Source organism: Malaclemys terrapin, chromosome 7 (genome assembly GCF_027887155.1).
Source record: "Malaclemys terrapin pileata isolate rMalTer1 chromosome 7, rMalTer1.hap1, whole genome shotgun sequence".
In the NCBI taxonomy this organism is placed as follows: Eukaryota; Metazoa; Chordata; order Testudines; family Emydidae; genus Malaclemys; species Malaclemys terrapin.
The window spans coordinates 67,016,538-67,266,831 of NC_071511.1; the positions used below are offsets into that span (position 1 = coordinate 67,016,538).

The 250,294-nt window shown below is 44.7% G+C and overlaps 1 protein-coding gene and 1 long non-coding RNA gene across 3 annotated transcripts; one reads left to right on the forward strand and one right to left on the reverse strand.

The window, feature by feature from the left end:
- Positions 1-777: 777 nt before the first annotated feature.
- On the reverse strand, positions 778-205,654 carry DLG5 (discs large MAGUK scaffold protein 5). Of its 2 annotated transcripts, XM_054034357.1 has the most exons (33): positions 204,496-205,654; positions 125,484-125,552; positions 92,531-92,696; positions 78,343-78,486; positions 72,655-72,838; positions 65,771-66,030; positions 59,892-60,204; positions 54,393-54,623; positions 51,189-51,373; positions 50,479-50,604; positions 49,231-49,363; positions 48,456-48,583; positions 46,676-46,851; positions 46,100-46,203; positions 44,970-45,062; positions 41,729-42,748; positions 36,861-36,999; positions 33,916-34,060; positions 32,395-32,516; positions 31,125-31,214; positions 29,547-29,715; positions 26,423-26,585; positions 25,427-25,560; positions 23,125-23,289; positions 22,599-22,782; positions 19,680-19,828; positions 19,106-19,276; positions 17,658-17,854; positions 17,042-17,185; positions 16,687-16,814; positions 15,675-15,784; positions 6,500-6,609; positions 778-2,460 (listed from the first exon to the last, which is right to left on the reverse strand). In XM_054034357.1, the coding sequence occupies exons 1-33, from the start codon at positions 204,809-204,811 to the stop codon at positions 2,357-2,359; spliced, it is 6,072 nt and encodes a 2,023-aa protein (XP_053890332.1). In that variant the 5' UTR covers positions 204,812-205,654; the 3' UTR covers positions 778-2,356. The 2 variants fall into 2 exon arrangements, with proteins under 2 accessions (XP_053890332.1, XP_053890333.1); XM_054034358.1 differs by lacking the exon at positions 125,484-125,552.
- Positions 205,655-214,915: 9,261 nt separating this feature from the next.
- Positions 214,916-223,759, forward strand: LOC128840938 (uncharacterized). The gene is made up of 4 exons (XR_008445734.1): positions 214,916-215,919; positions 216,831-216,915; positions 222,144-222,725; positions 223,708-223,759. It is a non-coding gene; the product is annotated as an uncharacterized LOC128840938 (long non-coding RNA).
- The last annotated feature ends 26,535 nt before the right edge of the window (positions 223,760-250,294 follow it).

Genomic DNA, 250,294 nt, shown 5'->3' on the forward strand with positions numbered 1-250,294 from the left:
AAGGCAAGAAGATTTTCTTCTGCACTCAGGCCACACTACTTAATCCCTGTTCTCCGTGGATTTCTTCACAACATACCTAGTAGTTGAATTCCAAGTCTTGCATGAGGGTGTTGCTAGGAGGATGGTGTTAGGCTGGTTCCCAGATGACTGAAGCATGTTGTTCACAGCTGTTAATTTTGTTTACATTAGTCCAAATGGTTTTGCTGTCCTTGCTATACACTTCTGAAAAACTACCACTGTATGAACTGGGACACTCACTATGCTGAAGAATATGTATATGTGCCACCCCAAAATTTCCTTTCTTCGAGTAGGAAGGGACACGGATCCTGTGCAGGCCTGGGTAATGGATCACCAGTTTGGTAGACATGTGATGGCCTACTGCAGAACATGAAAACTTGGTTAGATTAATTGATATTAATGTTTTACTTATAAAAATATAGGTAAGGGACAGTTTTTCATCAGTTATCTCAATTGGCAGGTGCTTCAGAAAGGAATGTATCCCTGAAACATCTATTGACAAGTCTGAATTCTGCCAACACCCTGAAAACCCAGGGAATTGGAGGTAAGCGTACAAATTATGCCTGCAGAATCTATTTTGTGGAGAAAGCCTGTGTGTACAGAGCACACATGTCAATTTCAGTCTACAGAATGAAGATTTTATATGTGCAAATGTTATGAGTACAAGAACTAAAATTGGCTCCATATGTCTCAAGTAAAAAGTGAGAATATACAATATATAAATAGTTCTTATGCACAAGTCAAGTTCTAGAAATTGACTGTCATTTAACACAGTAATCAGTTTCTTTACTTTTTTTTATACAAAGTGACATTTTTATTTTTAGTACAGAAAATCCAAGTCAGAACTGTACCTGTCTGTTTCAATTGTACCATTAGAGTCCATCTCTGATCTCAACTTAAAAAAAATATAACTGCTGTCCCTCAACATGTAAAGTATTTTTACCAGTAATTCATCAATACATTTCCTATATTTATTTTTTTTAAAGTACTTTGAACTATAAAAACAGTATCTGGAAAACAGAAGTTAAAATTTAGGACCAAATTTTTCTTTGAAGAACTGTACAAGAAGAATCCCTTTTTTAATTAAAAAAATTGCAAATAAAAGCAAAACTACACAATGTTGGGTAAAACTACAAAATACTTCTTGCTACATAATGAAATGTTAGGAACAGTCACCGAGAAACAGTTCTACTTCAAAAGAACAACTGAAGTACAGTATCTACAAACATGACATACAGTTAAAAAGAGACAAAAACAAATTTTGTGTTAGGAACACAGACTCAGAAGTGCAAAAACAAAAAGGGAACTGATACAATGGAGTTTGGTACAATGGGTACATAAGTCTTGTAACCAAAACTAAACGATTGCTTATTTGTTGACAGTGACAACACTAACAATTATGGTACCTCCCCTAAAGGCTTTTAATCAAAGCCCTAAAACTGTGACTGTTCTTATATTAAATAAAAATCTATGTGAATGCTACACACTGAAGTACAATGCTTAAGAATTACCCTGCAAAATTGCACCAACATAAGCTTTCAATATTTACAGTCTCTAAAAGTGACAAACACAGCATGCTAGGCCTAGCTATTGACTCTCCCCATCTCTACTTAATCCAGGCCCAACAACCAAAAAATATTTCTCAACACACATTAAGTTTAGATTGATCAGATATATTATGATGTTTAAATATTCGATCCATGCATAAAAACGAAAAACAGTATCTTTGACAGACAAGCGTTTGTATTTTATCAACAGTGGTCTGCCCTGTAGAGGAGTGCACTTCCTTCTGAGCTCACTCCCAAAATGTACCGTTCACAAAACCCATGTGATTACCCGGTAGTCATGTCAACAGTGTGCTCGGAAATGGTCAGAATTGCAAGGTAGAAGCACACTGCCCACAACCATTTCATTCATATGTAAAAACATCACTCCATTTTGGAGATATGCCTCATTTGGGGGAAAGGAAACAAACTTAAAAAAAAAAAGACATTCAAGTAAACATCAACAACCAAATACTTGGAAAAGGTTTTTGTAAACTTGTCATTCTAAAGGGTTTTTGTTTCGCAGCATCACTAAATTAATCTCTTATGAAAAAGTACACCTACGTTATATCCCATTCTATTTTGTATAAAAGCACACCATAAAATACAAGTTCTTCTGATAAAGTGATATCTCTCTTCCAGCACACCTTGTGGATGTTTTTTGTTCAGTGTATCAATCCCCTTCATAAATCAATCATTTATATCTCTATAGAGATAAAAATGGACAGTGTCCATTGGACAAAAAGAAAAGCCAACTGTTAGTTACATCCATAGAAGAGTTTCACGGCAAATATCTATAGCGGGCCAGCTGGAATCCACAGGACTTTATTTTGTTCTTGATCAACAGTTGTCATAATCTGAGTGCAAATGCTTGAAAGGGCTCCTCCCTGGACAATACCTACAAAAATAAAGAACACCTCAATCACACACATCAGGCCCTGGAAAAAGCAATTCTTAGCCAGGTATTTTCCTACATAGTATTTATCAACAGACCGTGCATAAATTAACCACTTGGATAACTGGCAGATACATGAATGTGGGTAAAACAATAACAATGATAAACAGAGCAGAGAGGTTAAGTATTTAATATGCAGATGCTCCTGCTAACCCTTAAAATGACAAAGGAAGGCAGTCAGAGCCCTGGATATAATCAACTAAGATAACCGTTTTGTTACTGAGTCCCTTGCTTGCTATTTTCAGAGGCAGGTAGCAGAATTTGTTCATTACCCCTAAAGCTGGCCAGAACCCCGTTATATAATAATAAACCCACACTTCTGAGCAAGGGGTGTTCAAGGTTTAATATTTATATAGTAATAGAAACTATAGCTGTAGCAACTAGGTGCTGTTTACAAATATTTAAAATTAATTGTATAGGGCTGAGCTAAATAAAACCACCGTTGCTGCCACTACAAACTTACTGAGAGAACTATGTTGGGTTGTTTGTTTGGTTTTTGTTTTTTTGGGGGGGGGAGGGGGAGAGGAGAAGCAAATTGAGAGAACTATGTTGGGTTGTTTGGGTTTTTTTTGGGGGGGGGGGGGGAAGAGGAGACGCAAATAGCCATAAATACACCGTGCATAGTGTTCGTAGACATGCCAAACTCAGCGGGGGCGGAATGCCAAGCAGAACATGTTCAAAAGGCAAGGGCCTTCTTGTTGAGAAATCCGTCCTGGAGAGCTCAGTCTCAAGAACTAACAGCCAGAGTTTTGCATCATGGTGCTACCCACTAAAATAAACTTTGCCCATGACTCTAAAGCCATGCAAAATAACTAGAGCAGGCAGTTAGGAACAGGAAATGGGACTTAACCATAATAATAATAATCCCAAAGCTTGGGCCTTCCCTGTATTGACATTATTCTTAATGTCCTGCCTGCTGGTCCTTGCTCTAGCAATTGTTCAGCTGCAACATCAGTAGTGTGTGTGGGGGGGAAATCAGTGTAGACAAGGGAGAGCAGGCCATGGGAGCTTTAAAACATTAAAGAGTGACTTACATGTCTTAATAGTTGTGCCTGAAAAAGCCTCTGTGACCACAGTTAACGCTAGTCTAGAGTAATAGGAAAAAATAGCAAGAGGCAGACATTTTTTCCTCTTCTCAGCTTAGAACTGAATACCACTTAAACAAAAATGTATTCTAATTGTCGCAGCACACTGTGCCGTATCAACACCAGGAGAATTTGGAAGTAGAATGCACTGACTCAAAAAATGACAGGTCTGTACATGGCAAAAGGGCATTTAAAACGCAATACAGATCAAACCAAGTGTGCAGTCTCTGAACTAAAGATGGCCTGAATGGGCTATTAGCCAAAAAGTGTTGGTTACTGAAGCAGCCCCAGGGTTCAGACCTCTAAGTATTCACACCAGGGAGAAGAAGCTATTGTGTGCAAGATTACATATCGCTCTATGCTTAAACTAAACACTTTTTCTCAGAACACTGCCATGTCAGTTAAGCACTGAATCTTAGCTTGGGAATTTTTAGTATGTCAAAAGTATAATTCAGTTTTAACACAGCTGTTTTGGTTCTGTCTCAGTAGCATCCAGGAGCATCAAATTGGGGCACCCAAACTGCTAGGCACCGTACAAGTCCATGCCTCAAAGAACTTACATTTTAAGGCCCCTCATCTTGCAATGAGTCTCTGGTCACACATGGTTTGTTACAGGATTGGGCCTCAGTTAAGAAAATATGCAACAAGTGGGTGCAACACCCACACACAAGGAGCAGAGGATAGCATGTGTTTAGTTATGTGCACATTTACAAGGTTCATGGTCACTTCTTTGAAAATGGAGTACTTCTCTTATGTAATAAGCTGGAAAACTGCCATTGTTAATTATTTGTGACTTTTCTCAACATGCAATAGTAATACCTTCTTATGGAGAGACAGACCCGTCCCTAAAGATACAGTATATTGTGTGTGTGTGTGTGTATGTAAAGCCACTTCTGTAAAAAAAAAAAAAAAAAAAAAAAAAAAAATCGCAGTAGAATTTCTTCTAAATTAAAAGAAACATTAAGGACTACAGCTCTACATAAAGGCTAGGAATTATTATTATTATTATAAGCACTTCATGCTTTTGTGTAATGTTGGGGCCATTCGCTTCTATGGTACTGAGATTTCAGCCTGACTGTTATGAGTTTATGCAGAAGAGTTTGGTGCACTGAAACGAGCTGAAGTATCCTTTAAGTACTGCAGCACTGTCTCGGGTAAAATATGTTAAAAAACATTCCTCATATGTTCAGGGGCTCATATTATGAGCTATGCCATTAAAACAGACCTCTGATATGATTATGTATAATGGTTCAATTCCAACAACGGTGTACCCGCCTTCTTAAACCCCACTGTAACATGTCATATCAATATGTATTATCCCAAAGCCATTAAATCCCATTATAGCTTTCTTACATTAGGGCGGTGGGGAGCAGTGGTGGGGGGGCAGTTAGGGGCAGGGGAACTGGGGGCAGTCAGGGAGAAGAGGTGGTTGGATGGGATAAGGATCCGTGGGGGGCAGTCAGGAAGGAAGAGGGGGCGGCAGGGGGCAGTTAGGGGTGGAGGATCCAGAGGTGGTCAGGGGACAGAGAGCAGAAGGAGTGGATGGGGCAGGGGTCCGGTGGGGGGGAGGAGGGGGAAAGGTGTCAGGGGGCAAGAAGCAGGGGGGAGGGTCAGATAGGGTGCGGGAACTAGGCCAATACATCATACTATAGCAGGAATAAAAAAATCTATGCATGTTGTAATGTTATGGCAACAGTCACATCATTCCCATCAATAACACTTACACTTCATGTAGTTTCACCATAATGCTCCCAATACTGGGTCATTTGTGCCACTATGGGTCATTTTGAGAGGTCATTATAGTATATAGAAGATACTCTAAATACTAAAACCAAACTCCATGTTATAGACCAGAGGTGGGCAAACTACAGCCTGCGGGACTGTTTTGCCCGGCCCCTGAGCACCTGCCCCGGGAGGCTAGCCCCTGGCCCCTCCCCCGCAGCCTCAGCTTACTGCGTCGCGGGTGCAATGCTCTGGGCACCGGGGCTGCAAGTTCCTGGGGCAGCACAGCTGCAGAACCTGGACTAACCTGGTGCTCTATGCTGCGCAGTGCGGCTGTAGCACCGCCAGCCACCAGTGCTCCAGGCAGCGCAGTAAGGGGGCAGGGAGTGGGGTTGGATAGAGGGCAGGGGAGTTCGGGGGATGGTCAGGGGCCGGGGGTGTGGATAGGGGTGGGGGCGGTCAGAGGGCAGGGAACAGGGGGATTGAATGGGGGCATGGGTTCCAGGGGTGGTCAGGGAGAAGGGACGGTTGGATGGGGCAGGGGTCCCGGGGGTGGGGTGGGGGGCCGTCAGGAAGGAGAGGAGGGGTTGGATGGGGCGGTGGGGGGCAGTCGGGGCGGGGGTTCTGGGGGCGGTCAGGGAGCGGGAGGGGTGGATGGGGCAGGGGTCCCGAGGGGCAATCAGGAAGAAGAGGGGGGGTTGGATGGGGCGGTGGGGGGCAATTAGGGGCGGGGGGGTCCAGAGGTGGTCAGGGAACAGAGAGCAGGAGGAGTCTCAGGGGGGAGGGGGAGGTCAGGGGGCGAGAAGCGGGGGGGAGGATCAGATAGGGGGCGGGGACTGAGCCATGCCTGGCTGTTTGGGGAGGCACAGCCTCCCCTAACCAGCCCTCCATACAATTTCTGAAACCCGATGCGGCCCTCAGGCCAAAAAGTTTGTCCACCCCGGTTATAGACTAAGCACCTGTGACTTTAAAAAAAATATATATATATCCATATCTATATATATCTATATCTATTCTCTCTTTAAAAAGAATCAGAACACAAACATGACCAGAACCAAGGGAGAGAAAAAATACAAAAAACCTGCTACGTACTAAAGGCTCTTTTGAAACATAGTTTAACTGGAACGACCTGCTACTGTATTCTTACTGAAATGATGATTATGGTAAATACTAACCTGTGAAGTACTTGCTATACTCCTGTTCTATTTTTTGAGCTGTCTCAAATTGTTCTTTGGAATGTTTTTGTGTAACTTTGTCCCTCAGAAAGATTGGGTCTTTCTGCTCTCTGTAAGAAAAGAAATAAAACATTTGCTTAACAGTTATTCTTTCAACAGACTCTATCATAACTGTCTGTAATTCATCTAACGTCCAAGCCTCAGATTAATTTTCAAGCATACAGAGAGCGCCATCTGGAGATTCAGTGTAATATTACCAGTAATATAAGGTTAAGTGATAGCCAAGGCATATGAATTGCTGTAATAGGAAACACAGCATAATATTAGCAAAAATTCAGTCAGTGAAAGCAAAGAAAAAAACCTCCAACTTTTCCAGTTTTAAGGGATATTTTCAGACATCTCAGATCATCCTACACTTTGAAAAAACACTTTAATCAAAGCAACATTAAAGAAACTGCTCTTTCAAAGGACTTAAAATGTAAATTCATTTATTAAACTTTGCAAATAAACGGAGAATCTCATGATACAAATTGGGAGGAAGGGGTGACAGAGGGGGGAAAACTAGGGACAAGCTGTAAAGTCCTCCTCCAGATCAACATTTTTCCAGCATCAGGAGCATTTAGATCCATGGATTTGTTCAAGCCCATCTCTAGAAAATGCTCTCGTAAGTATGAAACAAAGATAGAACGGTTACTTACCTTCTGTAACTGTTGTTCTTCGAGATGTGTTGTTCACGTCCATTACACATTAGGTGTGTGCGCGCCGCGTGCACGGACGTCGGAAACTTTTTCCCTTAGCGGCTCCCGTCGGGCCGGCGGGGCCCCCACCTTCCCGCCAGAGCGGCGCCCCGCTCCAGGGTATATATATCCCTGCCGACCCGACCCCTCTGGTTCCTTCTTGCCGGAGACTCCGACAGAGGGGAAGGAGGGTGGGAAGTGTAATGGACGTGAACAACACATCTCGAAGAACAACAGTTACAGAAGGTAAGTAACCGTTCTTTCTTCTTCGAGTGATTGTTCACGTCCATTACACATTAGGTGATTCCCAAGCTTACCATTGGAGGTGGGTAGGAGTCAAGGTACAACTGACTGTAACACAGCCCGGCCGACCATCGCGTCCTCTCTGGTCTGATGATGGATCGCGTAATGGGCTGTGAACGTGTGTATGGACGACCAGGTGGCTGCCTTACAGATCTCCTGGATCGGGACCTGCGCCAAGTAGGCCATTGAGGACGCTTGGGCTCTAGTCGAATGGGCCCGGATCTCCGGGGCCGGAACATTGGCGAGCTCATAACAAGTGCGTATACAATGCACAATCCATGCCGACAAGCGCTGTGTCGAGATAGGCAAGCCTTTCATACGTTCCGCAATCGCAATGAACAGCTGGGGTGTTCTGCGGAACTACCTGGTCCGCTCCAGGTAAAATGCCAACGCCCTTCGGACATCCAGGGTATGTAGGCTGCGGTGGTGAGGATCCGTATGGGGTTTTGGAAAAAACACCGGTAGGCAAATGTCTTGCCCCATGTGAAACTGTGACACCACCTTTGGGAGGAATTTGGGGTGCGGCCTAAGTTGCACCTTATCTTTATGGAACACCGTATAGGGTGGTTCCGACGAGAGGGCCCTCAATTCCGATACCCTTCTGGCCGACGTGATGGCCACGAGAAACGCCACCTTCCACGAGAGGTGCGTGAGGGAGCAAGTGGCCAGGGGCTCAAAGGGAGGACTCATGAGTCTATTTAGGACTAGGTTCAGAGACCACGTCGGAACCGGCGGGCGTGAGTAGGGAAACACCCTTTCCAGCCCTTTGAGGAATCGGGCCACTGTGGGGTTGGAGAATACTGACACTCCCAACTCTCCCGGATGGAAAGCCGAAATAGCGGCTAAGTGAACTCTAATTGAGGCGGGCGCAAGCCCTTGATTCTTGAGGTGCAGTAAATAGTCCAAGATGGACGGAACCGAGGCCTGTAAAGGCTGTATGCGTTGAGGCTCACACCAGTGGGAGAACCTTTTCCACTTCGCCAGGTATGTTGCCCTTGTAGAGGGCTTCCTACTATTAAGGAGGATTTGCTGAACCTGGTGAGAGCACCTGTGTTCTGCATCGTTCAGCCAGAGAGATACCATGCCGTGAGATGAAGCGAAGACAGGTTCGGGTGGAGTAGGCGACCTTTGTCTTGCGTGACTAGGTCGCGATGGAGGGGAAGGGTGATTGGATCGGCTACGGACAGTTCCAGCAGGGACGTGAACCAATGCTGGCGAGGCCAGGCCGGGGCAATAAGTATGATCGTTGCCCTGTCCCTGCGGGTCTTGAGAAGAACCTTGTGTATAAGTGGAAATGGAGGGAAGGCATATTTTAGGCTCCCTCCCCATGGGATCATGAAAGCATCCGCTAATGATCCCGGGCTGAGGTTCTGGAACGAGCAGAACTGAGGGCATTGGCTGTTGTCCCTGGTGGCGAATAGATCCACCCGGGGAAACCCCCACCTCCGGAAGATCGAATGCAGGACGTCTCCTCTCAGTGTCCATTCGTGCATTCGATAAGATCGGCTGAGGCGGTCTGCTAAGCCGTTCTGAATTCCCGGAAGATACGTCACGATGAGGTGTATCGCATGGGCTATACAGAAGTTCCATAATTGGAGTGCCTCGTGACAGAGGGGAGAAGACCGGGACCCGCCCTGCTTGTTTATATAGAACATGGCGGTAGTGTTGTCCGTCAGGACTGCCATGCTGTGACCTTTTAGGAAGGCGTGGAAGGTCTGGCAGGCGAGGCGAACCGCTCTTAGCTCCTTCAGATTGATGTGAAGCAGCTTGTCCTCTCCGGACCACAGCCCTTGGGTCCGCAGTTCCCCCAGGTGCGCCCCCCAGCCCATGTCTGATGCATCTGTCACTAACGTCAGAGTGGGTTGTGGGGCAGCAAAGGGGATCCCTTCGCATACCTGCTGGCGATCGAGCCACCAGCGTAGCGAGCTGAGCACCTGGTTCGGGATCGTGACTACTTGATCCAATGGGTCTCTGTTGGGGCGATGCGTGTGGGCGAACCACAACTGTAAAGGCCGGAGTCTCAGCCGGGCATGTCTGACCACGTGCGTGCAAGCTGCCATATGCCCCAGAAGCTGCATGCAACACCTTGCCGTTGTCGTGGGAAATTTTTGGACCGAGCTTACAGCCCCGTGAATTGACATGAACCGTGCCTCTGGTAAACTCGCTCGCGCGGTTACCGAGTCCAGGGTAGCACCTATGAAGTCCAGCTTCTGTGTGGGGACTAACGTGGATTTCGGCACGTTGACCCGGAGGCCGAGCTTGTCGAACGTCTGCAAGGCCAGCGTCACGTGAGATCGGACCTCGGCCTCCGACCTGCCCGCGAGTAGCCAATCGTCCAGGTACGGGAACACACGCATCCTTCTTTTTCGAAGGAAGGCTGCTACCACGGACATGCACTTCGTAAACACCCGTGGAGCTGACGCCAGGCCGAAGGGCAGGACAGTAAATTGGAAATGGCGCTGGCCGACGACGAAGCGCAGAAAACGCCTGTGGGCCGGATTGATTGCGATGTGAAAATAGGCATCTTTCATATCGAGGGCAGCATACCAATCCCCCGGATCCAGGGATGGGATAATAGTTCCAAGGGAGACCATACGGAAGCGCGCTTTGATCAGAAACCTGTTCAGATCGCGCAGGTCCAAGATAGGACGGAGGCCCCCTTTCGCCTTGGGGATCAGGAAGTATCTGGAATAGAATCCTTTTCCCCTTAGGTCCAGAGGGACCTCTTCTACTGCTCCTGCAGCAAGAAGGGTCTGTACCTCCTGTATGAGGAGTTGCTCGTGAGAAGGGTCCCTGAAGAGGGACGGGGAAGGGGGATGGCAGGGAGGGGGCGAGGAAAACTGGAGGGTATAGCCCGCCTTCACTGTGCGCAGGACCCAGCGGTCCGATGTTATGCGCGACCAGGCCCGGTAGAATTGGGACAGACGGTCCTTGAAACCCAAAGGAGGATCCGGTATATGAAGTGGTACGCTGTCCTCGGGCGTAGCTTCAAAAGCCTGGTTTATTTCCTGGCTGCGGCTTGCCCTGGCCGTGATTCTGGCCCTGGTTAGGCGTATTGTTACGTCTCCGCCTGTTATCCCTGCCTCGACGGCGGTAAGGCTCGTGTCGGGGCCGAGGGTGGTAATGCCTTTGCGGCGGCTGGGGTTTGAAGGGCTTACGCTGCGTTACCGGCGTGTGCATACCCAACGACTTAAGGGTCGCTTGTGAGTCCTTAAGGCTATGTAGCCTGGCGTCCGTCTGGTCGGAAAACAAGCCCGAACCTTCAAACGGGAGGTCCTGCAGCGTGGTCTGCACCTCCGGCGGGAGACCTGAAGCCTGCAACCACGCCGAACGCCTCATCACGACTCCCAACGCGATTGTTCTAACCGCAGCGTCGGCTGAGTCCAGTGCGGCCTGTAAAGAGGTCTTGGCCACTGCCATTCCCTCGTCCACCAGGGCCGTGAACTCCGGATGCGCGTCAGGTGGGAGGGAGTCCTTGAACTTGGCGACTGATGCCCAAGAGTTAAAATTGTGCCTGTTTAGAATCGCCTGCTGATTGGCGATCCTCAGTTGCAGGCCCCCCGATGAATAGACTTTCCTCCTGAATAGGTCCAATCTCTTAGCTTCCTTGCCCTTGGGGGCAGGAGCTTGCTGGCCATGTCGCGCCCTTTCGTTGACCGCCGAGACCACCAGCAAACAGGGGGATGGATGTAGAAAGAGGAAGTCAAACCCTCTAGATGGGGCGAAGTATTTCCTCTCCACTCCCTTTGCAGTTGGCGCACTGGAGGCCGGTGTTTGCCACACCGTCTTATAGTTGGACTGTACTGTCCGTATAATCGGGAGAGCGACTCTGGAGGGGCCCTCTGGGCTCAGGATATCGACCATGGGGTCGTCCTGCTCTATGGTTTCCTCCGCTTGCAAGCCCAGATTGAGGGCTACCCGGCGGAGCAGGTCTTGGTGTGCCCGATGGTCAATCGGGGGAGGGCCGGACACCAGTGTGCCCGCTACCGCCTCATCTGGCGAGGAGGAAGAGGTCGGGGCCTTCTGCCCATCCTCATTGTCCTGCAATCCGGCATCAGCCAATTGCTCCTCTGCGGCCTGACCCGCCGCGTGGGATTGGGACGGTACCGTACTCGGTGCCGAGTCCACTCCTTCCCGCTCCGGTGGTCTAGAGACCGTTGCCTCCCTATACGATGGCGGACGGTGCCGCGGGGAGCGGGATCGGTACCGGGATGGCCCGGATCTCGAGGCTCCCGATGGGGGCTCTTGTTGGTGGTAGGCCCAGGGTGTCCAGAATGGCCATTGGCTCGGCTGGCCCCATTGTGACTGACCGTAGTCCCTGCTGGCTTGTGACCTACGGGCATACCCGCCGTATCGGTCTGAGTCAGTCCCCGAGACCACGGACGGTGACCTGGAAGGCCACGGTGGGGCCGTGGGACGGTGCCGGTCCGGTCTTGGGGAGTAGCGCCTCCGCGACCAGGACCTGGAATGGCGCCTCGTCGACCTGGACCTGGAACGGTACCGGTGATGGCGGGACCGGGAACGGCTACGGCTGGTCGGCCTCGGGTAACGAGCCGCCGATGCTTCGCGGTGCCAACTCGTGCTCGGTTGCTGAGTCGGTGCCGGCCGTTTGTTGAAGCCCGACTGCTGCGGTGCTTCTTGCGCCGAGGGCAACCGGGAGTCCACCGAGGCGGAGCTCGACCGGGACTGGTCCCTGGAACGGTGCCGAGACGGCGACCGTGGTGGGCGCACCATTTCCGGCTTGCCTCTGCGCGGCAGCATAGGCGGGGCGCCTTCAGCGCGTGCTGGGGCCTCGACGGACAAGGCAATGAGGTCCTTAGCTGCCTCAAACGTGTCCGGAGTGGAGGGCTGTTCCACCAGTTCCTCCAGCCCTGCATCCTCGCTCGACGCGCTCATCCCGGGGCTCGACGGGCCCTTCGGCGCCGGAGCCACTACCGGGGTCCGTGATGAGGCCGTGTCGGCCTTAGGGGCACTCGAGGTCTTTACCGGTGCCGCCTTCTTGTGCGGGGAGCGACCTCGGGCCTTAGGTTGGCCCTTCACTTTTGCCGGCGAAGACGATCGGCGTCGTGCACTTCCCCGCTGGGTCGGTGCCGCGGTCTTCGAGTGACCCGCCGGCGCCGGTTCCCGCACCGAAGCCGGGGCGCTCCGCACGGAGGCAGACGGTGCCGTCGAAGTGGAGGGCTGTAACGCCATCTCCATGAGCAGCTGCTTAAGGCGAAAGTCCCTCTCTTTTTTAGTTCTGGGCTTAAAGGCCTTGCAGATTTTGCAGCGCTCCTTCTGGTGAGCCTCCCCCAGGCAACGAAGACACGAAGCGTGGGGGTCGCTCAATGGCATAGGCCTGCGGCACGTGGCACAGGCCTTAAAACCCTGGGCGTGTGGCATACCCCACCGCCCGGGGCCGGTGCCGGGGCTGAACAAACAACCCCAGCAGGAACTTTAAGTACTCTAATGAGCCGTTAACTACTGGTTAAACACTACACAACTAACTGATTAACTGCTAGATAACTCTAATGTGCTAAGGGACACTCTCAGACGAGAGACAGAGTTGTTCCAACGCCGCCACGGACGGTAAGAAGGAACTGGAGGGGTCGGGTCGGCAGGGATATATATACCCTGGAGCGGGGCGCCGCTCTGGCGGGAAGGTGGCGGCCCCGCCGGCCCGACGGGAGCTGCTAAGGGAAAAAGTTTCCGACGTCCGTGCACGCGGCGCGCGCACACCTAATGTGTAATGGACGTGAACAATCACTCGAAGAAGAACCGACGTTTTCGCTATCACACTTTGGATACTGGAGCAACTGGGCTAGGTAGGTACAGAGCCCTAACAAACAGAGGCTCTCCTAGGTATTAGTGAGTAAAGGCGAGTTTCTGTTTGAAATGGTAAAAAGCAGATAGAAGTGGGAGATAGCTTGCCTTTGCAATGCTGAGGTAGGCCAGTGTTGGTGTTATTGTAGACACTGTCCTAGTTATTAGGGTGGTTTTCAAAAGCATCTAATTGATCTAGGAGCACAGATCCCTCTGAAAATTAATGAGACCTGTGTTAAATCACTTAGGTGCTTTTGAAAATCCTACTATTAAACTTTTGATGCCCAGGACAGGTACTCCCAATGGAAACATGCTAATACACCTAATTTTGATGAGCACTGAGAAATCATGACTTCCTGTGTCAACAGTTCAATTTTTCACAATATTATTATATTTAACTTGGTTTTCTAAAACAGTAGCTGTAAGAGCTATTGGCCAACTTTTCAAGAGAGTGTTCAACAGCAGCAGTTTCTTTATATTTTGAAAATCTGGCCAATAGCTAGTACAGCTTTACAGAGTTTTACTACATCTGATTCATTTTCTGGTTATATTTAAAAGAGGTGGTGGCTTTTTATTTAAATAGATGCGCTTCAAAATTCATGTTTGGGCCTTCATTAGCATCTAAGCACTGTTTACTTGAAGACAAATAACTTAATATTAGGGCTGTCAAGCAATTAAAAAAATTAATCGTGATTAATCATGCAATTAAAAATTAATTGTGTTTAATCACAATTAATCACGTTGTTAAACAATAATAGAAAACTATTTAAATATTTTTGAATATTTTCTACATTTTCAAATATTTTGGTTTCAATTACTACACAGAATATGAAGTGTACAGTGCTCACTTTATATTTATTTTTGATTACAAATATTTGCATTGTAAAAAACCAAAGAAATAGTATTTTTCACGTCACCTAATACAAGTACTGTAATGCAATCTCTTTATCATGAAAGTTGAACTTAGAAATGTAGAATTATGTACCAAAAATAATTGCATTCAACAATTAAACAATGTAAAACTTTAGAGCCTAGAAAGTCCACTCAGTCCTACTTCTTGTACAGCCAATTGCTCAAACAAGTTTGATTACATTTGCAGGAGATAATGCTGCTTGCTTCTTGTTTACAATGTCACCTGAAAGTGACAACAGGCACTGTTATAGCCGGTGTTGCAAGATATTTATGTGTCAAATACGCTAAAGATTCATATGTCCCTTCATGCTTCAACCACCATTCCAGAGGACACATGTCCATGCTGATGACAGGTTCTGCTAGATAACGATCCAAAGCAGTGAGGACCGATGCATGTTCATTTTCATCACCTGTCAAATCTGCAGTGAAAGTGTTCTTAAAATGAACATGTGCTGAGTCATCATCTGAGACTTCTATAACATGAAATATATGGCAGAATGCAGGCAAAACCACCAGAAAACAGACCATTCTCCCCAAGGAGTTCAGTCATAAATTTAATTAATGAATTTTTTTTTTTTAATGAGAATCATCAGCATGTCCTCTGGAATGGTGGCTGAAGCATGAAGGGGCATACAAACATTTAGCATAACTGCCATGTAAATTCCTTGCAATGCCAGCTACAAAAGTGCCATGCGAAAGCCTGTTCTCACTTTCAGGTGACATTATAATCAAGAAGCGGGCAGCATTATCTCCTGTAAATGTAAACAAACTTATTTCTCTGAGCGATTGGCAGAACAAGAAGTAGGACTGAGTAGACTTGTAGGCTCTCAAGTTTTACAGTGCTTTGTTTTTGAATGCAGTTATGTAACAAAAAAAAAATCTACATTTGTAAGTTGCACTTTTGTGATAAAGAGATTGCACTACAGTACTTGTATGTGGTGAACTGAAAAATACTATTTCTTATTTTACAGTACAAATATTTGTAATAAAAATAATAATATAAAGTGAGCATGGTACACTTCGTATTCTGTGTTTAACTGAAATCAATATATTTCAAAGTGTAGAAAAACCATCCAAAAATATTTAATAAATGCAAATTAGTATTCTATTGTTTAACAGTGCGATTAATCACAATTAATTTTTTAAATCACAATTAATTTTTGGAGTTAATCACATGAGTTAACTGTGATTCATCAACAGCACTACTTAATATGCTTTATATCAAAACATGGTAAGTTACCGAAGTCCCTTCATTTTATCCCTCTGTTGCATGGTGATAAGTCTACCTACCTCACAAGAGAGTTGCAAGACTTAATTGATTCACATTTATAAAGGTTTTCTGAGATACTACAATGAAACGGACTATACAAACTATTACTGTATAACAAAACAAGTGGCCGTAAGCTATATTCCTCACTTACTTGATTTGCTTAGCGTTTTTGTATCGAATGAAGATGACAATAGGGTAGATATGAACACTGTGGAGCCGTTCAATGGCATGAGGAGCAATGTCCAATAGACAATGACAATCCTAAAAACAAATATTTGGGTAGAAAGCATAAGCAAACTTACAAGGATCCTATTAATCCCCCAGTGAAACCCCAGTAACTCAATGAAATTTCTGCTTTACATTTATAGGACAGGCCATTAAGCATATTTTCAACTCCTTTTACACATAAAATATGTTGTGGCAGTAACTACAAAGTGCATTGTATGTAAAGGATTTATCAATCCTTAAGCTGACAAAAATACATAAAACAATAAACCCCATTTAGAGTACCAAAAAAATCTATTAATAGAACAGGCATTTATTTGAGAATCAATTAATCTCAAACCTACTGCGATAAAGGATTTAGGTATTCATTCATTTTTGTCTTTAAGAACAAATAAATAGTCTTTCATATCTCCTAACTAGACCAAATATGCAGCTCTACTCCTTAAGCAGTAAGAGTATATATCTGGTTTGACAGAACACATTTTAATTCTGTTAAAGTCGGTTTAGCGGTTTCTTTCTTGCAGTGTTTATCCACTGGCAAATTTTATGCAATCTGAGCAGTGTCAAAAAACAAAGTATTTACAAATATTTTTAAAAATAAAAAGTTAATTCAAACTATGCAATGCACAGAATTTCTTTTTTTAACTAATATTAAGATGACTTAAAGAATCACTAACACAACCAGTTTCTCTATACCTAGGATTATAAAAGAGTCTTTAAATAGCGACACGATGAAACAAGGTAACTGCACTTATATTAAATTACCTTGTTTTTCCTCAAGAAGAAAATGCCCTGGGAACAATTCTTTGGTAATCTTTTGAAACAGAACAATATCAGCACTAGTACAATTTTTTTCAGGAAATACAGTATATAATAATTATCTGTAAATTTTACAGTGAACTGGAGAGCAAGAGAAGATACCATAAAGAGACAATCACCTTCTCTGTTATCTCCTTTATTGAAGCTACTGTTGTCACATCAAAATGTCCACTCCTTCGTTTGTAATCTATAAACAAACAGTCTTTCACTCCACGTTCGATGGCTTGTTGGGAAGCTTTCATCACTTCTGTTTCAGAGAACAAAAATTGATACTTCGTTCATTTATATTTCTTAACTACAGAACAAGATTTACAGGATAGAATTTCACAGTCTTGCTTTTTCCTCCCCCTCCTAGAATCTTTGTGCTACCCTTTAATCCAGTTGTTACGCCAGATGATTGTGTTATTTCTACAAGTACAAATAAAAGTTACATGGCAAAACACTCAAAATTGCTCTCATTACTTGTACACTTACCAAGGGGACATCTGCAAAATTTTCCAGGAGATTCTTTGACTAGCATGTCCTTCACAGCATCAGGTAATGGTCCTAGAATGAGTACGGGCCTGGGAGAGGTACAATCCACCTTCTGTACACGCTGATAAGCCAGACTCACAGAATCTAAAAAGAGTAACAAAAAAGTCACTTATGCACAATTAAAATTTTTTTTGCAGTATTGTTCAGATAAATAAAGGACACACAACTAATTACAAAAGGTTTGAACATAAATCTTTGGCAATGGACAAAGGGCCTGTAGTCCTGTTATGAGAAGATGGAATTAAAGAATTTAAACCATGCTGGTGGCATAAATGTCAAAAGGCTTTTTTTTTGCCAACCCTGCTCAAAAGGTTAAATTTTAATATTCATACATCAGGGGATGGACTTTTTCCTTTTTAAATTAAGAAACTACAAGCACTAATTTGAGATGATGATCTGGCTTGTTATTTAATGCCTATGTTGGTGCCTGAGGACAATGAGTGTCATAGGACACAGATAATTCTCCAGTGTTATATGCAGATCAATCAGAAAACCACACTTCTCTCAGGTGTTTTTTCATAGCCTTAAGAAAACTAAATATAACAAAGGCACTTGCCATCCAAGAAAGGAATGGAGTCTGTACTGATTGTATCAAGAGCCAGTAAATCTTTTCCATCTTTGGAACCACTACGCTTGTGTTTATGTTTTCTTCTAAAGAATGATCTTCGAGCTGCTGCTGACAAAGTCTTAGTGGAGCTGTTTTCATCTTTAGCCTCAGACATACTGTGTCTCCTATAGAACTCCTGGTCCATCCTACAGTGAAATGGATTGAATAATTGTATTCAGGTTAGCACAAACACATAGGGATTTTAAGAGCCATTCTTCACAAAAGAAAAGAAAAATGTATCATCACTAAGGAAAACTTGTCTAGGGCAATTGCCAAATGATCTCAAGCAGCATCAACAGAATATCCATAACCTGAAACTACTATTGATCAACACTGGAAGAATATATCCCATATATTATATATCTTGAGTCTGATTTTCTGGGCCTTTCTTCAGGGACACTAGAATGTGGGTAAATATAATAGCGCTAGAAAGAGCTTGACAAATTCTGGTTGAGAAATTTGGGGGAGATTTTTAAAGGTAATTAGGCCCCTAATTCCCAGTGAAAGTCAATCTCCCCCTACATAGACAGAATGGAAGGTATCACATTTTTGGTTATAAGATGAGGCACATTGTATTGCCATTATTGTTTCTGCAAACTAAGTGACTAGTTTTGTTTAACATTCCAACACAAAATTACTATCATGCAGTTGTATTTAAAATGGAAGCAAACTTACTGTACACACAGTAGATATCTTTCTGTCTGCAAAATGGGGTCAATTCCTTCTTAATTATCTCACAGGAACAGTGTGAGGATAATTATGTCTATACTGTGCTTTCAAATGTAACAGCTATCCTATGCATTAGCATAGCTTCTATTGTCAAAATTGCTTACAAGTTCTTATGATGAAAGGAGAGAAAGGAAGGGCAGAAATAGCAGTGATCTTAAAAGGTGAGATTTGCCTGCTGAGTGATACTGAATGTGACTGCACTAAGCAGCTAAAAATTTAATGGCTGAATAAGGATCATATTCTGCCCTTGATCTTGGTGAATATTTCCCTTTGGTAATAGGGGATTGTTTTGGGTACACAGTCCTCACTTTACGCAAATCATAATTCAAAAGCGAGTGGCTCTGTCTAAAAATGAGTTTGACACCCCCAGTTTAGATGATATTTCTGTGTAAAGTCACTTAGGTTACTGTCTGAATCTTCTTTCACAGCACAGTACTGTGTGTCCTTTCCACTTTTAGGAGGTTACTATTAGCAGCACTAAAAATGACTTGACATAACATCTTATTTAATTAGATGTTATTAAAACATGCCACCCCTAAAATAACACTTCTAGGAAACTAATACCTCACAGGAATCACACAGCTTTGAAGACTCAAACCCGGTTCTTTTTTGTTTATAGCTCATCACTCAGGAACTTTAAGAAGCAATTTATCACTGAGGTCACTTACATATATTTGCTGGGAATCTGTCCTCTCTCTAGCTTTTGAGCATTCTCATCCAGCTGCCAAGCCATCCAGCAACCAAAGTTCCCCTGTGGTAGAGTATCATCAACATACAAAATGTCATCCTTCTTAAAGTTTAAATCCTGCTCCACCTCTGCCAGCCGATCATAAAGTGCTCTGCAAAGAGAGACATAAATAGAATCTATAAATGAAGCTCCACCATCTCAAGTGAAGCAAGTCGTGTAGACAGTGAGGAAAATAAATGACTCTCTGCTGGAGTTGGTCTCTAACATTCTAAATGCCCATGTACCCACAGTGAAGTAGGCAGCTACACTTGGGATATAGGTTGCACACTTTCAGCAATTGCAAAGAATCAAGGGCTAGCCGAGATAGGGCATTGTGCTTTGAATTTCCAACATAAGCCGAAATTTGCTGCCTCTCTGACCCCTTGCATACAATGGTCAGCATACTATTCTAGCAGCTTTGTATGGTCCTTTACTTTTAAATTATTTGCAGTTACATGTGATTCTTGCTGGCAAAATAGTTAAGGCACTAAGCTATTTAATGGACATGTTAATACCTGATATAGAATCCATCTCCAGGTAACTCTTTAATCTTGTTGAATTCTTCTATTCTGTACTGAGTCTTTACTCTTATATTTTCTCCTGGCTTCAGCATTTCAAGGTAGGCTTCCTCAGCTGTTTTATTTCGCATATCAACAGATCCATACTGTAAAATACAGAAAAACCCAAAACTCATGAGGTCTCAGAGCTGATGTTGTATCTTAATAGATTGTAAGATTAGAGTGGAGCCTGAGGAAGCATGTGAAATGGGAGTTTGGTTCTCCCAATGGCCTGTACCTGTGTAAAAGGAAAACTCACCACAGCACGATACAAACTAGCGTAGGCACCAGTTAAAATATCCAGTACTGAGACAGAGAGTAGAATTTTTAAAAAATCCCTGAAGAAAACGCAGTGGATATACACAAAAAGGGAAAAAGCTACCATATTCCCTTAGCTGTTCCAGACACAAAAGCAGAAAATCACAAGATTCCAAGGAGATCTTATTTAGGATTCCTAGAAAGACCAGGTGGGTGAGGTAGGCCTGATCTACACTACAGTGTTAGGTATGGAAACGTCATCGCTTAAATTTGGCTCCCGCCGTCAACGCATCTTTACGCTGATTGTACCACCACCTCCCCGAGCAGCAGAGAGTCATGGTCGATGTACTTTGGTCAACGCAGTGTCAGTGTAGACAGTATGTTGCTTATGTCAACTGTTATGGCTTTCAGGAGCCATCCCACAATGCGCTGGCTGTATGCGTACATGCATAATCTTGTAGACATGGCTGTAATCTCTTTTATTGCACCAGCTTCAGCTGGTGAGAGACAGAAGCTTTCAAGCGAGACACAGAGCTCTCCTTCAGGTCTGGGAAAGGTACTCCCAGAGTCACAGCAAAATGCAGGGTGGAACAGATTGTTAGCATAAGTAGTGAGCACATATTATAAGATACTATTCAAAATTGAGTGGCGTTAACACCTCTGCAATCAGAGGACAAAAAGAGGAGGTTAGTGGGGTACAGATTGTTTTAATAAACCATAAATCCAGTGTTTCTGTTCAGTCCACGATTTTTATTTTAGGATTCCTAGGCAGATCAAGTGGTCTGAATCAAGGTGTAAAACTTAAAAACAAACCCTGCACACCTCCTACATGTGGACGAGTATCCAGGATTAAGCGGGTACAATGGGAACATCTCCCAAAGTACTCACAAGGATTCCATCACAGTAGTATCTGGGCAGCTCACAAACAATGTATTTATCCTCCCAACACCCCTGTCTGGTAGGGAAATATACCCATTTCACAGATGGAAAAAACAAGGCACAGAAAGATTAACGGGTTGCCCAAGGTCACAAGGGCACGACCAACCTTCTCTGTTACACGGATCATCCCTTCTTCTTGCTTCCCTCACACTCTTCCCCCCGCCGCCCAAAACAGGGAGAGGGCCTGCAGTTCATAATGGCTGTTGTATCCCATCTACAGAGTCTGGGCTCAAGATTTCCCATCTAGAGCCTACTACCCTCTAGAACAGTAATTCTCAACTCCTAGTACATGTACACCAACACTGGTACTTCAGGCTTATGTGTGGTTTGTACTCTAAACTCCCTGTCTTTAGCAAAGATAAGCCTCCGTGTACTGCCAGTCATTGCCAAATATTTAATTGTGAGCGTTATAACCAAGGCCCTGCGCTCTCAGTGGTATATTAGGCCCAAGCTATGGGGAGGGACCACAAAATTATGGGGTACTCCTTCCCCTCAACAGTCTGTTCCAATCAGCACAGAGTTCTTTGGGCAATTTAGGGTTTTCATACTAATCCAATTTTTTGTATGCTGCTGCAGTTGTTACTCTTGCAGTGTGCTGCAGATTTTTGTACTGACAAGGAGTAAGTGCAGTGTAGGTCACGGGACAGTTTTCGTTCTGGGAAATGGATGATTCTCCTCTGAGAGCAGTCTGAGGTCTTCTCTGTACTGAGAGTTTGTCCTAATTACAGCCATCTGTGTGGCTGTACCACTGCAAACCCCCACTGCAGACAGATGAAACTGTGCTAACTGTGGCTCAAAGCCGTTTAACACGTCTACACTAGGTAAACAGTGGCTGAAAAAGAGGTTAATTGGCTGAAAAAGAGGTTAATTTCTGATAATGGTCATTTCACATTTCCCAACAACTAATTGCCCCACAACACCCTGACCCAGTTGCCACTCCAACCAACAATGGAAAATAAGCACATTTCTGCTAAAATCATCACCTGTGAAATAGTTCCTGTTGGCATTTTATAGAATCATAGAATTATCAGGGTTGGAAGGGACCTCAGGAGGTCATCTAGTCCAACCCCCTCCTCAAAGCAGGACCAATCCCCAGACAGATTTTCACCCCAGTTCCCTAACTGGCACCCTCAAGGATTGAACTCACAATCCTGGGTTTAGCAGGCCAATGCTCAAACCACTGAGCTATCCCTCCCCTCCATTTAAATGCTTATGAGACTGAAGTCTTAACACACCATTGAAATGATGGGGACAATTCACAGATCTCACAGCTATTGTTTCAGACAGACTCAGAGTTCTCATACCATCACTTAGACATTGTTAACGTTTGAGAGGGCTGTCCATTTGCACTAGGTTTTCCAGGGTAACTAACACTGGTGGAAATGAACTGGTCTTAGTGGGGGGAACTTTTGCTGAGTGCCCTTAGCGGAAGCAAGGCCTAACATGAAGTGCAGAAAAGAATGCTTTAAGACAGAAACCTAAAAGAGAACAATGTAGTTCCTGTGGGCAACTGCATGTAGCTATCAAACCTGCCAAGGCAGTGCTCTGCTGTAAGGAATCTAGTAGCAACAACCAATTTGTTGGACTGCCATCAGACATGCTCTCAAGTACATGCTTTTTTAAAAATTTGAAACGTTAGAAGGGAATATGTCTTCTATATTTTGTATCTTCACAGTTTACCTCAAGTATCATGTCTCCCGTTACTAGTCCATCAGGTCCTTTTGCTGGGCTGTCATCTTCTACATCAGACACAAATATTCCATGCAGGTTTCCACCACATATCTGGATTCCAAGCTCCACTTGGGATTTTTTAATGACAACATTTCTTGGTTCGGGGGTCCTCTTGTTTGTGTCCACAGGGACCCTTTCAATAGCAATTTGAAAACAGTGTATTAGCTGCTCTCATTTACAGTTCAAGTGCAACTAGTCATCTGAACAAAAGCAGTCTATTGGCCTCCTTATTACATCTCTACAGCATAACTTCAACTTCATGCTTCCTATGTTGTTCTCAATTAAGCTAATCTTGTTACTACATTTGTATTTGAAGTGCTTCTCAAATAGGTCTGCAAGAAACAAGAAAATTGTTTTATCTCAAGGCTCCTGTCTATTGAAAAATGTCAGTGCACTCCAGGAAGCACGTTTCATTTTATGTCTTGTCCTCCCCTCACTTTCGGAAAGCAGAAAATGACATGGTCAGACTATTTACCTCATGGAATTCCGGGGACTAGTTGTAGGTGTGGTTTGTTTGGATGGAGGTGTCATTGTTCCTTCATCCTGTTCACTCACAGTATCTATTATGGAATGATTGTCAGGGGTTGCAGCTCCACTGCCTTGAGGAGTGGAATGATTGCTCACTGGTTCTAAGCGAGAACTAAACAGAGAGCAAGAGAGGGTGTAAAACACATTGATAAATGTTAACAGTTCAACAAATACCAAAACTAACTTCAGACATCAAGGAACATTAATCATTCAGATACTGGTTTCCCTGAAATCTCAATCAGGGCTATAATCAAGTTGAAATCAACTGAGAAATCTCAAAATAGTGCAATCAGTATAAGCCTTCTAAATTTCTTTCTAGGCAAACTTGCATTAGCGTTATAGCTAATGTCTTTGGGTTCTGTTCTGAAAGACTTCTCTGTGCAGACCTCCCAGTTAGGTCCTTGGTTTCTACAGGGAACTATACTCTTCACTAGTATATTTTTGCTTTTTATTGTTATTTCTGAATAAATAATCAGAATTAAATTATTTGGAAATGCCCTGGGAATGTCTTTTCATGTCTATACTGGGAATATCATTTAAGAAATCCCAATAGCCTCATGGAAATGCAAGCATTGTCATAATGAACATTATGAAAGTGAAAGAGACAGTTGAGTTTTAAGTGTGATCATGTCTCAAAAGACTATTAGTAGTTTAACTGAAGTGGGATTGGTTTTCAAATACTTTTTGGGGAATCCTCTGACATGTAAACGCTTAAAAGTTTTTATAAAAATACTAAGAGCTGCTTAAGATCCCAAATCAGACAGGGCTGCACCTTCACCAGGCCTCCTTAAAGGCTGCTGCAGTGTCTTGAAATGTATTATCTGCATATACAAAAGCGATTTGCAGTTTTGGTAACTGTAAATGGACATGTAGAACTCAACATGCGACATGAGGGTACTTATGGAAGCTCTAAAGGGCACATTTAAAAATTACAAACAAAATACTATTTGCAAATCAGTTTCTGCTTTCCTTACCTGCCAAGAACAGAAAATCAGGACACCATGGGTATGTCTACACAGCTGCTGGGAGTGAGTTTCACAGTCGGAGTCACTATTGCTATTTTGTGGGGCTCACGTTAGGGTACTAAAAAATAGGAATGCAGATGTTCCAGATGGGGCTGAATCTTGGGCTCTGATGCCTACGGAAGGTGTGTGGGGGGGAAGGAGGGGAGTGGGGCTTGAGAGCCTGACCCCAAATGTCATAGCAACATCTACACAGCTATTTTTAGCGTGCTAGCCCGAGCCCTGCTAGCCTGAGTCTGCTGACTGAGGCTGCAAGAGTCACTCCCAGCAGCTGTGTATAGTTACCTACCTAGCATTTATACTGAGGGCTTGTCTACATTTACCGGGGGATTGACGTGCGGCAAGCGAGGCATCGGTGGTCAGTCGATTTAGCGGGTCTAGTGAAGACCCACTAAATTGACCGCAGATCGCTTTCCCATCGACTCCTGTACTCCACTGGATTGAGAAGAGTACGGGAAGCATAGTGTGGACCCCGTGGGTAAGTAGATCTAAGCTACATCCACTTGAGTTACGCTATTCATGTAACTCAAATTGCGTAGCTTAAATCGACTTTTCCCTGTAGTCTAGACAAGGCCTGAGCTTATCACAGTACACGCCTGCTACAAGCAGAGGACAACAGTAACAACTAAAGCTGACCAAGGAATGTGGCTGCTTAAATATTGAGAGTGTCATTAACTTGTTTTTTCCTCTTAAGAACACTACAGTTTACCTCTGTGAATGTCCAAGTAGCTTCTCCAGAGGGCAAATTTTCTGCCTTCCCCCCTTTTTGCTTGAATCAGCCTGTTTCTGAAGATCCAAGTGGATTCTTACAGAAACAAACCCTTATTTTTTGATATGTAGTCCGGTATACTTTAGATAAAAGAGTCCCCTTTTCAAAGGCCAGTAGGTTCTCCCCCCCCACATCTCTGAGAAAATTCAGTACTCTTCTGACAAAGTGTCAATGCTACTAGTGCTCCTACAGTAAACCAATGTGTGATTACTTGTTTTTAGTTTCATGTTTCTGAAAAGTTAATTTTTCCTTGTTTAGTATTAAAAAAAAAACAAATAAAACAAATGCCTTGGTTTTAAAATGGATGCTATTCACCTTGTTTTGTTTTTTCTAAGCACTCTTTTTTTTTTTTTTTAAATCAAAACATCTTTAGTTAGTCTCAGTTTAGAATGTTTTAAATATCTTGATAAATGACACAGACCAGACAATAGCATTTTCAAGGTCTAGCTAACTTTTACCTCGATCGTGAGTGATTGCCAAGTTGATACATATGTGGGTTGTACTGAGCCAGAATAGTAATAGTGTCACATTGCTGTCCAATGATCAGTCGAGCCTGCTGTTCTGTAGCATTTCTCAGATTTATTCCATTGAACTAGAATGAATAAATATAAGACATTAGACATCCAAAATCATTATAGAACTTGCAGCATCCTGATTTGCTGATACTGCTTTTTGAAACACGAGTCTCTCAATCTGCGGGAGTGCTGCGAGATGGTTGTCTGAAGAAGGGGGAGAAAGAGCAGCTATAGAACTACTGATCTTTCTTTTACTATTTAATTATTCCTTTGGAGGAATCAATGCAATTTTAAAATTTGACAACTTGATGACAATCCTGAAATGCTTTTCTTTTTGGATGACAGATAGCATTCTCTTGAAGTACTGCAAAGATTGTGAAATAGCACCTGAAGTTGGTTTTTGTTAGAATATTTGCTAGTTCATGTTACACCATGATTGGATTGGCCTGGAGTCTCCAGGAATTAAAGATTATGTCATGTAATGAAATCTTCAGGAATACATCCAACCAAAATTGGCAACCCTAATGATGAATGATTTTAAGTACCGATAGGTTCAGGACACAAACTCTGGATCTAGCTATGAATTTCAAACACCAGGTTTCTGGTTTTTTGGCTCCATGATTTTGCTTCAGGTACATCTATCTTCCACAAATACTGCAGCAGCAGACTTGTGCCTTCTACACAGCCACCTTCAAGGCAGCATTATCCTTTACACAAGACACACTTAGTGAAGTAAAAACTGATGAATAATTTGTGATAAAACTTCTTATAGAATTAGAGAATTATTATTTTAGTATGATGATCTAGAATATCCCTGTTATTGAATCATTTATATTTTGAGAGACAGGTTCTCATTCACAAGATATTGTGCATTAATTTTATACTCACACAACTGCATTTGTTTACTAAGTAGTAGAAATGTTAAGCAAACAAAATTACCTCCAGTAACTGATCACCATATTCAAGGCCAGCTTGATGGGCAATGCTCCCACCAGTTACTTTAGACACAAATATCCCACCGTTTTCTCCACTCACAATGGAAATCCCTAGGGGCTCAGAACCCTTTTGCACTTTAACATGGCGTGGTTCTTCCATGTACGGCCTTTAAGAGGAAATTGTTAAAAATTGATTTGGACAAAATGGCACTTGAAGCATAATATTTAAAAGCGACATGCACTATGTATCTGAAGTGGAATATTAAGACTGGTTTAAAAAGCTACTAAAAATACTTTAAACGGCCTACGCATTCCTTAAACACCATGCAATGTACAGTGGTGGAACTAAATGTATATCAGATACACAATTCTAGATACATGACTTCACAAAAAAAGTTATGGCAAACGTGAATTATAAATACTATGATGGTGAAATAGGTAGCAAATAAACCTCCACATCCATATTATATAAAAGTAAACCACTATATATAATATGCAATTTACAAACCATATTCTAGAAAGGTGCCTTACAGTTTATAAATACTGGGAGTCTTAATATCCAGTGAAAATAAACATTGTAAATAATAAGGTGGTGAACCAAGAGAAGCCAATACACAATATCAGTTTTATACTTGTACGCAGGGAAACACAAATTAGTAATGAAAATTAAGCAGTTGCAAACTCAAGCTTTAAGACAGCAGTTTGCATGGTAGCATTACAATTACCATGCAAATTCTCCTTGAGGGAAATTATCCAAACATGTAAAATAGCACAAGGTGCGCAATGCTGCTTGAGAAGGACAACCTTATATCAGGCCAACCTCAAACTCCTTAGTGATGAGAACCTAGGCCTAGGAGCCAGAGGGATTCTCAGAAAAGACCTATTACGGAAGAGATATCTGAAAGATGCAGAAGATTTGAGAAGAGAAGAACACTTAGACACACAATAGTAACAGATACTAATACATATAATGAGAGAATAGTCTGTACACATTATTTTAGAAGGAAAGCCTGGTGCAGTTTTCTTCCGATCATTTCCTCCATTTACAGTACTCAATCTGATTTGTATATCTGTTTCTTGTTGAATAGCAGAGTGTTATAGAATGTTAGGTAAGGTAAGATAAGAGTCTATGAGTCTCCCAGCAGAAGATGTAATTTCTACTCCTTACTCCAAAAGGCAGAACAAATCACAACTGCCTGGCACCTATAATTTTTCATGTGGTGCCCAGCAAATCCGAAATGGCTAAAAGTGAGCGGGATTTTACTCTTGCTTGTACATCAACAGATTTCTTTATTAAAGGTATGTCTTCACTACCAGCCGGTAGTCTAGACGTGATAAATCGAACCCCGAGCACTCTCCCGTTGACTCCTGTACTCCAACTTGGCAAGAGGCACAGGCAGAGTCGAAAGGGGAGCGGCAGCAGTCGACTCACCGTAGTGAAGACACCATGGTAAGTCGATCTAAGTACGTTGACTTCAGCTACGTTATTCAGTGTAGACCAGGGCTAAGTTCCAAGCACTTACACCTGAGTAGCCCTATTGACAGGAATATGAGATTACACAGGTCTCACTGAACACATCATTTGTGCTGCCAAAACGCTCTCTCTATTAGTTATGTGCAAGAAGGGGAAAAACCCTGCTTGATCTTCAGATTCAATGGTAAGCCTGCAGGGCTGACCATTAGCAGAAAGCATCTTTTTACTTGAAAACTGAATACAGTTGTGCTAATTAGGGTGGATTAATAAATAAAGTTCCACAATGTGCTTTCTACAGTCACTTTCAAAACAGCAATGTACAGTACAATATATACGTAGTGGAATAAAAATTGCTGAAATATCTTCAGTTATCCTGTGATGAAACCTGATAAAATTTCATGCAAGTTTTAAGAATTATTTTAGTATTATTATATAGAATACCCTTGTTATTGGATTATTTACATTTTGAGGGCCAGGTGCTATTTATGCAATCAGAGGTCTTAAAGTGCATATAAATGTAATTTACTTCCACATCAAAGTTTCTTTATTCTGCCAAAATGGTGTAAAGAGGCCTTAATATAAATACAAATCTGGCCCTTAGAGTCCATGGTTTGTTGTTTGATATTCTGAGTTTACATAAACGCTGACAAATGCAGAGGTAGCACTTTTACAATAAAAATAAAACCAGAAGTCCAAAATTAATTAGCACAAGCTGAATGTGCATTATAAGAAACAGGGATGTGACATCAACGAAAACCTACATTATATTAAAAACCCAACATCTTACTTAGGCTCCAAACCTGCAAACACTCAGCACTTAACCTTACTACTGTGAATAATCCAATTAAAATCATTGGAACTACTCATGGTAGTAAAGTTAACCATGTACAAACATGTTTGCAGGATCAGGGCCATGGTCCTGAATTTAAATCTTGTTGAAGAGATCTGCTTGGACTGAATCCTGCCAAATCACAGCAAGTGTTAATGAGAGAGTTAGGCCTGGCGGCCAGTCACGTTAAAAAGTTTAGCATTAACCACAAACTATTTATAGGGTCTTCATTTTCTTTTGACTCCTAGTGAAAAGATTCCACCAGGGACCGACATCTGAGCAAGCCTACCAGGAGGAGAAGCAGTCCAGTTTAGGAGCTGTACCTGTTTGGTGAAACCATTAATCTAACAGAAGATATCCTACTGCTCACATCAGTCTCAGAGTTTCTGGAAGCTTTAACACTACCCTATAACTTCTGAAGGAAGAGTATGTTACACAAGCTTCTTTCACAGCACATACATAATAATAATAATTTAAAAAAAGAGTAACAGGACTTAAAGTACACCGCAACACATATAATATACTCCTGATTTTGCACAGCCAATTGTTTACACTTCTTCACTCTAATAAACTATCAGACAAGATTATCGCAGGTATACACCTCTACCTCAATATAACGCTGTCCTCGGGAGCCAAAAAAATCTTACCGCATTATAGGTGAAACCGCGTTATATCGAACTTGCTTTGATCCGCTGGAGTGCACAGCCCTGTCCCCCCCCCAGAGCACTGCTTTACCGCGTTATATCAGAATTCGTGTTATATCAGGTTGTGTTATATCGGGTAGAGGTGTATCTGTATGAAAGATGACGACAACTATCACCTTACCTATCTTTTCTACGCTCTCCAATTGATACCGGGCTAATAGAAATCCTAGGTAATGTAGAAAGCGAGTTCTGTGACTGGCTGCTGGCAAAAGAAGACGTTTCCAGGTTCAGTGGTGATTGTGGAGGGGTTATCAGGCTGGGACTGCTACATTCAGAATGTGACAGTGAACCTGTAATAATAAAATAAAGGGATTCAGTTTTTGTATGTAGTGCTTATTGTAAATGTCTTGCAATGGAGGAATCTGAAAAGACATTAAAAGACATGCACACCAATAATACAAACGTGATGCACAGTTTACATAAGCATAAGAAGATATTTACACATGCAGTATCTTTTCAAATGTAAGTTGATTTTACTGCTCTAGAAATTGAGAGCACTAGCTTGAAACTGTAACAGTGAGAACCGACCATGGGAAAGCTCCTTCAAATGAATATATAAATGCACATGAGTAATGGAAAGTCCTGACATAATAATGAAAAAGAAAATCTAGGAAAAAATGAAATAAAAGATCTGAATGTTAGGGACAGTCTCAAAGGATCCTTATCCACTCTCCTGGGTTCTGGCTATACAATGCCTTATGAAATATTTCAAAACAACAACAGAGCTTAAGCAGCACAAGTCCATGCACATAGCCTTTAGGTCAAATGCTGCAAAAAATTATTTGTGAAGATCTACGGTTTTAAATACATTTGCTTTGACTGTATTTTTTCTATCCAGGAATATTAGACTGAACATTCTTGCTCGTCAGCTTGTTCAGATCAATCATTTGCTGCATCAGGGAATGTTGCAGTAAGAAAATTTGATGTTAGTAATAACAAAAGAAACTTGTTTATAAGAGCTACGTTCCTTCAGTCAGGGTACAGTAACATAACATATGACCTATATATGTCCAATTAAAGCATCTTTAATTTTTAATTAAGGATACAGAATACTCAAAGCAATAATGTCAGTCAAGAACTTTCAAGCAATTTACAGACTGAACTCTACTTGTGTAAAATATTCTCTGAAAAATTAAAAAAATCTGTTCTGCAGTACAGTTCATATTGTTTGCTGAAAATAATTTGTACTGTTCTATATATTTCCAATAATTCAATAAATATTTGTAAAATGTTTAAGTTCTCTGATGAAGAATGCTTTATATAAGCAAAATATTAATATGGAAAATCCTTTAAACTTTAAATTCATATCCTGTTTAGAAGACTTCAGTTTGCCAAAGAACACAGTGTTTTAGAGCTAACAAAATACACCTTTTATGGAGTCATTTCACCACTATTATAAAATTAGGAAATGACTTCATATGGGACTAGAACTCTTACAGAGTGCTGTGTTATCACAAGTCTCCTCATAAAATATCATGTGTCAACTGATGTTTTCCGAGAAGATCCAGCTCCTGGAATCAAGTGCTTTCACTTGGAAAAGTAAAAATGAACTTTCTACTCCTTGTAGTTATGAGAAAATCCTTGAAAAAATAATTTAAAAATTGTATAATTTTTAAAACAATCTTTTGGGGACCGGACTTGTGAATTTTTAATGCTGGGGATTGGCAACAAATAAAATGTTGAGAATAGAAAATTTTACCCCTTTCGGAGCCAATGATGGACCTTGGATACCTTGGGGTTAAAGGGATCTTAATTCTTTCCGTCCTGTACTGCAAGTTGCTGGAAGAACCTATTTTATAACAAGAAAATGGCACAGTTTATGACATATGTAAATGCAAACAGATAACACACATTTAGGCTCTGATTCTAAAGACAAGCTAAATAATCTCTATGTGGGTGCAAGAGTCCAGTTCTCCCAGCAGAATCAAGGCCTTACCAAAAAATTCCCTTTATAATCCCACTTTCATGGCTGACAAACTGCCTAGTTCAAACAGCTAGTACAGCTATGGCATTGCTTAAATGTACCCATTACTGAGTGCTACAAAACGAATGAGCTATCTAATACTTATTTGGGCACCAAAGAACTCCTTAAAATATTTTTTGGCCAATTTACATGACTGACAGGTCCTGATCACCTGCGATCACTGAACACATTTTGAAACACTGGCACATTTTGAAAGAGTTCAATTGTATTCCAATTACCTACACTAGTTTCAATGGATAAGATATTTCACTTCCTGTCCTAAACCGACATATAGTTTTTGTTGTACTGCTGAAAAGCTGCCATGTTCTGCCATAGAGGTAGTTGTATTTCAGTGATGGATCATAAGATTATTGTTTATACAGTTTTTTAAAATATTTCAGAATTAAAAGGTCTATCTAATGTTAAAGACTACTGCCATGAAGTGTGCATATATTTAAGTTCTGCTGGAATAGATACAGACCCAAATGTAAATATCAGAACTGTCTAAGGTGGACATAAAACAATTTAATACACTTTGTTATCTTCCCACAATGTAATACTTGTGTAGGGCTTACCTAAGTATTTGATCAGTGCTAACATCTATGCCTTCCTTCTGGAGCTACCTCCTTTCTCCCTTCCCATCCCACCTCTGAATCTCAACATTATATTTGCGAAATCCTTCTACCTGCTGACAACAGTCATCACACAATTGCCTTCCATGCAGCAACAGCTGCTGAAAGGAGTGTCTTGCAGCACTCAGCTGTGACATACTAAGGAGAGGCAGACAGGTTGTAAAAGGGGTTTTACGCAAATCTTTTCAGTATGGAGAATGGAAGCTTAAATTGTAAGAGCCAGGAACTTGAAGCAAGGAAAAATAATGGGCCCTTAAGGTTCTGACAGCTATGAAGGATCCCTGAAAGATGCTTTGAGTTGGGTGGAATTTTCTCTGCTTTGTCTTAGATGTAAACAGAATACTTTGCACGAACAAATTTGAAATGCTAATTACCAAGTCTTGCACTGGATGGTAATGAATTTGAACCATGTGATGCTCTCGTCCGTGAGTTTTCAGAATAATCACTGGAGTGTTTGTGACTTAGGTCCAAACTCAGGCGACCTTGGTGCTGAGCACTGCATGAAAACAAAAGTAGGTTATAGTGTCTTCAAAAAACAATCTCTTCAAAACTAACATTACCCCAGCCAACATGAGGAACAGGAAGAAACCCAACCCCGCCGAGCAGTGAAAGACTATCTGAAAAGTGTGTCTACAGCAGCACGTTGTAACTCAGTGCCATTGCTACTTTGCTTTAATTCTCTAATACTATTTGGACAGCAATTTAATCCATTAACTTCACTGCAATACATCCTTAAAATCGCTGAGCCATAGGCAGCTGTATTCTACAAAGTATTTCCTAAGAAGCACATTGAAGCACAATAAAGATACTTTATTATTCAGTCCCAAAGAAAACATTTTGTTTTGAGAAGATATTTGTACAAGCCAGTCCCAGACAATACATACATAGGACTTCCTGACATAACACTGAATAAATGTTTGCCAATGTGACTATCAGCTACCTAGCATATTACCATACACCACATAGACTGCAATCTCCAAAAATTGTTCTTGAGACTGAGTTATGTATATTATGAGAAACATATCTGCTCTTCATGAAATATACTAATAGATTATTACTTAGTTGGAAGTCAGAGGTCAGTGTTCATATATCAGATTCTTATATAGACGGTGCACTGACTCACAGTTCAACAGAAATCATTTCTATGGGCTTTAATTCAGCTCCCTAAGCTTTCTACAGAATATGTACTTCATGATAAATTCAATCTTTTTCTAGTAAGCTTATGGGTACAATTTTAAATATTTGCAAAATATATACTAATATAACCTATTCATGAACAAGGTGTTGGTTTAATAATTAAAGTAGGGAAGCAGGAATTGGGTTTGATCTCTGACTTTGCCAATGAGAGCAGAGTTGGGCCCAAAAAATCCACAATAACTTAATAAATTTGCTCAATTGTACTTTATTGTCTTCAAACATAGGTAGGGTTCAAAATTTCAAAGCCATTTAACTATGGAAATTCCAAATGGATCAAAGAGTTGAGCCAGTGGGAGACAACAAAACATCAGTCAACATTTCAGATCAGGGTAAGTTTTTAATTACCTTTAACTCAAAGAGCGGCTGAATTTTCTACAGACTTTGCAGTCACTTTCTCCTTTACTTTCAAAGTAAATCATTTTCAGGCAAAAGTGTCCCAGCCAAAGTTGCAGGGCTTTCTCAGGGAAGGCCATAGTAACATTACATGGGAAGAAGTCACTGCCTTTACATCATGTTTGTAAAGTGCTTTGAGATTCTCGGATAAAAGGTGTAACAGAACTATTATTTTACATTATGCTGCACTAGTATAGTGTTCGCCTCTGTGTGGACCAAAGTGCACAGCAAGAAACGGTTTTCTCTTATTGATTTTATTTATAAATATATTAAAGATCTAAGGTTGTGAAGTTCTGAATTTATACCTGGGATGCAGATGCTGATGGCAGATTTGGCTGGCAACAGACGGGCAATTGTTGGTGTGAACTCTGTGGCTCCAAGCAGTATAAACTGGATTTCTCATGACAGCAGTTACTGCAGGACATGGTGCTAAACTTCTTGGTACAGTACCTATTTTAAGGTGGACAAAATATATGGCATGAGGCATACTCCAGATTCTGGCATAAAGTCATTTGCCTGTAACTTTTATGCAAATCACTAATAAAGTGGGAAGCTGAATATCTAACTCCAAGGCTCAAACCATTATTTAGACTGTTTTTATTGAACAGTTCAATGTCTGCTTGCCCACCAAAAAGATGTCCTCTCCCTTCTCAAAGTCATGATAGTGTCAAACATGTAACTGAAATAGTTCCATACTTCTAGCTGAATAATAATTAGAGAGCGGTCCAATTTTAGTATGGTGCACAAAAAAACTGATCGCGGCTACAATTGTTCTTTTTCCTCTTCAGTGGGCTCATGCACTTCCAACTTCTATAGTTTCCTATGACCTTAGACTATAACAATTCACAACTCTGTGAAACTGACATTTATACGTGAATCTCATTATTTAGGATTTTTATTTAAGTACACTCAGACTTTACTATCAGACAAAATGTTGTTCAACAAAAGTTTTGGTATCTTAGTTCACAGTTGCAGAAACATTTTGAAAGACAAAGAATGAATATTTACTGTCAGATATACTTTGATGAGGTTTGTTGTAAAATTAAGGGCACTATTATATAAAAATAAGGAAATGGCCTTTTTAGTGAAAATACTTTCCAATAAAGTCACAGTTACTCATTAATAATAGTTGTATTATTGCATATTACAATACTTTGCATGAGAGATGCTATGAGGATAAAAAACTCCCAGTTTTACTAATACTGATTAAATAATATCTTCATTTACAGGTGGGTAATTTGAGGCACAGAGGTTGACTGAGTTTTCTGCTGCCAGTAATTTAGTGACAATCATCAGGATGATTACCAAGGAGGCACTAACAAGAACTGTGAACAATATTCAAATTAAACTTCATGCCCATTTGAGCTGGACCTTGGCTTTGAGAATTGCTGAATGGACATACCTCAGACCCTGCTCACTAAACTCAGGCAAATACATATTGATACATTTTCGCTCTGAGATCCTCTATGCTTGTTCAAATGCAAACCGTACTAAACCAGTATTTTGAAAGACACTGGGGAAAGATTTCTACCTAGCAGTGGCCAGGTGGATGCTCCTGCTGGCCACCACATCAGCCAGTACCTCTACATCAATTTTATAGTGTGGTTTTTGTTATTGTTGTTTTTTAAGAAGGTAGGCAATGAAGCTCAAATGGCTGCTTTGTAAACATTTCCTGCAAGAAAACGCTCATTTGTGCTAGTGATCTCACACAGTCGTCTCACACTGCCTTTTTAGTAACTAAAGTAAACCTCTCGGATGAGCAGTTTCAATCTGACTGGAGAAGGCAGACAGTCTTTATATTAAAATTGCACCCAGAGGCCCCAGTGGGTTAGGCACATAAGAGCCTTGAAGATCTTACCGTGTAATTTGTTAGATCAAAGGGTAAGAGGTGAACAAGGCACAGAAATGACTTGTTCAAGGCTACACAGCAAGTTAGTGGCAGTGTAGCGGGGTGGTCACCCCGCTCATGCCCTGAACGACTTAAAACAGTCCTGGGAGAGGGCTGGGGTGGGGGAAAAGCTAGGCTGATTGGGGGAAGCAGCCACAGGTGGGGCCATGCCCCAGTCAGGCCACGGCTGGCCCTGTAAGAGGGCTGAGGGCCAGAGACTGGAAGACACACACTCTCTCTCTAGCTTCAGAGAGAGAAGGACCTGGCTGCATGGGAGCTGAGAAGAGTACCTAGGGTGGAGCAGTGCGGGGGAAGGACAGAGGCAGCTGGGGAGCTCCAGCCTAGCAAAACCCCAGGCTACAGGCCTAGTTAAAGGCCTACAAAAGGGTACTGGGGCTGTAGAGAGGCAGCGCAGAGATAGGCAAAGGCAGCAGGTCCTAACCCCGCCGCTGATGAGTGGTTTACAGACTGCAGTCCGCCCCAGGGAGCGGGGGCTAGATAATGACTGGCAGTAGCCACTGAGGCAAGGTGGGGATAGAGGGTTGGGGGTTCCCCTGCGAGGGGAGACCCAGAGACAGTGGGTTGCTGCTGGGGGCAGAACCCTGAAGTAGAGGGGAACGGGGTCTGGGAGGGACACGGGGGCCAGCGGCAGGCGAGACATCGGACTACAGAGGGCACTCCGGGCTGGAAAGAGCTAATTCCCGAGACGGCCAGCAGGAGGCACCGCGCCGGTGAGTCGTCGCCCCGCCACAGGCAGTGACAGGATTAGAATCCAGATCAATTAATGCCCACTCCAGTGCCTATCCATGAGACTACGCTGCCTCTCCACTTAGCATGAAGACCTTTTCCGAGATCCTTGTGAAGAATGAATAACCTTTCTGAATCTCTGAATTCATGAGTTCTCTCCAAATAAACTCCCAGGTCTCTGGTTACGTCTGAACAGTGCAACTTGAATCTTTTGTGATCTTTGGTGTATAGCACCAACCACAATGAAATGCAGCTTGACGGGATGGCAAGATAGACAGGAATGCCCAAGGGACTGTCTGTGACTCTGTGGTAAGACTGTTGTAATGCTTTAGGAGTTCACATTTGTTACTGGGTTGGTGAAATCTAATTAAAGAACATACCACCAATTTGGGGTGTCTCTTTTTGACAGTCTGCCCTGAGGTTGGCACTCATGGTTGTGAACCACTCCAGACAGCATGACAATCATAATGGTCACTTCTGGCCTTCACATCTACAAACTGAATTCTGCTTTGACCACAAAATGAGTAAGTCTAGCTTGCTGTCAGAACATTAAAATTGAGGAAAAATTATCGCCATGAAATTACAGACATTACCATCCAGGTCATCGTCACCAACCTGCTGACATGGCTCCAGTGTACAAGGAGGAAGACACAAAACCATCACTGTGCCTAGTGGAACGTTTTGGTGAATACGGCGCCCACTCCTGGAGCTCCAGAGACAGATGCTCTTCACTGGCTGGAGTGTATTTCTGTACCTGTAAGGAAAGTGCAGAATTCAATCTGCAACTAATCCAGAAAGCTTTGTATAAACTAGTACAAAAATAACTTGCTGGCTATCACTTGATGTTGATTATTATGCTTTAATCCCACCACTTTGCTGATATCACTGTTCTTCAGTGTTCTTTCATGTTGTCTTCATCTTCAAGCTCCTCTCTGCCTACATCTCAGCTCTCATTCTCTCCTATAGGACTCTCCCAATCCATTACCTATGGCCCTCCAGTCCCTCTTGGGGACTCTCTGTATACTATTCCCACTGTCCTCATGCCTTCTTCCCCCTTTACGGCACTGATTCAGCAAGGTACTTAGGCATGTGTGTAACTTTGAGCATGTCAACGGGCCCAGTGACTTCAAGGGCTTGCTCAGATGCTTAAAAGTTATGCACCTGGCAAATTATCTTGCTGAATCGAGGCCTATATTGGAACTCACTCCCTCTTCATGCATGCAAAATATCTGCCCCTCTATTCAAATTCTCTCTTCAAACACGTTGGTCCCACATGGTCTCAACAATAAACAAAATGTAAAATAACAAAAACAGATGTTTAAAAACAAAGTCTACACTTTTTTCCCCTGGCCATTAGAGCACCTGGCTGCCTAAAACAAGACTGGCTGCTTGGCCTGAAGGTGTAGCACTCGGTCTCAGCTTTCAAGTGCAGGTGGAGCAACTTCTCTTCTGGCTGCTTTAACAGGTCAGCTGAAAGAGCTGGTTTGGGCTGTGGATACGCATTTCTACGTTATCTGCTTTACACAAAGTGAACAAGCATGGGTGAGTGAGAAAATCTGATGTGCACTGAAATTTCGTTGGCCAAGAATGCCAGTGACTGTAGGAAGCTGCAAGCAGTTTTTTAAAAAATGCAGAGCCCTCATAATGCTATTTTCGAGGTTAAAACAGTACAGCATAAAAACCATGATATTAAAAACATAATATACAGAATATGAATCACTAAAGGCTACTCAGATTTCTTCATGTGATAGGAAAGTTGTGTTACATAGTGAGAGCGATTTAACACCACAAACAGGCACACATTCTTATTGCCATGCCCTCCTTGCTGCATCAGCAGCAGACATGACTGTTACCCAATCATGAGAAAAGCCATTTGTTCATCTCTCCTTTTTTTTCCTCAGTCTTATTTAATTAAAATTCTCTAATACACTCAATCACCTTGAGACCTAGGCACATTCCACAAAAGCACAACAACAAATATACCCATAAATTGTGCCATGTTGCACATCCTGTATATTTTTGACATACACTTAACATTAATAGATTCACATTTACATGTAGGGCAAGACTGTGTCTTTCAACCTGAGTAAGGGGTAGTGCCTAACCTGCACCAGCCTCAACCTAAGAGTAGCTCCAGAAGACACTGTTCTTGGTGATACTCCTTTGCTCACAATGCCTCTCTTGCTCCTTGGCGTATACCAGCTGATGGGTTCCAAGGCTCTGCCCACTTGCAGGGAAGTAGCAGGCACACAGCATCTGCACAGCTACCTAGTTCAACTTTCAATCTAGCTATTGGAACAGAAAAACATCCTCTGCAATACGGCTATTATTAGCATTACTATGAAAACCAGAACATTTTCATTTCTGATTTTAAGTGTATAAATTTAGAACTTTAATGTAGTTTTTGTATTTTAAATATCTTCATTTTCCACCACTAACCCTTCTCAAAGGGCCCAATATTAGCTTAAGTATAGCCTCTGCAATTATTTTAGCTATGATAGTGCATAAAAAGCACTCTTGTGAATGCCATTCTTTTATAAAGACACTACACAAACCCAATTTTAAACCCTGCTCTGAACTTCACAGCTTAATTTACAAAACACTCCAGAGAGAAACGTGGGCACTCTTGCATCTCCAAGCTTGAAACTCTCTCACATGGGCATTACTCATTCAACATGCTGATGCATCAACCACCTTAAAGAACAAGTTGCAAAATTATGCTGTGTTTTCATTATCTGAAAAATATTTGTTGGGGGTGCAGAAACTATAGATGTATATCTATATGGTAACTCCAAGACCCCTTGGAAAGTATTAATAACCAACACTGACATATTCTGACAAGGTTCACCTGTTCCTATCTTGATTGGTAACAAAGGTCTTGGCTTTCTATCCAGAAAATGCCCATGTCACAAATGAGAGCCTTTTAAATTTCTTGTACAGGAACTCCTCACTTAAAGTCATCCTGGTTAATGTTTCATTGTTACATTGCTGATCAATTAGGGAACGTGCTCGTTTAAAGTTGTGCAATGCTCCCTTCTAACATCGTTTGGCAGCTGCCTGCTTTGTCCACTGCTTGCAGGAAGAGCAGCCTGTTGCAGCTAGCTGGTGGGGGCTTGGAACCAGGGTGGACCGGCAGCCCTCCCCCCCCCTCCAGCTCCCCACTCCCCTAAGTTCCCTGTGCTGCAGCTATCAATCGGCAGTTCCACTGTCCCTCCCCCCACTGCCATGTGCTGCTCCCGCCCTCTGACTTGGAGCTGCTCCCAAAGACTCCTGCTTGCTGTGCAGGAGGGGAAAGGGGGGGGGGTAATGTCAGGGTGTCCTCCTCCCCCCTGCTCCTGTACCCCACTTACCCCTTCTCCATATAGAGCGGGGAGGGGACACAGACAGAGACAGAGAGAGCTTGGGGCAGCAGCTGCTGTCTCAACTTCCTGATCCACTTAAAAAGACAATGCACTTAAGAGTGGGTCAGCTTACTTAAAGGGGCAGTATGCATCTCTCTCTCTCACCCACACACAAGGTGTGTGTCTGTCTCTGTCTGCTATGCTGTCTCCCCTCCCTCCTGTTCGTGCTGCCTTGATGAGAAGGTACATTAACAACGTGTTAACCCTTGAGGGCTCAGCCGAGTGTTAGTTCATCATTTAGCAGCAAGGCATTCCCTGGGAAATATCCCTCCCTCTTCTACCCTCTAACTTCACCACCTCAACCAAGCTTCACAATCATCATAGCTGTGAACAGTATTAAATTGTTTGTTTAAAATGTATACTGTGTGTATATCTATATAATATATAGCTTTTTGTCTGGTGAAAAAAATTTCCCTGGAACCTAACCCCCCAATTTACATTAATTCTTACGGGGAAATTGGATTCCCTTAACATCGTTTCACTTAAAGTCGCATTTTTCAGGAACATAACTACAACATTAAGCGAGGAGTTATTGTATTAGCATAAGATGGCAGGCAACACTTGTCTACATGTTAAGGACAATATAAATGTGCTGTGCTTACAGTGACTGATGACTACAGTTCAAATAATAAGCATACGAGTAACAGCACACATGGATCAACTTGACATTCTATTTAAAGCAAATTACTTGCACTCAAATGTGTAATGGTTTGCTTATATTTTGTTGGGTATGTGCCAAAAGGCAGCAGTAGCCTATATATTAGTTTCTTACAGTGCAATTCTGTTTTGAAAATGGCACCTTCTTACAGGCCACATCTGCTTCCTGTGCTTATTCAGTAATAATCTGCTGACTTCAGTTACAACAGTAAACTGTTATTACTTTTTTACTGCTGTCAGCACTGCAGAGTTAGCTGGATTCTATTCTGGCTCACATAGAATGTTTAATTAAAGGCCCAATCCTACAAGCTGGCAAGTGTCTCTTGAACTCCCACTGAAGTCAAAGTAGGAGCGGAAGGTGCTCAGCAGAACTGGCAGAAATTGCTAAATTTTCATTGAGAAAAATTTTAATGAAAGTTTTCCCACCAGCTCGAATACTGAGAACTTTGCAGAATCAGGCCCCAAATCCTGCTCTCGCTTATACCTTCTACTCCATTGTCTGCACTCAGTTACTCCTTTGCAAACCCACTGAAGACAGTGGGGCTTGTTCAAATGTCATGGACGGAGAATGTGAGCCACTGATATGGCGGCCCTGGGGGAAACTAACCCTGCGGCCATTTTTACTTTATCTCCCAGTTAACATCCTATCGACCTTAATCAACCACCTGCAATCTTCCTTTTTCTACTTTAGTAACAAATTTCCAAGTATCTCCATGGAGGGATTGTTCATTCATGCCTTCTGCCGCAGCAAAACCAAGTGTTTTCAGGTCCATATCCTCCTAATAAATATTGTCAACATTTACAGAGTACAACTGAACTTTAACCACTATCAACTTCAGACCAGGTTTACAAAGGTATTTAGGCACCTAAAGATGTAGATAGGCACCTTGTGAGATTTACAAAAACACTGATGTGACTCAAGAGCCCAACTCTCATTGACTTTCAATTGCTTTTGTTAATCCCACTAGTCGCCTATCTGCATCTTTGGTCACCTAAATTCCTTTGTAAATTTGACCATCATAATTCAATTTTTGCATTTTGTCAACATACACTAGAGAACTTAGAATTATTACTGAGAACATCTGGTACCAAAAAGCCTAAACACCATGCAACGTTCATCAAGCAAGACACCGTTATCCCTCTTTGTAACCTTTTTGATACTGTAACTCTGAGAATTACTTTTGTAATTCAAGACACACAAGAATTTTAATGAAGGTGTGAGGGGCAGATATTTTCATTACTATCAATTTTGGGTACCCAATTTGAGACACTCTGAAGAGCCCTGATTTTCAGAATGTGCTGAGTTTCCATCCTCTGAAAATCAGGCCCCTTTGAAGTGTGCCAAGTTGGGCACCCAAACTTGAGTCACTTTTGAAAATAATGGCCAGCATCCCTGCTTTGTGCTTCCGTATATTTCATTTGTACCTGAAGTGAAGGATTAGGAATGGGCACAGGGGTCAGTTTATGTCTCAAAGCAGGTGCTGATTTTGGTCTTGGTCTTTTTATCTCTGGCTCTTCAACTCTTTGAAAGCCAATGTCATCTTCACAAGATTTTCTTGAAGATAGATGAGTGCAGTCGATCCCTTCCTCCCTGTAATAATGCCCAGCATTCCTGCTGCGCCCCTTGTGAGTGTCTGAGTCCTGCTTAAGTGCCAAGGACACTGGGGGCTGGGCAGTAGCTGGGCTGGTAGGCGGGGATCCAGTTGTTACAGTACAGTCTGATGCAGAACTTGTCTGCTGTTTATGTTTAAATTTAATAGAGTCACTTCTCTTGGGAGGGGTTGGAGGAGTTGAAGCCACTTCAGCTTTTGAGGGCTGAGGCGAATGCGTGGACACCTGATTAGGGGAGAGATAGTCCATTTTGGGAGGAGTCTGTGGTCTTTTGAAAGTGTCAGGGTCGAAGATGGACTTCCTTTGTTTTGGCTTTTTGTACACAGAGAACTTTTCAGTTTCTGCTGCTGAAATATTGACCATCACTTTAGGCCATGTACCACCACTATGCTTAGCTCCATGCCCTTTGTCTAGCGTGGTCTCAACCATGATGCAGTCGGCTACCGTGGGCTCAAATGGCAGCCTCCTGCCGTCCAAGTCAACAAGTCCATAGCCTCGTTCCCCGTAAGTGTCTGGACTAAAGGAACTAAGACTGTGTTCTGAATTACTGTGACAGCTGTGCACAGCATTCCTGCGAGAGTCTGCTCGTAAAGCATGGCTGGAAAAGGGCTTGTGATCACAGAACGAACCACTCCCCTGGTCGCTCTGGTCCTTCTTGCCATCCAGGACGTCTGGATTGAAAATGTCTGTCTGTGTTGAACTGTTGTGTTTCAAGTTTTTTTTATTCTGAACTTGTATCTCTGATGTATGAACCCTGCAGTTCGATATTTTCTCTGAATCCTTCAGGTTTTCAAATATGTTCTGACCGCTCCACGATGAGCTCTGAGGAAAAACCTAGGAGGAGAAAAATATTTAATCAACCCAAGGCTGTGGCAGATTTGGGTTTTGCATGTGACAGCCTCACCTCCCTCTCTTTCCCCCAAGCTCCCAATTTACATGGAGACTGTACCGTGAAGATGAACATAAAGGAACAAGCCTATAATCTGGGGAAAACGATGGATAGTGTGTGTGTGTGCGTGGATGGGGAGAGTAGGGGGCAGCTTAACAAAATCTCACAGATTGCTGGTACAGGGAATCAGATTGAATAAAGACTGATAAAACAAACCTTTTTGATCTTTTAAAAAGACTTTCACAGAGGTAGCATGATGTAGTGGATAAGGCCCTGGACCAGGAGTCCAGAGATCTGGATTCTAGTTCTAGATCTACCACCATGCCAAATGACACCAGGCAAATCACCTTTAGTGTCTCCGTTTTCCCTCCCACCTTTTGTCTGTCCTGTCTGTTTAGCCTGCCAGCTCTCCGGGCCAGGGACTCTTACAGTGTGTATGTGGCACACCTGGCATAATCGGCCCCTAACGTCAGTTGGGGTTTCTAGGAACAACCGCAGTATGAAATAAAAGTGTTTCCCTACTGACGGCCCTTCAGAATGAAGACTTCTGTTTATTCCTCATCATGGGCAGAGTCTGCTTTCCCACCAGTGATCCTCACTCATGACCCAGAGGGAACCCTTTCTAGGGGCAAGGGACATTTAAGTTCCATATCCATGCAGACTTCCTGCAGCTGATGCTAATGAGGGGACTATATTACCAGTTCTGTTGGTAGGTTTATTTTTTTATGTGAACAGCAATCCACCGGGAACTGAACTGAGAGCAACCACTGAATTTCACATACTGTAGGATACCTAACAACCATCCAAAGGTGGTAACTGTGACGTTGCACTCAATATGATTTTATGAAAATATGCTAATGAGTGTGACTATAATATAACTGGAATATGCTTCATGCAAAAGGTCTCTTGTTATCATTACAAAGCTTATAATATACTGAGTGTGGTCACCCTATTTGTACGTATGTATCATTCTTCTATCTGAATCTAGAAATATGAAATATAACTCTGAGGGCCTATTGTAATTATGCAAAGTGTGGGCCATTAATGGTGGTTTGGAATCTTGATGGCTCCCATCAACCAGGACAATTGACTGTGGATGGCTCTGTTTGCTTGCAGATCTTCCTGTAAGTCACGCTGGGAGGAATGAGGGCTTGAAGTCTTACAGTGACATGTGATCATGTCACCTGAACTGGAATCCATCTTTAACCTGGTGCTTTTTCAGTTAGGAGGAGGAGTGGGAACCCAAAAAAGGACAAAGGATTCCCGCCTTGTGCAAAAGGTATGTAAGGGGGTGGAACAGAACAAAGAGGGCTGCAGTCATGAGAAATCCCCTAGCTACCACCTGAGTTGGAACAAGGACTGAACCAGGGGAAAGGATTGGGCCCAGACAAGGAAGGTGTCCAGTCTGTAAAAGAAGCTTACTAGAACATCTCTGAGAGTGAGATTTCATCTGTAATCACTTTCTTACTGTATTAGGTTTAGATGTGTGTGTTTTATTTTATTTTGCTTGGTAATTCACTTTGTTCTGTCTGTTATTACTTGGAACCACTTAAATCGTACGTTCTGTATTTAATAAAATCACTTTTTACTTATTAATTAATCCAGAGTATATATTAATACCTGGGGGGAAAACAGCTGTGCATATATCTCTATCAGTGTTATAGAGGGTGAACAATTTATGAGTTTACCCTGTATAAGCTTTATACAGGGTAAAACGGATTTATTTGGAGTTTGGACCCCACTGGGAGCTGGGCATCTGAGTGTTGGAGACAGGAACACTTCTTAAGCTGTTTTCAGTTAAGCCTGCAGATTTGGGGGGACATTGTTCAGACCTGGGTCTGTGTTTGTAGCAGGCTAGTGTGTCTGGCTCAAACCGGGCAGGGTACTGAAGTCCCAAGCTGCCAGGGAAAACGGGCTCAGAGGTAGTCTCAGCACATCAGTTGGCAGTCCCCAAGGGGTCTTCTGTGATCCAACCCGTCACCGTAACTACCGACAGGGACCAATCCCTACTAACCAGGACAAAGCCATTTCATTTAGCGGAGTTTCCACATTACTGTATTCATTTTATGAATGTGTTCTTTTCCCCTTTACAATTAAAAAAAAAAAATGTATAAACAGAAAAAAAACCTTTTGCTTCACTTCCTCCTTTCCTGTCCCCACACTCACCTTCATCAATGAGAGGGTAAGGGAATCCCTACAGTTTCGTAGCAAAGCTTCACATTCAGTCAGTGATTTATTATCTAGTGCAATGCCATTAATCTGCATAAAAACAAGGGGAAATTAGCAAAACAAACCTAGCAGCAGGCAATTGTCTTAGTTTACATTCTATGAGATAGGCAAATAGTGGTTACACCAAAAAAACAAACAAACAAACTAAAGCAAAAAGGAAAATGTCAGTATCCTGGTAAATTGGATCATTTTTGCATATCAGGAGAATGGGTCTTTTTCAGACAATTTCACTAATGAGAGTTTTGCTCTAACCAGAACTGCAATTATAGACTTCCTACTTCACTAGAGCTGGCATTTAATGTAGGATTGCTCCACTGCATATAGCTCTACGTATCTTTATATATTTGCATGAATCTACCCTCCCTGAGATCCGTTCCTCTGAATAAAATATGTAACTTCTTTTAAAGATATTATTCAACAGGTCACAGATCTCCAGCAGTTCCTAGAAGAGATAAGCACCATCCTGGAGGAGACAAGTGTCTAACCACTTTCTCTAACGAGGTTCTGAAATAGCAGGTATAGCAGAGCGAGAGTCTTCTCAAGTTCAGAGGAAGTCTGAAGGTAAAGACAGGCCTTCATGGGATTTTGCAAATTGCAGGAGCACCTGTAGTTTAATCAATGCAGCCAGAAGTGGAAAGGAGACATAGGTCCACTTTTAACGGAAGAATAGTCATAAGATCATCCCAGATAATTTCTATTTCTAAACTCTAATGGAGGTCTAAAGAAGATTCCTGGAACTTCTTTGTATAGGCCTTGTATTAAGTCATCTTACCTATCGTTTATTGTGAAAAGGGAAGGCAGTGAGATTGTCCACAAATATGTCTGAAGGATGAGTTATTGCAACCATATTTTCAAAACTTCATCAATGAAACTACTAAACGTGGCCTGTATTTTCTATTACTCACCCAACCTACAAACACCAACATGTTTATTCAATAGATCATTAGATTTAAAACTGAGAAAAACAGTTCAATGAAGTCAAATAAAAAGGTTTTAGGTTTTAAAGAAAAGGAAATGTGTTTCATACTATCTGTGGTACTGAAATTCTATTTGTTCTTTAGACTTACGGCAATTATTCTATCTCCCACAGCAAGGGACCCATCTTTGGCAGCAGGGCTACCGGGCACAACAGCAGCAGCAAATACTCCATTTTCTAAACTAATTCCACTATCTGAAATCCATAAAGATAAAACAAGTTCATTTCTGCAGTTCAAATAATTTAGCACATATCTGACTTACCTGCATGAACAAGAAACGCATGTAATAAAAATGCAGTTGAAAATAAATTAGCTTAACTTCTAATAACGTTTAAAAAAAAAAAACAGAAAAACAATGGGAAAAGGGTTACAGATAACCCAAAATGTAATATAGATTTATAAGCACTTTCTAGTGGAGAAAAAAAGCTTGTAGGGATTTGCAAGCTTATTCAACTGAACTCCTATAAGCCTCCTGATAGAGGACAAACGAGAGGTGAGAAATGATACATTAGCAGTATTTGTGCAAGAAATCTATCCTTAACTTAAGTCACTACTTCTTGTTCAGTTAAAAAAAAACAGCTAATGAGAACCCTTATCTAGGAAGTCATAACAATTCAAGCGGGTGGATTAATAGCTTGCCCAGAGCATTCAAATGTAAATAATTACCTTTATGCCCAGCAAGATTGATGTGCAGAGGTGTTATCACTTTCCCGCCTAAGGACTTCCTTCTTCGAATCACCATATTAATAACTCCTCCTCCATTAAGTACAGCTTTTATAACTTGCTTCTTATCCTTATTAGTAAGATCCACATCATTTATCTTCAGCAACCAATCATTCACTCTGGCAGTTAAAAGAAAGGCAAGGAAGTCCATGTTATAAGAATACTTTGCTGCACATTGCCAATATGCAATAATTAATTAAAAGGACAGTAATAGCACTAGCACAACCTTGATATGCCACCCTCAATTGGCTAACACTCCCCATTTCTGAAAAAGGATGATGTTTCCCAGCATCTATTAATGACATTGAGTAAGTCCCAGGTCCTCCTGGTTCCACCGCCATTGCTTACCCCACTAGCCCTCAGCATCTCCTAGTCAAGTTACTGATCTTGGGACACCTCGTATCTAAAAATGTGGTGAGTGGCACTTCTGTGCAGGTACATTAAACATTATTAGCTTCATGTTAGAGCTGGCCTAACTAAACACAGATATTTCAAGCAATATTTATGAGTGAGTGTAAAGTGAATAAGTCATGGTTGTTATCTCAATAGTCAGGGCTCTATCTCAGATTTTGGCAAACCACTTAAATTTGCCGTCCCTCTGTTACCCCCAAAATTTTATTGTTCTTGAAAACTGCCTCGTGCATGAGCCAATCTCAAAATCTACCTATGTTTCAAGTATTCTGATGCAATTTTGTTGGGCAGACATAGCATTTCATTAGACACTTTCAAAAAATTTCAAATGGGAGCCATTTAAAGCCCTTTAATATCAGAGAGTATTCCCTTAATTTAAACAAAAAGGTCACCGTATGTTCCAGCTTTTATTGAGACCTCAACTGTAAAAATCTGAAAACATGAGTTACAAGGCAGGCGAAAGTTAGCCTTATAATTAGACTGTGGCTGTAACTTTAACCATGGAGCGGCTTCTTTCCATAATAAACCCTACACACATCTGCAGAGCCTGGACAAGAGCTCTGGTTCTACTGCTTCAAAATGCAAGCCTCTACCACTTATGGAAAAGGAAGGTCTCCTCTAGCTTTGTGGTACAGACAACACAATTTTTTGTGAGCTTAAACCAACCAATGGAGGGCCAGATGCTTGAATTGTCCATGATTCTACTTCCACTTAAGAGGCAAAAAAATTGAATTGACACTATGGCATCATGACTGAGTCACAAACTATCCATAGGTTTCAGAGTAACAGCCGTGTTAGTCTGTATCCGCAAAAAGAACAGGAGTACTTGTGGCACCTTAGAGGCTAACAAATTTATTAGAGCATAAGCTATCGTGGACTACAGCCCACTTCTTCGGATGCATAATCTTTTTTCCCCCAACTATAACTTGTCCACAAATTCTCAAGAAGATCTAAGTAAATGGAAAGTTTGAAGAGACAGAAACAGGCTAAGTGCTAGAGGCAGACAAACCAGCAACAGACAAATGTCAACATTTCAAATTGGGATTTTTTAAAAAATGATCTGTAAATCAAGAATAGCTAGATTTATTTCCATAATGCTTTGCAAATACCTTCTTCTTACTGCAATATTCAGATCAAACCAATGTTCAAAGCCTAAATTATTAGGGAGCTAAAACAGAACCCACTTAAAATATGGAGAGGTGACCAACCATCCATAATATTTTGATCTTTTTTTTTTTTCTTTTACAACCAAAGCAAATTAAAATAAGTGTTTCCAAGTGGCATGCAAATGATTTACCAGTTAACACTGTACCTTAATCGACCATCTGCAATACTTCCTTTGTCTACTTTGGTGACAAAAATCCCACAGTCTCCAGGGAGGTATGGTTCATTCACACCTTCTGCCACATCAAAACCAAGTGCTTTCAAGTCCATATCCTCCTAATAAACATTGTTAATGTTACAAGCAATTCAACTCGAATTCAAACTAATTTGCATTTGTATGAACACAGAAGTTGTAAACTGAGTGCTTTTACTATGCCCTTATTTTGTATCTTTTTGTGCTTTAACAATATCTCAGATGTACAAATTATTATACACAGATTTCAGTTCCTCTCTGAGGTATTAAAGGGATTAATACAACCCTGTTCACTATTTTATTACCACCATTAGTGTTAGGAATTAATCTCCTTGTTTTAAAAATATTATAAATATTTGTTTATTTATTTATTTATTTACACAGACACCATTTTTATATAAAGGCAACAGTTGTGTGGTTTACAAGATTAGATGGCAAAGTTATCTATGGTTTGTACTCCACAAGAGGGAGTAGATTTCCTGTAACAAAGCTTTTTGATTATGGTCTATTGTGCTTTAATGTGTCAGCTTTTCATATCTGACTGGTATGATATTTGTTGTAAATACTGCATTTATAGTATGTAACCACAATTAAAATTAATAATGTTTAAAAATACATATTCAACAAACAGCATTATTTTTATAACCCATTGTACAAGGGATGTAATGCTGAAACATCAAGCAATTCATTTATATAAAACATTAAAGTCTTCAATGTATCTTGGGCTTACTCGGTCTTTTTCAAACTCTACCACTTCTGTTTCCCATTCCAGAGAATCTGTGTCTATAGCTGAATCATGAGAACTGTGGGCCATCAACTGCCGAAACCTGGCTTCCTTTTCCAACTGGTTCTCCATCTTCTCTCTATGGAATGAAAGACATGTGTTTATAGGTGATTCAGCAGCTCCCATGTAAAGAAATGAATGAATGAGATTATGTACTTTACAGTTCCTTCTCTAACTTAGCAATACAATCTCTGTTCAGTCTATCCAATCCCACAATCTAAGTAGAAACCTGAAATCACTTTTTAAAACTTCATTTCCTTCATATTGTAATCTTCTCTTATATGAACTGTAGGAAACTTACAAACAAGTTCCATTCATGAACATATAGAAAATGCCTCTCAAGAAAGATAGCAGTAGATTCTTCTCCTCCTCCCCCAACATAAGCTGCTCCAAATAGTAAGGGAGAAGTGGAGGTGATTTAGCACTGAAAATAAGATCTTCTACCACTCTGAAAAATTATGTGATGCATGTTTTCTCCTCTTATTTACAGTTCAGTGGGAATCTGGAGGTAATGAACAAAGCTATAGTGAAAGCCTGACTGCAATGAAAGTGTTGCTTCAGTGCATTTCAACAGACACATTTGGTATGGAGACATGTTCCGAACACATTACGCTTCTGACTGAAGTAGTCTAATCAGAATGAAGACTTTCTTATTTGCTGGGGGGTAACATGACTAACCAACCAGCTCCTTTTGCCCTTTGTCTGGCATTTTACACAATGCTGATCTATAAATTCACCTACACATGGATCCTATTGTGTACAATAGGTGTTTAAGAGTCATTTAATCTTAACGGAAAAGGTGGGTATATTGCAGGCAAAAGGTTATGATAGCCAAGGGCACATAGATTTCAAAATAATTACTATTTCATCAGTATATGTTGACTTGAAAATTTATCTTTTTCTAACTGAATAGCTTTTTTAAAAGCATTAGAATCAAGATACTTTCTTAAAGCTCAAGCGGCAATAAAACTTTTGATTACTATTTAAGCTGAGTATGTTACTGAAGTTAGCTGGACCAGAACGAGCCCTGCTTTGTGTTGGGGCAGTGTGTCTATACTAGGGGGTTTGTGTACTAGTGTTATCTTAGTCACACGGATGCAGACTTCGCTTATGTAGACAGGCCTGAAGAGTCTGTTAATGAAAGGTTTCTAGTATAAAAAGCATTCTATGCAATGAAATCGTTTTAACACATACTTTAGTTCCTTCAGTTCACGCACAGCATCGTTTTTTTGCTTTCTCATGTCATCGAGATTGCGAAGAGCCTCTGCCAAGTCACTCACAGCTCTGTCTCGCTCTCTCCTCAAGTTGTCACACAAAGTCCTTTGAAAATAACAGACGTTCAGGTAAAACTTTAAAGCTGCAACTTACATTTACTAACTTACAGAACCCTGAATCCTTATACCAGCCATGTCCTTTAACTGCTACAAAATCCTTCCTTTTGAAATTCCACTTTTGTACTTAGTGTTTATCTAGAACAAAAGAGGTGTTAGGTGTTCTACAGACAGTAAGACCATGACTAGATCCTCAGAAATCAAGCTTCAGGTCCCTTGCTTTTTAGACAATGGGTACTACATATTGGGCACTATGTGTGGAGGAAGAGGTACCCTGTTTCCACTCTCAGACCGCTGTGCTGATGGGCTCTGGAGGGATCTTTACCAGAGAGAAGTTAGTATGGTGATAAAGGGGTAGGTTGTTAAGAAGGATGTCTTGGAAGACCCTACCAAATTAAGAAGGGGTATTCTCCTATTACTTAAGTACACTGTGATAAAATCATGCGTTGGCTCAAAAAAGTTAAAAGATGTGCTATCAAAAACCATCAAACTCTGAAAGAGTCAGTTGCACTACAAGAACACCACTGCCATTGAGATTATGAAGAGCACCAGCATATCAGCTAACAGGTTTACCGTATGCTTTCTCTTTCCGCAACTATCTTGTCCCGTTCTTGAAAGGCCCAATCTCTCCGACATTTGGCTACTTCTGCTTCCTGGACGGCTTCCTTTAGCTCCTGTGACATGGCCTCATATTGCTTCCGAAGCATTTCAATTTCTTTGTTAGCTCTTTCTATGTCCAATGTAGCAGAATCTTGGATCTATGAGTTCAAATATATAGAAATATTTATTTTATGTACAATTCATAGAATGAGTATCCACACTGGGTTTTGTAACCCTTACTACAGGTTTGTTATATGAAGGGCTTAGTCCTGAAATCCTGCCACAGACTAAACTACCATTAAGTGGGAATCCCAAAATCAGTGAGAACTTTGCCTGCGTAAAGGGTTCAGGGCTGGCTCTAGGCATTTTAGTCAATAGGAAGAGAGGACGGTCAACGACTCATAGGACTGTAATCTATGGTGGAAGATTCTTCATCTTAGAGCAAAATCAATATATACTTCATATTTCAGTGATATCTTGCTGACTCATTGATGTGTTTTAGCACACAGACGGAAGATGTCTAAGGACAGCTAGATACAAGATAACACAGTGAACAATCATGGCACAGACTGGCTGTTTTAGTGTCTAGGACTGATCCTGTGGCAGGCAGTAAACATCAGACATACAGATTTACAGTACACCTACACTTGTGATTCAGTCTCTAATCTCTCAAGGAGAATAATAGATCTCTAAGCAATTTTTGTTTTAATTCAACGTTTTAGAAAAGATTTTATTTCTCCTTTTTAAAAAATTGAACCCGCACCTCTCTACCATTGCAGATTTCAAACACCAAAGGAAATAGTGACCATGACAATGCTGTCTGAAAGAGAACACTTCTATGTGTGCCCACAAGAGAAAAGCTTATTTTAACACAATCACATTTCAAGCCCTAATCTTGCAGATAGTTACAAATGAGCTTAACTTGACATATGTGAGTAGTCCTGATAAACTCAATGGGACCACTGTCTTGGGTAAAGTTAAGCAACTGTGTGTTTGCAGGAACAGGGTCTAAATACATGTAGAGGGGTCCTACTAGTACTAGGAGGTCAATACACGCAGGACACTACACTTTTGGGGCTGTATGCCTCCCTGAATGGTTTTAATTGTAGCCATTCATGCTTAAAACCCCCAGCCACATTCCAACCCACCACTCCGAAAAGTGTAATACTAATTCATGAGAACTAACAGAAGCCACAAAAATTCATGTCTTGCCTTTCATTGTGCTATTTCCCTTCCCACTCTTCCACACGCACCCCCCACCGCATCCCTCAAAATCCCCAAATGAACCCACAACAACTGAGACTTGACCCTATGTAGTATGTATCCAGCAGTGAGTATATCACAGAGATCTTCACTCAGCTTTTTCAGGATCCTCCACTCCCCTTCATAAAACAAAGACAGGCCCTAAGAAGTCACATTTCACTCCTCTTGAGGGTCTTGTGTTGGAGCCCTACAGTTCCTTCTCTGTATCTCCCCTGCTGTACAGATCCTTAAACGCTGTTTTAACAGCCATCTCTCATTCAGCAGAGGATTTGGTAGGGCTCCTCTTTTGGAGTCCATCAAATGCAACTCTTTACATATCTGGGAGGTGGGGGCACACTGCTGAGTGACAAGATGCTGCCGGTCCTGCCTACATGAAGTATTCCCAAACTCATGCTGATTCTCTGAAGAAGGCTGCAAATCTAGCCAAGGTCTTCCCATATCAGTGGTTTTTGATGGGGGGAGGTGGAGAAAAGCTTTCTGCACAACAAGATAGAAAGTTGGAGGCACGATAGCCAACTGAAAATAAAAGGGTTCTGCACAGCCCAATTGAATTCCTAGTTTTATTTCTCACTCGGATGCTGATTCAAGACTGACAAATATACATGGCATAGAAAGCTGAAGATGGGGGAGTTTTTGTGGTGAAAAGAATCTATTATACAGGATTGATACCATAATGAAATTAGATAAATGAAAATACGCCTTTCTCACACACAAAAAAACCTTCTGAAGGATCTTTGCTAATATAAAATTACTGTAAATCCTGTAGTTCTTTCTCAAGCATGAGAAGCAGGGATAGTGTAGGATTCTACATATTACTACATTACAGTATATGTATGTATGTAATATCACATATAACAGATCTACAAACATGCAAAACTGCAAGAATATTTTAACTCTTCTATATAATCACTAACAGTCACAGCTTGATGTGCTCCATCATCTCTTTAATGATCCGTATATCCTAGGGTGATTGAATGTAAAAAATTTATGCAGAACAGAAAAAATTTTTAGTCACACTTCTAAATTGCTCTATAAAAGGTTTAAATTGTTGGCACACATAATAAGCATGTTACAGACATAAGTGGCTATGTAACAGATATATATGAGCACACCAGCAGAAGGTATAACAGATTGTTTTAAGTGACTGAGATGGGGCACAGAGGACTCATACCAGCAAAGAAGGGGTTAAGGAGTGCCTTTAAATCCAACTAACCCACTCTGTTCACCTGCAGCCAATGCCAAGCCAAGTGGGAGAATAAAAAGACCACCTGGCTCAGTTCAGGGCATACAGGCAAAGAGCCTGCTAGCCAGAGCAGCAAGACCCCAAGGAGCAAACAACACTCAAATCAGAGACTAGTGGGGGGAACCAAGCCCAAAGGAAAGGGCAGGGATGCACCGCCCCACCCCTCCTCCCACCAGAAGACTGGGGGACAGACTGGTGTTTGGGGATTTTTTTTGTTATTGAACATTTTTGGGGTTGAGCCCCTCAACCCTACCCAGGACTGGAATAAGACTGACAGGAAAACTAGCTGGTGGGACAGAGCCTGCCTCAGTGGGGTCCTGGAAGATCCACAAGGGGGTGATGCTCCAGACACACCACTACTGTAACCTGCTGAACTGTTGGGCTATAACAGTCTGTTAACCATATATTTAAAAAAATCTATTAACCGTTTATTAACCCTTTATAAATGGAAACTTAAAAACGGTGACTGATTGATTTATTTTAAACAAGTAGTCTAGTCACTCCCCTCTCATAAGAAGTGTGTGCAGGCATGCATAAGAAGCATTCTTCATTGATTAAAAAAAAAAAAAAAAAAAAAAAAAGCTTTGTACCAAGACATTTACACGCCTGCCGAATGGCATTTACTCTCCTCGACCTAAAAAGAAAAAGCCATCTTCAAAGACAGCCAGTACCTGGCGAGCTTGGTAATATTCCCTTAGCAGATGGTCTCTCTGGATGATAGCTTCTGTTCTCTCTTTCCTGGCAACATCTCTTTCTTCCTTCACTGTCTCTATATCCTTGCAAGCTTGATCAAGCTCCTTCTGGGCCTCAGCCTTGTCCTTCACTTCATGACAGTACTTTTCCAGCAACTCATTCCTCTCACAAATTGCTCGATCTCTTTCCACTAGAGCTGAGTTTAGCTCCTACAACGAGACCCATTGTTTGCAGGGTGTTAGGTACAGAGCAATATTTCTTCTTTCCAGTTGAATACACATAGACACCTTAAAAACTGGGGGTGTATAACGAACGTTCTGCAAAAAGGGGAATAGTACAGCTCTGTCCCCATATTAAATGCAGAAAAAGAATAGCCAACAATATTCAGCAAAGTGTTAAAACTGCCATACCATCACATTTAAACACCTTGCTGTCTGAATAATTAAGCACAATCTAGGAACACTCATGGTTCTGAGAAACCTGGAGAAAGGACATTTGTTTCAAGTCCTCAGGAGTCCTGGATAGCCAGTCAGATTTAACACAAAACAATCATATTACATATTTTAAATATATTTTTATTCAAAGTTGTAATTACATAGTGCTATACAGCTCCCCTTTGCAAAATGCGGGCACAAAGCTTTCCCTTTTGTGCTATTTCAAAGCAATTTCCTTCATTATTACACAGCTGAGATACTGTTTTCCAGCCTAAGTTAATGAGTGCCCTGTAGCTTCACATTTGTTTTAAAGGGACATGAGTATCTTACAGTGTAAGACACCAATTGTGTGTACTTGTACCGTGAAATGTTATTATAAGAATATGATGTGCCATAAAATACTGTGAACAATACATTATATTGAATGTAGCATGCAAATCAACTGCAAGGTGTGAAGATTCTACTAATGGGCCTGTGCAACACCATGAAGACAAAGTTATTCCTAGGAGACTTTAAATAGAGCTGTTAAGATCATAAAAACAATCCTGCTGTTATATTACAACAGAGATTTTTGTATAGCAGTTAGAGTAGGAGACTTGCACCAGGACTCCTGGATTCTATTCCCACCACTCACTCAGTCTGTATGACCTTGAACAAATCACTTGTCCTGATTTTCTGAGGTGCTGACTTCAGTGGGAGCTGTGGCTGTTTAGTACCTCAGAAAAAAATCAGGCCCACCACATCAGTCTGTAGCATGGCTTGAATAATTTCTCTGCAGAAAGTGCTTTGAGATACTTGGATAAAGGTTATATAGAAGTAATAAAGCTTCATCAGCGTTCAGCAGAGCCAAAAGGCCAACAAAGCATTGGGGCAAAGGAATCACTCCTGAAAAGGTTTTTAAATATTAGAAAATCATACTTTAAAATTTTGGAAAAATTAGGCACTGCCATAATTTTCTCAGAGGTGCTCACACTGACATAAAATAAAGCAACTGGCTGATTTAGGGTATGTCTATACTTACCTCTGGGTCCGGCAGTAAGCAATCGATCTTCTGGGATCGATTTATCGCGTCTTGTCTAGATGCGATAAATCAATCCCTCATCGATCCCGGAAGTGCTCGCCGTCGATGCCGGTACTCCTGCTCAGTGAGAGGAGTACGCGGAGTCCACGGGAGAGCCTGCCTGCCGCGTGTGGACCTGCGGTAAGTTTGAACTAAGATAGTTCAACTTCAGCTACGTGAATAACGTAGCTGAAGTTGTGTATCTTAGTTCGAAGTGGGGGGTTAGTGTGGACCACTCTTAGAACAGACATCCCTTCAATAGTAAGGCCTCCTCTCAGCTTTGTTTGTTTTATGCAGTTTAGACTGAACAGCAACCTGACGGCACAAGATCAAATATCATCTGATGCCCGTCAAAACAATTCCCAATAGAAAATGCAGCGCTCTGATCTGAAGAATCATTCTGCGTGGCACCGACATGATGGCTGAATAGGGTGGGAGTGTTAAATTCCACACAGTGGTGGGAAAGCAGGACTTCTGGATATGAGTAGGTAAAACAGAGACTACCAGTGTGGAAGCGAAGATTGCTAACATGGTTGTGTGTCTGGATCACCAGAGAATTCTCTTCTCTTTAGCAAACAGAAATGGATGCTGTAAATATAAAAAACTGTGGAACTTCAGTCCCAAATCCCAGCTGAAGAGTTTATCCTATTATCTTGGTAAACAAGAACCGCCATATTGCAGCTATTATTTACAAAAGGTACTGCTACAACTATAAGCGTGGGACAGTGCTAATAATGATTGGGCAAGTGTTGCTCATTCTTGCTCAATTTGCTTCTGCCTACAGGTATGTAAAACTCAAATTACACAATTTCATTACTATATAATCAAATGGAGAATGTAGCTGGTTTACAGGCAGAAAGTGAACTGCTGTTTGCATCTGTGATAAAAATTCTTACTCTTGTAGGAAGTTTTCAAATGTGAATACATTGTGATCAGGGCCGGCTCTGGCTTTTTGGCCGCCCCAAGCAAAAAAAAAAAAAAAAAAAAAAAAACCACGGGGCGGCCAGAACGGCAAAGCAAAAGAAAACCATACAAACCTGTGGCATGGCCAAAGCGCAGGTGCAGGGGGACCGGCTGGGGGGAGGGAGGGAGGCGGAGGGGGAGGGAGCGGGCTGGAGAGAGAGAGAAGGGGGCGGCCAGGGCTACAGCAGGGGCGCTGCCACGTGGCCCCTCCCGCTGCGCCGCCTCCTGCCACGAGGGCTCCGCTCCGGTTGGCGGGGAGAGAAGGAAGAGGACTGCCCTGCAGGGCGTTCTGGTTCTCCGCGCCGCCACCCCCTGCAGGGCGGCCGGAGTGGAACAAAAAAAAAAAAAAAGCGGCCGTGCCCCCCTAGGATTGGGCAGAATGTCACCTCGAACAATCTGCCGCCCCAAGCACCAGCTTGCTCAGCTGGTGCCTGGAGCCGGCCCTGATTGTGATGAAGAGCCCCGTAAGATACAAGAGCGAAGACAACTTTTTTGGCAAAGAAAACAGCCAACTGAATTGCTGAGATAAAAGTATCATATACCCAGGTAGTTGCTTGTGCACCCCCATCCTAAAGTAAAATGGTATGGCAGGCTACATGAGCCTGCAAAAACAGACAAAAATCCCTTATCGAAAGCTCTGTGTATGGCTAAAATCATTGGGCTCTTGCCTGAAATTGTCCCAATAAGAACGCTTAATTCAGTTTTCCTACTTTTGATTTGTTCTACCACCTGTGTGTGCCATACATTTCAGATATGGTTTAATCCATTTGTGTTGGAGCATGCAGGACCCCTGAAGATTTAGAAACTAGGGAGTAGCACTAGGTCCGAGAGTTCATGGCTCATTTGCTCATTTAATTTTTAAAAGCTAAAATTATAAGAAAAACCCCTAGCTTTCGTAGCTTTTACATTTTAGTAATAGCACAAAAACTGCATCACTATACACAGATGTACTGCAGGATGAACATTTAAAACAGTTTAAATTGATGCAGTGCTGTTTTAGACAAATAGCTATAACCATAATACATGGCCGTCATAACTGCAACATATCACTAGGAGGAGCTACACACAATATGCAGCAGTTGCAGTATGAGACGTAGTCAAACTCGTTGAAAGGATAATCCCATTTACGTGGGATTCTCATGCATGGTACTCCAAGCGGAAGTGTCACTTGATCAATAAACCACTCTCAAATTCCCTATCAAATTCCTGTCCAGGTACTAGATCCAGTCAGAACTAGATAAATGCAAGTTCATACGGTCAGCATTACATAACAAAGTAACACCCTGCTCAGAGGCAGAATATCCCCATAATTATAAAGAAAAACTGAAGTGCCAACATAGTCATCTTAATATCATTAAAAGAGTTGTTCTAGCAAAAGCTACAGAAGCAGCCTCACTATACAGACACAGGAGTTGTATCTGCCCTTAAAAAACATTCATAACATTTTATTTTTAAAAAAATGTCAGCAATTAGCATCTTGCTCATCAGGATTATCTCCTTCTTCCTGTCCCTATTCAACTACTCATTCAAGTGGGCTTTCAAGATTGTGAGCTAACTCTCCGGGAATGCTTGTTTATTTTATTTTTTAATCCTACACTTAATAAGCACCCATGCAAATTGCTGTAGGAACTGTGTTGATTGTTAAAACAAATTATGAGCGTTCAGTCAACTTTGGGTAAGATTTACAGAAGTGCTCAGAATTACCTTTACTCTGCTTTCACTGAAGTTAATGGTAAAACTACAATTGTCTTCAATGCGATCGGAGTTAGGCCAACACTGAGAGCTTCTGAAAACCCCACCTTTTGGCCATGTCTATGCTACAGCACTGCAGCTATGGCACTGCACCTGTGCCTCTGTAGAGCCGTAGTACGGACACTTCCCATATCGATGGAAGGGGTTTTTCTATGTAGTTAATCCACCCCTCTGAGCGGCAGTACCTAGGTCAACAGAAGAATCCTTCCATTAACCTCACCATATCCACACTGGAGTTAGATTGACCTAAATACGGTGCTCAGGGTGCAAAAATTTTCCACAGTTGAGTGACACAGCTAGGTCAATTATTTATTTTATTTGTTTTTAAATGTAGACCAGGCCTTAGTGATTTAGATTCCAGATAGTTGAACTTAGTAGGTGCTAGCTGTTAGACCAAAGTTTTTTTAACTTAGTTGCTTGAGTGTTGGCTACATAGCCTAACCCATATTTATGTACCTAAATAAATGAGATCTGGTTTTCAGAAGTGCTGCAGTTAGATAATTTTATATAAAGGATTATTTGTGATCAAGGGTGTGAAAGAAAAGCAGAAAAAAAAATTTATGGGTAATAGAAAAATAGTCGGTCGTATGTGAATCATACCTAAGCAAAATATTTGAAAACTGAATGACCAAGTGAATACTATTTTACTATTTAGCAGCAAGCTGCATTTGTAAATCCTACTAACAGCACTCATGTTTTAAACATTTTAAGAATATATTGCTGAAGTAATACCACTTTTGGATTAGTATGATTTATAAAGCAGTGCCTGCATTTTTGTAAATCGCAGTGCCAAATGTCCTCTAATTTTGAGAGGCTAAACGACAAAGAACAGGGGGCATAATTGTAGTCTTTGAGTAGATGTTAAAATGAGACAGAGTCTATTTTATAATGCTAGGTCTTATTCTTAATAGATAATACCCAGATGTCTCTCTATTAGCTACCAGTTAAAAATGAAAGAAAAAAATTATATATCTGAGTTCTATCTATTGTTATACAGTGCCTCACTTGCTGGATACAAAAGGTTGGCTTCTTAAAATGAAGAATTTGAAGTGAACTGAACAGAACAAGTCAAGTGCATAGCAGATTGCAGCTGACAGGTACTCGACTGTATAAAGAGTGTCGCCAGGAGAACGTCAGCAGGGAATTTCCTTTTCACAATGAAGCCATGTTTCCCATCTATCAGGCACACATTTTTTTTGCACAGTTGCAAGAAGGCACTGGTAAAACCTCTTTATCCTCCCACCCACAATAAAATGGTCCCTTGGTACCTGTCTTAAAGCTTCCATCTCTTCACTAGCCACTCTTTTCTCTGAGGAAGTGTTTTTCAGTTTGGACTCTGCAAGCTCTAGCTCAGTTTGAAGCTTATCCACCTCTTTGATCACTTGGTCTCTCTCACTCATTATGAGGCGATACTCATTGAAAACAGAGTCTCTCTCTTCCTTGTACTTCTCTGCATCCTTCACTGCCTTCAGCTGCATTGTTTTGAACCGTGTCACTTCTGACTGTAACCGCTCCATCTCTCTCTGCAACTCCTTGTTCTGCACAGTTGCTTTGCTTAGCTCTTGCTGAATTGACTCAAACCTAAACAACAACAAAAAGAAACAAAGGCGCTTGCATCATTTTGCATTTTCCTTTTATAGAGCTGTAGAAATGTAGGGCTGGAAGGGACTCAAGAAGTCATCAAGTCCAGTCCCTTGCACTGAGTCAGGGCCAAGTAAACCTAGACCATCCTTGACAAGTGTTTGTTCAACCTGTTCTTAAAAACTTCCAATGATGGGGACTCCACAACCTCCCTCGGAAGGCTATTCCAGAGTTTAACTACTCTTATAATTAAAAAGTAGTTTCTAATGTCTAGGTTACGTCTCTCTTGCTGCAGATTAAACCCATTACTACTTGTCCCACTTTCAGCAGACATGGAGAACAATTGATTACCGTCCGCTTTGTAACAGCCCCTTAACTTATGTGAAGACTTACCGGCTTTTCTTTCTCAAGACTAAACATGCCCAATTTTTTTAACCTTTCCTCATAGGTCAGGTTTTCTAAACCTCTTATCATTTTTGCTGCTCTCCTCTGGATAATCTTATTGTAGTGCGCGTCTATACAACTAAATGCTTCCTCCGTGTTCAAGAGTATCCATGAAACAGTGCAGTAAACAGCAAAACTTCGCAGAACACCTTTTTTTAAAGGGCATCCATCCTCACTACAAACTTACAGTGGTCTAACTACGTCACTCAGGGGTGTGAGACATCCACACCCACATGTGACAGTTATACCGACCTCACCCCCAGCGTAGACTGCAAATATCAAATATATATAATCTCCTCAATATATGTTCCATTCTATGCACCCGAAGAAGTGGGATGTAGCCCACGAAAGCTTATGCTCAAATAAATTTGTTAGTCTCTAAGGTGCCACAAGTACTCCTGTTCTTTTTGCGGATACAGATTAACACAGCTGCTACTCTGAAACCTATCAAAGGGAGAGTTTCTCCCATCGGCCTAGCTACTGCCTCTCACACAGACGGATTAACTCCGCCAACAGGAGAAGCTCTCCCATCAGCATAGTAGCATCTTCACTAAAGTGCTACAGCAGTGATGTACGTGCAGCCAAGCTTTTAGTGTATTAGTGCAGTCCTTTTCAACCGTTTCTGTCCCAGGAGCCCTCCCATCCCCCGAACTCCTGCCCCACCTGGCCAGAACCCATTTAGGGATTGAGAAGGGCCAGGTGGTTGCAACTAAAGATTTGTAATTAAAACAGTAAAAACATGCATTTTATGCACAGAAGCAGTAAAAATAAAGCAAATAAAAATATGTTACAATGTATATAAAATGTGATCAATAATAATACTGAAAATATACCATTCAAGAAATTGATGGTCTGTTTTTGCCTGAAATAATGTGTTCTGTTCTGGGCACTCCATCACAGAAAGGATATAGCAAAGGTGGGGGGAGAAATGGGGTCCTAGATCTGGACATCGGAAATTATCAATGTCATGGTTTAGAAAGGAGATAAATCAGAGGCGTGGAAAATAATGTGGGGGATAAGGACAGTAATTTGGATGCTCCTATTTGCCTTATTTTGATAAGAGAACAAAGGGACATCAGCTAAATTAAGGGCAACAAATTTAAATTTGATTAAAAAAACATTTCTTTTTAACACAAGGTATAAGAGGCCAAGAGCTTAGTGAGATTCAGAAAAGACTTAGATGTCCATATGAATAATAAGAGCATCCACAGTTATAGTGATAGAATTTAAAAAATAATGAAGGATATAATCCAACCACTAACTGATGGAAGTTTAGAAGAAACTTCTCCTAGGAGCATATTCTTCCATAATTTTACACAAAGGGATTTCTTTGAACCTTTTTTCCTGAAGCATCTGGTTATTACCAATGGCAGAAACGGGCTACCTGACTTAATGAACTTCTAGTCTGATCCACCATGGCAATTCCTATATGCCTCTGGCATATTTTGTGTTCTCACAAACACACTTGACATGATCTAGCTTGATTGTCAGGCTTTGCCAGGCTCTGGGCATATCCGGCAAGCAGGGAACACTACTTAAGATATTTAGTTGAGGGCACCTGCAAATTTAAAGCATCTTCATGCCATTAATGAGACATCTGTCAGTAATTTACAAGCATCTCCCCTGCCATTAGTGCAGATTAAAGAATCTCCTTACAGCTCACTAGTTTGTAGAGAACAGAAAAATCTACTGTTAAGTACTGTATATACTCGTTCATTAGCCCGTTTGTTTATAAGCCGACCCCCCCCAAAATGGATAGGTAAAATTAGCAAAAAACGTATGGCCCTTTCATAAGCCGACTTTATATTTCAGGGGTTGGAAAACTTTGGCTCCCGGCCCATCTGGGTAAGCCGCTGGCGGGACATTTTGTTTATTTGGAGCATCTGCAGGCATGGAGCCCCTCAGCTCCGTGGCCACGGTTCACCGTTCCCAGCCAACGGGAGCTGCAGGAAGTGGCGCGCCATTGGCTGGGAACGGGGAACTGCGGCCACAGGGAGCTGATGGGCTCCAAGCCTGCAGACGTTCCAGGTAAACAAAACTACAATGTATTAGATCAGGGATTGGCAACCAGACTAAGCACCCTGGCGGGGCGAGGCGATTTGTTTACCTGCCGTGTCCGCAGGTTCGGCCGATCGCAACTCCCACTGGCCGCGGTTCACCACTCCAGGCCAATGGGGGCGGCAGGAAGCAGCGTGGGCCGAGGGATTTTCTGGCCGCCGCTTTCTGCCACCCCCATTGGCCTGGAGCAGCGAACCGCAGCAAGTGGGAGACCCGATTGGCCGAACTTGTAGATGTGGCAGGTAAACAAACCCTGGTGGGCCACGGGTCAAAGGCTGCCAATCCCTGTATTAGATATTCAATTATTCCATAGAGTTTAAAATCATCAAATTTTGGTGTAGACCTGTTTATAAGCCGACCCCCGCTCTTTGATGCATCACTTTTTTACCAAAAATATTCGGCTTATGAAGGAGTATATTTATTTTTTTTTTCTTTTGGAGTTGTGGGCAAACATGAGGATGAGATTGCATCTTACCAGGCATAGATAATACATTAAAAGCCTGTGAGATACACATCCATGAAGTATAATCTTGTGGCCATGTGCATTCCAAGCACCATTACGGTCAGAGAGAAGAGAAGGGGAGGAAAAAAATCAAATCAAATCAGTATCTGCTGAACGGAAATGGATCATCATTTATAAAGCGGATACATACTATAAAGAAGATTCTGTATTTTTAAGCAGAAAAAACCCCCCACCTCTGAGCCATCAGGAAGTATCTAAATGGGGGAGGAAAATCATATCTTCTGTAGAGGATTCTTCTATCTGTTAAACTATCATAGTACGGATAGCTGAGTAGATATACAATGAAGTTCCATGTGGAAAACCAGGCTTCAGAACTGACCTTGAGCTGACTGTTCTCTGCCTCCAAGGAGGAAAGAGCAAGAAACAGCTGGCATCACACTTTCACAGCTCAGAGGCTTCCTGTTCTACCCACAGGGTCAGTGCAGCATTTGCAGCTGCTGTTATGAAAGAGGATGGGTTGAATTGTAAGGAGGGCTAAGTTTGGGAATGGTGGCCAATACCTCAAGAGTGCTCACTGGGGGACAGACTATATGCCACGTCTCTGTTTTGATGTGATTGCATACAGTAGGTGGAATTGTAGGGGTAACTTAGTCCATGTTCAAAATCCTGAGGGCCATGCCGAAAGGAAAAATGTGTTCTGTACTCAGACTACCAAGCCATGTTTTGTTACACACAAAAAAAAATGCAATTTAGACTCTGCTTAAACATGTTTTTAAACCAAACTGCAGCTAAAAAGTGCTGAAGTTTGCAAGTTTTGTAGTGAGTTAGTCTTTAACCTAAACTGCAGGTTTGGTACATTTGATACTCTGAAAAATGAATTTTGAAAAGAGCAATATTTCATGCTTAAAAGCAATATACTGACCACGTACAAGGATTATTTTCAAGCTGTTTTTAATGATAATTTTCCCATTCCGTTAAATATATTTTTGAATGGTTATGAAGAGGGAAAAAGAAGTCACAAGCAAAGAGCTAACAGGTAAAAACCCCATAACCATGAATTCAACAGAAACAAAAACAAAAAACACCATATGAAATGAATAAAAAGAATTAAATAAGTTCCTCAGTCCAATTAACTTGCTTTCTCATATGCTTCTGAGGAACAGGACTGCAGTTTCTCAAATTCCCCAGATTTGACATTCCAGTGCTACACTATAATACCACACAACACAACAGATTTACTAACAGACTTCATTTCTTCATGAAGACTCTTTCAGTGACTATACAGTACTAGCCTTGAGCAGAGTATTCCATATGCCTCATTAAGAGCCAGTACATTATACAAATCCCCAAGCAAGTAGATTCTAGAATTTAAATAGAAGTCTGCATATAAAATTTACTTCCTCTCTAAAGAGGAGGACAGGACCAGAACATCTGTCACCAAGCCTTTGTCAATGCAACCAGAATTCCCGCACTGTTCACTACTGCACATTAAGTTTTTGCACACTTCCAGGAGTCAACAGAGCAGTGTATAAAACGTTCTTTTAAACCGGTTTAAACTTCTGATGCATCACAGATACATAAATGGCAATGCAAATGTGTCCATGCCGCAGCCCTAATCCCAGCTAACAGAGAGTTCTGTGTTCACGGATGATGGGAGGAACTTGGAAAACCGAGAGAGAAAATTTTAGACTTTCAGCTCTGACCCTCATAAGGAATGTGGTTATCCCCTAATTTATGGCAGGAAAAACCCATGGCACCCCCAACTCACCCCCACACATCCTCTTCAGGCCTTTTCTACACTTGTACATTTCTGACCCCCTTTTAAGCAATGGTGTAAGCCATTCAAGCTCTAGCGTAAGCCAGGCACAGGGTAGAGTTAGATGACATGGTGCTAAAAATGCCTGTGCCCACTCTGTGCTGGCATTACCCAGCTGACAGCCCTGCTAAAGAACAGGTCAGAAGTTTCCTAGTGAAGACACACCCTCGAGGGCTTCTGTTCAGCAGACTCTAACCCATGATGCGGTCAGGCTGCAGCACCACTGGAGACCAGCATGCATTCTGAGATACATTTACAGCACCATGAAGGTTTTCTCCAGGCATGGGGCCCTCTTCATTAGCGAAAATTCCACTCCCAGAACAAGAACTCTGGATTCATCATCTATTGAGTAGAGTTCATTAAACCCGGCAAACAAAGCCCCAAACATTTCAGGTTTGATAACACCTAATATATCCTTGAATGTACATTTGACTCCCCTTAGATAGGAGTCAAGTACAGCTCAGAGGGAAAAATAAACCACTATGAACCACAAGTTTTCTTAGATGAACCGAAGGACAGTTTTTACAGGATTTCACATAGATAAAAACGTAATCCTGGGAAAGGTTGGGCAGGACAATCATTTCCTCTTAATGATTTTTAGTCCCTGAAGTTGTGTGGGATGGTGTGTGGAGTTCTTTTTGTATACTCATTAAGGTGCCTTCCACTGTAGATACACAAATGGTAACATACACCAGTATTTTTCTAAACATCTTTTTAAAATGCCACTCGCAGCAGAACTGGTATCGCCTACACAATGTACACAAACCACCAAAAGCTGCCTATACCTTCTAAGAGAGGAGGAATACTGCTGCTGGACATGTATTGCTGTGTCCCTCTGTTTCATTAACATGTCAATCTGCTTCTGAAGACGCCTGTTCTCCTCCTCAGTCTGTTCTAGCCGGCTAAGGTCTGTATTGTGGCTTGCTATCTTCTCATTGTACCGTTTCCTTAACGCATCATAATCCTTTTTCACACCTTCTAGCTTGTCCATTGCTGTATCATAGAGTTTATTTAGTATCTCTGAGGATCCATTCTGTTTCATAACCTAAGAAAGAAACAAAAGGATAATTTCAGTAAGAGGTAGATATAAGAGACTTTTCACTTGTTTTTAAGTAATATGAATATCTTAGGAGACCTATTAATATATGAAAACTAAATGTTTTTTGCTTACAGCTACTTTTCTCCTCAAACTCAATGTCCATGAAAAAACATTTAAGTTGAATTAGGCCATTTTGAAAAGGAAATCTCTACATACAAGATTCTTACCTTCAGGTTGGTAATACCCACATTCAATAAATTTAGATGGAAAAACACGACTATATCAATAGTCCTATAAAAATTGTTTTGCTATAGACAAGCAATCTAAATAAAAGGGCAAAAAAGGTACCACTAGTTAGTTTTAACACATGGGTCTTAAAAACAAACAAACAAAAAAACCCCCACAACACTAGACAAGGAGATGATAAAACTTAGTTTACTATTACTAGTTGAATAAATATTGATAATAACTTTTCCACATTTCAACTGCCAAATTATAAAACACTCCCCCAAAACATAACTTTGGAAGCTGTGATAACAGTGATTAATACTTCATTTTACCAGTCTCACTCACAACAACTCAAACTCAAATAACTTAAGTTTCAAGAGATGAAAGGCTAGTCTGGGTAAGATTTACATGCAGTCATGCATTTCAATATTCATCGTTATTTCATCTAAAAAACATCTAGTAAAGAAGCATTTGTTCAGAAAGCTACCCATAGCTAGGTTATTTTGTCCTAAAAACACTAAGTGTTATGTTTAAAAGGGTCAAATCTAGCCTAAAGTTTAGATGCATTTAAGGAGGGTACTAGAGAAACTTAAAAGGAATACTTCCATAAAATACTTGCCGCATCTCCCATTGGCTGGGAATGGCAAACCACAGCCACTGGGAGCTGCCGGCGGCCGTGTAAATGTAAACAAACTGTCTGGCGGCCCGCCAGGGGATTACCCTGACAGGCTGCATGCGACATGCGGGCCGCAGGTGGCCCACCACTGCTCTAAGGAGACACTGCTGACAGTTTCGTTGCAAGGACCACAAATACAGAGAGAAATCTTGTGGATCACTTTCCCTCCCGTTCATGATCACACAGACTACTAGGATACAATTTGCAATTGCCCAACACTCTCTTGGCAATTATAGTTAAGGCTACGATTTAGTCATGGGTATTTTTAGTAAAAGTCATGGACAGGTCGCAGGCAATACACAAAAATTCACGGCCCTTGACCTGTCCTTGACTTTTACTAAAAATACCCGACTAAATCTTGGGGAGGGGAGCGTCGCTGCCCGAGGGTGGGCAGTCGCACCAGTTGATGGGGCTACGTAGCAGTGGCTGTTCCAGCTGCACCTGGGACCACTGCTCAGGCGATCCCCAGGGCCAGCTGCCTGGGGCCACCCGAGCAACAGCCGGAGCAGTTGGCTGTAGGGTCGCCCAAGCAAGTAGGGCTGCAGAGCCGCTCCAGCAGCGGCTGGTGTGGCTGTCCCTGGAGCCAGCTGCTTGGGAGGCCCTGGGGTCAGCCACACTGGCCGCTGCAGAAGTCACAGAGGCCGCGGAAAGTAACGGAATCCATTACTTCCGTGACCTCTGAGACAGACATGGAGCCCTAATTATAGTCATTGCTGGCTCCTTAATTCCTGCTGCTTCTACACATGCTCAGGCTCCTCTTTACATTGAGACGCCTAGCCTCTTGGAGAAGCAGCTGGAAATGAGTAGCAGCTACCAACTTTATGTGACTGCCAGCTCTCTGTAGATCACCAGTAACCCACAGATTGCAGCTTAATAAAGCTGATCTTATGCATCACAACCACACAGGTGAGAAAGTGAGGTTCCTAACAGTCTGATTTTTATCCTGACACTGTCCCCTTTAACAAACCTAAAGGTACAAAAACCCAACTGACCAGAACTGTGAGCTGTTTGGTTACAAGTCAACTTGACAATTTGGACCTAACAGAGTCCCAATTCAGCAATGACTTAATCATGTGCCTAATTTCAAGCTCGTGTGTAGTCCCATTCACTTCTGGGGCACTACTCATCTGCTTAAAGTAGGCACATGATTCAGTGCCTTGCTGAACCGAGGCCTTAGGATGTGACTGAGGAAATAACATCAGCACGTTATTTTGTCCACCCACATTTAGGGGCACACACTTTTTAAATAGTGGACTTCAGCACATGCTTAATTATAAACACATGCTGAAGGGCCGTTACTGAGTAGGGATGTTTTCCTGAATTGGGGCCTTGACAACCACTGAACTGTCCAAGAAAAACAAAGTTTACTGAAAAACGAAATCAAATGGTACTGAAACCAAACTTAGGGGCTGAATATTTGAAACTCTCAGACAGAAGCAAACATTTTCTCACAGCCTAAAATGTATGGGGCCCCTTCTCATTGACAATGTCTTAAACAACTATCAGATTAAGTAAACTGAAAGAGAAAAGACAAGACCAAAGATAGCAGGAGTTTATTTTAAACTTAGTCAAAGGCTTTAAAATGCAAATGGAGTTTGGAGGGAGGAAGGGAAGAAAAGAGAAAATGCCACAAACAGGAAGCGTAGTAATAAGGAAAATCTCCCATCCAAAGCCCCAGTACGAGGAAGAGTAAATAGTCCAAGCTGGACCCAAGGGTACAGCCATGGCAACGAAAACCTCATACGTGAGCAGTAGAAACTTAAAGGCCAGGCAGCTGCTGTACAGGAAATCAAGGGCAATCCCACACAGTAGGAGTCATTTGATCAACAGTTTTTGTTTCTCAAGCAGTTGGGCTGCTGTGTTTTGCTACAGTCTGGCGATGGCATGACATGTCAGAGAGACCGTCAAAAATAGAATTAGATTAATCCAGATTCAAAGTGACAAAGACTGAGATAAGACTGTTGGCATTCCTTCAGGACAACATGATTCACACTGACACACCAAGAAAAGGAGCCACACACGTTTCTCACTGTTAGAGTAACAACATTTCTTTGAAAAGGGTAATGATGAAGTTCGCACATTAAATTATTTTGCAAAAATAAATGATAGAAATAACACTCCGACTTTATGCTGTGCTTCCCATCAAAGAATCTCCAATTGCTGGACAAACATTAAAGCTGATGCCATTCTGTGGTAGGTTTCACATTACCATTTTACAGAGTGAGAAATTAAGGCACAGAAAGGGTAAGTGACTTGACCAAACTCGCATAGTGAGTCTGTAGTATAGCAGAGCAGGGAATAAAAATCCAAACTTCTGTAGTACTAAATGTTTCACATACAAAGATGTATAGGAGCACCCCTTCAAGTTAACCTGATATCAGAGGAAACGAGCAAGACAAAATACGAAGTTAATAAAATGAACAAACAAAAACACCCACAAAGAAACAAACCAATAAAAACCCAACTAAAAACATGGTAAACACCTCAGTCTGTATAGCTTATTTTGACTTTTACCCTTCAAGCCTGGCAAGTAATTATTTTGGTTTGTATAGACTTTGCTTCTGAAGCTTAACCATTTGACTTTAAAGTTTGTCTCATGAATCAGCCCACAGAGTTAGGCAAAGCCATCTATTTATCCATTCTACATGTTACTGTAACTGTTCTAACTAAATAATCCCTTTTCTGTAAATGAACCATGGACTCTCTGCCACTTCCAGGTTGTTTTTTCTGCCAGCCTATTTTGCCTATTTTTCTCCCTAGCGTGTGAACTTTACTACGATTAAAAAACCAAGCACCTTGGTGTTGAGACTGCTTAATTGTTAGAAACATCCATTCTTTCATCCCTGCAAAAGCTCTTTTTTTAAGTTTGAAGTTTAAAAGCATTAATCAACCTGTAGTATTGTTCTAACTGAATAGTGTCTGTGAACCTAAATAACCAAACTTTGTTCAATCATTCCCCTAACCTTTAAAGGTGTCACTGGGAGAAAGAAAAACTGCCACTCATTTTTTGTGATGCTTTCACAATATAAACACAGGCTGCACTTTTGCATGCCCACAGCTATTCCTGTCCCAAGAAATACCTAAAGATCAAGGGACAAAAGCCATTCTTTTTTCATTATTATAAGCCTTTAAATTAGATTTAGCATGACTAAAAATTATAATTATCCAGAGTTCTTTCTTCATATTAGGAAAGGGTCAACTCTGAGAACAGTTTTATTTTAAAAAAGCTCTCAATCAAAATGACGTGATTTCAAGAATGATGAATAAACAGTCAACAATTAACTATTAACAATGTGCCCAAAATTATCAAGTCAGTACTGATACGCTTTAATTCATTGTTATTCTGGCAGAAAGCAATGCTGTAACTTGTGTTGCGTTTTCATTGTAAACCCTTAAGTTAAGGGGCATGTAATTCAATTATAAGTCTCTTAAGGCTGAAATTTTGCCTAAGGGTTGAAATGAGGTTATGGTAACATATTTATATATAAATTCCTATTCCCAAAAATATCAGACTAAACCAAACACCTCCACCCAAAATACTCATAGCCAAAAGTAGTCCTATCCATTGTCTTTTCAGGATGGGCTGCAATCAGTATTTCCACTGATTTCAAAGGGCTTTGGAACAGAGGCACAGAGCTGAGTGCTCAGCACTTCTGAGAATTGGGCCACTTATTTAGGGGCTTAAATATGAATTTAGGAGCCTAAGTTCAGGCACCCATTTTTAAAACACAGACGTTTTAAAATGACAAATCAGTGTTAGACTCAGACATTTGGGTCTGTTGATGTCAAACGTCCTTCTTATTTAACAGTTTATGTAATCCCAATTCCTCTTTACAATTAATTGATGCTTCAAAAACATTTCCTACTAGTACAGATAAATTAAAAGCCAGTGATTTTTTTACCAAGATACTAAGGGACAGCTCGCTTTTATTTTACTGGCAAACAAGGAGTGGAGCATAGAGAGCAATTATAAACAAGGTAAATCCACAACTCACTGGTAAACAGATTTTGCACTGGATTCTAAGGCTACACAAAGAAAGGTACTTGTGAGGGGCAACCAATCTGTAAGAGCAAGGCTGGGCTGGTAGGAGCAGACAGACACAGGCACTCTGAGTAATGTCTCAAAGGTATATTTAATATCTGCCTCTGGCTGACTGAGGGGAGTTTAAAAGAATGTGGATTTTTTTTTACTGATAATATTCCATACATTCTATGTCTAGATCATCTATGCATATGAGAGAAAATATCTATTAAATGAAAAGAATGTCTTGGCAAGACTTTTCATATGTTCCTTAAGTTGTCCCTCAGTCTAACTTGTCTGTAATGTCTAATAATGGATTCCCTTGCTTTCCTACTCTCCATATTTCTCGCTTTGTACAGTGTTTTCTCCTCCCTATCCTCACAGTCTCTCCATTGCAGAATAAATACCAGGAAGAAGAGGAGTTATTTAAGTTAAGTGCCAATGTGGACAAAGGAATAAATGGATATAAACTGGCCATCAACAAGTTTAGGCTGCAAATTAGATTAGGGTTTCTAACCATCAGAGGAGTGAAGTTCTGGAACAGCTCCCAAAGTGGAGCAGTAGGGGCAAAAAACCTAACTGTCTTCAAGACTGAGCTTGATAAGTTTATGGAGGGGATGGTATGATGACACTGCCTACAATGGCATATAGCCAATCTACGACTGCTAGCAGCAAATAGCTCCAATGGCCAGTAATGGGACACTAGATGGGGAGGGCTCTGAGTTACTACAAAGAATTCTTTCCCAGGGGTCTGGCTGGTGAGTTTTGCCCACATGCTCAGGGTCTAACTGATCGCCAGATTTGGGGTCGGAAAGGAATTTCCCCTGGGGTCAGATTGGCAGAGACCCTGGGGTTTTGGTTGTTTTGCCTTCCTCTGCAGTATGGGGCATGGGTCACTTACAGGTTTAAAAACTGGTGTAAATGGTGGAGTCTGTAACTTGAAGTCTTTAAATCATGATTTGAGGACTTCAGTTGTTCCGCCAGAAGTTAGGGGTCTAGTTCAGAAGTGAGTGGGTGAGGTTCTGTGGCCTGCAATGTGCAGGTGGTCAGGCTATATGATCATGATGGTCCCTTCTGACTTTAAAATCTATGAGTCTATTCATCTCTTCCAGTCCTTATTCCCTCTCACACACACGGTTCTCTCCTTCCTCCTAAATCCACTCATCATAACCTCAATCCACACCAATCCATACCCTTCCTCCTCCTTCCACGTCCCCATGCCACAATTCCCCTCACACACATCAAAGCTCCCAGTCAATCCCAGCTGACACTGCTAAACTACCGGGGAGTAAGTAGTCTCCTTTTGGGTTTTTTGGGAGAGGTAAGTAGTGCAACTCCTCATCCTACTAGCTGCTGAAAGACACTTCATATTGCAGATCCAAGTTTGCAGGTTTTAAAAGTAAAAAGATTTGTCTAACTAAAAGACACTAGATCCAGAGTCACTGAAACACAAGGAAGAAGGAACCCCACACAAGGTCAATTTTAGAGAGTCACTTATCAGAAAACAATGATAATTAAATGTACACACTACCATTGTGTTTTAAATTGCAGTTTTGTGACTTGCGCTGTCAGATTAGGGAAAATCACTCCAATTGGTTCAATGGTAAAAAGAAAGGTAAGTGGTAGGCCAGCCATGCAATGCTTTACATTCCATGAAAACATTAAACAGCTGCTCATAGCATTCATGCCAAGATCTGCAGGCTACCTGCTGTTGCTGGCTGCGTAGGTCTGTTATCTCTTTCTGATCCTCATCATGAAGTCTCTTCATTTCCTCACATGATTGTTGGAGATGGTTATGCTCTCGCACCAACTGCGTATTCTTCCTCTTCAAGGTATCCATGTCCTCCTTCAGCTGTGACTGGTCACTCAGCAGTCGACTATGCAAGGTACTAGAATGTCACAAAGAAAGAGCACTTAGATAAAAACTTCACAGGAAGCCCTCTTCATGCCGATGCACTAATCCATATCAAACCAAGTCAAAGTTTCAAATTAAAAAAGGCAGATGAAATTAACTAACTCATTTCTTCAGATCTGAATATTCCAAATGCCATGTGCCAGCTAAATCCTACAGAAGAAAGACAGGCAGCACAACCAGAGACCTTCTAGAGTTAAGTGATTTGAAAGCTCTGTGCAGCATTAAAACAGATATATTATAGATTTATGTAGAACAAGCAGCCCGCCCCAGTGACCATTTCAACAAGCAAACTGCTAAACAGGCACAGAAATTGTGTCCCTGGACTTATAAGATCTTCTAGGCACAATAAATTAGCCACATATTTGAACAACACAATACAATACAATAGAACAAGACATCAATAGAGTAGAAAAAGCTTTCTGCTTGTTTGCTTTTGTTTCAAAAATATTTTGGAACATTTTTAAGCAGGTAAAGCTACCAGTTGTTATCCCAAATTGGGTATATTGCTTGTAATAGTTGACAGGTTTATATTCACCTTTAAAATCACACCTAAGTCACATTATTGAGGATAGAATTCAAACTCTAATTCAGTGCAGCAGCCCAACTTTAAAGCACACTGCTGTTGAAGCAGCCCAAGAGATAATTAAATTGTATTAAGTTGCAGTTTAGAGAAAAGAAAGACAATAAGATGTGGCCAGGTTTTATTGTTGAAACAAAGTGATTCAGACCTAACTCTCTCACCTACCAGGGATCTGTTCAAAGTCCCTATAATAAAATTGCTGCTGCCTGTAGTTTCTCTTTTTTTTTTTTTTTTTAATGATTGGAATCAAATTTACAATTAAAAAAATCTGTAGAACTGTTCTACATTATAAGTGAACTTTGTACTCCCACTCCTTTCATAAGAAGTAAGTGAGCTACATTTCCTGTACAAAATTACCCAATGGAGAGCTTACAGAAATCATCAAACTAAAAAAATGTGGCAATAACTTAGGCAAAAAATTAAGCCTTTGGTAAATTATTTTTACAAGACTAAATATATGCAATCCTTACACCTGGGTCTGACTGATCTCAGCATCTGCTATTCAGATTTTACTTAGATTGCAAGTCCTTTAGGGCAGGCTTGTTTTTTGTTCTGTATTTGTACTGCACCTAACACAACGGGGTCCTGGGCCATGATTGGGGTTCCTAGATGCTACCACAATTAATACAATGTTAAAGTCAACCCCGACTAGAGAGCTCCACCTACTCTCTTCCAAAATAGCTTCAAGAATAATTCACAGGACAAAACATGATTTTATGCATAGGCCTCAAAATTAGGTGTCTTGGATTAGACATCCAAAATCACTAGTCACTTGAAAACACAGGCCAACTTGGATAAAAGTTCTGTTGAAACCAGGGTAGTGCCAAACTTTCAAGATTTTGGTTCAGCATCCAGAACTTGCTAAACTCAGAGTCTGCAGGACACATACTAAGATAAATTCATAAAGTAGAAAGTATCTATACTTGAGTAAGGCTTGGTTCTAAACTTAGCAAATTCCTTGGCAAGCTCTGTCGTTCCCTGAAACACCTATCCCTAACACCCTAATAACAGGCCTCTAGCTCCCAATTAGTCTTCATTCAACTTAGAGCAGGGTTCTCAAACTGGGGGGTCACGACTCCTCAGGGGGATTACATGGGGGGGGGGGAGGTCGCAAGTTGTCAGCCTCCACCCCAAACCCCACTTTGCAGCCAGCATTTATAATGGTGTTAAATATATAAAAAACATTTTTTTAATTTATAAGGGGGGGGGGGGGGGTGTCACACTCAGGCTTGCTGTGTGAAAGGGGTCACCAGTACGGTAGTTTGAGTACCACTGACTAAGAGGAACCAGTCAAAAAGGGCTTAACAGACATGGCAGACAAGATTCCTGCTGGGCCTTAGCTGCCATTGCACCCAAGGTGTCTCACATTCCCGACCTGGGAAACATTGCTGATCATTAGGGTTACCATACGTCTGGATTTTCCCGGACATGTCCGGCTTGTTGGGCTCCAAATCCCCGTCCGGGGGGAAATCCCAAAAAGCCGGACATGTCCGGGAAAATCGGACATGCGGTCGGCGGCTCGGGTGCCGGGCCGGGGGATCGGGGGCTCAGCCGGCGGTGCTCGGGGGGGCCCGGTGCCGGGCCGGAGGCTCGGGGGGCCTGGGCGGCAGTGCCGGGCCGGGGGCTCGGCCGGCGGTGCTCGGGGGGGGCCCGGGGCCGGGCCGGGGGGCTCGGCCGGCGGCTCGGGTGCCGGGTGCCGGGCCGGGTGCTGGGCCGGGGGCTCGGGTGCCGGGTGCCGGGCCGGGTGCCGGGCCGGGGGCTCGGGTGCCGGGCCGGGGGCTCGGCCGGCGGTGCTCGGGGGGGCCCGGGGGTTCGGGGGGCCTGGCCGGCAGTGCCGGGCCGGGGGCTCGGCCGGCGGTGCTCGGGGGGGCCTGGGGCCGGCCCGGGGGGCTCGGCCGGCGGCTACGGGTGCCGGGTGCCGGGCCGGGTGCTGGGCCGGGGGCTCGGCCGGCGGTGCTCGGGGGGGCCGGGTGCCGGGCCGGGGGCTCGGCCGGCGGTGCTCGGGGGGGCCCGGGGGCTCGGGGGGCCTGGCCGGCAGTGCCGGGCCGGGGGCTCGGCCAGCGGTGCTCGGGGGGGCCCGGGGCCGGGCCGGGGGGCTCGGCCGGCGGCTACGGGTGCCGGGTGCCGGGCCGGGTGCTGGGCCAGGGGCTCGGCCGGCGGTGCTCGGGGGGGCCGGGTGCCGGGCCGGGGGCTCGGGGGCCGGGCCGGGGGCTCGGCCGGCGGTGCTCGGGGGGGCCGGGTGCTGGGCCGGGGGCTCGGCCGGCGGTGCTCGGGATGGCCGGGTGCCGGGCCGGGTGCTGGGCCGGGGGCTCGGCCGGCGGTGCTCGGGGTGGCCGGGTGCCGGGCCGGGTGCTGGGCCGGGGGCTCGGCCGGCGGTGCTCGGGGTGGCCGGGTGCCGGGCGCTGGGCCGGGGGCTCGGCCGGCGGTGCTCGGGGGGGCCCGGTGCCGGGCCCGGCCGGGGACTCGGGTGCCGAGTCGGGGGCTCGGCCGGCGGTGCCGGGCCGGGGGCTCGGGGGACGGGCTGGGGACCTGCGGTGCTGGGGGTGGGCCGCGCCTCCTCCCCCCCACACACACCCCCCCTCTTCCCCCCCACACACCCCCCCTCTTCCCCCCCCACACACCCCCCCTTACCTGCTTCAGGCTTCCCGCGACTCAAATGTTCGCTGGAAGCAGGGGAGGGGGCGGAGACTTTGGGGAGGGGGCGGGGTTGGGGCGGGCGCGGGGCTGGGGGCGGGGCTGGGGCCCCTTTAAAGTGTCCTCCTTTCAGAGGCACTAAATATGGTAACCCTACTGATCATACTCTCCTAAAGCGTGTGATTTTTAAATGCAAAGAAACCAGGACCCAAAAAGCCCGCAGGATTTGGTGGATCCCACAATTCTTATTCCAGTCTTAATATCTTCAAAGGAAGGAGACCTGCAAAGACGCTGAAGGGACCAGGAGGAACAGAAGAGATAAGATTGCAGGAAACATGCCCAAGGACGTGTTTTTAATTTGAGCTTCTATGGGGGGAGGGTGGGCAGAGGGGAGGCCCAGAGGTCTATCTGAAGTGGCAGATAAGGAGTCTATTTATCCAAATCTTAATAAAAGTTCATTTGGGGAAAAGTGGGCTTACCTCTGAGACAATAAAAAATGTTGTTTTTTTTGCTGGCCAGATAGTCTCATAGAGTACCCAGTCTTATAGAATACTTAGTGCAAGCTTATTGCCTTGCATTTGTCATTTTGTAAAAGCCAAAACTGCTGTTCCTCAGAGAAAATAATATTCTTAGTGTACTTGTGTACTTGAGTGCAATTACAATAGATTAATCACTCTCAACAGCCTTTTGTCCCCAAGTAAAATTTAAATCATTAAATTCCCTTCATACTGATATAAAACAAAAACAACACAAAACATTATAATCACACAGATTATAGAACTGTGGTTTGCAAATGAGGGAAATAAAACTCTACTATCACTTCAAGGAGTGCAAACATTTTACATTAGCCTTTCACGTGCACAGAAAAAGCAGCTACGGGGATCTGACTAAAAATAAAGACATCTGTAGCTTCGTCTAGAATTTATTAGCAAGCAGAACAACTTGGAAAGAGCACTAAGGACAGTGTCTCAGGCTTGTGATCTCGTGGAACTGACATCTAATAAATAAAACAAACCAGCTCTGAAGGATCCTTAGATAATGACAAAGGTATAAAGGGGTAAAATAGTGTGTTGCAAGGATCTTCTATTGTTCCTCCATTTTCCTTCTTCAAAGCAAAATCAAGTGGACAGACGGGATCAACAAATCTCCCCAGCAAATAGCCATGCAGCGCACTTAGTTTGCACATGGTGACTTTTCTTACTAACATTTTTTCAAATTTTGCCTGCTGACGGTGTAAGAGCTACAGTACTAAGCCATCCAAATCAGACAATGTCATTCCCAGATTGTTACAAACTTATCAATTCTGCATGGTGCACCATTAGAGAACATTAGCCTTAAAGCTACTTCCAACATAATACACCTCTACCCGAATATAACGTGGCAAAGCAGTGCTCCGGGGGTGCGGGGCTGCGCACTCCGGTGGATCAAAGCCAGTTCGACATAACACGGTTTCACCTATAACACGGTAAGATTTTTTGGCTCCCGAGGACAGCGTTATATCGGGGTAGAGGTGTATTTGCCTCATTTTTTTTTCTTAAAGGGGAATACCTTTCCAATTAATAAAAATTAGACTGGTCTAAGATCACGTACATGTCACGTTCACTGTTGCACGAGTATCTGGTTTCAAGTCCAATATCTTGATCATCATCAGAGCTACAAGCAGATGCTGGAAACTTCTCCCCACAACTTCACCACATTTTCACAAGTGCTCATTGATGGTCTAACTCTGCTCTCAAAGTGTTCAAACTCCCATTGACTTCAATGGAAGCGGAGTCAGGCCAATGCAGAACCCATTTTAAAATCCCACCTTCTATTTTTAGACTGGCCGGATCATGAAATGTCCAATCTCAATCACACTTTTGTTACTAGTTTGCCTTGCTCCACTCCACTAAACCACAATTCCATCATGGCTTTAGAAGTTGCTACTAAAAGATCCCTAAAGATCAAAACCAATGCTTTTCCCCTTCTGAAATCACAGAACTCCACCTTTCACAGTAGGTGAAATAAATAAAATAATAAAAACCTTTGACTGTAGAAGTTCACAAAACGTTGTGATTAAAACAGTAAGAAATGCAAGATGGTGGCAAGAATGATGTAATTTAAAATTGCCATATTTTAAAAGATTCAATATCTCATGATTGACCAGACTGAAACACTTTTGGCAGACCAGCACTAATAATTACAGCACTACTAAACTTGTCTAAGCACCGCTCGTGAACCAGTGAAGAGAAAGTTTTCACTCCTACCTTTTTTGTGTTACTTACTGATAAAAATCTGCCTCTTTGGCTGCTTCTTCACATCTTTTTAGTGTCTTCGTATGTTGATTCTGTAGAGACTGTAGGTCTGACATGGCTTTCATACATTGGATCTTCAATCTTTCATAATCATGACTTGGTTTTGGACTAGGCCTGCCATGGAAGGGAAAAATAAAACCAGACTTCAATTATTACATCAGTGGAGATTTATGAAGTGACTATCCAGTTACTATTAGCAAGTAATCACTCCAAATCTTGAGATATTGCTTTAAGAAGTTACACTATTTAGAATCTATTACAGTGACAAATCAATTATTCAAGACTGACCCTGTGTCAATATGCTGCAACTGAAAAAAAAGGCAATTCTCCTTCTACACCATTAATTTCTGCATACAGAAGGTCATTACAGGTTTAGATTTTTAAAGTGTGCTATCAGAAGTCCCTTAGAACATGCATAAAGTTTTTTTTTTTAATTGAACACAATTACAAATTGATTCAATGCTTCTTGGCAGCAGTCACTTCTAAAACCACACCCAGCCAACCCCCTGCTCTGGAAAAAAACTAGGATAGCAACTTACCCTGAAGGCCACCAACTCTAGGGTTTGGTGCACTAGAGGGTGAGGAGTCCATTTGGGACTGGAGCACCCCTCAGTTAAAACACTCTAGCAGCCCCATGTAAACCAGAGTTCAAATATCTCAAATACTGTAGAAACGTGAGGAGAGATGCAGCCTCAAAAATGAAGGAAAGAATTAAAACAATTCAGACTTTCTTAGCTACAATGTTAGCAGTGTTAAAATTTTGCCCAGAAATCAAGTGGTAGTCAGTAGAATCACAGAGCACAGGTTTAGTGAGCTTGCTATGGAGTATCCCACTTAAAAAGCCAACTATCACATTTGGCACAAACTGTATTTTTGGGAGGGTTTATGGTATTAAGGTCCTATGAAGAACTGCAGCAAGATCTGTACCCTAGAAGAAAAGAGGCTCTTAAGTACTTATAATGCTACTGTTACCAAAATATTTAAATACCTCTCAGTCTTGAATTTATTTATCCTTACAACACCCCTGTGAGGTAGAAGTACTTATCCCGGTTTTACAGATGGGAAATGGAAGCACAGAGATACAAGGGCTTTTGTACACTTACAGGGCTGCAGCAGTGCAGCTGCAGCTCCCCAAGAGGTGGTAGCTATGATGACAGGAGAAGCCCTTCCATTGACACTGTAGTGGAGGGGTAGGCAAACTTTTTGGGCTGAGACCCACATCTGGGTGGGGAAATTGTATGCAGGGCTGGGGTGAGGTGTGCAGGAAAGGGTTCAGGGCAAGGGATTGGGGCAGAGGAGGGATGCGGACTGCGGGAGGGGGCTCAGGGCAGGGGTTTGGGGTGTAGGAAGGGGGCGGGGTGCAGGAAGGGAATTGGGGGGCGGGGTTCGGGCTCCAGCCCGGCACCGCTTACCTAAAGCAGCGCCGGGCTGTCAGCGGCACGCTCCCTGCCTGCCTGCCCTGGCCCCATGCTGCGCCGCTCCAGGAAGCGCTGCAGCCCCTGGGGGGGTGGGAGGTGGAGGGTTCCGTGTGCGCTGCCCTTGCCACGCCTCCAGGTACCTCCCCCGAAGCTCCCATTGGCCGTGTTTCCCCGTTCCCGGCCAATGGGAGCTGCGGGGGGCAGTGTCTGGAGGGAAGGTCAATGCACGGAGCCCTCTACCTCCCGCCCCCCCCCCCCTCGCCCGGGGGCCGCAGGGAAGTGGTGCTGGTCGCTTCTGAGAGTGGCACAGGGCCTGCAGTGCCAGGGGGGCAATCCCGCGGTCCGGATCCAAAACCCTGAGGGGACAGATCCGGCCCGTAATTTGCCCTCCCCTGCTGTAGCGATATCTACCCTGGGAGTTCGGTCAGTATAATTGCATCGCACAGGGGCGTGCATTTTCCACACTCCATAGTGACGTAGTTATATAAACGCAAATTTGTAGTGTAGACCTGGGCCAAGCGACTTGCCGAAAGTCACACGGGCTCTATGGCAGAACAGGGACCTGAACCTGGCTCTGAAGAGTCTCAGACTGGCACCCTAACCACTTCACACACACACACTGTAAAGAGATGTAATTATTATAAAGAGATTATTTTCTTTAACAACAACTCAAATGTATATTAACAACCCAGATACCTCTCCCAGGGACAACAGAATTATTTTACAGAACAGAACTTTCCTGCTACATAATTCAGTCAGTCACAGTTGACTCTGCTTTCCTGGGTTAGCCTGCAAGCCCTGATCTCCTCAATGAATTTCAAATGGGTAACAAGTGCATGCATCTGTGACAGCATAATTTATCCATCTAACTCATGCTGCTAAATTGAACATCTGTTGAAGTGTTAGGATCATATTTTAAGCTATTACAAATGAAGGATATAAAGATTTCAAAGACTCAAATTTAACTGTATACATCAGACATGCTTCTACTAAATACTCCAGGAGTTTTATTTTATTCACATAAAATAATCATGCTCATTTTTAAGAAAACACACCACTAATAGCCTCTAATGAGATGTGCAAATTACAAGCCACTCTAAATCAAGGTGACTTCAGAGACCAGAATTTAAAATTATATCAGAATGACTGGATAAAAGTAACAACAACTAAAATCATCTACCTTGGCCGGCAATTGGACTCATTTATCATGAACTCTCACACAACTCATTTACTGAGCTAAGGCGTGATGGGAAGTTGTTGTTTTTTCGGAAACCCCCTAGTCGTGTGAAACTCTACTAATTTTAGTGTTGGAAACAAACCAAACTAGCAGTATTTTGTCCTAACTGTTTTTGGCCCATTAAACTTCCATAGAAACTCTAAATTAAACTCTCTGCTGTCTCTGGATAGCCACAATGTTTTTCCAAGACTGAGTTTTCTGGTTTCACAATGAAACATTTGATAGTCACATGATCTGTCTCCTGGGTCCCCTAAAAATCAAACTAGCCAGTCGGCAATGAAGAGAGCAGAGTGAAACTCTCTGATTTCTTTTTGAACCTGTTCAGTCTCCTATCAAATTTGGTCAGTTGCCACTTTAGAGCACATTTCCCCACCCTCCAAATGCCAGCACTGCAAGCTCAGCATGAAAAGTAATCAGGATTCTTTCTGCTTCAGACATAAACAGCAGTAAGGATTCTGGAACTGAAATTTAGCTGGCAGTTCGATTGATGAGGAAGAATGGAAGTGCTCTTCGCACAGCTGCAGTGGTGAGAATAGCAAAAATAAAATACCGATCATATAAGATTCACAGACTCACAAGGAGTATGTGAGCAATACTAACGTGCCCTTTTATTTTATTTATTTATTTAAGGAATAGAGCTATATTTTGACTGAAGGACTCATAAAGTGAGCGATTGTGTCTTAGCATCTAACTCCCCTCTCCCAACATGAAACTGGTCTTGGGAACAACCGTCTTGCCTGACAAATCATAACAGCATTTAAAACTGAACTTCACATTACAGATGAACTTCCAATAACGAAGCCAGACTTTCACGAACACTATTTTTACATGTTCTCCCATCAAGAATGCCAAGCAGCAGAATACCCCTTTATTAATAGTGCTGTATGAGTTATCAGCATTATCAACTGTTAGAGAGTATTTCCTTTTCAAAATGTTAATCCAAGTTACCAAAAATAAAAGTCATTCTACAATTATCTACCCCTCTGACAGAAACATTCAGAACCCAAGTATGACTTAAATGAGGCTTTAGGATGAAATTATTGAAAGCAGACACCATCTGTCCAACAGAGTAATTAAAATGATGTTAATTGAAGCACAGTTTAAATTCCAGTGAATATACTATGTTTATTGAGTCCAATTAACACATGCTCATATTAAGCTTGTAATCAGAAATGTACATGTGGCAAAATATTTCAGTGTGAGAGATTCAACCAAAAGGCAACTGATAAGCCTGTCTCAAAGGCAAACAAACATTTGTTTTACTGTAAAGTGAAGAAAGAATGTCCTATGTCTCAAACTCCGCTAAAGTTAATATTTAGAATCCTTACCTTATAACACTCAGCTGGAAATAAACACACAGAAATACTGCAGGTGTACACAATCTAACTACCTACGAAAAGATGGCGCTAATGACAATGATGCTGGTACTTGTATTCTAGATAGCTGGTCCAGTTGTAAACAGAAGAACGTTCTATATTGCCATTTTAGAGGTTTAAGCCCCACAAACTGACGCCAGTGTAGAAATGCAGATGGAATTATATTGTAGATCAAAAAATCAAAGATCATATTGTTACAGCAATACACATCCTTTTAAAACTATACATCAGTCAGATCAGAGTTCAGATCTGGGCAATTTTACTTTGCCCCAAGTTGAAGAACTACACCTCTACCCCGATATAACACGAATTTGGGTATAACGTGGTAAAGCAGTGCTCGGGGGGGGGGGGGGAAAGGGGGGGGAAGGCTGCGCACTCCGGCGGATCAAAGCAAGTTCGATATAACGCGGTTTCACCTATAACACAGTAAGATTTTTTGGCTCCCGAGGACAGCGTTATATCGGGGTAGAGGTGTATGTTCCCTAGAGCAGGGAGATTATTTTCATTAAAGAGATATTTGTTATATTTTATAGAAATGTCATAGTTTCAAAGAATATAAACAAATCTATACATCCAAAGTGTAAGAATTATGGGTCAAATCCTGATTTGACTCATATACAATAGAACCTCAGAGTTATGAACTGACCAGTCAACCACACACCTCATTTGGAACCGGAAGTACATAATCAGGCAGCAGCAGAGACCGGGGTGGGGGCAGGGGGAAGCAAATATAGTATAATACTGTGTTAAAAGTAAAATACTAAAAAAAAATAAAGGGAAAGTTTAAGATTTGACAAGCTAAGGAAACTGTTTCTGTGCTTGTTCATTTAAATTAAGATAGTTAAAAGCAGCATTTTTCTTCTGCACAAGTTTCAAACCTGTTTTAAATCGATGTCCCGTTGTAAACTTTAGAAAGAACAGCCATAACGTTTTGTTCAGAGTTCGTAACTCTGAAATGTTCATAACAACCTCCATTCCCAAGGTGTTCGTAACTCTGAGGTTCTACTAAATAACCCCCACTGAAACTCCCTTTGGATTCCAATGGTATTGCTTTTGGACATCAGGGCAAAATTGGGATCTGGTCACATTAGCAAGGAAATACAAACTAAGACGAATAACCAGTGCCTCTATTGCTGGAAATATCTCCCAGCAGCTTGAAAATGTTTACATTTACTATCTCCCCTCTACGTGCAGTAATTGTTACAGACTACACACAATGTACTGTCAGCTCTCAAATGCAGCTTTCATTTTTTGTGTTTCAAATTCTTTAAGGAAAAATTATGAATAAGGGCAATTAGAGTAGTACCTGTAAGCATGTAACATACTCCTTCAATGCATAAACTCTAGCCAAATACTGGCTACACCACCATGTACATGCTGCACAACATATGTACATGCACACACAGTCACTGACAGATGTTACTTTAGCATGAGCAATCCTGCTTTTACCCATCAGGATGCCAAGTATCAGACAGACTTGGCACATCACAGGGCACTGCTTTTTCTCTTTTCAGGAGCTAAATGTGTGGCAACTCAGAACTCAGTTCAGCTAACACTCTCTGGCATGACAACACGCACCCTACTTTTGAAGCAACCACTCCCCTTTTCCAGCATACTCCACTCCTATAGAAGTGCTTTTAATCCCCCACCCCCATCATGACACGCCAGGATCTCAGTTTGTCAATACTACCTGTCTATACCCACAAACAGAAGGAAAAGCACAGGTATAATAAAAGCTAACAAAAAAACATTTACATTTAGAGCTGGGGGAAATTTTAAGGACAAAACATTTTTTCACCAAACAAATACAGATTTGGGTTGACCAAAACGTTTAAAGCATTTGACAAATTGTTTCAGTCAAAAAAACAAACTGAAAAATAAAATGTTTTGTTTCAACATTTTCAAAACAAAATGTTTTAACTTTTTCATTTGAAATAACTTTTCATATGCATTGTACTTCAAATTCTTTAATAAAATGGAAATGAGGGCAAAAGCACAAAAACTAAACAAAATGTGTCCTTCTGGGTCAAATATAATGTTATAATTATTTACTTTTTCTTTTTGGTTTGGCCACCGAAGCCGGGGGGGAGGGCGTGGGGGAGGAATACTTACCTTTTCCGTAACTTGGTGTTCTTCGAGATGTGTTGCTCGTGTCTATTCCACAATAGGTGTGCGTGCTCACCATGTGCACGGGTACTGGAAATTTTTCCCCCTAGCAGTACCCCTAGGGGAGTGCCCCAGCGAACCCTGGAGTGGTGGCTCCGTGGCGCGGTATAAAGGGACACTGCGCGCTCCCCCCACCCTTAGTTCCTTCTTGCCAGACAACTCCGACAGAGGGAAAGGAGTGCGGGATCTGGAATGGACATGAGCAACACACCTCAAAGAACACCAGTTACGGAAAAGGTAACTGTCTTTTCTTCTTCAAGTGATTGCTCATGTGTATTCCACAATAGGTGATTCCAAGCTATATCTGTTGGAGGTGGGAAGGAGTTCACAAACTCTCGGGATGGAGCACAGCCCTACCGAACCCGGTGTCTGCCCTGGTCTGAGAGACAATCGCATAATGCGAGGTGAACTGAAGACCACGTGGCAGCCCTACAAATGTCCTGAACGGGGACATGGACAAAGGCAGACGATGAGACTTGCGCCCTAGTCGAGTGTGCCTTCACAATTGGTGGTGGAGGGATTCCCGCCAGGTCATAACAGGTATGGATGCACGAGGTGATCCAGTTGGAGAACCGCTGAATGGAGATCGGCCGACCTTTCATGCGCTCGGCCGAGGCGATGAACAGTTGCAAGGACTTTCTGAATGGCTTAGTCCGCTCCAGGTAAAAAGCCCAGAGCCTGTCTCACATCCACCGTGTGGAGGCGGCGCTCCTCACTGGACGCATGGGGCTTGGGGCAGAGGACCGGCAGAAAAATGTCCTGATCCATGTGATAGGCGGAGACCACCTTCGGGAGGAACGAAGGGTGTGGGCGGAGCTGGACCTTATCTTTATGAAACACCATGGACAGGGGCTCTGTGGTCAGAGCCCTGAGTTCTGAGACCCACCTAGCTGACATGATCGCAACCAGGAAGGCCACCTTAAACGAGAGATGTGACCAGGAGAACATGGCTAGCGGCTTAAATGGGGGCCCCCGTGAGACAGGCCAACACCAGGTTTAGGTCCCACTGTGGAACAAGGGGCCTAACATATGGGAAGAGATGATCCAACTCCTTAAGAATCGGTCAGTCATAGCATGGGAGAATACTGTGTGGCCTTGCACCAGCAGATGGAAGGCCGATATGGCCGCCAGATGCACCTTGACTGACGAAGGCGCCAGGCCCTGGGCTCTAAGGTGAAGGAGGTAGTCCAGAATAAGCTGGATCGGGGCGGCCACCAGGGAAACACCCCGCTCATCCACCCATCTGGAAAACCGAAACCACTTTGCCAAGTAGGCTCGGTGCGTGGAGGGCCACCTGCTTTCTAGGAGGCCACGCTGAAACCCTTCCGAGCACATCCTTTCCTCCCTACCTAACCATTGAGCAGCCACACCAGGAGGTGGAGGGCCGCTAGGTTGGGGTGGAGGAGACAGCCCTTGTCCTGGGAGAGCAGGTTTGGGCGGAACGGCAATGGCCACAGCGGGGCGACCGCCAGGCCCATAAGGGTCCTGTACCAATGCTGCGTGGGCCATGCCGGGGCAATCAGAAGGACCCGGGCCTTGTCCGTCTTTATCTTTTCCAGGACCTTGCCGATCAGCGGGAATAGGGGAAAGGCATAGAGAAACTGGCTTGACCAGGGCAGGAGGAAGGCATCGGAGATAGCGCCTCGTCCCAGCCCCCCTCTGAGCTGAACCGGGGACAGCGACGATTCTGCTGAGTCGCGAACTGGTCCATCTGGGGAGTTCCCCACACTTGGAAAAGTCTGTGCACCACCTCTGGGTGGAGAGACCACTCATGCTGAGAGGAGAAGTCCCTGCTCAAGCGATCCACCCGCACGTTCCCGGCAGATGGAAGGCCTGTAGGCAGATGTCGTGGGCTATACAAAAGTCCCACAGCCTGAGGGCTTCATGGCAGAGGGCAGAGGATTGGGCCCCACCTTGTCTGTTGATGTAGAACATAGAGGCTGTGTTGTCCATGAGGACCCTCACCACCCGGCCCTCTAGGTGCGAGCAGAAGGCCAGATCCTGAGCTGACCACAGACCTTGGGTATGAACGTTCCCCACCTGGGCCCCCCATCCCAGGTCCGAGGCGTCGGACACCAGTTCCAGCGATGGGGCCCTGCCCCTGAACGGGACCCTTTGGAGCATGTTTCTCGCGGAGGACCACCGCCATAGGGAGGTGATCACTGGCTCGGGCACTGTGAGGACTTTGTTCATCCTGTCCCTGGCCTGGGAGAACTCCGAGGCCAACCAGAGCTGGAGGGATCTCATCCTGAGTCTGGCGTGATGGACCACATACGTGCACGCTGACATGTGACCCAAGAGCTGGAGGCACGCTCTGGCTGTTGTCACCAGAAACCTTGTGACCATGTCGATGAGTCCCTTCAGGGTCTCGAACCTGTCCGGGACGAGGGAGGCTCTCGCCGACAAGGCGTTCAGGACTGCCCCAATAAACTCTATGCGTTGTACCGGCACTAATGTGGACTTGGTGTTGTTTAACAACAGGCCCAAAGTGGTGCATTTGGGCAGAAGAAGTGCCACGTGATCCCACACCTGCGACCGGGAGCTCCCCTTGACCAACCAGTCGTCCAGATAGGGGAAGATCTGGACACACACACCCCCCCGGCACCTGAGGTAGACCGCCACCACCGACATACATTTCGTGAATACCCTGGGGGCAGTTGCCAAAAGGGAGGACCGTAACTTGGTAGTGTTCCTCTCCCACCGTGAAACGGAGGAAGCGTCTGTGCCCCTTGAATATATGAATGTAGAAGTACGTGTCCTGCAGATCGAGGGCGGCGTACCAGTCCCTGGGATCCAGGGAGGGGATGATGGAGACCAGGGAGACCATGCGGAACTTGAGCTTCACCATGTATTGGTTCAGGCCTCCTAGGTCCAAGATCGGCCTAAGCCCCTCTTTGGCCTTCGGGAGAAGGAAATAGCGGGAGTACCACCCTTTGCCTTTGAACTCCCCCAGTACCGCTTCCACCGCTCCTAGGCCCAGGAGCCGCCCCACCTCCTGCTTGAACAGAGCCTCATGCGAGGGGTTCTCCAGGAGGGACAGGGGGTGGTTGGGCGGAGAGGAAGTAAACTGGAAGGTATAGCCCCGGGAGATGGTGTTGAGGACCCACTGGTCTGAGGTCAGCTGTGACCCCTCCAGGAGGAAAATGCACAACCAATTGGAGAAGGGAAGCTTTTTTGGGGGTGGATCCCTGATGAGAACTGGCATGGCGCCCCCGGGTGTCCCGTCAAAACCGCCTTTTCCCCGCTTGCTTGCCCTTGGAGGACCCAGGCTGGGGGCAGGCCGAGACTGCCTCTTATGGGCGCCTCTTATAGTCCCACGACTTCTTATAAGCAGTCTCATATTTTGAATGGGTGGCCTGAGTGAGAGTTTAGCCAGAGCCGGAACATAGAGACCCAGAGTCTGGAGAGTCGTGCAGGAGTCTTTCAGGCCATGCAGCTTTGTATCCGTTTGTTCCGCAAAGAGAGCTTTGCCATCACACGGGAGGTCCTACAGGGAGGTCTGCACCTCGCTGGACAGCCCAGAGAGCAGGAGCCATGACGCCCTTTTCATGGACACCACGGAGGCCATGGACCACGCGGCCGTGTCTGCTGCATCCGAAGCTCCCTGCAGGGTTGCCCTGGCAGCCGCTGTGCCCTCCTCCACCAGCACTTTGAACTCCTTCCTGTCGCACTCCTGGAGGGAGTCCTCGGACTTGGGCAGGGAGCCCCACAGATTGAACTCATACCAGCCCAGGAGAGCCTGGTGGTTCGCCACCTGTAACTGGAAGCTTGAGGACGAATAAATTTTTCTTCTAAATGAGTCCAGCCTCCTTCAATCTTTATTTTTCGGGGTAGAGGCTGGTTGGCCCTGCCGTTCCCTGTGGTTGACTGACTTAACCACCAGGGAGTTAGGAGCAGGGTGAGTGGATAAGTGTTCATGCCCCTTGGCGGGTACAAAATACTTGCATTCTGCTCTCTTAGAGATAGGGGCCAATGAGGCCGGGGTTTGCCACAGGGCATTCGAAATTTTCGCCACCCCTTCGTGGAGAGGCAAGGCCACCCTGCCCAGTGCCGAGGAGGACAGTACATTAAACAGGGAGTCCGAAGGCTCCTCCATCTCCTCTGCTTGGAGGCGGAGGCTTGATGCCACCCTTTTTAAAGGTTCTTGGTGGGCCCTAAAGTCCTCCTGCAGGACGGAGGGAGAAGGGGCCATAATCACCTCATCCAGGGAGAGTGAAGAGGCCGGTGCGGTACTTTGTGTGTCCATCGGCACCGGAGGGTCCACCACCTGGTCGGTCTCCAGGCACGGTGCCAAGGATGTACATCCCACCGACACCTTCCTTGGAGGTCTGGAGAGGGAGGCCAATGGTCCTTCTGACATACGACTTGCCACTGTCCCTGGACCGGGAGGAGCGGTGGCGCCGGGAGCAATGCCGACCACAGGACCGCGATCCCAACGTGGAGGACCAGTACCATCAGTAACAACTGCTCCGCGATTGGCTTCGGCAGGCGGACCTGCGATGGCAAGACGCAGGTGATCAATGCCCAGGGCTGCGGAGGCGGTGCTTTGGCAGGGTCCTGGAGCGGGACGACGAACGGGAATGACGTTGACGTTTGTGCTGTGACCGGCTGCGATAGCCCCTCCGAGACGAGCACCTTTGGTGTTGTCTGCCTCGGTCCCGTCGGTGTTCGCTCCTCAAGGTGGAGCAGTGCCAAGAGTCTTGGTCAGACAGAACCCAACCAGACAGCCTGGGGGGTGTCGAGGGTGATCCACATGGACTTTGCCCTGAATGGTCGCTGGACAACGAATGGCATCGGGAACATTCCCTCGACCGAGACCAGTACTGAGCCGGGGGTGACTGCGGAGATACTTGCGGTGGCTTGCCTCTGGAGCATGGGGCCGACATTGGCGGTGCTCCTGGTACCGGCTGCCTGCAGGGCCTCCAACGTGTAGGGCATCCGGACATCCAGGGAGGCCTGCTCCAAATTGGCTGGGCTACTCCACTCGACTTGAGTCGGAGGCCTAGCGGCCAGTGGGGATCAAGGACTGCCCAACATGGGTCTAGCCTCTGTCCTGGGTTTACTCCAGTGCTGCGGTGAAGAAGGCCTCTTCCTAGCCTTCTTGGCGTGCCCCATGGACAGGGAGCGGTGTCCACTAGTCGATGGCACCAAAGGGTCGCTGCGCACCAATACTGCGGTGCCTGATGTTGACTAGGAGCGGCACGCCGGAGCCGGGGTCAGCGCCGACTCCATCAGAATAGCCCGGAGCCTAAGGTCCCTTTCTCTCTTGGTCGGAGGCTTAAATGACTTGCAAATCTTGCAGCGATCGCTGAGATGGGTTCTCCCAAACTGCATAAACAGTCCGTGTGTGGATCACTCACTGGCACAGATTGCCTACAAGTGTCGCACGACTTAAAACCCAGGGCACAGGGCATGCCCCGGCCCGGGCGCACTAGCTAAACTAAACTAAACAACTAACTAACTACAGGTACCATACACTGAATGAACAAGCAGTTTTGGGGATGAACTACAGCAAAGCTGCAGCAGAGCAGTTCCGAAGCATCTTCACTGGCAGCAAGAAGGAACTGAGGGTGGGGGGACCGTGCAGCGCTCCTTATACCACGCCATGGAGGCGCCACTTCAGGGGTTGCGTCCGGCACTGGTGCACGTGGCGAGCACGCGCACCTATTGTGGAATACACATGAGCAATCACTTGAAGAAAAAATGGATATTCGCACAGCTCTACTTACACTGTCTGGGCCCAACCCTAGGGTCCTACAAAGATCAATGGGAGTTTTGCACGGGGAAGGACTGCAAAATGGAAATTAAAAGTAATATGAAAAAGTATTAAAGAATGAAAGTGAAGTCAACTCAATCTATTCATTTCCTATTTCTGAAATCCCTTTAATTGTTTGGAAGCTAGTACCTATTCCTCTTTAATATAAGGTGTTTAAACATTGGTCAACCACAATATTTTTAAAAAGTTGTTCTTAAGACTGTGAAAAGCTTATAAATATATTTTCCATTGCACACATTTCCTGCAGCTATAGCAGTGGATTGATCTCTTGTTCAAAGAAAAAAAAAAAAACAACTTGGCACTCTAAAAGCCCAACAGAACCTTATAATAATATCCTGACTTATATTACAAGAAATTATTATTATAAAATAGTCAAGCAGTCAAATCCTTAAGTCGGGCAAACTCAGTCTGCTTCAAATGGGAGTTCTGCCTGAGTAAGGACTAAGTGAAAATTTAATAACTTTAGGATTTGGCCAAATGATACACAAAAACGCTTTGGAGATCCTTTGATAGAATATGTGACAGAAATTCAAAGGGTTTATTGCTCATTAAGTAAGTCTCACAGCACCCCTGTGAGGTAGGTAGAATGGCTGGCTCAGAGATTGGTAATGGAAAACACAGCCTTTCAACTCCAGTTCACTGGTTCAAATCCTGATCACGTTCAGAGGGACTGAAAGTTCATAGTTAACAGTCTTGCTTCTAATACTCAGGTTAGCAGGTTAGGCATCAACACTGACAGATGGGGAAACTGAGGCGCAGACTAAGATTTGCCTCAGGCCTCCCAGGAAGTCTGTGCTTTGCAAATGCATTTCAGCATCCAGTGGCCGTGGGGCTAAATTTACTCCAGGGCTCAACATATTTCCCTGACAAGTACTATGCTGAGGACTGAGTCTACTAGTGTTGGTGGAAAATACCTGTACTAGCATAGCCCTTCAAACCCATGTTTCTATAGGTTCACATCCTCGCTCCTTCAAAACAAACCAACCCTTTCCCCATCTCCACGCACCTCCCTTGGAGACCCCATACTCTGAATTAATGCTTCCCACCTAACAACAACGGATTGCTAGGGCAGCCCCCTTTTCAAATTAAAACAATGAATATTGGGGTTACCCAGGCTTAGTTTATTGGGGGCGGCACTAATTATTTAAATTTGTGGCTGCCCAGCATTGCTTGATGGAGAGTTACACATTAATAGTGTGCAGCCCCCACAATCAGTACATGCTGCATCCCCAATAAGCTAGTGGTGGGGAGCCCTCTTTTCCTACAAGGGATTTTGGCTGGGCCATATCTCTATGCAGGGCTCTGTTGCCGCTGCTAGTCCATTTGCCCTGCTCTCACACAGAAAGCTGCTGGCCTCCTCTCTTACTCCCAAAGATAAGTGGCTCGGAGCTTGCTCTGCTCCTTGGCTTCCTCTCCTTGGCTTTGTAAACAGAAGCAGCTCTATCTATTTTGCCCACTGACTTTCCCCTCCCCTCCTCAATAACATTAGCTATGACTTCTTCACCCCTCCTCTCCAAGGAAGGAGCCAGTGACTTTCCAGCCCTAAGAAGCCCACTCACTGTGGGCAAGTGGGTTTTGCAAGTGTTTTATATACTCTCGCACCAGAACTCTTGGAGTGGAAGAGCTGATCACCCCTCTCTTTCTAATCATTAGCTCAGAAGCAATGGGCAGTAATAGGTGGCTCTTAATCCTACATGTGGTCACCCAGTTTCCGCTGAGGATCCCAGGAAGAAGTTAGGAGAACACTGTTCCCCAGAAAACATAGGACCTTGTGGTAGGTCTCAGCTCCCCCAAAAACTACAAAGGTAAGTGGTGAGAGGAGCCTCAGATCTGTGGAGAATGGACTCATACCCAATGACAAATGAATTTCCATGGACTGGAGTGCTGCCAATCCTCACTTGAACCCAACAGCAAAGTGGGCTTGACAAATGCCCTTCTAGAGGCACATGACATTTGTTTTCTATTGAGGTAACACCCAGGAACTACAAAGCTGTATCTTTTCATCATCCACATGAGTCAGCAACAAATATTAGTGCCAGGTGTATACATTCTGGGAGTGGTATAAACACATTTTGCAATCTACTTGCTCACTGTTTTAGCTGTGAATGGCAGTCCATGAAAACCAAAATACATACAGCACCCCTTAAAGACATGTATTCAAATATAAAATATATATTTTTTGTACCTGCAGTCATCGAAGGTTGATCCAGGAGATGAAAGTGCAAGGCGCTTGCGTAACTCATCCCTCTCACGTGTAACCTGGCGGAGCTGAAATAAAATAGTCTCTAGTTTCTCATTCATCTGCCTCGTGTCTAAGACAGGTGGTGGGGATGATGCTTTGCCTGTTGTACCTGATAAGAATATAAACATTTTGATTAGATTGTCAGATAACTTCTCAAGGCTTGAACGAATAATATATTTTCATTATAATTAGCCAGGCTAAATGGATAAAAACCATGCATAAGAATTTTGTTTAAAAAAAAAAAAACACACACACAAGCTGCAGTCCTGCATGCTGGCTCGTGAGGCTCCAATGAACTCACTCAGACTGAGTGGGTGCAGGGATCTGACAATGCAGATTGGTTTGCAAGATCGAGGCCCTTACATACTTGTTGGTGACTCTGTTGACAAGTCAAGATGCTAGAAGTGCAAGACATTTTATGGGAAATAAGTAGCAGCAGATAGAGAGGCCTCTGTCTACACTGGATATTTGTCCCAATTACAGACACTGGTTGCCAGCTGCTGGTGTGGCTGCAGTGTTGCAAATCCCCACTATGGGCAACGCTGTTATTGACAATGGTGGAGCTATTGCATGGATGAAACTGGAATAAGATCCATCAGTGTATGTAGCAGCTTTGCTAGTCTACACCGGGAAGAACAACAACAACGCAGCTGCTCCAGAATTCCACCCCGCTTCCCGCAACACACACACACTTAACCTAACTATATACATTCACTGTTTTGCAAAGTATTACAATTGACTCTCTCTTTAAAATAACTTGACCTTAGTTAACTATTTGCCACCACTGATGATGCAGGATAACCCCAAAATAAAACATGGAAAGCCTAAGACGTTTTGAGACAGTCTCTCAAGCTTCACTAAATCAGCTGCCAGGATAGAATCTATGCCCAAACATTGTGGGTCAAGATGGTACAAAAATCCATAAAGACATTAAACATTATATACCAGCTTTGACATTCAAAAAGAAACTGTAATACCTGTACTGAGTGACAAACAATTCAATATCCCTTGACACATCACAACAGATCAATCCAGTACATTTGAAATATGCTTTAAAAAAAAAAAAATCAAAAAGGTACATATGAAAAGTATCTTGCATTACATTTTAAATATTATTTTCTAAAATGAGTTAAGCACATATTTATCAAGCTGAATTACATGACAGTCTCCCAAATGGGTTGTCACACATGAGGTTTAGATGGCTGAATCACTCTTGTTTTTTAAATTTCAGCAGTGACTGATGGTGCATAGGGTTACCATTCGTCCGGATTCCCCCGGACATATCCGGCTTTTTGAGCTAAAAATAGCGTCCAGGGAGAATTTGTAAATGTCCGGACTCCTCCCCCCCCCCTCCCCATGCAGACTGCTAACAGGGCAGCTGGCCAGATGGTGCCACTTACATGGGGCTCCGACAGCCAGAGAGAGACCCTCCTCCGCTTCCCCTGCAGCGGGGATAACTCCCTCCCTCCCTGCATTTGCAGATCACCTCTGGCAGTCTGGAGCTCCTCCCCTGCTGCCCAGCGGGCCAGGACGAGCGGCAGGGTAGGGGAGCCAGGGGGTCGGAGAAGGGGCAGGGAGGTTCTGGAGGGAGCAGTCAAGAGACAGGGGGGCGGGGGTCGGGAGTTCGGGGGGTGGATAAGGCTTTGGGCAGTCAGGGTACAGGTAGGGGGTAGGGTCCTAGGGGGGGCAGTTAGGGTGGGGGGGGTCTTAGAAGGGGGCAGTTAGGGGACAAGGAACAGGGAGGCTTAAGTGGGGGTGGGGTTCTGGAGGGCAGTTAGGAGCAGGGGTCCCAGGAGGGGGCAGTCAGGGGACAAGGAGTGGGGGGGGGAGTTGGGAGTTCTGGGGGCGGGGCTGTCAGGGGGCAGGGGTGGGGAGAGGGATCAGAGCAGTCAGGGGACAGGGAGCAGAGGGGTTTAGATGGGTCAAGAGTTCGGGGGGGGGGGCTGCCAGGGGGTGGGGAGTGGTTGGATGGGGCGTGGGAGTGCCAGGGGTCTGTCTGGGGGTGGGAGTGTGGATAAGGGTTGGGGCAGTCAGGGTACAGGTAGGGTCCTAGGGGGCCAGTTAGGATGGGGGGAGGGTCTCAGGAGGGGGCAGTCAGGGGACAAGAGGCAGGGAGGCTTAGGTAGGGGGTGGAGTCCTGGGGGGCAGTTAGGGGCAGGGGTCCCAGGAGGGGGCAGTCAGGGGACAAGGAACGGGGAGAGGGTTGGGGGTTCTGAGGGGGGCGGGAAGTGGGAGGGAGTAGAAGGGGCAGGGGCGGGGCTATGGCAGGACAGGGGCGGGGCTAGGGCTTGGCTCCTCTCGTCCTCTTTTTTGCTTTCTGAAATATGGTAACCCTAATGGTGCATATTCCCTCAGACAGCTATAAACATCCATGGATCAGGTCACTGTAAGAAGAGGTTAACTTCCAGACAAGACTTGTTAATTTGAAGTATTTTGTTTCAAAACATCCTGGCATTAAATTCAGTTGTAATTTTAGCTCTGCCAGAGAACTGTCAGATTCTAATCTTAGATGCAGGTCACAGATCAGTAGTTATAATCCAGATCTATGTTGAGATTTGTAATTCTGTAATTTCTAATGCAGTTTTCCACAAGAAAAACAAAAACTGAATTTGCCTGAGGTATAATTTTTTAAAAAATAACATACAGATGAAGGATTTTAAAGTGAAGCCTTATTAAGAGGTGCCTTTATTATAATCATACCAGCTTTCATCTGAGGCCCTCAAAGCACACTACCAAGGTAGATAGTGTGATATAGCATGGCCAGAGGGCAGCAGGAGAGTGATCGATGGGAGATATGTAAGCCCCAGGATGATGAGAGCCTTATTCCCTGTAGAGGGAAGAGAGGCTGCTACAGATTAATTAGAGCACCTGAAACCAATTAAGCCAATTAGAGCACATGAAACCAGTCACCTGATAAAACCCCCCTGCTTCAATCAGACAGTTGGAGGAGTTGAAGCAGAGTGGTTTGGTGTTGGAGTGGAGAGCAGTTTGGAGAAGTGCTGTGGCGGGCCAGAAGACCAAGACCCTAGGTAAAGGGAAACTTGGCTTGTGCAGAGCAGAGAAACTCTACAGACACAAGGGGTTGGGAGAAACTTGGCCCAAGCAGAGAGAGGGCAGGAAGCCCCACAAGCTGAAGGGCCAGAGAGGGACGTAGCCCAGGGGAAGGAATTGCTAGTTCACGTGGTTCGCCGCTATCCCTAGGGCCCCTGGGCTAGGACCTGAAGCAGAGGGCAGGCCTGGGTTCCTCCCTCTCCACTCCCTTTTTCTGGGACACTAGTGGGACAGTGGATACCCCAGTTCAGGGGTGAAAATGGCACCCTTAACCCCCCACAAGAGGAGAAAGCATGGGACCCATCATAATAGTGCCGGCAATTTGCCATAGTAGTTATCTCCATTTTAAGGATAGGCAACCTGAGGCACACAAATTTAAAAAATGCTATGGATTTTGGGTGCATTACTTGAGATACTGTATTTCCAATTTTCAGAAGAGCTAACCACACAATTTCAAATGAATCAATGGACTCTCAACACTTCTGAAAATTATGCCCACCATCTCTCTGATAAGGCGCACAAAAACTGAGGGAACAAAAATCAACGGCAATTTGAAAATGTTGGCTTAGGTTAGTAGTTTTCAAACTGTGGGTTGCGATCCAGTACCGGGTGGCAGAACATAAGGCAGTGGGTCGTGGTGGATCTGGTTGGCACCGCCGACCAGGCCATTAAAAGTCCCGTCGGTGGTTCTGCCCAGCTAAGGCAGGCTAATCCCTACCTGTTCCAACACCTGAAGCGGCCAGCAGCAGGTCCAGCTCCTACATGTGCTGCCCCTACCCTGAGCACTGGCTCCACACTCCCATTGGCCAGGACCCAGCCAATGGGAGCTTGAGAGCGGTGCCTGCAGGCGAGAGCTGCGTGGAGCCGCTTGCATGCCTCTGCCTAGGAGCCAGACATGCTGTTGGTCGCTTCCGGGGCGCAGCGCGGCCCATGGTGGCAGGACAGGCAGTAAGCCTGCCTTAGCACCCTCACTGCATCGCTGACAGGGAGCCGCCCGAGGTAAGCCCGTGCCCCAGCCTCCTTCACCAGCCCTGAGCCTCCTCCAGCCCAGAGCCCCCTCCCGCACCCCTGCCCCAGCCCAGAGCCCCCTCTCATACCCCAAACCCTACATCCCCAGCTCCATTGAGTCATGGGCATCAGCAATTTTCTTCAATTGAGTCGCCAGGAAAAAAAAGTTTGAAAACCACTGGCTTAGGTGACTTACCCAACACAACGTAACAAGAAATAGTTGGGAGCAGAATCAATACATGCTTAGACATAAAGAACAGTCCCTTTTGGCATTCAGTAAGAGCCTGTGCCTACCACAAGACAAAGCACTTATTTTTTATAAATTAATGAAAGAAGAAATCCAATGCATTGTACGGTTTTGCTATGTTAGAGATAATAAAAGGCAGATGTATTTGGCTCTACAAGAACCCACTGTATCTTCTTTCTCTGATGTTTTTAGGTTGGAGATTCAGAATCACATTATTCCCTAAGGTACACTCCCAACTCTTATTTATTTCAAGGCATTGAACAATCTAGATACCAAAGATAGTTGTGTAAGAACTCAGTTTGGCAGTATCTCTGCTCTCCCGTAGTTTTACTTTATAAACTCTCTGCAGTTCTCCATGGTTTGCCTGTGGTACAGAGGCTACAGTTCAACTGTTCATATTCTAGGCCAGGGGTTCCCAATTTCAGTGCATGGTGACCCCCTTCTGAAAACACAAATAACTACACAACCCCAGGAGGGAGGGACCAAAGCCAGAGCTGTGCAACCCTGAGTGGAGGAGGGCAAAAGCCCGAACCCCACTGCCCCGGGTGGGGGGAACCAAAGCCAAAACCAAGGGCTTCAGCCCCAGGCGGGGGGTCTGTAACCTGAGCATCGCTACCCAGGGCTGAAGTCCTCAGACTTCAGCTTCGGCCCTGGGAGGTGGGGCTCGGGATTCTGCCTCGGGCCCCAGCAAATCTAAGCCAGCCTTGGCAACCCCATTAAAATGTGGTTGCGTCCCACAGTTTGAGAACTGCTGTCCTAGGCAAATGGACTTAACTAAATGCATGTTATTGTGACCCATATTCCTATACTGCTAGGACTTCACCTGTTGTCTCAGTGTGTTGAGGATCTGATCCCTTTGTCTTTGGTCACCAAACAGCTACATCATGGGGAGTGGCAATACAAGTAATATGCAAGCAGCAGCTACATGGCTCATTCCAACTAGATTTTTAAAATATTGTAATAAACCAGTCAACTAATTTCATTAGACTGAACTCTATGAGGCAGCGATCACCCTTCTACTCTGTGGCCCAGACAGAGAAAGGTACCTAAATACATGTGACTTTATTACAAGGGGACAACTTACGCTTTGAGTTATGCATGCGGAAGGAACTTCCTGGATCAGGCCCTATGTTTGTACAGCACCTTGCTCAATTGTATTCCTGTTATTACTGGAGTGTCTATATGTTCATGCAGTTTATTTATATACTGCTTGTTTATTAATATACAGCTAACTATTTCAGTTAACAATTTAGTACTATCACAACAAAAATGGAAGAACTAGTAACCACGAGAACTGTTCTGAAGTCAAGCTAGGGCAGAAATAGATACCCCTTCAACTTGATTTGCAAATGAGCCTCCTTCACATCCCTACCTCAACCCATAAGGTTCCCCCATCCATCTTTAACAAATTCACAAATGTCACCACTAAGTAAAATTAAGGCCCATCTCCTTGAGATGGATTTTCCAATCCTGATGAAAAGTTCGGCATCATTTTGGCGAGGATAACTACTCATCCACAATATTTTTTACTAGACCAACTTCTGTTGGTGGAAGGTGCAAGCGTCCAAGCTACACAGAGCTCTACCTAAAAAGCTTGTACCGTCCACCAGCAAAAGTTGGTCCAATAAAAGATATTACCTCACCTACCTTCTCTCTCATATCCTGGGACCAACATGGCTACAACAATACTGCAAACACATAAAATAACAGTTGTAAACTACCTGCAAAATGATGGATTTGTAATGCAAAGAAATGGTGGGGAACACAGTATTTCAGGTTGGTGGTTTGCTTTAACTAGCAACAGGTACATAAAATGATCTAGATGGGCTAAACAGAGACAAGTAGGAAAGGAGGAAAAAAAATCCGGAACTACTTCTTGTTTGAAAAGATGTGGACATATGCTGAGAAGCAGCGTTCTTTAATGGTTAAGCACAGACCTAGAACAAACGTGCATTCTAATCCCAGCTCTGCTACAGACTTGCTGCATGGTTTTTGGCAACTCGCTCTTTCTGCAGCAGCCTATGTATCTGTCTCCACTTGCACTGGAATATTAGAAGGGCTATGGGAACTGTAACAATAATAACGTAATGATCACTGGGATGGTCCTTGAACTGCTTGTTGACAACCGCTTACTCCCGAGGCGAAAAAAAGGAAAACCTGAGTGCCTGATGTTCATGAAAAGCCTGATGGTCAAGAACAGTCCATTGTTAAGTAAACATTAACCCCTCTCCTACTTCCACGGCCAATTTTCACTTGAGATATCAACTGTATAAGCTCTGAGCAAGCCCATGAAGGCTGCTCTGGGGACTTAAGCATATGAAATGTTGAGCTCTCTATTTCTTCACCTCATTTTTCTTGCCCGCTTTGTGATACAGCAATTAATGTCCCTGTGCCAGTCTTCTTTGGACTAGAAGAACGTCCTTGTGCACAGTCAAAAATCTAAGCCGAGGAACACGAGTTTCCTCTAAGTAATGTGGCATGGTAGCTAGCCTTATATGACAAGTTCTCATGATATGCAGCCTCAAACCTGGAAAGCAATTACTATTTTTAATTTAGTAATGGTCACTTCTACAAATACCTTCAGAATAAGAGTTTTGATCTCAGTGTTTTAAAATTAAATATGCAGAATAAAACTGCAATGTTTTTCATAGGACTCAAGCAACCTCATTAATTTTGTCACAAGTATTGATTAAAATAAAGCAAAAATGATATTTATTGAAAGTCTAGATCAAAAACATGTATGCCCTTTGCCTTGCGTAAATGCACATTTATAATGTATACATCCCCCTCCTATCCCTACAAAGAAGTTTAAAAAAAAAAAAAAAGCTTGTATTTGCCCAATTTACTAACAACTTTACATTTTCAATAATGCTATGAGACCTTTTGTAGTATTATGGGTGACTTGTATATACTTCAAATAACTCAAGTAAGCCTCTAGCTCATAAGAAAATTTCAATACTCTTCATTTCCCTTAAAGGGAACTTTTCTAGCTGAATGCTAAAAGTCTTGTATTTCATCTGACATCTTGACGTACTGTAAGGAAAGTGACCTGTGCTTCCTGGTCTGTATTCTTTTTCCACCTGGCTGCACACTTTATACAACAGTTTCCTTTCTGTACTTTAGCCAATCAAATTGGTCTTAACATGCACAAGTTTAAAGGCTAAAGCTCTATTATCTAAATAATGCTGCCTTTCAGTAACTTACCTGCTTTTTCAAACAAACCAGATTTGTCAAAACATATTTATAAAATTGCTGCCAAGTGCAACTTGTTTGTCTGCTTACATAAGCCTCACATCTAGCCTCAAGAACCAATCAGTATGCAGGTCACCTTTTTTGGCCTATCTCCAGGTAAACTGTGTTCCGTTCTTACCACTGAAATAGCCATATTGTTCTACTAGGGAATGGTTTTGTAAGCAAAATTAATTTTGCTTACATTAGACTACATACATAAAATCTACATGACACATTAACACTCACACAACAACATTAAATTTTCACAAAACAATCACTCCATATCTGACCTCTCAGTCCTCATCATCAAAGGAAACCTGCACAACACCTTCAAAAGATGAGCTTGGGAGCTTAAATACATAAGTTTGTTAGACACTAAAAATCATGGACTCAGTAAAGACACTGGATTTATGGCTCATTACAATAATCTATAACCCAATTTATCGTACAACTGCAAATCTAGCAACTGCACACTTCACATGTTAACATCTGAACTCCTTATGCTAAACAAACTGTTCCACCTTTTATTTAGTTGTGACAGATGAACTCTAAGCTCGAAAGCTTGTCTCCTTCACCAACAGAAGTTGGTCCAATAAAAGATATTACCTCACCCACCTTTTCACATTAATATTTGAGCAGGAAAAGCAAAATCCAGATTTTGCAGTATCCTTCATAAATTCTTTTAAAAAGAGTTGAAATACTCATACTGTAAGTAATTAAGACGTCAAATGTTTGAGTTTACAAAAATCTGCAAAAATCTTTTCCTTTTACATGCAGAACATACAATCCCTGATGACTGATCAAAGGAGAGTAGTGCATGTTGACCCTCAAAAATATTGCTCAAAGTTAGTTCCATAGATTGCATACTTTGATCACAGTTCTTAAACCAAAAAGAGGAAATATCTACGGCCAATTGCATGAGTGACAGGATTAGAAGACATAAGATGGCCAGGAAACACCACAGTACTGGACCATTTTGTAGTGCAATACAGAATGTAATTGATGGGTGAGGAAGTAGTAAATAGGGCTGCCATATGTCCGGATTTCCCCGGACATGTCCGGCTTTTCGGTCTATAAATAGCCATCCGGGGGGGGATTTTTAAAAAAATCTAAAAATGTCCGGGATTTCCCCCCGGTCGGCTATTTATAGACAGAAAAGTGGCGGCCAAGCGCCGCTGGGCACCCAAAGTCCCTTCCCGGCTCCCCGCATCCCCTGCAGCCTTACCATGCTGTCCGGCCCCGCAGCTGTCTTCCCCCTCCTCCATCCCCTGAACGCTCCGCCCACCTGCTCCTCCCCCTCCCCTGCTTCCCGCGAATCAGATCTTCAAGGGAAGTCTGAAAAGAAGCAGGGGCAAGCAGGAGGCAGCAGCAGGTAAGTTGGGGCGGGGGGCGCGAGGAGGAGAGCTCTGGGGAGGCGCAGCCCTGGCCAAGCAGCTCCCTCCGGCCCAGGCTGAGTGGCGCCCGGTGGCCCCATCCCACTCGGGCCCCAGCGGCTCCGGCCCCAGGGCGGTGACCCCGGTTCCGGCCGAGCAGCCCCGGCCCGGCCCGGGCCCCAGCAGCGCCGGCCCTGGTTCCGGCCGAGCGCACCGGCCCAGCCCCGGCCAAGCACCCCGGCTCTGGCCCCCAGCGGCTCCGGCCCGGCCCGGGCCCCAGCAGCGCCGGCCGAGCACCTCCGGCCCGGCCCCAAGCCCCGCAACCCCGGCCACAGTGCAGCCCGATTCCTGGGCTCTTTAAAGCCGGTCCTGGTCAGGGGACGGGGGGGGGGGGGGGGATTGGATGGGTCGGGAGTTTGGGGGGGAGCTGGCAGGGGGGCAGGGGTGTGGAGAGGGGTTGGGACAGTCAGGGACGGGGGGGTTGGATGGGTCGGGAGTTTGGGGGGGCTGTCAGGGGGGTAGGGGTTGGGACAGTCAGGGACGGGGGGTTGGATGGGTCGGGAGTTTGGGGGGGCTGTCAGGGGGGTAGGGGTGTGGAGAGGGGTTGGGACAGTCAGGGACAGGGGGGGTTGGATGGGTTAGGAGTTCTGGGGGTCCTGTCAAGGGGCGGGGAGCAATTGGATAGAGCATGGGAGTCTCCGGGGGTCTGTCTGGGGGCGGGGGTGTTAAGATGGGTGGGGGTGTGGATAAGGGTCGAGGCAGTCAGGGGACAGGTAGGGTCGTAGGGGGTTCTCAGGAGGGGGCAGTCAGGGGACAAGGAGCGGGGGGGAGTTGGGGGTTCTGAGGGGGGCAATCAGGGGGTGGGAAGTGGGAGGGAGTGGATGGGGCGGGGCAGGAGCGGGGCTCCTTCCCCCCCCACAGTGTCCTCTTTTTTGTTTGTGGAAATATGGTAACCCTAGTAGTAAATCTAAGTGTTCCTGAGAATATGTTATCAACTTATTACAAAATAAGACAAACCAGTCATTCACTCAATGGAGGTTGCATATCTGTGATGCACACTTGTGATATCATGAGGGTCTGTGTGATCTAGCTAAAATGTAATCTGAGGTCATCGAACAAAATGCACACTTCAGATTTTACCACAAAATTATTATAAACAAGTGCCAGCTGTTACATGCAGATACCAAAACAAAACAAAGACATTATTCAGCAAGTTTTGCACTTGCTGTGCATCTTCTACTATCTGAATAACCACCAGGGGAACTCAGAATATCAAAATATTCTTATGGTCCTGTGAATCATGATTCAGAACATCTCAAAGATTCTTGCCAAATGAAGACAAAAGACAAGAGACAGAAGGTAGTAGTAGTTTATTTGTAGCATTTGTTTTAAGAAAATGTTTACACCAAAACAGCAGTTCACTTCAGCAAGAGCAAAAAAACTAGGACCATGTCCTAAAGACAAAGGACCATTTCGATGCATGCATTAGAAGTAGTATAACAAGATGATAGCAGGCAAGCGATGAGAAATATTCCAACAGAAAACTATTATGTAGGTAAAGTAAAACATTAGTAGAGGCAAGCAACATTCCGTTAAAAAAATGAAAGTGAAAGGTACAATACTGAACTGTAGAGGCCGTTTGCTGTGACAGGTAGGGACCATAATGAGCTGTGAAAGCAATAAGAATCATGTAGTTATGCACAAGACAAAATGTGTGGCACCTGCGTGCTTGTAATGCAAACTGCAATGAACCAACACTACCAGTGTGTAAAACATTTCCTTTAAACTCAACTGAAAATAACTAAACTTAAAATTTCTGAAAGACATAAAGGGGGGGGGGGAGGAGGGGCTTTGGAAAGATCCATTCAAAGATAGACACTGTCTCAGCTCACTGACCTCATGCCCACAAAAGTCACAATAAGGAAGAAATAGATCTGTCAGTCAGTCCAGAAAGAATTCCTAGAATCCTGCTAGCTATAATAAGCAAAGTAGAGGAAGGCTGTTTTTGAATGTGTGCAGCTGAAACTGCTGCTTCTGTGGGATCCGACAGGAGGGGAAGACCATGCATGGCATTTTCCTGACCCTACAGCCCGCACAGGGGAAACAAGCAGAGCCCATACATAGGTATCCCATATGAATTCAAGCTGACTGTCAGGACATCCAACAAATCAGACAAAAGAGAACAGTGATTCCTTTTGTAAAGTCTTTGGAACAGGGAGCCATAAAGCAACAAGGCACTGGGCACTAAGATAGACTGATCTAAAAGAAAACAGCAGACAGCAAGAATGGTCACTAGGCATGTGAACAGTCAAGCTGACTGATAAGTCTGGGGGAAAGAAGCCTTCCAGAAATTTCACTAAAGGTGAAAAAGATGGAGACACAAGAACCTTGGATCACTTGCCTTTATTCAAACCAAGGTAGAGAAGTTCTGCCTAGACCTGCAGATTAGACTTTCAGGGACACCAAAGATGATCTGCCAGATGACACCAAGATACTAAATACGAGAAAGGGAAATGGATGAACCAGAAAGTGATGAGCAGGAATCCTAGTTTTCCAGGATAAAAAACCAAAATTCTCTGATACAAAAAACAAAAATCTACATTTTTCTGCGAATAAAATGAAACACTGTTTCCCGCAGCTCTCATGGGCCAGGAACGGCAAACCACGGCCACAGGGAGCTGCCGGGGGCCATGCCTGCGGACGGTCAACATCAGCAAAATGTCTTGCAGCCTGCAATCAGATTACTCTGATGGGCCACAGGTCGCCCACCACTGCTCTATATGCTGGAAGCAGGTTATTGAAGTATGTTTAGCAATGTAAATTTAAAGCGCATTCAAAAAATCAGCCACAAGAGGGAGAGGTTGTGTGTATTGAATAAGTGACATTGGTATTTTCAGTAAAATTTAGTTAATAATTAATGTTTTTTATTTTTTCATAAAATGTAAAAATTAAAGATTCTATGAAAAAATTAAATTCTGCATTTTTCCGTGGCAAATGAATTGCTAGGATGCCTGGTGATGAGACACCAATACTGACCAGAGTATGTTCTGACATACACCTCTACCCCGATATAATGCGACCCGATATAACACGAATTCGGATATAATGCTGTAAAGCAGTGCTCTGGGGCGGGGGGGGGGGGGGGGGGCTGCGCACTCCAGTGGATCAATGCAAGTTCGATATAACGTGGTTTCACCTATAACGCGGTAAGATTTTTTGGCTCCCAAGGACAACGTTATATCAAGGTAGAGGTGTATATACTACAGACATAGGTCTGAAATTAATGAGAATATACAAGTGGATAATTGGCACTCAAGGTACTACTTATGTGACAGGCCAAGGCAGCTGAATCTGGCCTTTAAGGAACACAGTGGGAACTAAGCCAAGAAATAGAGAACTCATCCCATGGAGGTCACAATGGTCTGTGACACAGTAGAGACCAAAACACCCCTAGGAGGCTGGGGGAGCAGTGTTACTATACAAGTTAAACTCTTTTCCAGTAAATTAGCCAATTACCAGAGTGAAAGGCCAACAACCTGATGTTATTGTATTTGGCTATATAAAAAGTATTCTGATGTGGTGTACTGTTAGCTTTCTTAATGACTAAATGGTTTTCCCATTCATTTGTGGGCTTTCAACAAGTAATGTAAATCTTAACATATGTTGACTAAGGAGCAAGTGACAAATGTGAGATAGCTTTACCAAATGTACATTTTGTGCTTGTGTTGCCATAAAGGAAAAGGATTCCCAGGGACTGACCTGGAGAAAGAAGGAGGATAGTTATTCTAAAAGCCAGAAACAAAGAATGTTTGCCTTTGACTGAAAAACAAGTCTTGCAAAGCATGTTTATGGATCGGTTAACAATGTTCCAAATGGATATAGAAACAAGTCACTCTACTATGCACAGATATAGAAACACTGAGGAGATAAAGTGAAATGAAATTGATTAAAGATCACTGTTAAAAATAATGCATATAAGAACATAAATAAGTTGGACACTGATAAATTCAAGATTAAGATTGTGAAAAATAAATTATCTGATCTTTATTGGGAATAAAGTGTTTATTGCTTTGAAGTAACTAAGATTTAAGGGCCCAAAATTAAGCAGCCTCAATAAAAGACTCTCTCAAAGCACATCCTGTGGCACACTGGTTAAGTCCACAAAATGGTGGGCATGGTAGCTCTCAGGGTGGAAGTCATGTACTTTGGACAAGCCTGGCACCGGAAGGGAAAAGTCTTAAAATCACAGTGCCAGTTGTGGTGGTGGTTGTTAAAGAGTGGAATGACAATCGTGGTGAGAAACGCCAGTACAATAAAGAATGAGAGAGGCACCTGTGGCTAAAGAAATGGAGCCAGTTGTGAAGAAATTAGAGAATGTGAGCAATATAATGGAATGTAATTAATTGATAGATAAGGAAGACCAAACAACAGGAAGTGGCATGAAGGAACTGTGACACTATAGACAAGTCAGCATTCAAGATAAAGGAAGAAAAGATTTAAAAAGTTTATTAAAGCTAATGTTAAAAAAAATTATATAATACATAGGTTGAGAAAAGTGTGTCTGTATATCTGGGTACGATGCTTAGATTATCCACAAATATAGAATTTGTTTTTAAAAGTCTATGATACATAGAGTACATAATCAGCAATAACCCAAATTTAGGTGAATAGATTTAACAATACAGTTTAGATATTAGAATCCGAATACTCGGGTACCACACTCATGAAAACTTGTACAGAGATTTGGTTGTGGAAAGCAATATATCAATGAGTGGAGATTGTCCCTCAGTAATTGAGACTTAGGTAGGTTGTCCATTTAGAAAATACAATCCATGAGAAAAGTATTTGTTACTTTCCTGACTGCTATGACATCAAAGGGGAATGACAAGGTCAGAGTTGGCATACCATGTCAAGAAAGAATCTGAAAATAGGAAGAAATGGAGTTAAGAGCATGGGAGAATGTATTTAATGCCATCATGTTAACAGAGTTTATTTTTATTCAGAAATCTCTTAAAATGCTTACCAGCAGATTATCCTCAGAGTCAGACACTGCTCTCTCTCTGCACATGAAATGCTGACTTATGTTAACTGGAGTTTCTATACAGCGCTGAGGGGAGGAGGAAACCAATCTCTCTACACCCTAAAATACAGCTAACCGAGCTAGAGGCAGGATCTGTAGCTACAGTAGGGTGGAATAGAGGAGGGCCAAATTTCAGAAATAATAATCTGGGGCAGAGGGAAAGAGTGTCAGGTGAGTAAGTTATTGAAGAGTGTAAGAAGTGATAGGCCAGTGACCAGATAAGTCTTGAGAACTGTGAACTGTCAGAGTTAATTAGGAAAGACTATTTCAGAGGCTGTGAGGAGGGATAAAGATCTACTCTCTACTTTGGAGAGACAGAAAGACATCTGATTTTGGAAGAGGACTGAGAACAAAGTGGAGACTAAAAAGAGGACAGGTGGGAGGACAGAATCGTCTGTGATTCTTAGAAGACAAGAAGCCATGCATCTGTTTCCAGAATGAACACTGGTGGTTTAAAAGTAATGCATCTTAAAACAGAGTAATACTTCGACAATGCAGATAGCACAATATAATATCCGAAAAGGAGACACGCATATTCCAGGGAGCTACTACAAAGACAGGTTCTGGAATCCCACCTTTAAAAAAACCCACTAAAACCAAACACAACAACTTTGTTAAACCCCATAATCTTCTGTGTATAAATGATGTGGGTTATCAAGGCTAGTGGGGAGTTGGGGCGGGGGGAAGTGCCTTTTGGCCACAGATATGGTTGCTTCACTTTCTTTTGAATGCATCCCTTTCCTCCTACTTCCAGGTCCAGAATGGTAGCTACTGGGAGAGGAAGAGGAAATGCATTATCTGCAGCACTTGTTAATGAGTGAGAATTACTAGTAGCACATGATCCCAGCTACCATCAGAGGTAAAACATTTCTCTGCAAGAGTGCTGCCCTGTTCTTCCCCAGCAGCTTATTCCAGTTGTCCAGCAGACAGCAGGTACTGGCTAGCAATGCAGGAAGGAAAGGGGGGAGAATAGATAGTACCCCATTAAGGAGCATTCCACGTATGGTAAAGGGGGAAGGGGAGAAACAACATGAAATTACTATTTTTAATCCTCTGGATCAGGAGGAAAGCAAACAAATGCTGATTTATACCCTGATCTTGTAAACACAACCGTGTGTAACTTTATGCACAGGTGTAGTCCCAGTGAAATCTGTGGAACTCTGATTCTGTGTAAAGTTCCTCACGTGCACATGTGTTTACAGAATTGGGCCCATAGTTACCATCCATAGGAGGAGCACAATTCACAAACCTAGTTAATGGTCTCAACATTTAGGACAGACCTGGGATCACATGGATTTGAATGGGTCCAGAATTTCACCCCTAGATTTTAGCCTGGCTACACAGATTCACTCCAAGATTACCTTAATCTTGAAACTTTCATATAAATTAAAGAGAACGTCCTTTCACTTTACTGAAGTGTTAAAATGTAAAAAATTCTTAAGTGGACATCTCAATAGGGTAACACTTTTTTTTTTTTTTTTTTTTAACTTTACCTTTAAAAATAGCTTTTAAAAATCTGTTTCTTAAAATACATTCTCCTCCCTCTCTCCCCACCACCCCGCATTCCATTCCTTGAACCAGCACCTCCTTTTTAAGTCCTTTTCCACGTCATTTCTCTGGTCACTGTATCCCTTCCCTATGGCGTACCTGCACAGGACATCCGCCCCACACTTACAGAATGCACTGCGACCCGTAGCCTAACTGCCTTCACACCTCAGTTAAAGCCCTCCCTGAACTCACTGTGGGGAAGGCAAAAAAAACACCACTCCACCTAGGCCAATCTGGTGGTGAGGGAAAAATTCCCTCCCAGCCCCCTTCGAAAGGCACAGCTAGAACAAAGCCCACAGCATGTCCTGAACAAACCTGGCATTTTGCCACCTCAAGGGTAGAGAGGGAGGGTGGAGAAAGGACTTCTCACACCCTGGCATGCCCCTTTTCAACCCTTCTGTTCCCAGGCAATGAGTCAGTGTCACCACACTGACCCACACCTCCATTTTTGCAGCAGCTTCTGACCTTGCTCCTTCCCTCCCTCCATCAGTAAAGCACTGTTGCCTTTCCTTCCACAAGTCAGACAATGTTCTTCCATCCCCGCCCTCCCGGCTTAAAGGGGCGGGGCAGTCATTATCTGGACATTAATAAAAAGCATTTTCAGAAAAGTTATGCTCTAGGAATTATTCTTCTAAGAGAAGTTCTATGGCTTGTGTTATATAAGAAGTTAGACTACGTGATTGGCTCTCAACACTTCCTGACTATTGTACCCCTTTCAGGAGTCTAATGCATCTTGTGTACCACCAAGTTTCACCTCACTTAATAACTACTTGCTTACAAAATCAGACATAAAAATACAAGCGTCACAGCACACTAATTCTGAAAAATACTTACTTTCTCAATATTACCTATAATTATAAAATCAATTGGAATAAAAATATTGTACTTACATTTCAGTGTATACTATCTAAAACAGTAGAAACAAGTCATTGTATGAAATTTTAGTTTGTACCGACTTCGCTAGTGCTTTTTATGTAGCCTGTTGTAAAACTAGGCAAATATCTAGATGAGCTGATGTACCCCCTGGGAGACCTCTGCGTACCCTGAGAGGGAAGCACACCCCTGGTTGAGAACCACTGGACTACGTGATCACAAAGGTCCCTTTTGGCCTTGGAATCTATGAATCCTAAGATTAAAAGCACATTGTAACTACCAATAATTATATAGAACTCTAATTATTTCTTGAAAAGTTACCATTAAAATACAGTGTTTCTATGAGCTGCTCTCAATTTACTGCTAATCTGAACCAAAAGTTTACAGGTATTTCCTTTTGTCTGGTGTCATGACAACACAACTTAATATGTCACGTTAGTGGGTTTCACTCTTCATGGAAGACTTTCTTGCTTTCTCATAAGGATCACGTATGATTTGCTATATTGCTATTTTAAAATATTCATTAACACATGTAAATGAATAAATAATTCTTAATTGGCATAATCAGCATCAACACCAAATACAGCAAAATATTCAAAACATTTCAAAATTACACGTAAGAAAAAAATATGCTTAGTCTTTATTTAATCTTTTATTCAGCTTGCTATGCCACAGTAGGTCAGCTAAATGTTAATAGAACTTTTTCCTCAAGTATAGAAAGAATCATTTCCATTAAAGACAACCTATACATATATGTATGTGTGTGTGAGAGAGACAGACACAAACATCCCAGCAGTTTTTATGTGCAAACATCTGCAAACTACTCCTGTAGTCGAAAAATAATCTCATTTGCATGACAAAGTGCTCAAAGCAATTAAATTGTCTAAACAAAATTCTTTTAATAATCTGGAGAAACTGCCGCCTATGAGTTTCTAAAATCTTTCATCTGGAGCCTAAAAAAATGCAAAAAATAACATTCACAGTGAATACTAAACAAGTCCCTCTGAAGTTGCCGGGTAAACTGCTCCCAGAATCAACAACTCCTTCTCGACACCATATATTAACTTTTTGGATTTAATTATTTTCAGGCACCGCTACAAACCAGGCACCCATACAGTACAGTATGTAAAACCTCCTGTGGTGAATCGGTAAAGGAAAAAAAGTATTTAGACTAACGTGTTCAAAATGCAATAATGAGCACAAATTTAGGGCTAACTTTTAATTTTACAATCTACCCTGAGTAAGAGGAAGCATACAGCTGCACCACCTCAGAAACTCACATTTCCTTATTAGTTTTCCCTCCATCCCCTTTGCTCTAGGGTGAAAATCTGCTGCTGCTTTCCAACAGGAGTAGATTACTCACTCTTTTGTGCAGACTCAACTCTGCTAGCTGGCGTAACTGATGATGGGTCCGGAGCCAAGACTCCAACCATTCTCACCCCTGCATGCCCACCAGTGCAGCAGTAGTGGCATCACAGAGCCTGCTCTGCTCACTGCACTGGTATCCACTTAATGGTAGTTCCACTGAGCCCACATTTCTCCAGCTTACTTATCAGAATGTCATTTGGGACTGTGTCAAAAGCCTTGCTCACATCCAAGTATATTATGTCCACCACATCCCCCTAGCCATCAAACCAGTTACCCTGTCAAAGAAGGAAATCAAGCTGGTTTGGCATTATTTGTTCTTAGTAAATCTGTGGTGGCTGCTGGTGATTAACCCTTCATTATCCAGGAATTCGCAAATTGAACGTTTTATACATTGCTCTAATAGCTTCCCAAGTATCTAGGTCGGGCTGATTGGTCTATAGTTCCCCAGCTCCTCCTCCTTCTCCTTTTTAAAGATGGGCACTATGTTAGCCTCTCTCTAGTCTTCCGGGATCTCTTCTGTCATCCATGAGTTTGCAAATAATATTGCCAGAGGCTCTGAGATTTCTTCAGCACCTTGAGGTGAATAGCATCAGGCCCCACTGACTTGAATTAATTCAAATTGGTCAGAAGATCTCTGATGCGTTCATTACTTATCCTGATCTGCATCCCTTCCCCTTCATTGTCTATGGTAACTTTGCTAGTTGTCCAGTCACATTATTTTTTGTGAGAAGACTGAAGCAAGTAGTCACTGAGGAGATCTGCCTTCCTGTCATCTTCCGTTACCACCTCACCTTCTCCACTGAGCAACAGACCCCACCATCCCTGATATTTCTTTTTTGTCTGACATATTTGAAGTGCCCCTCCTTGTTGTCCTTCTTTGCCTTGGCTTTCCTGATTTTGTCCCTACATGCTTGCGCTATTCCCATGTACACTTCCTTTGTGCATGCCCCTCCTTCCATTCCCTGTATGTGTCCCTTTTAGTTTTTAGATAGCTAAAAAGCTCCTTGCGCAGCCTCAGTAGCTTCCAGTGGCTCTTATCTTTCCTCTGTATCGGAATAATTTGATGCTGAGCCTCTAGTCCTACATCTTTTACGAACTGCCATCTCCCTTTTACTCCTGTTCTTCCTAATTGGTCTTTCCATGGGACCTTGCCTACTATTTCTCTAAGTTGGTTGAAATCTGCCTTTCTGAAGTCCAGTGTCCTTGTTTTGCTGTTCTCATGTCCTCCTTTCCTTAGGATCTTGAATTATATCAATTCATGATCACTTCCTCCCAACTTCCCAACCACCTTCATGCTCACAACTAATTCACCCTTGGTAGTCAAAACATGATCCAAAATGGATAACCTCCTAGTTCAGTGGTCCCCAAACTTTTCATGGTTGCACCCCCCCTTACGCCTGTCTGCCCCCGCCCCACCCAGGCGTGCGGCAACAGCTCCTGGGGTTGGGAGAGCGCAGACAGGAGTAAGGGGGCTGAGGCTGGGGTCGGGCCTGGAACCGAGGCTGGGGTCGGGTGTGGGGCCGGGAGAAGAGCCGTGGCCAAGAGCAGGGAACGTGGCTGGGGACAGGGGCTGGACCAAGGTCAGAGCACAGCTCGGGGCGGAACGGGGCTGGGTGTCACTCCTATTCCCCCCCCCCCCCCCGTGGGCGCTGGCCCAGGCCTCGCAGGATTTCCCACCCACCCACCCCAAAGGTTCCTTCACTTCACCCTAGGGGTTTTCAAAAGGAAGCTGGATGGTTTAGACCCAAGAAATCCTGCATCTTGGCAGGGGGTTAGACTACAAAACCCTTACTGTCCCTTCTAACCCTATCGTTCTATGATTCTATGACTATTATAGTAAAAATTCTGAACATTCAAAATGATATGAGCAAGCAACAGAATGATAGGGCACAATCCAAGAACCACTCCAGGAGGATGCATAGCTTCTACCCCCAACAGAAATGCTAGAGCAAACAGAAAAATATTTAATCAATATTCCCTTAAAAACGAGTTATGCCTACTTTATGTTCCCTCCCCCCATCACTACTGCCTGCCAACAGGGGAGGGTAACCAGAAGCTGTCACCTACATGCTCTGCCACTGCTTTCTGCCCAATTCTTCAGTGACATGCTGATCGGTGCTTGGTACATAAGCACTTATCTCCATAAAAATTAGTCTGATGACACAGAAGCTGGATTGTGGCTCCGCTGATTGATTCTGCCTGGCATGGGGAGCAGGCTGATGAAGGAAGCTTCTATTAACACACAAATATCTTTGTGATCAGCAGGGAATACTGAGAAAGGAAATACAGCAAGACTATGACAGTTTAATGAAGAGTTGTTCTGGGGGGGGTGGGGCAGGTTTGAACCACAGTGGTGTGATGAAGGGAAACGAACTATTGCAGCTTGTATCACACCTATTCTGTGGCTAACAGAGGATTTTTGCCGCTGGAACTGTCAAAACAGCACCTTTTATGTGCACAGCATGAGCTTTATCACAAAAAAACAAAAAGGAAACAAAGAGGAAGAAATAAAATATCACCTGCACAGGTTTGGCATTATGACGAGCACTTATAGGGTAAAACGTCTCAGGGATTAGTGACAGTAGCGGAACTACACAAGTAAATTTTGTATATATTCTACTCACACACACGCACAGCCAGACTGTGACCCTTGCTGCACACAGGGGAAGGAAAGGGGCAATATGGAGCACCCATTCCTCCCCTAAGTGTGCTACCCATATCGCTGGTAGCAGTGCAAGTGGGAGAACAACAGCTGCCCAGTTGCTAATTCCCACTCTGCACAGCTTGGCAGGAGAACATGCAGGCAAGGTGGAGAAGTAGTTGGAGCCTTGGCTCCTGCCCCATTCCTAAGGCACTACCAGCACAGCCAAGCTGACATGGAGGGAAAGGTAATCCGTGCCAGGAAAAGGGCTGAGGCAGCTAATTATAGAGCTAGAGATAGGCAGGTCCTGAATTATTATGAGTCACAATTCAGTCCGTACTCTGCTCCAGGGACACTCGAATGATGTGCTGCCCTTCACTTAGGGCAGACTGTAAAACTGCAATTTAACTCATGCGTATATCAATATATAAACATAAGGGGGTGGGGGAACAATTCTTGAACTATTTCCCAGAAATATTATACATAAATTGGCTCTCTCCAAAGACCCAGCTATTTATGTGCTTCAGTGGGGAAACAGAAACCCTGGTACACACTGACCAAGCCGCTCAGATAAAAGCTCATGTTTTTTGCATTTTACCCTGAAGGCCAGTGATGCCAAAGGCCTATTGCAAAAGGGTAGCAGTTATCAAGCATTTGTCTAATCTGGATTACAGAATTAACATGGAAAAGACACAGGCAACTTTGACAAATTCCAGAAAATAGTCCAAACCTTGTAAAAAGTCAAAATACAAGTACTCAGGTTCCTAGCTTTCTGAATAAGCTAATTCAGGGGTGGGCAAACTTTTTGGCCTGAGGGCCACATCAGGGTTGCAAAACTGTATGGAGGGCTGGGTAGGGAGGGCTGTGCCCCCCCAAACAGTCTTATCCCCGCCACCTAGCTGCCCCCTACTACTTCCTGCCCCCTGACTGCTCCCCTCGGAACTCCTGACCCATCCAACCCCCATGCTCCTTGTCCCCTGACCGCCCCCTCCCGGGACCCCAGACCCATCCAACCCCCATGCTCCTTGTCCCCTGACCGCCCCCTCCCGGGACTCCAGCCCCTATCCAACCCCCCCGCTCCCTGTCCCCTGACTGCCCTGACCCCTATCCACACCCCTGCCCCCGACAGGCCCCCTGGGACTCCCACGCCTATCCAACCCCCCTGTTTCCCATCCCCTGACACCCCCCCAGAACCTCCGCCCCATCCAGCCTCCCCCTGCTCCCTGTCCCAACTGCCCCGACCCCTATCCACACCCCCGCCCCCTGAGAGCTCCACTTGGACTCCCACGCCTATCCAACCGTCCCCTGCTCCCTGTCCCCTGACCGCCCCTGGGACCCCCTGCCCCTTATCCAACCCCCCTCCCCGCTTTCTTACCATGCTGCTCAGAGCAGCAGGAGCTTGCTGCCCCGCCGCCCGCGCTGCCCGGCAGGAGGAGTGGGCCAGAGCGCTGGCAGCATGGCGCACTGAGGCTGCGAGGGAGGGGAGACAGCGGGGGAGGCCTCCCAGGCCAGGAGCTCAGGGGCCAGGCAGGACAGTCCCGTGGGCCAGATGTGGCCCGCGGGCCGTTGTTTGCCCACCTCTGAGCTAATGTGTACTTACAAACCAGGCACACCATTCCCAAACTACAACAGCTACATTGCCTGATTTCATGGTTCACTGAAGGAAGAAAGGGATGGGGAAATGAGGCAATTTGCTAATACTCTGTTCCTCTCCAATGCTTGAGGGCATCAGACCCCAGATCGTCGAAGGGTTGTGGAGCTTTAGGATCATGCTAGACTCATTGCTACTTCTAGACATGCAGGCTCCCACAGTGCCAATGACCTAGCCATAGCAATCCCTGCTTTCATCTCCTCCAGGTTAGATTACTGCAGCTCACTCTACCTGGGGCTGAATGCAACCAAAGCAGCTGACATTGATAAAGCATGTCGTAGTGTGTCTCATAAGCAGCAATGTGAACACCTCATACCTGTGCTTCCTAAACGCCACTGCCTCCAATTCATTCAGTTGCGGAATTAAAAATCCTGGTCCTTATCTCCAAAGCCCTTAACAGACTGGGATCCAGCTGCCTCATCCTCCATAACCTTGCAACATAGCTACTCTCTTCAAGGACAACACCGCAGGAGACACCCTGGGTAAGACTACCAGCAACTGAGGGCAGAGCATTCTAGGCAGCAGAACCCAGGCTTTTGGACTCCTTGTCAAAAGAGATCAGTTTAAGTCTATGTGCAGATCAAAGTTCTTTTTCGGTAGGCTTTTCCCCAGGAACACTGCCCACAAATAAAAACTAATTAAAAGAAAAAGCCTTGTACATATAAACGCACACATCCCTGTAACCCCAGAGGAATGGATATATTTTTCTTCTTCAGACTTAGTTCTGCACTTAGATATCAAGGTGACAGGCATCTTGTAAATATAGATAATTCTCCTTCTCCTCCAGGTCCTGCTGTTCCTCTGAAAAATCTCACTGAAGGCTTCTCCTCTGCTGAGGATTCCCAGTGCCTGGCAGGCTGCTCATGGCCTGGATACAAAGTGACATAGCCTGCATCATTATAGAATGGAAGGTAATTTAGGGCACCAGGTAGAGCAGAAATAACCTATTCTTAATCCCTATGGAGTGCTGCTTCACAGAGCACCAAATGCCTTCCCCCTCCCCTCAGTTTATTGTCCATCCAGAATGCCCATTGTCCTTCCCCAAATCTCCTGGAAGAAATAACCACTATTCTCCTTCCTTAAGTAAATTAAAAACAAACAAAACCCAGCTAATTACTAAGCAACAAACCCGAAATAAAACAGAAATCTGTGGTAGAGGAAAGACATGTTCTCAGTGAAGGGACATCTGCCATGGGCAGGAGAGAGCCAACGGGCAGCAGCTGCAAAATAACTGAGAAGAATGAAGAGGCAGCTCTTTCAGGAGGCATATAAGGACATAAAATTGATTTGTAGAGCTTTGCTACCATATTCCTGACAAAAAGGAGGAAGGGCTGAAATTTGCAGTCAGTACTGGTGACCAAGATTGCAGAGTATATACATTTATATACCAAGTTATTTATGGTTCTCTCTCTTCTTCCCCCCAGGTATTTCCCCACAACCCGTTCATGCCGTTTGCAGACATACACAGCAGGACTCAGCAATTACCAGCTCTGTTCCATTTGCACACAGATTGGGGTTTATTGTAATATTAATTATGTGCATTGCAGTAGCACCAGTCATCAACCAGGACCATATGCTAGACACTGTATGAAGTCTCACCAAAAAAGACAATCCCTGCCCCAAAGTGCTTATTCAGAATATTTATACTAACATCATCATGAGTTATAAAAGAATGGATACAATATTTTCATACATAAAGCTGTCCTGGACAGGAGCTACCTACCACTATTAAAGAAGATTAAACCGAAGGACAGGTGCCAAGACAATTCTGTTTTTATTATTTGATGTCAGGGCCTGAACATTAAACTCACCTACTCGCCCCAGCTGGTGAGTAGCTTTCCCTGACGAGTGGGGAAAGGATAACAAATCTAAGCTACAACTTTCTGCAGTCTAAACCTTCCGTTTTTCAAAATGAAATTATATTGATACAATAGCCTTCAAAATATGAAAGGACAGCTACCTGTTCCATAACTGGTGTTCTTTGAGATGTGTTGCTCATGTCTATTCCACAGTAGGTGTGCGTGTTCGCTACGTGCAACAGTGCCAGAAGTTTTTCCCTTAGCAGTACCCATACTGGGGAAGTGCCGCGGCGACCCCTGGAGTGGCGCCTGCATATCGCGCTATAAGGGGAGCCACACGCTTCCCCCACCCTTGGTTCCTTCTTGCCAGACAATTCTGACAGAGGGGAAGGAGGGCGGGGTGTGGAATAGACATGAGCAACACATCTCGAAGAACGCCAGTTACGGAACAGGTAACTGTCCTTTCTTCTTCGAGTGATTGCTCATGTGTATTCCACAGTAGGTGATTCCAAGCAATATCTGTTGGAGGTGGGTAGGAGTTCACGATAGACCGGGAGGGAGTACTCCTCTGCCGAACCCGGCGTCGTCCCTAGACTGGGCGACGATCGTGTAATGCGAAGTAAATGTGTGAACTGAGGCCCAAGTGGCTGCCCTACAAATGTCTTAGGCTGGTCTACACTAACCCCCCAATTTGAACTAAGGTACACAACTTCAGCTACGTGAATAACTTAGCTGAAGTCGATGTAACTTAGTTCAAACTTACCGCGGTCCAGACGCGGCAGGCAGGCTCCCCCGTCGGCTCCGCGTACTCCTTGCACCGAGCAGGATTACCGGAGTCAACGGCGAGCACTTCTGGGTTCGATTTATCGCGTCCAGGCAAGACGCGATAAATCGGACCCAGAAGTTGATTGCCTGCCGCCGAACCAGCGCGTAAGTATAGACAAGCCCTTAGACAGGGATATGGGCTATGTAGGCAGCTGATGAGGCCTGAGCCCTTGTAGAGTGTGCCCTAACGATCGGTGGTGGGGAAACCCCTGCCAGATCATAACACGTGCGTATACACGAGGTGATCCAGCGGGAAAGATGCTGGGTGGAGAAAGGTTGCCCCTTCACCCACTCGGCTGAGGCAATAAAGAGCTGCGAGGTTTTCTGGAACGGTTTGGTCTGATACAGGTAAAAGGCCAGCGCCCTACGCACATCGAGTGTGTGGAGGCGGCGCTCCTCGCTAGAGGAATGAGGCTTAGGACAGAGCACGGGGAGGAAGATGCTCTGTTCCATATGGAGACCACCTTCAGGAGGAACGCCGGACTTCATCCCTGTGGAAGACTGTATAGGGGGGTTCCGAGGTCAAGGCCCTAAGTTCCGAGACACATCGGGCCGACGTGATCGCTACAAGGAAGACCACCTTCTATGAGAGGTGAGACCAGGAACACGTGACCAGGAGTTCAAAGGGAGGCCCCATGAGTCGGGACAAAACCGGGTTTAGGTCTCATTGCGGCACGGGGGGTCTAGCGTACGGAAAGGCTGGCATACCGAAAGGGACCCCTTGCAGCATATTGCTCGGGTAAGACCAACATTGAAGGGAAACCAGTATCGGGGACGGAACCGTGAGGATCTTGTCCAGCCCGTCCCGGTCCTGAGAGAATTGGGAGGCTAGCCAGAGCTGGAGGGGCCTCATTTGGAGTCTGGCATGGCAGACCACGTACGTACATGCCGCCCAGAATTCAAAGGCATGCTCTTGCCGTCGTCACCGGGAAGGCCGTGACCGAGGCGATGAGATCTCTCAGTGCCTCGAACCTGTCTAGGAGGAGAGAGAGAGGCTGTGGCCCTCGAGGAGTCCAGTAACACTCCAATGAACTCTATGCGCTGAAATAGAGCTAAGGTTGATCTGGTCTCGTTCACCACTAGGCCAAGACCAGCACATGTCGAGAGGAGCAGTCCCACATGGGTCTTTACCTCAGAATGTAAGTCGCCCTTGAGAAGCCAATCGTCCAGGTATGGGAAGATCTGGACCCCCCCTCCCACCTGAGGTAGGCCACTACCACGGCCATACACTTCGTAAAAACCCTGGGTGCCGTGGATAGGCCAAAAGGGAGGACCGCAAACTGATAGTGGTCTAACCCTACTAGGAAGCGAAGAAATCGCATGTGCCCCTCGAAAATATGGATGTGAAAGTATGTGTCCTGGAGGTCCAGGATGCATACCAGTCCCCCGGATCCAGGGAGGGGATAATAGAGGCCAGGGACACCATGCGGAACTTGGAGCGAGCCAAAAAACGGTTTAGGCCCCGGAGGTCCAGGATGGGCCTGAGGCCCCTTTTGGCCTTCGGGATCAGGAAGTACCAGGAGTTTGCCTTGGAATTCTACCGGTACTCTTTCCACCACCCCCAGGTGCAGTAGACGGTCCACCTCCTGACCTAGGAGGAGGGCATGCTCCGGGTCCCCCGGGACTACCGGGGAGGGTGGGTGGTTTGGTGGGGATGAGGTGAACTGCAACATGTAGCCCCTGGAAATGGTGCTGAGGACCCACTGGTCCGATATTATACAGGACCACGCCACGTGGAAGGCAGACAAACGGTTGCAGAACACAAACTTTATTAACCGGGGGGGACTCCCTGGCAAACTTTATTAACCGGGGGGGACTCCCTCCCCCTACAAATAGTCAAAACCGCCTCTTCCCTGCCTCTTGCCCTTAGAGGGTCCAGGCTGTGGGGTGAAGTGGGACTGCCGCCGAGACCAGCATTTTTGGTCCTTCTGTCTCTTATACGGGGGCTCGTATCTGCTCCTCGCAGGTCGAGCCGACGGTTGCGGCCTGGCCTTGTCCTTAGCCAGAGGGACGCAGAGGCCCAAGGTCTGCAGGGTGGTACGGGAATCCTTCATCCCATGCAGCCTGACGTCCATCTGGTCCGCAAAGAGCGCTTTTCCATCAAACGGAAGGTCTTGCATAAGGGATTGGGCCTCCGACGACAGACCCGACAAGAGGAGCCACGATCCCCTACGCATGGAAATCGCGGAAGCCATCGAGTGGGCTGCAATGTCAGCTTCGTCTGATGCCACTTGCAGGGCCGTTTTTGCCGCCGCCACCCCCTCTTCCACCAGAGCCTTGAAGTCCTTCCTGTCCTGATCTGGGAGAAGGGTCTCAAACTTAGGCAGAGACTCCCAAAGTTTAAAGTCATATCTGCTTAGTAAGGCCTGGTGGTTGGCTACCCTAAGCTGGAAACTCGCAGAGGAATAAAGCTTTCTACTGAAGGAGTCCAGTTGTTTGGCGTCCTTATTTTTGGGGGTGGGTGCGGGCTGGCCCTATCACTCCCTGTGGTTCACCGACTCTACCACAAGCGAGTTAGGTGCCGGGTGGGAATAGAGGTATTTGTGGTCCGTGGCCGGCACAAAGTACTTCCTCTCAGCCTTCTTGGAGATTGGGGCCAAGGAGGCAGGAGTTTGCCACAGTTGTTAGAAATATTGGCTATACCCTGGTGCAGGGGCAGAGTCATGCGGCCCGGTGCCAAGGGAGACAACACGTTGAAAAGGGAATCGGATAGGCCCTCCATCTCCTCAGCCTGCAGCTGGAGGCTGGAAGCCTTGAAGTCCTCCTGTGGGACTGAAGGTGGAGGCGCCGTTATGGTGTCGTCCGGTGCTGGGGAGAGGGCCCGCACGGAGCCGAGGACCTCAGTCGGTACCAGGGGGGTCGAGCCCTAGATCAGAGTCCGGGCACGGATCTGCTGACTTGTGGCCTGCCAACTTGTCTCTTAGGCGGTCGGATGAGGCCGATGGAGCCTGAGATGCTCCAGCAACCAAGCGGGTACCCGTCTCGGCAGGCATCGGTGGCCACGGAGCCCATTGGCACCACTGTCCTTGCCACGGGACCCCTTGCCACTGACCCAGCTGGGAGCCCGGTGGCGTTATCTGCCCCGATTGATCCGCGTGGACTGAGGATGGGCGGTTGGGTGCTGAGGCCGAGGCCACCGTCGAGCGCACGGTCTCATGAGAGCAGTAGGAGTGGCGGTGCCTGTGACGCCGCCTCCCTCGGGACCTGGACCGCGACATCGAGGAATGGTACCTGCCCGAAGTGCTGCTTCAGTACTCATGACGGCGTCGGGAGGTCTGGTGTCTCTGCGCCGAGGCATCGCGGGGGGAGTCTCAAGCATGACATCTAGGCGAGTGGGAAGTGGAACTGGAACGACAACGTCTATCCCGTCGAGAGCGGCTGCGGTAGTAGCACCGCAAAGGGGAGTGATCCCGGTGCCTCTCTCAGTGCCTATGCTTGCTGGCAGGTGGCGTTGAGGGTCCCCGAGATTCCCGTCTGGCTGGCGACCTGGATGGCCTGGCCGGCGTTAAGGGCGGGCGTGAGCTACAGGAAGATTGGTTGTGGCGCCGAGCAGTGCGGGGAGGGGTCCTCGGAGTGGGAACTGCATCCCGCCGAGGAGGGTTGGTGGGCACCCAAAGGAGGCTTGCCGCAGTACCAAGGGCCTGTCCCCGGTGCTGTGTGCCCGGAACCGGCAGGCTCAATGACTTTCAGAGCCTGCATTGCCCCTGGTATTGACGGCATCTGTACCGGTGGGGATGCATGCACGGACGGCGCCGGGCTGCTCGACGCGGGACCAGCCTCCCCTCTTTCCTTGTCTCGGCACCGCTGCGAGGTAGGGCCCTTCCTCTGTTTCTTGGAGGGAGGCCAGTGCCAGCTGGTCGAGGGGGCCTCGCTACGCACCGACGACGCGGCGGCGGGTGCAGAGTCCGTTTGGTGCACCGAAGTTGGGGCCAGCACCAACCCCATCAGGAGTGCTCGAAATCTAATGTCTCTCTCCTTCTCAGTCCTTGGCTTGAACGACCTGCAGATCTTACAACAGTCACTGATGTGAGTCTCATCCAGGCAGCGGAGACACTCAGTGTGCGGGTCACTCCTAGGCATAGACGGCGACAGGAGTCGCATGACCTGAAGCCTGGGGCATGCCCCGAGCACACACTAACAACTGAAGAAACAATCCACAAATGGAACCACTAAGGTCGAGAAGAAATGCCGCAGCAGAGCTGGAGCACAAAGTTCCGACTACCTTCACTGGCGGCAAGAAGGAACTGAGGGTGCGAGGAGCGCGTCGCTCCCCTTATAGTGCGATATGCAGGCGCCACTCCAGGGGTCGCCACGGTGCTCCTCCAGTACGGGTATTGCTAAGGGAAAAACTACCGGCACCGGTGCACATGGTGAGCATGCACACCTACTGTGGAATACACATAAGCAATCACTCAAAGAAGAACTCTCTTTCTGAATCCGCGGATTGTTCCAGAGCTTTCCCAAGACGCTGATCAGTTTCACTGATGCTATTCAGAATCCTGTGGCAGCTGTGAAATTAACAAGAATCTTTTCAGTTTTACTCTGTCTCAATTTATTCGAGCTATTTCAGGACAGGATCACCTAATGAAGACGGGGAGGGCAGCAGATACCACCACCCCAAGGCAGCCAGGATGCTCTGGGCTGGAAAGACTAAGAAAAAATCTTCTCCATTTCAACAGTCAGGGAAGGGGAGGATGGGGGGGAGAGAGAAGTGATTCAGATTTAAGAGACATATTAGGCTACAGGCTGCTATGAAATATGGAGCCCACAAGCAGGGTCCAAGGTTAGACCATCTCTCTTCTATGTGGCTTGGGGCAGGATTTGGGTTTCTCTCTCACGTGCTTCCCTGAGGCCTTATTAGAAGCCCTCAAATCCTGTATTTGCCTCCAGCAATTAGTAGTCCCAGTTCTGAGCCCTATTTGACATAATCAAGTGAAGCTGAACTAAAATTTTGTAAAAAATGGATCCTAGATGAACCTCTCTTTCTCCCATGAAAGAGAAACAGGTGGATTCAAGAAACCTACACACACACCCCCACACACCCAAACTGATGCCAAAGTGGATCTGTTTGAACATTTACATTTCATCCAGAGGACATTTCTAACAGATTACTTTTCCCTTTCTTCCATATTGTGAGCATTTCACATACAAAATCTGTCAGTTTCATAGCACAGAATGTTCTATTAGTGAAAATTTATTTCAGTATACATTGTTACATGTAATTTCTGAAACTGTGGCAACTTAGTAACCGCTAGGATTCCATTCAAGGAAGCCATATGAAGCCTTCAGGGTGATGGCATGCAAACAGTTTCAGTTGTGATGGCTTGTCACTCAACAAATCAAACAGTGTTAAAAGAAGTTAGCTATAGTTGTGAGGTGACTTGCAAACAAAGAGCTTTTTTTCCTATATGCTGGTAATTAAGAGGCAAAAATATCCACTGTTCCATAAGAATACAATGAAAATATTATTCCCTTCTTAGAGGGGGAAAAGTGACTGGATACAAATTACAGTTACATAAATGAACAGAATGTTGTGCCCTGCAGTCTGGCTGCAGAATTAACAAGTGTCAGCTTCAAACAACAAAGTGAGTTCATTTACCTGTGCACTATATACACTACACTTACTAAATTATTTCAAGGAAGCTGAACTATGAAGAATCCTAAAACTACAAATATTGATCGTTCAACATCTTTAATAGACCGCGTTCAGTCCATGTTAAGAGATGTTCCATCATTGCCAATTCTTAACAGGATCGAGGCATCCCCTGAAGAAGTTTGTGTCCTTTAACTAAATACACAAGTCAAATTGTCATAGAGCAACATGGACTTTAGTGTCAAAATGAAAGTAGTTTGCAAGAACTCTGCAACAAGACTCTGGGTCATATCTTGGACCACTGGATAGGTAAGGAAGATCTTGTCACATTCTGAAGAATTTTCCTCTGGATTTTGCAGAATTTAGGAACAATCCACTGTATTTTTAAAAGTAACTCTGTTCCAAAGAACACTGAATTCAACAGAAAGACTCCCATTGAGTTCGACAGGCTTTGGATTGGATCTTTAATTTTTATACTGCTGAGCTGTTTTACGTATTAGCTTTAATTTACCTCTCTTTTTTTTTTTTTTAATTCTCCTACCTACATGAGCTCTTTCATTCCCCCTTCCCCAAGTTATTACCAGTTCCTACCTAATAAATTAGGGTTCTACTCCGTCCACAGTGGGAGGGTGAACACACAAAACATTTAATAGACAATATGAGTATTTGTAGCTAACATTTGCAGCCTCATTCTTGTGAAACTTCCTGTGAAACGTCTGGCAAATGAATCCAACCACATTGGGTAAAATAAAACAGCTGCTTATTTCAGTTAAAAGCAAGCAACAGTGAAATAATTAATATGTTGGCATATGAGATGCCACTATTAAGTTTCAGTGTTAACAACAATTGAAATGTGGCAGTTCATGACTCAGGGTTACTGTTTGTGGTTAACTATAGACTCTAGATGACAGGACTACATTGGTCCACATTTAGTAGAAGTACATCTTTGTATCCAGAAGAGCTAGAAAAAAATTTTTTTTTTTAACATAAGCCTGAGTTCTGCAAAAAATATCGGAAAGATCTGAAGTCTATAGACATGCCCTAAACCTGCACTAAAGCATGGAATTTCTGCAACTTATTTTAAAAGTGACATTAGTCAAATCCAAATAAAAATAGTGCTGAGTTACAACAAGATCACAAAGATCTCTTTTCTGTTATTCTTATTGTAGGCATTGAGTTAGTGGCTGGAATAACAGTAATTCCAAAGGAAAATAGCTGTATTTCACAAAACACTTTCATATGATGATACCCTGGTTTGGATGACAGTATAAATCACAAGATGACAAATTATTTAGAACAGAAATGGAAAAAAAAAATGATGTGATTGCAGCTGCATCAAGGCCAGTCACACAAATCCCCCCCTCCCCCCCTGCATTTTCAGAAAATACGCACCCGACAGACAGGTAGTAGGAAAATGGAAGGCACATTATGTATAGCTTGCCGAGATGCACTGCTGGAGAAGGAGTGATGTAAAATGTTTTTATACTCTCAAAAGACAACTTTTAATCCACTCATCTCTTCTCTATTAAAATTATCAAAACTGCAAAATTTAAATAATCCTATTCCAACCATTTAGTATGTCCATCTACAGTACTAAAAAGTTTCTTTTGCCAAGAAACAGATTGAATATATGTTCTTCTTTTTAAAAATAAAAATGTACACAGCTTCCATATGCTGGCAGCCACCATGCAAGTTTAGTCTTGAAAACAATTTGCAGTGTCACATCTTTCCATTATTTCAGCAAATAGTTTTAGACAAGACTGAAATCTTGTTCTTGCATGTTGGAGTTAAAGGATGTCTTTAGACATTGGGTTGAACTTTAACAGGCAACTGACTTGTCTTGTGCTGTCAGAGAAATCTACAGATGTCTAATGCAACACTGGAACTTTAAAACGCAGGAGTCCATGACCTCTATTTAAGATTAATCACTTTTATGCAGATTTCACAAACATTTTATTTGTATACATGGAAAGCTGAATAAACTGGTAACCAAGCTTGCTATTTCAGCTCGTTTTTATTTTAGACCACACTTCACTCCCTCCAACTTCCTAAATATCATTTTCACCCCCACTCTCTTAAAAACGTATAAGAAAGTAAAGTAACCAATCCTATTAAGAACAAAAGGAATATTACAGTCACTCCTGAAGTTCTGCAGCAACTGGACAAAGTTTAAAGAGTTGAATAACTTTAGCTAAAACTATTTTTCATTCTCTTTTTCAGGTGTTTTTTTTTTATATCTGATTATGACCTACAAGTTAAAATACACAGGTACCATTGTAACAACATTGCTGTTATTATGGTAATTTAATATATATAAACTTAGTTATGTCATGTAACTCAGATGATTTTAAACAGATTTTATTGGCTGCTCATTGCTAAGCAATTACGTTTAGCTATAAAAACGTTTGTCCCTGCAATACAAATGGAGTATATGCTTTATCATTGTGCAGACATATACCGTTCACGCTCATAGTTCAACATACATTTAACATTTATTACTATGCAAAACCAGGAGGGATCCATTCATCCTTCCAATAGTGACTATTTAAAATGTATACCCCACTGAAAAGCGTACACTTTAAGCTCTTCCATATAATACTTTACTCACCAATGCTACTGAGAGAACTGCTACTTTCGGAATCAGATGGCATTATGGACAGCACACTGTAAGTGGACCCTGGAATAAAAAAAACAAAACAAAACCACAAAAAGTTAGTTTTCTTGCTTTGCTCCCCACCCCACCCCCCAGCTTCCCTTCAATTCCTCAAGAAAGCATTTGTGCCAATCTCTTAACAGGTCAAACCAAAGGTTTGAAACAGGCATCTCTGCTGAGATCCGGGAAAGAGTTTGTTGTTTACTGAAGCACTTCTACAGCATATCACTAGAATGGTATCACAGTAATCGGAATACCTGTGATCAATGGCTTCCTTTTTCATTAACCATTCTTATTCAGCGGCATTACCCCTAATCAAACAATTACTTCTCCCAGCATTTGAGAGACAGTAATGTCTGGCATAGTTCAAGACTTCCAAAAGGAGGCCTACACTACTGGCGCTTTCCTGTTTTTGAGACACACCAAAGCTTCTATCTGGTCATGGCACCTAATTAGGATATGCTGACCCTCAAGAAGCCATTCCCAAGCTTAAAGAACTAATTTCACTGCTTGGGCTTCAATAAATCCAGGCTGCCTCCATTTGCTTCTTTCAAGTAGCCACTCTTACAAGACGAGAGCCTCAACACTACTTTGCTAGTATTGGAAGATACTGAAGGCTGGGATCTTTTATTATTATATTATTATTATGAAGTAAGCAAGCTAGAATTTATTTACAAGAACAAACAGAAAGACAGGTCCCTAATTGAAGAGCTGGCTATCAAATAGAACACCATCTCCTCTCCACCCACCCCACCCCCCCAAAAAAAATCCACCACAGAAAAGAGTGAGGGAGGGGGTTATCAACTATAAGATAAGTGGCACAACAAGGGAATTTCCATTGGGATATGAAGTCCATCCTCCAGGAACCTGGCCTTAGGCTGAACGTGGCTGTAAAAGACACTTCTCTTTTTTTATTCTCCTAATTCTTTCCTCTCGTGCTTTAAGGTTTGTTTCTTCCAGGTTCCTTGGGATTAACAGTTGAAGCACTGGAATCTATGTTTCCAGTACGGGAAGCAAAAAAAAGACTAGGAAATAAGAAAAAGATAGAAGTCTTTCTTGCTTTCCGTCCTTTCAGATATGTCTCAACCTACCCCTCCCCCCAGACCAATTGGTTATTTGAAAGAGGAAAGAGAAGACATATGACAAATAACAGAAGCTTCCTCCGCCCCATCTCTCCCTCCACTCCCACCACCACCATCTCACACTACAAAATAAAATTAATATCAAAAACTGAGGCCCAGATCTTCAGCTGGAATAAATTGGTGTAGCTTCATGGATTTCAATAGAGCTATGCCAATTTACACTAGCTGAGGATCTAACCCTGAATTTGATAAAACAGGAGCAAATGCTGCACAGATGAGAGTAATGTCAAAGAACTATGGTGATGCCACAATCAATCCTTTGAAGCAGACTCTCTAGCTTCACTAACTAACAAACAAACAAAAAAATACATACAAGAGGAATTGGGTTATTTTACCTGACAACTTTTTGCAAAGAGAGTTTCAAAATGCACTGGTTATTGAATAATTCTAATTGATTATATAAGTTGTATATTATAAAACACATATGACAAGTATGTCACTTTGATACAACGGTTTCAGAGGACACTACATTAGTTACCTCCCCCCCACCATACTTCTGAAGTTTTTGATGTGGTAAAATAAGTTTTGTTCTTTGTTACTGCTCATTAAAAGTAAGATACTTTGAGCACCCAACTAGAATCAATGAGTGTCTCTCAGCATACGCTTCTTCCACACCTCCATACTGACCCTCAGCACATCTTGTACCTCACGCGGGGGGGGGATTAAGGCTGCTGACTTGGGCTCACAAGATCAGGGTTCTGTTCCCGGTTCTAACCACAGCAATCATTTATTTTCTGTTTCTCAGTTTCCCAATCTATAAATATATTTCCCCAAGAAGGTTAATAGGATAAGTTAATAAACGATAATGAGGCACTCAGATATTACAATAATGAACACTGTAGAGAAGTGGAAAAATATAAGAAAAATTAGCACAGAATTTTCTCCGTCACCCTAGTAGAACATCCTTTCAACAGTCAGACTTCATACTCAGCCTGAAGTTTGTAATAGACACCGAAGATACCATGATGGTCCAGAACATCACTTGAGCTTAAAAAAAAAAAAAAAAAAAAAAAAAAAAAAAAAAAAAAAAAAAAAGCTGATCCCTTTAGGTTTTGGCTGAGATTCAAACGCTCCATCTTTTCTAGCTAATGAGGGCTGACATTCGCATATAACACATATGCTGTGGGAACTTACCTTCAAGCAGCAGTCAAAAATGGATTATGGGTATAGCATTTATCATCACTTACATAGTGCTAATCGCATGCTAGGGAATTTATGACACGTGATGAGACAGGCCCCTTCCCTAACCAGCTGATAATATAAGGCCCCAAGCCTGCAAATGCACCCATGCATCCGGAGCCTCATTAAAGTCGATGCAGTCCATGCAGGTGTAAGACTCTGCTTATGCACATGCAATACCAGGGCTTAAGTAAAGAAAAGAAACCATACATGGGAGAAAGGATACCAGGGTATGAACATATCATGGTGATGTTTGGTACATATCTTGTGGGTCCAAGATCAGCAGCAGCAGCATCTCTGTGATGGGTTGGATCACAGAAACCCCCTTGGGAGCTGCCACCTAATGTACCAAGACTACCTCTGCTCCTGTTTTCCCTGCCAGCTCAGGACTCCAGCACCCTGTCTTGCTGAGCCAGACACTCCCATCTGCTCCAACACAAACCCAGGGTCTGAATCACTTGCCCCAAAGCTACACGTTTACCTGAAAACAGCTCACAGAAGTGTGCTTGTCTTTAGCACTCAGATACCCAACTCCCAATGGGGTCTAAACCCAAATAAATCTGTTTTACCCTGTATAAAGCTTATGCAGGGTAAACTCATAAATTGTTCTCCCTCTATAACACTGATAGAGAGATATGCACAGTTGTTTGCTCCCCCAAGTATTAATACATACTCTGAGTTAATTAATAAGTAAAAGGTGATTTTATTAAATACAGAAAGTAGGATTTAAGTGGTTACAAGTAGTAACAGACAGAACAAAGTAAGTTACCAAGCAAAATAAAATAAAATGCACAAATCTATGTCTAATCAAACTGAATACAGATAATCTCACCCTCAGAGATGCTTCAGTAAGTCTTTTTTCTCAGACTGGACACCTTCCAGGCAGTAGCGGATTTACCATGGAGCCGGGCCCACACTCCAGGGGGGCCCCGACCAAGCCCACTCTTCTCCACTCCCCGCTCTCTCCTGCGGGGGGCAGAAACTTGGTGCTCCTGGCAGTGAGGTTCCTGCTACAGTAGGGCAGCCAAGCTCCCCATCCCCTTTCTCTTCTCACAGCTTGCTCCCTTCCCGCCCTCCCCCTCCCTGCCTCTGATCAGCTGTTTGCCGGCAGGAGGGTGGGGGAGGAGCACAGCCGCAGCATGCTCACCTGGGGAGAGAAGGCAGAGAAGAGGCGGGAGTGCGGCCTTGGGGAAGGGGGTGGAACGAGCATACCTACTCTGACTGCAGAGCTGCACAGCCAGGCTGAAAAAAGAAGGTGCTGCTCAGTTCCCGGAACTTTGCACTTGGACACCACCTTCCAGGTCCTAGTGCTGGTTGAGCTCCCTTCTGTGTGCTGGGAACCATCCTTCATCTTGTACAACAGTGAGTGCCCATGGTGGGGCAGGGGGAGAGAGGCAGTGGAAAAGGAAGGGAGTGGGATGGGAAGGAGATGGAGTGGTGGGGAAGGGGCATGGGATGGGGAAGAGAAGGGGATAGGGCAGGGATCGGCAACCTTTGGCCCGCGGCCCGCCAGGGTAAGCCCCCTGGTGGGCCGGGCCAGGTTCGGCAAATGGGGGGCTGCAGGACGAGGGATGTGCTGGCCGCGGCTTCTCACAGCCCCCATTGGCCTGGAGCGACAAACCATGGCCAGAGGGAGCCACAATTGGCTGAACCTGTGGACGCAGCAAGTAAACAAACTGGCCCGGCCCGCCAGGGGGCTTACCCTGGTGGGCCATGTGCCGAAGGTTACCAATCTCTGGGATAGGGGAAACGGGGGCCCAGCATGCAGATCCCATTGGCAGCAGCTGGGGCTCCTCTGTTAAGCAGGCCCATCACATCCTCACCCTGACAAGCCCCGCCTCCCCTGCATCCATACCACCCCGGTGAGCCCCCCAGACACCCTCCCCACTGAGTCCCAACAACCTACACCTAGACCCCCACCCAAATGAACCCTGTAGATAAATCTCTGTATTAAGCATCTTCACATAACTTTCATGACTTCGTATTATGCCTCTCTGTATAACCTTGTATTAAGCCTATCTATATATAACCTCTAACTTTCATGACTTTATATTATAACTCTTCATATAACCCTGTATTAAGCTATTTTCATACAACTTTGTTTCAAGTCCTTTGATATAGGAACTTTGTATCAGATTCCTATGTAGACAAACTTGTAGAGAACTTTGTGTTAAGCCTTGGTATAATGTTATAGCCCCTAAGGATAGTTAAAGTAGAAACAAATATCTTTTTGCTAGGAGTAGAATAAGATTCCCCCTCCCCACACTCCCTTAATCATTTGGCACGTTAAATGAATGAGGTGTGAATGAGCAAGGTGTGGAAGGCAAGCACCTCCATACAGCTAGTTGAAAGGGGATGGAAGCCAGACTGAAGGACAATCGAACTTGTCAAGTGGGCTCACTAAAGAAGAGCAGACATATTGATGGCTTGCGGGGGGGGAGGGGGGGGTTTAGAATCAAGCACCTTCTTTTGGAAACAACCTCTTTGAACAGTATTGTAACACCACCCAGAAGGAAGCAGCACAAAAGGACCAACGGACACGGATTTTGAATCTGGTATAGATTTGCATGAGAAGAAAGCTGCTATAAATGTGAGGTGTCTTGCAGAGGACCCTGGGTGTTGTCAACATCGGAGCATTGATCCAGATCGGCAGAAGCCCAGCTCCACCCCTCCCCTATCTAACTCACCTGGCCAGTGAAGTTAAGGGGAGCAACTAGTTGGTAACAACAACAAGACAGAGTGTGTTTGTGTGTGTGTGTGTGTGTGTGTGTATATATGAGTGTGCATGAGTGTAACACAGATCATATGCATATGATACAGTGTTGATTGATGCATGTATTACCAATGAATGTGGCGTTTGCCTTATTCCCCCTGAAAAGATCCTGTGCAGTACTTTAAGTACAACCCCACCTCCCCTGCACCCACTCCCCCTCCCCCCCGCTGAGCTCCAACCACTTTCACTTGGCCCTCCCTGCAGACTCCCATTTCCCCTGCACCTGGCACCTCCCTGTGTATCCAGTTCTCCCACTGAGCTGCCTGCACCCTGACTTCCCCCCACAGAACCCTCTTACCCCCATCTAGATACCCCCACACTAAGTCCCTCTGCACTTGGATCCTACTGCTGGGCTGAGCCTCCCTGCCCACATCTGGTGTGCCTGGCACAAAGGGGGCAGGGCCCCAGGCTGTTTCTGTGGCAGGCATGGCCCTTGTGCTGTGTCAGCGTCAGGTTCAGTCTCACTGCCAAGTCCCTGGCCCAGGGGGGTGGGTGAGGCTGCAGGGTATTCTCCCACTTCCATGCAGCCAGTAGCCTGTGCTCCCCACTGCCATGGTGGAGCTTCCACATTTATTGTAAAAAAAAAAAAAATCTGAATTTTAAAATATTATGCACAGAATTTGATGCAGAATTCCCTCAGGACTATGCGGCACTGTACAGCTGTGATGGTGGGACTGTGAAGGGGTTGCTGGACAGTAGGGGATCCGTGGGTGGGGGAGCTGGGCAGGGGGTATGATGTGCAGGGTGCTGTGTAGTTGTGGTGGGATGTCAGTGGGAGGGGTCTCTAGGCGGGGGTGCTGGGCATAGGGATCTGTGGGGGAAGTCTCTGGGTGAGGACGCTGGCATAAGGGCAGGGGGCAGCGTGGAAGGGGCACGCTGGCAGCACAGGGCTGGGCGGGTCAGTGTGCGTCTAGCAGTTTGGGGGTTGTAAACAGTGCCCTTGTGCTGGGCTGAGTGGGGCCACTCCTTCTGCACTGCATCTCATTGCCCCTAACTGGCCCCTCGCTCTGCAGACTGCCCCCCATCACATGCCCTATTTCCCCAATGGGGGCCCACAAAAAGTTAATCCGGCCCTGCTTCCAGGCCTGGGCACAATTCTTTCCCCTGGTACAGCTCTTGTTCCAGCTTAGGTGGTAGCTAGGGGATTCTTCATGATGGCTCTCCTCTTTGTCTTTGTTCTGTTCCTACCCCTTTATATATCTTTTGCATAAGGCAGGAACCCTTTGTTGCTCTGGGTTTCCACCCCCCTCACTGGAAAAGCACCAGGTTAAAGATGAATTCCAGTTCAGGTGACATGATCACATGCCACTGCAAGACTTCCTGCATGTGTGTGTGCTGGCAAGTGGGTAATGAAGACTCACAGGTAAAACACAGCCATCTGCAGACAATGGTCCTGGTTAATGGGAGTCTATCAAGATTCCAAGCCACCATTAATGGCCCACACTTTGCATAATTACAATAGACCCTCGAGTTGTATTTTATATTTCTATTTTTGTATTTCTATTTAGATACAAGAGTAGTACATTTATACAAGTAGGATGATCACACTCAGTAGATTATAACCTTTGTAATGACACTTTACAAGAGACCTTTTGCATGAAGCATATCCCAGTTATATTATATTCACTTACCATATTTTTATAAAACCATATAGACTGCATGTCACAATCTCCTCCTCCCTAGATTCCCAGTTGGCCCAACCACTATTTTTTCAGCAATAGAAATTTTGTTCTGCAATCCCTTTATCTGCTGCAAAGTTTTCTCTCTCAAAGAAGTGCAATCTTTAAAAGATGGGCATTTTTAAAGAGGTCTCCTTGGTAGGTGTTATAGGAATGTACAACTAACACAGAAGTAAAGTTCTTACTTTTGTTTTTGAAGAAGTATGTGACCAGAAAGAGTGAAAAATCTGGTCTGCTGTTGCTGATCTGATTTTAAACATTTTCAAGTAAACAGTAGTACAGGCTGTCTCTCAAAATCCACAGTAGATTCTTCAAGAATGGATAAAATATCTCATTTTGTTAGATCACTGTTTTTATTCATCTTCAAAAGGGTTGAATTTGCTCAAAATAAGCAAGCCCCGTATTTAAAAAGGAGACAAAAACACTCTATAATAGAATTAGAATTTCATTTTGTGAAATACACCAAGATGGTCTAGATAAGTAAAGCATGACTTCTTCCTAGAAATAGTGGGAAGATGTAGTATAGCTGTTGGTGAAAACTATAGGGGCAAAAATCTGACAGACGGCATGCTGCCACCTGAACACATACATCCAAGAGGAAGGGAGACGTATCTATCCATTCATAGTTCTCATAACTCTCACCCCCAACCTGAAAAAGTTGCTCTTCAGGTTCTCCATGACAATACCTACGGAAAAGAGTTAGGCCTGGTCTACACTACAAACTTAGGTCTACATAAGTCACATTAAGTCAAACTAATAATGTATGTGCACTAGTGTAGACACGGTGTTGTGTAATTTGAATGAATTGGCCTCCAGGGGGTGTCCCACAGTGCTCCACTGTGACCACTCTAGAGAACACTTTCAACTCCACTGCTCATCAGCCAGGTACACAGGAAACAGCCACTCCTCTGTTAAAGCCCCCGGGAACTTTTGAATTTTCATTTCCTGTTTCATCAGCGTGCTAATCATGGAGACTCAAGCCCGCAAACGCGCTCCAGCATGGAGTACACAGGAGGTGGTGGATCTGATTGCTGTGTGGGGAGAAAAGTCTGTGCAGGCAGAGCTCCGATCTAGCAGAAGAAACGCTGACATCTATGCCAAGATCACGCAGGGCATGAGGGAGAAGGGCTACACCAGGGACAACCAACAGCGCCGCATGAAAATAAAGGAGCTTCAGCAAGCGTACCAGAAGACAAGGGGGGCGAACAGTCATTCTGGTTCTGCCCCACAGACATGCTGCTTTTATGAGGAGCTGCATGCGGTTCTCAGTGGTGACCCCACCATTACCCCAAAATGCTCCATGGATACCTGCCAGGAGCCCCGGGCGCCCTCAAGCAACAACCAGGAGGGCACCATTGATGAGGAGAATATAATACAGGCAAGCGGAGGATCCATTATCCCCAACAGCCAAGAACTATTTTTAACCCTAGAGCCCATCCCTTCAAAGGACCGGCTGGTGGCAGAGCATGATGCCGGGGAAGGCACCACTGGTGAAGTACACATTTCCAATCAAAATGTAAGGGTCACATGCTATTTTTTTTATGTTTAATCTGAACAAAAAAAATAGGGATAGTGGGTATCGGTGGCCACTCCAGCTACACAGATGGTGCTCGCCAAGAAAGACTGTTTATGTGCATGGGGATGGCCCTGGAATCCTCCATGGAGATCTCTAGGAAGCTTTCATGGAAGTACTCTGCGGTCCTTTGCAGAAGGTTTCTGGGGAGGGCTGCCTTATTCCGTCCACCATGCTAAGACGCTTTCCCGTGCCACTCCAGTATTAACTCTGCGGGCATAATTGCAGCACACAGCATAGCAGCATAAGGACCAGGTCTTACAGCATCTGCTCCCTTGCTGCCTCGGTTATCCTCAGGAGAGTGATATCACATAAGTTCACCTGGGGAAACGGGGAAGTTTTGAACGCTAGCCCTTAAACCACAAACAATTCAACAAATAATCCACCCCCCCGCCCCCATTTGGGGACATCTCGGTCATACACCCACGCTTTCCCAAATGTGCCGTGGTTGTGGTTGGAAGATATCACCATGTATTACAAGCAGCATTGAAGAAAAAAAAAAAAAAGTGGTGGGAGTGGAGGCTTCCTGTTTGTCTCCCTCCCCCTCAACTCAGTGCCGCTTTTGTAAAAAAGAAAGTGTTTGGGGAGCTTTAAACACTGGTGACTGTCCTCAAACTCCATCCAGGTTGCTAGGGGACAAGGGGCTTTTCTCACGTTCCAACCTGCGATCCCAAGGATCTCTTCACAAAAGCAGCAGCACAAGACCTCTCGCCCATGTCTCGTTGCCTTACTCACCATGGCTGGAGCAGCAAACCAACTCTTGCAATAGCCAGTGGTTGTGATTACATTGTGGCTTGCAATGTAGTGTATTGGGGGAGTGCGGGGGGAGGGAGGTTATCAAAAAATTAACCTTGCACCAGAAACAATGTATGCACTGTCAATGGTACCCTCGTGCTTTGCATTCCTTGCAACTGAAACCTTGTCTGTCGGCACACCCTCCGCACTGGGACAGAGACTTTCCCAGATTAGAAGGTGGAAAAAGACGACGCAAGAGGACATGTTCAGTGAGTTAATGCGTGCCTCCGAGTGACGAGACGGAGCTCGGAGCATGGAGGATTACACTCTCCAAGAACCTGGACGTGCACAGGAGAGCATGCAGGGAACATAAGCATGCCACGCAGGAAGAGATGCTGTGGATTATGAAGGAGCAATCAGATATGTTGAGGCGTCTGGTTGAAGTTCAAGAAAGGCAGCTGGATGCTAGAGTCCCTCTGCAGCCTATGCTGAACCTGCTGCCATTATCGCCCAGTTCTACATCTGCCTCCCCGAAACGTCCGATGAGGTGGAGCGGGAAAGTTCAGTATCCCTTGCACTCAACACTGGGGAGGATACAAGGACCAGAGGGTGCCCTTTCCCACACCTTTGTTAGTGCAGTGCATCTGTAAGCAAACTTTCCTTGTTTCTTCCCCGCCCCCACCATGTTATCAGCCCTTTTGCCCTAGGTTATTTTACTTTTTTTTTTTTGCTGCCTCTGTGTTTGTGTGCATAAAACTTAACGGATTGAGGAGGAAAGGCTCTTTATGCATTCAACACACAGTGCTTGGTGGGGGTGGAGTTTACAGGGGAGAAAATGCACTGGAGGGGACAGTTTGGTAAGGAACAACATAGGTAACTGTCACATTACTCTGGCTCATTGCTGAAACTGGTTTTCAAAGCCTTGCGGAGATGCAGAGCCCCTTGATGTGCTCTTATTGCCCTGGTGTCTGGCTGCTCAAAATTGGCTGCCAGGCCATCTGCCTAAACTCCCCTTCCTCACCGGAAACTTTTCTCCCTTTGTTTCACAGATATTATGGAGAGCACAGCAGGCAGCAACAACAATTGGGTTATTGCTTTCACTGAGGTCTAACCTAGTAAGCAAACAACCCCAGCGACCTTTTAAACATGCAAAGGCATATTCCACCACCATTCTTTACTTGCTCAGCCTATGGTTGAACCGGTCTTTACCACTGTCCAGGCTGTCTGTGTACGGCTTCATGAGTCATGGCAGCAAGGGGTATGCTGGGACTCCCAGGATTACAACTGCCATTTCAACATCACCAATAGTTATTTTGCAATCTGGAAAGAAAGTCCCTGCTTGCAGCTTTCTGAACTGACCTGTGTTCCTAAGGATGCATGCGTCATGCACTTTTCCCAACAATCCCACGTTGATGTCAGTGAAACGGATCCACCAGTGCTTGCAACACCATTGAGAAGTACCCCCTTTGGTTGTACTCTTTGGCAAAGTTGTCTGGTGCCAAGATAGGGATATGCATTCTGTCTATTGCCCTACTGCAGTTAGGGAGCCCCATCGTAGCAAAACCATCCACTGTGTCCTGCACATTGCCCAGTCACTACCCTTCCTAGAAGAAGTCTGTTAATGGCCCTGCAAACTTGGATCACAACAGATCCCGTGATAGATTTATCCACTCCAAGCTGATGCCCCACTGACCGGTAGCAGTCTGGCGTTGCAAGCTTCCACAGAGCTATCGCCACTCGCTTCTCCACTGTCAGAGCAGCTCTCATTTTAGTGTTGCTGCGCGTCAGGGTGGGGAAAGCTCTTCAAACAGTTCCTGGAAAGTGGCCTTAAACATTTGGAAGTTCTGCATCCACTGCTTGTCATCCCATAGCTGCATAACAATGCGGTCCCGCCATCAGTGCTTGTTCCCAGACCCAGAACCGGCACTCAACCGTGCCAAGGTGATGCATGACTATCGTCAGCAACTGCTAATTGCTCCGCTCTGTGTGTCTTCCAGCCGGGCTGCTTGTGTGACATCACATTGTTCCACAAGGTGGCTCCTGTATCGGCTGTGTAAATACTGCAGGATAAGGCGCGAGGTGTTTATAATGCTCACAACAACAGTGTACAGCTGAGCGGGGTCCATGCTTATGATGCTATGGCATCCACGCAGGTAAGCCAGGCTTACAAAAAAAGGCACAAGAAAGGCTTGGTTTGTTTGTCATTGATTTCAGGGAGGGAGGTAAATGCATCATGGGAGTCTAACTCCATGTTCCTATAACCACCCGTGCCAACGTTTTGGTCCCATAAGGCATTGTAAACCCAACCCAAAATTCCACTCTGCTATGTGCACTGTGGGATAGCTACCCACAGTGCAGTGCTCTATGCGTCGATGCACTCGGCCGACACATGTAGTATGGACATGCAAGATGGACTTGCTTAAATCGGAAGCTCGATGTTGACTTACGTGAAGTCAACTTAACTTTGTAGTGTAGACATGGCCTTAGCATCTGCTCACCTGCAGCATGCGTACCTGATGGGTTTTGTTTTGTTTTAATGCACTGGAGGGGAAATTAGGCCATTGTCTGGAGCCTATGTCATCTTAATATTCAGTATCAATAATTGGCAGAAATTGTGTACACAGTTTGCTGGTTTAATAATGCTTCATGGTGTTGGAATTATCCCTATAGCAGTATTTACACATTGGCAAAATACAGTAGTGTCTTATGTGAATTACTGTACTCCTGTCAGCTACCACTGCCTGAGACTAGTCAAAGTGATCCAGCGTTGAAACTATTGTTCTAACCTGCTCCTATTTAATTAGCCTGGGAATAGACCTGTACTGGAAAGGGGTGGGAAATACAACAAAAAGCAAAACTACTCAAACGCTGAATTTTTTGGCATTTTCTCATCACCTCTAGTAAATGTTTTATAAAGTATTTGTCAAAAGTGGTCCATTTTCCATAGCAAACAATTTCAAAATTATAATTTTCAGATTTTTGAAAAATTGTAAATGGCCACTTCATCAAATTTCACACAAAATCTTAAATTAGAGGAACACAAAAGTCACCCCAGAGGGAAGAGTGAACATTTCATTAAAAATATCACTACATTTTTCAACAAGTTGGCTCATTCAGTTCCATTTTCACACAGATAGATCAGCTGGATGCAGGTGCTGTTTTGATTCCTATGCAGAGATTTGTTTTGTTTTTCCCATAAAGATCGGAAGCATTTTATTAACAAAACTTAAATGGGTGCTTTGATTTTTCAAAACAAAATTTTAATTGACACATTTGCTTTTGGAGTCATCAATACTGGGGGAGGGAGAGAAAAGGAATATTCGCCAAAGCAACTCTGTAGTGGTAAGAGTTAAGAATATAATGTAAAAAAAATTTATGAAATAAAGTGGTGATTAAAGAAGTTTATGCTATAATAAAGAAGTACTGTACTCCACACTTCTGCTACTTGTCTTTCAACAGGTCATTTTGTTTCCTGGTATTCCAAGATACAGTCCCTTAGTACAAAACTTTGTTACACTTCATTTCAAGCCACTGATTCAGAACAATAACCTTCCCTTTCAACAAATTTCAAGATTACAATATGAAATAATCAGATTTTGATAAACACACAGTGCATTATATTCACAGTTCCAAAACGAATAGTGACTTTTATGTGCACACACTCTCACTTGTAGTTTTCGTAGCTGTATAAAGAAAAACACAAAGATGAAGACAAAACATCAGACATTTTTTCCTCTGTTTTTCCTCTGTTACACAGCAGGATTGATATTGGGGTAATTCTTATTTGCTATTCCACATCATGATTCAGACCCTAATCCTGCAATGTCAGCCTGCACCAGCGTTCATTGCACTTCCTATTTTATTAGGAATTTTAAGATGCCCATTTACAATTTGCTCAGATTATCAGATTTCCTTGAACTGTTGTATTTATTGGGCTGACGATATAGCAGCCACTTAACTACCTCAAACACAGCACTGGATTTAGTCCTGGAACTCTGAGCCAACACAGAACAGGATTTTACCGTGATTTATTATCCTCAGAGAGCAAACCTGAGAGGTAGTGGACTTCCATTTCCTTCCTTCCCCCTCCATAGACCTACAACATTGAGCCATTCATGTCCATTTGAGTTCAGTATGACTCCTTCTCCCAGTTTAGGAAAGATAATGATGGGGTGGGTGAGAGTTACGCATCCAAAGAGAATGCCAACTGTCAAATGCTGCTAATTCCTCATCAACAATGCCAAGTCACAGCCACAGCCACCAGGCAATGCAGTTCTGGCATGCCAGTACTTAGTACAAGCAGCTGATGCCACAAAACCCAATATGGGAGACCAATGGAGGCAGTTGGGGGGGGGGGGGGGAAGAAAGGGAAGAGGACAGGGATGAGATTAAAAGATGGATCCCACAGTAATTAAATGAAAACATTTCTCTTCTTGTGTCTCTAACTACAAATTGTCAAGCATCACACAATACTGGGCATCAGCTGCATTTGGAATAGACATTAAAATAAAAAAGGCGAACAAGCCAACAATTGCTATGCCCAAACAGACCACATAAATAGTGAAAACAATAACCTTCCCTTTCAACAAATTTCAAGATTTCAAGATTACAATATGAAATAATCAGATTTTGATGAACACACAGTGCATTATATTCACAGTTCCAAAACGAACAGTGACTTATGTGCACACTCTCTCACTTGTAGTTTTCGTAGCTGTATAAAGAAAAACACAAAGATGAAGACAAAACATCAGCCATTTTTTCCTCTGTTACACAGCAGGATTGATATTGGGGCAATTCTTAATGTCCTAAATACATAAATAGGACAGCATGATTTGCTCCTTCTGCAAGAAAGTGAGTGCACAGAGCCAAACAAGGATAACCCTGCTGCCAAGTAGCCAGTTGGCCAAAAGTCTATCCACATTACACAATTTTGAGATAAGGAGGATTTCAGGGCTACTAGCCCCCCCCCCCACACACACACACACACATGGCCACCTGTCAGAACTACAGCTCCACTACCATCTTCTCTCTCTCTCTCTCTCACACACACACACACACACATCACATTGAATTGGGCCACGCGCACAAGTAGGTATCTCCATTATACAGAGAGCTTAAGTAGGGTTACCATATTTTGAGTGTCCAAAAAGGGGACACTCCATGGGGCCCCGGCCCCGCCCAAAGCCCCGTCCATGCCCCCTGCCCCAACACCACCCCTTCCCCAAGGTCCCCGCCGCAACTCTGCCCCCTCCCCTGCTTCCCACGAACATTTGATTCGCGGGAAGCCTGAAGCAGGTAAGGGTGGGGGGAGGAGGCGCGGCCCAGTCTGGCCCCCCCGGCGTCTCCAGCCTGGGTCGGCTCGGGCCCTGGGTCGGCCCCCGGCTGAGCACCCCCGGCCCAGCACCGCCAGGCCCCCGGCCCAGCACCGCCAGGCCCCGCATGTCCTGATTTTCCCGGACATGTCCGGCTTTTGGGGATTTCCCCCCGGACGGGGATTTGAAGCCCAAAAAACCGGACATGTCCGGAAAAATCCGGACGTATGGTAACCCTAGCTTAAGTAAATTGCCCAAACTCTGTCAATTCTACGTACGCTGCTAATGTCATTCCTGTGGAAGGAATCTATTGCCATGTGCTTTTTTAGTCTTAAACACTAGTTCACAAAAGCACATTAAACTAAAATTAAAATAGGTTTAATCTTGTAATTCAATTCAGAACCTCCAAATTAAATTCAAATCACCTACTAACTCTCACCCTCTCCAATTTCCTAAAATCTGCCATAGCATCTGACAGTTATTTAGAAAATAAGGGGGCAAGCATTCTCAATTAGTAAGCTTTGCTTGATGAAATGAACATTTACTGTGGCATGGTCCTTTAATGTAAGATAAGAAGTTCTGTTTGAATGAATCTGTTTGCTTCAGATGTAGGAATTTTGAACAACCAGATACCCACAAACATCTTCAAAGCTCTACTTTAACTTCAGATATTCTAGGAGTTCAATCCTGCAAGGTGCTGAGCACTCTGGGCCCAGTCCGGAAATTCTTAGGCACACACCTAACTTTAAGCACATGAGTAGTCTCAGGTTTAAAGTTAAGCATGTCATTAACTGCTTGACTGAATTGAAACCAGAGGGCTTAACACTTTACAAGACTGAGCCAAAAATAAGCAGCTACTTTTCATATACACCTCTACCCCAATATAATGCTGTCCTCGGGAGCCCAAAAATCTTACCGTGTTATAGGTGAAACCGCATTATATCAAACTTGCTTTGATCCACTGGAGCACGCAACCCCGTCCTCCAGAGCGCTGCTTTACCGCATTATATCCAAATTTGTGTTATATCGGGTCTTGTTATATCGGAGTAGAGGTGTACTCCTTTCACTACACCTCTGAACTACAGTGACACCAAACAACTCTCTCTCTTCATACCCCCCTGCTGCGAATTTCCATGATTAAACTCTACTTTTCCCTGCACTTTGTCTGCTGCCCAATTCCCCACAGGCACTAGCTAATTCAACTTCTTGTCAGCAAACAGTTTCTGACGGAGGCCCAATACACAGGATGAGAGGGCAGTGTGACAAACATTTGTTTATCCTCATCTCAGTGCACAAAACTAAACTGACTTTGGCAGGACTCCCACTTGCTGTGGGGGAGTTAAAAAGTTTGACTCAAACTGGAAATGACCCAGATTACCATGTTCCCTTTGCCTTTCACATCACAAGAAAAACTGACCAAGGAGCTGAAGAATCACATGGATCTGCCATGCTTTATCTCTGAGGCTATTCTTTTCTTAGAAGCCTGTGTGGTCAGGTTTGTCAGAAGCCGTAAAATACATAGTCATTCAAGTGCTAAGTTCTTCTTGTAAGTCATGTGATGCTTACACAAAGCCCTGAATGTACTGCACTAATTCAACAGGAAATTTGCTTCTATCTGTGCCATCTTTATTTCAGGTGTTTCACAATCACTTCACTTTAAGGCTGACTGGGATTCCTAATAAAAAGGCTAGAACTTGCCAGTGAAGGAAAGAAAAAATCACAGAGGTTTGATTATGCAAGTGAAACTAACCTTCCTCCTCCCCTACCCCTCACTTTTAAAAACACTTTTACTCTATTATTTTACATACTAAAATTTTGATTCCTTAATATTGTGCCCCAAAGTATAAATTCTTCCTTTCAATCTTTATCACTATGGGACTGCAAAATGGAACACTAAATTGCTTTATAAAGCACCAAATGACTAGAATTATCTTCCAAGTGCTTTACAGACTTTAACCCTCAGTGTTTCTGCGAGGTTAAGAACATTATTTCCCTTTTACAAGTTACACTGTAATACTCTAAAAATATAGGTTAGTTGCTTTAGGGCCTAAGACATTCTTTAATTATTGGAGGATAAAAAGTAAACTTTTCCTGGGGGCAAGAATTTCCATAACTGCAGGGTTTCTTGCACCTTCCTCAGAAATAGTAGAGACTGCTACTGGTGACTTCTGGTCTGATCCAGTATCGCAATTCCTATGTAACCTGGGACATCGAAGGGTTAAGGAACTTGTGCAAGGCCAGAGAGATTAGTGAAAGAGTCAGGATTCAGATTCCGGAGTTCCTAGCACCCATCGTGTACTCAGACACAGCATCTGATTGTGAGGCGGTAAGTGGTAAAACACTGGGCATTTATATCTGGGAAAGTGTTAATTTCCTAGTCACTTTTCACTGCTGTAGTGGGGTGGGGGATCGGGAGCAATCAATAGTAGATTGAATCAGGCAGGTGCAAGGGAAGAAAAAAAAAAAAAAAAAAACAGGAACCTCTCACCTCTCCATAGCAACAACTGTGCTAGTTCCATGGACTTTTCTAAAAGATTAGTTGCTGGTAGTGAGTTATATTGAAAAGATTTTACAATAAAGCTTTTCAGAGGATCTGGGTCACTGGAATATTCTTGAGAATCATCTGAAGACCAGAAGACGGCCCCTTCAATAAAAAGCAAGAAGAGAGAATAGTAGAGACAAAAAATAAAGGGGGAGGGGGGACAGAGGAGGGGAAAGATAGCTTCCTTTGCCTTTTGTGTAACATGATCTCTGTCATTAGGATACACTTGCTGTTACCCACATATTTTCTTACCATTATTTGTCCTTGTTTGTAGCATTCAGAACACTGGGACAAATCATCCCCTTTTCATACAAAAGATGCGCTGAGGAGGGAAGTTATGTAAAAAGCTCCACAAGTCAAAATTTACCGAGTTTCTGGCACCTCCTGTCCATAGGGTAGGAGGCTGGTGCCAGTGCTTAGATTGAGAGCATACAAGCAGTTCTGTCGGAGCCTTATTACTTTGTACTCTGGCTTAGACGGGTCGGTGGTTAAAAAAAAAAGTTTTAAAAGCTTTTAAGTTACTATAAATTTTGTAGGCATGCCACCATTTTACCTGCATTTATTCCAAGCACTGTTCGTGCCAGGGGATGGAGTATCTTACATTTACAATCACTAGATAATGTAGACACCTAACCCATAAACATCAAGGCCTCCACACAGCAATGAAATCCCTAGTTGCCATGGTTCACTACCTCTCTTCCTTCCATTCCCTGGATAACTGATAGACTGACTCAGTGATCAGCCTTGTTCCCTGACTGTGTCAGCATTCAGTACCCCTTCTGATGGGGCTTCACAAAGGGCAGGGAGAAGTTAATTTTCCAAGTAACAATAACCTACGTAGTTATTACCCGCGCAGAACAAAAAATCCTGCAACATTCCAGGTTCAAAATGAGTATGGTATTGAAGAGCAATTGCTTTTACTTTTGCCTACTTGCTGTTGGTTTGTGACCCTTTATTGTCTGCTTTAGTCAGTTCATTTTCTACTTGACACACCATAGGACTGTACACTACCATAACATTTCAACAGATGAGATGCTACCTTTATGACAAGACAGCTTTCCATCAGGAGTCTGATTTCCCAAGTGTGGGTGCGCTGACCTTTCTGAAAATCCTTTAAGGCTGGTTCCCAACATGCCTAGTCACTATGAAAATATTGGCATACATGCTGTGCTGTAATCTACCTAGCGTACGGTTGTATAACAAATTCCCATTTGTATTATAGCATGTGCTGCATTAATTGGATAATTTCTTATATAAAGAAACCATATTTTACAGGTATAAACTCAAAAGGGAGAAATGAAGTAAAATTTTCAACCATATTCTAGCCTTTGAGTGTTGATTCTTTAACCTTAATGATTAATTAGCATGGGGGGTTTTCCACTGAAAGCTACATGTACAGATATAACATGTGTTACGATATTGTAAATGTCATGGATTACAAATTGACACAGAATGCAATTATATAAATGCATATGAAAATTAAGTGTGGTCCTTGGAAAAATCACTACTGCCCCTCTGTTCTGCAAAATAGTGCATCATTGGAAGTTAATACCGTATCAGAAAAATATAAAAATCATAAGTTTTAAATACTACTAGACACCTTATTATGGGAAATAATAATCTCCTGCCCACTTGTAAAGTGTCTAGCAGGATTTTGGTGCTATATACATATCATAATTTTCATCACAGCACTCTTGATTTTCAGTGTTCATTACCACAACCTAAAATGTTTAATTAAGATAATACATTTTATGATTGTCAGCCACCATATTACTGAAAACAGAACATCTGCAGTACTGGTAATTATGGAGATGGTCCAATGTCTCATAAAATGTACCTCCGACTCATTCATGCTTTTAAATTGCCCTAAGTAGCAAGGATCTGACTAAATCAGTGTTTAAATAAATGCTAAAATGTCACAATAACCGTATTCTAACTGCTTGGCATTAAACTGCAGACACAGGGGATCACATGTACATTACAAAAGATATTTTAAATCAGTGTCAGGTCACACCTCAGACATATGGGGGGATGCTGATTTAAGTGTTGCCTTTATTTTCAAATACAACTCAGAGTTTATTCAGGGGAAGAACGTGTCCCACCATGTGAGCTCACAGAACAGTACAATGATAAAAAAAACAAGTGAGGATTTCTTTGAAAGCTTTCCAATATTCTTAACAGGAAAGCCTCCTTAGCTCCCACAGGAGGCTGGGAAGACTAATCCTCCTAGCATGCTGCAAGAACTGCTCTTAACCCTCGTAACATAAATCATATTGCACTCAATGTACCAGAGTAGCAAACACTGCTTGCCAGGTATACATATTCACTTGTAGCAATCATTTTCTGAAGCTTAAGAAAGGAGGTCTTGTATGATACAAGCCATCAAGAACCATTATGTTTATTTGCTGGATAATGCATGATAAACCAAAGTAAAGAGAGTAAAACACTATTTTTTTTTTTTTTTTTTTTTAAAACCAGCTTCATGAAGCTTAGCTTTGGAACTTCTATGGTCTGTTCCAAAAATGCCCTCTTAATCTAGGCAATAAAAATCTAGGATATAAATGGCGTTAATAGTAACTTCTCATGCATTAAGGACCAGGGTAACAGTGATGCCCCCAGGCTTTCAACAAGACGAAAGTAAAAAGACATTTGTAAGTCTGTTTCTTAGCTACGCGGATGGGATAACAAACTGTCAACTCTCTGGGGCAGGGTCTGACCTAAGTTCCCTCTAAACCGCGCAGCCGGCTATTAAGGGCAGCACAGATGCGCAGCAGGGAGAGGCGCCTCTCCCCGGGCCCTGCCAGAGCAGCCGTGGCTGGGGAGAGGCTCCTCTTCCCCAGTCCCAGGCTGCTGCAGCGACAGAGAGCTTGGGGAGTCCTCTCTCCCCACTACAGCCCCAGGGCAGCCTGCACCCTAAACCCCTCATCCCCGGCCCCATCCCAGAGCCCGCATCCCGAGCCAGAGCCCTCACCACCCTGCACTCCAACCCTCTGCCCCTGCCCTGAGCTCCTTCCCACACTCTGAACCCCTCATGCCCGGGATCCTTCCTTTCAGTATACTAGGAGCAGCTGAAATCCTGGGGCAATGGGGAGCCAGCCCTTCAACACCCTGTTGTGTTTGTTCCAAACTGGTGGAGCTGGAGGCTTAACACAGTCTCCCTTAACTTAATACCGCTAAGAAAAAAGGGACTTCCTCCAAACAGACTCCTGGAGCACCCCTTTCTCTCAAGGTTAGAGGGGGAAAGACTGTAGTGAAAACCAGTGTTCTAGGTCTTAACAGAAAACCACCTTGGCCAAATGGTCCACATAGGACCTAAGCAAGAGATGCTTTCTGTTGAGGACTTGAATTAAAGCCTCCAATCTTCTCACACCATTGTCAAAAGGAAATCTCTTTTTCCAGTTGAACGCTAAGTCAGGAGGAACAATTTTCAATGAGCTCTTTTTGAGACTAAATGACCAAACCAATGTGCCAAACAGCATGTTCACTGACTTTTCTGCTTAGAGTGACTGACTGACCAGGGCCCAATGAAGCCAGACATCACACTAGAGGCAACTACTTATCACCTTGATGACTTGGGTCCATGTTATGGGTTCCATCACCAGGCCAAAGTGCAGTGTGGAACTGGAAGTTAAGGGACCCACAGTGAACCTTAGAAATCTCTGGTGTCTTGAATATGCAGATGAGCATCCTCGAAAGACATGGTAGTAAGAAAATTGCCCAAGAAAAATGGCTGCTATCAGTACAGAATTATCTCCATTTTCAACAGTAAGCACTTCTAACCCACCAAGGTTCAGCACCAGATGCTGGCTACTGGAGCTCTATGGGATTACAAAGAGGCAGCATCAAATTTCTTCGAGAGCTGAATGGGAGGACCTGGGCAGCAAATCCTAAGGAATCACAGATGCAGCTTCTGAACACAGGTTCCTCCTGGCTTACTAGTGAAGGAGTGCAGTACTCACTACTTTTGGAGGAGGAAGGCGGAAATGAAATTTTAACAAGCAGCCTAGCAGTACTAATGAGACAGCAAGCTTGTGGCCTCATTCCACCTGGAACCAAGCAAGTCTCCTCATCTTCCCTTCTCCCCACCCCGTAGCAGAAGCCGCCAAAGGAACCTGAATCTAACCACCCCTTTGATTTCTGTTTCCAGGCAAGTAACTTATGAGCAAAGGAGATCTGTCAACTTGATATGGGCCTAAGAAGTCAATATGCAGGAAACAAGGAAGTTCCCATTGGTTACCAATTACACCATTTTTGATCACCAAAAGCTATCACCAACCAGAAGACAAGACAACCTAAACCACTTACATCAAACATGCAGCCCATAGGCTGCATCTGTCTTTATGTAACATGCATTACATACAACTTCTGCAGAAGCTAAGCTTTCATGTAGAAGAAAAATTAAGTTTCTAGCCCTCATAGTGGTGCCGACAAAAAAAAAAAAAAAACACCCTGCCAAATGTTAACTAATGCAGTAGTTTCTTCTTTAGTTTGTAAGCAATGGCTCTGAAAGGCATAAATCCTCCCCCATTCATCTCATGGGATATTAAATTTAAAATCTAATAATTGAAGTTTAAACGTCCACTTCTGAGCAACAATATTTTGGCCCTATACATGTATTTTCAATCCACTGACATGAGGTTTAAAAAACACGCAGGTGTAAAAAAATTCATAAACCAATATATCTAGATTCACATACTTAGTTTAATACATATGTTCACACCAACAGTGTTTCATAGTATGTTGTATCACTGAGAAACTGAGTTAATGAGAACTTCATATCAAATAACGAGTTTGCCCTTAATTTCCCTTAGTGCTAACTATAAAAATAAAAACATTTAGTTGTAAATCTTCATTCAAAAATTAAATTAGATTAAAATTAAGTCATAATAGCAGTTTATTCTGTTTGTTGGGTTGCCATGCTACAATGTATAAACTAGACAGAAGAACAAACGAAAGAGGAGATGCTGGCATTGAAACTGCAGACGCTGACATTCAGGTGGTCAGAACTCTACTACGTAAGCAGAGAAAGTGAACATTAATTCCACGAGATTAGCCTCTTAAGGCATCCAGTTCTTTCATTAACTCAATAATGCTTGGAATTAGGTATTTCCCAAAACACACGCAGGGCATGCCTGTAACTGCCGGCAACAGGAGATTTATCACACATCTAACAAGATATTTTCTAGCAAATCAAAGTCACTACTGAAGGAAGGAATGTTACAATTCAAACCTTGCCAGGTCACTCATCAGATGTACATATCAACCAATCAAGTTTCTACTTCCACAGATTCTTAGGCACTATCTAGGCACACAAGCAATGCTGCTTTAACTATACTGGCACAGTTAAAGCAGTACAATCCCCTTTTGTAGGGACAATCATACACCAGTTTAAAGGTGCTTAATACTCATAGTTTATTCCCGTACAGGAATGGGAATAAGCAGTACTAGGGTTACCATACGTCCTCTTTTTCCCCGGACATGTCCGGCTTTTCGGCAGTCAAACCCCCGTCCGGGGGGAATTGCCAAAAAGCCGAACATGTCCGGGAAAATGGCGGCTCTGCTCCTCCCCGACTCTTCGGCTCTGGTTAAGAGCCGGGCTGCCCGAGCGCTACCGGCTTCGGGCAGCCCCCATGCCTCCGGACCCTGCACCACCGGAGCCCGGGAGGGGAAGTGCCTGGCTGAGGGCGCAGGGTCCGGAGGCATAGGGGCCGCCCAAAACCCAAGCGCTACCGGCTTCACGATTTGCCGGGCAGCCTTCAGACCCTGCGCCCCCGGCTGGGCGCTTCCCCTCCCAGGCTCCAGCTGCGCTGGGGAAGCGCCGGCAAGGGGGGGCAGGGTCTGGGGGCTGCCCGGCAAACCCTGAAGCCGGTAGCGCTGGGGCAGCCCTTTCCCCCTGGCTGGGAGTGGGAGGGAGGAGGGGGCGGAGATAGGGTGGGAAGGGGCGGAGTTGGGGCAGGGCTAGGTGTGGGGAAATGGGCAGGCCCGTGGAGGGTCCTCTTTTTTTATTTATGAGATATGGTAACCCTAAGCAGTACTGGTATAAGACATATTTATACCAGTATAACTGCATCAACACTAGGAGTTGTTGTATTGCTAGTTTTTCTCTCTTTTTTTTTTTTTTTTTTTTTAAACACACACACAAACTAATTACACACCTGCCCAATTCAGCCATACCAGTAATGACCAGGCCTGAGTCATCAGAAGTAGAGTAGAAACTACTGGTTAACATCCCAAAGTCCAAGTCCTTATTGGATGGCCCAGCATGACTGCATACAAGGAATTTTGGATATATGTTAATACATATGTCAAACTCCATGACCATCCCTTTGATAGACTTTCATAGATCCAGTAACTTGATAGAACTATCAGACTTCTATTAATAGCATAAAAAATCGTTTGAACAAATAAATTACAGAGAAAACTGACTTAATTACGCAACAACTGAACAGCTTCCATTTGAAAAAGAGGGTTCATCTCCTTGCATGGCTGCTCTCCATAGGAAATGCTACAAATATCAAAAGATCTCATAGGGCTCTCTTTTTACTGAGCTGGGAGCATTATACAGTCAACTTTTCTAATCATTCTATATGACTTACAAATCATCTCAGTCCCACTGCTCATAAAGACCACTTCAGAAGAGGTACCAATAAAGTCACCCACGTTCAAATTAAGTTGGAGTTAACATTCCAGATACCTCGTTTGAAATGTAAGTGACATGACCAGACTGTACTCTTCTTAAAAACCTGCCCTTTCCATCAAAGCCGGCACTTCTGAAAGAAAGTGATTTCACATTTCCTGGCATAAACCTGAAATAACTTCTTTCAACCTTAAAATGACATGCAGACATCATCAACTAAGGCCTGATAAAAGAATCCCCTATAGAGTAACATTCAGCCCACTGCACACTGAAACAGGGAACTATTCCCAGAGATGATCAGCTTCATTTAAATAAATAAAAGTTGGGCTTTACATTTTATTTTTGTCTAGTGGTGGTAGGGACAACCTACACACATATTCAAATAGAGAATATGTTCTCTTTCAACTACTAATCCAAATTAACAGTGGCCATTAATTGAACTAGTAGTATTATAAAGATGTTGATATAATCCATACCACAGAATTAATGTTTTCCCCCTCTTACACCACCTGAGATTTTTTGCAGGCTTCCCAGGGCCTGTCCTAGGATTTTAGGGCGGGGAAGAGCAGTAGTTTAATGTGTCAGTGGGGACTGGAACTGAGGCCACTGGTTAGATGGTCCTGCAGTGAGTAGAGGCATGTTTGGATTCGAATCCATTTTCCCCACTCCCCCCTCCCCCGCTTCAGCAATGACAGGAAGGATAAGTTTTGCTGAGCAGGGGCTTTGGCCTTACCCCTGCATTTTTCCCCTTCTAGTTAGAACTGCGAAGGGGGGAGGGGAGGTGCAGGAGCTGGAGGGGCTGAAATTGACAAGACGGCCAATGTTCCCAGCTGAGGGGGGTGAGGATGGAAAAGCTGCCCAGGATCCATTCTGGCCCTGGCTCCCAGACAGGAGCAGGAGATGGGGCAGGAGCTAGAGCCCAGCTGACCTGCTTTCTTGTCAATTTCATGCAGACATGAAATTGACAAGAGAGCTAACAGTCAATGCAAGTAACACAGTGTCTATAGAGACACTGCATGGCCCTAACTACACCAACATAAGCCCTACACCTCTCGTGGAGGTGGAGTTATGCCAGTGTAGTAGGGCAGTGGTTCTCAACCAGGGGTACACAGAGGTCTCCTAGGGGGAGCATCAACTTATCTAGATATTTGTCTAGTTTTACAACAGACTACATAAAAAGCACTAGCATTAACTTCATACTACTCTATATACTAGACACTGAAATGTAAGTACAATATTTATATTCCAATTGATTTATTTTATATGGTAAAAATGAGAAACTAAGCAATTTTTCTGCAACAGTGTGCTGTGACATTTGTATTTTTAGGTCTGATTTTGTAAGCAAGTCATTTTTAAGTGAGATGAAACTTGGGGGTACACAAGACAAATCAGACTCCAAAAGGGGTACAGTAGTCTGGAAAGGTTGAGAGCCACTGGAGTAGGGCACTTACATTGGCAGAACAAGACTGTAATATAGCCACTGACATAATTAGGTCGACCTAAACTGCGTTACGTCAACCTAACAGTGTAGTAAAAACAACAAGGAGTCTGGTGGCACCTTAAAGAGTAACAGATAGTGCCACCAGACTCGTTGTTGTTTTTGTAGATACAGACTAACACGGCTACCCCGTGATACCTAACAGTGTAGTGTAGACCAGGCCTAAGTAACTCCAGGCTATCCATCATAAAAACTGACACTTCTTTAAAATTAGACAATTTGGAACCAATTTTGTTAAAAATATGTTAAGTTTTAAGAAACTTTCCAAAAATAGACAAAAACTTTTCATAAAAATGACACTGTTTTAACCAAACAAACAAGTCAAATCCACAAACTCAGGAGTAAAGGTAGTAACAGTCATTAACTAGGAACACACTGAAATGTCTGGCATCATGAACCAGAATTTTTCAATCTTGACAGTCAAATGGAGGCTGAGACACCGCAGCCATATCTAAAGTTTACAGGTCTAAAAAGAACATACCTAAGTCCTGATTTGGAAAAGTAGTTAAATGTGTGCCTATGTGCTTCACAGAATCATGGTCTTACTGCAGAAATCAATCTGTTCATGAAAATTCTACAATAAGAATTTGTGGAAAACTCTTCAAAGTAAAAAGAGAAAATTGACAAACATCACTGAATCAAGTGAACTCATTGTCTGCCACCATGGCGGAGAAAGTAACATGAGTCACTATGTGCCCAAAAAAAACCAACACCCTGTCAGCAGAGGGGCATTTACCTGGAACACAAAAATGATTTTCTACACAAATGCTCACCCTGCTCCCTAAAGGTGTGATTTTGACAGGGCCAGGGACAGAGGAGATTCCTTCTGGGGTTTGGGAGGGTAGAAGAAATCTCAACTGGGAGCAGCAAAGGCAATGTGTCATGTTCCCCACTTCTCTTCTCCCTCCCCTTGCCTTTAGCTTGTGGGAGCCGATTCTTCCCTTCTCCCTTCCCTCCCCTTCCTTCTGTGTTCTCAGGGCATATGCATGTGTTGGTAGGGCAGGTTTGGGAGCGCAGGGAAGCGGGCAGGGCTCTGGAGGAGCTTGTCCCTTCCTCTGCCACGGGGGCTGAATGACTTGCTCCTGTGATGGTGAAGCATGAGCGGGGCTGACACCATTTCCTACCTAGGCAGGATAGCCATTGTGACATGCAGAGAGGGCGTGGACTTCACTTCCTCCATCAGGTTTACAGTACATTGGGGCTTACTGGCTCCCATTGAGATTTTCGCAATAATTCTCCTGGGTGGTTACCCTAGTTAGGCGATAGTTTTTAATAAAGTTGCAGCCACCGCATTTAACCATAATATGGTATCGGTCTCATTGTTTTGGGGTCTACAACAGAGGTAATGGTACAAATTTCACCCCCAAGAATAAATGGATTCCAACTTTGTTTACATTTTGAGTTTTTAATAGGTTTTGGAGATATACTGTTTTTGCTACAATATGTTCTTGTATGCATCCCCTTTCACTGGTAGTGGCAACAAGGAGGGCGAGGGGGGACAGAGAGAGAGATGCAGCAAACAGCAGGAGCAGAATGCCAGTGCATTAAAAAAAAAGAAATAAAGACATCCATTGTTCCATTCATATTCATATTGCTGGCAACACAGTGCAAAATTCTTTAACATACAATTAAGAACTGATCAAGTTATGTCAAAGCTATGAATCTTCAAATCTATGGAGAAGTGCCCCTCCCCCAGCGATGTGGCTGCAGCACTAATGAGTCACAGCACTTCTATTACAAAGTGTGTGAAGTGAGTTTTAATGGAAGACTGAGTTCATCTAGTCAATTATACAGGAAAGGATTTTAAAATGTGCTTGTGTAACTATGACAGCTTAAAATGGATCAGAGTTTAGAAGTGAAAAGTCAAAAAATATTCCTTGGCTGTCTTGATTTATTTCAATCCCAAGTAGTGCTGATCCTTCCTGCATCATAATTTTACTCTTCGTTTATCTTTGTCAGGAAAAGATTAATGTAGATCCATTTGAAAATTGTGCGCGTTGCATGACAATCGTACTGCTGCGTTATGAATTTTATAAAAATTGTGGTAAATGTGAATGTGTATCACTTTTTAAAGAGCTTTTTGAAAATTATCTATTTATTATATTGGTAGGATGCTTCAGAGGCTGAAAGAGACCTCAGAGGAAAACAGCCAAAACCATTGGAAAAGTTTTGGTCTAGAATAGGCTGTGTTGAAAAGGGAGCTAGCATGAGGTAGGTCTTCTGAATTTTTGCTTCCCCCATATGTACTGCTTTTTACCCTTCAGGAAAAAATAAAGATTCCAGCTCTTCACAACTAACGCTTTAAAATAACATTTTACAAGCCATAGAAACAAGATTTGATGTGAAACTAGTAACATATGCACCAAAGCTATTAAAATTGAGAATGAATTGTGGGGAATTTTTGAGAGCGATTTAATAGATCAGTGCTCAATATGATTCTGTGGATGTAAAAACTGTCAGTACTAAGGGCTTCTCTACATCAATGATTATTTCACAACAAGCTGGCATGTGAATCCACCCCACACTCGCCTGCTGTGGACCAACTGTCCACATGGAATCTGCTGATGTGCATTAACAGCTTGTTAATATGCTGTGATCCAGTCTCAGAAAGAAAGACAATGTAGCTTTACAGCACAGAACGGAAATAAATGTAAAATCAAGGAAGTAAAAGATGAACCCTCGCTTCAATAGCAGAAATAAGCTTTCAGGAGTTTCCAACCAAGGGAAAAAAGTTTGATAACCCAGTTATCACTGTTTCTCCCTCCCCACTCCCTTCTCTTGGGGGTCATGTTAACATTAACTAAGAAGAGACCTAAGGCACTTAAGATTCTTTTACAATTATTATTTAGAAGTCAGCTACATGTTTTCAGTGATTTACACTGAGAGATGCAAGTCTGGATACTGTAAATTAGATACAGAGGTCTGAATTATTTATTTTTCAAAATTATTCAGCGCATTTCTCCACATCTCCCTTGGCATACGATCAATGAAAAGGAATTGTACACCTCTAAATTAGTGTGTTAAAAAATTAGCACTAAAAATCTAGCCTGCCTAACCAGAGATCTCTACTCAAACCTCCACCTCAAAGCAAAACTGATTAAGTAGAAGAGTTTTGAAGCCTGCTTAGAAGATGGGTCTGTTAGGCCAAAGGGTGAAAGAGGAGCGTAAACTGTAACATGAAGAATGACAATGTCATGTCATTATCTGTGCACACTCATTACTGTGATATCTGAATGCCTTACAAGACAATTAACAGTTGGTTTGCCACCAACTCCAGATGTATAGAACACAGACTCACTGATCTCCGATAAGCTACGGAGAGGGGCAGCCACCATGGCATACAGGACACAAACCATGGAAGTATTTAGAGTTCAAAGCCAAGCCTCAAATTGCACTCAGAATGAATTTGGAACCAGTGAGATCTCTTGAAAAACCGGCATCCTGCTCCCTGAAACTCCCCCGTGTAAGTGGAGGGCAATGCTCTGTGCTAGCTGAAGTGTGAATGCTCTTGAAGTGCAGCCCTAACTGAAGTGTTTTATGGTAACACAATCTGGAGGTGGCAAATTTATGGAAAATTGTGGCATAAAGAGCATGCATTAGAGAAGGCTGTCAAACCAACCACTATAATCTTAACTACTGTGCCCCTTTGGCAGGGTTGGTTCCAGACACCAGCTTAACAAGCAGGTGCTTGGGGCGGCCAAGGGAAAGGGGCGGCACTGCGGCAATTTGGAGGCGGCAGGTCCCTCACTCCCTCTAGGAGCGAAGGACCTGCTGCTTAACTGCTGCCGCCGATCGCGGCTCTTTTTTTTTTTCCCCAGTTGCTGCTGCCGATCGCGACTTTTTTTTTTTGCTTGGGGCGGCAGAAATGCTGGAGCCGGCCTACCCTTTGGACAGCTGGTAGCAGCCCAGGGTCCAATAAGACTGCAACATTGCAAACCAGTGTTACCAAAAGGCAGACACACACACACACCCTTGTTAACCAAAGGGAAATACAGAAACTCCCCACTTAACGTCCTCTCGCTTAATGTTGTTTCGATCTTACGTCCCTGCTCAATTACAGAATGTGCTCCATTTAAAGTTATGCAATGCTTCGCTATAACATCGTTTGGCTGCCTGCTTTGTCCACAGCTGGCAGCCCCCCCCACCCATCAGCTCCCCTACGCCCCCACACAGCGCCTCCCACCTGCTGGCAGACCCCGCAGATCAGCCCCTTCCCCCTCCTCCCGCCTGTGGTGATAAGCTGGCTTGCAGCATTCGGGGGGGAGAGAAGGACTCAGCGTGCGTAGTGAAGGGGGAGGGGGGGGAGAAAAGGCGGGTTAAGGGTGGGAGTTTGAGGGAAGGCGTGGGCAGGACAAGGGTTGAGTCCCCCGTCCTTGGTGCTTGCAGAGTAGGGGAAGCTGCTGCTGCGCAACATGCTTCTTCTAGCCTACAACACCTTCAGCCTCCTTGCCTGCCCCATTGTCTCCAATGCCAGTGGGATGTGCCTGTGTGGGGTAAGGCTGGGGCACCTCCCAACTACAGTACTGTACTGTATGGCCCAAAAATAAATAAAATAAATAAATAAATAAAAATAAATAAAAAGTCCCTGGAACTTAACCCCCCCGATTTACATTCATTCTTATGGGGAAATTGGAGTCGCTTAACATCATTTCACTTACAGTTGCATTTTTCAGGAACATAACTACAACTTTAAGTAAGGAGTTACTGTATTTTACTTCTGGTTACTTCCAACACTGATATTTTCCAGACTGAGCCTTCGACAGCACTCTTTTACCTAAGTTCCCATAAGTGCAAATGTTGAAAAGGAATACTGCATTTTTGGACACCAAATAGGTAAACCTCAATTTTACTAAGGTCTCCAGAGACATGTATGGAAGAAGAATGTGCTTGGAGTTAAGGAGATCTGGGCTACAGTCACAGGTCTGGCAGGCTTCCTGTGTTACCTTCAGCAAGTCATTTACTCTCTTTGTACACAAGTGTAAAAACAGGATAATACTTCCCTACCTGACAGTGGCATCATGAGGATTAATTCACTAATGACTCAGACACATACCTAGGTGGCAGAAAACTTCTAGTCTGCTAGCATGCCAGGGACAATTTGCCATTAAGGCCTGGACTTCCAAAATCCACTCCTTCAAATGGGAGCAAATACCGATATATCCCACCTGAAACGGGGAGCAGAGGCAGATTAATAATATCCAAGGAACATAGTCTTGTAAGAACAGCAACTGAATTTGAATGCAGACCTGAATAATCTGAGGATGTTCAAATATGTTCAACAAGAGGCTCTGGTTCAAGCAATCGGGCCACCATGTTCTATAAAAACACACAGCGAGGTGCCAGAATTTGCCCATGTGCTTTGGAAAGCCCTGCAGGTGCGCAATTCAGCAATATCCCACTAGACATTCTGAGCAACTACTTACCTACCTAGCTAGAAAGAAACAGTTATAGACAGGCCACAAAAATGCACACTGGTATCACACAAGTGACCCCTGGCCCAACAGGGCAATGGATCACATCTTTGAAGAGAAGGCACCAAAGAGAGATCCCTCCAACAAGACGCTCACCCTCCTCAGCCAACAGACAACATTCATTTACTTTCCTCGTAGCAAAGTTATCAACCATGCTCAGGAGAGAAGTGAAAGGCTCAGTGAGCCTAACAGCCCTCTATTGTCCAAGACAAATTTGATGCCACCACCATTTGACATCAGGCGTAGAGTCTGGTTACAGCTCACTGCACAGAAGCAAGTCTACTCCAGAGCCAGCATGGCCCTGACTCTCCCACTTTCTAGGTATTTTATTTTGGTATCTGTTAGCCTTCCCTACTGCACACAGCTTTTTAATCTCTTGTTTTTTTTTTTTTGTTTTTTTTTGTTTGTTTTATTTTGTTCTTTAAAAAGACAACTCTGGAGATTTTAGATTCCAAGAGTAATAATCTGTTAAGATGGGTGTCTTTTGAAACAGAATACCTTTAACTGGTGTTCTCTGAAAACAGACTCCTCAAATTTTGAGCCAAGGAGTCCCAGACAAGCACATATTTGAACCAAAGCATGGTAATCTGTTAAATATGTGCATCTTCAGAAAACAATTCTCTTTCACGCAAGAAAGAAATATTCCATTCTCCAATGCTGTAGTTATGGGTAATACCTTTTACTTTTGGATAAAGGACTGGGTGAAAAAAGTAATATTATCTGTTCTTGGAAGACACTAATTGAGAAGAACTTTACAACCAGCATTCAGACTGAAACACCAGTTTCAGCTAACAAGGACAAGAAACCTTTACCAACCACCTTAAAACATTTGATTGATCCATTTGGCTTTTTGATCAACAGTAACTTCCGAATCAAATCAACTTTCTGGGAAATAACAACCCATCTAGCAACAGCCCTTCAACTCTCTGCCTAGCTCTTTTGATTTATTTAATACCACTACTCAAGGGCATACAACTCCAGAGAAATAATGGAATTCTTAAAAGATAGTGAGTACTTAAATAACTCATAATTAAGAGAGACAGGAGGGTTCTTATTTGATTCAACTTCTGAGAGTGCATGTGGTGTCATGAATTAAAAGACTCCATTTAGTTCCACATAGCTTCATGTTTCTCTAGTAAGGCTCAGGGCAAAACTGCAAGGTGGCTGAATTAATTTCTTAGTCCCAAAGGTAACACACCTCGGTGTCATTGTTGATTAAGCTAAAGAGCTCACGTGCACTTGTTTTCACCATGCCATAAAACAGCCAAATATGATCACTGCCCCCATTCTACAATCTTCTGTACACAAAGCCAACACTAAGTAAAAACAGTAGCCCATATTATATAAAGCACGTGTGTGAGAGTGTTGGGGGAGAGGGGAGCTGGAAACATTATTTCATTTTTCTCAAATCATGGGAAGATTTCTGTGAGCACCCAGTGCTGTCCATTCAGTGTCTACCAAGTCTGTTGCCCTTTCCATAAATAAACAATGGAATTTAAGAGGACAGAGTAAACTGTAATTTTACCTATCACAAGGTTGCATTAAGTAGAAATAGTCCCCAACAGCTGTTTGGTTACCTGTGCATTTTCCATGCCATTTTCCTTTAATATAATAGTCATTTTGAAATAATGTTCTGGAGAAGGAAGAACTCCGGCTGAACAGCAAAAAGAAAGCATTCTGCAGCGCATGCCAAACATGGTACCACCGCCATACATGGATGGCATTTCCCTATAGATGGTTTTAAGTCTCAAAGTCTTCCAGAGACTATGCTTTGCCCATAGAAAATCCTAGAGTGGCTGGGAACGTTTTCTGTCACTACAGGCAGTAACATAAGAGGTTTTACTCCATCCTTAAAGATGTGGACCTGGCAGCAGCGGGAAATGCTTGAAGAACTCTCCAAGGAAGGGACTACCTGCAACACAGTATGCTTATTGAGAACTCAATGGGCCTTGAAGGAACTCCAGCTCATACAGACCACCTATTAAGCAGTACCAGTTGATATGAATGCATCAACCCCAGTGCTCTGCTCTCTATACTTGTTTCCAAAGAGTACCCAATCAGCTTCAAGGCCTTGATTTTCATCTTCTAGGACTAGAATGGGATTGACCCCAGTTCCCTCAGAGACTACTTATCTCCAGGACCAGGATTACCACTACAGCTGTGCTCATCAGGTACTATGGAACAATCGACAAAGAGGGCAAAAGGACACACTGTCATGAAAGCTCACAGCTCTAGAACTCCCTTTGGAACAACCACAGATCTAACCACCATCCAATCTTCATGTAAAACACAGCGCTCTGTCTTGGCATTTCCACAAGGTGGACAACGAACAAGTGTAACTTGTAATTACCTGCCCATGAGACAGGTAGCTTATATGTGCAGGAGGTGCAAGCAACTCATGCCCCTCAGAGACAAAGTACAAGCTCTTGAGGCAAGAGTGGCTGAACTGGAGGAGCTAAGGGAAACAGAGAGGTATACAGAGGAGGCTTTCAGGGACACAGTGGTGCAGTCCCACCTCCCAGCTGAGAGCTTCTGTGCTGCTGAGGAGAATGAATGCCTCAGGGCAGGAGAGCATCAAGAAAGGCACAAAGGGCAATGATCCCATAGTTGGGTCTCACCTTCCAGGAGAGGTTATGGTACCCTCTCACACCGAGGATACCCCTCTGAAGGCTGGCACCTCAGTTATTAGGATAATATAGGTGATAGTAGTGGGGGATTTGAAAATTAGAAATAGAGATCGTTCGGCTTGTGATGAGGGGGAGCATTGCATGGTGAATTGCCTGCTGGGTGCAAAGGTGGCAGATCTCACGTGATATTTAGACAGCCTTACAGGTACTGCTGGGGAGGAGCCAGTGATCATGGTATATGTACATACCAATGACATAGGGAAAGATAGAAAAGATAGGAGAGGTCCTGGAAGCCAAATTTAGGCTGCAGGATGAGAGATTAAAGCCCATAACCTCCTTGGTAGCTTTCTCACATGCAGGACCAGTGTGACAGGCAGAACTGCAAGATTTCAATGTATAGATGAGATGGTGTAGGGAAGAGGGATTTAAGTTTATTAGGAACTGGGCACCTTTGAAGGGGGAAGAAGTGACCTATAGAGGATGGATGGGCTCCACCTAAACCAAATAGAACCAGACTGCTGGCACGTAAAATTAAAAAGGTCATAGAAGCTTTTTTAAACTAAGGACTAGGGGAAAGCAGACAGGTGCAGAGGAGCATGTGATTAGAGCAGTGACATCCTTTACGGATGAATTTATTAAAGGAGGAACTCTAAACTAGTGAAGAGGACAGGAAAGAAGTTGGTAAAGTACAAGCAAGAGATAGTGACGAACAGTCAAATGAAATAGAGTCCCATTTAAATAAAGCACAGGAAAGCAAGCAACTGAATTCTGACAAGACATACAAGGGGTGGCAGGTTTGTATATTTTTTGATGGTGCCCAGAATAGGTCCAAGTTCCGCCTCTCCGCCCTCTCCCCCCCCCCCCCCCCCCCAATACCTGCCTTGTAAGCCAATATACAGTAACTCCTCACTTAAAGTGGTCCCGGTTAACGTTGTTTTGTTGTTACGTTGCTGATCAATTCGAGCAGTGGCTCTCAAACTTTTTTTTCCTGCGGAGCACTTGAAAATTGCTGAGGGTCTTGGCGGACCACTTAATGATCTTTCCAAATGTTGTATGTACCGTTAGCTAACTATTGTAAAGCACTTCGGATAAAAGTGCTATATAAAAACCCCTAAATAATAAACTTTTTTTGTTCTACACATAAAAGCACACAACTCATATTTTAATATCAGTAATCTTAACCTTTCTAATGCGGTGGATGTGCCCTCTCTCCCCTGCTGCAGCAGCCCCCAAGCTGGGACTGGGAAGAAGGGGGGTTCTCTCCCTGTCTCCCCCACTGCAGCAGCCCCTGAGCTCTGGCTGGAAAGGAGGGGGGAAGTCTCTCCCCGCCACAGAGCTGAAGCTGGGAAGGAAGGGGGTCTCTCCCCAGCAGTTGCAGCCCTGAGCCTCTCTCTCTGGCCACCGTAGCCCTGCAAGTCCCAAATTCCCCCCACCCCCTCTTCTCACACCACTGCCCCCTCCTACCTACTCCCCCCAAGGCCACCACCTCACCTTACATGTGCATCTTCTCCAGGCTGCCCCTCACTGTAGCCTCACTGGGGGTGGGGGATGGGGCTGCCCCCTGTCCAGCGTGGGACAGGACTGGTGACTGCAGGCGGGGCGGGGAAGGTGGGGGCAGGGGCCTGTGCTGGTGGAGAATCCCATTGGAAAATGAAAGGGTCTGAGGGGGAAGGGCAGGCTCAGGGTCAGCCTGCCCTGGCAGTAGTGGTTGGGGAACACTAGGACCCTGCGGCGACAGTTGATGCAGAGAGGCCACATGGAGCTGCAGTCTACTCCAGGGACCCGGAAGGCGAGCAGGGACAGCAAGTAGGGGCCCGGGGACACTCGGGGGAGGTGCGTGGGGGCGGCAGGCGGGGCTGGGGGAGAGATCCGGCCCTGAACATTGGTGGAGCTGGGCTCCCGGGCCCTGAATATTGCTGGAGCCCGGGCACCATGAGTCCATATAACTCGCCGCCTATGCTTATAACAAATACTAGAAGTCTAAACACTAAAAGAGGTGACTTAGAGTGTCTGGCATTAAATGAGGATATCGATAAAATAGGCATCGTGGACACTTGGTGGAATGAGGATCATCAATGGGACACCATAATACCAGGGTACAAAATACACTAGAATGACAGGAGAGGTAGTGCTGGTCCGGGAGTGGCATATGTTAAAGAAAGCATAAAACCAAATAATGTACAAATCTTATATGAAACACACTACCACAGAAACTTTATGGATAGAAATTCCATGCTCAAATAAAAAAAGTATAGCAGTAGGTTACTACTACTGACCATCTGACCAGGGTGGTGACAGTGACTGCAAAATGCTAAGGGAGTTTAGAGAAGCTACAGAAGCAGAAAGCCAATAATGATGGGAGATTTTAACTATCCTCACATTGACTGGGTAAATGTCATATCAGGGAGTGATGCAGAGATAAAAGTTCTAGTCACCAGGGCTACTTACTGGAGCAGCTATTCCTGGAACCCATAAGGGGAGAGGTAATTCTTGTTTTAATCCCTGGTGGAGCCCAGAATCTGGGCCAAGAGGCAACTATAGCTGAACCGCTCAGAAATAGTACTCTTGAGAACTCTGCGCCAAAAAAATTTAAATTCTGTGCACAATATTTTAAAATTCTGCAAATTTCATTTATTTATTGACAAATATGGAGGCTCCAGTATGTCAGTGGGGAGCATAGCCACTGGCTGCACGGAGGTGGAAGATTACCCTGCAATCCCTTCCCCCCACACCACCCGGACAGGGACTCAGCAGTGAGGCTGCACCCGACCCTTACACAGCTCAAGGGCTGGACCTGCCCCAGAAGCACCCCAGGGTCCTGCCCCTCTGCACCAGGTGTGGGCAGGCAGGCTCAGCCCAGCAGGATCCAAGCGTAGAGGGACTTAGTGTGGGGTGATCCAGGTGTGAGGTGAGAGGGTTCTGTGTGGGGCAATCTGGGTGCAGGCAGCTCAGTGGGAAGGGTTTAGGTATGGAGGGGATCTGGATGTACAGGGCTGGTTGGTAGGTTCTGGGTTCAGGGGCAAAGGCCTCTAAAGGGGAAGATCTAGGTGAAGGTGGCTGGAGCTCGGCGAGGGGGGGGTCTGGGTTTGAGGAACTCGGCAGGGGGGTCCAGATGCTGTGGGAGTGGGGCTCGGTGGGATGAGGGTCCAGGTGCAGTTGGTTAGGGCTCAGTGGGGTGGGGGTCCAAGTGCATGGAAGAGAGTTTGAGTGTGGGAAGCTCAGCAGGGAGTGGTCTGGGTGCAGCTAGGTGGGGCTCACCGAGTGCAGGAGTGATGCGGGTGCAGGGGTGGGAGTCTCGGTGCAGATTCGGCGGGGGTCCGGAGGCAGGGCTCGGAAGGGTGGAGGTTCGGGTGCAGGGCGGTCCAGATGCACAGGGGTTGGGCAGATGGGAGAGCAGCTTCCTGTACAGTGACCCCTCCCAAAGCAGCTGAGGAGCAATGGGGGCAGGAAGTAGGGGGAAAAGATGCGGAGCTGGGGAAGGTTTCTGGAGGTGGGTCTGATCCAGCCCAGCCACTCCATGCAGGGGAAGTGCACTTCACCACCACCCCCAGCCCAGCCAGGACTAGCGGGGGAGGGAGAAGAAGGGGGGGGAGGAAGATAGGGAAAAAGAAGTCAGACTGACTGCATTGTCATTAGAAAAAAGGAGGGGAATTTTTAAAATAAAAAACCCTTCAAAGTAGAAGGTATGAAAGTCTTTATATTTGGAGACACTTTGCAGATGTGTTTAAATGACATTGCAGCTGTCTCTACTAAGAGAACATTTTAAAAGAGGAATAAACTTCTGGACCAGAAGAAATCCTAAAGAACAACCAGAAGCAACATTTTAAAAGGCCTGCTGCTTCAGCTTGTAGCTATAATGGTCAGGAAAGCTGCCTGACTTGCCCTTTATTACTTAAAGGCAAATAGTGAAAATCAAATTAGAGCGAGCATACCTGCATAGCCATGGCATGCTCTATACCTAGTGAGACAGCTAGCAGGATGTGGCACCCTCTTAGTAATGAAAGAAATGGGTCTGGAAGAGCCAGCTATTATTGCTTTCTTCTTTAAATAGGACAATGACAGAAGGAATGAAAGAAGCAGGAGCTTTGTCCACAAGGGGAACGAGCACTGGGTTGGGGGAGAAGAGCACTGGGTTGGGGGAGAAGAGAAGGCTATTAAGAAACTGGAGATTCTCTTACCTCCTCCAAAATTAAGTAAAACCAGTGCTGCCTAGTTTTACTAGGTGACCAGTTAACTTAACATATCTGTGTTAACTGTCTGCACACACAGAAAGTGCTTGGCAACTGCACTGATGTTTCAGTCATAATTCAGCAATAATGGAAAAAGTCATTTTTAAAAATTATGTATATGCATTCATATACCTGCTCACACACCCCTATGCCACCCCACTCGCAATTAATTTGGTACACATCAAGGATGAAATCTACTTTACTCACATAACACAGATCCTGAATAATTAAATACCATGAGAGTGGTGAACACCAAACCCCTCCCCAGCAGCAGCCAGGTGTTATCGCACCCCTCTCTGACTGAAGCAGAGACTGCAGACCCTCCAAGCCACTAGCTCTACATAGGTGCTGACATCATGGTCCCTCCACTGTCCTCTTCAGTGCACTCTGCAGGGCTGGGGGAGGCATCCCTTTCATGACACGCAAGTGATGCACAGCATTGTCTGCCTGCTTCTCCTCCCATTGAACTTCCTCCTCCCCATGCAGCACTTAAGCAGTATAGATTGTCTTGCACACTCCACACTACTGGCGAATTTCATCTTAAGTCATTTTTCCCTTTGTGGACAGAGAAATAGATATATGCAGGGTGAGGTTAAGCATTTTTTTTAAATGTAGAATAATATTTACTGTGATATTGGAGATGGCACTTATGGAATCTGTTCTCACCACTTGTACAATACCCACTGTAAATTTCAACTACAGACTGGATTGCTGATTAATAACTTTATTAATTAAATTTAAATCATTTTAATCTTTTTTTTTAAAAAAGATTTTCTCTACCTAAATGCCTGGTGATGCTAATATAGATAAAAAGCATAACTCAAGGTATTTGAGAAATAAAATAAATCACTGAAATTTGTTTTTGTATTGAGTTATGTATTTTCTTTATTTTTTTTTTTAATATTTTCCCAGATAAGCTCTGCAATGGTATTATGAGCAGCATGTATCCTAAGCGCACCAACATATGCTTTAAAAAATGCAACTTTGGCAGCTGCAGCTTTTAATTCCACCTCTGGCTTCATTAATGAGCAAGACAAGTGCCAAAAAAAACAATTTCAAGAATGCCCCGCTTACACATTCAATTCAGAATTCTAAAAGGTTGAGAAGGGTTTCTCCTGAGCATGTGAATTTACAGACCAATACACATAGGAAAATAAGTTAATATCCCACTACGAAGAACTAGGAAAAGCTCATACCTCAAGGACATCGTATTGGGCCTGCAGACCAGAAACAACTGTGCATCTGTTTAGAAAAAGAAGGTTAAACAGACAGAGGATAGGAAAATCAATACAGAGCAAGTTTTACTTGGTTCTGCATTTGGTCCAAAGGATTGCCAGAACCGCAAGCTCAAGACCTCAATCAATGACATGTGAAGCTTGCTGAATAGGATATTACAAAAACAAAATGTTTATGGGTATTTTGAAAATGAAAGTGAAAAAAAATCTTTCATGTCATTAAAGTTCTCATCGATTAGCAAACTTCTCTAACTAGAAAACTCACTCCTGGCTGTGAAGTACATAGGAGGTCAAAATTCAGATTGGTAACAGGTACTCACAGTCTCAACTAGGGAAAGACTACAGTCTCTGCATGAAAAAGCAAGGCAAAGGCTATCACCACAAGAAAAAAAAATATCAATACCATGAAAAATTCAACATCAGCTCCACGAAGGCCCCCTTTATATGTGATCAGCATCACCGGTAGGTGGTTAAAAATTCATGACACGTCTTCTCAATGAGACTTTTTTTTTTTAAATTAGCAAATTGTCACTGGAAATCATTTGTAAATTACACATCTATCTATCACCTGCAATATAACAGAATACAGACATATATTAAGCCTGGTAAATGGCCCATTGAAGACAAGTTACTCCATAAAAGTATACAGCAAAAGTCATTTACTTTATCCTCATACAATAACTTCCTCCCGCAAACAAAAACACCTATCCAGCTAAATCAGCTCTGTTTCTCTTTTTGCAAAGCTTTTAAGCAATCTCTAATCAACCACAGGAAGTCCGTGTGGTTGGGACTTTCAGTGAAAGACTTCATGTGCCACAGAGCACTATCAAAGGGAAGTGGGTTTTCACACTCATACAATCAAGCCACAAAAAAAGCCTAGTTTTAGCCTTAAAAGGTTTCCACTTCCTCACATTCCAAAAGTCTTGAGACTGTATAAAATAATGCCTGAACTGGAATAGGTCAGCTTGAAAACAATTAAGTGATTTGCTAATAGAAATGTTTTTCTGCCTTTAAACAAGTTTTAGCTACTCACTCAGTTTAGCTTTTACTTTTAAAAAACACTTAATACTTTTATGGCTAAATTACCGGTATTATTAAACCTGGCTGAAGTATTTGAGAGTCAGTTCTCCAAGATACAGATCAAAGTTAAAATCAAAAACAGGGCTACATCAACCCCTTTCAGGAGGGAGAGAGGGAGGGGGAGAAGCAAGGGGAAAAAGAAAAGGAAACAGGACTCCCAAACTTCCATGTGTTTTCTCCATTCTCCCCTCCCCACCTGAGGGAGGAATTAGAAGACACACAAAAGGATAGCTGACAAATCACCCACCCAACTTTCTAATACTTTTCAAAGCATCTGTAGGACTAATGCATTGTCACTCTTCCCTCGCTCCCAATTTTTACTTATGTTGTTGCTGTCTGCAGTCTCATGGGCCCACCCCCAAGGCTCTTTGGCTGTCTGCATGGACTATTTGCCTCACCACTAGCCCCCATTCCTCACTGTGACTAGGGTTAGCAGGCGTCCAGTTTTCACTGGAACAGTTGCAAAGGGACCCTAGCTGCTCCAGTCAGCACTGCTGACTGGGACGCTAAAAGTCCGGTTGGCAGCGCAGCAGGGCTAAGGCAGGCTCCTTGCCTGCCCTGGCTCCACGTGGCTCCCGGAAGCAGCCACATATCCTATGGCTCCTAAGTGCAGGGACGGCCAGCGGGCTCCATACACTGTCGCTGCCCGAGTGCCAGCTCTGCAGCTCCCATTGGCCGAGAACTGTGGCCAATGGCGCCCGCGGACAGGGGCGGCATGCAGAGCCGCCTGGCCATACCTCCACCTAGGAGCCACCAGGAGGAACATGCCGGCCATGCCTCCACCTAGGAGCCACCTGAGGCAAGTGCCGCCCTTAGCCCAACATCCTGCCCCAGCCCTAAGCCCCCTCCCACACCCAAACTCCCTCCCCGAGCCTGCACTTCCTCCCACACCCCATCCTCCTGCCACAGCCCCGATCCTCTTCCCGCACCCAAACTCCCCCACCGGAGCCCACGCCCACTTCTGCACTCTGAATCCCTTGGCCCCAGCCCTGAGCCCTCTCCTGCACTCCAAACTCCTTATCTCCAGTCCCATATCAGAGCCCGCATCCCCAGCCAGGGACCTCACAACAACCTCCTCCCACACTCTGAACCCCTCATTTTGGCCCCACCCCAAAGCCTGCACCCCCTCCCACATCCCAACCCCCTGCCTCAGCCCAGAGCCCCCTCCCACACTTCAGGCCCCATCCTGGAGCCCGTACTCCCATGCAGAACCCCCAGCCGGGAGCCCCCTCCAACCCTCTGAACCCCTCAGCTGCACCCCCCAGCCCGAAGCCTCCTCCTGCATCCCAAACCTCTCATCCCCAGCCCCACCCCAGAGCCCTTGCCTCACAAAGAGCCCTCATTGCCTCCCACGCCCCAATCCCCTGTCCCAGCCTGGTGAAAATGAGCGAATGAACAAGGGTGGGGGAGAGCGCATGACAGAGGGAAGGGGCTGGACTGAGCGGGAGCGGGCCCTCAGAGAAGGGGCAGGGCAGGGGTGTTCAGTTTTCTGCAATTAGGAATTTGGCAACCCTAAATGTAACAGATATTGCAACCATATGCAGTATCTTTGGTGGAGCATATTGTATTAAGTTTCTGTATCACTGTGGGCTAAGGCCTGTATGTACGATTGTGGTCTACTCCATGAGGGGAGGGTTTTCATAGCTCTTCTAGGAACCAAAAACAGTAGGGAGGGAGAGTGATTAAGATTAGTTTTTAAACACCTCCAGAGAAGTACCACTCCTTGGGAGGTTTGCACATACTGGATTTTCCAGAGACCAACAAAGAAAAGGCTTTTGGCATAAAAAGGCTGTGGTTAGACTGATTCAGGGCCTTCTTTCTGATCCAGCAAGCAGACAAAGTGAAAGGTTAGAAAAACTTTGGCCTAATACGGCCCCATAAGATTGATGGGTGACTCATTGTGTATTTAAATCTGTTTATTGTAGGTTTTCTTTGCAATTATTTTACTTTAAGAATAAAGGTGCTTGCTTGGAAAGAGCTGTGTAGCAACTTGTGCCTGCTGGCAGTTGCAATACACCAGGCTCGAAGAAAAAAAATCAAAACACAGGTGATGGCCTTTAGGCAGACTGGCTTGCTGGGGAGATCACAGTTGAAGGCAGGGAGCTGTGCAGCCTTAAAATCCTGGTCAGGATCTCTCCCCAGAAGAGAGGGACAGCTGGGAGCCAGAAACCCTAAGTGAGTGTCCTTGAGAGATCCTGAGGGGGAATACAGATGTAGTTACCCTGAAACTGTGACACTACTTTCAAACTCTGGTAAGCAAGACTTAGTTGCCACCTTGCCCTTGGCTACCTCATCAGAGCTATGCTTTGCACCCTTGTCTGTGGCTGGTTGAAGTCACAGAAGTTCAGTTAATAGCCACAGTGACTATGCCCTAGCATTAGTTTCTTACTGCATAATTCATAATTTGCAGGATTTCTGCCACATGATAAATGTATTTGTTGCATTCCACAAAGAGGAAATTACATATGTAATATACACGGTCCATATATCTTCTAGTAGTGGTTTCTGGGTGGCTGGGGCCAGGGGTGAAAGTAACTGAGGACACTTACTGGTGGGGGGGGAAGTGGCAGCTCTGGCCCCCAGAAGGGGCGGGGCCTCAGGTGGAAGGGGGAGGGCTGGAGGGTCCGCATCCCCCAGCCAGCCCTTGGACCGTGCCGTCTGGGGCTCCCATGTTGATTTAAAGGGCCCGGAGCGCCAGACACCGCTGTTGCAGTAGGGGCAGCAGCGTCCAGAGCCCCTGGCCCTTTTAAATCGCCGGCCCCAGGGCAGCTGCTCCCTTTATCCCCCACCCCAGCCCGCCCGTCAGCAGCCGGGGGGGGGGGGGGGGGAGGAGGGCAAAAGGGGCAGGGAGGTTAAAGCGCCACAGGGTCCTTTGCCGCCGCTGCGTTTTACCATTGCTGCCTCTTCCCCGCCCCCTGTCAGCAGCCCTGCCGATACAGACCCTACCGGCAGGGTCCCCAACAGGGAAGGCAAAAGGAGCAGGGACATTAATGTGGGCTGGGTATGGGCCAGTGTGGGTTCTTACCGGCATGGAGTACCAGCCCGTACCGGCTCACTTTCACCCCTGAGTGGGGCAGGAAAGCAAACGTTGACAGAGTGAATTGGACAAACCTTAAACCTGGATTAATGTGAGCTTCAAACGGGCCTACTAGGTTAGAAAATAAATATCAGAGAAGCAGCCTGAGGAAAAATAAAAGATGTGGTTTTTAAAGTAGCCATACCACTTTTCCAAACTGCAGAGGGCATGGGGGATCCTACAATCACACATGCTGTGTTTCTAGTTTACTTGCTCATTTCTCGGATTTTAAGAATTGTGGAAGTAATAATATTGGAAAACAATCTTAAAGCTACATTAATTATGCACACTGAGCAACTAAACAGCACTATACTTGCCTCAACTGCCGACTGCATATCCATTAAAAATTATAAGAATTTATCAATCAGAATTATTAATTGAGCTCAGGGAGAGCATCTTTGAATCAATGCAATGTATTTATGTGGCACATAAATCCTTAATAAATAACCTTTGCATGCAAGTCAGCAGCATTTAGATACAAACACCATTTCAAGGAACATAAAACCAGCATGCTGTATTTCTCTGTATAATAAATAACTGCTATAGAATCAACATAAAAGTCTTGGAAATACACAAGGGTTAGAGAAAGTCAACATTTTTCTAAAATCAAACATGTTCTCAGTACCTCAGCACTTGTCTGTGCATCTGAAATTATATCTAACTGAAACTGTATACACAGTCTTATTGCAAAGTGGCTACAACACTAAAACAGCAACTTTTATTCGTGTGATTAGTCCTTATTAGAGCTATCAAGCAACTAAAACAATTAATCACAATTAATCACGCAAATAAAAAAATTGCATTGTTAAATAACAGAATACCATTTAAATATTTTTGGATGTTTTCTACATTTTCAAATATTGATTTCAGTAACACAGAATACAAAGTGTACAGTGCTCACCTTATTTATTTTTTTTTACAAATATTTGTGCTGTAAAAAACAAAAGAAATAGTATTTTTCAATTCACCTCTTACAAGTACTGTAATGCAATCTCTTTATCCTGAAAGTTGAACGTACAAATGTAGAATTATGTATTAAAAAATAACTGCATTCAAAAATAAAAACAGTGTAAAACTTTAGAGCCTTCAAGTCCACTCAGTCCGACTTCTTATTCAGCCATTCACTAAGACAAACAAGTTTGTTTACATTTACAGGAGATAATGCCACCCACTTCTTATTTACAATGTCACCTGAAAGTGAGAACAGGCATTTGCATGGCACTTTTGTAGTTGGTACTGCAAAGTATTTATGTGCCAGATATGATAAACATTTGTATGCCCCTTCATGCTTCGGCCACCATTCCAGAGGACTTGCATTCCATGCTGACAACGCTTGTTTTAAAAAAAAAAAAAACAACGCATTTATTAAATTTTGCCTGAACTCCGTGGGGGAGAATTCTATGTCTCCTGCTCTGTTTTACGTGCATTCTGCCATGTATTTCATATTATAGCAATCTCAGATGATGACCCAGCACATTTTAAGAACACTTTCACGCAGATTTGACAAAACGCAAAGAAGGTACCAATGTAAGATATCTAAAGATAGCTACAGCACTCGACCCAAGGTTTAAGACTCTGAAGTGCCTTCCAAAATCTGAGAGGGATGAGGTGTGGCGCATGCTTTCAGAAGTCTTAAAAGAGCAACAGTCAAATGTGGAAACTACAGAACCCGAACCACCAAAAAAGAAAATCAACCTTCTGTTGGTGGCATCTGACTCAGATGATGAAAGCGAACATGCGTCAGTCTGCACTGCTTTGGATCACTATCGAGCAGAACCTGTCAAGCATGGACATATGTCCCCTGGAATGGTAGCTGTAGCATGAAGGGACATATGAATCTCTAGCGCATCTGGCATGTAAGTATCTTGTGATGCCGGCTACAACAGTGCCATGTGAATGCCTATTCTCACTTTCAGGTGACACTTTAAATAAGACGTAAATGTAAACAAACTTGTTTGTCTTAGTGAATGGCTGAATAAGAAGTTGGACTGAGTGGACTTGAAGGCTCTAAAGTTTTACATTGTTTTGTTTTTGAGTGCAGTTATAAAACAACAAAAATCTACATTTGTAAGTTGCACTTTCACAATAAAGAGATTGCATTACAGTACTTGTATTAGGTGAATACACTATTTTATCATTTTTACAGTGCACATATTTGTAATAAAAATAATATTAAGTGAGCATTGTACACTTTGTATTCTGTGTTGCAATTTAAATCAATATATTTAAAAATGTAGAAAAATATCCAAAAATATTTAATAAATTTCAATTGGTATTTTATTAACAGTGCAATTAAAACTGCAATTAATCGTGATTAATTTTTAAAATCACGATTAATTTGAATTAATCATGTGAACTAACTGATTAATTGACAACCTTGTCTTATACAAATAGTCTATCTGAAATAAGAAAAAAAGTCAGTACAGATTGCAGAAATGAGTGCTTGCTTAGTACCACCTCTTGCAAGAAAGTCTTACAAAAAGGTACTCAAACATTGGTTTTACACATACACAGAAATAGTACACAGAACAATTATTCACTGTTTAAAATCCTCAGAATGGGTTCTATACATCTACTGTATTTTGTGCTACTAGTGCAGTGTAACACAAATGGCATGATTTATTGAAGCCCAAGTTACTGGGACACTAGCTGACAGGTTCTACAATCAAACACAGCAACCTGCTGACAATGCACTTTGGACAGCCAACCATATAACAAAAGGCTGTTGTTCTAAGCTAGCACCAGCACAGCGGCTGAACCAGTTGGCCCAGTACTGTATGCTGGTCTAAGTTACGACAAAGACTTGCTGTGACCTTACCAGACAATTAGTATGTTGGTGTAGAATTACAAAGTTCTAAGAGGTCATTCACAGATGAATTTTAGCACTGCAATGCAACTAGTTCGGGTTTTTTTTTTTGTTTTGTTTTTGTTTTTTTAAGACATGATTAGTTCCTTTACAAACTAACTTTCAGGACAAAAAAATTCTGAGGAACTAATTATGCTACATTTGTATGAGCACAAATTATACTTCCTATATCATGTGAATGTCTGATTGGTATTTTAAGGTCTTTTTAACATTATATAGTAATCACTGTAGTTTACAATAGAGACGTAATGATCTGCACGACAGCATGCATGTACAATGACAATGAAAAACAACGTATCCCCATCTCCCACAAATGTCTAACTTAAAGCTGGGGTTAAATTTGTTGGCCAAGGAAGTAGGGGGATAGCACAGGAGGAGAGAAGCAAAGAAAATAAGCCCCTTAGTTGTCAAAGCTGCTGGGAGCATTGGCAATAAAATTTCTCTTTAAACTGGAAGAAGATAAGAAGGGTGAGACCAGAAAACTCATGGGAAGGGCCAACAGCCAGAATCTTGCAATTGGGCTGAGAGAGGAGAGATTAAAATAAAAAATAGAATCTGTAAAAAGATTCTTGAACTTCCTCAAAAACCACACAAGATTTGCACCTCACCTACGCAGAACTACTCTGTGCTCTCTCACACAGAATTCACCTTCATCAGCACCAATAGAAGCTTTTTAGGTATTATGATGTTATCTAGCAGACTCTTTATTCTACAGTACTGATCCTCCCCAAATGATATACTATCTTGAGAAGACAGGTTCCTGTCTCAATAAGGTTATATTTAAACAGTGAGAAGGTGGGGGAGGTAATATATTTTATAGGACCACCATCTGTTGGTGCAAGATACAAGCTTCCAAGTTACACAGAGTTCTTCTTCAGATGTGGTAAAGGTCATAAGAGTATCACAGCTAAATATAAGATCAAACAGATACTTTAGCATGAATAGTTAGTTCCATATTAAGGTGAAGTGGCCTTGAATGGTCCCTTAGAATATGTGCTAACTACTCATGCTAAAGTATCTGTTCCATCTTGTATTTAACTGTGACTCTCTTAGGCCATTTCCACACTACAGAGTTAAGTCGACTTAAGTTATGTCGACGATCATAAGTCACTTTAATAACATCGGTTGTGCATGTCCACACAATGCTCCTTGTGTCGGCGAAGCACGTCCACAGTCCCCACTCTTGCATTGATAGCGAGAGTGTTGCATTGTGGATAGCTATGCCACTGCATAATTCACCACCCGCTGTCACCCTCTGCCACTGGGAACTCTGAGAATGGATCGCAATGCATCATGGGGATGTGCGTGATACAGTTCTTTCCATCCCATCATTCCATGGGCTTCCTACTTCGATTCATACGGTTTTTCAACTGCCCCTGTTAACCATGCACCTGCCATTTCTGCCCAACAGCATGGATCCTGAACTGCTGACCAGTCTGCCAATGAGCCATATGAACACAAATCAGTTGGTCCTCCAGTATTTTATGAGCTGCGAAACAGAGCATGAATAGGTGATGCCTACCCTGCTGTTTGCCAAACAAATAATTCAAGACTGCTGCTGGCATTCAGGGACCAGCTTGCCACGATGGAGCGTCAGTACTGGACTAAGGAAACAAGCTGAGTGGTGGGATTGCATCATGATGCATGTATGGGATGATGAGCAGCGGCTGCAGAACTTTTGGATGCAAAGATCCACCTTCATGGAATTGTGTGCAGAGTGTCCGGAGTGGAAAAGAGGTCCTGACTTGCCACACCACCAGACGATCCTGCCGTTTCCTCCACATCATCCTCCAGCTCCACTTCCTCATCGAGGTTGAGTCCACTGCCTCCAGTCCCACCTAGGGCTCTTGACAGTGGAGGCGGAGTCGCCACCGAGGATGCTGTGCAGGTCCTTATACAAGCAGCCTGTCTTTGGTGCCGCATCAAAGCGACTGTCGGCATCTCTTGCCTTCTAGTATACCTGCCTAAGCTCCTTGATCTTGGCACGGCCCTGCTCTGCTGCGCGTTCCTCTCCTACCCCTTTTCCTAGCAATCAGCTCATAGATAATCAAAGTTGCTATCACTAGAGCAAAGTTGCGACTACACAGCCTCCACTCCCAATAGACTCAGAAGATCCAACAGCTCCGGTGTGCTTCATGCGGAGAGTCTCTGTTGCAGAAAGCTGGCATGGTCAGCTGGGAAGATGTTGTGTGAACTGTGCATGCCAAGCAAATAGGAAAAGGAATTTCAGAAATTCCTAGGCCTTTTAATGGCAGAGGAGAGCATACCTGTGTACCTTTAGGATAGCGGAGTTCAAACTGCTGACAGGAGCGGTCAGGATTGGCATTGTGGGAAACCTGGAGGCCAATCAGGGCGACATAACCAAGCACCGTGTCTACACTGACGCTGCATCATTTTAAGTGCAAAAAGCTCCATGTCGCTTGTCGAGGTGGTTTTATTATGTCAGGATAGCAGGGGAGTTACATCAGCAGGAGCAGCATTTCAGTGTGTACATCTCCAATGTTTAGTTGATGAGAATTTGTTGACTTTTGTCGACAAAACTGTGTAGTGTGGATAAGGCCTTAGTACGCTTCCTAGTCCTGAAGGAGAGCTCTGTGTGGCCTGGTCTACACTATGAGTTTAATTCGAATTTAGCAGCGTTAAATCGAATTAACCCTGCACCCGTCCACACAATTAAGCCCTTTATTTGGATATAAAGCGCTCTTAATATCGATATCTGTACTCCCCGACAAGGGGAGTAGCACTGAAATCAGTATTGCCATTTCGAATTAGGGTTAGCGTGGCCGCAATTCCAAGATATTGGCCTCCGGGAGCTATCCCACAGTGCACCATTGATGTCCAGAGCGGTCACAATCTGAACTCGGATGCACTAGACAGGTAGACAGGAAAAGCCACGCTAACTTTTGAATTTCATTTCCTGTTTGCCCAGCGTGGAGAGCACAGGTGACCACGCAGAGCTCATCAGCACAGGTAACCATGCAGTCCGAGAATCGAAAAAGAGCACCAGCATGGACCGTACGGGAGGTACTGGATCTGATCGCTATATGGGGAGAGGATTCCGTGCTAGCAGAACTACATCCCAAAAGACGAAATGCCAAAACTTCTGAAAAAAAAATCTTCAAGGGCATGATGGAGAGAGGTCACAATAGGGACTCATATCAGTGCTGTGTAAAAGTTAAGGAGATCAGACAAGCCTATCAAAAAACAAAGGAGGCAAACGGTCTTTCCGGGTCAGAGCCGCAGACATGCTGCTTCTACGCTGAGCTGCATGCAATTCTAGGGGGGGCCGCCACCACTACCCCACCTCTGACCGTGGATTCCGAGGCGGGGATAATCTCAGCCACACCGGAGGATTCTGCGGATGGGGAAGAGGAGGAGGAGGCGGCGGCGGCGGCAGACGAGCTTGTGGAGAGCACACAGAACTCTGTTCTCCCCAACATCCAGGATCTTTTTCTCAGCCTGACTGAAGTACCCTCCCAACCCTCCCAAGCCAGTATCCAAGACCATGACCCCATGGAAGGGACCTCAGGTGAGTTTACCTTTTAAAATATAAAACATGGTTTAAAAGCAAGCGTTTAATGATTCATTTGCCCTGAGGACTTGGGATGCATTTGCGGCCAGTACAGCTACTGGAAAAGTCTGTTAACGTGTCTGGGGATGGAGCGGAAATCCTCCAGGGACATCTCCATGAAGCTCTCCTGGAGGTATGCCAAAAGCCTTTCCAGAAGGTTTCTGGGCAGTGCAGCCTTATTCCGTCCTCCATGGTAGGTAGGACACTTGACCACGCCATGCTTGCAGCAAGTAATCTGGTATTATTGCATGACAAAGCCGGGCAGCGTATGGTCCCGGTGTTTGCTGGCATTCAAGCAACATCCGTTCTTTATCTTGCTGTGTAATCCTCAGGAGAGTGATATCCCTCATGGTAACCTGATTGAAATATAGGAATTTAATTAAGGGGACAGAGGTGGCCGTTCCTACTGGGCTGTTTGCCTGTGGCTGAAAAGAAATCCTTCCCTGTAGTTAGCCAAGCGGGACGGGTGGGGGGGGGGGTGTAATTAGCGCTGAGCTTTTCGCGTTTGGTTAGCAGGGATCTTCCCTGATACCAGCCACGCGGTGGGGGGAGGGGTAAAGCGATCATCCCAGAGAATTGGATTGGGGGGGAGGTTAGTTTGTTTTCTGCTGCTGCAGGTTAACAGGAAAACCTCCGCACTCAATGGGCTTTGCTTGGTATGTGGGAAAGGAGGGCGCAGAAGCCGAAAGACAATGGCTTACCATGGCCGCATGCAAGACAAATTCTGTTGCCCGGACCTGCGTCTGTGATCTCTAACACCAAAGCCACAGGCACTCAATATTAAGATGCAAAATGCGACCTTGCACTGAAATAACATGTGCTATGTAATGTGAATAGTGTTGTTCACCGTGAAAGAGTATAAGCATTGTTCTGTAAAGTGTATTTTTTAAAGACTTCTCTCCCTTTTTTCCCCCCCTCCCTCCAGCATCTGCAAATTTTTCAAGCCTCCCTCCTCCATCCCAAAGGCTATCTCAGATAAGGCGGAGAAAAAAAGGATACAAGACGACATTTTCTCGGAAATCATGGAATCGACCCGCAATGAAAGAGCTCATCTGAATGAGTGGAAGGACACGGTATCAAAATAAAGGAAAGATGCCAATGAATGTGAGGACAGGAGGGACCAACATGAGGACATGAGGGAGGCTCGAGATGAGAGGTGGAGGCAGGATGCAATGCTGGGGCTGCTGCATGAGCAAACAGACATGCTCTGGCGTCTGGTGGAGCTTCAGGAACGGCAGCAGGATCACAGAGTGCCACTACAGCCCCTGTATAACCACCCTCCCCCCAACCATGTTCCATAGCTTCCTCACCCAGACGTGTAAGAATGCAGGGAGGAGGCTCCATGCACCCTCACATTCCTCCCCAGTGGACAGCCCAAGCAAAAGGCTGTCATTACTTTAACCTTTAAGTGGCCTTTTCCTTCCCTCCGATCTTCCTCCCAAACCCCACCCAGGCTACCTTGTCAGTTCACTCCCTCTTTTTATAATCAATTAATAAAGAATAAGTGATTTTTAAATGATAGTGACTTTATTTCCTTTGAAAGCAAGCTGTGATCGAAGAGGGAGGGTGGGTTGCTTACAGAGAATGAGTCAATAAAGGGGGAGGGTTTTCATCAAGAAGAAACAAAACAGAACTTTCACACAGTAGCCTGGCCAGTCATGAAACTGGTTATCAAAGCTTCTCTGATGCGCAGCGCTTCCTGGTGTGCTCTTCTAATCGCCCTGGTGTCTGGCTGCGCATAATCAGCGGCCAGGTGATTTGTCTCAGCCTCCCACCCTGCCATAAAGGTCTCCCCCTTACTTTCACAGAGATTGTGGAGCACACAGCAAGCAGCAATAACAGTGGGAATATTGGTTTGGCTGAGGTCTGAGCTAGTCAGTAACGTGCGCCAGCGACCTTTTAAACGTCCAAATGCACATTCCACCACCATTCGGCACTTGCTCAGTCTGTAGTTGAACAGCTCCTGACTCCTGTCCAGGCTGCCTGTGTATGGTTTCCATGAGCCATGGCATTAAGGGGTAAGCTGGGTCCCCAAGGATAACTATAGGCATTTCAACATCCCCAATGGTTATTTTCTGGTCCGGGAAGTAAGTCCCTTGCTGCAGCCATTTAAACAGAGTAGTGTTCCTGAAGACGCGAGCATCATGAACCCTTCCCGGCCAGCCCACGTTGATGTTGGTGAAACGGCCCTTGTGATCCACCAGGGCTTGCAGCACCATTGCAAAGTACCCCTTGCGGTTTATGTACTGGGTGCTCTGATGCCAAGGTAGGAATATGGGTTCCACCTATCGCCCCACCACTGTTAAGGAATCCCATTGCACCAAAGCCATTAACTAGGATCTGCACATCTCCCAGAGTCACTACTTTCGTAGCAACAGCTCAGTGATTGCTTTGGCTACTTGCATCACAGCAGCCCCCACAGTAGATTTGCCCACTCCAAATTGATTCCCGACTGACTGGTAGCTGTCTGGCGTTGCAAGCTTCCACAGGGCTATCGCCACTCGCTTCTCAACTGTGAGGGCTGCTCTCATCTTGGTATTCTCGTGCGTCAGGGCAGGGGAAAGCAAGTCAAAGTTCCATGAAAGCGCCCTTACGCATGCGAAAGTTTCGCAGCCACTGGGAATCATCCCACACCTGCAACACTATGCGGTCCCACCAGTCTGTGCTTGTTTCCCAGGCCCAGAATCTGTGTTCCACAGCTAGAACCTGCCCCATTAACAACATGATCTCCAAAGCGCCGGGGCCCACGGTTTGAGAGAATTCTGTGTCTATGTCCATGTCCTCATCACTCTCGTTGCCGCGCTGCCGTCGCCACCTCCTCCTCGCCTCGTTTTTCTGGCCCTGGTTCAGCATAAACTGCATGAGAATGCGCGAGGTGTTTACAATGTTCATGACTGCTGTCTTGAGCTGAGTGGGCTCCATATTTGCCATGGTATGGCGTCTGCAGTGTTCACGCAGGAAAAAAGGCGCGAAATGGTTGTCTGCCGTTACTTTCATGGAGGGAGGGCTGAGGCTGTACCCAGAACCATTTGCAACAATGTTTTTTACCCCATCAGGCACTGGGATCTCAACCCAGAATTCCAATGGGCGGGGGAGACTGCGGGAACTATGGGATAACTACACACAGTGCAACGCTCCGGAAATCGACACTAGCCCTGGTACATGGACACACACCGCCAAATTAATGTGCTTAGTGTGGCCACATACATTCGACTTTATACAATCTGTTTCCAAAATTCGAATTCTGTAAATTCGGATTAATCCCATAGCGTAGACATACCCTGTAGCTCAAAAGCTTGTGTCTCTCACCAACAGAAGTTGGTTCAATAAAAGATATTATCTCATCCAAAAAGAAATTGGACAGAACCAAACATTTTAAGATTTTCAAAAGTGGGAAAGTTCCTGATTCGTAGGAGATGAGGGTGCACAGCTCATCTTAAAATGCCCTAGTTTTCACTCCACTGCTAGTATCCCTGCAGCAAGTTATTAGAATCATTCACCATATAGCAACTAGGCAAACCAAGTGTCAACCACTCAGAACTTCTATACACCAGTCACAGCATCCTGACAGATAACGTTAGGAACAGAGGATCTGCCTTCATGAAACAAATCAACGATCTGCCTAATCTGATAGTAGGATTCCATACAGAAGGACAGAGTACCAAATGCTTCATGGAATGGGTGACCTGTGCCCAGTTGTGTAATACTGAAACATAGAAGTAATCTGATTTTGCCACAGCTAGTAATCAGTTTCTGGCCTGAAGCAAGAAGAGGAATTGGAGCAAGGCTCTCTAATTTTGCCTAATATAACTGGGGAGGGGCGCGCGAGAGTTATTCTATGCATGCTAAATCTTTGTGGAATATATATAACTCCTTACCTCCACACCACAGTGATTGCCACAGATGTGTTACACTGCATTAACAAATAAGACATATGTTGAAGGTTAGAAGTTAAGGCTGTTTTCTAAAAATCTAAATATTGTGCTATTTTAATACATTAGAAAATGTAATATTCTCCAATTCTTAGGTGCAAAGAACGACGCTACTCTTTCCTATTTTCCTCTTATCAAGATTTACAGTAGCTTTCAACCACACAATTTATATAGGGTTATCTTTAAAGAATAAATTACAGCAGTATTCTTCTGACATGCTATGATCTGACTTTTTAAAAACTTTGTTGTAAATATTACAGGCTTATGCATGTACATAATGCTATTTTTTTGTTTTCAATAACTTTTAAAACTAAGTGAGGGTGGCACTATACCTATATAAGATCAACCTTATAAGGTTTTGTACCCATTTAAGTTTATATTATTTATTTTGAAAGAAATGATAGTTTTACCCATTTCCTTTCCGTGAGAGCATTTAAATATAGTTTACCTATAATCAAGAATATTTTCATGATAATTTTAAAAGCTTTAATAAATTTGCAAAAAAAATTAATTTTCCCCCTAATTAGTGTGTAAGAGCTTAAGTGGGCTTTTTTCTTCTTCATTAAGTGAAGCTCTCAATGTGCAGAGAAAAGAATAGCCAAGCTGACTATACAGAGGAAAATTAATTTAAAAAATAAACAACTGTCATTTGTCAGCTATAACTCCAGTATTACAGATACTTCTTGTTGCTATACAGCCATAATATTAAACTCAAGATGAGAAAGAAAGTCAAAGCAAAGATCAGATATTTTAGTTTTAATGAGCAAGTATCTGCATTTTTTTAAATTTATTAATAGATCACAACAACAACAACAACTTGCTTTTAAATATTTCACACATTTTTTAATTATAGGTGGAGCCAATAGCTCTACCTGAAGTGAAGGTTGCCCTACGCTTCTCATTATAAGATCCTATTTTCAGCTAGTTATAACAACTTTGTCAAACTTTAACTGTTTGGGATGAAATTTTTCCATACCACGTCTGCCTATGGCTGAAATTTTTGGAATGTTGCAGCAAAAATGGTTCAGCCATTTCTGAGAATGAGGTCAGGGAAATTTAAAAAAAAAAAAAACATGGGCAAAATAATGTATTTCAACCATTTCATCAAGAATCTCTAGCACTTCCCTGCTTTGGAAGAGGGAACTGAAATTTGGCACAGGAGTCACATTAAATGTCTGGGATGGGTCTTTCGTCATCCCCATGAGAATTCGCTCAAATTTGGACTATTTATAAACACCTGAAAAATCTTATTTTGCAAATGCTCAGGAATTTGAGTTTGGCAGCTAATTTCCACAAAGATTTAATCTGATATTGCTATGCTCCATCCTTACACAGCTCCTCCATGCCAGCTGGACTGTGCATGAACTATGTCCGCACAGTGACTGAGCACGCTCCATCCCACAGCTCTAGGGACTAAGCAAGACTTCTGCAATTGCTCTTTCCAAGTAGCTAATACCTGGGCAACCTTCATTTGGCTCCCTTGTATGTGCGCATCATGATTCAGTCTTCACATGCAAGTTTTCCACAGGACTGCTACCTCAAACATAGAAAAAAGTGTTCATTTTAACAACAAAAATCACTGTAGTGAACCCCATCTGCACTAATTTACGGAAAACAGGCCCCTTTTCTAACTTTCAGGCAGGGCTTTTCAAAAGGGAAAGGGGTCAATGATTGAGTCCCAAAATGCTGGGGGTTTGTTTAACTAAATTTTTCACAAAACTTGTAATTGGAGAAATATGTTTTCAGAACTTCTCTCTTAATTCAATGAAAACCTTTGAATTTAAAACCATTTTCCTGTAGAGCTCACCATCCAGACATCGGGCCATAAAACTGGAAGGGTCTATTTTCAGTGTGCAAGCTGGAGTGCAAAGACACAGCAAAAATGGCGTAAAGTTAATTTTTTTTCAGTTGTCAATTTTAAAAACCAATTCAACAAGTTGCTTAGGCATATGCCCAATTTTAAGCACATGAGCAGTCCTACTGAAGTCAAAAGAACTATTGTACATACTCGATCATAAGCTGGTTCATTTATAAGCCAACCCCTTCCTCCCCCGAAGATGGATAAGTAAAAATGGCAAATTTTTATAACCTATTCATAAGCCGACCCTATAATTCAGGGAGTCAGCAAAGTTTGGCTCTCAGGCCATCAGGATAAGGCGCTGGTGGGTGGAGATGGTTTGTTTACCTCGAGCGACTGCAGGCAGGAAGGTAAACCTAAGTAAACAAAGTGTCCTAGCGCGCCAGCTGCTAACCCTGACGAGCTGGGACAGCAACTGGTGGGGAATTGATTTTTTTTGGGGGGGGGGGGGGGGGGGAGAGAGCTGGGAGTCAAGGGAGTAACCCCTGTGACCACCCCCCACACGACTCCACCCCTAGCCCAGGACCCCCACACTCTCCCCATCCCATCCCTTCCCACCTTACCAGGGGAAGGATCTCTCTGCCCTGGCTGGAGCTGCTCCGGCAGGCTGGGCAGCGCGGCCGCAGCTTGCTCCGGCGGGCCAGACGGGCAGCACGGCTGCAGCATGTTCCAGCGGGCTGGGTGGCGCAGCCATAGCCTGCTTGGGGGGGAGGGGGGCGGAGCCGAGCGGCAGGGCTGCAGCCTGCCAGCCCCGGAGCTGCAGCTGCTTCAGAGGCTGGGAGGAGAGCAGCATGGCCAGAAGTGGAGAGACTCTGGCCCCGCCTCTTCCCTTCTGGCTCTGATGGCTGTGCTGCCTCTCCTTGCTCCCTCTGTTGGGCGGAAGGGCTGTCTCCCACCTCTCCCTCTCTATACCCGTTCATAAGCCGACCCCCTTCTCTGGTGCTTCCCTTTTTTACTAAAAAAAAATTCGGCTTATGAACGAGTATATATGGTATTTATGCCTTTAAACTTGGGCACGTACTTAAGTACTTTGCTGAATTGGAGCTTTAAAGGATTCATTACATAGTAAGGAATTTGTTTTCAGGTGAAGGTATATTTCAGGGATGAGGGTATATTATTTAAACACAACAGTGTCCTACTAAGTTTGACTGTACTTCATACTAAAACTAAAACCATGTCTGCATTTTGCCCAAAGCATTAGACTTAAGGGACTAAAAATGCTCGTCAGTTTTGCAAATAACATTATAGCAATTTTTAAAAAAGATACATGAAGTAAGATACGAAGTACCCATGTCCTTCTTTCCTCCCCCACCACCACCACACCTGCATTAGACGGAATTTGTGAAAGTTTCCAAAAATTAAAGAATTCATAAGCAGGCAATCATTCCTAAGTATCATAGAATCATAGAATACCAGGATTGGAAGAGACCTCAGGAGATCATCTAGTTCAACCCCCTGCTCAAAGCAGGACCAATTCCCAACTAAATCATCCCAGCCAGGGCTTTGTCAAGCCTGACCTTAAAAACCTCTAAGGAAGGAGATTCCACCACCTCCCTAGGTAACCCATTCCAGTGCTTCACCACCCTCCTAGTGAAAAAGTTTTTTTCTAATAGCCAACCTAAACCTCCCCCACTGTAACTTGAGACCATTACTCCTTGTTCTTTCATTGGTACCACTGAGAACAGTCTAGATCCATCTTCTTTCGAACCCCCTTTCAGGTAGTTGAAAGCAGCTATCAAATCCCCTCTCATTCTTCTCTTCTGCAGACTAAACAATCCCAGTTCCCTCAGCCTCTCCTCATAAGTCATGTGTTCCAGCCCCCTACCCATTTTTGTTGCCCTCCGCTGGACTCTTTCTAATTTTTCCACATCCTTCTTGTAGTGTGGGACCCAAAGTACACTATATATCTTGAGTTTCTTAAATAGTGAAGCAATGACCCCCTTATACATTAATAATCAAGTTACCATGCCACTGCTTCTAAAACCACTAAATAATCACAGCCAGGATAATACAGGCATATGCAGATTTAGGACTTGTGAAGCTTTTTGGTAAAAATGAAAGACAGTTTTAAAAAGAATATTTGCAGTTTAATAATATTAAGGAAAACACTATGAGCCCAATTCTATAGGCTTTAATCAGGTCGTTTCACCAACAACATCAGAGTTTTTCCTAGTTAAGAACTGAGAACCAAAACTCAACAGCACAGTATTTTCCCCAACATTCAAACCTTTGAAATTTAACTGCAATCACAGAAATGAAACTTCGATTTTCTCCTTTCTGATCATTAATGACAATGATGGGTTTGCAAGATGAGAGAAGCTGCTAGCAAGATGAAAAGGGAAATAAGATGAGATGTCAAGGCAATTTTTTTTAAATAAAATTAATTTCTAACTTCTGAGAAATGAAGACCAAAATGTTTTGTTTTGCCCTGTAATCACTGAACTAGGACCCAGATTTTTCAGACATACTACTTTACAGAGAAGGGATTTTACTTTCTTATTAAGATATTGCTATAACCACCACCTCTGTTTCATAGGAGTTAAAATTAATTGTATCTCTAGTATACTAGGATACAGAGGGAATTAGAGGAGTCTAAAATGAGGAGACAGCCAAATCTGTCAGCAGTATCCCACTGGCAGTGGCTGAAGACTTTCGTGATTAATATTTGCTCTGGGTTGTTTTTGTAGAGATTCATTAGGAAGGTTCAGATTATTTGGCAACAGCCCTTCAAAATTTCTGGTTTTAGCTTATTTTTTGTATCTTTACAATGCTTTCAGGTTAGACCCCTTTTTTAAAAAAAAAAATAAAAACACCTATTGAATTTAAAAACAATGAATCAAAACTATACATTAGAATAAAGCAATGGAACATGGTAACCTATATATGCTTTATAAAAGTAAATCCTGGCCTGTTTCACACCCACATTTCCTTCATCATCTCAAGTGCACATGCTTTTTACTCTAGATAGATACATTTTAGAAGAGTTGCTGTTATCTTACAATTTAGACATTCATGTGAATGCATTTTTGACAACCTTTGAAAAGTGGGATAATAAACTTTTCCACCTAATGATAATTTCTTTGCACAACCACAAGCTATCACAGTTGATATATATACACACAAAATTTTAAGAAAAAGCTTTTCATTCCCATGTCTGAATAAAAATAATGCAGCACATATAACTGACTCAGCCAGAGTCATAACTTCTTAAGACTGTTAAAGTAGTAATAACATTTAAACAAGCATATCTAATACAAGGACACTTTATGTTACTTGTGATAAATTATAATATATGGGTAATGTCAATAGTTGGTATGCATACACAGATGTAAATGTACATATAATATTATGCGTGTTTGTACCTTAACCAATTTTTATAGGACACATTTGGTTCCACACACCTTTCACTCCAACTATAATGAAACGCTTGAGGATGCACGAATGAGTTGAAAACCTCAGGATAACCACCAGATAGACTACACTGGCACTGTGGTATCATTTCTGGCCAGAAATGGGAAGGTGTAGTGGTACAAGGTGAACACCCCGTATGATATTTTAGAATATTAAAAAATTTTTATCCTTTAAGCTCCATTCCTGACATGAGCAAATGTTGAGGAACAATTTTGTTATTTTGGCCAAGGCAGTTCACCCACACCTAATGAAATCCCCCTGAAACAAGTTGGCAAGTTTTTAAGTATTTGTGCTAGTTTCTCCCAAATTTTATCATCAGAGTTTAAGACAAAAATAGGACTATTTGCTTGTTTTTAAAATGAGAGTTTAAATAAGATGGCAAAATTTCTAAAACTGCTATTAAACAGTTATTAATTTCAATAAACAGCTCAATTTTATCTTCAAAAAGATACAGGCACAAATTTCCTATGATCCTTGCGTTGTATACTTATGTCAAGCTATTTGAGACCCCTTATAAAAAAAGTTGGGGGAGACAGGATTAATCCACCTATATCATTCATGTTCCTTACATGCTCAAAAACCAAGACAATTTATTTTGCCACAATCAGAAATCCCTTGTCAAAAAGGTGAAGCTAAAAATATTTAGGCATTCAACCACTACTTGGCTGTATAATCCTATTTAGAAAAATGTTTTGTTACAATTTCACAATACGCGTGTGACAATCAGCTAGTGAAATTACATCCATTGCTAGTTCAAAGACATTTTACACATAGCCCACAGCTCAACACTAACCCATGACCCATAAACAACCTTGGCATTAGTGTTTCTTAACACATGCTCTATTTCTTTAGGCATCTATGAATGTTCAAAACAAATAAATGCCTTTTTTAAAAGGTTACAGATGCATGCAGACCTATTTATCCAAAATAATGCAAGAACAGCTACATCTCTCACACTTGTATCATGTTCTATACCTTCAAACCATAAGTCAGACTTTTGAAAGTAAACGTCTACCACACATTTACCTGTACTATTAATATGTTTCATGACCTGAACAAGGAGCTTTACAGCTATCGTTAATGTAAAGATATTGAGTGAAAAAGATATGACCTGCCCTATTAATGTTTCCTCATATACCTTTTAATTTCTCTGCTCCTCACTTTGCAAGATTACTTATCACTAAGTTCAGGTTCTGTAGCCTATGAATTGAAGTCAATTTTTTACGTTTAGTTCAGTTTTTTCTCTGTACTTATTTTACTGTTATTGTAAAGCACTCTGGGGTGCCTGTATGAAGGGTGCCATATAAAATAAGTGACTAGTCAATACTTTAATCCACTAAGCAACATAAGACTTAGTTACCTGGAGACTTTGCTTTGGTCCTTAATGCTAAATTTGGGGAGGAGGAAAGGGAAGAGGGTGCATTTTTATTAAAACCCTGTGGTTTTGTCCAGAACCCAAAAAAAAAAAAAAAGAAATTTAAATCACGTTTTTGGGTTACAAAAACAAAACTCCATGCCATATGTTTTTAAAATTAACACAAGAAGCTACAAAAGAGGTCTCCTGTCGCCAAGGCCCCCAGAGTTCACCTAAGAAAGAACTCTTTGGCAAGTTTGAAGCACTATACCTTTATGGAAGTTTAAATCAGGGAAGCTAAGATGCCATCTTCACAACAAGCCTTACTGCTACTTGAAAAAGTCATCTTGACATAGTGAAAATAGAGAGAAAATCAGAACTAGCTGTCACCTTCAGCCCCCAACTAAAACCTCTCCAGCGCATCATCAGAGATCTACAACCTATCCTGAAAGATGATCCTTTACTCTCACAGATCTTGGGAGACAGACCTGTCCTCGCTTACAGACAACCCCCCAACCTAAAGCAAATACTCACCAGCAACCACACATCACTGAACAAAACCACTAACCCAGGAACCTATCCTTGTAACAAACCCCGATGCCAACTCTGTCCACATATCTATTCAAGTGACATCATCATAGGACCTAATCACATCAGCCATACCATCAGGGGCTCGTTCACCTGCACATCTACCAATGTGATCTATGCCATCATGTGCCAGCAATGCCCCTCTGCCATGTACATTGGCCAAACCGGACAGTCTCTACGCAAAAGAATTAATGGACACAAATCTGACATCAGGAATCAAAATACTCAAAAACCAGTGGGAGAACACTTTAACCTGTCTGGTCATTCAGTGACAGACCTGCGGGTGGCTATATTACAACAGAAAAACTTCAAAAACAGACTCCAAAGAGAGACTGCAGAGCTAGAATTGATATGCAAACTAGACACAATCAACTCCGGTTTGAATAAGGACTGGGAATGGCTGAGCCATTACAAACGTTGACTCTATCTCCCCTTGTAAGTACTCTCACACTTCTTATCACACTGTCTGTACTCGGCTAGCTTGATTATCACTTCAAAAGTTTTTTTTTTTTTTCTCTTAATTAATTGGCCTCTCAGAGTTGGTAAGACAACTCCCACCTGTTTATGCTCTCTGTATGTGTGTATATAGATCTCCTCATTATATGTTCCATTCTATATGCATCCGAAGAAGTGGGCTGTAGTCCACGAAAGCTTATGCTCTAATAAATTTGTTAGTCTCTAAGGTGCCACAAGTACTCCTGTTCTTCTTTTTGCGGATACAGACTAACACGGCTGTTACTCTGAAACTTGTCAAGCAGAACAAAGTGATTGAGAACCCTTTCAGAAAGAGTGCTTAATTTAAGAATGTAATTAAATCCTATTGACTTCAAATCGGACTTAAGAACATATTTAAAGTTAAGTATGCATTTAAATGCTTTCCTGAATCGGATCCTGGAAAGGGAATACCAGAAATCTTTAACACTAAAATAAGATTCCTAGTTAGAAGTATTGGAAATACCAAATGCTTGATATTAGATAGGATTAAAACAACTGACAAGATTGCATCACTGGACTTCCAAGGTCAGAATGGCTGAAGCATCCATTCTAAAAAGGTATTTGGACTACAGCTGAGCGAATAATTGATTTTTTTTTTGGTTCAGAGGCCAAACAAAAGATCCAAACAAAAAAATCATTTGTTTTTTTGTTGTTTTCTCACCAAATTGACACACAAAAAATTCATGCAGGTCAATTCAACATTTTCAAAATTAAGTGTCAATTTGAATCAACATTTTCATTTTTAAATGAAATGTTTTGCAATGCTTTATATAGAAAATGTTCAAACCCACCATTTTGACTTTTTTGAAAAAAAAAATCCTAATTTTTTTTATTTGGCCAAAGCTATTTGCAGAATTTAACTCAAATCCACTAATAGTTTTGGTCACCATGAAACTGAAGAGTAAATTTGCCAAAAAGGAAACCAAAATTTTTTGCCCCAACTCTATTTGTGACCCAGTCTCATAATAATACAGGAAAGATAACTAGTAAGGAATTATTCATACAAGTTATTTCCATGCTTTTAGCAGAGCGAAAATGTTGTAATACATTATGTAGGGGAGCGTTCCCCTATAGCATGGAATACACATACTTTTCTCCTAACCCCTCCCTGCTCGTGGCTTTCTTTACCATTTCTCCACAGGCCAAGCTGACCATCTTAAAAGTTGGATCTAGATGGATGATGCAAAAGTTGAGTTCAATACATTAGAACATCGTTCTGGGGGAAGCACTCAAATGCATAAGTCAACAAAACATGACATCCTGGGCTGGAGGGAGGCCAACAGTATAACTCAGGCTTTCTTTGATCACCTTGGGTTTTGAGTAAATGCAGAAGCTGAGTGAAGAAAACCCTAATACACAAAACTATATGAGGATGGGCTTTGTGAACTCCTAGGCTCTTTTTCATATCTAGCTACTGCACTCTAGTCACTGCAACAAGTAGCCAGTTTCCTCATTCTCCTCTGAGATCAACAAACTTGCAAGGAATTGATGCCAAATGGCAGTCATCAGATGGCCATCTTCTGGTGTTGATCCCATTCCCATGTAGCTCTCTCACTAGATACACTCACACAAACAGACTCTGTTAAGGTTCAAAATTAACCTTCCTTTACGCATTATACCTGTTTGCACAGTTCATATTATTCATTTGTGGGAGTTTTCCCCATTGACCCCTGAAAAATAAAAACCACCACACACAAAAACCTTCACATTTTTAAACACTGTTTAAAACTGTAATTTTAGCTACCCATTGCTCACAGAGAGATGTGCATGAAAGATGGAAAATATTTTTTAGTGAGCAAACAAATGTTTTCATGCAGTTCTGAAAACTACCTTAATCATGACTTTGCAGCCACTTTGCCAGAAGCTGTGCTAGCAGAGGATGTGGCATACCCTCAACGATGCTAGGAGAATCAAAAACTTTTGCTGTAGGGGCCTCCTTGCAGCCAGATCAGTCAAGATTTTTTTTTTTTTTTTTTAAACATCTGTCAAAATCAAAAGGTCATTTCTTCTGCAAAACAAGATCTCGCTACTAGCATTGGAGAGCTTGCATGGAGATATCCTCTCTGCACTGCTTATGTGCTAGGCACACCACCAAGGAACACTGAACCCTAAAAGTCAAGTTTTGGCTGGTGAACTGAAAGAGAAACTAAATAATCCCAGTTCATGATTTTTCAGAAATATCGTCAAATATTTAAGACTGGTATGAAAGATAACATTTAACAAACAGGAGATATAAAAACGGGACATTTTGTAAGGAAGAGATTCTGAATTAACACAATGTGGTAGTATCGCATCCAAATGAAACCATGTTACATTAATTCATCTCATGTAGACTGCTGCTTTTCCATTGTCATCCTTAATTAGGACAGAATGATTAAAATGCCATTTCCTGAATGAGAAGATCTAGTCTTACTGCTCTTATGAAGCAGATTATGGCCCAAATTTCCAAAAGTGCAAAACACCTGACTTTGAGATAAATCTCCCAGTGCACAAGCACAAGATGGGAATGTGCATCTACTAGAGCTAACTGGAAAATGGAGTGTTGTCTCCGTCTTCCTCCCCACGAAAATTCTGATTACAAATAAATTTTCATTGAAATTTCCCAGCAGAAAAAAGTTTGGTTTTCCAGTTTTCTGATTCATAGAACATTACTGCTTTTCCATAAACACTTCTATTTTTTTTTTTAAGTTAAAGTAGTCAAAAGCCCAATTTTCTGATGAAAGTAAATGTCAGAAAATTTTTGACTAGCCCTACTATGTGCTCAGACACCAGAGAAGCACATGCACTCTCAAAACACTGTGCCAAATTAACTACTGTTTTAAAGAGATGTAAATTGCAGTAAATGCATATCAGTAGCCAATAAAGATAATATAAAAACAGCAATATCTGAGGGTTTTTCAGTGCAAGAACACATTACTTTGAGTCCCTTACTACCAAACTTTTTTTTTTTAATATATAAACCACACATTTAATGAGGTGGATTCAGAGATCCACTACATCAGCTACTTCAAGCCTCAGATGTGAGCTCACATGCCCATGCGAAATCTAAACATATATCCAGATTAAAAAAAAAAAAAAAAAAAAAAAGTTGATGCTGTAGTCTTGTGTTACAGACTTACAGGAAAATGAAGAGAATTTAACCTCCCACGCTGAATGATACACCCATTCCTATATAACAAATCTCCTTATGAAATAGCATACAACGCAAGTGGGGGGGGGGAAATTGTGTTCAATATAACCAAGTAATATTTAAATAATGGCCTTCACAGCTCCACAACTCTGCCTTACTGGCATCTTGGTAAAGAAGGAAATAAGGAGCTTTATACGAGTTGACACCAATTTTATGCTATAATCTTATTTTTCAACATCCATGCTCTTTTCATAATATCTGGGGAGTGTACTTCTGGATCTAAGCTAAACTGGCATTTAACACCTGGGTAAAGAGGGGAAGGAGAGAGAGAGCCATCTGGCATGTAGAACATTGCACAAGTCATTTGCACAAAGCTCTCTCACTTAATTTTACAGGAGGAAAGAGCCACCAGAGAAAGATGGATCCATATTTTAAGTTTCATCCTAACAATACTCAATACAAAAGGACCACTAATAACCTTGTTTGCAAAATGAAAGTTTCTCAATATGTAATTACTGAGTTTCATATTAAGTAAATATCAGTACCTTCAATACCCTGCTATGCTCTAAAGAATGCAAAAGGCCAATCAAGGTCCGCAGATGAACAAAAAACAAACAAAGCATCTTAAACCACATGGATTTAGGGGGAAATCATCTTTAATCTGAAAATGTGACACTGCTTCCTACTCCAACGAGAAGCTGCTGAACTTGAATTAATATGCAAACTAGATACCATTAACTTACGTTTGAACAGAGACTGGGAATGGCTCCGTCATTACTCTAATTGAATCTATTTCCCCACGTTAATATATCCTCACACCTTCGTATCAACTGTCCGAAATGGGCCATCTTGATGATCACTTCAAAAGTTTTTCTCCCCTACTGTTAATAGCTTCTCTTAATTAATTAGCCTCTTACAGTTAGTATGGCCACTTCTACCTTTTCATGTTCTCTGTATGTATAAATATCTTCTTACTGTATGTTCCATTCTATGCATCTGATGAAGTGGGCTGTAGCCCACGAAAGCTTATGCTCAAATAAATTTGTTAGTCTCTAAGGTGCCACAAGTACTCCTGTTCTTTTTGCTTCCTACTATTATCAACCACATTCTCCCTCTCAGTCAAATCACTGTTGTGTCTGTGTCATTTTCATCTATGCCGCAGAACAAAGTACTCCAGACTGCTGTAAAGATGCCAAAAGTCAAATGAGGTTCATGAAACAATAGAAGAATAAGCTTGGATTGTGAGATAATGCCATACATCTTTAAAACATTGGCCTAGATATTTTCAAGACCAGCAATTTGGAAAATAAACCACAGCACATAACTTAGGGCTCACTCCTATAGTACAAACTCAAGCCAACTTCTCATGGATATTATTGAGATTTTTGCCTAATTAAGGACTGAAGGAACAGTCCTAGACCCTTAATTTCTGGAATTCTGTTTCTTTGCCAAAAAAAGTAAATCCCCAAATCAGCAATAATTTTGGCCAGACATACTTTATTTTGGGTATCCATCCCCCCTCTGCCACAAACACTAGTCTCAGAAATATGCACGTTCCAGCCAACATCAAGGATACTTGTGCAGACAGAGCAACCAAGAGAAGCCGTGTTAGCTGCTGTAGCATAATAGTAAAGGAACAAAAACAGGTAGTCTGATATTGCCAGAAGAATTTTCTTATTTATACACACACACACACACACACACACACATACATACAAACATACAAAATCAAGACTATTTCTTTAAAAATAAAATACCATAGCTCTTAAAAAGATTCAATAAAGGTAAAAGACAAGAAGGAAAACACCTTTAGACTTAAAAGGCTCTCTCCTCCCAAAGAGAACAGCAATTCAAAAAACACTCAACAACAAAGCACACAAAGTTCTGGTCTTGTCTACCCTGTTTACTGTGGTGATTGGAGAACTAGATTATGATGCTGTCAGTATCAAGCAGTTGATCAATTGAGAGGAAAAGTGTTTTTTCTTTTCTGTTCAGACAAAGCTTCGGGTTTGTTTTTGTATTTTAACCACTCCTATCCAAGTCAAATGCCCTATAAGCAGCTGAAAGAGCTAATCTGTTTGTTAAAGATGAAACACGCCCTGCTTCTTCAATTAAGAGTTGAGCAAGCTCCCAAACCACATCATAGTCCTCTCTGAAAATGTCCAGGAGGGAAGATCAACCTGGACATTCCTGATATTTTAAGGTAAACAAGTGGCTTTACAACAATAAAAACTTCAGGCCTTCTTTAACTCTCAAAGTAAGCAGCAAGAAAAAGGGTATACAAACCAATTTTCCCCACCACCACACACAGACCTTTGCACATCACCTCTAAGACACAGCATTCAACTCTGTAGGATCTAATTGTTAAATAGTCTTTCTTGAAGAGTCATTGAAAAATACAAAGCGTTTCAAACAAAAAGGTTAACAGGTCAAAAACAATGTAGAAGAGAGGCTTTTACCTGACCAGGGGGGGAAAAGGAGGGAAAAACTTACTAAGGGAAGGAAATCTGTGAGCATCCCAACAAGCTCCATTTAGAGAAGTCACTGACATCTGACCATGCCCCTCTTTTCTGTGAGAAGGTGAGAGAGGGAAAGAGGACCTGGAATCACAAAAATAAGGCCAAATGGCCAGCACACCAAGAGAGTGCAAAGGCAGATGGTGCATTCAGGTTTTTCATAACTACTTGTTCTTAAGGACTTTAATTTTTATTTCACCAAGGGGAAAACTGGAAGATTTAGAGAAAATGGGAGAAAGAAAGCTGTACATAGGGAAACAGACACAGGTAAGTGACAGGTAGATATGGAAGGAAAGTTGACTTAAGAGAACAGAAGCAGCAAGGGAATAGTAATTTTCAATTTGGATTGTTAAAGTGTGGTGATTACATATATAGTAACGAAAAATTTGTATACGTTGCTGTTGTCGCTGCGCATAAACACTTTTATTGACAAAAACAAAACCATAAGTGGGAAAACATTGAAACTTAGGACTCTGGGATTTTAGTGCATTGATATTTTAATAGACCATAGTTTACCAATGCCCAATGATTCTAGAATCCCAACTAAATTTTTACTATTATTTAGATTGTACGCCCTTTGGGGTAGGGCCTGGGTCTTCTGCTGTGTTCGGAAAGTGCCCAGCATATTTTGAGTACTACAGTAGAACTTCAGAGTTATGAAGTGACCCATCAACCACATACCTCATTTGAAATGGGAAGTATGCAATCAGGCAGCATTAGAAACAAAAACGGCAGCAAATACAGTACAGTACCGTGTTAAATGTAAACTACTAAAAAAAATAAAGGGAAAGTTTAAAAAAAGATTTGACAAATTAAGGAAACTGTTTCTGTGCTTGTTTCATTTAAATTAAGATGGTTTAAAGCAGCATTTTTCTTCTGCACAATAAAGTTTCAAAGCCATATTAAGTCAACGTTCAGTTGTCAACTTTTGAAAGTACCACCATAACGTTTTGTTCAGAGCTACAAACATTTCAGAATTACAAACGACCTTCATTCCCGAGGTGTTCATAACTGTGAGGTTCTACTGTACTGCAATCCAAATACATAGCTTCATTACTTGCAATGCCCAAAGGTACAATAGGTGCTTCACTGAAGACAAAGTCCATCCCAAAAAACTTACTATCCAGGGACCTGATCCTGAAAACACTTGTGCACAAAAATAACTACTCACATAAGTGAGGTTAAGTGCAAACATAAGTGTCTGCAGGATAAGGGGTTAAGTTTCGGATGAGCCAATAAGCCAGGCTGGTGAACAGGAGAGAGTGGACAGGCAGGGGGGGTTAGAGTATCTCATTCATATGGGTATTCAGATTAACAACTCATGGTGGTTCAATTAAGATTTTTATATAAAAGTTTGTATAAAAAAAAATCAGACTAATAAATATGGTGAACATTCTTGACTGGCTTACGATGAAAGAGTTAAAATATGGCTTTAGAAGGCCCATTTGGGGATTTTTTGTTTTTGTCATCTTACCTACAAAAGAAATCTCTATAAATCTAACAAGTGGGAATTTATACCAGGTATGTAAAAATTTGCCAGAGTAGGACCCTGGAACCGCTCCCTCTACCGCCCTACCAACAGAAATCTATATTGTCTTTATGTTCTCCCCTGCTTTGTTTCCCTAGCTACAGGCCTAGTTACATGCCTGGAAATCCTGCTGAATTAAACCATAATGTCTCATTTCAAATTCAGCTCCTTATCAGCTGACTTTTTAAAAACAATTCAAGATTTTCTGAAACAATCAATTATCTAGAGGAAGCCAATTATGCTACACGCAAGTGAGTTACAGCAGAAGTTAAGCCTGGGTCCATTTCATTAACTTCTTAAAATATTATATAATTTAAATGTATAGGGTCTGTTCTTGCCGTCACTGCCATCAACTGGAAATGGAAAGGGCCTTTCAGATGTAATACGTTATCCTTCACTTACAGTGCCTTAAACATTCATTTACAAGAGACAAAGCCTACAAGAACTTCCACCCCAATTATAGGCCCCTCCACTTCATAGGCCCCTCTGCAAAAAGCAGCACATCTGTATGGGCGAAGGGTTGCAGGAATGAGAGAAGCTGCTGGCTCTGTAGCCTATTGTCAACTTCTTCCCAATTCTGAAAGTGTTCCTTTGCAGGAACCAGGCTCCCAGCATAGGATATGACCATGGCCACAATACTGTAAACCGACCCTTAGCTTGTGGTAATTCCCATCATGAAGTTGATGCTGAGAAGGGTTAGCATTAACTAAGATACCACCGTAGGGTGGGACCTGGGAATCAGTGTATAGCTGCCATTAGGCTTAGGAACAGTTTAGATACAGCAGGCCTTTGCACAAATAGCTCTAGCTTCCAAAAAGCTGTGGTTTTCAGGAGCCAATCCCCCACTTGCAGTTACATGAGAGGGCTGGGGGGAGGGAGGGAAAGTGAGAGAGAGAGAAAGGAAGAGCATTGTCCTGCCTCAGATGCAGAAGCTCAATGAGCACAAACTTGCTGACTTCTTCTGCCCTACATCAGAAAGATTCAGGCCTATTATCAAGGGCATTTACCAAAACCAAAACACCCCAACCTGCCAGCTGTATTTTGATTTTGAAAAGTGGGTCACACAGCTCGTGCTTCCAAATGATTACGATTAGTCACCATGGAAAATCCCAGAGGAGCCTAAAATAATGCTTCATCTTAATTTATTATTGTAGCTTTCATTACTCATGTTAAAAATAGTTATCTCCATAGGTTTTATCATCAATACTGCAGAAAATCTGTACATGGAAAGGATTCATAATAAAGCATGCAGAGTAGTTATCAAAAGAGCTTTTAGAGAAAAGCTTGGCAACTAATTACTATTTTACTTTAGCAGACAAAATGTGGTAGGCACTGTGTGGACATACAGGAAGAGAAAATCCATGTCCCCAAGATCTTACAATAAAACAGGTGTAAGAAGGAAGGGGAAAGAGGGATACAACATACAAACACACACTCAGGATTATTGACACATCTAGTTAGTTACATAGCTTTTGGGTAAATTGGGGATTAAGTACGTCATAACATCAAGGAGCAAAAATGGAGTGAGAGAAAGATGAAAATAAGAGCAAGGGAGTAGGAAGATTAATGACCATAAAGGGAAGACGGAAACTGGAAGGGAAGGGAGATTGAGGCTGGACAGTAGCAGGAAGAGGTCAGAGCAAACAGCAGAGAGAAAAGAATACTCAAGAGTTCAAACTGCAGAACCCAGGCTGCTGACATCATTTGTATAGCCACTACTCCTAGGGGCTTGTTCTGACCCCATACTGTTCTCCAGAGTCTAGAAGACTGGGAAAGGGGCTGGAACTATAGTCTGATACAGGGCCGGTGCAAGAAGTTTCCCGCCCTAGGCCCTTGCGCCCCACCCCACCCCTCCGCGGCAGCTAACCCAGCCCCCCCACCCGGGGAGCCCCCCCACCCCACCACAGCTACCCCCCCCTCTGCAGCTAACCCGGCCCGGAGAGACTCCCGAAGCTTTCACATTATATTTTAGGCACCTGTTCAGTCATTTTAGCCATTTAAATCATATCTCAGTGTTTATCTGCTACAAGGACATTTCTGCACACTTCAAGTTTTATTCTACAGCTAACAGCAAAGCTAACATCTTCAAATTTTAAAAAACTTTGCCCCCCTTCTTACATTTATGCTTATTTTTTGGTTATCCATATTATTTGTACAAGATCGTATTACAGCATGGAAATCAATTAAACTCCATTTAAAAACATTAAACTGAATAATACTTCGCACATCTGAGGATCTCAAAGCACTTCATGAAAGTGTTTTAATGAACTAAAACGCTTTTTTAAAATAGACTTAAAATGTAAAAAATAACAACAGAGAAAGGCTCATATCCTGGGACCAACAGGGCAACAACCACACTGCAAATATATTTGAATTAGGAACTCTCATACAAAGGCCTTGAGAACCTTAACAAAATAACTAACAAGACAGGAACCAAAAAGAAACCACGGCCCAAGCCAAGTCCTAGGACTAGTGTAAACGCCCCCGGACCAGATTAAATCCACCAGGCATCCAACAGCCATAAATGAATCTTTGCTGCGCTACTTCAACCACAACCACCAAACACCAGAGCGCACAAAGTATTGGAGACCTGCTCACGCTCCACCCAGCCCCACTCCGTTTCCCACTGCTGGGCTGCCTCTGCTCGCTCTGGCATTTCCCGAGCCTCACCTTTCCCTGGGCAAGCTCCCCTAGTCCCCGCTTCATGCTTCTCTCCAGCCCCATGGGTGCAGACATCACTGCCTGTGGCAGAGCAGGGCTCCGTCCCCGGCGAGCCCCCTCCAGCTGCCCCGTGCCGTGGAGTGACTTAGACTCCCTACGGGAGAGGAGAACGGAACAGCACTGCCCCCGGTTAGCCAGGCAGGGTGGCGGCTTGGATCCAGGCACAGGAGCCTTGGGTACAAGCTGCCCCACGCAGTACAGCGCCCCGCGGCACCCGGGATCGGGGTCTGGCCACGCCCCAGGCTGCAAGTTCAACACGCCGAGCCCCAAGCAGCTCGCTAGAGACCCCCGGGGGAGCGGCGGCAGGTGGGGACAGCCCGACCTGAGTCCCCGGGGCAGGAAGGGAAGGCAGCGGCAATTGGGGGCATGGGCTCCCGGGGACACTCACCCCATGTCTCGACACTTGTCTCCAGCGGCGCCCGCAGCCTGCAGCCCCAGCGCGCCCCCAGGGTTCTTGCCTCTGTCCCCGGCGACTGCAGGGCGAGTCCCAACTTTGAACATGCGGCCGCCGGCTGGCAGGAGCTGTGCCAGGGTTTTTGCCACCCTAGGCAGGGGGTCCTTCCACGCTCCCAGTCTTTGGCGGCAATTCTGCGGCGGGGGTCCTTCCACGCTCCCGGTCTTCGGGGCACTTCGGCGGTGGGTCCCGGAGCGAGTGAAGGACCTGCTGCAGAATTGCCACCAAAGACCCGGAGCGCAGAAGGACCCCCGCCACAGAATTGCCACCCCCCAAATCCTGGTGCCCTAGGCGACCACCTCGGTCACCTAAATGGAAGCACTGGTACCTCTGATACCTCTGGAATGAGAGTCGCCTGCCCGGGTCTAGGTGGGTCTGCCAGAGGGGCCACTGCAGCCTTTAATAAGGCCACATGAAAACACAATGTAACCCAGAGGAGTGAAGACATTCTAATATCTACATTACTGGCTGAAAACTGAGGAAGGCAATCCTTACTTGCAACACAAACACCACAGCTGGTTCCATAGGTGATTCATTTCCCTTACTGATTTGGAGCATTCTTTTTATAAACAGTGAATTTTTACTATGCATTCTAGGATGATCACTGCTGGAGAAGCATCACAGCAAATGCCCAGCTGCAAAGAAGCCTTCAACAATCTTATTAAACTTATTAACTGTATTTTTACTTAGTAGTTCCCTAGGTATTTGTAAACTACTAAGTAGCAAATTTCCTTCTTTGAGCTTGTTAGACCACTTCCAAGCAGCTACAACTTGATATTTCTTTGGGAATACCCCTCCTCGACATACTTCTTGCTTTTCTCAAAATATCTGTGTAATCTGAGCAGACATTCAGAATTTGAGAACATCAAGAAACCAGAAGGTTGCTACCAAGCTGGCTGGGAAATACCTGGTCAGTTTCACTCACCACTCAAAGGGTCTCAGTCCCCACCACAAAGTAGTCTTTTCTGAATGCTGCCTAAGCAATTGTAGGAGTAACTGCATGACTTCTGAGCTATGTAGTTTAAAGAATTCTGCAATAGGGTTTGTGAAGTTTATCTGATACCTACTAACAAGATGGAAAAACACCTGTGCTGCCCCATATACCTCACTCCTTCCATTTCCAGGGAATAAAAACATTATGCACTGTTTATTGTTACACAACTGTATTTAATTGTAACATATACTTCTGAAATTTATCTCTTCACTTCTCTCTTCTTTATTGTCATAATACATGTTTTCATCATCTGATGCTTCTTTCCTTCTCTCTCAGTCCACCCTTCTTATCTCTTCCTCCTCCTTCCCCTACAGCAGGGTGACCAACCTGTGGCTCCGGAGCCACATGCAGCTCTTCAGAGTTAATATGCAGCTCTTTGTATAGGCACCGACTTCGGGGCTGGAGCTACGGGCATCAACTTGCCAATGTGCTGGGGGGTGCTCATTGTTCAACCCCTGGCTCTGCCACAGGCCCTGCCCCCACTCCACCCCTTCCTGCCCCCTCCCCTGAGCCTGCTGTGCCCTCACTCCTCCCCCCCAGAGCCTCCTGCATGCCACAAAACAGCTAATTGGGAGGTGCTATGACAGGGCTGCCGGTGGGTGGGAGGTGCTGGGAGCGGGGTGGGGGAGCTGATGGGGGGCTGCTGAAGTATTATTGTGGCTCTTTGGCAATGTACATTGGTTAATTCTGGCTCCTTCTCAGCCTCAGGTTGGCCACCCCGTCCTACAGTATGTCCTCCACCACTTCTGTTTTGCCTATCCTCCCAAATCTCTCTCTGTCACTCCCTCTCAAATCTTCCACCCACATATTCACTTACCAATTCACTGGTTCCGCTGGCTCTCTGCTCCCCATTCTCCTTCCAGATAAAGAAAACTGACTCAGGGCTTTCTTTATCTCCAGCATCCCTTTGGGGAAGGAGTCAGTCACTTCAGGGCTACTTTGTCCTCTCATTTGCCACTACCCTCTGGAGAAGTGGCTCCCAGCCCCACTGCTCACTAACTCTATTCACACAGCAGCAAGGGAGTGAAAAGACATTTGAAAAGAAAATAAAAAAAGATTACAGTAATCCACAAAAAAGCTCACTGGGTGGCTCAGGGTGAGAAGTCATTTACTCATTTTTGAAATTGACTGCATTAAGTTGACAATGTCCCTCTAAAGCTAAAACAAAGAGTTTCCATTTTACCCCCCCATTTTCTGTACACGTATACCGGTAGGATTTCTAAATTTTACCTGTTGGATTGGTCTCTGCCCAAAGATGGTTAAAAAAAATTAATAATTCAACTTTGAGTAACCCTCTTCAGTTTTTTTTTTTTTAAACTAGGTTTACAAAATTATTCCCCATCCCTGTAGAGAAACTCACAAATGAGTGAATGGTTGAATTTCAAAACTTACACCCCAGTCCTGCAAACACTTAAGCACATGTGTAACTTTACTTAGGCCTTGGCTACACTGGCAATTCACAGCGCTGCACTTGCTGCGCTCAGGGGTGTGAAAAAACACACACCCCCCCCCGAGCGCGGCGAGTGCAGCCCTGTAAAGCGCCAGTGTAATCAGCGCATGCAGCGCTGCACGCTCTCTCGCAGTGCTGCAAGCTACTCCCCTCGGAGAGGTGGAGTACTTGCAGCGCTGCAACTACACTCGCACTTCACAGCGCTGCCGCGGCAGCGCTGTGAATCTGCGAATGTAGCCAAGGCCTTACACTAGTCCCACTGGCTTTTAGTGTTTTCTGGTCTCAAGACTTGTTACACAGCCCTTAATCAGTAGTATGTGCTCTGTTATGAACATCTGAAAACACAGTACTGAAAGTGCATATTAAAAACTTGCATATGTTATTAGCTGCAAACATAAAGATAGATGCATACACACTTCACCATCGAAAGCAGTTGTTTGGTTACAAGAATTTACCAGCTCAGCTGCTAAAGGAAAAGGAAACTGTGAAACTGACAAGCTTAACAGCTTTGAAGCCAGGTGTACTAGGGCTTTTAAGTTCAGCAAGCTGTTTTAGCTCTGGAATACAGAGATTAGGGCACCTTTTAACTCCACAAGCCCATTAACTCAGCAGCAAAGAACTTACAAGCTCAGCAACCTAAATAGTTCTGGACTGTTTCCTTTCCCCCCCCCTAGAAAACCACGGAAATGAAGCACAAAAACTGGCATTGATATATCAAGCACTCCAAAGCCACAAGGTATCCTTTCTCCCTCCGTGCTAACTTAGCAGCTACATTATTTGTAGTGTTTTTATTTCTGTTTTGCTTGTTAACATAAAATACATATGGATGTGTAACATATCCAAGAATATTGTTGAATAAACTTTTTGCAATTTATCTGATGTTGCAACATTAATATTGCCCCAATTCAGTCAGATACTTAAGCATGAAAGTAGTCTTTTAATACCCCATTAAAAGGGAAAAAGCTATACTATTAAGATATGCAACTACTACATGATTAAAGATACCTTGCCAAGTTAGCTACTTAATTAAAAGTCATAAGTTCATACGATAAGAATGTGCAAAAATATAGGAAGAACTGATAAATAGCTTAAAAGAAAGAATTAGCACACACACAAAGTCCAGTGTGGTTTTAAAATGCCAAAAAAAAAAAAAAAAGTCACACAGATTTTCAAATGGACATTTTCAAAAAGTTAATGTAAATAATTTGTATAGCAAGGATCCATCTGCTCAGATCTTTTAATTAGCCTCTGCAGTCTTGGGAGGTACATTAAAATGTAGAATATAATTTAGAAGTATTACCTGAAATCATTTATTTGCGAATCTTAATACTGTAATTTTCTTCCTTTATTATCTTAAATGAATTTCTAAAGGGAGATACCATAAGAATTATATGGTACCTGTACTATCACTAAGCAAAATAAAGCACGTAGTACTGAGTTTGTGTTGATTTTGCTTTGTCAGAATATTATTTCTTGTTAGTTTGCAGTCAGTTTTTAATATTGTCATGCACAATGCTCTAAAATTAAAACCATTTAAAATAATCTGCACAGGGGACTTTTAAAAAAATAAGAATGACCAATTATCATTCACAATGTAAGATGTAAATGTGCAGCATGTATTCAAATAGTAATAGTTGCTGAGCTAGGAAAAATGCTATAAAGAAAAGCAAGCTCCTTTTAACATGGATCATGATGTATTTGCTTTACAAGTCCTTTAGTAATTACTAGAACTCCCAATCTCTCCCTAAAGCATTCAGAACTGCAGCTTACTGGTCTGCAGACTATGTCTAAGGGGTCCAGAAAAGGCCGTTGTTACCATTAAACAGTGGTTTTCCCATCTGTGAGGTCGGCAGACCATGCCTAAGATTTCCAAAGGGGTCCACACCTCCATTTGAAATATTTTAGGGTTCCACAAATGAAAAAAAATGTTGAAAACCACTGCAATACACCAACAGATTAGTAATCTCATTGACACCGGGCAAGTGGGACAAATATGTCTAGAACTTCTATCAATGTTGATGTGGATTACTTGCTTAAGACCCTCTCTCACAAAGAAAAAAAATAGACCCCCAAATTTGTTACGTGTAAGCAGTCTGCTGCATGTTACTTTAACCTCCAACAAGCATTCAAGATATACACTCCAGATAAATCTTGGTTCTGCCAAACAAGCCTATAATTTAATTGTGCTTGTCCTAAATTCCTTCATTAACCAAATTCTAAATAGTAACTTGAAAAACTAATTCAGGAAGATGCCTTAGAGATTAAATTAAAGGGACACTTAGCTTAGGCCCAATAATTAGTTTTTACCTGACTTTTAAATATAAGCATTTTACAAAATGGATTAATAGAACTGTTTTCACTAGTTACTTTTTAAATTTTGAACACTTTTGTTCTGATATTAACCATGCCTCCTTCAATATTTGCTACCCAAACAGTGCAGCAACTCAACCTACATAAGAACAAGAAAATGAATCTGACTAGTCTAATTTCATTGTCCACAATCAACAGAAGTGCAAAAAGTCAACTATGTAAATGGCAAAGTGTGAAGCAGATTCATTTCCAATTTAATACAAAATAAGGATCATTTTAAAATTTTAAATATGGGACCAAACATGCCCCTTCTAGGTGGCCACGATTAAAGATTAACTCCTTTTCTGTAATATATTCAGTATGTAAGTGAATATTTAGGTCCTGATCCTGCAAAAATGTTTCTAAGTGCTTAACTTTATGCATGAGTTAGTCCTACTGACTGCAATGAGACTCTTCAGGCATGCACAGTTAAGCACACTCCAGGATCAGGATCTTAATCTTTTAACACACATGATGATGGTCTCTGTTAAAGTCACTTTAATAATCTCTTCCGTAGGACCTTGTAAAAATGTCAGTTTCAATTAAATGAAAATTTTAATTAAAAAAAGGTATAATCTTTTACTGTCAAAAACTAAAATGTTTTGAAAAGTGTTTGTCAACATGAACATCTCATTTTACATACAAGGTGTACCAGGTGTATATTCTTACTAACGTTAGCCTCATGAGTTCATGCAGAAAGAAAGTAACTAATTTTGTCCATTAATTTCAAATGCCTCCTCCCTTGGGATCTCAGTACTACTGTATTATGACACTTTCTATATCCTACTTTCAGTTTATTAACACAGTATCATCACACATGGTGGCTACATCCACTCCATTTTTAAATTTTGTTCTTAAGACTAGGGAATTCCAATAGTTCAGTACCATCAGTTCATTAAATGCAGCTTCCAAACAAGACCATATTGAGCATCATATAAAATATTATGGGTCCTATTCTGAAAAGCACTGCGTGCCCTAAACTCCCACTGATGTCAGACCACACAATATTAGAAGTCATGAGGTCCATTGTTCCTGTGAACTCCTGATATACATTCATTAAAGGAGACCATATATTATAATATATAGTGATGTTAAAAAGAGAAATCACATTTTCTATGTTTATTATAAACTCATAGCTGACTGAATTAAAAATAAAAGTATGATGTACAGTGTGATGATGTATATTATAAAGGCACATCCATAAATATTTTCCAGGTGAAATAGGCAAGTTTAAGAGTCTGATTTTTAAGACAGTTTGCTTCAATTTTCCTAAGAAAATTACATGGTTTACATGAGCCAGGAAGCACCTCCCACGGATAATTTCCTCGCTGTAAACAGGTAAGTCACCCTGTCTAAATCCACCTCTGATGTAAAAAAGCTTTTTCCTTATTGCCAAATGTTAACGACAGCCATTATAAAACAGCCCCTGCACATTACTCTAACAAATGCATATTCTTTAAAGCCAATCTACAATACAGCCTTGAAATTTAGATAAATTGTAGTAGCATAAATTTGGAGGAACAGCTGCATTCATAAAACCTCAATATTACCAACTTCATCTTTTAAAAAAAAAAAAAAAAAAAAAAAAAAAAGAATCTCTGATAGAGTCCTTACTGGGTTTTGTGGGTGGTTTGATAAACTAGGAAGTTTACTCTCAAAATTCTCATCTCCACCTGGCTGAACAATGAAACCAGTTTTCTCTCCCCTCTCCTCCAACAAATACAAGTTATTATAATATATATCCAAATTTATCTGTATTCAAATAGGACCACTAGTTAAAACATTTGCCATTCTCTTCAAATAGTAAGTACAAAAAATCTCCATGTTTTATTAGGCCAGCACAGTTCAATCAATCTGCAACAGAAACAATTTCACAGCTGCAGCTACTCACAAAACTTTAACTGTTTAATAACATTAACTTCAGTGGAGTTTACAAACAACAGACAGTGTACGTAACAACACTATGGAAACAGTTAGTTTAGTCTTCACTGGTCCCACGTTTCCAGAGACAGGAGCAATAATAATGAAAGCATGAATGAAATAATTATGTAACTGCTTTGGGAAGGTAATGCAAGGTACTGTAAATGCTAACGCTGTTTCTGTTACTTGGGAACAAGCAGCTGCATATCTTCCTAAAGAGGGAAAAAAACGTTGGGAGCAAAAAGACAGACCAAAATAAACCCTCAAACCTAAAGCTTGAAGAAAATATAAGCAATGAAAAACTAGGACCCAGACCCTCAAAGGTATTTAGGCACCTAGCTCGCATTGATCTTAACTACCTTTAAGTATCCAGGCTTAGGTTTTTTCACTGTTTAATTAAGAGTGGTCTCTCCAGAAATGCTCCCTGTAGACCTACTTCTCCTCCCATTGATTAATATTAGCAATGTGGCCTAGTGGCCAAGAATTGGGCTGGGCTTCAGGAGACTTGGGTTTGATTCCCTGTTCTGTCACTGACCTGCTGGGCAAGTCACTTTATCTCCCTGTATGTTCCCCCATCTGTAAAACGGGGATAAGAACACCAAGATCTCTGGATGAAGCGCACTACAGGATTATTACTACTGACTTAAAGGATAAGTCAAAGTGGTAGAACTAGGCCAATGCTAGGTACCTGCCTAAATCTCATCCTAAACGTTCTTCCTCCTGTCTTAAGAAAATCTGGATGGGGAAGGACAGAAACTGGTTTCCACCCAAACCATTCACTTATCCCCAACCAAAAAAACAAACAAACAAAAAAGTGCCATCTAAGTAGCAACACCCCAGCCCTAAGAGGGCATCCAGAAAACACCCCCACCATAAAAAGCACTCAGGCAGCGAACCCTTTACCCCTTGCCCCAGAAGAGTGCACCTGGACACCGTCTGGCACACAACACAGGCGGGCAGCTCCGCTCCCTCGCCCCTCGGAAGTGCAGCGAGGCAGCAACCGCTCCCCGGTGCCGGTCCCTCTCCCGCCCCCACTCACCGGCCGTCTCTCCGGGCGGCGCCCCCGCCACCCCGTTCAGGTAGAGGATCGAGAGCAGGTGAGGCTGCGTTTTCTCCAGGGCCACCCGCAGGTCTTGGAAATGGTCCCGATCCTTGGCCAGCAGCAGCTGGATGAGCCGGTCGGCCTTGCTAGCGCCCCCCGCTCCCCCTCCGGCGGCTTCCTGCAGCTCGTGCAGGTCGCGGGGGCTTAAGGTACCAGCAGCCTCCAGCAGCTCGATCACTTTGTCCACCTCGGTCATGGACTGGGCCAGGCTCTGGCGGCACTGAGCGAGCAGCTCCTTGTGCTTGGGCTCCATGGCCGCTGCGGACGAGTCAGGGCAGCCAGCGGCCAAACTTTGTCCTTCTCCCCCCTAGCCGAGGAGCACCGGGCTGCCCTCCCCCGCACCCCAGGCGAGCAAAGCCACCCGCGGCCCGGTGCGCCCGGGGAGGTGCTGTCCGGCGGCGGCGCTTCACCCTTCCTGCACCGGTGGGCACCCCCTGGGCAGCTCCGCGTCTCCCCCGCCTCTGGCTACTCCTGGGGCTGCGGGCTCCTCTCCCCCGGGACAGACCCGGGCTCAGGCAGTGGCTGCGGCTCTTCTCCCCCCGCTACAGCTGACACCCGTAGTGCCGCCCGGCCGCCCAACTTCCCCGCGGCCGCCTCCCCGCTCTCCGCCGGGCAGACTCCGCCTGGGGCAGGCGCTGGAGATAAAGGCGGCTGCTCCCCCTGCAGCTACCACCCCCTAGTCCCGAGCCGCGGCTCGAACCACTTCCCTTCCCCCTGGCTACAGGCCGGGGGCCGCGGGGCAAGGAGGGGGCTGCCGGGGGCCAGGCGGCTTCAGCGCCGAGCGCCTCCTAGCACCCGCAGCCATGTTGGTTGCGCGGGGCCGCTGGCCGCCCCACGGCAAGGCTGCAGCCATGCCTCTCCCCGTTCCCCCCAGCTCATGCTCCTCGCCTCCCCCGCCCCGGCCGCCGCAGGAGAACGCGCCCCCGGGGCCCGCCCAGCGCCAGGGAGGCCGAGAGCGGCCAGGCCAGCGGCGGCTGCTGCTCCTTGCTGCGCTCCTCCCAGCCCTGTGCTGGGCTCCCCGGCTAAGTTTTTCCCCTTCTGATCCCCGCAGCCTCCTCCGCCATAGCCCGGCGGCGGCGGCTGCGATCGCCTCCGCTCCGCGGCCTCCACCCGGCTGTCAATCAGGGGCTCCCCGCCAGGCCATGTACGGGCAGGGGAGGCGGGGCTCCGACGGCAACTTCTGCCTCTCGGCGGGGCGGGGCACCTAGCACGGGAGAAGGGGAGGAGTGCTCCTAGCCTCTCTCCTTCCCCACCCCGGGAGCCCAGCCTCGCTCCCCACTGCTAACTTTTCCTCCTCTCTGGCTGGGGCATCGGTTCCTGAGGAAGGGGAACTAGACACCTCCCCTCTGGCTGGGAGACAAGAGACCACCTCACCAGGGGGAGAGAATCTGCTCCACAGACACACAATGCACCTCTGGGATCCCCTCTCTCATGGGGGGAGAGAGGAAAAGCAACCAGCTGAAGGGAGGATGGGTTCCCTCTTTATCCCCTTGCCCAGGGATGGGGTAGCAGGCATGGCTTACATAAGCAGGGAATTCTGTCTCCCTGCCTGAGAGATTGGGGTGGGAGGTCCCTTCTGTTCTATTCTTTCCTCACTCTGGAGCTAAATACAAACACGTAAATAAGAGTTTTTGTAATGTGTGTTAGTTAATATAATCTGGACAGACCCACGTGGCCAGCTGGGATATTACAGTATGCCTTGGTCACTCAGAACTTCACCGTAACAGAGCAACGGCTCCAACAGGCTAGACTCCCCCTTGCAGTAAAGAAGAAACGCCATTAGCAGTGTGGGGCATATGACAAGCAGCTGGCCAGTTCTGACTCTGCACAGTAGAGAGTCATGGTGCACACATGCCCACCCCGTCATTACAATATAATTTGTTTGGTCTTTCATTGACAAGGAAACAGAAAGATTATATTTGGGAGGAGACAGTGTTCCAATTCATTCCCTCCTCCCCGCCCCCCCAAAAAAAAGGATACAGAGAGAAGGTGGGGGACAGTACCAAAGTAAAAAGGTATGATGAAATAAACTGTCCATATACTTGAGCCAAAGATGAAAGAAAGGATTTGATTTGAAAAAGAAAAGGGAGTGTAGTCCTACATCATGTACTGAATACATTTCAAAAACGAATGACAGAGCAAAGCTCATTCAGGCACTCACAGGACAATGTATGAGATTGAGTGGATATGCCACTGCCATCTACTGGAAAGGTTATGTCACAGCTGCTCTTGCACAACTGACCAGATTTATTAGCCTATTTGGTGACACTATTAATACTGAGCAGTGCAGGAACTGGAATGTCTATTGCAAAAGAAATACTGTGATTACAAGATTTGTTGTTGGTTCAAATCAGAATAAAACCAAAGATTGTTGAAGTTTTCTTGTAAAATAGCATACTCATCAGCCATAGCGCCCCCTTGTGTCAGGGTGCAATGCTGAACGGGGCCCTTGCCTTTGGCACCTCCTGCAGGCCATCTCCCTCCATCACATCTTCTGTAGCCTGGCCTTTTGGCCAAGTGATATAAAGTTCCCAGGTAACAAAAGGTCCCAGCTAAACTTCCAAGAACATCTTCCACCCCTCTCAGGTTCTACTGCAGTGTTCTTACTGGCCCTCCCTCAGGCCTCCCCACAGGATCCTCATCTGCTCCTGCAGTTGTGCTTGCATTCTCCTGCCTCAGGGGCTGGTAGGGGAACCCAGGTCCACTGGCTGCTCTGAGTTCTATCCTAGGGTCCCTGATTAAGCAATCAGGTCTGTTTCTTGAGAGGTGGTGCTGTTTCCCTAGGCCACTTCCTATCTCTAAGCCCCCTTGTACTGTTTACCTGCAGCCTGTGCTTAACACAGCCTCCCTTTGGTTCTCAGGCCTCTGGCTTCCCCCTTCTCCTCTGAACTAATAAATCTTCCATCCTTCTCAGGCTCCACTAAAGTGCTTTTACATAGGGTTACCATACGTCCGGATTTTCCCGGACATGTCCGGCTTTTGGGGGCTCAAATCCCCGTCCGGGGGGAAATCCCCCAAAAGCCGGGCATGTCCGGGAAAATCGGGAGGGAGGGCTGGGCCGGGGTCGCGGGGCCGGGCGCGCGGTGCCGGGCCGGGAGCCGGGCCGGGGCCGGGCCGCCGAGGGGGTGCGCGGGGCCGGGGGGTCGGGAGCCGGGGGGTCGGGCCGGGAGCCGGGCCGCCGGGGGGGTGCGCTGGGCCGCGGGGCCGGGAGCCGGGGGGTCGGGCCGGGAGCCGGGCCGCCGGGGGGGTGCGCTGGGCCGCAGGGCCGGGAGCCGGGGGGTGCGCTGGGCCGCCGGGGCCGGGAGCCGGGGGGTGCGCTGGGCCGCCGGGGCCGGGAGCCGGGGGGTGCGCTGGACCGCCAGGGGCCGGCTGGCAGTGCTGGGCGGGCCGGGGGTGGTCGACCGGGGGCCGGGGCTGGCACCCCAGGGCCGCAGCCGACCCAGGCTGGAGCCGCCGGGGGGCCAGCCTGGGCCGCACCTCCTCCCCCCACACCGCCCCTTACCTGCCCAGGCTTCCCGCGAATTAAATGTTCGCGGGAAGCAGGGGAGGGGGCGGAGACTTTGGGGCGGGGGAGGGGGCGGGGGAGGGGGCGTGGCTGGGGGCGGGGCCAGGGCCCCGTGGAGTGTCCTCCTTTTGGAGGCACAAAATATGGTAACCCTATTTTACAGGGCCTTCCAACCAGCAAAAGAGTCCTTCCTTCTCTGCAATTTCTTTTCCTCTAGACTGAATTCTCCACTTTACTATGTAAGTAGTCCTTCCTGATTCCCAGTTGTTGGGGTTACTATTCATCATTAAGTTGCCCTATCACTAGGGATCTACCAAATTCAGGGCCCATTTTGGTCAATTTCACGCTCATAGGATTTTAAAAATCATAAATTTCATGATTTCAGCTATTTAAATCTGAAATTTGACAGTGTTGTAATTGTAGAGGTCTGGACACAAAAAGGAGTTGTTGTGGGGGGTCACAAAGTTATTGTAGAGTGGGGCTCCTCCAGAGCTGGGCAGCAGCAACGCAGAAGTAAGGATGGCATGGTATGGTATGCCACTCTTACTTCTGTGCTGCTGGTGGGGCACTGCCTTCAGAGCTGGGCGCCCGTTGTTACCTGATTTGCCCATTACTTTGGAGTATGCTCATTTATTCGGGTTACTTTTCTGGGGAAGGGGATTCTGTAATCCTATCAATGTATTGCTTGTGTCACTTGTGTTTTCATATGGTGCTCTACTTCTCTCTTGTGCAAGTCCCCTCCCAATGGAGCTATCCTGCAGGACCTAGGTTCCCTAGGGCTGGGTTACTCCAGCCCCAGAACCAGATGAACACACACACATACATTAACAGAGCAAGTCTGAACAGACCGGGTCAATCAGCACTGTCAAGCTGACCCCCTTATATGTCTCTGGACTCACTGGGCTGGAGGAAGCAGCACTTTCAAGCTGTCTCTCCTTATATGCTCCTGGGCTCCATGTACTGGGTCAAGCAGCACTTTCAAGCTCTTACCCTTATGCGTCCCAGATTCAGCATGCCCCTATCCCCACCTTCACATCACAATTGTACTGGCAGTAACCTACTTGATGAGCAAACCCCACAGTATTTTGGGCGCTGCAGGGATCTTTAGCTCAGGTAAAAGAAGCGTTGCTGTAGAGTGAATGGGGGAAGCTAAAATACAAACGAGTAAAGTTCAGCAAGAGAGAGAGAAGCAACCAACTTAACCATAAAAGTTATTTATTGAATAATAGTGATAACTACACAAGGACTAAACCAACATAACATACCTGATTAAAGGCTAATACCTAAGGTAGACAGGAAAACGAAGAACGAGAGAGAAAGAGAAGGGGGTCTCACCGCTCCCTGAAGCTTGAACTGGTCAGGGTTCCCAAATGATGGTGGTAGCTGAGGGTCCTGAAGGCAAAAGGCAGGCAGAGTCCCCAGCACGATCAGTCAGGAGAATATGGATTCCCAGTGGAACTGATACCTAGTTTGGATCTAAGCATCAGAACACTGACTGGAGGGTGTGTAGGGATTTTTGTAGAGAAATTACAATTGTTCAAGGGAGAACACTAGATTTGTTTATAGATAAACTGATGACTCAAGGGTTTTCTTTAGGCTAGACAATAGGAGCTGATCACTCTTGGCTATGGGTGGTGTTTTCTTCCAGGGAGCTCACAATGCAACTAGGCTGCTTCAGTATTTGGATATCAATTAAGGATTCATTACTAGAATTGGTCTGATAATTGCTGAGCTGGGTGTATGCAGACATAGGTTCATTAGCATCTGGAGCAGAGATTCCCATGATGCAGTGCTTCCCTGCTTTTTCTGGTCCCAGAGTTCAGTGTGGTTCTCTGTTCTCCATTCTGTATGTAAATTGAGATGTCTTCCTGTCCCATCTTTCATGCAGATGAGGCTAGGGGAGTTGTCTATGCTCTCCATTCTGTATGCTAATAGAGATGTCTTATCTTGTCACCCTTGTCAGGAGGGGTCTAGGTGTGTCTCCCAACACCCTTCACTGCTCTCTGCAAGTTTTTTCCTCTGATGGGTTTTGGTTTAAGCAGAGGCTGGGGTGGGGAGTGTCTTTCATGAGTCAGGCTGGATACTGCACCCTGGTTCCCCAAGAACACAGAGGTGTCTGGTATCACCGTCCACCAGCCGCTGCTCTCCAGCTACCCAGCTCTGAAGGCAATGCAGAAGTAAGGGTGGCAATACTGCAAACCCCTAAAATAACCTTGCAACTCCCTTTTGGGTCAGGACCCCAAATTTGAGAAATGCTGGTCTCCCCCATGAAATCTGTATAGTATAAGGTAAAAGCACACAAAAGAGCAGATTTTATGGTAGGAGACCAGATTTCACAGTCTGTGAGGCATTTTTCATGGCCCTGAATTTGATAGGGCCCACCATCAGCTGGGGGATAGCTGGTAAGCTGAGCCTGGCTTCTCTTAAAGTGCCAGGCTTTCTGTGACATTCCTGCAAACCAAAATTTTCTAAAAAAAGTTAATGTTGGATCAATCAAAACGTTTTGTTTTGATAACATTGTTCAATCATTTTATTTTTATTTTATTGTATTAATTTTATATTATAGATTATCATGTAAAATAAATATCAAAACAAAAAAAGTTGTTTCAAAACTGAAGCTCGGTTCTGACCTCTCTGAAATATTTTTTTCCAAAATGAAATTTTGTTAAATTTAAGACATTCCTGGAAAGCATTTAGATTTAGATGAATCTGCATTTTCAAATGGAAAAGCTTTCCATCATAAAATTTTCGACCAGCTCTGATTAATACTTTACATTTACATATTATCTTTCAACCCAAATATTGTTATTAATAACATCCATACTGTGTGGGGGAAAACCCAACCTGTGGCAGCAAGTCTCAGAGCCCAGGTCAACAGACTTGGACTCGCACTACAGAGCTAAAAATAAAAGTATAAACGTTTCTGCTCGGGCTCTGAAACCTGGCAAGGGAGGTGGGTTTCACAGCCCGAGCTCCAGCCTGAGCAGGAACATCTACACTGCTATTTTAAGTCCTGTAATGTGAACCCAAGTCAGTTGACCTGGACTCTGAGATTCACTGCAGGGGGGAGGGATTTGCACTGTAGATGTATCCATAGGGATCACTTTAGTCACCCATAAAATGCTGCTTGCTGTAGGATGAAACATAGCAGCTGTGTAACAGCAATAGTACTGTACACAATACTTTAGCCCAGAAGGTGAAAGTCAAGCAGAATATTATTAGTTATTTAGGACTAGATTCTGAAACCATCACTTGAACTGACTAGTACCTTACTTTGCAAGAAGCCGGTGAAACATGTCATGGGATCTTTAATGACCATAAGTGGTCATGACCTCAGGTTTATATTTTATCTGAAAGACAGCACCTTCCCCGGTAGTGCCCCTGACAGCATGCTATGACATTGTATGTAGTTTAGCCAATGGTAGTGTTGTCTTGTTATATAAAAACGGTATGACTTGTATTGTTGCCCTTTGCCATACTTGAATTAGTGCAGATAGAAATGGAATCAGAGATTGTGACAATTGTCTAGACTTAAAAGTGACAATGCAATCTTGCAGTATTTAAAAGGACATCCCTGTGCTTTTAAATAGTTTTCATTCATGTTTGTGCCATTGTTTGTAATCTACACTTAGGAGTTTGAAAATAAAATGTTTTTCCTTTTCTGATTTAGATTTCATGCTTAGCAAACATATTTATGCTTAGCAAATGGAAATGCGCATGATGATTTTGTTTACTTCCTTGTTTATACTTCAACGTCTTGAATCATCCCTGGTAATGGTGTTAATCCCCAAATAAAAATCTTTGTTTGCTAACAATTAAGGTTGTGAAGTGCTACTACAAACATGTGCAATTACATGTATTATTTAAAAGAAAACAAAATTTAAAACTATGGAAAGTTGCCCAATAAGGTTAAACATGAAATTCGGACATCAAACCTAATAACTGCATTCATTAACACACAAACTGCAAATTTCCATCAGTATAAAAACAAAATAACCTTAAATCTGTCCCTGTAATGATGCAGTCTACAATATTAAGTTTCAGAGTAACAGCCGTGTTAGTCTGTATCCGCAAAAAGAAGAACAGGAGTACTTGTGGCACCTTAGAGACTAACAAATTTATTAGAGCATAAGCTTTCGTGGACTACAGCCCACTTCTTATGCATCCGAAGAAGTGGGCTGTAGTCCACGAAAGCTTATGCTCTAATAAATTTGTTAGTCTCTAAGGTGCCACAAGTACTCCTGTTCTTCTTTCTACAATATTACCTTCCTTAATCCTTTCATACCTAGGGCGGTGAGGCACCCATATTGTAAGGTCAGTTACATTTTGATGATGGATTTCTTTTAAAGGGCTGTAAAACTGTAGTTGTGGTCAAACAGCATTTTAAAAAGGTTTTACCACTCCCATCCTTCTATCTCTCTGTCCTTAGAAACAGTAGAGGGAGCTAAGATGGTGATGGTTTCGTCTTAAATTTGTTACTCAGATTCTCTAAGTGATATTCATACAGTAAAAAGTTTCTCGATCCGTTTGTATAAAAGTTGGATTTTGACCATGGATAACATGTCTGCTCTTACGAAAACATTGTAGAATCTCTAATTACCAAATGAGGTCATGATCTCAGATTTATATCTTATCTAAATCACATATCTTCTCTCTCACCGCCGTGGCACTATGCAGATAAATTGGTCTCAGTAATGATATGGAAAGAAGACTGCCACCTCCATACAAGGTATTCTTATTGTAGGTCCTGACGTAATATTGTATTATTACTTTCTGGTGACAGAGTATTAGATGAACCACAAAAACTAATGGCTTGATTTTCAGAGGTGCTGGTCACCCACAAATCCAGTTGAAATCAATATGAGCCAGGGGAGCTCAACAAGTTTGACCACAGCTAATGTTTAGAAACTGGAAAAAACAATCACATTATGATGTTGCATTTGGGGCTTAAATTATTTTGACCATCTCAAAATAAATATATGTAAAGTACAGTCATCAGTTGTTCTCGCTGGAGACTATTCTGATGTTAATAGAAGAACAGGAGTACTTGTGGCACCTTAGAGACTAACAAATTTATTAGAGCATAAGCTTTCGTGGACTACAGCCCACTTCTTCGGATGCATCCGAAGACTAACACGGCTGGTACTCTGAAATCTGATGTTAATGTTACTAAACAACAATACAAATTAGGGTGAGGACTGGATTCAAATCAAAGAGAAAACTGTTGAGTTCCTGCTAAAAATCTGGGCTAGCTCATGCAGCTGAACCCTTTTTCAAGAGAGTATTGTGAGCTGAAAGTTGGCCTAGATATAACTTTGAAAATCATGCCTGTTGTGGACGTCAATCAGACCTTTAACATTACTTTGACAATATTTGTAGGTGGTTAATTTCCTGATGTTTTTCTTTTTGCAATTTATAGAATCTGCCATATTTAGGGTTACTGAAGACTGAATTTACCAGGATTGTTTCACCTTAGAAGAGGAATGCCAGTATCTTGGCACATCGAGCCAGGTGGCACTTAATCTGCAAAGAGGCTATGTACCTTTGGGATTTGCCATGATGATGATGCTCTTGTTGATGATGGAGGGTTCCCAGCCCATTGGATTGAATCTGGTATTCTATCCACATTTAAGTGAATGCCGTGGTGTCTTGTCATTCCAAGGATCACCCACTTGTCTCTTCAATTAGTGCTAGTGTGCATGCCTTACATAAGCCTCCAGGTTGCTCTTTTACATTGATTACCAGTCACCACTAACTGCATGGAAATCACCCTCACTCCTGGCTACAGCAGAAAGGCCTAAGGACTACAGTTAATCCTAGGGTGAAATCCTGGAGCTTTTGAAGTCAATGGGAGTTTTGCCATTGATTTCAGTGAGGCCAGGATTTCAGGAATAGATTCTTCAACTTTGTGATGTGTCAAGGGAAGTGAGAAGGGAATGGGTGTGACATCTGGAATAGGAAGAGAGAAAAAAGGACAAAGCACAAGAGTACAGGGGATATAGGGTCTGATCCAAAGTCCACTGAAATCAGTGAGAGTCTTTCCACTGACTTCATAGGAGTTTAGATCAGGGTCATAGACTGAAGGAGAAGAGCAGGAAATCAGGTAGAGTTTGTACCTGGGCTGTGGGGAAACAGAGAGAGATAAATGGCTAAAATGGAAAGGCCTGTAGGAGACAGGGGAAGCATTTACAGGAAAGGGTGGGAGAATCTGCCTAGCAGTGGAAGGGATGGAGATAACGGGGAGGGGGGGAGATTAAAGGGTGGATCTGGGATAGAAGAAAATGATAATGGGTGCTTGGATTTGCAGTTTGGGTACATTGGTTCAAGAAAGTTCAAACCAGGGGCACCAAATACGCAATTATGGAGTATTAGAATTAGGCTTTAACTGGAGACTGTAGTTATTCCACTTGTGTTACCCGAGTGACGTCAGTAGGAGTTTGGGATGTTACATTGCTACTGGTTCTGGCATATATACAGCTGCGCAGTTGTAAGGTGTGCTGTATATATATGTAGAAATAGCCTTAATCTCTTCTGTGAATGTATAGTGAGAGAGGCTGTGCATTCTAGAGAAACATCTCTGAGGCGCTCAGGGGCTGGAGTTCACTGATTGCTACCTGCTAGGCGAGGTTTTGGCAGGAGGAGCTTTGAGGAGTTTGCTGGAGGAGAAAGACAGACTGGTGTGGAGGGAGTGGACACACAGTCTAATCACCGGCAAAACTCAGTCTGGTAACACAGTGGCTCAGAGCTCTGTCTGTCCCCAGCAGCATGTTACAGGGGACCTGATCAGATTAGCCTGTTGAGAAGTACAATTGCTTTGTCTTGACTACTGTTTTAGAAGGTGTTAATTAGACAGGGCTATCTCTCGCCTTTAAATCCTACCCCACACCACACCTTCCCTGTTAGCTGATTGCCCTGAACCAGAAGCAGCCCCTTCTCTCTTGTCCCAGTCCTGGGTTTATCAACAAGGGAGGAGGAGGTTAATCCACAGCTTTTTGCTGCGCATCAGATAACGCTCATTATGCAAGCAGCAGTAAGAGCATTCACACAGGATGGTGTGTGGCCGTCAATGTGCATCTCTGTGTACACACGGCTGTAGTTTGCTGTGAATTGAGGGCATGACAGTATCTTGGCAGTATCCCATACTCCTTTGCTGGCTGCTGAGCAGTGTGCATTCTGGGATTTTCTTGCTGTGCACTGTGGATAGTAGAAGACAGACTAGTTCAAATTTTTTAAAAGTCCCATGATTCATCTGTCTCCATGCTGTATATGCTGGATGGGCAGGCTAGCGCCATTTTCAAATTGCACCACTATGCTGACAACCTCTGATACCCAGAATACCCAGAGGCTTCTTGGGCTCTGTTTCTGCACTCAAAGCCAGATGAATTTGGGTTGTAACTTCACCTGCAGCACCACCAAGCAGATGATGTGGCAGCAACAGCAGTTCCTCCAGCAGCAGGAGGGGCTTCGGTGGTGGTGGAACTAGGACATGGGCAAGGAAGAAGAGGAACAAACTTAGCAGCTGGTAGTGGAGGACCAAGTCCTGGAGCAGCTTCACAGTATGCAGTGCCGTTTCTGGGCTTGGGAAACCAGGACCGACTGGTGGGAAAGGCTTGTTCTGCAGCCCTGGAATGACCAGCAGTGGCAAGAGACTTTCAGGATGGGGAAGATAACCTTTTTGGAGATTGTGCTGAACTAACCCCTGAGCCACAGTGGGAAAGTACCAACACGTGGTGCCCCATATCCATGGACAAGCAGGTTGCAGTTGCCATCTGGAAGCTAGCCACCCCCGAATACTGCCATCTGTAGCAAACCAACTTGGCATGGGATGATTGACTATTGGGACCATTGTCATGCAGGTGTGTGCTGCCGTGGAAAAGGTACTGTGGCACTGGGTAATGCTCAGGAGATTACTGATGGCTTTGCACACATGGTGTTCCCAAACTGTATTGGGGCAATTGATGGGACCATGTGCCTCTTATTTGCTTCCCACATCAGGACTCAGAATTCATAAACAGAAAGGGGTATTTCTCTACAGTGCTCCAAGGCTTTATCAACCACTGTGGCAGACTTTAAGACATAAATGCTGGATGGTCTGGAAGGGTCCAGGACGCTGGGATATTTTGGAATTCAGCTCTATTTAAATTAGCAGAGAAAGGTCTGTTTGCCCCTGGGACCACAAGGGACATTACTAGTGTGGAGATTGCTCCAGAGCTGGAGTCTGGGAGAAGAATGCCTTCTGGGAGCAGGGATTACCGCAGGGAGGAGTTTCTGTTGTTCCCAGTAGTCCATATTGCCCAGGGACTGCATAACATGGCTGGGGGCTGGTTAGCAGTACTGCATTGCCTGCTGCCCTAATAGCACTATGTGTTGCAACAAGGCATTTTGGCTTTGTACTGGTTCCAGGAGTTGCCTCTGCATTTCCCTCTCTTTTTCCAAACTTTCTTTGGCCATGGCAATGCTTTCCCAGGCAATGACCATGCTGCCCTTTGCCATTGCAAGCATCTCCATGGAAAGCTCCTTCTCAAATTCCCTCTCAGTCCTCAGATATTGCCTCCACCTCTCTATATTTTGGGGATTTGGGGGGTGGGGTGGGCTGGCCTTTAATGATTTCCATGAACATTTTGTCCAAGTTTTCCATTTTCTCCCCCTCAGGATAGCCAGCCACTCCGTCATTGAAGGACCTTGTCCTTCAGGGTTTGGCCATGTAGATGTCGTAGCTGTAGAGGGGTATTAAAAAAATTACAAGCAGTTATTGTTTATGTTCTAGGAAGGCTGTGATAGCATTTTTTTACATGGATTTCTGCCTTTACCTCCCTGAGATTCTTCCCAGTCTTGGGGGACCCTCGCAGATGGTAAGTGATGTGTGCACTGGGGTTTTTGTCTGTGCAGTCAATGTTGTATGGCTTTGCCATCATACCTTGAAAGCTAGGGGGGATGGCGTTGGGAATTATGTTCCTGGTCTGGCTTTGCAGTTTTACTGGCCTTGGAGGTGTTCATATGGTGGCAGATGGGTTTGCGGGGTGAATCTGGGGATAAGGTGGATAGTAATCCCCTCTGCATGCCTGTTAGGCTGTTCTGTTATACTGAGACTGGTGACTAGGAAGCAAAGAATTGCCTTATTCAACAAGGCAAAGCATGGACCAGCAAGATACGCTGTCAAGTTATCCCTCAAAATGGTCTTTCCAGAAGTTCTGCAGGAATGGAAGGGAGTTACTAGCTATACCGGTAGGGAAAGCTATGCAGCTAGTCCTCATAACCTCCAAACAAAAACTGAGCCATTTCTCAACCTTATATTTTGCTCAGCCATGTTGAAAGTGCAGAGAGGAATAGATAAGGGTCTGCAATGATGGCCTGGAGCATTCCCTGTTACCATTCTGTTAGCGTGCATGCTACAGGGCATTTACAGGGAAGCTATATTCTTTTACGGTCATGCAATTTCCAGGTCTCCCTCATGTGCAGTAAGAACACCAACCACACTTCTTTTCCTCAAAAAGAACAGGAGTACTTGTGGCACCTTAGAGACTTTTTGCGGATACAGACTAACACGGCTGCTACTCTGAAACTTCTTTTCCTGTAACCACTGTCTCATTAAACTTTTGCACAAAAGAATGTTTTCCTTATTCGAATCTGCTAGGGGCGGGGGGGAGGAGGGTAGAGGTCGTGGCTTCACCATGCTGCCAACCACCATTTTGAGGTGGTGAAACAGGATTTGGAGTGGGGTGCGGGTGGCAGTGTTTCCTGGGCAGGAATAGTGAGGGAAGGGGAAAGGAAAGCAAAGCATGCAGGCACATGGGCCTATGCCTGAAAACAGTTGGCAGCAAGGGCTTTAGCCCATGATTGCCCTGCCCGAGCAGCCATCATTTTGGAAAGGTGTACGGGGAAGGAAGGAGGCGCAAATAGACAGCATGGATCGATGGAAGGAGGAAGGCAGGGACCATGGACTCGGAAAGATGTTTAGTTCACATCCACCTACAATGTCTGCAGCCTTAGGGCAACTGGAACAGAAGCTAGTATAGCATAAGAACAACAAATCAAAACAAACAGCATACTATTAACCAAATTTACATGTGGAGGGCTGGTTGCTACTGGGCAGGAATTGGGCTTGCGTTCTACCTGGCCAGCATCAGGGTGCTGAGTCCCAAAGAGATCCAGGCTTTCCAGGGATATTTCTTTAGTGGCGTCTTTGTGTTCATCCCCTGATTAGTCTTACAGGTCATCCTTTTGGGTGTGAGGAATTGGGGAGGGGAAGGGGGAAGAGAGGCTCCCAACCCCAGTCTCCCCATACCTGACTCAATCTCCTAGCCGAACCAGTCCCAATCTCTTCTAACACCAACTCCCAATACTTCTCTCCCCCTGCCTTGGCTCTTATCCCCTCTGCTTCCTCCTCCATGCTGCCTGGGCCCAGCAGGGGATCATTAAGAGCACAGGAAAGACAGGCTCTTTGCTCTCTGTTCTGGTGCCCAGTCTGACCTGGACCCAGCACAGCCTGGAGTAGTAAATGCAGGGAAAGTCCTGCTAAGCTCCAGGCTGAAACAGGCCCAGTGTGAATGGACACTCTGCGGAATTAAACTGCACAACTCTAGCAAGTCCCAACTGAGCATGTGCAAACTGCAATTTTTCAAATTCTTATTTTGTCAAATGTGGTTGGATTTTCACAGGGACAATAGAAGGCATATCCCCACCTTCCAAATTCAAGTCCCTGCTTCAAAGCAGCAGGGCTATAGGCGTGCGCAGTCATTTCATTAGGGTGTGCACCCAGGGAGCCCTGCCCTAGCCCCGCCCCCATCCACTCCCTCCTACTTCCCACCCCCTGACTTCCCTCCTCAGAACCCCCAACCCCTCCTGCTCCTTGTCCCCTGACAACCCCCTCCTGAGACCCCTGCCCCTAACTACCCCCTCCTGGGACCCCTGCCCCTACCTAAGCCTCCCTGCTCCTTGTCCCCTGACTGCCCCCCTAGGATCCTACCCCCTACCTGTCCCGACCCTTATCCACACCGCTGCCCCCAGACAGACCCCTAGGACTCCCACACCTATCCAACTACTCCCAACCCATACAACCCCCCTGCTCCCTGCCTCCCCCAACCCCTCTCCACACCCCTGCCTCCCCCCCAGAACTCCTGACTCATCTAACCCCCCCCAGCTCCTTGTCCCCTGACCACTCCCTCCAGAGACCCCCCCCACTAACTGGACCCTCCTTGCTCCCTATCCCCTGACCCCTATCCACACCCCACACCCTGAGAGACCCCGGGACTCCCATGCCCCATCCAATTCCCCCTGCTCCCTGACTGCCCCCCCAGAGCTCCCCCGCCCCTAACCACCACCCCTCAGGATCCCACCCCCTATCCATCCCACCCCTGACTGCCCCCACCCCTTATCCAACCTTACTGGCCTCGGACTCCTTACCATGAGATGAGGCTCACAGCCTCCCCATGGAGCCAAACGCTGCCCTGCGGGAGCGCGCAGCCCCAGCCCCCAGAGCGCTGCACGCATGGTGGCATGGCTCCAGGGGAGGGGGGAGCGTGTCTGCCTCACTGCAGAATCAAACGCTGCCTCATGGGAGTGCGCAGCCCCGGCCCCCAGAGCGCTGTGCGCGCGGCCACCTGGCTCCAGGGTATGGGGAAGGCGGGGGAGGGGCCGGTGGCTTGCTGCGTTTGGCCGGGCGCTCTGGCCCGGGAGCGCAGACCCCTCAGCTTGCCGCACCGGGGAGTGGAGCCATTTGCCCACCCCTGCACTAGCGTGTGCCTGGGCACACCCGGCACACCCCGTGCACACACCTATGATCGGGGCATTAGAGCTTCTCAAAGAAAAGGTCACCAGAATTCTTTTAACATGGGCAAAACAATATATTTTCCTTAGGTCTGGTCTATACTACCCGCCTGAATCGGCGGGTAGAAATCGACCTCTCGGGGATCGATTTATCGCGTCCCGTTGGGACGCGACAATCGATCCCTGAATCGGCGCACTAACTCCACCAGCGGAGGTGGTAGTAAGCGCCGCCGACAAAAAGCTGCAGAAGTCGATTTTGCCGCCGTCCTCACAACGGGGTAAGTCGGCTGCAATACGTCAAATTCAGCTACGCTATTCACGTAGCTGAATTTGCGTATCTTAAATCGACTCCCCACTGTAGTGTAGATGTACCCTTAGACTTGTTCTTGGAAACAGCTGGATCATTTTGGCTGAAATGCCCCTGTCCTCCTCCCCATGACCACCCCAAAAAAGGAAAGGAAAGAAAGAGCAGATGCAGATACCCAGTATGTAAAATTTCAGCCCAAATAGTTAGAATTTGAGGGTCATAAGCATCTGGAAACAGGATCTTATAATGGGAAGTGTCAGGCTCCCTTAATAAAAAGGGGTGTACCTGCCCTGCCTATAATAATTGTGGATTTCTTGTCTCTCTAACAACCTGGAGCAATTTGTGGTGTTCTGGAAAAATGATTTTCTTAGGTTGGCTTTTTTCATGTTTTCCTTTTTCAGAAAGAAAAATAAAAGGGTTACATTAATGTTTCTATCTAGGTATTTATGAAGCTCCTCAAAACTGGTAGCTGGATGTGAAATAAAAGGTTAAGGGAGCACAATTAAAAAAATTGTGAAGGGCTTTGGGAGAGATTTTCAAAGACAATTTACAGATTTAAAATTATTGCAAGACCCCTAAGTGCCAGTTGTGCCTTTGAAAATACAAAGGGGGGGATTTAACATGGAGATTATTGTAGCCTGATTAATTATTAGTTATGAGATTATTTATTAGAGTACAACATGCATTTGTCACAGATGACAGGTTCTTTTACAGGCTGCTATTTAGAGTTAATTGAGAAGATGGAATCTGCTGAAGTACACAAACTTTATGAGCTTTAGTTAATATAGGCAAATATGTTAATTCTATTATTTCAATTATAATATACATAAGTATAAGATCAGTACAGTAAAGTGGTTTCCTGCATTGTGCATACACACAACCTTGCATTGTGTATACTTACAACTTTATGGAGACCACTGGAAACAAAGATGAAAGGAAAAGTAATTGGAGGTTATCAGAAGCAAGGTCCTGATTCAGTTTGCACTATCTCGGGGACCCAACGAACCTCATCCTTTGCATCCCCAGCTTTATGTAACCAGTTAGCTATTCAACCATATTTAATCATCTTCCATGACCGTAACAGATTATACCTGCCCATCATTCATAAGTGGCATTCTGGGGTCCACAGCCACACCTCTAGTAATTAATAACATCAGTTATTTCTTAATAATTCCTATGTTATTGTGGTTTAAGTGCCTAGTAACCAGATTGCTACAGCCCCCTCCAAAAAACTACACCCTTTTTTATTTTTGAAGAATTCTGTAGTGTACTGTACTGTTTATAGTTACTTGTTTGTCTGTTCAAATGAGAGTGCAGAATTTATGATCTGGGCTTGTTTTCTTGGGCCCTCAAGTTTTAGTTAAAATTCAACCTTTTAGCATGACTACTCCCACAAGTCCTCATACTAATAAAACAGCCTTTAGCCAGAGCAAATCCAATTATTTGTATTTTCCTATTTGCTGTTACAACTTTATAACTTTCATTATTATTCCTATAAGCATGTTTAGCAAAATAAATTAAATTATATTTTACTCAAAATTATAAACCCTCTATGATCAGGTTGGGGATCAATGGTCAACATTATTGTAAAATAATTTTTAAGCTCTTGTCCTACAAAATGCTCTGGGATGTTGCATTACACACCCTATTAAAAATCAGCAGTTTGCAGGATAGAAGTGTTAGGCCTGGTCTGCACTATGAGTTTAGTTCGAATTTGGCAACTTTAAATCGAATTAACCCTGCACCCGTCCACACAACAAAGCCATTTACTTCTAAATAAAGGGCTCTTAAAATCGATTTCTGTACTCTTCCCCGACGAGGGGAGTAGCGCCGAAATCAACATTGTCATTTCAAATTAGGGTTAGTGTGGCCGCAATTCGACCTGCGGGAGCTATCCCACAGTGCACCATTGTGACCGCTCTAGACAGCAATCTGAACTCGGATGCACTGGACAGGTAGACAGGAAAAGCCACGCTAACTTTTTAATTTCATTTCCTCTTTGCCCAGCGTGGAGAGCACAGGTGATCACGCAGAGCTCATCAGCACAGGTAACCATGCAGTCCGAGAATCGAAAAAGAGCACCAGCATGGACCGTACCGGGAGGTACTGGATCTGATCGCTATATGGGGAGAGGATTCCGTGCTAGCAGAACTATGTTCCAAAAGACGAAATGCCAAAACATTTGAAAAAATCTCCACGGGCATGATGGAGAGAGGCCACAATAGGGACTCATATCAGTGCCACGTGAAAGTTAAGGAGCTCAGACAAGCCTATCAAAAAACAAAGAAGGCAAACGGTTGTTCCAGGTCAGAGCCGCAGACATGCCGCTTCTATGCTGAGCTGCATGCAATTCTAGGGGGGCCGCCACCACTATCCCATCTCTGACCATGGATTCTGAGGAGGGGGTAATCTCAGCCATGCCTGAGGATTCTGCGGACAGTGAAGATGAGGAGGAGGACGGGCTTGCGGAGAGCACACAGCACTCTGTTCTCCCCAACAGCCAGGATCTTTTTCTCAGCCTGACTGAAGTACCCTCCCAACCCTCCCAAGGCAGTTTCCCAGAAAATGAGGCCATGGAAGGGACCTCTGGTGAGTGTACCTTTGTAAATATAAAACATGGTTCAAAGGCAAGCGTTCTTTAATGATTAATTTGCCCTGAGGACTTGGGATGCATTCGCGGCCAGTACAGCTACTGGAAAAGTCTGTTAACGTGTCTGGGGGTGGAGTGGAAATCCTCCAGGGACATCTCCATGAAGCTCTCCTGGAGGTACTCCAAAAGCCTTTCCATAGGGCAGTGCAGCCTTATTCCGTCCTCCATGGTAGGACACTTGACCACGGCATGCTAGTAGCAAGTAATCTGGTATCATTGCATGACAAAGCTGGCAGCGTATGGTCCCGGTGTTTGCTGGCATTCAGGCAACATCCGTTCTTTATCTCGCTATGTAATCCTCAGGAGAGTGATATCGTTCACGGTAACCTCGTTGAAATACGGGAATTTAATTAAGGGGACAGAGGTGGCCGTTCCTACTGGGCTGTTTGCCTGTGGCTGAAAAGAAATCCTTCCCTGCAGTTAGCCAAGCGAGGCGGGGGGGAGGGAATTGGCGCTGAGCTTTTCGCGTTTGGTTAGCAGGGATCTTCCCTGAGACCAGCCACGTGGGGGGGGGGGGGGCGGGGCGTGAGGGAGGGATAATGCGATCATCCCAGAGAATTAGATGGTGGGTAGTTAGTTTGGTTTCTGCTGCTGCACGTTAACAGGAAAACTGCAGCACTCAACGGGCTTTGCTTGGTATGTGGGAAAGGAGGGCGCTGCTTTTCTGAAGGCTACAGAAGCCGAAAGACTATGGCTTACGATGGCTGCATGCAAGCCGAATTCTGTTGCCCGGACCTGCATCTGTGCTCTTGAACACCAAAGCCGCAGATACTCAATATTAAGATGCAAAATGCAACCTTGTACCAAAATCACGTGCTATGTAATGTGAATAGTGTTGTTCACCGTGAAAGAGTATAAGCATTGTTCTGTAAAATGTATCTTTTTAAATACTTCTCTACCTTTTTTCCCTCCCTCCCGCAGCTGCAAATTTTTCAAGCCTCCCTCCTCCGTCCCGAAGGTTATCTCAGATAAGACGGTGTTTGCTGGGACAGCTAGAGGAGCAGCTAGCAGCGTGGAGCCTCGCGGGGACGGTTGGAGCAGAGCCGAGCGGCTCACAGGTCGGAGAGCGGAGCGGAGCGGCTGGAGGAGCAGCTAGCAGAGCAGCTAGCAGAGCGGAGCCTTGTGGGAGCGGCCCAAGTGGAGCGGAGCTGAGCAGCTCACAGGTCGGTGAGCAGAGCGGAGCAGCTGGCAGAGCAGTTCGTGGGACAGCAGGAGCGGCTCACGGGACAACTGGTGGAGTGGAGCGGAGCAGCTCATGGTGAAGGCTACGGCGGAACCCCACGGAGAGGCAGCCGGTTGGCCTCAGATCACGTAAGGTGCCCCTTAACAGCCGGCGCGCCCCCCCCCCCCCTTGAACTCTGGGGCTGCACTGACCAGGGACAGAGACTTTGGGGGGGTTGTTGGACTTTTGGGACTTTGTTGATTCTTGGGTTGCTGGTTTCAAGAACTAACGGGAAAGAACATGGCCCAGTCTGCTGGGGTGGGTCTTCACTCATGGTTTGGTCTATGAATTCTAGTTGTGGTGTTTTCCCAATTTAATGCTATGTCATTTACCTCATGTTATTAAACATTTTCTGCTACACCGAGGCTCTGTGCTTGTGAGAGGGGAAGTATTGCCTCTTCGAGGTGCCCAGGGGTGTGTGTAAGATTTTCCCAGGTCACTGGGTGGGGGCTCGAGCTGGTTCTGTGTCACGCTGTTGGGAAGGGACCCCTATGTACTGAACCCGGCCCTTGCTGCTATCAACTGGCCTGGCAGAAGGGTTACATTTATAATCAATTAATAAAGGATACATGATTTTTAAATGATAATGACTATTTCCTTTCAAAGCAAGCTGTGATCGAAGGGGGGGTGGTTTGCTTACAGGGAATGAGTCAATCAAGGGGGCAGGTTTTCAACAAACAGAACTTTCACACCGTAGCCTGGCCAGTCATTAAACTGGTTATAAAAGCTTCTCTGATGCGCAGCGCTTCCTGGTGTGCTCTTCTAATAGCCCTGGTGTCTGGCTGTGCATAATCAGCGGCCAGGCGATTTGCCTCAGCCTCCCACCCCGCCATAAAGGTCTCCCCCTTACTCTCAGAGATTATGGAGCACACAGCAAGCAGCAATAACAGTGGGAATATTGGTTTGGCTGAGGTCTGAGCGAGTCAGTAACGTGCGCCAGCTACCCTTTAAACGTTCAAAGGCACATTCTACCACCATTCTGCACTTGCTCAGCCCGTAGTTGAACAGCTCCTGACTACTGTCCAGGCTGCCTGTGTATGGTTTCATGATCCATGGCATTAAGGGGTAGGCTGGGAAGGATAACTATAGGCATTTCAACATCCCCAATGGTTATTTTCTGGTCTGGGAAGTAAATCCCTTGCTGCAGCCATTTAAACGGAGTAGTGTTCCTGAAGACACGAGCGTCATGAACCCTTCCAGGCCATTCCACATTGATGTTGGTGAAACGGCCCTTGTGATCCACCAGTGCTTGCAGCACCATTGAAAAGTACCCCTTGCGGTTTATGTACTGGGTACCCTGGTGCTCTGGTGCCAAGGTAGGGATATGGGTTCCACCTATCGCCCCAACACTGTTAGGGAATCCTATTGCAGCAAAGCCATCCACTATGACCTGCACATTTCCCAGAGTCACTACCTATGGTAGCAGCAGCTCAGTGATTGCTTTGGCTACTTGCATCACAGCAGCCCCCACAGTAGGTTTGCCCACTCCAAATTGATTCCCGACTGACTGGTAGCTGTCTGGCATTGCAAGCTTCCACAAAGCTATCACCACTCGCTTCTCAACTGTGAGGGCTGCTCTCATCTTGGTATTCTGGTGCTTCAGGGCAGGGGAAAGCAAGTCACAAAGTTCCATGAAAGTGCCCTTACGCATGCGAAAGTTTCGCAGCCACTAGGAATCGTCCCACGCCTGCAACACTATGTGGTCCCACCAGTCTGTGCTTGTTTCCCAGGACCAGAATCGGCATTCCACGGCTATAACCTGCCCCATTAACAGCATGATCTCCACAGTGCCAGGGCCTGCGGTTTGATAGAATTCCATGTCCATGTCCTCATCACTCTCGTTGCCACGCTGCCATAGCCTACTCCTCCTTGCCTGGTTTTGCATGTTCTGGTTCAGCATAAACTGCACGATAACGCGCGAGGTGTTTACAATGTTCATGACTGCTGTCTTGAGCTGAGGAGGCTTCATGCTTGCCGTGGTATGGCGTCTGCACTGTTCACCCAGGAAAAAAGGTGCGAAATGGTTGTCTGCCGTTGCTTTCCCGGAGAGAGGGGGAGGATGTACCCAGAACCACCCATGACAATGCTTTTGGCCCCATCAGGCATTGGGATCTCAACCCAGAATTCCAATGGGCGAAGGAGACTGCAGGAACTATGGGATAGCTATGGGTTAGCTACCCACAGTGCAACGCTCCGCAAGTCGACGCTAGCCTCAGTACATGGACGCACACTGCCGAATTAATGTGTTTAGTGTGGCCGAACACACTCAACTTTATACAATCGGTTGCCAAAAATCGAATTCTGTAAATTCGGATTAATCCCGTAGTGTAGACATACCCTTAAGCTCTGATCTTGCAAGGTTTTAAGTACGTCACATATGTGCTTAACTAGACACACTATCAGCAGTCTCTTGACTTCAATGAGACTAATCACAGTATGCAAAGTTGAGCATATACATAAAGCTTTGCAGAAATTTGAATCTGATGACTCAAGGCCCAAATCTTACTCCTATTGAAATTACTAGGAGCAAAATCAGACCTAGAGGTAATTGCCGGTATGCAGACTTTTTGCTCTGTAACCGCTATTGTTCCTGTGTGTGCATGCTCAGCAGCAAAAGTTCTGAAATTAGATTCTGTCTCCCCTTTTTAATAGATTCAGCTTAAACGCTAGACATCAGCTGCAAGATTTAAATCTACAAGGCAGATGAAAATTTATAGCCTAACAGTCTACAGATTAAAAATATAGCTGATGTGCAAACCAAGTCCCTTGGCAGTATGTTTTCCTCTTAGTAATTTATATGCTCAAGTCAATATATCAGCATAATTATGATGCTGAAAGATATCCATATATCTAGGGAAGTACAGAACCCAATGCATGTATGGTACACCCACAGTTCATATTCAGAACAGGACACACCGTTCCTTTGAGGCTATATCTTAAGAAGGTTCAAACTTGGGCAGCAAGCAAAAATAAAGACATTCGAACTTCATTTTTTAATTTGTGTTCACATCCTAGTATATATTTATTGCCAAAACACAAGGTAATTAAGTCTATATTATAAACTAGTGACTAAGGACACAGCCTACTTGAATTTTTTTTTTGTTTTTAATATATTGACATTTTTCTTACAGAGCACCCTTTAAATAGTATGCCCTGACATTTAAAAAAAAAAGATTCCTTTAAAAAAAAATAAGGATTTTACTCTTCCTTTGCTGTTGGCCCAAGAGTTCATCTACCAAACATGCCCATTTCTCCGCCCCACACACACGCACTGTAGCGGGGCGGCCTGGCTTCCAGGCGCCCCAGGAAGGGATGAGCCAGAAAAGCCGCCAGAGTGGGCGGAGCCACCGCGGCCTGTCCCCGCCCCCCGGAAGTCAAGGGGCGGGACAGGAAGTATAAAGGCCAGGCCCCAGCGCTCAGTAGCTGGCCGGCAGCGGGAGAGGACAGACGCTGGTGCCCGAGCTCCCGCGGACCTGAGCCGGCCGAGAGCCCGGTACCCTGAGGAGGACTGGCCGAGCCTGCCGAGAGCCCGGTACCCTGAGGAGGACTGGCCGAGCCTGCCGAGAGCCCGGTACCCTGAGGAGGACTGGCCGAGCCTGCCGAGAGCCCGGTACCCTGAGGAGGACTGGCCGAGCCTGCCGAGAGCCCGGTATCCTGAGGAGCAGTCTGAGCTTCCCCCCGCCGAGGGCCCAGAGGGAGTGACAGACCTACCTGGTGCTCGGGGCCCGGAGGAGCCCATGATCTGTGACCCAGCAGACGGAACTCAGGAGGAGCAGGTACCCATGGAGGAGGGGATGGGAAGTGGCCCGGGGATAGCAGACCCCGAACCCATGTCAGTGTGTTGCGGTCAGGATCCCCACTGACTGCGCGGCAGACGGACTGCTGCGGATAGGGCCCCGGGCTGGAACACAGTGGAGTGGGCGGGCCTGTGTTCCCCCCTGCCACCCCGCGCCGGGTGGCAGTCTCTCCTCCTCCTTGTCCAAGGGGCCTGGGCCCGTGACAGACTATCCGTTGGCTGCCCTGCCCTGACCTAGGGCCTGGGCTAACCCAAACTGACCCAGCCCCTGCTACAAGGCCTGGGCCTCTGACTGACTATTGGTTTGCTGCCCCGCCCTGACCCAGGGCCGGAGCTGCTCATTGTCTGCTCAGCCCCTGCACAAAGGGCCTGAGCTCAGAACTGTTAATTGTCTGCTCAGCCCCTGCACAAAGGGCCTGAGCTCAGAACTGTTAATTGTCTGCTCAGCCCCTGCACAAAGGGCCTGAGCTCAGAACTGTTAATTGTCTGCTCAGCCCCTGCACAAAGGGCCTGAGCTCAGAACTGTTAATTGTCTGCTCAGCCCCTGCACAAAGGGCCTGAGCTCAGAACTGTTAATTGTCTGCTCAGCCCCTGCACAAAGGGCCTGAGCTCAGAACTGTTAATTGTCTGCTCAGCCCCTGCATAAGGGCCTGAGCTCAGAACTGTTAATTGTCTGCTCAGCCCCTGCACAAAGGGCCTGAGCTCAGGACTGTTAATTGTGTGCTCAGCCCCTGCCCAAAGGGCCTGAGCTCAGAACTGTTAATTGTGTGCTCAGCCCCTGCCCAAAGGGCCTGAGCTCAGAACTGTTATTCGCTTTGTAGCGGGGCGGCCTGGCTTCCAGGCGCCCCAGGAAGGGACGAGCCCCACCCCGGAACTACTACACGTGGCAAGCCAGGCAGGAGTTCCGCCCAGGATGTGGGCGCGAACCCTCGACTCCGGGGAGAGAGGGGCCGGGGGAGAAAGATCCCCCTCCCGAGACATGGATCTGTCCCAGCTCTTGGCCCTGGTGACAGAAACCCAGGAGCGGCAGCAGGCGGCCCAGCTGCAACAGCAAAGGGAGCAGCAGGCCGCACAGCTGCAACAGCAGCAGCAGCTCATTGAGCAGCTTGGAACTCAACGGAACCAGCTCGTGCAAGACCTGGTCACCCAGCAGCAGGAGTTCCAGCGGGAATGCCTCCAGCAACTCGCAGCGACGCTGGCCCAGCCTGGAGGCGCGGCCGGGACTACGCGGCCCAGCCCCCCGATCCGGCTGACGAAAATGGTGCCCGGCGATGACCCCGAAGCCTTTCTCGTCACCTTCGAGCGGGTGGCCGTTGTCGCCGGTTGGGCCCCGGAGCTATGGGCTTCCATATTAGCCCCATACCTGACTGGGACGGCGCAGATGGTCTACCGAGGCCTGTCGGTGGAAGCCGCCCAAGACTACAGCCAAGTAAAGGCTGCCATTCTTGATGCCCTGGATGTGAGCCCCGAGACTTTCCGGCAGCGGTTTAGGAGTCTGACCTACCCCACGGGGGCCCGACCTCGGCAGGTGGCTCAGGAACTCCGGGAAACCTGCAAGCGGTGGTTACAACCCGAGCACCGGACATCGGAGGAGGTAATGGAACAGGTGCTGCTGGAGCAGTTCACCCATGTTCTTCCACCACGGGGGCGGGCCTGGGTCCTCCGGCACCGACCAGCGACCCTGACCGCCGCCGTGTCCCTAATGGAGGACTTCCTCGCGGCTGACACGCCGATAGGCCCAGGACTCCGAGGGCCCCCACCCGGGGCGGAGCGCCCTACCCCCGAGAAGAAAGGAACACCCGCTCGAGCAGATTCACGGATTTCGTCCCGGGGAGCCGAGGGTGGGACTCGGGCCCCGGTGGCACCCAGGCGACCCGCTCGGACCCCGACCCCCATAGGGCAAAAAGACCACCGAAGTCCGCCGGGACCCCCCCCTGGCGTCCGGCCCCGGATGGGGCGGGCCACCCCGGGGCCCTGTTTCTCCTGCGGGGAGTACGGCCATCTCCAGCGGGATTGCCCAGGGCTGGAGTGTACCTTTGGCCAGGTCTGTGCAGGGGAGGCTCGGGCCCGTCCTTCCCAGGCGGCTAAGATCACCGTGCCGGTGGTCCTTGAAGGATACCCGACAGTGGCCCTCCTCGACTCGGGCTGCGGACAGACGCTAGTCCGCCAACGCTTCGGTCCCCCGGCTGACGCCCGATTGGGTGAAATTCGCCTGCAGTGCATCCATGGAGACGTACGGCCCTACCTGAGTACCCGGGCCCAGCTGACGATCGAGGGGGTCACCCGATCAATGGTGGTGGGACTGGCCCCACGACTGGCATACCCCGTGATCCTGGGCCGAGACTGGCCGGAGTTTCCAGCACTCCTCCGCCGGCACGCAGGAGACGACCCGCGGGCCATGCCCGCCCTAGAAGGGGAGACCCCCGAGAGTGAAGGAGAGGAAAGGGAAACCCCCGAGCCAACCAGCTCGGCCGGAGAACCAGAGGATGCTTCCCGAGGGGCGGCGACGGATTCCTCGGCCACCATGGACTTCTGCCGGGACCAACGGGCCGACCCCACTCTTCAGCGAGCATACGAACAATTGGCCATGGCGAATGGGACTATCCTCGACCCCGGTCGAGCGGCCCAGTGGCCACACTTTGAGTTGCGGCAAGACCGCCTGTATCGGGTCGAGCGGGACCCCCACACGGGGGAGACCCGAACCCAACTCCTCGTTCCCCGGCCTCATCGACAGTCCGTCATGAAGTTGGCCCATGACGTCCCCGCGGCTGGGCACCTCGGTCACGAGAAAACCCTGGCCCGGATTTTGGGACGCTTCTTCTGGCCAGGGGTGTACCAGGAGGTGAAGAACTACTGTAATTCCTGCCCGCGCTGCCAGTTGGCTGCCCCGGCCCGGACTCCCAAGGCCCCGTTGATCCCGATGCCCCTGATTGAGACACCCTTCGAGCGCGTGGCCATGGACCTAGTGGGGCCCCTTCCCAAAAGCAGTGCAGGGTTTCAATACATCTTGGTGATGTTGGACTATGCTACCCGGTTCCCCGAGGCAATTCCCCTCCGGAACATTACAGCCCGCACCATCGCTGATGAGCTAGTGAAGATTTTTGCCCGTGTCGGCCTACCCCGCGAGATCCTCACGGATCAAGGGACAAACTTTACGTCGCGGTTGCTCCGCCAGGTGTGTGAGCTTCTGGGGGTCAAGCAACTGCGAATGTCAGTCTATCATCCCCAGACGGATGGGCTGGTCGAGAGGTTTAACCGGACCTTAAAAGACATGCTCCGTAAGTTCCCCCCGGAAGACCTTCGCCGATGGGACCAGCTACTCCCACCCTTGCTCCTAGCGGTCCGAGAGGTCCCCCAGACGTCGACGAAATTCTCGCCGTTCGAGCTGCTCTACGGCCGTCGACCGCGAGGCCTATTGGACCTAGTGAGGGAAACTTGGGAGCAAACCCCGTCACCGGCCCAGGGACTCTTAAAGTACGTGATCCAGCTCCAGGAGCGTCTTAAGCAAGCGGGAGACCGGGCCCAAGAGAATTTGAAAGCCGCCCAGGAGACGCAAGCCCAGGCCTACAACCGGGACGCCCAAGCACGGGACTTCTTACCCGGAGACCGGGTATTACTCCTTCTCCCCTCCAGTGAGTCGAAGGTTCTGGCTCGCTGGCAAGGACCATATGAGGTGGTCCGGAAAGTGGGCCCGGTTACATATGAGATCGACCAGCCCGACCGAAAGAAGCGGATACAGCAGTACCACATCAACCTGCTCAAGCCCTGGCGGGAACGAGAAGGGCTTTTGATTAACCCCTACCCACCAGAGCCCGAGCTAGGGCCCCAGGTAGCCCATACCCGGGACCCTGAGGAACCCCAACTTGGGGAGACCCTGACGGAAGAACAACTCAAGCAAACCCGGTGCCTCCTACGAGCATTCCGTCACACCTTCACTGCCCAACCAGGAGCCACCTCCCTGGTGTACCATAGGATCCAAACGGAGCCTGGGGTGGTGATTCGCGGCGCGACCAGACCCTTGCCTTATCACCGGAGAGGCGCCGTGGATGAGGAAGTACGGGCGATGCTGGACCTGGGCGTGATTGAACCCTCGCACAGCGAGTGGCGAAGCCCCATCGTATTGGTACCGAAGCCCGACGGCTCCCAACGGTTCTGCATCGACTTTAGACGTGTGAACGCCATCTCCAAGTTCGATGCCTACCCCATGCCCCAGATAGACGAGCTGTTGGCTCGGTTAGGTGGAGCTCGTTACATCACGACCCTGGACCTCAGCAAGGGGTATTGGCAAATCCCCCTGGATCCTACTTCAAGGGAGAAAACTGCATTCGCCACCCCTACGGGCCTATACCAGTTTACTCGAATGCCCTTCGGCCTCCACGGAGCCCCGGCCACGTTTCAGCGCCTGATGGACCGCCTCCTCCTCCCCCACCAAGACTACGCGGCGGCCTATTTGGACGACGTAGTCATTTACAGCCCGCAGTGGGAAAACCATCTGGAACAGGTCGCCGCCGTCCTGAGATCCCTGCGGGCCGCCGGGTTAACGGCCAACCCGAAGAAGTGTTGCATCGGCCGACAAGAAACTAAGTATCTGGGGTACGCTATCGGGCACGGCCAGGTGAAACCGCTGGTGGACAAGGTGCAGGCCATTGCGACCTGCCCCCCGCCCACCACGAAACGGCAAGTACGCCAGTTTCTGGGGCTAGCGGGGTATTATCGACGCTTCATTCCCCACTTTGCGGCGATCGCAGCCCCCTTGACGGGACTCTTAACGAAGGAAAGCCCCCGGCAAGTGGTCTGGACCCGTGAGTGTGACGAAGCCTTTCAGGCCCTCAAGACAAGCCTGTGTCAAGAGCCAGTCTTATATAGCCCCGATTTCAAGCAGGCCTTCATCCTGCAAACCGACGCTTCGGAGGTGGGTCTCGGGGCGGTCCTCTCCCAAGAGGTTGGCGGCGAAGAGCACCCGGTCCTTTACATCAGTCGAAAGCTCTTCCCCCGAGAAAAGAACTATGCCGTGGTGGAAAAGGAAGCCCTAGCCGCGAAGTGGGCTTGTGACGCCCTGCGGTACTATCTCCTGGGAGCCCCTTTCATCTTGGTCACCGACCACTCTGCTCTCCAGTGGTTGGCCCGCATGAAGGACCATAATATGCGGCTGCAGCGGTGGTACTTAGCGCTGCAACCTTATGCCTTCACCGTTCGCCATCGGGCTGGGAGAGACCACGCAAACGCCGACTTCCTTTCCCGCCTAGGAGGTATGGAAGGGTCTGGCCCCGGTACCCGGGAGCCAGCCTTGAGGGGGGGGCCGTGTAGCGGGGCGGCCTGGCTTCCAGGCGCCCCAGGAAGGGATGAGCCAGAAAAGCCGCCAGAGTGGGCGGAGCCACCGCGGCCTGTCCCCGCCCCCCGGAAGTCAAGGGGCGGGACAGGAAGTATAAAGGCCAGGCCCCAGCGCTCAGTAGCTGGCCGGCAGCGGGAGAGGACAGACGCTGGTGCCCGAGCTCCCGCGGACCTGAGCCGGCCGAGAGCCCGGTACCCTGAGGAGGACTGGCCGAGCCTGCCGAGAGCCCGGTACCCTGAGGAGGACTGGCCGAGCCTGCCGAGAGCCCGGTATCCTGAGGAGCAGTCTGAGCTTCCCCCCGCCGAGGGCCCAGAGGGAGTGACAGACCTACCTGGTGCTCGGGGCCCGGAGGAGCCCATGATCTGTGACCCAGCAGACGGAACTCAGGAGGAGCAGGTACCCATGGAGGAGGGGATGGGAAGTGGCCCGGGGATAGCAGACCCCGAACCCATGTCAGTGTGTTGCGGTCAGGATCCCCACTGACTGCGCGGCAGACGGACTGCTGCGGATAGGGCCCCGGGCTGGAACACAGTGGAGTGGGCGGGCCTGTGTTCCCCCCTGCCACCCCGCGCCGGGTGGCAGTCTCTCCTCCTCCTTGTCCAAGGGGCCTGGGCCCGTGACAGACTATCCGTTGGCTGCCCTGCCCTGACCTAGGGCCTGGGCTAACCCAAACTGACCCAGCCCCTGCTACAAGGCCTGGGCCTCTGACTGACTATTGGTTTGCTGCCCCGCCCTGACCCAGGGCCGGAGCTGCTCATTGTCTGCTCAGCCCCTGCACAAAGGGCCTGAGCTCAGAACTGTTAATTGTCTGCTCAGCCCCTGCACAAAGGGCCTGAGCTCAGAACTGTTAATTGTCTGCTCAGCCCCTGCACAAAGGGCCTGAGCTCAGAACTGTTAATTGTCTGCTCAGCCCCTGCACAAAGGGCCTGAGCTCAGAACTGTTAATTGTCTGCTCAGCCCCTGCATAAGGGCCTGAGCTCAGAACTGTTAATTGTCTGCTCAGCCCCTGCACAAAGGGCCTGAGCTCAGGACTGTTAATTGTGTGCTCAGCCCCTGCCCAAAGGGCCTGAGCTCAGAACTGTTAATTGTGTGCTCAGCCCCTGCCCAAAGGGCCTGAGCTCAGAACTGTTATTCGCTTTGTAGCGGGGCGGCCTGGCTTCCAGGCGCCCCAGGAAGGGACGAGCCCCACCCCGGAACTACTACACGCACTTTTTTTCCCCCCCTCTCTCTGCACACACCTGCCTACTGCCTCTTCTGCTTCAGTAGCAGTTTTGCTGCTACCCTTTTCCTGGCAAACAGCCTCTTCAGTATTGCCAAGTCTAAGCACTTCAAAATCATGAGTCAGGCTCTCCACAAAATCATGAGATTCCCTTTGAAATCATGAGATTTTTAAATCCAATATCTTGAGTTTTTATTTATTTACCTTCTGGTTTTTGAGCCTTGAGGATTCACGTTTTCAAGCTTCTCTCTGAAAGCATGAAGGCTAGAAAAGTACTTTTTTAAAAAAAGCTAAAATTTTCACAAGCACATGACTCCAGAAAAAGGTCAAATATTTTGAGACTCAGAATGAAGTCATTAGAGCTGATCTGGAAAGGAGCATGAATACAAGCTCCCTCCAAGTACGGTGCATGAGAATGAGCCAAGTGACCATCAAAATAAGAATAAAGCTGGCTCTATACAACGTACACAAACAAAAGTCAGGGACTTCCTGCCATCCTCCAAATCTTTTTTTCTGTTCTAATATTCTCAGGTGTTCCTTGGAACAAATAGGAGGCACATCATTTTCAAATGGAAGTGGATTTTTCAAGTCCCTTTAATTAAAAAAAATAATCATTTGCAATTTCATGTCAGTCTAATGGGCCAGGAGGCTGAAATCTCCAATTTATTCCGAGAACAGGAAAAAGCCACAATAAGTTTTCTCCATGCTGTCCAGTCAAAGTGCCTCAACTGGAAGAACCACCTCTTGAAGTGAGATGGGTGCTCAGCCTCTAGGTCCTTCTGTCCAAGGATTTTCTGCCACGATTGCTAACCAGTGCCAACTGTCACATGGGTGTGTTAGTAAGAAAAGGAGAGATAGAAAGACTGGCTCTCTTTCTGAACGGTAAGAAACCATGAGTTAGAGGCTTGATGCAGGAATTACTGGGGTGAATGTCTGTGGCCTGTGTTGTGCAGGAGATCAGACTAGATTATTATGGTTCCTTTTAGCCTTAAAATTTATGAATCAGCACTTTATCTTACATAGGACATCGCAACTATTTTTGCGTGGGGCTGGATATGAACTAGTGGGCTTAACCGAAACCCAGACAAGGCAAAAGTGACTATTATCCCAGTGACTTTAATGGAACGGTCATCCAGACACCTGACATTAAAAAACCACCACCACAAAAAAAAAAAAAAGGGGGGGGGGGAAAACAACACCACTTTTCAGTTATACTGTAGGAGCTACAGATTTATCTAGCTAAAAAGGAAGAAAAATCTTCCCCCTAGGCTGAAATCTTTCATGACAAGTTTTAGCAGGTAGGGTTAACTGCAGTGTAGCGTTGAAGTGCTGGCCATTCACTAAGCAGAACCTGCTTAGAGCTCTGTGCATGCACTGTTGCCTGGCTTCCTCAGAAAACTGCTTCCACAGGTGGACAATGAAGGAAAATTTGTTGACCTGCCATGCTTTGCAGACCCAGAGCGTAACTATGGTCCTTCAAGGATATCCTTTTCCTTTGTCAGCCACAGAGTTCCTCCTTTAAGCATTCAGTACTGTCCCCTTCCTGAGAGCAAGGACCCTGACTCCACCCAGCCTTGTTACCAGGATCTTTTGAATGAAGTTGGACCAGTCTCTTTAGCATCTTCAGGAGATAACATTCCGTGGTGGGGTTGGTTTCTTCCTCAGCTGAAACGCAGTTTTAGAAATTCAAAGGGGCTGTTGCTTGAAGTTTGTTATGGGAATGTTTCCAGGCTGACAGGTCTGCTCTGGAGTTGAGCCCAGAGAGGCCATTTATACCAACCATTTGCTATTACTTCTTCTAGTACTAATGGGAGATTAGAAGCGAATGGCTGTCAAACATCTCATGGTGACCACAGGAATAGATACAATAGCCAAAAGAGTAGTAAAAGGACCACGCACATACTGATAATTTAGATGAAAGACAGACAAATGGGCACTTGAAAGAGGCAGGTGACTTTACTGGTTAAGATTTCTATGGTAAGCCACTAAATAGGTTTCCCAGAGTCCTTACCAAATGCATCATTTTACTTTATGAAAAGGCTCTTTTTTTGGTTGTCATAGCAATATGTGTATTCAAACTAGATTTAAGTCTAAGGAGTGCTGAAAACAGCAGAATTTATCCCCCTGACTAAGTCACTGAGAACATGTGTGACAATGGAAGGATCTTGGGCTAGATCCAAAGCCCCCTGAAGTCAACAGCAGTCCTGTCAGTGGTTCTGATAGACTTTGGACCAGGCCCATAGCGCATTATCTACCAATTTATGAATTTTATTCCACTATTTTAAAAAAATGGATGGAACATATGTTTTAAAATAAATATACAATGAGAGATAGGGAGACTGCTTTGATAGAACATATAATCTTTACTGTTGGGTATTAAGCCACTTAGGTGTGGGGAAAAATTAGGGATGAAAAATATGCAGATTTACAGAAGCACTTGTTGAAATGTGGATGCAAACTCATGAATTTTAAGGCAGCAGTTACTTTGCTGTATATTGTTTCAGCATTCTGAATTCATATTTTTGTTTTTCTCTGTGTATTTATAAAATAGTACCTTGATTTTGCATGATTTTTACAAATGATGGTGAAAGCCAGATAAATAAATTAGTACTGATGGTAACAATTGTCCCCAATCCTATCCCCCCTCCACAAGTCAATGAGAGCCCTTTCATTGACTTCAACAGGCTTTAGATCAAGCCCCAACTTTGTAATAAAAATGATGCACAACACAACTGAATTATGAAATCTCCAAGAGTCCTACGGATAGGTCTATAAAAGACAAGCAGAGATTCCCCCCCCCCCCCCCCCGTCACATCCTCCATGACACCTTTTCTCTAATACATGATGATAGCAAAGAGCTCCACTGCCAGCTTTGGCCTGACCTAGTCCCCCGGACGTTGATGGAGTCTTGCAAATGACTTCAACAGGAGCAGGGACAGGCCCTATGCCTCTTTCTTGGGAAGGGGTAAAAAGAAGAACCACACAGGACAAATGCTAGTCGCATCATTTAATGCGCTTCTGGAAGCTGCTCAGCCCATGATGATGGGACATGAGATAAGAATCTAAATAAAAAAGAAAATGCTCTTTTGTCAATCCTACATTTATCTTACGTACTCACTTGATGCCAGTTGCAAAATATGTGAGCACTCCATAATCTTTACACTACCCCCATGAAGGAGTACTATGATCATCATTTGACAGATGGGGAACTGAGGCACAAAGAGGCTCATACAGGAAGTCTCTGGCAAGAGCAGGGACCTGAAGCTTGGTCTCCCAAGTCCTAGACTAGTGCCCTAACCACCAGACTACTCTTCCTTCCTATTACTTGTGCTTAACTCCTATTGACATCAGAGTTCAGTATGTGAAAGAACTGTAGAATCAGTTAAAGAGGAAGAACACTGACAAGTACGTAGGGAAGAAAATGTGTGCATTTTGAGAAGAATGAGATACAATCATTAATGAAGAGAAAAGCAACACAAAGTTGATGCACAAAGTACAAACTCACTGCTTTGCATAATCATTATTTCCCCAGAAGTCACTCAAGTCCAGAGTTGTAATTTTGATGGCAATAAATTTCTGCATCTAGCTGTGCCAGTGAAGTGTTTTTTCCTTCAGTGGTTTAATTACCCTCAGGGGAAGGGTACAGAGAAACCTTGCACGGCTGAGTTAAAGCAAGCCAGTGGCGCAATATGGTTTACGTAGCTCTGTTACAGGGAAGCACTGTCACCACCAGTGACAGTCACTGCAGGCCCAGAGGGAGGAACGTCTATATGAGGAATGAGGACAAGGAGAAGAAACTAAATATAAAAAGAAATCACACAAGATGGGTAGCAGCAGATTCAGACAGAAGGATTAGAACAAATATATCCCTCTCCTTAAAATGAAAACATTAAGGGCTTCCCATAAACAAAGAGAAACCAACATTTGTATAAGCGGCAAATCTCTAAGTATGGCTAATGGAAGCAAGGGGGTGATACAACCCTAAATGATATCCAGATAAAAAAAACCCCCACACAAGCCCAAAGCTTTTGCACTGGTACACTGGAAAGTGTGGGGGAATGCAATGTAGGGGTGCCTTTTTCTCCTCCCCAGTGCACCCTTGCGTGACAAGCAGGGCCGGTGTAACCACTAGGCTAAGTAGGCGTCCGCCTAGGGCGCCAAGATTTGGGGGCACCAAAAAGCGGTGCCCCCCAATTTTTTTTGTTATGCTATTGCTCCCGGCGGGGGGACGGGCTGCTTACAGCCGCGTTAGCACCTACCTCTGCGGGTGTCCTCTGCAACCGCGGGCCCCGCCACCTCCCTCTGCCACGCCCCACATCAGTGTCTACTTGTGCCCCTGCTGCCAGTCCGGAGCTACCTCCTCCCCGGGCCCCCGCATCGCTTCCTAGCCCGCTCCCTCCAGCTCTGGCAGTCCTGGCCCCCCACCACAGCAGCGGCTGCTGGCCAAGGGCTGCTGATCGGAGCGGGTGACATCAGCCCGCCTGCAACTGGCCCTATTGACAGCAATGCAGCAGCAGGAGGGGAGGCGGGGGTGGGGGAAAGAAAGAGGAGACTGTGGCCACCGGTCCACCTGCGGGGGTGGATTATGGCCCTGCCAGAAGATACAGGGTTAAAAAGCCGCAAAAAAGTGTAACTGTCCTCAGCACGTGCCACCTTCGAAGGCTTCATCCCTATCCATCCCTGCAGCCCTGTGGAGCAGGTAAATAGAGCCCCATTTTGGGGGAAACTGAGGCAGAGAACAGGGATGTGACTTGCCCAAGGTCACCCAGTGAGTCATTGTCGGAGTCCTGCTTTGAACACAGGAGATCGAGGCTCCTAGTTTTGCGCTGGCTCAGACCATTAGACCAGAGGCCTTCAAACCCTGAGCTCTGCACCTGCCCACACGAGGTATTAATCTGGGATTCAGGGGGCAGCACACTGCAAGTTTTCAGTGAAGAAACACGACTGTCTCAAACCTTTATGGCTACAAGGAAAATCTTCCAAAGGTGATGGACAGCTCAGTGGTTTAAGCATTGCCCTGCTAAACTCAGGGTTGTGAGTTCAATCCTTGAGGGGGCCACTTAGGGATCTGGGACAAAATCAGTACTTGGGCCTGCTAGTGAAGGCAGGGGGCTGGACTCCATGACCTTTCAAGGTCCCTTCCAGTTCTAGGAAATAGGATATCTCCATTAATTTAGTTATTTATTTAGCCGACACAGTTCTGTCTGCCTGAATCTGCAGCCAGCCTGGGATAACAGCTCTAGGAAATGCAGCAGTAACTGTTAAATCTAATTACGACACCGTCAGAGCCAGATTTTCATGTAACATGGGTGACCAGTTGCGTGGTGCACAACCACTGCAAGTGTGCGAGCAACTCAGGTTAACTGCTGCTGAAGCCTGGGCAGGCTGCAGCACCCAAGAGATTTTTGTTCTCCCACTGAATGACAGCAGATGCACCAGTAACTTTACTATGTAGAAGTTTAGTGACCACATTAGGGCCATATCCTCCCCACTCCCAGCATTAGGCCAACTGGCCCTCATCATTCTCCTGATTGCTTGTATTGTTAGTGATGGGAGATCTGCTGTGGATTGAGGGGTATATATGGACCTGTCTTTGCTCAGTCCTGGCCCAGCAGTCGAAATAAATTGCCCTGAGTTTCAGAAGTACTGAGACCCCTGGAGTTCCCACAGACATCAGATTTTCAGCATCTCTGAAAATCAGGCCCAGAATGACACTGATGCCTCTGGCCTGAGCCAGAGCTCTCTGAATAAGGGGCTTCAGCAGCGATTGGCATGGGGCAGAATAAAGCAACCAGGATGGTCATGACGGAGGCTGGAACTCTGTCCTCGCCTCACAGCTGTGGGGGGGAAGACAGGCCTTCAGACAGCCCCTCCCACCTGCATTGCACTTTCCAGCTCAGGAGCAAGGAACCATTTCACACCTTAGCACTGGGGGGAGCTGAAGCCCAGAACAGGGAAGTAACTTGCCTGAAGTCATCCAGTGAGTTGGTGCCAGGATGGAGAATAGAAGCCAGATCCCAACTCTGTGCTCTGATCCCCAAAACAGCCCTTTCCAGATCCATGGGGGGCGGGGGCAGGAGGGACTCTAGCCACGTGCAGGAGACCCAAGGCCATTTATTTTCATTAAATATGTAGACTAAATAATGAAATTAATAAATTTTCAAGCTGAATGTGTATTAATTCTAATGAACAATGCCACATGATGCAGTATTCATTTTTTGATAGTTTATAATAAGTGATACTCCAGGGGGAGGGGATGCACATGGTGAAAGTTTCACCTAGGTCGCAAAATATCCTTGCACCGGCCCTGGTGAGAATGGCACCATACCTAGTACTCCCTTTAGAGACAAGCAGAGGTGAAAGTACGGGCTGGTACGGCATACTGGCAAGAGCCGGTACACCGTGCTGGACTGGACCGGCTTCTCCGGCGGTGATTTAAAGGGCCCAGGGGTCCTGCCACTGCGGGGAGCCCTGGGCCCTTTAAATTGCTGCCGGAGCCCTGCCACCGCTGGGGTAGCGGCGGCAGGGCTCGGGCGGGGATTTAAAGGGCCAGAGGCTCTGGCTGCAGCCGCTGGAGCCCTGGGACCTTTAAATTGCTCCTGGACACCTGCCGCCTCCACCCCAGCCCTAGTCTGAGCCCTGCCGCCCCGGGGTAGTGGTGACAGGGCTCCCGCAGTGATTTAAAGGACCCACGCCCCGCTCAGGACTCCAGCGTACTGGGAAGTCCTTTAAGTTACTTTCATCCCTGGAGACAAGCCATCTAACCTGACCTCTAGTGTTCTATGGATCCAAAGAGATATAATCAGCCTGCATGACTAGGCTTGCCCTAATGCATTCTACTATAAAAGGTCAGAGAACACTGAAGCGTACAATAGAAATGCTGCTAAGCTTACCTTAGTAAGAGGTTCTGAATCCGAGTCCATGAACTACCAGCGGTTGCACAGCTTTTCAAACTGGCCTGCAGGATGAATTACTTTGAGAACCAAGCCCTAAAAGCAGTAAATGAAGAAATTACTATTACAGATGTAACAATATTTTAAAGATACGTATCAGTTCATACTGCTACACCATGTTTCTCAGACAGCAGCTAGCAAAAGAATAAGAATATCAAAGCAGGATACTAGCATTTTTAATCAATCTCATTTCTGCTTAATTTTTGCATTTCCTGGCATTCAGTGATCTTAACGGCAATCTTGAAGTTGCATTTATAAAGCTTTTAGCATTTCATTTCCTTGTCTTTATTTACAGCTTGGTGAAAACTATACAATCAATATGACTTTTTAAAAGCATGTACATGGATAAACTAGCCCTCACTAATAGAAGACGCAACAACTACTAGAAACACCTCCACAAAAAAGAGGAAGGCACAGTTAACAAAATATCCTTATATTTAGTAAAAAGAGAATAAAATACCAGTATCTAACCTGAAGGTTGCTGAACAGTTACAGCCACTGCTGGGGTAGAAGAGATTAGCTGAGAAAGCAACACTGCCCAACCAGGCTTCTAGAGGTTATCACAGCCAACAACAACATCCATTCAAGGGCCCTTGACATGTTTTGCCTCATCATCTTGATATCACTGCTTCCATTCCAGCACCTGACATAGTACTGCCACCAATCTGCAATTGACTCTAATGCCAACTGTCTTTAACAGACACACACCCCCTCCCACCTCGCCATGTCATCATCTTTGTTCTTCTGGTCCTAAGCAATTTTATTTCTTTCCCCCTCCACCTTGCCTCCTCTTTCCACATACCATAACCTCACCTCCCTGTATCCTCTCTGCTCTCACTTTCACTCCCTCCTCCAATCTCATCAGTTCTTTATTCCTGCCCAAATATATTGGTGTAGAAACAAACCAGATCAAAGTGTGTTTTAAAAATGCAAAAATATTTTTGCTAGACTGTCAAATACTCACCCTTAACCTTCAAGGCATGAGCATGACTTACCTAAGCTTCTACATGGCCTAGCTCTCTCCTCACTTTGTTTGCTCCCCACTATTTCATTGTGTTTTGTTTAAACTTTAGAATGCAAGTTCTCTCAGGCAGGGACCAAACATTTATATTAGTCTGCCTGGTGCCTAGCACATATTTGTATACTCAGCGAATAAGCAACAGTATAATGTTCAAAAATCATGGATCACGCCTCAAATCACAAGAAGCTTAAAAATCATTTTGGTAAGTAATATGTGTTGGTGTCTTTTTCTTTACTTTCTGCTTTCTGAGTCTTTACAGTGCACTCTGTTCATGTTTCAAGCTTTTCTCTGCAACCATGAGGGCTAGAAGCTTTTTAAGAAAGCTGCAGCTGAGAGTCTCATGTAATCACATGACTCTAGAGCCTGGGGCTCTAAGAAAAATCATCAGATATCATGAGACTCTGGATGAAATTGCAAGTTGTCTGACTAATAATCAACAGTTTAGTGCAGGAAGCGAAGACTATGTTCAATTCATACCACAGAGGAGGTCTTAGGCTGGAATAATGTATTCACAAGTACTAGAATTTGACTCAGGTTTCAACAAACCTATCCTTAGGATAAGTATTAGAGGGGTCTCCAATGACTGTTAGAGGTCAGGGTCTCATTGTAATATCTCAGCCAGACGATAGCAAATCCAGCAGGCACACCTAATACCATGTGGGGTAACTAAAAGAGGAGTGCACCTATTGAATCAATTCCAGCAGCACCGTGCGCTCCCAGAGATCTGGTATCCAAATACTGAAACTCCAGAGCCCTGCTCACTTTATGAGCTCTGACAGGATCACAGCACTTGGTGTTCTGACTTGCCGACATAAACCACAAACAAAAGATTAGACCTAATTTTTGACTTCTATAAGGAATAGCTTTCTTATCATTTTTTAATCTTAATATGAAATGTTCCAGTTAGGCCTTTTTATTTAATGGGAGATAAATTCCAGTTTACCTTGTTCTAATTCATGATGGCATTTCTATATGCTGCCCCAGCAGCAAGACTTACATTAAGATAAAGCTTCCTTGCAGTAAGGATTTTCCAAGACTGCTCATCATTTGTCTGTGTGCGTCAACACTACCAGGCTGCTTCTGACTCACCCTCACAGTTGTCTACATAATCCCCCAGCCTCTTATTTAGCAGGTGGAAATGTAGACTGTGCTAAAATCCAACAGAAGCAGCAGTTTTTGCCCTGCACTACAGATGGTCAAACGTCGCAAATCTGCTGCTTTGGTTTTCATACAGCTGGTTGAATAAAGATTACAGACAAATAATTTATTTGATGACCAAAGCGAACAAGTCAACTCTGCTATTCATCGATATTGTTGCATCGCACCAGAGGCATCGTTTCAGAAAAATTCTGGGGGAGGCCCAGTTCTGTCAGCACATAGAATGTTCTCTGACCCCAACAGCGTCACCAATGAGAAGAACTAGGCAATTATTGCTTTCCTATTGAAAGAGTCCAAAATCTGGGCTGGGGGCAAAAAGTGGAAGCTATAATGGAGCATGTTGACCTATGACAAGTCTGGAGAGGGGGCAAAGCCAGGTTGGGGAAGCTGGACAGCTGACCCCCTTGCCCTAAAACAAATGATATTGATTGCCACCTTGTCACAGCATGTGTGTTTTTAAGAATCAGTGATCAGACAAGTATCAGAGGGGTAGCTGTATTAGTCTGGATCTGTAAAAAGCAACAGAGTCCTGTGGCACCTTTAAGATGCATCCGACGAAGTGGGCATTCACCCACAAAAGCTTATGCTCCAATACATCTGTTAGTCTTAAAGGTGCCACAGGACTCTCTGTTGCTTTTTAGTGATCAGACAATATTATGGAATGGAATATTAATTGCCAGTGAAAGTAGTCAAATGATAGGAGCAGGGTCCTAGGTATCAGATGCCTGTGTTCTATTCCCAGCTATGCCACTGCCTCACTGGGACTCTGTAATGGTCCTCACTCGGGAGTTTGGTTAGGGAGCATGGCCTAGCAGTCACGGCCACAATCCCTGACTGCCAAGGGGGTTGCGGGGAGGGGAGTCTGGGCCCTCTGACTCTACTGGGCTCTGACCCAGAGCCCTTTGGGCTGCCAATAGTCTGGCAACGAAGGCTGTCCTTCCTGGGCCAAGACTTAATCCAAGGTCTTCCCTGGTGGGGAAATCCAAACCACAATAAGTAAGAGGAAGTTACCAATGTCCAAGGTCTACATGATACTTCCCTCTCTGGTTGTCTCTGGGGTGTGTCTCAGGGAGGGTCTCTTTGGGCAGCTGTGTCAGCCTTTAGGCTTCCCTCTGCCCTGCGCTGTGCTGCTGGAGCTGCAGAGGTCTGCTCACCTCCAGCTCTGCCACCCAAATGAACTAATTCCCTGTCTTTTAATTCCTCCAGCAGATGGAGCATTTGCTACTGGGGTGTGTGGGGGGTGGGGGTGGGGAGGTGGGAAGAGAGCTGGCTGAGCCCAAACTAATCCCTTATCCCCTTGTGGGATTTGTACACCCCATCACAGACTCCTTGTGGAAATTACTAATATACATTTTTCAGGCTACCTGCCCAGAGAGAGTGCGTTATCCACTTTTACTTACCTCTCTCTCAGGCATGGCATGAGGCTGAGTTCTTTAGTATTTTTACACTGCTTTGAGATACTGCACTTCAGGTCTGCTGTAATTCCACACCCATCCCTTGCTTCTTACACTCTTCCCAGGCTTTTCATTAGGGCTGTCAAATGATTAAAAACAATCGCAATTAATTGCGAGATTAAAAAATAGTCATGATTAATTGCAGTTTTAATCTCACTCTTAAATAATAATAGACTACCAATTTAAATGCATTATAAATATTTTTGGATTTTTTTTTACATTTTCAAATATATTTATTTCAATTACAACACAGAATAGAAAGTGTACAGTGCTTCCTTTATATTATTTTTTAATTATAAATATTTGCACTGTAGAAAAGATAAACAAAAGAAATACTATTTTTCAATTCACCTCATTCAAATACTGTAGTGCAAAAATCCAATTTACAAAAAAAATTTTTTTTACATAACTGCACTCAACAACAAATTAGTGTAAAACTTTAGAACCTACAAGTTCACTCAGTCCTACCTCCTGTCCAGCCAATCACTATGCCAAACAAATTTGTTTACATTTATGGGAGACAATGCTGCCCACTTCGTATTTACAATGTCACCTGAAAGTGAGAACAGGCATTCACATGGCACTGTTGTAATATAAAGTGAGCACTGTATACTTTGTATTCTGTTATAATTGAAATCAATATATTTGAAAATGTAGAAAAACATTAAAAATATTTACAATAAATTTAAATTGGTATTCTATTAACAGTGCAATTAAAACTGCAATTAATCCTGATTTAATTGTTAATTTGTTTTGCGTTAACTGCAATTAATTGACAGCCCTACTTTTCACTTTACTATTTCCTTTCCACCCTCACAACGTAGTTTCGTCAGCAACCCTGCCCCCTCCACCTAGAAAAAACATCTTATTCTTGTGCAAGCCCTCCCCTTTATTCTCCCCCACATCTCATTTCTCCAGCGATCAGTCTTATTTTAATAATCTCTCCATCTCTCTGCAGCTAGCCTGTCCCTCTAGTGTCTCCTTGTATTTGTCTAATTGAATTTGGAGGCCAGTCCTGAGATGTGGAGCACTCTCAGCTGCCACTGAGTACTGTGGGAATAGTGGATGCTCAACACGTTGCAGGCTTGGGCCCATAGACTGTAAACTCTTTGGGGCAGGAAACATCTCTTACCCTGTTTGTTAAGCATTGCATACATTTAGTGCATTACATATGGGGATTTCAACATCTTAAACAGTTCCAATTTAGGAAAAGCAGCTCGAGATAAAGGCTTTTCATATCACCTCATCACATTTCTCTACTTCAAACCATACAGACACTGTTCAAAATCTCCATTTACAGGTTTGACAAGTTGTGTTCACGAGGTAATGGCCTAGCACTGTTAAGTCTATTCTTGAAAAAGAGGTCAGACAACACAGGCATCTGAACAGCTTGTGTTGTTTAACATGAGACGGGATCTGAATCACTCTAAGGTTAAGGTCAATGGTATCCCTGGCCAGGATCAGTCAACATGGGTTCTTCAAAAGAGCACTATGAAATAAGTGCTTGAAAGGAACTAACTGGCTTGCAAGCATTCACTGAACTTGTGTTAGCTTTAAGACAATCAAGCAGAATTAATCTCTTAATTACTTCTCTGTGTTTTCAGTTGTCTGTACTAACAGAAGATTACCTGCTTCATATGGTTTTCAGTCCTACCCGTCAGTCACAGCAACATTGTCTTTAAACATCCACAGAAGATTACCTGCTTCATATGGTTTTCAGTCCTACCCGTCAATCACAGCAATGTTGTCTTTAAACATCCATGGCTCTTCTAATCATTACCTTTACATTAGTGATGCAGCTCAAACATCATGATGGTTACTCGGCTGGGTGGCAAAACCTCATGCTTTGGAAAAGCTCTTGGAGCCATTATTTAAGTGCTTGCTACTAAGAATAAGCTAGTTTGTAACTTTTGATTAGCTGGGGGGAGGGGCAAGCAGGGGTATTCTACTCTCTCTATTTCCTTGGAAATTGGTCTCCCCCTTGCAAAGTATAATCCACGATGTATCCTGGGGAATGACCACATCCCTTCACTCTTGAAGCCACCTCTTTGCTCACCCTTGCTCCCACCCAGACGGACATAAAATCAGGGCCAATTTTCTGGCCAGATGGAACAAGCATAGTTTTTTCAAGACTCACTGGAGCTGAAGATTAGACACTTCATGATTTGGGTTTCCCCCAAAGTGCTTCCATCATCTTAATATTATTTGTAATGGGAATAATTTTACCTTGTTATTTTTCTTCTCATGGATATGCTTCTGCTTTGACATTGCAAATGCAATCAAAACATCATACACACAACAATTCCTCCTATGTAATAAATGATAACTAACCCAATCTTTTCCTTCTAAAAACTGAATGCTGCTCTCTAGTGGTAATTGAGTATCTAACTACTTGTTATACTAAATTGAGAGCAATCACTGAAGGAATGCTTTTCTTGGGCTCATAAGGGTGTATGGCAAAACTTTCTGTAGATCAGTTTGTATTACCATACGAGGTCAATCAGGTGCAGGAGACCTCGGCTTGTTTTCATGAGCACTCCCACAATGGAGTACTGTGGTTCTTTAAAACTGAAGGACAATCTCTTATTCTTTCAATTTACCCCTCTAACTATAATGTGTGTTCTTCAAGATTAATCCCTAAAGTGGCAGAATCAATGCTGTGGTCACAGCTGAAGAACACGCCTAGATATTTTTACATGTAGTTTATAGAATAGCTTTCTGCATATTTGGCTCAGTTGGCTAATGGTTCTAATTGATTCTATTCATGCATTGTACAAACGCTAAGTAGCCCACTTAGGAAAGAACAATCAGATACACATACAAAATGGGAAATGACTGCCTAGGAAAGAGTACTGCGAAAAGAGATCTGGGGCGGAGGGCATCATCGTGGAGCACAAGCTAAATATGAGTCAACAGTGTAACAGTTGCAAAAAAACCCAAACATAATTCTGGGATGTATTAGTAGGAGTGTTGTAAGCAAGACACGAAATAATTCTTCCGCTCTACTCTGCGCTGATTAGGCCTCATCTGGAGTATTGTGCCTAGTTCTGGGCACCACATTTCAGGAAAGAGGTGGACAACAGAGAAGAGCAATTTAAATGATTAAAGGTCTAGAAAACAAGACCTATGAGGGATGATTGAAAAAAATTGCATTTGTTTAGTCTGGAAAAGAGAAGACAGAGGGGACATGATAACAGTTTTCAAGTACATAAAAGGAGGCGGGAGAAAAATTATTCTCTTTAACCTGTGAGGATAGGACAAGAAGCAATGGGCTTAAATTGCAGCAAAGGAGGTTTAGGTTGGACATTAGGAAAAACTACAAGTCAGGGTGGTTAAGCACTGGAATAAATTGCCTAGGGAGGTTGTGGAATCTCCATCATTGAAGATTTTTAGGAGCAGGTTAGACAAACACCTGTCAGGGATGATCTAGATAATACTCAGTCCTGCCTTGAGTGCAGGGGACTGGCTTAAAGACATCTCAAGGTCGCTTGCCATCAGAGGCAACGCATGGGAGGGGCATGCAGGGTCACATCCTTGCCGTCCCCCCCCCCCAATTTGCTGTTGGCTTGTAATGAGCATGCTCACACAGACTGAGCATATTCAATGACATTGCTAAAGCCAGCTGCCCTCACCCTGCCCCACCCCCATTATCAGTAAGCACAGGTCATCTCTGCTTCCAGAATCCTATGATTCTGATTGTACTGCAGGAATTGAGCAGGTTGCGTTTTCTCTCTGCAACTTTACCTACTGGCTACACTCATCAGGAGTTGAATATATAAGACTGTTAGCTAAGTGCTTTGAAGATAGAAATGATTATTTAACAAGGACATGCCAGGTGATTTCACTAGCACTTACATGCTAATCCTATACAGAAGTATAGTTCACCTGCTTTAGGTTCCAAGGATGTTCCTCTCCACAAGTTACATTACTTCACAATTGGCTATTAAACTCATGGAAAAAGCATACTGTCTTGCTCCCTTAGTCTAAAAGGTTAATAGGTACTTGGGAATTGTAAGTAATACTTGGGAAAAAAAATCAGGAAATACTTTGCTGTATTTTAATTTGCAACTGCACATTATAATACAGTATCTGTTTGTTATATTGATTTTGTATTAATTATGGGGAAGATCTTATATTACATTAGCTTTCTTTAACTTAATGTAGGCAAGATGACATAGCTCTAGGTTTATTCCCAGCTTTGCCAACTCACTGACATCTCAGAAAAGTCTCTTATGTGCTTTGGTTTTTCCATCTGCAAAATGCAAATGATACATTTGTGAAACAATTTCCAGAAAAAAAGTGTTGCGTTTTAAAGATTATACTTATTATATAGCACCTTCCCCAGAAAGTTTGGTTCTCTCTTCAGTAGTTTATTGTGGCACACAAGTTCCTTTTTCTTTGCACAATATTTTCACCCTAAATATTTTTTGTATTAAAAACACAACTCAGGGAACAGACAGTTAAGGCGTATTTGTCAAGGATAAAGATTATGAAGTCTTATTCCACTGGTTTAAGTTATGAGCCTCTTCTGTAGCCGTGATAATTTTGTCAGGTTTATATACACATCTGTCAGAACTATCTGGGGTACATACATTATTAGAGAGAGTAACGTAATACAGACTTTCAAGACTGTCGGGAACACTCACCAGGCCACCCTTAACACCAAACACCTGTAACCCTGCACACACACACCCCACCCCCCAATACAGGAGATTTATTCACATCCCTCTGCATATTCTTAGTCCACTCCTTTGACCCATATGCACAGATGTCATAGCAGCATACCTCATAGCAAGCTCTCAACTCTCCATGCCTACGCCACTCTGCTCAGCTCCTCCACTTGACTTGTCCTATTACCCCCTCCACTCAGTCACCCTGCAGCCCCCGCAACTCACTAACATTCTCCCAACACTACTGAATTCACTGACATCTCTTTCCTTCCTATTCATCACCAAAACTGACAAACTGATGCTGAGAACAAAACAATTGCAGGGATGGCCTTAGCACCTTTGCATCCCTTTGAGCCCCAATCTTCTCATCAGCTGCCTTAGCTCTGTGCTGCATGCAGCCCACTTTTCCAGCCCCACAGAGGGACCAGGGATTCTGCTCTACCTAAAGCCCCATCTAAGGAATGGCCATAGAGCAGCTGGGGTTTTTGCCCCCTACTGTGTAGGTGATAAAGAAGGCAGGTTTCTTTCCCTACGGAGGCAGAGGGGTGGGAACAGTCTAGGACCAGCTGTGGGAGAACAGGGCAGGACGGCAGAGGAGGGTGCTCCAGGACAGGTCTCTACAGTAGAACAGGTTGGGAAATGTTTTCCCTCCCCACACCCCCAAATGAATGTGAAAATGAATA

Coding starts and splice junctions, on each gene's coding strand:
- DLG5 (XM_054034357.1), bottom strand. CDS start 204,811: ATGGAGCCCAAGCACAAGGAGCTGCTCGCTCAGTGCCGCCAGAGCCTG. Junction 66,031..72,654: donor TACGCAGCCAGCAACAGCAG/GTAGCCTGCAGA, acceptor TTTCTTTCTTAG/GTTATGAAACAGAATGGATC. Junction 17,186..17,657: donor CTCCATTCCTTTCTTGGATG/GCAAGTGCCTTT, acceptor TACTCTTTTTAG/ATTCTGTGAGTCTGGCTTAT.